At 39.9% G+C, this 243793-nt stretch overlaps 10 protein-coding genes, 1 long non-coding RNA gene and 1 pseudogene across 15 annotated transcripts; 6 read left to right on the forward strand and 6 right to left on the reverse strand.

The window, feature by feature from the left end:
* The first annotated feature begins 21585 nt into the window (after positions 1-21585).
* On the forward strand, positions 21586-32550 carry oxtrb (oxytocin receptor b). Of its 2 annotated transcripts, XM_061727287.1 has the most exons (4): positions 21586-21662; positions 21841-22814; positions 24267-24320; positions 31097-32550. In XM_061727287.1, the coding sequence occupies exons 1-4, from the start codon at positions 21619-21621 to the stop codon at positions 31369-31371; spliced, it is 1347 nt and encodes a 448-aa protein (XP_061583271.1). In that variant the 5' UTR covers positions 21586-21618; the 3' UTR covers positions 31372-32550. The 2 variants fall into 2 exon arrangements, with proteins under 2 accessions (XP_061583271.1, XP_061583272.1); XM_061727288.1 differs by lacking the exon at positions 24267-24320.
* Positions 32551-34808: 2258 nt separating this feature from the next.
* Positions 34809-38427, reverse strand: cav4a (caveolin 4a). Its single transcript, XM_061728526.1, has 3 exons — positions 38094-38427; positions 36317-36504; positions 34809-35411 (listed from the first exon to the last, which is right to left on the reverse strand). The coding sequence occupies exons 1-3, from the start codon at positions 38310-38312 to the stop codon at positions 35261-35263; spliced, it is 558 nt and encodes a 185-aa protein (XP_061584510.1). The 5' UTR covers positions 38313-38427; the 3' UTR covers positions 34809-35260.
* A 7526-nt stretch (positions 38428-45953) lies between these two features.
* si:ch211-213o11.11 (probable G-protein coupled receptor) lies at positions 45954-47225 on the reverse strand. Its single transcript, XM_061728527.1, has one exon. It carries the CDS (start codon positions 47223-47225, stop codon positions 45954-45956), a length of 1272 nt encoding a protein of 423 aa, XP_061584511.1.
* A 68-nt stretch (positions 47226-47293) lies between these two features.
* LOC133448607 (uncharacterized) lies at positions 47294-57242 on the reverse strand. 2 transcript variants are annotated; one of them, XR_009782974.1, is made up of 7 exons: positions 56972-57242; positions 56528-56705; positions 55485-55638; positions 52859-53031; positions 52478-52706; positions 51012-52381; positions 47294-47331 (listed from the first exon to the last, which is right to left on the reverse strand). XR_009782974.1 is itself a non-coding variant. In XM_061727298.1 (6 exons), exons 2-6 carry the CDS (start codon positions 56681-56683, stop codon positions 52179-52181), a joined length of 915 nt encoding a protein of 304 aa, XP_061583282.1. In that variant the 5' UTR covers positions 56684-56705; positions 56972-57242; the 3' UTR covers positions 50909-52178. The 2 variants fall into 2 exon arrangements, 1 of the variants encoding a protein (XP_061583282.1); XM_061727298.1 differs by lacking the exon at positions 47294-47331 and having other exon boundaries at positions 50909-52381.
* Positions 57243-57280: 38 nt separating this feature from the next.
* Positions 57281-63879, forward strand: rrp9 (ribosomal RNA processing 9, U3 small nucleolar RNA binding protein). 2 transcript variants are annotated; one of them, XM_061727295.1, is made up of 15 exons: positions 57281-57630; positions 58467-58561; positions 58687-58799; positions 58880-58947; positions 59984-60025; positions 60136-60262; positions 60359-60483; positions 60567-60659; positions 60750-60850; positions 61185-61319; positions 62042-62104; positions 62266-62423; positions 62657-62736; positions 62833-62906; positions 63700-63879. In XM_061727295.1, the coding sequence occupies exons 1-15, from the start codon at positions 57547-57549 to the stop codon at positions 63797-63799; spliced, it is 1458 nt and encodes a 485-aa protein (XP_061583279.1). In that variant the 5' UTR covers positions 57281-57546; the 3' UTR covers positions 63800-63879. The 2 variants fall into 2 exon arrangements, with proteins under 2 accessions (XP_061583279.1, XP_061583280.1); XM_061727296.1 differs by having other exon boundaries at positions 57290-57630; positions 62266-62411; positions 63700-63877.
* A 271-nt stretch (positions 63880-64150) lies between these two features.
* On the reverse strand, positions 64151-103297 carry grm2b (glutamate receptor, metabotropic 2b). Its single transcript, XM_061727294.1, has 6 exons — positions 102495-103297; positions 97681-98308; positions 71387-72224; positions 69109-70172; positions 66286-66478; positions 64151-64769 (listed from the first exon to the last, which is right to left on the reverse strand). Exons 2-6 carry the CDS (start codon positions 98188-98190, stop codon positions 64696-64698), a joined length of 2679 nt encoding a protein of 892 aa, XP_061583278.1. The 5' UTR covers positions 98191-98308; positions 102495-103297; the 3' UTR covers positions 64151-64695.
* A 24528-nt stretch (positions 103298-127825) lies between these two features.
* Positions 127826-178174, reverse strand: LOC133449150 (testis-expressed protein 264). Its single transcript, XM_061728282.1, is given in 8 exon segments — positions 127826-128073; positions 128076-128111; positions 138882-138955; positions 138957-139045; positions 170149-170213; positions 170216-170360; positions 173539-173857; positions 178083-178174. Coding segments are annotated over 8 exon segments (1068 nt in total).
* An 8565-nt stretch (positions 178175-186739) lies between these two features.
* On the forward strand, positions 186740-188318 carry gpx1a (glutathione peroxidase 1a). The gene is made up of 2 exons (XM_061728528.1): positions 186740-187018; positions 187636-188318. The coding sequence occupies exons 1-2, from the start codon at positions 186794-186796 to the stop codon at positions 187984-187986; spliced, it is 576 nt and encodes a 191-aa protein (XP_061584512.1). The 5' UTR covers positions 186740-186793; the 3' UTR covers positions 187987-188318.
* Positions 188319-197088: 8770 nt separating this feature from the next.
* Positions 197089-203348, forward strand: LOC133449385 (uncharacterized). The gene is made up of 2 exons (XR_009783032.1): positions 197089-197193; positions 202875-203348. It is a non-coding gene; the product is annotated as an uncharacterized LOC133449385 (long non-coding RNA).
* A 502-nt stretch (positions 203349-203850) lies between these two features.
* LOC133449658 (U6 spliceosomal RNA) lies at positions 203851-203945 on the reverse strand (annotated as a pseudogene).
* Positions 203946-211672: 7727 nt separating this feature from the next.
* brk1 (BRICK1 subunit of SCAR/WAVE actin nucleating complex) lies at positions 211673-213176 on the forward strand. Its single transcript, XM_061728529.1, has 3 exons — positions 211673-211828; positions 212538-212620; positions 212703-213176. Exons 1-3 carry the CDS (start codon positions 211711-211713, stop codon positions 212727-212729), a joined length of 228 nt encoding a protein of 75 aa, XP_061584513.1. The 5' UTR covers positions 211673-211710; the 3' UTR covers positions 212730-213176.
* A 1594-nt stretch (positions 213177-214770) lies between these two features.
* Positions 214771-239352, forward strand: LOC133448609 (RNA-binding protein 5-like). Of its 2 annotated transcripts, XM_061727303.1 has the most exons (16): positions 214778-215069; positions 215284-215331; positions 219452-219632; positions 221029-221187; positions 221297-221366; positions 221793-221866; positions 222605-222667; positions 223467-223527; positions 223812-223877; positions 223980-224140; positions 224251-224348; positions 233492-233579; positions 233656-233724; positions 233966-234032; positions 234162-234246; positions 238029-238143. In XM_061727303.1, exons 2-15 carry the CDS (start codon positions 215315-215317, stop codon positions 234224-234226), a joined length of 1239 nt encoding a protein of 412 aa, XP_061583287.1. In that variant the 5' UTR covers positions 214778-215069; positions 215284-215314; the 3' UTR covers positions 234227-234246; positions 238029-238143. The 2 variants fall into 2 exon arrangements, with proteins under 2 accessions (XP_061583286.1, XP_061583287.1); XM_061727302.1 differs by lacking the exon at positions 234162-234246 and having other exon boundaries at positions 214771-215069; positions 238029-239352.
* The last annotated feature ends 4441 nt before the right edge of the window (positions 239353-243793 follow it).

Here is a 243793-nt window from a genome sequence, read left to right on the forward strand (position 1 = left end):
GTTAATTCAGTCTGTTTTAGGCATCATGGTGTCTAGATGTTTAGCACTATTGCGTCCCAGCAAGAGAGTTCCTAGTTTGACTCCCTTGCCCGGCGGGAGTTCCCATGTGATGTTCAATTCAATTCAATTAAATTTTATTTATATAGCGTCTATTACAACAGAAGTTGTCTCTAGGCGCTTTCCGGTGACCCAGAACATGACCCCCGAGCAATTATTACATAAACAAAACATAAACAATGTTGTGGGTACTTTTTCCCCCAGTCCAAAAGCATGTATGCCTAGGTCGATTGGCAATTCTAAATTCCCCGTAGATATGTGCATGAATGGTTGATGTCTCTCCCCGTGCTTGTGGGGTTGCGTCGGGAAGGGCATTGTACCCCATCGATGTGTGGACTATGGTCCGCTGTATCAACCCGTCTGCTCAGGGGGATTAAGCCGAAATGGTTGATTCAGTCTGTTTTAGATAAACAGACTCTGCTTTGATGTCTTTCATGTAGACGCTCATCAGAAACAGCTTCAAACGATCCAATCCTCTGACTTTTCACAGGCAGAGGAACGGAGAAAAACTCACTACTCATATGATACTGTCCAACTGGTTACAGTTTCAGCGTAATTTACCATGCTGATATACCCTATTAAGAGTTAAATCCACTCTCATGTGTTAGAGTCAACATTTGGCATCTAAATCTGTTGTGTAGGACAGACATGTTGCCTGGAGTTTGAGTATCCAGTTCAAAGCTTTTCATTTCTGTTTACAGAAGATAATATTAGTGGTTATTTAACTTCACATTAGCCGCTGCAAAGGAACACACTATTGAACCACACTACAGTGTTCAGACAATTCAAATCAAGTCACCTTTATTTATAAGGCAGATTTAAAACTATAGTGGTCCACAAAACAAGGCTCAAACCCATTATGTTGTACATAATAATAAATGATGACTCAATAGAATAGAATAACCTTTATTAATCCCACAAGGGGAAATGTGCATGGTTTACAGTAGCAAAGAGCATAGCAGAAATTAAGAGCACTCACTAGAATGACAAGAATAGAATAAAAACAGAGAGGCACCGTATAAAAAAGAGCAGACTGTGCATACTGTACACATATATTATAAATAAATAAATTACTCACTGTAAGAGTGTAACAACACCTTTAAAATTATTAAAAACAAACTACGGTAATGAAACTGTTGGGATAAAACATTAAATCTTTGTCAAAAGCCAAGGAAAATTCAACAGACTTTTAAAAAGTCCTGATGTGGGAGTAGATCTGTACAGAGGAAGCCTGTTCCACAATTTAGGTGCTACAACCATAAAAGCTTGATCATCCTTGAGTCTGGTTTGGGGGAATCTCTAAAAGCAACTGCCCATATGACCTTCATACTCTTGCTGGAACATGGACATGAAGTAGCTCAGTTAAATATGGAGGTGCCAGCCTGTTCATAGCCTTAAAAGTCTATAATACAATTTCAAAATCTATCCTTAATTGAAAAGAAAGCCAGTGGAGAGAACTCAACACTGGTGTGAAAGTCGGGTGGTGGAGGAAATCAAAGGAAACACTGTTTACCAGAATAGAATTGACCCGTGACAAGACAGTAGATGATAGTGGATGTGTTTTTCACTTGGGCCCAAATTATGTATATTATCTATTCATGTCAACAAATTAAATGGAGAAGTACCTATAGGGTATACCCTATACCAGATCTTTTGAGTCCATCAACCTGGGATAAAATGACTAAAGACCAGCAGTCAGTCATTCAAAGTAAATTAAACGTGAACGGTATGAGATTTTCCCTGCAGCTTCTGGCTTTTTCTTGCCCCCATAATGAGAGAGGTGTCTGTTTTTAATCAGAAGACCGTGGAGGGTCGATTCACCCCCACAAATTTCACGCGCTGCTAGATGTTCCCTGGATCAACTTGAATGTGACGAGGCCCGACTTACTAAATCACAATTTTAGCACAGAGATGATAAAATGGTCAACTAATATCTGATGACTGGAAGCAGTGCCAAAATAAACCGAGCTGGTCACAGTGATTACTATCTCATTCAGCGAGTCTCAGGATCCACACCAGTGGAACTAATGTGTTTATGGAAAAATGCTGTTTATTTCTCTGCTGCGGGTGGAAGGGGCCGATTTGGATTGAAAGACAAAATTCTCTGAACCAAACTGAAATCCATTTTTCTGACAAATATTCCCTTTCATATCAATTTGTCGTGTGAGGGACAATAAATAATCTAAGTGTTTGACAATTTACATGAGATCAGTGCTGATGTTTTCAGGAGGTGTCTGTTTGCCCTGGGTGAATGCATGTGATCATGACAAAATATCAATCTTGCGTCTCGTACTGGAGCGGAAACAACTGCAAGTTTGACATGTATTTATTTATATGCTTCATATTGTGTATGTATGTTTGTCTGTCTGTTTGTTTCAGTCATGAAAGGTTGCAGATGTCTAGCTGAAATAAACATTAAATTTCAAAGCAAAGATAGTTTTGGTTTAACTCCAGAAAGCTACATATTCTTGCAATTGGAAAACCTTGAAATGGGATCACGAAATCCTGGATTGTATTGAAACAAGGTCCTGGACACGCTCACTATCGCAGCAACAAACATGAGGAAGGCTTTGAGTACTTTGATTAGTATTCATGTCTATCTGTGTGCAGATGTTTACCTGATGTGTCTCAAAGTTAATACATTTATTACATAGATAAAGGATTGATGGGGTTGCATAAATGAATAAATGTTTCTACTTTAACATGACATTTTTCAATGAAGAATTTGTAATTATCCCCATGATTCAGCATTAATTTAACAGGGAGATCTATTTGTCAATGTCACATTTGTCATCCAGCTCCTTTTTTTTTAATCTCTGTGATCAAATGAAAGGGGCTTGATAATCTAAGTGTTAAATTGGAGCAGACAGCAGACCCAGCGCCTTTTGGTTGTGGTGCTAAACTCTTTACACCTTTGAATTTAGCTATAAACTCAGTTCCTCCAATCTATAACATCATGGATGCATTTATCATCAACAAATTGGTAACAGTCACCATTTACTTTTTGCTTATCCGCCATGTAGCTGGGAACTTTTTTTCATTTCTTTTTTTATCAGGACAGGCAGTCACTAATGAGATTATCTCTTGGATCAAGTTTTAGATCATCTACAGGTGAACTTAGCTAAACTAATTATGTGGCTCCTGAAGGTAATTGACAACATAAACTTGTAATCTTTATTTAGCAAAGAGGGGGATTTCACATGCACAACATGCTTGTATCTTTTTTTAGGCAACATTTCTTCCTCTTCTCTTTTTTCTTTTTCTAAAAGAAAGAAATATCAACTATTTTGTGTGAACTCTGAAGACAGATATCATGTTGCCTGGTGGGATCCCATCACACAAGGTCACTAATTGATTTGTTTATAACAGATGCTTGAATTGGGTTGTTTGGATTCTTCTACTTGAGTCTTTTGCTTCTTTCCCATAGGTCCCAGCAGCATTCTTGTCAGCCACAGTAAACAGCTGAGTTTCTTTCTTTCTTTCTTTCTTTCTGTGTGTGTGTGTGTGTGTGTGTGTGTGTGTGTGTGTGTGTGTGTGTGTGTGTGTGTGTGTGTGTGTGTGTGTGTGTGTGTGTGTGTGTGTGTGTGTGTGTGTGTGTGTGTGTGTGTGTGTGTGTGTGTGTGTGTGTGTGTGTGTGTGTGTGTGTGAGCCTCTGGCAATGTCACTGGAAGTCATCAAGACTACATCAAACAGGAGACACATAAATAGAGCGTGTAGCTCGTGAACACAGTGGAGCGTAATAGTCAAGGAGAAACGAAAGTCAATGGTGGTTAGAACAGAACGATAAGTGAAAATGAGCATCAGAGTAGTGTTCAACAGGTGAAGATGATCTTAGTTAAAGAGAGTTCCTCAGTTTCATCTATTCAAAATGCAATATAACCAGAATGTCTGTTCTTGTAGGATATGGTTCTGTGGGTTACATGTGAAAAGAGTCAGAGCAGCACAAATTCAGTTTTGAAGTGGATAAACTTTTGTATGGATACTGCAAGGGTTACTTGAATATTGCTATGTCATACTATTGAAAACGTTCCTAGTATCAATTTCATGGATATCATTTTTCGCTGTTTAATATGGGGTACAGATTTAGGATCACTTTCCCAGATCTGAGATGCGTTCGATGAAAAGCTGGGGTTGTTTGTTTTCTTCCCCTGTGCTCTTCCTGTGGACCACAAGTATGCAGCCACAGTGGACGGTGCCATCAGGCTGCAAAAGTCTCATGTGTGAAAGATCACGAAAGACTGAAGGGCAACATTTGTTTAGACATCTCTGGACAAAGGTTACTGAAAGAAAATATCACAAAATACACTTACCAGCCACCTTATTAGGTATACTATGTTTTTATCCAGTGAGTGTAATTGCTTATGACTTTGACATTTCAGATTTTATTAACAGTAACACCAGTCGGACCACATGTAAACCACTGCCAGGGGAAGCAAATAACGCTGTCGAGACAAGTGTTGTGATATATTAGGTAGCAAATGAATCTCAAACCTTGTTGAACACGGAGGTGAAGATTATGCCGGACTTGTTCCAGCTGCTTAACAGGAAATGTAAAGCAACATCCATTCAGTTCACAGAACATCAAAAACAAACAAAAAAAACAAGCAACCAAAGCATCAAAGCTGGATAATCACACAGTGATAATCCTTAAAAGCAGTTTGACCAATCTAGCATGTGAATATTTAGAATCCGTTACCAGGCATCAATGTTACCGACAGCTTCTTTGTTCTACAACTCCTCTGTATACATTCAGTTAAGAAAAGCTGCATTTAGCAGAAAAGAGGATGGAGCTTCAGAAGTCCATATAAAAATATGTTCAATATTTAATTACACTATTTAAACTTACATTCATACTCCTCTTTTTTGACATTTTTTGGCATTTCTGCACTTAAGAGAAATACTGTTTGAGGTTTTGTTGTCATTGCAGTGCGATTCTGATCAGTTAGGGGCTTTGGGATGCCGTTCAGTGTTCAGATTTGCTTGTGCAGCTGTATGGGGGCAGAACTGGAAAAACTGATTACATTTGTTTAGTTTTGGAACCCTTATTTTCCGCGCTGGGGAGATACTCGATGGAATACAACAAACCAGGAGATAAAAAATATCTTGAAATCCCCCCTTTGCTAAATGAAAGATAGCTTTTCCTTTGATCTGACTAACAATGGATTTCAACAGTTTGTACATGGAAACAGTAAAGAAGGGCTGTTATTTTGGTAAAAATAATAATAATTTTAGTGCTCGAGGCAGGGAAAATGAGAAACAAATTACATTAAACAGAGTCCTTGGTATAATAGATACAAGGCTAATGTTTCTAACAAACAAAATATTTAAAAATCAGTCGAAATTTCATGAGGTTATTGTGATTTTTGTTGTTGGGACTTACATATTTCCTTAGGGACACAGACTGCAGCATTCTGTATACACAAGATACAAATGTGATATAATGGAAGTGGGGAAGAAATGCAATGCCGTTACCGGTACATTTAAAATGTGCTTTACGCTGTCTGTTCTGTTTTGACATCCTTTATTTTAAGTTTGGCTTTGCAAAGTTACTCCATACCACAAACTGGTAACTGTGCTGAACGGATTTGTACCAAAACTACTGCTGTATGTGGGGAGATGGTGGGAATGGGAGAGGGAGGAAGACCACTGGTCACCGTGGATGGACCAGGGGACAACCTAATGACTTGAAAAGTTAATCCAAAGCGGAAATGCCAAATCTAATTTGGGAAGTCTGTTTCCACAAATCAGGACTAAGGGCTGGCTCAAAAAATTAGACATTTTTTTCAACCTTTCAACGGAAAAGAAAAATCCTTACAGCGTGTTAGAAAAATGATTACTCTTTAGCTTTAACATCAATGACAACTGTACAGGTGTTGAATATTTATGTTACTAATTAGCAGGACTGATTCTGGCCAAATCGGGGCTGTACGCAACTTTGACATGATGCACGCTGCCCTAGCATTCGAACCGAGGAGTACAGCTCTAAACGGATGGCTCAATGGGGGAACACCCACCTGCTCCTCTTAGGAGCAACAATGTTTACAAAGTCTAAAAGCCTACCCTTATAGACTTATTTTACTACATAGTCACACAACTGGAGGCGGTTCATTTTTACGAAGAAAAAACTTCCCAGCTGTTCTGTTTTCCCATGCTAGTAACAACAGCACACACTCTATCTCTGAAATCCACCACACGAGTTTAAATTTTCAATGCAAGCAAAGCAAATGAAAATAACGAAAACAAAACGGAAAAAAAAAACAAAAGGAGGGGTTTTGCAACTACGTACATCAGAGTTTCCATGGGAATGCATGGGCTTCCAGGCTTATTGCATGAGGCTACAGAAGCAAAGCAAACAGTTATTTTTTTCTCCTATTTTTATTTACACAGGTGATACGACTTAAAGGTATCAGGAGGGCTACTGCTTGCACTGCTGACACCGTGCCACACGTAAATGTGATGCATTTGTGCAAAAATGGAAAAAATGAGGCCCACATGACATCACAAGGTCCTCCACACAGTATGTTTTTTGCATTTTGGAAAGGGCAGCTCTATTTATTAGTTTAAAATCATATAAAACAATTGTATGCACAATTAGGGAAGCGATTTTTTTTCTTTTTTCTGTTTGTTTGTGTTTTTGAGTGGAAGCTGCTTTGCAGTATAAGGTGTCAAACCGCTTGCTGTCATCATTTTTGTTGCTTGGTGCTTTTGGTGAACTTGACTTATGAGTTGAAATAAGAATTGACAGAGCACCATGCTAGCTTATTTTTAAATTACATAGCTTGCTTGCCATTATTGAAGCAGTCTCGACTCCTCATAGTGCCACCTCTGTGCTTCACTATGATGATCATACCATCAGTGTTTTAGCCCTTGACGGCCACAGGCCAAGTATGTTGGACTGCATCAAGGTTTTATCTAACCAACGAGTGTCTATTATGATGCATCAAGCTTTATTTTATTTTGTTTACACCTCGTTAGGTCCAGGAGAGCAACCAAGGATTTTTCCTCAACAGACATCCCTCAATGTATGTTTTTCATCTAATTTGTCAAAGAAACAGATTTTCAGTAACTATCTTTGTGCCAATCTTATATATCATGTAACCTTTCAGATGAAATGTATTTTGTATAATTCCTTCAGTTACTATAGATTGACAAGTAAACAGAGACCCTCGCCTCTTGGCTCAGTTTTTCTTCACCATCGCCAACCCAGAGAACCCAGGTACTGATTCTCATTCCCACTGCTTCACACTCCTCTGTGAGCTGCTCCAAGGAGAGCTTTAGATCTCAGCTAAACGCTGCGAACAGAACCATATCATTGAGAAACGGCAAATAGAATCCCAAGGCCACCAAACTGGAACCACTTTATACTCTTGGCTAAAATTCTGTCCATGAAATGTACAAAGAAAATCACTGACAAAAGGCAGCCCTGGCTGAGTCCAGTTCCCTCCAGGAACAAATCCAGATGCACTTTTAGTTAGCCAATATTTTACACAAGTATCAGTTTTTGCTGCAGTTCACTACATGCTCACATGATGGGGTGTCACAGTGACGCCACATGTGCTTAACCATAAACCCCACTACAATATTTGTATTGTAGAACAAGGCAGGAATCAATATATAATATCCACATATGAACCTTCGTATGTAAACCAAAGACATTCATTAAATAATTACTGCTGAATCTTTTTTAGGTTCAGACTGCTTAAAAAGAGCTGTGAATGGGAGTTACAACCAAGGCCACTCAGGCCATCCCCTGAGATGCGCTGTTGAAATAAAATAATTTTTTATTGTGTAACAGACATGAGAAAATGCTTTGGTGGACTTTTCCAGGTCTCAAAAATGATTTCTGCACTTTGTCAAATGCTGAATTCATGTGGGTGAAGGCCAATGGTGGGAATAGCTGTCAGTGGTCTATGTTGTCTGCTAAAATCGAAGGAAAACATCCTACTTTGGCATAACTTTAAAAAGACAGATGCAAAATATAAATTCGCTGTGAATATTTACTAGCATGTGATAAATGAGTTTAGAGATAATGAGTTTGGGGGCAGCTTATGCTTGTTTAATTGTTGTTTTATTACCAGCTGGGCTCAAAGTCAAAAGGCTAGCTATGACTATGGCCTGACACAAAAATCTACACTTATATCATGCTTTTATCATTTATGGCAAAAGTAGCAATATCATACTGCTCAATAACAAATTGTGATCATATGTAGGCCTGTAGTCAAACAGTATGTGTACAATTTGCTCAACTACTCAAAATAACATCACACACTCAAACTCATCAATGTAAGTCAAATGACAGGAGATGAGTTTGAGAACCACAAAGTAAACTCACAAACTGCAATTTCCTTCAAGCCAAAGTGTTGTTATCTCCTATTCTTCTACAAGCTTTGACATGACCTGTAACTAACTCTCATTTCCTTCCATCTCATGCGATACATTCAGAGGTTACAGGCAGAAAATTAAAACAAGAATGGAGGGAGAATGGGAGGGGGACGTGGGTGGAGTGGGGTCTTAAATTAAATCCTGATGACTTGGTCTGACAAGGGAAGAAACAAAGGCTCATACCACAAGCTGGAAGGCATTACTAAAACATCTTACCTGCTATAAATTGGATTGTATGCTGATTTTTTTAAATTCCATAATGTTATCCATACTCACTAATGAGAATGAAAGAAATATGGTGTGGTGTATCACAAATTTGAATGTTTATTTGGTCAGTTTTCCCCTCATACTAAAAAGCTATTAAACCCTGAAACTCAAAGATAGTTGATAGTTGAACACTTTTCAGTATGAGTTCCAAAATGAGTGATGGTGATTGTAATAGAGTGATCTATCATCTATGATGATAATTAACTTTTCTCAAAATTCTCAAATACACACCTACCAAATTTGCAACAAGAAAAATGAAGCAGAAAAACATTTGACATTCATTTTACTTATAATAATACCTACCAACCTTTTCAGTCTACAAACGCATACCAAAAATAGATACATTTTTAATTGTCTTGTAACAATCTTATGGAATTATAGAAAACATGTCAGCTCTCATGGGTTCTCCTACCACTGCTATGCCGATGACACTCAGCTCTTCCTTTCCTTCCCACCTGGCGACACTGCAGTCTCAATGTGAATATTGGCCTGTCTTTCTGATATCTCTGTATGGATGAAGGACCGCCCCCTTCGGCTAAATCTGTCCAAGACTCAGTTTATTGTCTGTTCACGCATTGACTACTGTAATTCCTTGTTGGTCTGCCTTCCTGTGTGCTCAGTTAAACCTCTGCAGATGATCCACAATGCAGCAGCACGTCTGGTCTTCAACCAACCCAAGAGAGCTCATGTCACTCCACTGCTAATCTCCCTGCACTGGCTTCCAGTTGCGGTGCACATCAAGTTCAATTAACCAAATGCTCCTGCCTAACTTCACTCCTTCATCCAGAGCTACACTCCCTCTCGACAGCTCCGCTCAGCCAGTGAAAGACGTCTGGAGCTTCCACTACAACGTGGCAGGAAATCAGTAACTAGACTCTTCTCCTCCATTGTTCCCCGATGGTTGAATGTCCTACCAAACTCTGTCCGATCTGCAGGGTCTGTAGAGCAAGCTAAAGACTCAGGTCTTTAAGGGGCACTTCCGCATCTAGTAAACTTCTCTGCTCATCAGAATTAGTTAGAACATTTTTCCAGCTCTTTGCAGGACTCAGCACTGAGTAAGCTGCATGCACTTATTATAACATGATAGCATGATGGTGTGTCTTTCGACATAGCTTAATCTATCGTATAAAGGGACTGTTGGGTTTGGCGGGAAAAAAAATCCAACAGGACTCACAGCAGTCTGACCAGCACTTATCCATGCTGTGCCCTCCTATGTGATTTCTTGCTTGTGTTGTTCTCTCAGATGTAAGTCGATTTGGATAAAAGCGTCTGCTAAATGTAGTAAGTAGTAGAAGTAGATGTAGTACGTTACAAAGACATGTTAGAGCGAGCATGCTAACTTACTGAATCTCTTGGTGATCTTATTTGCCTTACAATCGTCTCATGTTCATACAGTATGGTGGCTGATGAAAACAGCAAAAAAAAAATATATATATAGCCTACGGTATATAAATACTGTATAAGGAAGTAAGTATTTTTTGTTTAAACAGGTAAAAAGGCTATTACAATAGTCTAAATGGGATGAAATAAAAGCATGAACAGTCATCACCAACTCTGATTTAGAATGTAATTTAAGTTTGGTGATATTTCTAAGCTGAAAGAAGCAAAACCTAACTAATAATCTTGAATGACGTTGAAAGACATAGCAGAGTCAAACATAACACCAAGGTTTATGAGGCTTGGCTGGACAGATGAGCCTAATGCACCGAGGTACTGCTTTATTTCAGAGATTCGGCTTTCAGCAGCAATCATTAAGATGTCTGTCTTCCCTGCATTAAGTTTCAAGTACTTGTCACACAGTCATTGTTTGATGCTGGTCAAACACTTCATTGAAGAAGATAACTTCTGAAGGTTTAGAAGTAAAACTGTATGTCATCAGCATAGAAATGATAAGACATATCAGGATATTGTCTAATTATCAGATCTAGAGTAAAAATGTATAACAGGAACAGAATATGACCCAGAACTGAACCTTGAGGTACCCCACATGACAGGCTTGTATTTTCTGACATGATCTGGTTTGCAAAGACACTGAAACCTTTGCCAGAAGGGGGCGAATGAAACCAGTCTAAAACCAGGCCAGATAGACCAACTATATCACAGATACTGTTAATCAAAATATTATGATTGACAGTGTCAAAGACAGAGGTTTAATTCAGCAAAACCAGCAGAGTAAAATCCCTAGAATTAGCTGCCATCATAATGCCACTAAAGACTTTAAGTAAAGCTGTTTCTATGTAATGCTGCTTCTGGGAACCAGAGGGAAATCTGTCAAGAGACTCGTGCTTTTTTTCAAAAAGAGCTGAGTTGGTATGCAGCAATTTTCTCTAAACATTTTGACACAAATGTCAAACCTGTAATTCTGACTCGGATGGATTGGATCAAAACTGAGCTTTTTCAGTGGTGGTTCAACTACAGCTTTAGGAAGCTAGGGACCACACTTGTTAAAAGTGATTCAAAAGTGTAGAATTGCTTGTAAATTGTTTAGAAAACATCTTGGATTACTTATTGCATTGAAAAGCACACCTTACAAACATGTAGATTTGTAAAATTAATTTGATTTATCTATAGACAAGCTCAGAACATTAAACAGCTGATGACAGGATGTGAAAACCTTTTTAATGCAATGTCAGTTGGTTCCCTCTGCACATTGTGTGAGACCTTCTGCTTATGTTTATTGAATTAAGTATTTCTGATCAGGGTCACATTGTTAAAAGGGCTTGATTTTCTCTACATCTCGTTTTATTCCGTGCTTGTTTTTATGTATCTCATCTGTCATTTCTTGATCTTGTTATGAGAACCCACAGTCACCGAGGGACATCAGAGGGTCCTTCATACTGTACAGGAAACTATGCTACTATGAAATCCCTAATGTGGTTTGCCTTGTTTCTGCCGTTTGTTGGTTGAAACAATAACATCTATATATACTGTATATATTAGCTGGGTTTTTTTTTTATGCACATGGGTGTTTCATTATTTGATTTTTGCCTGTAGAGCACGTTGGTCAACCTTAATTGTTTTTAAATGTGCTACACAGTATAAATACATTAGACCATGACCTTAAAATTGTCATTAACCTTTGGCTGTAAGCTGTGTGTCAACTGATAAGTTATAATTATGTTATCTCTTTTATATCTTCTCTGTCCATACTGTGGAGGCATTCTGGACACAATAACCTTTTAAGCTAATCCCTCAGTCCATCATGGCTGAGAAGTGAGAGGCAACCCAATGCTGCTCCAACATTTTATAAAAACAAAATGGGATTTTTCAGGCTCCTGTAAGTAGCTCTTTTAGATGCCTTGTTTATTCTGATAATGGCATGTTTCCGGGGATCACTATTCACTATTGGGTGGCTGGACTAATTCAGGTTTAGACATAACAGCTATAATGTAAGTGGAACTTTGTAGAGTGCACTGGTCATTTTCAGTTGGTGTAAAAAGAGAAATTGGTCTTTCCAATGACTCAAGCCTGAATCTCTCTCTCCCTCTCTCTCTCTCTCTCTCTCTCACTCTCTCTCTCTCTGTATATATATATATATATATATATATATATATATATATATATATATATATATATATATATATATATATATATACACATATATATATATATGTATATATGTGTGTGTGTGTGTGTGTGTGTGTATGTATCTATGCATGTATTTTTTTTTATTATGTTTGACTCGGCATGCTGCTAGCATATCCATTTCCTCTTTACTCCCCATTGCTTTTCATTACCGCCATTTTCTGCAAGTTCAGATGTGGTCCACATCTTGTTTATATTTTATCACTGTAAACACAATATCACCCTTTGTTGGTACAAAATCATACATGTTTAATGCCAAGAACAAGAGTAGCCAAGAAATGTAATGGAATACCCTGTCCATATAAAAAACAAAAAACTAATCAAAACATTACATTACTTTCCTCTTTAATGTTGTTCAGGTTTATTTGGGGATTTTCCACATTTCAGGCTTACAGCACTTGATATTCCAATGTTAAGGCCATGTCCCGGCACTAATTTAGTATATCCCACATCTGTTGTGCAATAATACATTCCCACCTTTCAGAGGAGGATTCAGGGATCTTCCATAGCTCTCTGCACCTCCAACACAGGTTTTCCAGGCTCAGCACCATCTGGTAAAACTTTACCTGCGTGAAGAAGGTTTTTCCTGACTTCATAGTTTATTAAGTCTTCACGGTTTAGAGTTTTAGAGCATTCTTTTTTTTTCCTATTGTTGCACTCATTTTATATACTGTAACTAGGTCATACTGCTGTTAATAAATATTTGTAAAATGATGCGAGTGGTGGCTGGTGGTTCAAACAGAGTGTAAAGCATGAAACTATAAACCTGCACACGCAAGAATCAGTGACAGTCAAAGCCCACGTGGAGCCTTGGGCACACTTACTCACAGGCACCTTAAAACAATCAATTATTAGCATCAGCATTAGACTCACTGTATAATCAGTCAACATTATCACCAGTACCACTTGGATGCACCACCTTCACAAAATACAAGCAGTAAGAATATGGCTCCGACACTCACTGTAAAATACAAAGACTACAATGACTATGACTACAACTATGATATACTTGTCCAGCCAACCTTTGTCTGTACCCATGTTTCCTGGACAGGAAACCAATCGTTGTCAGGCCCTGGTGCAGGCACTGATAACAAGTTATCTTTGAAAAAAATGATGTGAGAATATGATGATTGAAGTATGGAGCAATTACAACAATTAAAATAGTTAAATAGCCCTCTGATGGACTGATTATGGATTGCCCAGATTCTCACCCACGACCGCTGGGATAGGAACTAACCTTCCCGTGACCCTGAACAGAATGAAGTGGGGCAAAAAACAAAAAAATAAATAAAAAAATGTCTTTAAGTATTTTATGATTAGTAAATATATAAATTGAACTTTCCTTCAGAGGTTATTCCTAATTAAAATGATCAATTCAGTTAAAAAAGATCTCATAGGCTTCAACCAATTATTTCTGATACAGAGCAGGAAACTAGCATTCAACATATTATGTAGGGAAATTAAAACTTTTTAATGAATGATAAAATTCATAGTCATTGCATTGGTGACTGTTTCTTTTTAATACGGTGTGATTAATGCCTTTTGCCTTGTAATTTTGATGCTAATGAAGTAACCTAAGAGGTCAAGCTTTGTATTAACACCTGCCAAGATAAATTTTACTTGCTTGCGCCAATTTGTAATAATTAATTAAATTAAAGTGCATGCTTTTTGGACTGTGGGAGGGGGGATTTCCAGAGAATACACATACATGCATGGAGAGAGCATAAACAAATGAAATAAATTAAGGAAAAATAAAGTGTAATGCATTTATTTGTTCTTTTATTTTTGGTTATTTGTGGTTACTTATGTCATTCATTCATTCATTTATTTATTAGTCTTAATATATACACGCTTGCATATTTATAGTTATTCTATTATTCTCTTAAAAATGTATCCGTTTTGTGATACTTCTGTATTTTTAAATGTTCAAATATCCATAAATCTATTAAAATCTGCCAAAGTTCAAAACATTATCAAAAACACCACGTTAACAACCCCCCCCCCCCCCCCCCCCCAAAAAAAAAAAAATTAAAAAGTTTGGTACACCCCGATGAGTGTTGCTTTGCTTTTTTTTTGCACTAAATAAAGGGTACAAAACTGATTTTAAACATCTAGTGTTCTTGTAACATGAAGATAATAATCTTTCCCTTGTGCTAAAGGGTATGTAGTTCTGAGTTCTGGAAAATCATTTCTGTTTTTGTCTTAGATTACTCTGTTTAGTGTTAGATGATTATCATGTTCTTGAAAGGGAGGTGGAAAAGTCAGAGTCAGGGAAAAAAGCCTGAGGTAGTAAAAGACACATGAGGACAATGAATGGCAATGGCCCAGTTTCCAGCAATAATATCCCCTCTGGACCGGCTCTTGAGAATGTTATAATTCAATTTCATTTAATTTATTTGGGGAGGACAGTGAATATTAATGAACACTCTGTACAAATTTATGACATTGTGTAAATATGCGAGATTTAGCTAAAGGCTCCTTTCCATCCACAGTATTCTAACAACAAACAAATGAAAACAAATTAACCAATTTTCTGTTTGTTTGGGTTTTTTTTTTTTTTCTTAATGTGGCACTTTCTCAAATCCTAGTTGGAAGGTTGTTCAAACTCATACAACCTTTAGACTGCAGACGGATCTGGCATTAATAGTACTGTCACTTTGTCTAATAAATTCCTCCAGGGGATGGGGTGACAAGCCAATGAGGCATTTATAGATAAAACAACCATGTTTAAAAGTTAAATGTTCTGCGCTTCGTAAATATGCTTTTTCGCAATAATGGCACGGTGACAAAATGAATATAGTTTCTTGGCAAAAACCTTAATGTTTTTTTTTATAAAGTTATCATAAAGGTTTTGATGTACTGACACCAGCAAATGATCAAATTGTAAAGCAGAATTCAATATGACAGAGAATCATGCAGTGGAGGCAGGATTTGGCAGCATCCACTCAGATTAAGGGCCTGCTTTGTTTAAAAGGTTCTGTAATGTTGGCCCCATATTTTGTGTTGTTTAAAAATGAGATCACGAGTTCAATATGACCCATAGTATTTGTATTGAGATACCAATTCGAGTTTATCACCTGCTAAATGCATGTTGGATCATTTCTGCTCTTCTGGTCATTTAGTGAATGTCAAACAAACTTTGCCACAGTTTATGCCACAAATGAGTCCAAGTCAAGTCAAACTTTAGCCTACTTAGTCTTACTCCATGTAACATGTGAAAAGGGAAAACCTTGCCATTCATTTTTTCAGGGGGAATGCAATCTTGTGTTAAGTCCAGCAATGTTACTGTATATGGGGGCTTTATTTAGTACTAAAAATCATCTTAAATTTCCAATGCTTCCAAAAGTCTCACTTTTAATCAAACGATTCTTAAAGAAAAACTACATGTATATGTACACACACACACATATATATATATGTGTGTGTGTGTGTGTGTGTGTGTGTGTGTGTGTGTGTGTGTGTGTGTGTGTGTGTGTGTGTGTGTGTGTGTATTAGCGCTGTCAAGCGATTTAAAAAAATGCCATTGTTTTCCCCCCTAAAAACCCAAACACAAGAAGCCCACTGCACAAACACAGATTTCTTAATAAAGGCAACTCGCAAACAGAAAAAGTAAAGTTAGAGAATAAAAAAATAGATTAAGCGATTAAAAAAACATGTCAAATACGCTTAAATGTCCCTGTAATTAATTGATCGCAATTAACGCTAATTTGACACCACTAATACATATGTTTAAAAGTACCTTGTCTTTGGAGACATAATCTTGATATAATATCTATATATATATATATATATATATATGTATATATCTATCTATCTATCTATCTATCTATCTATCTATCTATCTATCTATCTATCTATCTATCTATCTATCTATCTATCTATCTATCTATCTATCTATCTATCTATATATATACATATATATACATATATATACATATACATATATTCAGATTCAGGCGACTTTATTGATCCCTTTGGGAGGTTCCCTCTGGAGGAACTCACTCACACAGCACTGTCATATACAAATCAAACACCCCAAAGACTAAACACCGATAAAAAGATTAAGAATCAAGATGAAAATAAAAGTGCAGTGCCATAAATAGAATTATATGGATCGTAAAGAAATAAGTGTTTTCAAACACAAGGTACTTTTAAACATCATCAGAAGATATGGTTTAAATACAAGTTCTTTCCTTAATGTGAGCTCAGCCTCTAATGTTGCAGATGCAGATGCTTAGAGGTCCTCATTATCCTCACTGACTCATGCCAGAGGCTACTGTACTGTATATACAGTATCCTGCTCTTCTATAGATTCTTTGGGGGCTTAGCTCTAAATGTTGTTTCTTTAAATTGCATCCACATGCTGGGGACACTGTTGAAGCCACTGGCTCTAAAAGAAATTTACTTTTTGCCTCAACAAGCAAAAATGATGTCAGGTTATGCCGTATTCCAAAAGTCTAAAATGTAAACAGCTTTTTGATCACACATTTTCTTTTCATTTTAGTGCCATAGACTCCGTGGAAACAAATGCTGAAAGAGGAATTATTAGATTACAGAAGCAGTGATCTTTACATTGTCCAAACCTCTGCAATTCGAAATATGTAGAATAAACAACGTCTTCCTAAAGTGTTTTAATTCTGTTTTAGTCATTCCACGTTGATATATTCATTCAGGATCAACGCTGACTACTAACATAAACCAACACAATTTTCATTATAATTGTTATAATTTCCAGAATTTACATTATTTATTTTTAATTCAAACTATTTTTTTCCGTCACAGTGCCTTGGTATCACTTCACCCTCATTATTATTGATTGTATTTAACTTTTGCATTATCTTTAAAAAGCAGGCACACAAAAGAGGTATCAAAAGAACATCGTCTTTAGAAGACATTTGTTTTGGTTTTCAGTGAGCACGTAAGCCTTCTGTTAGTCACGCTAATACAGTTTGGTTCTGGGTTGGGTTTCTGACCTCTTCCGCTAACTCACACATGCTTCAAGTTAGGAACAAGAGACTGGTTTCTACCTGTGTGAGTGCAAAGAAACCACCTGACAGCTTTCCCAACACATAATGCACTGACCCTCATGTGCTCTGGAGCTCCTGCAGGATCTCTGGTAAATAAGTTACAGACCGAGATGTTTCTGGGTTGCAGGATTCTTTCTCTGTTTACACGACGGTTATGGTGGCACTCGCCATTTTCACGTTCAAGTATTTGTGTGACACACACTGTTTTTTACCAAATATGGTTCTATTCCATTAGTCCCAGTGGGTTAATGTCATTTATCTGTTCCCCAATCCATCAGCAGATACAGTGGGATAACGATGGGCATGTGCCAGAACAACAAAATCATAGTAAGCTAAAGTCGTAAGACTCCACAGTATAATAAGAATGCGGTGCCATTGAAACCAGATAAATATGCCCGGGCTATAAATATTTAGACATTTCCACATATTTTGGGCTTCAGGAACAGCACTGGAGTGAATTCAGTCTCGAATGAAATTATGGACACTTTTTCAGTACCAGGATCAGGTGTCAGGCTTGATTTGAGGTGCTTTATCTCACAAGAAAAATTGCATGTGAGATTGACACACCGATTGAGAGTTGGGGGTTATTGTTTAAGTTGGAATTGAGTTGTTTGTAAATATAACGTGAAAAAGAAAATTATTGCAAGGGAAGAGTCTTAAAAACCAAGCCAACACGTGGCAGATACGCTGCAAAGAGTCATTTCTAAGAAAAATGTCAAAAACCTTTTTTTTTTTTTAAAGATATGAGACTATTTTAGACTGTTATGCTAGTTTAAAGAATGCTAGTAAAGAAACATTTTCTTACCGCACTGGCAAAGATATCTTTGCTTAAATAACAGACAACTTTTGATTCAATTCATGTAATTTTAGGCTTTTTTCTAGAAGTGCTGTTTTAACAGTGTAGAGATGGTTGATTTACCAAAAGAAAAACAAAAAAGAAAGAAAGGCAACTCAGCACCCTCTCCACACTGTTTTTAGAGACTCAGAATAAACAAGCTTATCTACAAATGACAGGAGAAAAAGTTGCCTCTTTCAAAAAGAGGAAGTGAAGAAAAAGCAGAGACCACCAGCCAGAGCTCTGCACCCCATCTGTCACATACTGTATGTGATGGTGTTTGTTGGAAAAGCTGGCATGTATTGATGACATTGCCGCTGACAGAAGAAACAGGATGACTGCATGTGTAGCAGAGCGGTTTTCTGTTCTCAGGTTCAGCAAATGCATCCAAAGTCTTGTCCCACATTTCACCGTTCATAGTTTTTAGGGCGAAAAGAAGAATCAGGCTTGTTCTCAACTCATCAATACAGTTACCTGGCTTTCAGCTAAGTTTCAAATGATTTTTATGAACATGCAACTAAAGAGATGACTTGACAACAAAAATGCACAAAAGTGAATTACCGAATCTCACTGAATTACCTTCAGTGAGTCATCAATGGCAAAGAGTTTGGACACAGTAATAACTGTGAGGATTTTGTTTGACTTCTTGTGCATCGACCCACCTCCGTTCAAACCAATGAACCTTCAAAATAAACCCAGTCAAATAAAGGTTGAGACATAGCACAGAAGCATAGAGCTGGATGTTACAAACTAATGTAGTTATGGACTTGAATTCATCCTGATTCCTGTTTGATGTGAGAGATTCTAGATACATTTGCCTGAAGCTATTGATAGCTGTGATGCTCTTGCTCACTCAGGAAAAATGTTTTTTTCAGTTTTTTTGTTTTTTTTACAGGTCTTACATACATACTACTTTAAGTCCTTTTTATGACTTATATGTTCCAACAAAAACTTCAATTTGATTCTGACTTAAGTAAATATGATGGTTTGAGTTTTTGTTTTTTTGTAGGAATCCCTCTACCGATCTACAGAAATATGTTTAAAAATACAAAGAATTACTTCTTAAAGTAGAGGCTCAAGTACATAATAATGTAGTAATATCAGTCTTGAGTATAAAGTTGAGTTTTGACCTTATGCATAAGCTGTAATATATGCAAATAATAAGAGATCAGACAATGTTTCTAATGAATACTTTATTCTGTGGAGCCAGGAATAAAAAAAGACTCCTGATAGAAGATTTTTTCAATATTCTAGCATTTTTAGTTGATTCAGTGAGTTTACAGTACTAAGACAACATAGACATCATACGTATGCTGGCATCGTTCCTAACAAAATACTATTGTTTGCAATTCTTACAAGGCAGAAGTTGCTTTAAAAATGATGGTGTCACTTCATAATGGTGTTGTTCACCTGAGTGCTCTGAGAGAGTTCAACACCACACCCGTACTGTGAACTGTGCAGTATCGATTAATGGAAATACCTCACACAAGGCATGGGACCTATTGTTGCTTTATGTAATAAGCAGTTAGCCATGATGATGGCTTCAGATTCTTTTGGATAAATAATAACACCGGTCTGCTGGTCAACACACGCAGAGCCAGCCTGAGGCATAAACAAACTAAGTGGCTGCTTGGGGCCATGAAGTCATTATAGCTTAAAATAACCTGCCATGTATTGACTTTTCACAGGGTTTGACAACTGCTTCTTTCTTCTGTTCTCACCCAGTCTCTTACATCAGAGAGAGGGTCCAATAGAAGTTGCATAAAGTAATAACAATTCCATTTATTCACCCTCTATTTTTACCAGACCTGAAAAAGTAGAATGTATATAATTTGCACAATTTTATTTGAATAATTTTTATTTATTTATGTATTTGAATTGTGAAAAAAATGTCAAAGCTCTGACAATGACGTGATCTTCTGAATGATCTTTAGTTATGCATTTATGTCCAAAAGGGATTAAATATGTATGTGCAGTATCCGCAACTAATATGAGAAGTCAACACATCCTTCATATCCAATCAGGAAAAAAGGTGTTATCCCATGTTTAAAATCCTGCTTGTGTCCTTCTTTTTTTATAGAACAACAAAACTTTGTGTTGCTTTAAAACAGAACTTTTTAATCAAAAATCAAAGCACAAAGTTAGTAGCCGATGACACATTTGATTATTCACAAGGAGCATTGGAATATTTTAAATATTTCGCTTGTTTTTGTCATGAAAAACATTTAAGGGAATGTTTACAGATTTTACATATACCGGTAGTACTTTTTGCTTTCTGTTGAGCATCCAGTTCTCAGCACTTACTTTTGTGGCTATACATTGCTGTGTTGCTTCAGAGCCCTCCTGAATTGTTGGCTGATTAAAAACACAAAAGTATATGTTAAGATAGATGCATCAACTTTTTTAAAGGCCAGCCTGTGTGGTCAGATTAAATAGCGCACATAATCAAACATGTGATTCCAGATAGGCCGACTGACAAAAAGGCTGCAAGTTTAGTTGAGTGTCCAACGAACCAGAAGAGATGTTTTTACTTTGCGTCTGCATGCAACATCCCTGCGTTCATAGAAACAATGCTTCCTTTAGCTCAAGCAAAAGCAGAGGTCATCTATTTGTGGCGTGGCTGAGCAAAGCATTTCCAGGTTTGCAAAAAAATGACTCAGCAAGTCAGCCATTTGTACAACATTAATACAAGTGAAAGACACATGTGACTGTAGGCATGGCAGTTTCAGAAACACCTGAAGGTAAGTGCTTTTTATTAATTCTTCCCTTTTTCAAATTAAATGATAACCAATAAAATAATTAATTCACATCAAGTGTTTGATCACAAAACATAAACCAGAAACCCTTGCAGGAAAAAGCTATTAAATTGTACATTAAATGATCGGCTTCAGTGTACTTTTGCTCATTTGAAGTATAACTCTTTGGTCACAAAAAAAGGTTTTACTTTTAGACACATCCATGATTATGGATTTGTGTATTTTTAAAGCACAAAATGAAAGTCAAAGAAATAATTACACTGAAAAGAAGAAGAATGGTGGCATTTAAAATGCACATGGCAGATCAAAGCTGATTTCTGAATCAAACACGGGACCATTTTAAATAACATAGATGCTAAACGCATGCAGTGACTCAGAATGGAATATAAGATAACAATACAAAGATCATTTCTCATAACAAAGTGAAAATCCAAGCTCACTGTACAATGACAGAGTGAGTCAGGAGGAGGAGAGAGATAGAAAAAAAACTGTAGTGTGTCTGTTCATCTTCAACTTTGATATTTTCCTTTCGGGGTTGAAAAAAATAAAGTAAGGGGAGGGCAATGCAGATATAGGATGCAGGGCTTCAGCAGACCGAGTGCTTGCAACCAGTAAGGAGGACTGCAGTGCTTTTAAAAGACATCCAGTCAATAATAGTACTGCCGATCGATTTCAAGGTGAGAATTTGACCAAACTGCCGACTTTCATTATGAGCTTCAAATTGGTTTTTTTAGGTTGTGATATTCCAAATAGGTAAGCCAATCGCGGTTTAAAGTATGGATTATTGTGTTTCTCTTCATGAAAAGGTTCAGGGTTATATTACAATATCAATAAGGCATTAACCAAACTGACTTTGACAAAATTAACTAATAGTGCCTGAATTCAACAGGGCAACTGAACACGTTTGCTGACACTTGTCCTGCATTTGCAGGCGTGATGTGACCAGCTGTGCCGAAGTGGCGCTTTTACGCACGATGGAGGAACTTCTGCGCGAACTAGACTGTCTGCCTCAAAATGTTTCATGGAGCAACTCAAGTGGTGGAAATGAAAGTCATCCAGGAAAGGCCACAGTGAACCCTCTGAAACGAAACGAAGAAGTGGCCAAAGTGGAAGTTACCGTTCTCGTCCTGGTCCTGCTTCTGGCTCTGACCGGCAACCTGTGCGTCCTGTGGGCGATCCGCACCACCAAGCACGGACACTCCAGGATGTATTACTTTATGAAACACCTGAGCATCGCAGACCTCGTTGTTGCGATCTTTCAGGTCTTACCACAGCTCATTTGGGATATCACATTCCGCTTCTATGGACCCGACTTTCTCTGCAGGCTGGTCAAATATCTCCAGGTGGTGGGGATGTTTGCGTCCACCTACATGCTCGTCTTGATGTCTATCGACAGATGCTTAGCCATCTGTCAACCACTTCGCTCCGTGCACAAGGGAAAAGGAAAAGATCGCTTCTGTGTGATCGCGTCCTGGATGCTCAGTCTGGCTTTCAGCACCCCGCAAGCGTACATTTTCTCTCTGAAAGAGGTCGGGAGTGGCGTGTATGACTGCTGGGGGGACTTCGTGCAGCCATGGGGGGCCAAAGCATACATCACGTGGATGAGCCTGAGCATTTACATTCTTCCAGTGGCAATATTAAGCATATGCTATGGCTTGATATGTTTTAAAATATGGCAGAACATCAATATTAAAACAAGAAGGGAGAACACTTTTGCTGCCACTTCAAGGCTGCGTAAAGACGCTCATCCGCTCTCACGTGTGAGCAGCGTGAGGCTCATTTCCAAAGCCAAAATACGCACAGTGAAAATGACTTTTGTAGTGGTCCTTGCTTACATTGTGTGCTGGACTCCCTTTTTCTTCGTCCAGATGTGGTCTGCGTGGGATCCTGCTGCACCAAGAGAGGGTAAAATCACAATTTTGCTATTAATTATTCTCCAAAGATACAACTTTAACTGTATGTCATAGTCACCAAAAGCAGTGTTCCAAGCCAGGTTCTGTTACCTAACAACAGTTTTAACAGTCGATTTGTATCCAAATTCATATGAAAGTCCAATAATTATAATGGTACAAAGTATGTCTCAAAACCTTTGACTTTCTTTTCTACTATTTCAGGATTAAGTGCATGTCCCCATCGCTCATCCTTACAAATCACAAACACGTTTTCTAAATGCATTAGCAGCAAATCCCCTTCTTTTTCAGAGCATCACAGTGCCGTTTGAATCCAGACTTTCCCACAGTGAACACAGATGAATAAGAGTGTAACTGGTTATCAGTCCAGACAAAGTCCTCAGAGCCATAAGGAATGTAGCTGTATCTAGACATCAAAGACGTTATTTCTTTAGGGGGGGGCTTTACTTTACTTTACTTGTGCTTTACTTTTAAAGATGTATTGTTTTCTAAAGTTTCACACATGTTCATTCTGACCATTCAGATTCAAATCAGTTCTAAACGAATAAGGTGAACCATCCACCTGTTTCAGTCCTGCTCCAAACCTTTTCCCTTTTTTCCCCTAAGAAACTCATTAAGGTAAGTGCATGCATGGGAATGGGTGGAGGGTGTAATCAGGGCCCACTTATTAATTTTCTTAAATATTAAGAGAATAAGCGATTTTTCTCAATACGGTTAATTGTTTTCAGTTTGTCTAAAAAATGTTATCCTCTCACTTAAGATAATTTATTGTCACATTATTCTTCTTTAATGTACTGTTTACAGTGCTAGTCAGAATTATTGTCTCCTGAAATTGAAAACTCAATTGTAATTAAAAAATTAAGATCATCATCCTAAAAAAACATGTTAATGTACAGTTATTCTGTAAAAAGAAAAAGTATATACAGTAAATACATTTTACACACACACACACATAAATATATATATATATCATCATCATCATATATATCATGTACAGATCTTGTACATAAAAAAATTAGCAATTATTACATTAAAAAATTGTACATAATGAGTAATTAAGACATATTTTATACTCGTTTGCTTGTTGTGTGTACCAGTTTTTCAGTATTGTGTTCAAGTTCTTTAAGGTTTTTATGCTTGCTGGTCTCCGTTAAAAAATGCCAGCTCTCAGCTCCCTTCAAAGATTTTCAGTAGAATTAAGAAAACGAGTCACTGCAGGCAAATTTAAAACCGTCTCTTAGCGTTTTCTTTTTTTTATTTTAACATCCAATACAAGAAAAATTACTTCATATCATTGTTTTGTTCAAAAGCTTCAATTTGTACATACTATTGTTTGTTGTTGTTTGTTTGTTTTATATTTGTACCGATTCGTACATTTTGCTACAAATTACTCAAGAAGTCTCTGATTTCATAATTCCTTTGACTCATTCAATGCCTCCTGTACCAGAGGCAGCACCGCGTCCCCACAGCATGACAGCACCTCCACCATGTGTTTCTGTAGGTAAGGTCTCCTCTCCCTTAAAGGATTCATTTTTGTATCCCAGAAACAAACTTGAGCACTGCATTTAAAAAGAGTTATACTATGGTTTACACTATAGGAAATTGCCTTAGAAAGCCTTAACCAAGTGAATCAAGCTTATTCTGTTAGGGCGGTACTCGCTTAGGAAAGCATTGCATTATACAGGCTGAAACCACCGATCCAGGTGTGATTGGTATGTCGCTCAAGGTCAACCATAAGGCATTTGAATATATTGCATAGTGTTTTTTTTCCTCTTAAACTTCAACCACTTTAATTATCAAACACTTTTTTTGTGCACCACTTTCCTCGATATCATTACATAGTTTTCAGGGATTTAGGATCCTATTTATGAAAATAAAAATTCTGCAGCTGTCACACTCTGTTGCCTTCATCGTGGTTAGAGAGAAACTGGAACCACTTAGTTTCCTTTTATGCTTTAAAATAAATAAATAAATAATTGAATAATTCAGGTCATGTGAAAACTAAAAATGAAACATAAGGGTTTTTTTTTCTTTTTTTAGGAACTAGTTTGGTTAAGATTCAAATTAAATCAAAAACTTGCCTGTAGTTGTTTTTGCACTTTATTTTTGGTATCTATCTATCTATAGACATTTAAGAACTGATTTAAGTTCTTAATTAAGTTAAACAAATACAAATACTGTTTCTCAATATGAAATGACTCAGTATCCTTCCTGAATTTGAAGAAGGAAATAAATGTAAGTGAACTTCCTATAGATCCTGGTTCTTCAGTACAGGTCCTCAGTTCCCACCGTCCTGTTTGTTGGTGTTTCCCTGCTCCATCACACCTGGCTCAAATTAATAGGTAATTGACAGACTTGTGCAGACCTTCATGACAACCTGATGGTGATCAATTCATTTCAGATGGATGTAATGCAATAGTGAAACATCTAAAATGAACCAGGGAGTGCCTTCTGAGGAACTGGATTGACGAATGCTTCTCCAGATTTCAAAAATAACTTTTGAAATGAGAGTAATTAAGGATAACTCAGATTTAACTGACTGTCTGCATTTTTTTATTTTGATTTACTGCAATCTCTTGAAGTAATATTACCCAGGATACACCTCTATGTAGGTTAGTATTTATTGCTCCAGGTCTTTGACCTAAGTGGAAAAACTCTCTTGAAAGGCTTAAACTTCAAAGTTACCATCACCCCACAACACCAGCTCAGGATTCACTCTAACAGATAACAATAAAAAAATAGAAAATGCAAATGACAGCGGTACAGCCAGCTGTCATACATTACAATCGACATAGATTATTTTCAATTTTTTCATATAGATACTGAAAACATAGTCAACAATAGTGCTTTTCTCTTTTATTTTTGACATCAAAATAAAATTTTGAGGTATGTAAAAGAACTTTCTTCCCTATGGTCATGACTTCCTACACCAACAAATACATTTTCCGTCTCTGCGTAGCCAATTTTATTTTTCTCTTTAACAAACACCTGTCATGCTCTGGGTCATTTCGTAGAGATGACACTAAAGTGCTGTGGGGAATCAGGCAGAAAAAGAGCAGCTCAACTCAGGAGAGGAGACAACATGCACTGAATCTCCCTCACCATACAGTATTAAGGATTCAAGGAAAAATTGGAGGTCATCCACTTTCCACTGTTAAAGTTTCTGCCTCAATGTTCTCTTGGGGTATAATGATTGGAAATGTAATCAACTGAGTGAATAAAAAAAGTGCAGTTTTCCACCCACAACTGTCTCTTTTAAAAAGCCATTTGTCATCATTGTGTCAGTTTGAAGCTTTATCCATACGGTAATCATTAAACTCTCATGTTATTTTTAATAACCCAACTTATTTGGTGGTTGTCTGAAATGTGTTAACATGTCGGCACATAATTCAAAACCATGTGCAATATAAATACTGAGAGGGGACTAAAATAAATTAAATGGACAGCTCAAAAACTCGTGATTTTAATGTGGCAAAATCTTCTGTACAAGTGTCTGTTTTGTATCACTATTCCTTTCATTTAACACATTAGCCTATAAACACGGCCCCACAATGAATTGATTACAGATTAGCAGGCGAATATCACAACTTTCATGGAGAATGTTTTCTTTTGGAGATATTTCTTCACAAATTAGTCCCGAACTGGCCATATAGTGACCTCAAGATTTGCAAAGATGACAATTTTATTAAAGTTAAATGTAATGTTTTTTTGGGGTTTTGAATGTCTGGTTTTAGTCAGACAAACATAATGATTTAAATGTCCAGTGTCATGTAGCCTAACTGTATCGATTTGTCGTAGGAAAAGCAGTTCTTAACATAATATTGCTAATACTTTCAGTATCTCAAGGGAATAATATTGTGCAAAGTTCAGTCTAGAGAAATCTCAGTGTGCAACAGACAAGGCTGAAGGCCAATGCTGGATGCACATTACCTTTGAGCCCTCAGGCAGCACTTTACAAGAAGTTTTTCAGATAAGGCAAGGCAAGGCAAGTTTATTTGTATAGCACATTTCAGCAACAAGGCAATTCAAGGTGATTTACATAATACAAGTTATAATGCAGTGGCAGAAAAAAAGAAAAGTTAGACTTAAACTAGAGTTACAAATGAGTACTAAAATAAATATTGTTTAATGTTAAATTCAGAATAGTTTAAATCTGTTAAAGGCAGCTGTAAACAAATTAGTTTTTAACCTTGATTTAAAAGAGCTGGAGTTTCAGCATTCCTGCAGTTTTCTGGCTGCAGCTGGCTGAGGCCTGGAGCTGGCTGGGGCCTGGAGCCTGCAGCCTGGAGCCTGAAGTTTGTTCCAGATCTGTGGAGCATTAAAGCTGAATGTTGCTTCTCCATATTTAGTTCTGATTCTGGGGACACAGAGAAGACCCTGAAGCAGAAGACCTGAGAGATCTGGATGGTTGCTATGGCAGCAACAAGTCCCTGATGCATTTTGGTCCTAGACCAAAGTCTGTTCTCTGAGGCACAGGGAGCCAGTGTAAAGATCTCACAACTTGTGGTCCACTTTCTTAGTTTTGGTGAGAACCCGGGAACAGCATTCTGGATTAGTTGTAGCTGTCTCATTGCCTTTTTATGCAGACCTGTGAAGACACTGTTGCAATAATGAATTTGACTGAAGATAAACGCATGGATGAGTTTTTCAAGGTCCTGCTGAGACATTAGTCCTGTGATCCTCGAGATGTTCTTCAGGTGATAGAAAGCCAACTCTGTAACTGTTTTAATGTGCCTCGGAAAGTTCAGCTCTCAGTCCATGACTACACCCAAATTTCAGGCCTTATCAGTGGTTTGTAGCTGTAATAGCTGAAGTTGTGTGCTGACTCTTAAACACTCTTCTTTTCGTCCAAAAACAACTACTTCAGTTTTGTTTGTGTTCAACTGAAGAGAATTATGGCACATCCATTCATTGATTTGTTCCATGCATCTACTCAACGCTTGTATGGGCTCATTGTCTCCTGGTGACATTGTAATGTAAAGATGTGTCATCTGCGTAGTTATGGTAACTTATCTTTTTATTTATTATTATTTGAGCTGGTGGAAGTATGTAGATGTTAAATAGGAGGGGTCCTAGGATAGAACCTTGGGGAACCCCACATGTATTTGTTGTTGATTCTGATGTAAAGTTACCTATTGACACAAAGTAATCCCTGTCCTTTAAGTAAGGCTCAAACCAGGCAAGTACTGTGCCAGAAAGTCCCACCCAATTCCACAATTGCTTTAGCAATATACTATGGTCAACGGTGTGAATTGGTGCGCTGAGGTCCAATAATACCAGCACTGTGGTTCTTCCACAGTCTTGACATGGGCAGTCTCACTGCTGTGGTGAGCACGAAAACCAGATTGGAAGATGTCAAAGCGGTTGGTCAGAGATAAGAAGGTATTTTCAATATACAAGGTAATCTCCAATGAACATCAAGACAGTGGACACATGTTCCATGGTCCTATGAGTCAATATTTTTAGCTGCATTTGGGAAAAATGGGTATCAGGTTCTACATGTCACAGATAAGAAATCAACACCTCAAGACTGATACCAATGAGAGGTCTAAAAGATTTTACCTGTCATGGTAAGTTGGTACATCTGTGCTTATGGTATTAGTACGTGTTCACTTTAGTATGGAGGTGCTTAAGTGTTTTAAAAAGCACTTTGCTTAACACTTGTTGTTATCAATATATGTTTTAAACATACAGTATTTAACTTAACTAGGAGTACTGTACATGTGAAGGTATAACGCACAATGCAGAGCGGTACCATACATTCATCAGACATAACATTATAACCACCCATTTTATGCTCAGTAAGTCAAGCTTGTGTTCCCAAAGAGTTCTGATCAGTCATACAGTAGTCTGGAAAAAGTAACATCTGACGGTGTCATGAAGTGTGTGATTCCATGATTACAGCATTAGGTCATTTATGTTGTGGGGTGGAGTCTCTGTTGATTGGGATTACTTCCCACAGTTGTCATCACTTCCCATTATATTGGTTTCTTGAAAATGTGGAGGTCAAATTACACCCAAGACTCTTGTTAGTTCTTTGAGCACTTCCTATTAAAATTGTTAAGGGTTTCACTGGTAACCTGTTGGAGAAGGCAGCCACTGTAGGAGAATTATGTTGTCATGTTGGGGGTGTGAGTGGTATAAAAGCAATTATAGGTAAATGGGGAAGTTTTATAACATTCATGTGAATGTCAGGATGAAAAAGAAAAGGAGCATGTTGTTTTACCAAGATGAGCAGAGTTTACTCAGATCATGTGACAGTTAAAGTTTTGTCTGATTAGTGTATGTTGGAATTTAGGAGAGACATATGCTATCATCAAGGAAACATATTTTACTTTGGGGTTTGTGGTTGTTTCTTCTTGATAATGATTGACATTCTGATCAGTTTACAACAGTGCAGCTTCAGAGACTCAGAGGATAGTGTGTGTTTGACATACCTGTATACAGTCTAGAATCACTCTCCTATTGAAATGTATCGCTCAACATGAAAAACTAAATCACATCATCACATATTATCGAGGAGATGAATGTTTGTATTCAGCATGAATAAACAGATCTTTCTTGCAAAATATTTACAAATAGCATTCTCCATTCCCAGATGAATAAAAAGTAAGGAAGACTGATGTAACAACATTGGCCGGGTTTCCCAGATCCAACCTCTCTTAAGGATTTAAGAGAGGTTCAAAGAAGGTTTGAACTAAGAGACAACCCTAAGATATGGGTGTTTCCCAGATGACTTCTTAACACCGTCCTTTAGTTTCGCTCTTTCAGACGCTCTTTGGAGCAGCTGTCCGGTTCTGAAACCAAATCAATCGATGCCAGGCAAATCGATCACCGATCACTATCAGCGCATTTTCACATGCAGCACTGCTACCTAACGCACTAATTCCCTGCTGCCTGTGCGTTATAATAAAAAATTAAGATGATAAATATAATTCAATGACCCTTTTTCATCCAAACGGTGCGTTACTCCGTTATTTCTGGCTACAGTGAGGCTTTTTTTCCCCACACGCAGAAACCGGGAGTAAACGGGGTGGGCGTGTGTGTGCGTTCAAAAACATGAGCCAAGAGAAGGCGAGTTTCGCAAATCGCAACGTGGAATTACAGCAATCCCTGGTTTTTCGCAGGGTTTATGTTCCAAAAAGAACCCGTGATAAGTGAAATTCTTTTTACAATTATAGAGGGCTTCAGATTGCAGAGATCATCCCCGCCACGCATTACTGCTCTTCTGAATGATGCTGCATCCCGAGCGTCTTTTTATCCTAAAGCCCGCGGTGCAGGTGCAGTTTTTTCAAGAGAAGAAAATAGTTATGGGTCGTTGTCTTCGCTCTTTTTTCTTCTGGGCAAAAAGATTCTTATAAACCGACACCATTGATTGTATTTGAGACTGTAATGAACGATTCATCAAAGGATCCCGTTCTTTCAGCTGCTGCTTCCCTGTCATCACACATATAGGTGCTCGGGCTTGGGCTCGGGCAGGAGGATCGGTGTCCCGGCTGCCTGCAGCGCGGTCCGACAGCACGTCCAGGGGACTGAATTGCTGACGCACGAATGCGTTCATATAAACAGTTCTGCTTCGCGCACGGCGACGCGGTTGATTAGCAGCGAGAACATGCTGTATAGCAGCCAAATTATCAAATAAATGATATTCATGATGATCGTTTTATTTGTGCGTAATGCATAAAGCATATACAGGAACACACTTGTTATTCCTTATTTTTCCCCCTTTGCTGTCACCAATAAATGCTAAACAATATAAATCTAAAGTATAAAATAGATCAGAATTTGTGCGGGGTGCATTGTTTTAATATCTCATTACTTGGTGTGATATTGATTTGCCTGACGCGCCTGGATCTGTGAGTCTTTGTTCACTAAGATGGTTGTAAAGACTGGGTCAGCAGCATCTTTCATTTCCTTCTTAATGAAAGAGATACTTAAGCTAAGAGCGACTCTGGGAAACGCGATTTTCTTTCACAGGCTCCTTAAGAAGGTTTGAAAGAAGTCTTTCGCTGTTAAGAACTACTTAACTGATCTGGGAAACCCGGCCATTGTTAACATACCTGTTCTTTCAACTATTTTTGAGTGTGCTGATGAAGCAAATTACGCTTTTCTTCTTGATTATGATAAAAAGTGTCAGCCAGGGTAATCCTCATAACTTATGTTGGTTCTGGGCAGCAACTACTGTAATGTTGATTGGTAGAAAACAAATTACTTTTGTAATTTTTGTATATTTTATGTTTCTAAACATTCATTGTTCTTCCATGTCTTCCTCTCCAGACATGGCGTTCATCATTGCCATGTTGCTGGCCAGTCTCAACAGCTGCTGCAACCCCTGGATCTACATGTTCTTTGCCGGTCACCTGTTCCACGACTTTATGCGATGCTTCTTCTGCTGCTGTAGACACTACCTGACAGACTCTTCCTGCAACAGTGATCAACAGTCCAGGCATAAGAGCAGCTCCTCCACTTACGTCATCGGGAATGCTAGCAGCCAAAGGAGCCTGACACACATATCCAACACACGGGGGGGACTGCAAGGACAAGTCCGATGAGAGTCACTCAGACTTTAGGAAGTACAGTTTTCCATCAATCACGCAAGTCCATATATCAGACGTTTAACCATTTAAAGCAGAGATTAGTGTCCAAACTAGGAATAAAATGGAATGCAAAGTGATGTTTGAACAACAATCTCTTATGTTTAATATTTAAAATTGTGTTTTCTCCACAAACTTTGGTCCCTTGCAGATCTTAGCAAACTGTCCCACCATCATTCATGATTTGAGTTGACATATGTGAACAGGAAATAATGTTAAATGTTCATGCTGTGTCAAGATTATGAATACATTTTGTGTAAATATACTTGTTAAACATGGCAAAAAGAAGAACAATTCTGAAGAGTTAACATTTAAATATGAATTTTCTCTTCATATTAAAAGACTACACTATCAATAGCTTCAACCTTGCTTGTGCTCCTCTGTCCTTCATTCTTGTACACTAGAGTAAAGTTCCAACTTTACTTTAATTGTTGTTGTTCTGATTTGATATATATTGATATCAGTGACAACATTGCTCGCAGCTTGATCCAGCTTGATCTGAAGTAGGGCATTTGACCAAATTGAGGCTGTATTCTGTATATTGTTTTTCTGCCATGTAGCAACAGCAGATTCACTAAATACTTTCCACTCCTCTTCATGTGCACTCTGAGATGATTATTTTTGTTATTCTCCTTATTTTTATCAGCTGTGTCTGCTTTCTATGGATGTTGATTTTCAATTTCACTGTGCAAAGCTTATCATATGAAGCAGATAGATGGAAATAGACCTAATGCAGAAGATTATTTGTACATGAGATTTGTGTAAGTTTATCTGGGGGTGGAAGTTTCACACTGTACTGAAAGTCATTGTAAGCATGCTTTTGCAAATCATAAATTTATATAATATTGGATATAATAATATTGAACAATTTTTGCTCTATAAATAAACTCAAGATATTTTGCATCATTTGTTCAGCGGGGATTTTTTATTTACTAAGACGTGTGGTGTTTCTGCTGAAATCTTTGCAGAAATACAGTAAATTCTCACATATATGCAAACTTTTCAAGCCCTTCTGTATCGTAAACAGTCACAAAATGCCACTGGAAAGTATAAAACCAGAATATTGTGAAAAGTTACTTGAATAGAGATATAACTTCTGAATACTGATGTCAAACATGTTTATCTGACAATAAATTCTTGTACCGTCTTCACTCCATCTTTTAGTGAATAATCCTGCTCATCTTGTGAGAAAAATGTGTCTTTCACTTCACCTATCCGTCCATCCATCAAATAAGTTCATGATGTGGAGCAGCTTCCTATCTCTAAGGGAGAGCCCATCCAGCCCTGTAGCTTGCAATTCATGAATGAATGGAGATGGATGACTACGGAGTAATAAGTAAGAATAAGCTGACAAACATGTGAGCATTAACAAGATTTTAGAGGTGGCTGTGCAATGTAATGAGATTAATGAGATTAATGAGATTAATGAGTACTTGTTTAGAATGAACAGTACAGGAGGTTGTAGAAGGTGGCAGTTATTGTTGATACATTAATATTGTACAGTTTGCAGTGTGAATGTGTGGAAGACCTGAAGATGTTCATGAATAGATTCTGCTCATCAGCTCCAATCCAGGCTTCCCTATACTGTTGGTGGTTATACTGTAGGAGATGCAGCAGCAGAAAGGCCCAGTCCCCCCTCTCACTGGCACCTTCCTCAGCTCCTCTGGGATAATACTGCAGCGTTCCCTGACCAAACAAGAGAAGTTTATCTTTCCACTGTGTCCTGTGTCTTTTTCGGGGACTCCTTCCAATTAGACATGCCAATAATATCTCCTGGGTGAGTTGTTATAGACACATCTTTACCAGATACCCTAGTTGGCTCCTCTCAATGTGGAGGAGCCCCAGCTCTACTCTGTCTGTCCCAGGAGAGTGAACGTCTCACAATGTCTACATCCAGAAAAACAGGAACCCTGCAGTCCAGGAATTCTGCAGTCCAGAAATCCTGCAGAGCAAACTTGCTATCGCTAGTTACTTCTGGTCCTTGCCTTACATGGTTTACCACTGGTAATCTAATCCAAATGGTATGTATATTTGTTTCATTTCATTGCTCTGTCTTAGCTTGTTGATCTAAAAGAGAGTGCCCTGCTTTGCATAATCAAGTAATCAAGTAAGTGTAATGGAGCCTCTTGTTTTGGTGCCAAGAAGCACTGGCTGGTCGGTAATGTCTGGCAAATACAATGTATCATCGTTACAGTGATTATTTCTGCTTTAGGGACTGTGGGCCTGCATGGCCTGCATTATATCAGCTGGCTTTACCAGGCATTTACTTCTGCTAACTTTCCTATTTGTCTGGTGCACACTGCTTTTATTAGTGTTATTTGTTTTTGTCTTAGCTTTTATTGCTCTCATTTTATCTTATTTAATTTATTTTCTTTTTTCTTTATCCATTGTATTGGCCTTCCACCATATTCACCATACAGTCAAACTTTGTTCAGTTTTTATAAACAGATCTCTTACCGACCAGACACGACCTCTTACCTTCCAATGTGTAAGACTTACATTACTTCATGACTCACTGGTGTTTTTGGTGTCTGGCGTAATACGTCTTTGCCAGAGACGTTTGGCTGAGTTCGGTATGAGCATGTCTGTGCGGGTGCGTGAGGGGAAATAATTATTCTTTGGTTCAAATCATTTTAAAGTGGCAAGTCTGTTTATTTTCCCCCAGTTTTCCAAATTGTTTTCATAATTTTACGTAACCAGAGCATTGGATTAATCTAGAAAGTGAATATTGTTTTCAAAATATTGTAATTTTTATACTGCTGTGCCCCTGGTGGGAGGCTTTCGCTCTGTTTGTTGATCCTAGTGTGCTTTAGCATTTCATCGACTACGCTAAGGTGCCTTTGGTTCACTGTGCACTTCTCATCACTTCTGGCTATGTTTTTTTACAACTAGTGTGGGTGTGATTCACATGAGTTTAATTCACTACCACTGGTTAGCCCCAGCTAAGAAACTGTCAATTTTTCTGTGCCTCTCTGCTTGAACAACCCAAACTGAATAAAAATATCACAATGACCAAAAACAAATAATGCTATATGAGTTTTATTTAAAAAAAAATTAAAAATGCTTATTTAAAAACGATTAAATTCCTCATAGTCATACACACGTGCGCATGCACACACAAACACACACACATGCACACCTACACACACACTTTCATTAATTTTATAAAGAGTGATCCCAAGAATAAATACTACATGCCTTATCTAAACATTCACATTACGACTTAACACTTATGTCACACAAAGACTTAAGAGAAACTTCCTTTTGTCAAGCAAACAAAGTTAAACCCAGTCCCAATATGAATAAAAGTCCCAATAAGGGTACAAGCTTCCAAGCTAAATCATACGTTGTCAAAATCTTGACCTGCTTATGAGTAAAGCAACGGAGGAAGGTAATATTACTGTAAGCAATGTTTTATTGATTTTTTTAATTGCAACACTAATATTCATAGTGCACTATTAAATATATTAAAACTTTTAACTGTGCATCTTATTGCTGTTTTCAATGAGAGAGCCGGCATGTTAAAAGAATACAAATTAAAAAAACAACAGTGTCCAAACTTGATAACTGAACTTGCAATTTGAGAGATCAGTTTCCAAAGTGTAAAGAAATCCTCAACAAGTTTGTTGGAGAGCTCTAACCCCCCCTTAAAAAATGGATTAACGATATAAGAAAATATAAAAGATGTTATTTAATCAGAGCGGTTTCAACAGTCAGAAATGCATATTTTAGTTTGAACTCAATACTACAGAAGAGAACCTCTCATTTGGGCTGGCCCCACATGAACAGGAGTTCATTTGTCCACAGCATACAAATCCAGTTTGGACGAGATCCATTGGAGCAATTGTCATTCTTTGGCCAGGTGAATGCTAAAGCCTCCACAACATTTCCCAGCACTTCGAATGAAAGGGCCCACAATAACTCCCAGTACAATGCTCCAAAGGTTCTGCAGCCAGCAAAAGCCAATAAGGAGGCAGTGGCTACAGGGACCAACAAACCTGTTACAGAGAGAAACACAACAATTAAAAATAAATAAATACAAAATATTTCAATTAGGGATCATCTGTCTACTGCAATAGCATCAAAAGAAACAGAAAAGTAAAGTTTAACTCCAACTTTTAGTTTTTATATCATCTGAGGGTCAAAACCTTAAAAAGCACCAAATTATGGGGTCCTCTTGTAAATGTGGGGCCGATATAAAAATTAATCCATCCTTGGGAACAATTGAGACAGCAGTTCATTTTCAATCGGCTTTTCATTTTCATTTACTTTGGACACCCCCGATTTATATGATTTGTTAAACATACAGTAGGCTATGTATTGTAGAAAATCTGTAGTGGAATACTACTGTACATTTTGTGTCATTAGTCAGTTTAGTCAGATCTAATCAGGAACTAACAATGAAGACTTTGTTCAGTTGGATTCATTCACATATATTAATTATCTATTCATTTAAAAAGCAGCTCTGCCTTCATGGTTGCGTTTCCATTAAACTTTTGAGCAAAAGAAAATTGTATCTCGAGGGTCAGTGTTTCCATTGAACTGTGTTTCGAGTAAGCTCATTCTAGTAGCGCTCCTTATCTCCTCCTACTAGACTTTTCTTCAAAGTAACAAAAAGAAAATCTCAACCTTGAAGAAGATAGAACAAAACATCCTTCATCTTTGAAAAATTATTGCAATTGCTGCTGTCGCTGTTGAGAAAATTGTCAGATGACGAATGCAGCAGATGACCATTCAAATAATTGTTCAGAGGCAAAGCCTTTATATGTGATGCATCAGGATTAAGTAGGCTACTGTATCAATGTGGAGCCAACTAAATTAAGAATGAAGACCAAACAAATGTGAATCTTCCACGTGGTAACAATTTTCAAATAATGAACAAAGCAGCAAGATCTAAACCTACCATATGTGGAAGCAGCTGAGGATTGCAAAGAGGAGACCAGAAATGATGGACACGGGAATGGCAAAGACCACTGAAACTACTCTGTAAATCCAAACCCTGGACACTTCAAACAAGGCATTGCTCCAGATCCAGATTCTGTCCCCGCTGCGCACAGACACGGGCTCAGCGATCACATCCTCAAATGTCACCTGGAGACAAAAAGACTCCGGTCAAGCCAGCCGTCATTCGTACTTGCGTGGTCAAATCAGCCGCTCCTAAATTTCATGTGCGCTCATATTTCAGTATGTACGGAAAATGAATGAATGCGGCTCAGAAACAGAAAGATATGAAGGACTGAGTTTGAGATAATGCAGATATTTTTGCCTGAAGTGAAAAAGGCCTTTGTAGAAAAGTAAAATGTTTGAAGTTTACACCCTAATATTTCAATATTTGTACAGTTAAATTGTTTGGAATTGACTGTGCTTGTAGTGATTGTAGTTGTGAAGAGAGGTATATGAGGTATTTAGGTGAAATTATGGAAGAATTCATTTTCTCTGCAACTCAGAACCTGAAGTTAAAAAAAAGAAAAAAGTGTGTCATCCTTTTCTTTTTATAGTAAGAGTGTGTAAATATTACGGTGGAAGTATGGGTGTATGCAAGGTAATGAAAGAAATATATGAAAAAAAATATCTGCATTATCTCAAACTATCTTTCTGTTTTTGAGCCGCATTCATTCATTTGCCGTAAATACTGAAATAGGAGCGCACATGGAGATTTAGAAGCGGATGATTTGACCACGGCTTGATCGCAGTACAAAAAGGCACAGTGCAAAGCGCTATGAGTACTGTACTCAGTACTGGAGTTGAGGGGGGATGAGGGGGGATGGCATCCCCCCTGAAATAAAAACGGTCAAAATCATCCCCCCTGTAAAACTGCCATCCCCCCTTTCCATCCCTTATGTCATTTCATCAATGAATGTGGTTTTACTGCTATTTCAACATTTAGAGTCATCACCAGAAAAATAACATCAGAAAAATAACTTATTTGACAATTTTCACCTGTTTCAAGTAAATTTTCACTTGAAATAAGTAGAAAAATCTGCCAGTGGGACAAGATTTATCTTCTTATTACAAGCAAAAAAATCTTGTTCCACATGCAGATTTTTCTACTTATTTTAAGTGAAAATCTACTTGAAACAGGTGAAAATATTTGTTTTTTCCAGTGATGAGTCTTGTTTTAAGTGTAATGAGATTTTTTTTTACTAAAATGAGACATTTTAACTAGAAATAAGACAAATATTCTTGTTAAGATTTTGAGTTTTTGCAGTGATCCATTGTACTTATCCTGTGAAGGACAGAGTCATATTGATAAGTTCAGAAAACTGTTTTTTATTGTTGTGTTTTGATGTATTTGATGTAAGCCCAGTGGATATTCAAAGCTTACAGAAGGCTGCATTTAACTGCTGCTATGTCATTCTTGCACTATTTCTGCAGGTTTTTTGGTCAGTGCTATTATTTGTAATATATTATATTATTTGTAATCAGCACAAATTATCTGTCCCCATATGATAAAATCCACCATCCCCCCTGATTTTTTTTTTACAACTCTAGTAGGCTACTGACTGTACTCCCGGTGTTATTGGTCATTTAAATCCACTGGGGGGCAGCATAACCAGCCATGCAGTCGGGGTCTCTTTTTCTTTTTTTTCTTTTTAAAAATGAAACACTGTGCTACATAACAAATGTAAAAGAACAAGGCAAAGTTGAGTTGAGCCAATGCGGAAGGAAGGCGGCTTTACCTTGAGGCAGTCATTGATACCGCGGGGGTCTCTGACATTAATCAGCGGCTTGGTATCACTGATTTCCACTAACGTAGACGTATGAATATTTTCCTCTTCTTCCAAAGAAGGCTGGGCCCTCCACAATGTCTGAGGTTCCTCCTCATTTTCAAACTCTTCAGGGTCACTGGAGTCCGTCAGGTCAATCTCCACTTCTTCTGAATCTTCCTCTTTCATCATGGTGTCAATTCAGGCGTGTGAAGACGGCACAATCCTGAAAGAGCAAAGTAGATGATTGTGGCCACACTGAGTGGACCCTTCCTGCTGGTCCTGCGCTGAGGTTATATTGGGAACATTGCAGTGCCCTGGTTGGTATTTGCAGATGGTCTTTCGAGTCAAGATCATTTTCCCGGAGCTGGGTAGAGGAAAGAAGGGATAGTCATGGATAAAAATAATCCTGCATGAGGAGATGGCTCGGTGTACACTGTCATACTGCACTGGGAAAGTATTCATGGGGACAAATACAATACACCGTCATATGGAACCCACGGGACATGAGAAAATACACATTTTCGCAAACTTTTATTTACAGGTTTCTGTGACTGATTTATTTTTTGTTCTATTTTTACGGTAAGGAAAGTGGTTCTTCAACTGCAAAGCAACACTGCCCCCTTGTGGTATCAAAAATCTACTACTTTGACTATGAGGACTGACGTACAAATGCTATGCAGCAAACAATCTCAGTAATTTGCAACAATCTGTCTAGTGACTAAGAGCCTTCACTGGCAAATAAAGCAATACAACTCATTCAGTCATAAAAACGTAATGCTTCCTCTCAACTAAACTACTTTTTTTTGTTGACTTCTATTAGCAAAACACAATCTGCTAAGAAATACATGAATGACACAGAACCCTGAAATGCACAATCTCCACTACAATTCATAATCGTTTAATTATTTACAATAACTAAAAACACAGGGTGAACCAAGCCTTCTTTGTATTGCTTTATTTTTAATATGTTTCCAAATGGCATGTGATGGCATGGTGCTAGAAATGATAATAACTTTACAAATCATTAGTAATATGGCTTTCTACCCATTAAATGTCTGTTGAAAGAAATAAATACAACATAAAAATGATTTTTTTTCCTCAGTAACGGTTCATTTAAGAGTCATTTAATCAAATTTAAACCAAACATTATGTCTTTCTTTTTATGTTTTTGTATGAATGCTATTGTAACTGTCCACTGCACAACTGGTCATAGAGCTGGAGTGATCTAAAAAGCCACTAAATTGTTTGTCAATTTAGTGAAATGGGTTACTTAACAGTATGTATAATCTGGTAACATAAAAATCTTTGTATCAATAAGATTATTGTATATGGTGACTCTAACAACTAACAGATTACATACTGTATATCTATGTTATGTTTTCCAGCTGATTACTTTTTCAAAAATGAAACGTGCTCACATGAGAACAGTTTTTATTCCTGCCCACATTTTGAAAATGTTCACAGTGTGGGTTGTTTACAGGTCTTTTGCATACTGATTTATAGATTACTTTTCTCTTAAAGAAAAAATATTTCTCAGTTCTTGTTTTTCTACAGTGTTTACTGATTTGTAAAGTGATTTACTTTTAATCACCTATGAATTTGACCTAGGGCTTTAACACATCCTGCTGGTGACCTGTCCAGGGTGTAACCCCTGCCTCTCACCTGAAAATAGCTGGGATAGGCTCCAGCAGACCCCCGTGACCCTGCAAAGGATAAAGCGGGTATAGATAATGGATGGATGGACTTTAACACATTTACAAAATGAAACAATTTGTTTGTACATCATTTAACTCTTCCTCTGAAAAAAAAAAACATACATGAATCTCCTGTACAAGTGTAGGTTGTAAGAGGGGAGCGATGTGAAGATAATATTAAATTATAAATAACACAAACTACCAATTAAATATTATAAATAAATATATACAGACACACAACAATGATTATATTTAAAAATCGATATTTAATAATTCAATAATATGTTATAGATTTTTTTTTTAATTACAGTAATACAAGGTAATATATTGTTTATTTTCATCAAAAAACCGAGAGTTCCAAGACACTTGTAATTGAAAGAATCATGTTAAATAACCAACAGCGAAAGTCTTATGGCATCTTGCTTTATGTGCAACTTTTGAGCAACAATGCTGTTAAAGATGACAGTTGTTATATAATTCAACATTTTGCGGGGGAGGGGGAACATTAAATAAGCTTTAAATCATGCATGACAGGGCTGGACAAACAACGGGTCTATTTTTTCCATCTAGTGCATAGAGACATTACTCACTAGTCATCCTCATGGTTCCGCTGTGTCAGATTGTTCATCAGAATACCATCTGCTATCACCACCATCTTCAACGACAACAGTTACGTATCTGTTGGCAGGGTGATAACCACTATTATCCCAGATTAGCGCATCGCCACCTATGTCTGATGATGCACATATCCATAACTTAGAAGTTACATTAGCAAAAATTAATTCTCCTGCCTTATGATTGCCTTACTACCATCATGAAGAAAAACATGCCTGAGATTCATACTGCTGCTTGCTTATCACATTCATTTCAGCTTTTGATATTTTTAACCTTTGCATTATTGATAAAAACTCATTACCAAGTCGTTTCACTCATTACAAGCTGTTCATCAGTTCACAGCTGAGGTGTGCTACTTCACGATCACCACTGAATCGTCTCCATGGTAATTATCATTTCTGTCTGTTGGATGGAGACTGAGAGGACAAAATGTATTGATGACTGAGAACATCCTGCATCAATGAAGGAGACGATGGCATGCTAATGGACTGCACACCTCGCCAGATGGGTTTGTTTGCTTCCAGATGCAAAGATGAAGTGTGTGTGTGTGTGTGTGTGTGTGTGTGTGTGTGTGTGTGTGTGTGTGTGTGTGTGTGTGTGTGTGTGTGTGTGTGTGTGTGTGTGTGTGTGTGTGTGTGTGTGAGAAAGAGAGAGAGAGAGAAACACATCAATGTAATCAGCTGATCGCTTGTGCTAATAATGTAATAACCCACTTGAATACCTTTGCGAGACAGGTGTCCTCACAGTTATATCACCCTATTCCTTGTGCTCTCATTCCCCGTAGCTCAAATGGGGTTTCCACTGATCGGTCCAGGTATTCCATCCATAAATCCATTTTCTATACCTGTCTGTCCTTTGCAGGGTCACGGGGGTCTGCTGGAGCCTATCCAGCTAATTACAGGCAACAGATGGGGTCACCCTGGACAGGTTGCCAGTGCATCGCAGGTCCACATATACAGACAGACAACCAGACACACACATCTACAGGCAATTTAGAATCATCAATTAACCTAGTATGTATGTTTTTGGACTGTGGGAGGAAGCCACAGTACTCCGAGGGAGTTCCAGGTATTTGGCATCTTAAAATATCTGTTGACAGTTAGAGTTGGTACTGCAAATTGTCCCCCAGCATCGATGTTTCTTTGAGCTGTTCACACATAATGATTGAGTGCTGACAGCAAGTGTTAACTTGTTGCTAATTTGTCGCTTCTGGCCAGTCTGTGAGCTCAGTCTAAATGGATTATCCAGGCACTACTCTTAACATAACTGACAAGTGAGTGGAAGGTGGCCAGCAGTACTTCCTCTACTTTTTATAAATGTAAACATCCATATATAAGGTGGAATGCATACAGAGGATGAGTGTGCTTTTTCAGTTTTTAAATCTATTTAGGTGAAGTTTAGATAGACTTGCAGTAGAATTGGCGACTGAGATGGGATGTCTCCTTCATACATCCAACTGGGCAAAGGAATATTCTTAGCAATTTATACAGAGTTTAACTTGTCCATCCATCCATCCATCCATCCATCCATCCATCCATCCATCTAATTTTGGGTCACAGGAATCTACCGGAGCCTTTTCCAGCCCTCTTCAGTTGGGTACACCACAGACCGGAGGCCGGTCCATCAAAGGAACACATAGCCTATAAACGAACAACCTCACATGCTCACACTCACTCCTGTAGGCAATTTAGAGAGATCAATTATTTGAACATTGAGGTTGTGGGTTTTCTGGAAACCTGCCCCGCTTTTTTATCACACAGCATTAAATCTGAAATCTGATTCTTATTTTCACATTGTGAAATGGTTGGCGTATGTGCACTATTTCTTTTATTCATTTAGACGAGCCAGAGGAGTGCAAATGAGACATGCACGCTTTGGTGTAACACAGCTACCTCTGGCAATTATAAAAACGAATAAGTTGTATGAGAAAATGGTTGTCCGTGGTCTTAAATACAGTGGAACACAAACGTTCACATCTTGTGACCTCATTATGAGAAAATAATCATGCTTAAAATCTGCATGAGATCATAAATGATTTCAGGGATTTTGTGCAGTGTTGCACAAAGGTCACTTTGTACTTCAGACCCAACATGCATGAATGTTGCCACATCAAACCACAGTGCAGGGTTGTTGTTTTGTTGTTTTTTCCCCTTAAACCATAGCACTACTTAAATGCCAAATGAAGGTCTGGCCTTCTGTTGCCACGACCAGCACCAGCAGCAGCAGCTTATGTGGGACATGACAGATGTCAGACAGTGTTCCTGCTCGGCACCTGTCAGTCCAGCTGTTATCTGGACAGCAGACTGAGCATTTGTCACATCAAGTTAAAAGTGATTTCACCAGTATCACAGTCTCTAGCAGTTCAGTTTCACATTACCAGAAAGAGTTATGTGATGCAGGAAGACTCTTCACGTAGAGTCACAGTTCAGCACTTACGTGTGCCTGACATCCAGTTCAAATTATGTTTTGAATGAAGACTTGTCCTTTTTTCAAGTGTATATCATAAAGCAAAAAGGAAGAATTCTAACATTTAACACTATAAGCAAAAGAAACCTAAATCCCACCCCCTTTCATGGGCAGGAGCAACGGCAACCTACAGTTTTCTTCTCTCATTCATTTTTTACAAATTGGGTTAAAAAAAAGTAGAACATCAAATTTAACCTTAAATTGAAGGCAGGCCTAAAAAAAAGAGCCAGTCAAGCGGGTTCATTCTGAATATTTACAACACATACATGAAACTGGTGTTCTTTGTGAATTTTATAATAAAAAAGCAAAGGAATTTAATTCTTAAAATGTCATTTTGTTCTATGTCCCTTGTCAGCATCAAAGTTTCTGAGATTAGGTCCATATGTTTTTACTGAAGTGTCTGTGCACCGGACATGGGGATGTGCTGAATGACCTCTGTGCAGACGGTTGAGTGTTTGTCATGCTATTAATGCTCATACAGTTTGAAGTTTGAAGTGAATGATGTGATGCAGTCCCTCCACCAGCAGTTATGGCCTGTCCTTTTGACTCCGCAGGAGTGGATGTTTCATCTTTACACTTTTGCATCATTCATGATCCCGTGGAGTGATTGAAACAGGTCATCCCGCTTAAATTAAACAAACAGCAAAGTGCACAGAAAGGGTATCTTTCATGTTAAATAAAGTCAGTAATATGCCACACTGTAATATTTCCAAACTATCAATGCCAGTCTTTTTAGCAGGATTTTGTTTGATCTGCAGGGAATATTATAGGTGCACCAGAAGAATAAAACTAGTTGATGTGATTGTTTGCCACTGAAGTTAAGTTATAAAACTGAGTTACATTCTCTGGAAGTAGGAAATCTAAAACACAATGTCACATCATCAGATCTTTGAACTTTGTTTTTATTAACACTTGTCAATGAGATTTATGGAATCATATATGACTTAACATAATACAGTGTGTCTTCATGAAAGAGCGATATATGTTTCTGAACACATAAATAATAGTGGCACTTCCTTAACAGCATTTTACCAGCCAATTTCCTCAAATCCCACTTTTAAACTTCTCATTTGTGGATTGTTGTTTGATTCTTTGGTGCAGTGTTTCATCTACTTTTAAAGAGATTGAAATATTTAAACTTTCATGTCCTTTTAAGTATTTTTTTATGTTTTGTGGCATTATTTCATGCAAACACCTTTAAATGCTTCACAATTTACCTCAGCGTCCCACTTTATGTGTATGGATGTGCTCTAAATATCTGCCTATAGCTGCATGCAAATCCATTTGAATGTACAACAAAGCTCCAGTTAAGTATCATGCTATATTTGGACACTGTTTATGTCTCTAATTGTTCTTTTATTGATCTGGTTGTGGTAAAAGCACTTGGCTGCCGTGTTATCAGAGCACTGATACTTCTTCACAGCACTTACATGGTTGTGTTTGCAGCCAGAGAACATAAAACAACACCGTGATATGTTGCTTTTAGCATATCCAAAGGTCAATGAACTGAATTTTGCTTGCTGTGTGTATTGTCTTTCTTCGCTAATGTTTCATAACAGCAAATGCTATTTTCATACACGTTTATGTGAGTAATTGATTTCCTTATTTTATGCATATCTCTGGGTTAAGTACACAGTTTACATAAATTTATCCCAGCATGCTCCTTTCATCATTGTAGTGGTTGTCAGCATGTCAGGCCTTAGTTCAATCTGTGTGGGGGATCAGCATTTTCTCTGGTACATTCCCTACAGAAGCACCAGCAGTAAACTGCATCATGAATGTTTCTTTGGTGAACTATCTTTGAAAAAAAAATCATCTTTAATGTTGATAAGACCATGATGCACATAAAAAAGTGTGTCCAGTTTACATATGGAGATGTTGATTTGTCTGTAAGCACATATTAAGAGGATATTAGAGACCCTCACTTCATCTGTTATGAAATGGTATTTTCTCCTTATATAATCATGTGTTAACCGCCTTCAGTCTTAGTTAAAACCTTTCCATAAGTGGCCACATGACGGTCAGGACCCAGACTGCCAAAGCTTGCCTGCACGGTGACAAGATATCCAAAAGAAATCATCTGTTGATTAGGCTTCATAGATCAATGAAAATCTCTTAATATTATGTAAGTTTCTCCTCTTGTATCCCTGTGAAAGGAATGATCATAACAGATCAGACAACTCTAAAACATTGTATGCTTTCATAATTCAAGCAATAAAAAGAAGAGACCATATTGATGTGATTCTCCAGTCTGTCCGCACAAAGAACCCAGTAACGTTTTGCCCAGTTATTCCATTGAATCTGAATAAAACTGCATATTGGCCTAATTTGGTTGACCAATGTGCTAATAAAATGAATTCAACCATACAACTCATTTAATGACTTAAGCAATAAGTGTTGACTGTGCATTTAATTTGAAAACAAGGGACACATTCTGACCAGGACAGTGATGTTTTTCTTTTTTTTTTTTTAAACAAATGTAAGATGTACATGTTACCCTGCAACATGAACACAATAAGACACAATTTGATTGTGAGATGATTGCTCTACTGCTGCTATATTTTATATAAAAAGTAGTCGTCTTCAAAAAGTAGCAATATAAAAAAAATTGTGAATTCTCACTGTAATTATCAACATATTAGAAACCCCTCCTTTCTGAGATTCTGTCAACAGATACGTACGTGGACAGATTAGAGAGAAATGTGCTCTTCACATTCAGTGATTCTTAATGAATGACACCCATAAGGGCAGATGATTATTCATTTGACTTTAGTAGCTGGTAAGATAATGTCCCATTGCAAGTGTATTATTGATAGCTTTACTACAAATATAGTTGTAACCTTTTTTAGAGGTCCAACAGCTGTTGTTGATAAAAGGAAAACATACAATATGTCTCACAATATGTTCCAAATGAAAACAGTTATGTTCTTTTTAGAGATTACAGAATTACCCAAAGCAAAGCTTGTGATGCTTTGCTGACTGTTATTAAGACAAAGTTCAGTCAGTTATTATATCCTGCAGGCTAATAATGCCGTAGCACAGCAGTGAGGTATGTCTAACTGAACTCCTCTGGGATCTGTCCTGGTATCATGAAACCATGCTGTCCAGTTTGATCAAGAGTACTTCTAGGACTTGATATGGCAAAGCTTGCACGTGTCTCTAATGTACAGCTGGTTCTGTGGAGGAACTGCAGGAAGTTCTCGTGGACTGAGCCCTCATGACTGGAAGCAGCCAACTCCATTGGCCGCGCTGAGTAGCAGCGCTTCAGCTTATAAAGTTCCTCCCTGATCTGCCGATTCAGAAGCCCGTAGAAAAAAGGGTTTACCGCAAAGGAGGAATATGCCAGCCAGGTGATCACTTCTTCCAGGTCACCAGGGATTTCGGGTTTTTTATCGAGTATGAAATGAACTTGGAGGGCGAAATAAGGCAGCCAGCAGATTAGAAACTGGCCAACAATAACCACCAGAGTGAGAGCAGCTTTACCGCCGCCAAAGGTCCGGTCGTGTGCCATCCTGCGGGGTGCATTGCGAGTTGTGATGATAGTAGTCTGGCTGTTTATGGAGTCAGAACGATGCTTTAGTTGATTGTTTGTCCAGGAGGGCAAAGGTCCATGCTGCCTCGCAGCCATGCGGGCCACCTTGTACACATTACAGTACACAGCAAAAATCACAACAGCTGGCACAAAGAAACATGTGAAGCTGAAGAGCAATAAGAAAATACGTCTGTGCTCACTATGGCTCCAGTGAAGTGAGCAGTGCGCTGGGCTGATGGCGCTGTGAGATGGCCATCCGAACACGGTCAACAATCCCAGCACCGCTGAAGCCACCCACACCATCACCATGACGACTGCTGTCAGCTTCAGAGTCATCTTGACCTTGTAGCGCATGGGATGAACTATGTAGTAATAACGCTCCACACTGATGGCTGTGATGGTGAAGATAGAGGCGGCTATGAGGATTACATTGAGGAAGATGTAGACCTGACACTCCAGTACCGTAAACACCACACCAGCAAAGTACGGGGAACTGGACACGATGCCAAGAGGCATGAGCAGGATGGCACACAGCAAGTCCACTGCACAGAGGTGGCACACAAAAGCAAATTTCCTGAGATGAGGAGCTTTAATGACGACTCCCAGAACAGCAGTGTTTGCCAAGAGTGCCAGAACGTTCAGGGTCACCATGAAAAACATCCCTGTCAGGTCCTTGAAGCGCGCCTGCGGGTTAGGAAGGGTGCCCAGCTGTCTGCTCGGAGTAGAGGGCATTGGTGCCCAGGCAGAAGTGCTGTCATTGTAAACTGCTGTTAGAAGAGTACCGTTCTCTCCCATGATTCATAATGAAAGCCTCCAAGAGCAAATCTTTTTTCCAGATTTCCCCATGATTCAGTCACATGGCCCAAGGATCTTTCAGAACTCAAATGAAACCTCTATGCTCCTGTAGAAAGAAACATTAAAATGTTTATTCATGGCAATTTATCGTGCGTATAAACTAGATTACAGCATTCTTCATTCTTACACTGGGACAATGCAGACGAGAACTGAACATGGCATACAGGCATCTTTTAGGCTGAATCAACCATAATCACTACACATATCCAAACTCCTTTTTAACTCTCTTGACAGCATCCACAATTTTTTTAGACACATTTGACCTCTTGCTGCTAAGCACCCTGGATAATTCCCTAAATAGTTAAATAAAAGCAGTGGCCTGGTGTAGCTTTAAAATACTAAGGATGGATGAAAGTTGGGTTCATTAGTGCTGAAACAATGAACTGAAATTGCTATAAAGCTTTATTAGGCAGAGAGGCGCTGCAGCTGCCTGATAAGTCTCTGCATGTTCTTCAATGAGAACAGACCCCTTCACAAGTAGCAGTGGGACTGTTACGTTAATGTGGACATGCTGATTAGCTACTTCAAAGGCTCTTCGAAACTCTTCGCTGTTGAAAACATAATACACGGGGGTTTATGGCAATAAACTTGAAAAAGCCTGAAAGAAGCTAAATGTTACACAAAGCTGTGTTATATGATCTCTGTTTGCTACTCTGTTTTGCCTTTTCCTTCTGCTTTGTCTGTAAAAAACACACAAAAAACACATTTTTAATTCTTTTCTTGTTGGTTTTACAAAGCCTGCTCATTGTTTTTCATATCCGTCATATTTGTACTTCTACAAATAAAACAGCCAAATAAGCAATTTCCAAATGTAAGTTCATTCTTGCCCGGCGTTGTTAAAAATATTAGCTAATCTTACATTCTTGCCTCTTCTCCAGAGTGGTTTATGTAAAAGATTTTAAAAAAAATGAATGATAGTAATAATGATAAAGATGATCACTGTTTGAATCAACTGTGGGAATAAATAAGAAGGGATATTCTAGACCTCTTTAATAAGGCAGAATCATGATCAATAGGAATAATTCATGGAGGACACATTGTCTCTCCTCCATCCATCCCTGTCCTTTAAAAATGAAAAATAATGAGGGTGCTTGTTTCAAACCCTGCTGCAGGGATCTTGCTGCATTGATCATTACGTGTTCAGTGTCATCTTTCATCGCACCATCAAAGAGGAAACCTCTTTCGATATACCACTATACTGTCCTGTCTTTGCATTAAATGTGCACTGCAATATAATTATCTATATGTCATCATACGTTTTGAAGTTTTAGAACATTAACAAAATCATCTGGGTTTTGCCTGGTCTCAGAGTTTGGTTAGAAACGACCTCAGGTGAACGACAATTCATGATATTCTACAATGTGTCATCCTCAGTTCAAAAAATCTCAGGCAAAACACAAAAGTAGTGTGTGGAAAACATAAGTACTTGATGCTTCTATGTGTGTTATGAAGGTAATTAGGTGCTGCTAATATTATACATCTGTTTGATTGGTTATCGGCAAGCGTGACCATCCATATAAAATTATCTCTAATCTATTAGCAGTTTGTTCAACTAGTTTGTAGAGCAACACATTTTAAGTTGCCACTGTTTATAAACATCTGAATAAACCGCAAGACTTCAACTCAACAGCAATGTTATTTGGAGAAAAATGACATGAAATTATCAACCGTCAAACCGGTGGAGAGTTAATACACTGCAAAATTAATTTCTTAGAAAGTTAAAAAGCCTTGTTTCAAGAAAAAACTTTTCAGACTATTTTGCTAGTTTTAAGAGTTCTAGTCAAGAAAATGTTTCTTACTCCATTGGCTAAGATATTTTTGCTTATAATAAGACAAATTTGACTAGATTTAGGAATATTAGGCTTACAGTATTTCTAGCAGGCCTGTTTTGGAGTGTAGTATCAGTATTAGTAGTATCATGGAAGAGTTAATAGTTAATAGGACTATTAACTTTACAGTTAATATAATGGGATTTTATCTTTTGAATTATTTAGTATTTATTCTTTAATTTAACTTTTTTCTGGGCAGAATGATACCAAACCTGGTTGGAGGGATTCATGTTTTCATGTTTGTGAAGAAGAGTGGACCAACATTTCTTTATGAGAGATAATCATGATCATACAGAAAACTGTTACTTCACGTTGTTGCCACAAGTTACCGGATCATGGGGTTTGCTTAGTCTTTCACGAACCGTTTCTGCATTTTGCCTAAGCTTTTGTTGCATGCAGTTACTCATATGAACTTGTATCTATCTCATTTAAAGATCTACTAAACCCAGATGTTTACTTTCATTATGTTCTGATGTGTGCCCTTGGGACTAAAAAAATGGTGGTGTTTCTTTTTCATGAGTTTACATTTGTGTGGATAATGAAAATCAGGTTTTTAATATGTGGCCGTGGAGGGTTCTGTGTCCTAAATAGTGCCTGCTCTCTGCTGCTAATCTTCTCTGGTGGACAGCTATTGGCATGCTGCATTTATCGTGAGATTTATCCCCAGGAAGTTCACTAGAACAAGCACATCCTCTTATGATGTAAGGATGTCCTCATTATACTCGTGTTCCAGCTAACTCAACCATAGCTTCGACTCTATCAATACTTATTAAGCAGAAAGAAACAATTATTTCTAGAAATAATTCTATACATTGTTTTCAATGAGCAGTGGATGCATAATCAGTCATCTGCATCTGTCCTGTCTAATAACAACATTAGTGGGAAGACGATAAGAAGGTGGAAACATGCAGTATCAGTCTGCCATGAGTGTTGGGTTGAGAAGTATTGCAAAAACAATCCTACTAAAGTAGAAATATTGGCTAATAAGATTTTGTGTGATGCAAAAACAATTACATTAATTTTAGCGGATGTGTTTATACAAAGCAACTTACTACAGAGGAAAACCATCAAGCTACAGTAACATAGGAGATCAATCAAAAACAATAAGTGCAATTACATAACTGTGGTCTTGACTTTTATACTACTACCGCAATATCAGAAAAGAGCTTTTTAGCGTAGCGGTACCTGGAAGTACAACCAATATGAATAATAAATAGCAATACAAATAAATTAGATATTAATAAATAATAAGAATGAAGGGGCAAGAGATCATTAATCCAATGATGGGGAAAGCAAAGTTTTGATGCAAAGGTCTTTTCTTTTGATACTTTTATTTCTAATCTTTGATTATTTTTCTGGGATATTTAAACTCGTTCATAAACTAGGTAGACCTAAAGCAGATCAATCCCTTGTCATATTATTGTGTCAATATTATTCCAAGTGATTATTCTGAGCTAGAATAGAACTACAGACCTTACAATGCCCCTTAAAGCAGACTGCACTGAACTGTTGTAACATAAATAAATTAATTCAATTTAAATCAACTAAATTTAATTAAAGGAATTATTTTACTTTGCTGAAGAACTCGCTTTCACATCATCATCCCTGGTTCCTTTTTATCTCAGTTTAATGTAAAGTATTGACCTTGCTTTTATTGACTCACCTTAAAACAGCTGTTCATTACTATTTCTGAATTTTCCGCATCTTTGTTCAAGTACCACAAATAACAGAAGTCTCACAGACTAAATATCATAATAATATGACAACTTCTATTTTCAACCAACGATATTCTTCTTTAATTACCGTCACTTCCCTATAAATTAAACTGAACATCACCACAGTCCTGTCTACTTCATTTTACAGCTGCTAATTTAAATAAAACTTGATCAAGTCTTACATTTTGAAATTATTCCATGGGTCCTCAAACATGTTCTGGTCAACTTGAATACTTCCAAAGGTATAGCTAGGGTCTGCTTTTAAAACCTTGGAAAACCGCCACTCTCCATTCCCAGGTGCTGCGTCCAGATGTAAAAGTCTCCTGATTCGATAGAACCCTCCTCTGAGCCTTGAAAGGAGACCGAGGGGACAGATGATGCTATCAGAGGTAGCAGTGATGAGCTGTAAACCCCCCCGACAGCTCAGCCAGCTCCAGGACAGGAGGGGGAGGAGTCTGCAGCTGCTGATAGTTCAGGCCACATCTTTCATCGGAACATGACTGCATCAAACTACCACTATTCACTGATATGAGCCATCCAGAACCACACAGTTACTGTTTCATCAGTCAGTATGTGGTCGTGACTGTCACACCGTGTACTCTGGACCTTTATTCCTTCTATAGCTTCTGAATAAACGAGGACGCTGCAGGACTGGCTGGATTTTGCTCGTCCCATTTTAACATTTCTCACACAGAATTTTCTTTCCATTTGAAAGTAAATGTCTAATTTTTGTTACATGCCCTCATGGGCAGCAACCAAAGCTCGTAAAGCTCAGCACTGACATCTGTTGGCTGCTGGGGAAACACAACAGTACTCAAATGAGGACAAACTGTACTTTACTGTGTGATATAGATCTACAGTAGATATAGAAAAATATCAGCTTCATAATGAAGCGCAACAGAAACATGAAAAACCGATTCTGAGGAAGAAAACAGATGTGTCACTCACTGCATATTCTAATACTCCAAACTATCTATAAATACAGTTATAACTTGAAAGGAAGAGGTTGTTATGAACAGTAACATTGTCAAATATGCTAACCGTACACATAGAGTATATAAGACTGGAAGTACAACTGCTGGACAAAGTTAGCAAAACTAGTATTTACAAAGTAAGAACACTTGTGTTTACCACTAACAATTATACGTGTGACACTTTGCCATGTTGTCAGGTGCCTGGGTACACTTTTACATACAACAGGCAACAAAATCTGTCAAAGTTGGAAAAAGAAAAAAAAGGAAGAATAATCTCCATAGGGTTCAATTGGAAAAAAAGAGGAAACTTATCACATGACTCAGTCCGACACGAAATACAGGCAACCAACTGATGAAGGGAGAGCAGCACTTTAGCTAAAACTGAGAGTCATTTGCCACGGCACCGTTTTCTGTCAAAAGTAAACTATCTTGGCTAAAGCTTTGATCGGCAATAGCTCTGCTTTCAGTTTTACCCAACCCCAGTCTCTTCTTCAATAGTTTGTCCTCATTATTCAACTTTGTGCGGATTGCGGTTTTTATTTGGCTGCCGTCGATGCCAAACTTGCACCCAACGTGATCTGAGGGAAGAAAAAAAAATAGTCACATTCGTAAACAGTTGGAAGCTGCAAAGAATATCGGTGTTCCTCAGTTACGATCAGAGTCTCTTATCTTACCAATGAGGCTTTTCAAAATCTCCGGTGGGAGTGGAGGCTTGTGGGAATCCTCCCCGGTGAAGGTGTTCTTCCGGCCCTGTAGACAGTGTGTTGCCAAAGTGTCTCTGTCAAAAAGTATCATTAGCAGGGCTGAAACATACTTCTTGTAATCTGCTATTTCTGCTATGCGCTCATAGAGATTTTTTGGTACACGGAGGGTCTCAGAAAGGTAAAGGAAGTTATGGTCATCCTGAAAAGAAAAAGAAAAAACAGTGAGTTTCAAATTCAGAACTGTTTTCATTAAAACACTCAGCTGCTTTACTACAAAAACTACAAAATAAACTGTTCATACAGGGCATCTTCCTTGAACTGTTTTACTTTATTAAGGGGCAGAAGCGGTACCTCGGGTATATTATGAACAGCTCTCATCTGAGCCTCCGACTCAGTCAGGAACTCTACACTTTCATCAATGCTTTGTGGTGCAACTGCTGCTTCCCCTCCATGGAGAACGTGATCCAGAGTGACTCGTAGTTCATGTGCAGTGTGCCTCATCTGCATCATGAGGGTGTTCATCTCTTCCAAAAAGTTTCAAAAAGGCAAATTCAATTAAGTGATGGCATATGTACAAACAGGTTGACATTTTCACAAAGAATAAGATCCCAAACATGAAGGTCCTCTGTAGAGATGTCTGATAATACCAGATAATAACAGATACCACTTCAGCAATACAAATATGATCTGTCACACTATTCCATTCCCCCCTCGTACTGTGCTGAATGGTTTCTTCTGTTGTGTCCTTTCCAAATACAACTCCAATTCCAAAACACAATTGTACACATTTCCCTGTTCCAACTTTTTTTTTTAGATGTTTTGCTGCCATCGAATTCAAAATAAGCTGATACTTTTCATAAAGTGGTAAAGAAACCTCAGATTTAAACATGAAATATTTTGACATACAGGGTGATGTTAACCATTGTGCAGCATCCCTTCTTCATTTAACAACTGTCTGTAAACATCTGGGAAGTGAGGACACCAGTTGCTGGAGTTTTAAGAGAGGAATGCTGTCCCATTCTTTCTGACGCAGGGTTCTAGCTGCTCAACCGTCCTGGGCCTTCGTTACTGGATCTTTCATTTCATGAAGCACCTAAAGTTTTCTGCTGTGAACGGTCTGGACTGCAGTCAGCCCACTTCAGCACTTGGAGTCTTCTCCTGTGAAGTCTTGTTGTTTTGATGGATGCAGTATGTGGTATGATCAGAGATACAGGCTTTTCAACTAAGTGCTGATGACAATCTGGACAGTCCCTCTCCTTCGTAGTCGAAAAGACACAGCATCCATAGTTTAACAAATAGATTTAAAAACAATTCAAATTCTGAGTATTAATTCTGAGCCAGAATTTCTGGATCACGTTCACATATGGCTTCTTCTTTGCATGATAAGCGGCACTTGTGGATTGTTTGGTGAACTGTGTTCGCAGGCAGTGATCTCTGGAAGTGTTCCTGAGTCCATGCAGTGATTTCCAGTCTAGCACCAACTGTGTCGTGCAGAGCCACCCAAAGAGCACGAGTATCCAGTTTTGATCCTTGACCTTGTTCCTTGTGCACCAACATTCCTCCTGATTCTCTGAATCTTTTAACAATATGATACACTGTAGATGGTGGGATCTTCAAAATCTTCACAATTTTACATTGAGGAACATCCATCCATCCATTATCTATACCCGCTTTATCCTTTGCAGGGTCACGGGGGTCTGCTGGAGCATATCCCAGTTAATTTCAGTCGAGAGGCAGGGGTTCCCCCTGGACACGTCACCAGTCCATCGCAGGGCCACATATAGACACAGAACCAGACACACTCACACTCACACCTATGAGCAATTTAGAATCATCAATGAACCTACTACGCATGTTTTTGGACTGTGGGAGGAAGCCGGAGTACCCGGAGGGAACCCACGCAAGCACAGGGAGAACATGCAAACTCCACATAGAAAGACCCTGCCGGGCCTGGGAGTTGAACCGGGAACCTTCTCACTATGAGGCAACAGTGCTAAACAACAAGCCCCCATTGAGGAACATTTCCCAGAAAATGTCCCACAATTTATTACCAGTTTTATAAACTGGTGAACATCCGTCCATCTCAAGTCTCTGCCTCTCTGAAATACTCCTTGTATACCCAGTAATGTTACTGATCTGTGAAATGTAAACCTAATAAGTTGTTAAATGCTCCCCCAGGTTTTGATTTGTGCCAATTATTTTTCCAGTCTCTTGCCCCTGTTCCAACTTTTTTACAAAGTCCTGCATCTATCAAATTCCAAATTAGCTAATATTATTTATGTTGGCTCTGTTCTATTGGGATAAAATATAGGTTTATGAAATTTGAAAATCACTGCATTCTGTTTGTATTCCCATTTTATACTCCATCTTAACTTTTTGGGGGAATTGGGGTTGTATTTCTTTTACCAGGTGGATCATATCAAAATCTTTAAAGTTACCTGAAATGGTAACTTTAAGGAACAGCATGTGAAGAAAACTTTGTTCATAACCACATACATGTTTAATGATAATCAAATACAAAGTGATTCATATAAACACTCCAATACAATCGTTTCTGCACCGTCAGTTGAGTCAGATTGTGTTCGTCTATGACTCGGACTAACAGGAAAATCATGCCACATTTGTGGAGTGATCAGTGCAGAAGACTTGATAATTTCAAGAAAAGTATCAATTGTTCCTATTGCTACATTTATGCATTTTCCCTAAAGCTACACTTAAAAAAGTCTATTTAGAATACACACTAGCCAAGTAATTTTTTCGCTGTTTATATTATTATTATTGTTGTTGTTCAGTTATAGAGGGTACATTTCTCCTTGTGGCATTAAAATAAATGTACAGATATAAGACACATTAAATGATAAAGAGCAGCTAGAGTTCCTCCCAGGCTAAGATCAGAATGTCTGAGGTCTTTACACATTTATTTTTTTTCTGCACACATATGTATTTTTAAATTGTGTTGTTGATTTTTTCCACCCACCTTTGAGCTCCCTCAGCTCTCGCTCTGCCAGAATTCGACATCTGCGTTCATATTTGAGTTGTGCCTGTAGTTGCTCTATTTTCATGAGAAGGCTGATGGTGTCTGTTCTGATGCCTGGACTTGCAAGACTTTCATCAAAGTCAATGGTTTCAGGCTGCCAAATAATAACAATAATGATTAAATGGCATGACCAATCAATTTCTAAGCACAATACAAGAGTAACTTTGCTTCGGTGTGAAAAAAAAAAAATATATATATATATATATATATATTATATTTATGTACAGAAATGGGCAGCTAATTATATGTGTATGTATATATATATATATATATATATATATATATATATATATATATATATATATATATATATATATATATATATATATATATATATACATATGTGGGTGTATTGTATGCGTATGTATGGGTATATATGGGTATATATGTATGTGTGTATGTGTGTGTGTGTGTGTGTGTGTGTGTGTGTGTGTGTGTGTGTGTGTGTGTGTGTGTGTGTGTGTGTGTGTGTGTGTAGATATATACATAGATAATGAGCAGATGCAGTTAAAGAGACAGTATAGTGTAAATATTATATTTATATAAATATTTATATGGGCATGTGTGTACAAATATAAAGAAATATTCAACTATGTGTGTGTATGTATGTATGTATGTATGTATGTATGTATGTATGTATGTATGTATGTATGTATGTATGTATGTATGTATGTATGTATGTATGTATGGGTATGTGTGTGAGTATAATTTCAGTATATAATAATAATAATAATAATAATAATAATAATAATAATACTGTTATTTAGCAGTGTGAGTATTTAAAAATACGGGTTTAATGATTAGTGAATGGGGGTAGGATTAAATAAGTTTACAATAAGTTTACTCCTTTTTTTCACATTAAAATTAAGATATCAAGTGTTAAAGGATGAAATTCTTTGTTTTGTTTTCTTAAACTTATCTTGAAGTGTTGTTTTTTTTACATGTACAAAAAAATAAAATAAAATAAATAAACAGTTGATCACCTCATTGCCATGGAGAGGGCTGGCCTCTTCTGCTGGCCTGAACTTCTCCTCCACTGACTCGCAATGAAAGTCCTGCACATCTGACACACTCCCGATCTTAATCATCTTCACTTGCGGGTGTGTTGCACTTATTCCTGAGTCTCGCTTTGGTGGCATGACAGGTGATGAGAAAAAAAATCTGGAAAGAGGGAAAAGTTGAGTTTTTAGACGTTAAATCTTCCCTGCACCATTAAAGTAACGGTCAACTTTTCCAGTGTTTTTGTCATTCCAAATAAAACTCATTAATGCGAAACAAGATGGAGAGGGTTTTCTCGTTGGCATCATCGTACCTCCTCCTCCTCCTCCTCCTCTTTGCTCCTCAACCGCCTCTACCTACACGGGGATTCGCGCTACACACAAAATAAAATATTTTTTTCGGCGTTAGACAACACAGAAGAGCCTCACCTGACCGCCTTCTCGGATACGCTATTAACCCAGTCACTGAGGACAAAGGCAGACAGAGCAGTACATGGAAATACTGCGTAGTAAAGGAAGTAGTAGTACTAGTGCAGTATTACAGTACATGGGTCCTCATATAATTGCATCTGTTTTTCACGAGTCACGCAACATTTCCCCGGTTAAATAGGCGTGTAATAGCTATCTCATATTGATCTTCCACTGTGCGAGGTGTTCATTTGTGCGGGACCGTTGTGTTGTTAACTGCTTATTTTTTACAAGTACGTGCGGAACTAAGATGAGAAAACTTTTCCGCCGACGGAAACATTTCGCTCCAGTACTATTTCCTGTTCAGCCCATTTTCTGATTTTAACCAATGAGAATAAAGATTTCTGAAAAGGGGCGGGACATTTTGAAATAAATACGCCTGTTGGCCAATCAGATTGCGCTCGAAGCGGGTCTTGATAATCAAGTTTGGTTGAGCCTGCACACGTGGGTTCAGTGTTGATTTGCCTCTGAATATAAGTTAGACAGTCTACAGATAGCTGTAATTAATCTACATTTTCGTCCAGTGCTATGCCACAATGTCTTCATCATTTTTCATAAAAACAAAATCAAAGCCCAAACTAACCACGAAGGGGGCAAACGGAGCAGCGCCAAAACGAAAGGTGAGTTAACTCTGTTAGCAAGCGAGCTAAATCACGTTTACTGGTCAGCAGACTATCTATAATCACACGTAACCTACACATTTATTAACGTATTAACAGAGGTGTAAAGTAACAAAGTACAAATACTTCGTTACCTTACTTAAGTAGAAATTTTGGTTATCTATACTTCACTGGAGTAATTATTTTTCAGACGACTTTTTACTTTTACTCCTTACATTTTCATGCAATTATCTGTACTTTTTACTCCTTATATTTTAAAAAACAGCCTCGTTACTCTATTTCATTTCGGCCTTTAAACAAAAAACTATCCAGTTAAATTGCTCCATCCGGATAGAGTGAATTTGGTTGTGGTTGTTTCAGATGTTCTTGTCCAGTTTTGTTCTTACATCCGTTGCCCTCAGATTCCTGCAACTAAACTTGGATGTACATTCCAATAAAGGTTAGGATAAATGACAACATGCCTCTGAAGTTTGATTTTTTGCAGCATTACAATACTTATAGGCAACTAGTCATCATATCGTCTGCTCTCTGAAATACATGTTAATGCTCAATAGTACACATATATGGTTCTTTAATATATTTGCATTATACTAAGATGCATTCATTTTCAATCGTTTTTTTCCTTAATGTCTTTTTTCCCCCTTACATTACTTTTACTTTTATACTTTAAGTAGTTTTGAAACCATTACTTTTATACTTTTACTTGAGTAAGAAACTTGAGTTGATACTTCTACAGGAGTATTTTTAAACTCTAGTATCTATACTTCTACCTGAGTAATGAATGTGAATACTTTTGACACCTCTGCGTATTAAAGCCCTTCTGTCTTCTTGTGCAGGGTGATGGGGGTGCTGATGGAAAGAACAAACTACGAGCAAAGAAGCCCAATGCCAAATACAACGAGGAGATTTCCAGCGATTCTGAAACAGAAAGGTGATTTTTTTTTTTTTTCTTTTTTTTTTTTTCTTTCTTTTTTCATCTGGTGCGTTTCCCCCCCACTTGCATAAACGGTTATGGGAAACTTCTCTTATGAATTATGACATCGTTTCGTTTCATAGTCCTGTAGTGTCCAAGAAGAGGCAAGTCCATGCGGAGAATGATTTTGATGAAACTCCACAAGATAAGAAGCTTAGATTAGCTAAACTGTACCTGGACCAGCTGAAGGAAGAGGGTAAACCTTTCTACACGGTTTTATCACGTCACATTACACTCTTTGATTTGAGATTTTAACAGAGTTTTTTGTTCCATCAGAGGAAAATAAAGCAGATGATGAGTCCTTTGAGACAGATCTTGTGGCAGGAAGGCTTCAAGAAGAAGTGGTAAGTGTAAATGTGTTGTGTGAGAGGGTGCAGAGAGATCAGCAGTAATGTGTCTCCTCCTGCTTTCATAATCCTTTTGTAAATGCAAACCTCTTAGAAGGAATGTCGTGGTGAAGAACAGTGGTCTACTACCCCGGCCATCTTGTCATCAAGGTCTTCACAAGTCTGTTAATGACATAGTCATTTGTGTCATGGTGTGCTCAAGCGTGGAAACATCTAAAACATGCAGGACAGCAGATTTAGAGGATCAGGGCTGAAGACCACTGGCCTAGAAGTTTTATATGACATTCAATAGAGATACAAATAATTTGCTTAATATTTGTCTTTCTGTTCCTTTTTAAGAACACTATTGAATGCAGTATGGAGGCAATTATGAGGTTTTAAATGGGTTATTAAGAATCATACTACATTTTAACATGTGGTATCCATGAAAAGCTCAGTATTTGAAATGAAATGATGGGCAGGTGAACTCTAGTTTATCAACCTATGTATGAGGGGGGGGGGGGGGGGGGGGGGGGGGGGGGTGAAATGTTAAGAAAGAAATATTTGAAGCTACATTTTTCCATCTGCAGTGCAAGATATCATTAATGGAGTCGATAAATCTGTAAAGGATGAGGGCACAATTTTAAGATGGACACCTGTTTTCTCACATACCTCAGACAGAGAGGACTGCATTAAAAACTGCCTTTCATGAAGAGGTGATGTCACCACATTGATGAGGGATTACTTTGGGAAATACAAAACAATACAGTTACACTCACAACTCCTACGTTAAAATTTGTTGTTTGTCTACTATTACTTCCTCTGCAGATTATTATAGGAAAGCATCAGAGTGTCCATCAAGTTATGACAACGTTACAGGCATCTTCAGTTGCTGTCGGATTAACTCATTTAGAGTAATAGTTTCATTTAAAAAAACAAACATAAAACTGTGCTGAAAGCATGTTGGATCAGGCCTCGATTCTTTTGTATTGCCTGTTAGTTATTGTCTTTTCTGTGATGTTGATTTTTCTGTGCATGTGATTGTTTCCTTCAGCTTGAACAGAAAGGAAAGCTCCAACGGCTCATTGCTAAAGATGTAAGTATTAGAATTTTCATAACTCGAGTCTTGCTGCAAGTCCAGTATCCTTGGAGAAATAACAAAGCTGAACATGCTCACTTTAATTATGTTTTCTTTCTTTCTTGTAGCTCGTAGCACCAGATGCTTCAGATATCAGGGTGTTGAGAGGACACAAACTTCCAATTACCTGTCTTGTCGTAACCCCTGATGACAAATGCATATTTTCTGCTGCCAAAGACTGCTCCGTGATAAAATGTTTGTATCAAGGAAAACCTTTGAAACTCAAATGTTTTAATTGCACTTGCACAGCTCTACAAAACTAAAACTAGGTTTTTCTTTTTTTCAATTCAGGGGACGTTGAGAGTGGAAAGAAGCTGCACACAATACCTGGTGGCAGGAAAGGTACGGAAGATCGCCATATCGGACACACGGCTCACATCCTGTGTATGGCCATATCTTCAGATGGAAAATACTTGGTGAGGAAACATTTTTATGTCGAATTATGTCAGTCTTACTGAAGTGTCAGAGTTGATTGCAACAGTATCAACTTTCTTTTCAGGCTACTGGAGACATGAACAAACTTATCATGATCTGGGAGGCTGAAACATGCAAACATCTATTTAAATTTACAGGACACAAAGGCCCTGTGTCGGTAAGTTCTCAGTCTCCCTCATGACAGTTCCATTAAGCTTGTGAGGATCTGCCTGTGGTGGTTTTAATACGTTTCATTTTTCCTTCTTAGGGTCTATCGTTCAGGAAAGGAACCCATGATCTGTACAGCGCTTCTCAAGACCGCTCGGTCAAGGTGTGGAATGTGGACGAGAACGCATACGTGGAAACTCTGTAAGTAACAGAGATTATACATGCATGCATATATATATTTCACTGCACAAGCACTTCCGGTTATATGCTCTGTGTGTGTGTGTGTGTGTGTGTGTGTGTGTGTGTGTGTGTGTGTGTGTGTGTGTGTGTGTGTGTGTGTGTGTGTGTGTGTGTGTGTGTGTGTGTGTGTGTGTGTGTGTGTGTGTGTGTGTGTGTGTGTGTGTGTGTGTGTGTGTGTGTGTGTGTGTGTGTGTGTGTGTGTGTGTGTGTGTGTGTGTGTGTGTGTGTGTGTGTGAACTATGGTTCTCATTATTGTCCTCTAATTGAATTTAATACGGCTTGTGAATTTCTGTAGCTTTGGCCACCAGGACGCCATTACAGGGCTGGACAGTCTGAGCCGGGAATGCTGTGTGACGGCAGGGGGACGGGACGGCACCGTGAGAGTTTGGAAGATAGCTGAGGAGTCTCAGCTGGTGTTTCATGGACATGAGTGAGTGTTCATATATGTGGAAACTTGAGGGAGCACTTTAAATGCTTTAACATGTGCTGTCAGGTTCATACTGTGGGCTCCTGCTAGGTCAAGAGGATGCTGCCACATTTCAGATATCTTTGGTTTTAGATGGAGTTCTCGGCATGATGATTTTTTTCATAAAAATACTGTCTCTTTCATTCTCACTTTTATTACATCGCAAACACAGGAGAGGTAGAAAAAGAGCACAAGAACGGGTATAATATTATTATAAACATAAATGACATCAAAACAGACTTGCATTGAGCTCAATTAAAAGGAGCACGCTAAAGTGGGTTGTTCAAGTATGTTGAATTTTATTGTTGTGTTGGCAAATTATTTTGTTTTGTTGTAGATCAAAACCCCATATACACACGATTAATAGGAATTGTTTTATTGGATTAAAAAAAGAAGTGCAGAAAAAAATGTTAAGAAAATTAAAATAAGACAATGTTGAGATGATGACATCAGCAGCTGAAATTTCCCTGATAATTGAAAACAGATTCATTGCATGAAACCATGATATTTGTAAGTCAGTCATTGTCAACAATACACAACCACTCTGCAAACAATCAGCAGCTTTTTGAAAATTATTACTTGTGGCAAAATGCATTTTTAAAGGCATCATTAAATTCTCTCCACTTTAAAAAAAAATTTGGGTGATGAGAGACTGGTATACTGATTTGGCTTTATTTCTCCCTCAGTGGTTCAATTGATTGTATCCAGCTCATAAATGAGGAGCACATGATAACAGGAGCTGATGATGGGTAAGTTGCCATTATTATTTTGCTGGGGGGGGGGTGTATATATATATATATATATATATATATTATTTATTTATTTTTATTATTTTTTTCAGTCTTCATTTTGCAAACCGATTTAAATGTTTCTCTTTTCTACCTTACCTCAATTTTCTCAACCACTGCAGCTCAGTGTCTCTTTGGAGTGTCAACAAGAAGAAGCCTCTCAGCACAGTGAAGAAGGCTCATGGTTGCCATGGCGATGTAGGGCTGGAGCAGCCTCATTGGGTGGCCTCAGTAGCAGCCCTTCAGAACTCCGATACCGTTGCCTCAGGTGCCTCCGGCTGTGAGAGTCCTCTTAGAGTCCTTCTAAAGCTTTTTAGTAACAGGATTGTTTGCAGGGTGCACCTATTACACCTTTTCACAGCTGTCATTTATAAACAGACATTTATTCAGTATGTGATGTTTGTGATGAAGTTATCCATATTAACAGTACAAAAGCTACTTTTAGCGTTATCTATGGTGTGTCTTTAGAGATGTGTACAGATATTATTGACGTATAATGGTTCTTCTGTGCAGGTTCGCACAACTCGCAGGTGAATGTGTGGAAGTGTGGCCAGAACTATCGTGGGTTGGAGCTTCTATTCAGTGTTCCAGTGGTAAGTTCGTCACCCCTTTCTTCCTGAGCGCAAAGCAGCAAAAAGTCTTGTCTAAATATGTACGTAAAAATTATCGTCTTGTATTTTCCTTTCCAGTCCGGATTTGTCAATAGTTTGAAGTTTTCAAGCTCCGGTCAGTTCTTGGTAGCCGGCATCGGACAGGAACACAGGTAACGAACTAAGCTCATACAATATTTCAATAGAAATGGAAACTGTCTGCAGACTTCCTGATAACTAATGAACTTCAGTGCAAGTTTATGTGTAATGATTGGAACTTCCACCAGATGGCAGTGTTGCTTCATGCAGCCACCTAACTTCAGTCTTAAAAAAAAAAATTCAGATAAGACACAGATAACGGAAGTAAGAATACATTGATTAACAAAAAACAGAAATGAAGTCGAACTATACTGCATTTATTATACTGTACCATAAAGCAAGATTTTTTGTATCTTTTTTTTTTTTTAATAAATAATGTAATGCGAGTTATTTACAGTTAAATCTGATGGTTTAGTCTCCCAAATGTTTTAATTTTACGCTTCCAGTCTCCCCAGAGGATGAGACGAGGTTTTAGTGGAAAGATTGACATTTTCTACAAAACTCTCCAGGCAGCAAGAGGGATTGATGTTTATATTCTGTTGCTTATTGCTTTTAGGATAGCTTGATATCTGAGCTAAAGGGCATATATCTGTAGAAGGTTTTTTTTTTTATATAATTTTCTGTACATTCTGCAATATTGTTAAGTCCAAGACACCTGGGAAGTGCATGATTATTTGACTGTAGTATACAATATTTGTGTTCATATCACAATGGTATGTGCTTTTTTAATATTTGGCAGTATATTATGATTTTATTGTCTGACATAAAATCCTTTTTTTTTTATTTATTTTTTTTTTTAGTTATGTGTCATGATTGTAGCTGATAATGTAATTTTAATTTCCTTTCACATTTGTGGCATGTTTACAGGTTGGGTCGCTGGTGGAGAATCAAAGATGCCAAAAATGGGATCTATATCATTCCACTTAAAAGGAAACCTAATCCAGAAGAAGCCAAAATGACTAAATAATGAATTTTTGTAAATAAAATGTTTTGATAACTTGACATATATTGTCTGTTTTGCCCCTTTCTTTTTAAATCAATCTCAATAATAAAAACCCAGGGTATATTTGTCCCATGCAAGTGTTGACTGTGAAGTTTCCCCATGATCTTTTTTTCTTTTTTTTTTTAAATGTGTTTTGCCTGCTATTGAATGATTCAACTAGTTAACAAATGTAGCATCAACTACCTGTTTGGTCATCATGTTGAAATGAAAAGGGGGAAGGAAAAAAGCAGAATACATTTCAAAACGAAGGAAAAAAATACCAAAGGGTGAAGAAATTAAGTTTGGAGCCACTGCAATTCAGTCTTTTAATATTAAAAACATACTATTTACATAAATTACAATAAAGCACATACCTTTTCACTAGTCTAAATCAATACATGGTCTTAATGTTGCCTAGTTACCTAGTTTTCATCTTTTAACAATGGTTAGTCACATTTTAATAGAGAGCTTAATTTATTTCACAGCTTCAGCTTTATATTTTTTTTGCACAATATCTACAACATTGGATATAGTCACAGCACTATTAGGACAAGATAAGAACATCCTTAGTACTACTGCTTCACAACCACCCATTTGACAACAAGACTCTTTTAGGACAAGGCACGGTTTATGTACCACATCTACCTGTAAATCATGGAGATTACAGCGTTTTAAATCTATACAAAAAAAAGAAAAGGTCTTTACAGTTCATACATACTGCTCGATGCAAAAACATCAGTTAGCCTTCACGGTTCCAGTTACTCTTGCTGCTTCACTCATTCTGTCCTGACAGGTGTCTCTGCGACGCGTGAGATGGTGTGAGGGTCAGTCGCACACAGCCCTGTCTGACTGAGGGGTGACTGATAAGATGAGCTGCTTTTTCACAAAGAGGACGTTGTAGAGTCCACCACTTCACGGCCGTTACAAACCGCAGGGACGTAGTTGGAGGCTGATCCTAAGGGAGTGAGAGTAGTGGCATTAGGTAGGCTTTTTTTTTTTTATTCATTTTTTTTTAATACATAATTTTTTTATATATCGTATTTTCTGGACTATAAGCCGCTACTTTTTTCATAGGTTTTGAACCATGCAGCTTATACAAAGGTGAGGCTATTCTGTGGATTTTTCCACCGCTAGGGAGAGTGCTAACCGGAATTAGAATAAAAACTAAGACAAAATAAATGCAAAGAGGAATACGCTACTTCTTCTTTAGCAGATGGAAGTAGGTAGAAGCAGATTTCAAACAGATAGATAAATAAATACTGGTTATTTTCTCTTGGTTCTGTCCAGTTTTAATCAGCAAAGTTACTGCCATGTTAAAAGACACTGTTAGGAAAGGATTTATTTAGGTACAAACATGTACATCATTTACAGTTCAAAATGGTTCTGTAAATGTGGTAAATATCTAAACTAACAACATAAATATCTGCGGCTTGCATATCTTTTTTTTTTTTTTTTTTTTTAATAGAGCGGATGCGGCTTATATACAGGTGCGGCTTGTATATCTTTTTTTTATTGTTTTTTTAAAAATAGAGCGGATAAACAGGTGCGGCTTATAGTCCAGAAAATATGGTACTTGTTGACAGTATTTATCTACCTTTATTCCAAGAAGATTGACAGCAATTTATTACTTTCATAAAGTTGTATTTCCTTTAGTAAAATGTGAATTCATGAATCATTATTTAACCTAAGAAGAGGAAAAAAAAGAAACAGTAACATCAGACAAGCTGCTGTTACAGGTTTACATGTTTGAACTCCCCGGGAGTGAATGACAGATACTATTGCACAATAGCATTTGTGTTTATCTTTTTGTCCATCTATCCATCCATCCATTTCCACTCATCCGGGTTTGGGTCATGGGGTAACGGCCTAAGCAGAGAGGCCCAGACCTCCCTCTCTGCAGCTACCTCCTCCAGCTCTTCCCAGGCCAACTGGGAGTTATATATAATCTCTCCAGCTGGTCCTGGGTCTGCCTCAGGGTCTCTTTCTAGTTTGACATGCCTGAAATACCTCCCCAGGGAGGTGTCCAAGAGGAATCTTATGAGCCAGATGTATAAACCACATCAGCTGATGTGGAGGAGCAGACTGAACTTCTACCCCTATCTCTGGGCGGAGAAAGGAGAGTCCAGCCGCCCTCCAGAAGAAACTTATTTTAGACATTTTTTTCTTAAAGGTTTGGAAATAGGTGAACATGTTATCCCTTGTTCATATTTTTTGTTTCATAAAGTACCAAATATTATCGAACAGTTACACTGTTTGACATTTTCTCCCTGAAACAAGCCAAGTAAGTCTTTTCTGAAAGACATTGTCAGAGCAGTAGCTGTACTGGTGCCTTCAGAAATGTACAAATTATCCATTTCATGTGGGATGATACATAATCAAAATTACATTACATCATAAAAACCATTGGAGGGGAGGGGGGGTTGTTTAAGAATCTGCAATTAGCAATAGATGCAGTTAGCGTATATTTGCACCTTTTGAGTAGTTGGAGCCAGGAGCGGAGGCGGAAGTAGACACTGTGGCACTGAAGCGGTTGGCTGTGACTCTGAGCGTGGCCACATTTTTCTGAGGCTGGAACAGGATGATGTGGATTTTCGGTGCAAAGAGGCAGCCAAGAACCACTGATCCACTGAGGCTGACAGAGATGCACATGGTGGTGGTCTGCACCTTCAAAGAGAGAACAAGTGTGTAATTATGAATGTAGCGGCCTGCATTTGAATTTTATAATTTTGTCTTCAAAAGGATTGAAATGTGTTCAGAGGCCACCTGGACCCAGGCAGCGCTTTTCATATATGCACCCTTAATGGCTTTTGATCAATCAGTTTCCTCTAAAATGTTATTTCTTTACTTACTTCGTTACTTTCACACCTTTAATCCAAGAAGTACGTTTCCTTTTATCCCTACTTTAGTCATTCCCAAAAGTCAAACATGGCATGAGAGATACATTTTATCTGTGAGTAGAAATATTGCATATGGATGAAGAATTCATAATTGAGCAGTAAAAATGTATGCAAAAACTGAAATGATCACATTTCCAATCTACTTGAGCATGTTAAACATTTGAGCATTTAAATGCATCGAGAACGTATTACATTTGAAGAATATTGCTGATTCTGTAGCAACATCAAGGGCAGAGCTCTCGTATGTCCTTTTATGCAATATATTGCTATGATTCTTGCACTGTTGGACAAATTTCCATTTTAAATTATGGATGCATGCGTGAAGCGTCCATGTTGGCTGTTCTACTAGTGAATTTGTATGTGTGCGGATACAAGAGAGAGGCAATTTCGTAAAAAAAAAAAGGATAGGGGATAAGCACAGCTGGCTGTCCCTGAAAGTCAGGGCCCTGTTAGTCATTGCTGCTAATGTGAGCTGACTGCTGGGGTCATCTTTCTGAGCTCCATTTCTTCCCACCACACTGGCTACCCCTGCAGTCTAGGAATCTGTTTCTGCAGAACCAGCGTGGAGGGAAACTCCTCAAACACCCTGAACAACAAAAGCACTGCAGAAATATGGGAATTTGTTACATATATTAACTTCAATAACGACCACCGACGTGGGCACCAACAGGACAGTCTGTAACATTTCTTCATCTTTAGCCCCTAATCTCTTTCCAGCAAACGAAATATCTTTTTTAGCAGAAATTTCCTTTTAACACTCTCTGCAATTAATTAGAAAGCACTATGTGAAGACTTTGATGTTTTTACTTTTAAACCGCCAGAGCATGAGGTTAGGCTTTCTACTGATTTAATTGGGCTTCCTTTTCTATTTCTTTATTCATTTCTTGGCTATGTGTACTTCATGTATGTTTATAACCAAGTACTGTATATATTTACATAGATTTTAGAGATGCATTTGCATTTGAAGTCAGTCGTGACATAGGTATATTGATTCTATTAGTTTTAACATTTCTTGGTATCTAGCAATCTAGCATTTAAACTGACTAAATTAACACTAACACTTTAAAAATCTGTTTAACAAGAAAGATGAATATTTAATCAAGCTCTGCACATACTGCAGGAACCCACGTGTCTGCAGTGATATTGTTAAATTAAACAAGAAAATTCAAGAAATCCATAGGAAGATTAGATATAAATAATTCAAATTCAACATCTTCTGTTAATAAGAGAAGAGGGGTGTTTATCTGTCTGTCTGTCTGTCTGTCTGTCTGTCTGTCTGTCTGTCTGTCTGTCTGTCTGTCTGTCTGTCTGTCTGTCTGTCTTCATGCTCTTCTTAGATTAATTCTGTGTTATACAACTTGAATTTAATTTGATTAGCATCAAATAAACCCACAGCTATTATTATTGTTGTCACATATAACCAAAGTGTCAAGAGCTCTGCTGCAATGCCAAACATCTTATTATTTTAATGAATCTGTGTATCAGTAAAGGTAGTCTTCAGTTGATGATTTAGGTGCTGCAAGAACTTGACAGACAGACACAAAGAGCCCGAGGAACGTCATTATGAGACAAAGCTAGTGGGACCCCAGACCTCCCTCACAGCTGTTTGCACAACAATACCTGATGCATACTTTGACCAAAATGCTGTGGCAGTAGCCTCAGGTCTGCCGCAGGCACTTGCCGTATATGTTTTGTCAGTTTTGTGTCTAATGTTTTCTATTATTCCCATTATTTATTTCACCATGAGTGCATTGAGAAAAATATGAAATGGCACCTGCACTTAGAAAGAAATGTTCTAAATTGGATCCTAGTGTAATATAACAATGCAAGCAATTTCTGAATCCATATTCCACTCATTTACACATCGCCATTTGCGTGCTGCGCTAAATTTAGCTGTTGGCAACAAATATGTTTTATTTCCCAAGACAATGACAGAGGGTGAAAGGGTGGAGTGTGGGAGGGGGGCACCACAAAGCAAAGTGCACTTGCCATTCCTGTTTACACTTTAGGGAGTGTGAGCTCACCACATAGGGCCAGTTGCACTACAGAAATGAATATGACATCTCTATTAGCACCTGAAATGTTTTGATTCAACGAATTAGTTTGACTGTTATTAATTATTTCTGACGGTTTATCTAGGCTGATCTGTCTCCAGAGTCTTTGTTCTTGTCTTGAAAGATCTTTCAGCCCACACGGAAAGAAAACCTTTCATGAATCTAGGTGATGGAGATCAAATGGAATGTGCGAATAAAACCTTTTGGATAAATACACAATGGTGTCATTTACAGCCTCTGTTCACATTCTACAACTATGGGCTGCAGAAATTTCTTGAGATATAAACTTTAAAGGCTTAAATGACATAATAAAAATAATTTATGAATTGTGATTCATAATTACCCTGTAGTCACTGGCAGTGACATAGAAGATAGGCTGGAAGGCAAGCCAGATGATGCAGGTGGTGTACATTGTAAACCCGATGAACTTGGCCTCATTGAAGTTTTCAGGGCACTTTCTCGTCTTGAAAGCATAAACAGTGCAGAGGATGATGAGGATGCAGTTGTAGGTGAGTGACATAAGCATGCTGGTGTCCTTGCTGTTGCACTTCAGAGTGACCACATTTCGCCTCTCTGGGGTCACCTCCTTCCGTACCCCTGGCACTTCCACTACAAGCCAAATAACAGCAACCAGCAACTGGCAGGAGATAAGAGCACAGCATATTGCTACTTGGGAGCCTGGGCTGATAAAGCGCGGCCGCTGGGCTCCATCCTTCACCCCACTGAAGATCCGAGCAATCCGGTTGGTTTTGGTCAGCAAGGCAGAGTAACACACAGCAAATGAAGTGCCCAGACCAAGTCGACGTAGCGTGCAAACCGTAGTGGAAGGTTTGGCGATGTAGACGAAAGTAATGCTGTAGCACATCAGCACTCCTAGCAAGAGGATGTATGACAGCTCCCGTCCACTTGCTTTGACCACAGGTGTTTCATTGTGTTTGAAGAACAGACCCACTACTGACAAGGTGCACAATATGCCAAGACAGGAGATGGTTACAGGCCCAATAGCCCAGGCATCCTCCCAACGGATGTACTCTTCAGGCAGATTATAGCAGCCAGTCAAGTTAGCCAGCGGCCACTGACCGAAGCTGCAGTCAGCGCAGGTGAACTCATCCAGCAGATACTGGTAGGGCTGACAGGGAATACAGATCCAGCAGCACACATCTCCGGGCTGCATGCTCTTCACTTCATTCTTCTTGCAGGGGTCGCTACACTGGGAGGTCGGAGGAACATTGCCATGCCAGGCCACCAGGGTGGTGTTCAGGGTGAGTATTTGGTCCCAATAGCCAACTTTCTTGTAGCTGAACTTATCCTCTTCTTTAGAGTAATGAAAGATGTTGTAGCGGCTGATGCTGTCACCAACAGAGTCGAAGCGCACCATGCTCTCTGTGTCAGCAGGTCTGAATGGAGCTGCAGGGAAACAAAAATGCAGTCATGTTTAAAGTGTTTTATTACAAACTTGTGACGATAAATAATGACAAATTATACTATTATAATGTACGGTACAGACCAAAAGTTTGGACACACCTTCTCCTTCAAACAAATTCAGAAGTGTGTCCAAACAAATGATTCATTCAAAATAGAGCATATAACTGCATAGAACAGCCTTACAGCATCCATAAGAGTTAGGAGGGTAACTGTCAACCAAGTGCTGCTAATCAAAGACACCTGATTGATTGATCATCGGCAGGTGTACCCACTTCTATAAAAGAAAAGGTTTTGGAAGTTCACTAATCTGGAGTATTCAGGTACGTGGCAACACAATGCCAAGAAGAAGGAACATCTGCAAAAAACCTAAAGTAGCAATTGTTGTTGCACATCAGTCTGGGGAGGGTTATAAGGGCAATTTCAAACAATGAGTGTATAATAGTACAGTAAACAGTTCAAAAGTGTAAAACATTAAAGAAAGTCAGTCTGCCCAGGAGAGATTGTACGCTGCTCAAAGAATTACGGTAGCTAAAAATCGCAGAATGACATCTTAAATTCTACAGACACTAGTTAATATGGTGAATCTTACAGTTCACTGCAGTACAGTTTAGACCAGTGAAATATCCTCGTTTAACAGTCAAAACCGAAGTGAAGTCATTCGGTCATAACACACATCTCCACATTTGGTAAAAACCACACAGCAAATCATCGCACACACCCCACACAAACCGTCAAGCACAGGATAGGAGGGGTGATCATTTGTGCTTGTCCTGCAGCCATAGGAACTGGGTAGATACTAGTAACTGAGTCAAACATGAATCTATCCATGATTTGTTTTACATGATCTGTTAATTATTCATTATGTGCCTATACTTCTATAATACATCTGTCAGTGTTTTAAGAATTGATGTCATAAAATTACTATCCATACTCTGAACCTTCAGTAAATGTTCTATAGACCCTCTCTATGTTAATTCATAGATCATGTTGCTTATTTTTTAATTACAAAGCTTTTTCTGCACTACGAAACAGGCTTGATCCTGTGTCATGCAGCTCTCATTTGTTTTACATACTGGTGGTAGTATGTGGTGGTGGTATGAGATTAAACATTGTCGCCATTTTTTCAAAACTATTAGTCAAGTACGTACTTTAGACCGAAGCATTTTATCTGAGTTAGTGTACACTGCTTTGCTTACCTTCAAATCTGGTCTTCAAGATGAAGTCCTTATAAAATCTTTTGTTATTGCCTGGTTTCATGGCATCACAGACTTTGGACATGTTGGAGCATACTGCTTGTCTCATGTTGTGCAGAGCATGGGCCATGGCATAGACAGCATTCACCACAAACATAATCTTGGACTCCGGCTCAAAAGTCCCGTCTCGTAAGCTGTGTTCACTGCAACCGGGCTCTTGCAGGCTACAACCAAACCGGTGTTCCCAGAACTCTTTGAACCATGGGTTCCTCGTGTTGGTGTATGGGTTCAGCTTGGTGAAGTAGTCCTCAAATTCTCTGATTGGATAGGATGCTAGTTCAATGGTAAAAGCTCCTTCTGCTGCAGTCTCACTGCCTCTTACAAGACTCTCCTGCGCCCCCCATCCATCACTTGCCACCCATATGAGGCTGACATTCATTCGAGCAGCAGCAACCAGTAGCTCACGGGCGTCCTCGCTACGGGTGAACAGGATGACCACCCTGGCATTGGATTTCTGCTGCAAGGAACGGATCACATTCTCGTAACCTTGGCGGTTCATGGAGCGGCTGACTTTAGCTGAAGTGGCGATGCAGATTTGGCGAGTGCGGGCCTCCTGCTGGAAGGCATCTATGCCGGTCTCACCATAATCACCCTCTGATGCCACTGTTGACACGTAGGTCCAGTTGAAGTAACGCAGGATCTCCGCCATGGCCTTGGCCTGGTAGAAGTCAGGGGGCACGGTGCGTGCAAAGTAATCATAGCGGGTCTTATCACTGAGCTTTGCACTTGTGGAGGCATAGCTGATCTGAGGTATTTGGAACAAACGCAGGAGGTTGGCCACCTGGAAAAAAAGAAATGCAATTTTATTGCATCTATTACTTTTAAAGGTTTTTTTTTAATGTCTCATAATGTTTTTTTCCTTTCAAAATGTAAAAAAAAAAAAAAGAAAAATCCACAAAACTTTAAGATTAATTTACAAGTGCAAAACTTCCCCATGGTCTGACAAATTAGAAATAAAATTTTATTTTTTGTAATCTTTTTTTTATTTTAGTTTAACACAGGGAATTGATAACTTGTACATTTGCACCAACCTAAAGTAGCCTGTCTGCAGTCAGACCTGTTTTAAAAAAACTTACAAGGAAAGGCTGCAAATGGTTGGTTAGCAGAAATTCCATATTTAATAGGGACGGAAAACATTTAGCTTGCTCCCACAGTTTGCATATCAATGTATGCTATCTATTCATTTTTACATTGTGTTCCTTGGAAATTAAAGGAGCCCAAAACTGGCTCAAAACTGGTACTGCAGTCACTTTCAAAATATTGTTGAGCGGCGTGTACCCTCCCCCTCCTCCCCCAACCAGAGGTTGCCAGGTAGGCTGCAGAATGCAGCAGGAACGTAGGCTGCCATGGCTGCGATAATTAGAGCCGAGCTGGCAACCCGGATGCCGAAACGATACTGACTTTGTGATTGGGAGATAGGTGGAGGGTGGAGCTTCAGAAACAATACTGACTTGGTGATTGGGGGATAGGTGGAGGGTGGAGCTTCAGAAACAATACTGACTTGGTGATTGGGAGATAGGTGGAGGGTGGAGCTTCAGAAACAATACTGACTTCGTGATTGGGAGATAGGTGGAGGGTGGAGCTTCAGGCCAAAACAAAAAACAAGTAGATTGACAACATAAACATCAGTTGAGTGCTGCAACTCCTCTTTTTAAACTGGAATATCCTGGCTTGAGTGCTGTTGAAATTAACATGATTTTTGAATGTCTGTTGACATATCGGGGTCATTTTCTGATTCGTTTTATTATTGCTCTTACATACAGCTCCTTTAAGGTTTTCACCAAGGATCTGAACCTAGTCTCAAATAAACTGTTAAAGTACATAGTTTCAGACTGATCTTCAGAAAAACCTTGGAATCCTTTTATCCAATTGGGCACTGTTGTTTCCATGACACAAACAAAAAGTATAAAACATTGTTGGCTTAAAGCCGATTGGGTTTTTTTGTCAATTAAAGTAATTTAATTATTATTGTTGGTGACAATGTCAGTGCTCATGTGAGGAATGTTTTTTTCTTTTATTGCTGTTGCATCACTAATTTAAGACAAAGCCAATTTCTCCCAAAACTAGTAAGTTGAACAAGAAAATTAATAGATACATTATATATTGGTGCTTTTCCTGGGCTTTCTGTGCATTTGTTTGTGCTGCTTTTGTTCTGTTACATAATCATTTTATTCAATTTTAATTAGAAAATTAATTTAATTAAAAGTCAGGAGAGACCCATCTGTCTCTCCTCTGTGTCCAGCTGTTTTCTCTGGTAGTTTGAACCAGTTAAATTCTCTTATCTGTCCAACATAGTCAAACCACTGGCCCCTGACAGCAGCCTTGCTTGTTTATTTACTTGAGTTTTTGATGTTATTGGATCAAACACTGTAACTGTGGTGACTGCATCTTTTAGATCAGGTGTTATTTCAGCTTTGTAACATGCTATTGTTTAACCGCTCTTTAAAAAATTGAAGAGAACCTGGACCCTTCAGTTCTCTCCAATTTTTTGGCCCATTTCTTAACTCCCCTTCATAATAATAACAATTAACGCTGCAAGCAGCGATGAACGGGCCCTCGCACTCATGGCCACCGCCCCCCATAAGCATATCAGAAATGACACCACCCACGACTTTCTATGTCAAACCATTCAAAAGTTATGGCAGAAAATAGGAACTATGAAATATTGACCAATCAGAAGAAGGGGCGGGGCTGATTTGCACCAATTATGGTCAAGGGATTCAAAACCATGTCCGATGACACCACCCACGAGTCTTTATGTCAAACCATTCAAAAGTTATGGCCGAAAATAATAACTATGAAATATCGACCAATCAGAAGAAGAGGCGGGGCTAATTTGCACCAATGAAGGTCAAGTACTCAAAACCGAGTTCGATGACACCACCCACGACTCTCTATGTCAAACCATTCAAAAGTTATAACAGAAAATAGGGACAACCAATCAGAAGAAGGGGCGGGGCTAATTCAGGCCAATGAAGGTCAAGGACTCAATACCGAGTCCGATCACAACCCGTTCAAAAGTTATGGCAGAGAAAAGTTTTCGAGGGGGCGCTATTGAGCCATTAGGCCACGCCCATTAATGCAAACCATGAAATATCAAATTTATCGCCAGGCCTGGCCTGCGTGCAAAATTTGGTGACTTTTGGGGAACTATCAAATATGGACCAATCAGATGAAGGGAGGGCGCGCTTTTTGGCGTCTAGCGTCGCCACGGTAACCCTTTTGAAAGAGAAAAGTAATGCGCGTTGTCGAAGGATGGAGACGAACATTTTGATGTATAACACACCTGGCGAAGGATGGAGACGAACATTTTGATGTATAACACACCTGGGTGCACGTTACGATTCGGTCCGTATTAACTGCCAAAGGAAAGGCATAAATTGCGCCAAAATTACGCGATGACTTCAATATGTTCAAAATGGCCAACTTCCTGTTCGGTTTCGGCCATGGCGCCAAGAGACTTTTCTTTAAGTTGCGCGATGATACAGGTGTGTAGCGATTTTCGTGCATGTATGTCAAACAGTATTGTGAGGCTTGAGGAACAAAGTATTTCCTGTCTGGAACTATCAGATGAAGGGTGGGCGCGCTTTTTGGCGTCTAGCGTCGCCACAGTAACGCTTTTGAAAGAGAAAAGTAATGTGAGTTGTCGCAAGATGGAGACGCACATTATGATGTAAACACACCTTGGTGCATGTTACGGTTCGAGCCGTATTAACTGCCGAAGGAATGGCATAAATTGCGCCAAAATTACACCATTAATTCAAAATGGCGGACTTCCTGTTTGGTTTCGGCCATGGCGTCAAGAGACTTTTCTTTAAGTTGCGACATGATACAGGTGTGTACCGATTTTCGTGCATGTACGTCAAACCGTATTGTGGGGCTTGAGGCACAAAGTTATCTAGGGGGCGCTGTTGAGCCATTTTGCCACGCCCATTAATGCAAACCATTAGATATCAAATTTTTCGCCAGACCTGGCTTACGTGCAAACTTTGGTGACTTTTGGGGCACGTTTAGGGGGGCAAAAGGGCCCTCCTTTCGTCAGAAGAAAAATTCCTACAGATACAATAGGGCCTTCGCACTATAAGTGCTCAGGCCCTAATAAAAATGACTTGGTTTTATATAAGGCCCTTCAAGGCACTCGGAGCGCTTTACAGAGATCATTATTCATTCATACACATTCTCACCGGTGGTGGTAAACTACGTTTGGTAGCCACAGCTGCCCTGGGGCGGACTGACTTCATATATAAAGTCTTGGAGAGAGCTGCTTTAACCAACGAGAAACAGATTTAGATGAGTTTGGAACTGGCGAAAACTTCAATGTGATTTTAAGGATTGTCTTTTAAATATGGATTCAAGAAACTATTCTGCTTTTAGATTTGACTGCTGCTTTTGATACCTTAATGCAATGACATCATTTTATCCCATCCTGAAAAGTATGTGGGTATTAAGGCTGTCGCCCTAGATTGTCTCGAGTCAAATTTAGACTTCTTCTGCACAATTTGTTTTTCTGCATAGTTTGGTAATATTCATAATTTTTCTTCCCCCTTGTAGTCATTTTTTTGAAACAGTATCCTTTCCTTGTTTTATAGATGAGCTCCTAATGAATTTGACATTCAACTCCAAAGGTTCCTTGTTGAAGTGCTAAGTGATCTGAATAACTGGTCGGACATGAATTCTTTGTATCTTAATCAAAATAATCTTTGGTTGCACTGATCAGCTCAGGGACTCTGTTCCCACTCTTGGCTCTTTGGGGTCATCAACTTGTCAGTTTCCTTTGATTTGATCTTCAACTTTAGATTAAAATCAACAGGATAATTTCTGTTTTCAAAACCAGTTTTTTTTTTTTTCAGGTAAAGGACCTACCAGACTTAAAACTTATTATTAGATGGTAATGAGTGTAAACCTTTGTTAGGGACCAAAAAAATGCAATTCAGAGCAGTTTTTAATTAGTACAGGACATCATTTTGAAGAAAAATGGCAATTAATGTTAACGCTTGGGGCCGTCAATGTAATTCAAAAGAAATTGTTATTTAAATCCTCTGGCAGTACTCAAAAATGCAACTCCACTTAAATGATATTGAGGATAGGGGTCCATATGGACAAACTGATGTAATTTTAACTTTGATAGTATACAGAAAGTGTACAAAAAGAATAGTTTGCACAAGTTTCTGGTTCAGGTCAAAAGTCAAGTATCAAATGTAGAACTGGATGAGTACTTTGATATTCATGACAAAATAGGTAAATAAAACAAGGAGCAGCATTTATTCAAGATGATGCAATGCTAAATTAACCCTGGTGAAGTTTCTTCGCTGAAGTTTGTTTGTTAGGGTTGTTACTGTTAGTTTGAAAGAGAGCAACGCATCCAGTAGCTATAATGCCACACATCTCTTTACCAGATTACAGAAAGCAACAATACATCACAGAAAAAAAACTCTCTGTTTTCTCCAGTTAAAGCAAATCTGAAAAATCATTTGAGAATAATGAAATATTATATTAAGATGTTATCATCCTGCCAACCCAGACAAATATATTGATTCTTGTGTGCAGATGATCTCTAGAGTTACTGTGGTCATCAGGGTCAATAAAAATCTTTATTTGAAACCTTAGGGTGGTATTTATATTGAACACAAACTTACTGAAAATATTGTGTTTATAAAAGTCTAAACATAAAATCCTGGTAATTATTTTCTCACAAGGTGTTATGGTGACAGAGGGGCAGTAAAACCTTGTCATTCGTCAGGATTCCTCAGGAGATACAGTGGTGATTAGCAAATACCCATGGGTTTCAGTATGACTACCTCCTCCCTCAAGCATCATTGTATGCCTGGAGGTCCTCCAAACAATGGCATCCCCATGGATCTAATTGGAAGCTAAACTCACAATAAGTGCCATTCGCTTTTCTACCTTACTTCCAGCCCACAAGAGCTTAAATAGAGCTATCCATCTGTTCTGTGATATCATACCACATTATATTGTATTTCTACCAGAATCAGTATTTTCTGAATGCAGATACCAAACTTTTTCTAAAGTAAATGAAATAAGTCAGTTAGTCCTTGACTTTAAGGGTGAGGGTATGTAAAAAAAATATAATAAAATAAAAACAAATAAAAAATGTCTGCAGTGAAAGATGAAACCAACATACATTTGTGTCACAATGGGATAGGAGCTGAATGCAGCAAAACTGTTAGAACAGAACATGGGAGAGAATACTAATAATGAACCTAAACATACTTCATTAAGGCAAAGAAATGGATATTCTTTAATGACCAAGTTGGTAACCTTATTTCAGCCCAGCAAAGCATGCTTATAAGTTCATAACGGAGCAACTGAATGTGGCTGAAGCTTGCACGGCATCTCCAGAGAGGACACTTAACACTTGTTGGTGTCTAAAGACACCAGACCAAAGGCAGTCATCCAATGCAAAGTATTAAATATGATGGTTATTCACTATTGTACCAACTTGTCAAAATACTTTTGAGACCCTTCAAATAGAGGTAGTTTCAACTGGATTTCTCAGCTGATGGTGTATAAAGAAAAGAGTCATAAAAACTCTGTGTTGGTCAAATACCTCTGGCTGTAGATGGGTTTATGTACAGAGCTCAATCAGAAAATATTTGGTAAAGTAGGCTAATTAAAAACCAATAAAACCATATCTGCAGCCTGGACAGTTCAGTGGGTTGCGTGGGCACCCCATCTACAGAGGCTATCGCCTTTGTGCAGGCCGCAGGTTCGAATCTGGCTTTGTTGCTCTTTAGTGTGTGTCTTCTCTCTTCCCTCCACCCAAATTTCCTCTCTAGCCACTTTCAAAATACAGGCCACTAGACCCACATACACAAAAACAACCCCATCTGCAACGCCTTCAGACATAAGTGTTTTATTTCTAAATGCTGGGCTGTTTTGAAAACTTGTCTGAAGACAGAAACTTTTCAGTTCTTAAATTTAAAAATAAAATTGAGAGGTCTTGCCATTTAAACTTTTTTTTTTGTTAATGTGTCTGAAAATTGCGATGCAGCTTTGTAAGGTCTGTAGATGTACTGTATGCTCGATCAAAATAAACATCAGCATGTTTAGCTGCTGGCACAGCAGATTTGGACAGCACATTGGGCCAACTGCACTTTCAGTTAGCATGTGGCTAACATAACTGAGCTATGTTATGATACTGCTATAACATTTAAGGTTTAAAGAGCAGCTAATCTCAATGTTGAACGTGACTGCTGTGTCACAACAAGAAGGGGTTTGGATGATTTGTTGTTAAACTGTGTGGAAACAGTAAGAAACTGTGACATAAACAGTAAATCTGCAGAGCAGGAGTAGCCCAGATACAAGACAGGTATTATAGTCCAGTCCTGCACCACCACCTTATGACTCACGTTAGCACACAGGCACATAGAATCACCACCTCTCACTCACCCCCAACCACCACATACTGCACCAACACCATACACACCTTTACAGCACCACCACCACCCCTGCCTCCAGAATCTCTGGACACCCACACCACCATCATTTCACGCAGAAAAATAAAGCACAGGAATGTTTTTAGACCCAGCTATGTTTTTAACGTTCCATTGAATCACCATGATGAGCACACGTTCAGCACAGACATCAAGATGGCTGTGCTGAACGTGCGCTCTCTTTTAAACAAATCTTTTATTATAAATTACTTGATTTTAGACAGGAAACTGGACTGTATTCTCCTTACAGAGACATGGCCTGGCACAGATGCAGATTTTAACTTTCTATTTTCTACCAGGGGGAGCAAGAGAGGGGGCGGAACTGCATCAATAACAAGAACATCTATGTTATCCAATGCAGTTCCTTTTAAAAGCTACACATCATTTGAATATCATACTTTTGTTTTTAGCAACCCCCCGATTCACTGCATAACGGTCTACAGACCCCCCCAGTATTCCACACATCAGCCAATTCTCTGAACTTTTATCAATTATTCACACCTCCTACAACAGGATTTTAATAACTGGTGATTTTAACCTGCACATAGACAACATCTAGTATCACTCAGCCAGTATCCAGAGAATTTTTAAACCTTTTAAACTGTTTAGACTTTAAGCAACATGTTACACAGCCGACCCACAGCAGGGGGCACACCCTGGACCTGGTCATAACCTACGGCCTGGTTTTTTAACATCACCAGTTTTAACCAGCCGGAGGCCCCGGTGAGAATGGTGAAGAAACGTTACCTAACTCCTGAAGTGGCAGCAAATTTTATCCAGATTTTACAGAACACTCCTGCAGAGATTTTACCAGCACCCTGTGATTTTATCGTTGACAATTTTAACAAAATACTCAAAACAACGCTGGACTCAGTGGCTCCGCTATTAACTAAAACAATTAGGATAAAACCTACACCCCTATGGAGAACTGAGGAAATGAAAAAACTAAAAAGAAACTGCAGGAGTGCTGAAAGAAGATGGAGGAAATCAAAATGAACAGTACATCATGACATTTTATGCCAACACCTTAAAAATTACAATAACACTATTAAAAAAGCAAGAACTTCCCATTCCAAAAACCTAATTTTAAATAACAAAAACAATTCCAAATTCCTTTTCTCCACAATAGATTTTTTTAACAAATGGAAACCCCAACAGATCCCATAAGACAGCAACAGACGCCCTGTGTGAGGATTTTGCAGACAACTTCAGGGGTAAATTTGATGACATTAGATCCAGTTTTTTTTATCTCAACAGATTTTAACTCTTAACACACCTGGATCAGTGCTTTTATCTGAGGAAACACTGGAGAGTTTTGCCTTGGTTGATGCGGGGACACTTGGTCGAGTTTTCTCCACGGTAAAGCCCACAACCTGCCTTTTAGACCCCATTCCCACACCGTTTTTTAAAACACTCTATGGATTCTTTGAGGAACAGCTACTGTATTTGCTCAACTGCTCTCTTCAGACGGGTGTCTTCCCCGCCTCCTTTAAAACGGCAGTGGTGAAGCCCCTTCTGAAGAAGAGTGGCTTAGACCCCAATGTTTTAAATAACTACCGGCCTGTATCCAACTTACCGTTTTTAAGTAAAATTTTAGATAAACTTGTTTTTAATCAAATAAATTAATTTTTAAACTCAACACACATTTTAGAGGCTCATCAGTCCGGTTTTAGGATGAACCACAGTACAGAGACAGCACTTTTAAAGATTTTAAATGACATCAGGTGTAATTTAGATAACCAAAAACTCACAGTCTTGGTTCTGCTGGATCTAACCGCCGCCTTCGATACAGTAGACCATCACATTTTATGAAATAGACTGAGGAACCTGGTCGGCCTCTCTGGTACTGCTCTTAACTGGTTCACGTCCTACCTCACTGATCGAAGTTTCTTCGTAAGTATGGATACATGTTCCTCAGGAACCTATAAGATAAGGTGTGGGGTTCCCCAAGGGTCAATTTTAGGTCCAACTCTTTTTAATCTGTACATGCTGCCCCTTGGGGACGTCATCAGGAGACACGGCATCAGCTTCCATAGTTACGCTGACGATACGCAACTGTACATCGCCGTGTCTCCTGATGACACTGGGCCAATTGATGCCCTTTTTAACTGTATTTTAGACATCAAGTCATGGATGGCAGCAAACTTCCTACAGCTCAACCAGGGCAAACCAGAGGTCTTAGTCATTGGTCCTGAAGGCCAGAGAGAGAAACTTTGACCAAAGTTACAGGATTTTAAACCCTCAAAATCAGTTAAAAATCTGGGCATGATTTTTGACTCTGAGCTCACTTTTATTCCACATATTAAAAACATAACAAAGATAGGTTTTTACCATCTTAAGAACATAACCAGAGTCCGCCCGTTTCTCTCTCAGGCTAGTACGGAGGTGCTAATGCATGCTTTTATCTCATGTTGTTTAGATTATTGTAATGCCCTGCTCTCTGGTCTTCCCAAAAAGAACATGTATAACCTACAACTATTACAGAATTCAGCCGCACGCGTGCTGACGAGGACCAGAGGGCGGGAGCACATTACACCTGTTTTAAAATCGCCGCATTGGCTCCCCGTGCGCTTCAGGATCGATTTTAAAGTTCTTTTACTAGTTTTTAAGCGTCTTAATGGTCTTGGGCTTGTCTGCACTACTTTTACCCTATCGACCCTCACGGACCCTGAGGTCCTCCGGTGCTGGCCTTTTAACCATACCAAAAGTTAGAACCGGGACACACGGGGAGGCGGCATTCAGTTATTATGGTCCCCGATTGTGGAACAGCCTCCCGGAGAACCTCAGGGCTGCAGAGACTGTTGATGTTTTTAAAAAGAGGCTCAAGACCCATCTCTTTAATCAGGCTTTTAACTGACTTATTTAACTCTTTTAAATTTTTTATGCTCACCGCTATTTTTATTGGATCTTACTACTCTGTTTTATATTAATCTTTAGTTTATCCTGTTTTATCATATTTTATTTTCATTGTTTTATCTCAATGTTATATCTAAATGTTTTAGTCGTTATTTATGGTTTATTTTATACATTCTATTGTCTTATTCTTTTACTTTTTAATGTCTTGCTTTCTAGACATACTTTTAGGATTTTATGTGATGTTATACTTTTTAAACTCTTTTAGTGTATTTTATCCTGCTTTCTTGTAGCTTTTATCTCCAGTGTTTCCTCATGGGGAGCCTCCATGCTGGGATTGACTCTGGCCTGCAGGGGGTCGTCCTGGGGGTGGTTCTGGCCTGGATGGTTGTGGAGCTCTGCACCACGGCTTCACCGCTGTGGTGTGGACTCCTCTATCCGTCTGGGCCGGGATGGTCTCTGTGGAGGAAACCCTTGTAGCTGCGGGCTATGAGACCTCCTGGCGTGGACGGCTCCCCGTTTCCTCACCTGGATCCTCTGTGCTCAGCCATGTCTACACCGTGTGTCTGCGTGTGTGTCTGTGTGTGTAACTTGGGTTATTGTGGTGTGCTTGTGTCCGTCTGTGTGTGTGCGGGGAGGGGGGAGGGGGGCAGGGCATTAATACGTTTTATGTTTATTTGTTTTATGTAAAGCACTTTGTGTATGGGCTCAAATTAAAGCTATAAATATGGCACGTCAAAACAGTGCCATAATTTGCCATAATTCGTAGTTGTAAAAAAAGTTTGTAGCTTTTGTCAAAAAAAGTTTGTAGCTTTGTATATCCAATGTTGCTCACAGACGAATTAATTCAAAAATGTTTTACAGATGCACAAAATATTTCTACAAGTACAAATATTTTTTGCACATGCACAAAATATTTCTACAAGTACAAATATTTTTTGGAAGTACAAATATTTTTTGCGCACGCACAAAATATTTCTACAAGTAAAAATATTTTTTGCAAGTAAAAATATTTTTTGCACACGCGCGAAATATTTCTACAAGTACAAAGTTTATTTACAGATACAAAATATTTATGGCTTTAATTTGAGCCCATATTTGTGTTGCATTTTATGTATGAAAGGTGCTCTATAAATAAAGTTTGATTTGATTTGATTTGATTTGAACTGTGACATAAACAGTAAATCTGCAGAGCAGGAGTAGCCCAGATACAAGACATGTATTATTTTTACTTACAAGATTCTTTTCACATCCATCAAAAACTTTTTTTTTTTTTGTTTTAGTTTAATAATAAAGCAAGTCTAAATAATCCTGTTCTCATTAAGGTTTTTAAGAAGAAGCTGACATCATGATTGAACTTTAAACATTTATTCTGGATTGCTCTTGAAACATAATCATTAATCTGCAATGACACTTTACAGGACACTTTAAATAACACATATTGACAAGACATGAATGGGCATCGCATTAGTTGCTATAAGACAGATTTCATTCTGCCACAAAGTCCTGTCGAAAGCTTTCCACACTGTCACTAGAACTAACGGCATTGAGATGGCAGTGTGTTTCCCCAAGCTATCATTGCCAATCATTTCTTGTCTGGATGTTTCGCGCGCATGTGTGTGTATGACTGTTTCCGTACTGGGGAATGAATATTAAATAATGCACTAATAATGCAATACAATCTTTCTGTTGGTTCATGATTTTCACCCTGTTTAAGGCTAAATGAGAGTAAATATGAACAAAACCTTGTATCACACGTTTACAAAATCAGTAGGGTGGGATACGTCTCTGCTGTTTAAGAAATTACTTTTGTTAAAACTGTATCTGATTTCAGAAAACTCACAGGAAAAGACGTAGCAGTTTAAATAAAGTTTACAGCTAACCTGGCACAAACAACATTACTAAGGGCATGGAGCCATTTATCATGATCTGCAAGTGTCTTTGTGCATAAACCCCAAAAGGAAGCACTGGTAGAAAACACAAGTTAGCTTTGGTGAGGAAGAACTCGTTCAATTTATGTTACCTAAACAGCATTTTGGCAGAAAGCTAACATACCAACACCTACTCTAAGTCAGTCAGTCAGTCACACTTGCATGGTAATAAGATATCTTCCTCTTAATAAGGATTGTCAGACAGACAGTTGGCCTTCATCAATAGATTTGTGGAGAAGCCAGACAGCTCACCTTTCAGAATGGCACTGGAGTGTGTGACAGTAACCGTCTGTTCATCCACTTGCCTCTTATTCTCCCAGTCAGATGCAGCACTGCATGAGTTCCCCAAACTATCTATCTATCTATCTATCTATCTATCTATCTATCTATCTATCTATCTATCTATCTATCTATCTATCTATCTATCTATCTATCTATCTATCTATCTATCTATCTATATATATATATATATATACATATATATATATATATATACATATATATATATATATATATATATATATATATATATATATATATATATATATATATATATATATATATATATATATATATATATATATATATATATATATATATATATATATATATATATGTATATATGTATATATATGTGTAATAGACCGTTGTAATTATTGCAGCACTCTATGAAGTCGACGTCTGGTTTTAGGTCTATTATTTAGGAGGTTCATTAGGGACACAGAGTGATTTCCAGGATAGAAGTTATGTGTGCCTCTCTCCCTCCAGTCTTCTCTTCATCCAGCTAGAATCCTTTTGCAATAAAGGAGCTACATACTCATGTGCACAGCGCTGTCACTAATATATGCAGACTAATATCTGACACAGAAAATATAATTATTGTAGCAGTACGTAAGAGCAAAGAGTGTTGGTGATAGCTTCAGTGGTTTTGTTTGACTCCACTGATGTCATTCTCTTTATTAGTTATGTAATGGATTACCCATGAGTTAAATTGATTAAGATTAATTTCTATAAACTTTTTTCCCACAATTGTTTAATTAGATACATTTTCAGAAAAAAAGTACACATGTAATGAATATTTACTTTTTACATATTAATAAAAAAATTTAGCCTATAGGACTATTTCATATTCTCTTTCTATTTATATTTCAAACGGAAGCTTCTTCAAGAGTCTCTTCTTGCACAGCTAGTGTTTTAGATTTTAATACTCAAGGAAAATATGGGTTGCTTCTACATGTATAATAAAATAATACAATATAACAAACATATTTCCTGCTGCAGTTTTTGCCAAATGGAAACCAACCATGAGGATCCCATTCGAGGGCTTAACACCAACATCAAAAAGGTTAAGTTCAGTTTTACAGTTAACAAGTTGCTACTGTACCTTTTAGATCATTTAATGTGTCAGAGATGAGGGCATGGAATGCTGATACTTCAAGAAGAAAGGGAAGCGATAAGGCAAAGGTATGAGACAGTGGTTGTACTTGGTTCTGCTGTGGCACAAAAGACCTCCTTTTCTCTGTCAGCATTATGAAATGTATGAGACATCGGCAACATTGTTACTCTCCTCCACATGTTGTCTTGCATTGTTTTGTTTTTGTTGCCAACATGGTAAGACCAGCATGTGTCCCAAAGGCCCCTGGCAGCCTGAGTCCTACAGTAGATACAGCAGACAGGGAAAGTCTGGATGTACAGTGAACAAGGCACTCACTGAAGATCCAGAAATACAGGTGAAGTGTTTGTGTTTGCTGCTGAGTTTGGTAATAAAAACAAAAGTCTTAAAGGGAAATTTCTAGGACAAATTAAAGTAGTTTTAAGATAGTGTATAAATGTATAATCTTACTATGATTAAAATAAGTTTGGAAGACAAATTGTACATTTTAATTCAAGCACACAGTATTTAAATTCAATGAAAGAACAGTTAAACGAACATGCTTGTCTGTTTTTCTGATTATTTTTTTCTTGTTACTTTAGAAATAGTGTTCTTCTATTTGTGCAATGATAAATTATCTCTATGGATTAGGGAAATTTCAGTAAAACCTGATAAAACTAAAATTAAGTTGGGTTTTTCATGTAGGCAATATCAAAATATCTAAAAGAAAACTAAAACACCTTAAAGATTTTAAAGGAGCATGAGGCAGGATTTATGAAAAAAATTCGTATACGTTTTAAGTTTTCTAGTAATAATGTCAGATGAAGCGTTCCAAACCAAAACGAATGAGCCCTCTAGTGTATCTCTCCGTTGCCTTGAACAGGCTGTGTGCTGCAAAATGTGCTGCAATTACGGGCTGGAATTTCCCGCGCATGACGCTGCATGCACGTTCTCCCCGTTCTCCCGTGCCGGCTTCGCTGTTGGCTGCATTACCCCCGATGGCCGTCGTGGCGAAGGTGGCGCTAATGAATCTTATTTCTTAAAAGGAGCCTCATGCTCCTTTAAATTAGTGTCTTGGAATTTTAAAGGGGGCCTATTATGGCATCTAATACCTATTTTAAACAGGCCTTGAATGTCTTAAAAACAAGCTTTTGATTGTTTTTGCTAAATAAATTAGAAATTCAGCCTCTAAACCATGTCTTTATCTTCCCATTCTCTAACCTCATTCTCTATGCGGGATTCTGAGTGGGCGGGGCTATGATAATGAGGCACTGTGCGGATTGGCTGCCTGAATGACGCGATACACCGCTACGAAAAAATGGCGGAAGCTCCGGCTGGCGGAGTTAGTTGTGGGCGTGGTTTCACGCATCGGAGGTCAACCTATGTAAATCGCATTTTCGTTACGTAACGAAAGGGACCAGAATCTGAACGGCTCGTAGAAGCCACATCACACTGGACGGCTCATCCGGGCGGCTGTACAGACACTGCAGAATTTGGTTGCTTTCCTCCTTCTCTGAGTTGGCAGGCTGAAGGGAGACCACTTTATATGTTAAAGCAAGAAAAAAACATGTTTTTCATAATAGGTCCCCTTTAAGAAAGTGTTGGCTGCATTATTTTAATGTGTGCAGTGGTCTTAACTTCGTTCCAAACATCCCTGAGAGTACACAGCATCAAGGTTACATTTCATTACTGTACTGTGGAGAGCTGGCTGGAACAGCAGAGCACCAGTGGGATTTCATTCAACATCAAACGCACAGATTTTATTGAAAATGTTTATTTTTTTTCCCTTGTTGTACTCACTCACATGAATCTAGTCAAGGCAAGCCCAAGTACCATGTGTGTGGTGTTTCTATCTATCTTAAGCAAATGTAGATGTTTGCATAGAAACACATTATGCAGGTTTTAAAATAACTGTTTGAAACTTCTTCAAAGACTGAGAACTTGGACGGAAATGTGAAGTTCAACAGCTTTTCACAGTTTTTCTGTTTAGTGTCTTTGGAGTGGGCCTGTAATCTTAACTCCATACACTGTCAATCAAACACACACAAAAACTAGCACAGGACCAGAACAGAATTCAATGATTTGCAGATACTGTATAGGCTTATCTTTCATTCACAGCATAATATTTAAAATGAGAAAATGCACCAACTTCAGAAAAAAGAATAAGTGGCTGAATTCTATAATAACAACCATTGTGTAGCATCCCTGTTTTGTTGTTGTTTGTTTGTTTGTTTAAAAAAAAAAACAGTCCATAAACATCTGGGAACTGAGGGCACCAGTTGCTGGAATTTGTGGAAAATTAATGCTATCTTATTCCAGTCCGATATTAAATCTGAGTTGCTCTCTCTTTTATCTTTCTTCTTTTTTGTTGTTTTTTGTCTGTTTGTTTTATGATGCACCAAATACCTTCAGTTGGTGAAAGTTGTGCAGTAGAGGAGGGCCTCTAATGGCCTGAAAGGCCTTCCCTGAAAAGGATCTTGTGTATGGGAGCATGTGTGCCAAAACCTGAATGAAAAAAATCAGCATTGATGTTTCCATTCCAGATGTGCAGTTGTTTATTCCATAAATACTAATCTACATTCATACCAGAAATGAGCGCAGAATACAAGCCGGATGGATGATCTCATCTCCCCGGCATCCATCCATCCATCCATCCATTATCTATACCCGCTCCATCCTTTGCGTGTCACGGGGGTCTGCTGGAGCCTATCCCAGCTCATTTCAGGCGAGAGGCAGGGGTTCACCCTGGACAGGTCGCCAGTCCATCGCAGGACCACATATAGAGACAAACAACAGTGCACACTCACACCTACAGGCTATTTCATCAATTAACCTACTACACATGTTTTTGGACTGTGGGAGGAAGCCGGAGTACCCGGAGAGAACCCACGCAAACACGGGGAGAACATGCAAACTCCACACAGGAAGACTCCCGCCGGGCCAGGGAGTCGAACTGGGAACTTTGCTTGACAGTGCTAACCACCAAACCACCGTGCTGCTCTCCCCGGCATCCATAGTATTTAAAAAGAATTTCATGTTTCAATTTGTTTGAAAACAGGATGGTTTTCACTTTGCCTCAGTTCATTTTAAATTTGACTTTGCCAAAAGGATACAGCAGCAGTTCTGGATCTGTTGACATAGTCTCTTAATCGCACCATAGCCTGCACCAACCTGCATTTGTGGATGCCGTGACAAACTGTATTTTTAAACTGGAGTCTCATGAACACAGCCAGTTTATTATGCCCCTGTAGGGTCAGTGCTCCACTTCTTTGTACTGTGTGAACTGTGCCGAGGATAGGTGATGAAACATTTCATTTTGCTCCAGTGCCAGTTTGAGGTGTAGTAGCATCGCACACGCTACTCTCACCAGGGACACTCCTGTCACTCACACAGATGATCCACTGATGCCAGCACGCTGTGTGAAGACACACACTAGTGCCGCACTGTTCTTCATTTGGTCTGTGTGAATTGCTAGAATGACTTCCTATTTTTTATTTTTTTTTCATTTTCTATACCCACTAGGATGACTTGTGTGCCCTGATTTGATACAAGTGCTATGTGAAAAGGACCAGTGAGGTTGAAGTTCAAGTGAGGACCTGAATATCACAGATTTCTGATATCGTCCCTTGCACACAGAGATTTATCTCAAGATTCTCTAAATCTTTTGATCATGATATGTACTGTAGATGATCACATGTGAAGGCGTGTTTCTATAGAACCATTGTGTCCTACCATTTTAGATACATATTACTGCCATCAAATTCAAATTAAACTTTTTTGGTTAAATGATAAAATGCTTCACTTTTGGCATTTGATACATCTTATGTTCTATGTGGAAAAAAAAACCCAGGGGATTATTAAATTTGAAAATCATTGTATCACGTTCACATTTACAAATCACACATTCTTCCACGATTTCTGAATTGGATTCAAGGCAACCAAACAAATGACCCTGTGGTTAAAAGTGCACAAAATGTGCAATGGATATTCAATTTTTTAACATGTTAAAGATCAGTGTTAATTATAAGTTTGTTTATATTTAATATATTGGTTTTTGCTTTACACCGAGCATGCATAATCTACACAGGAAGTGATGTCACCCAAAAAGCAGGTAATGACAGTTGTTGTAAAAAAAATATATTTCACGTAAATTTGTTATTTTACAATTGATAATCTATTATAATCATACCTAATTCGAACAGTCCTGTTCCTTTGTGCTAACTGCTGTGAAGGCATGCAAAGCGATGCGTTCATCGGGCAGCCACCACCACATACTTGACCTTTGTACACAGCATGTTTAAAAGGGCAAACACTGTCCTGTGCTCACACAGCAACAATGTCATCACGGATAAACCTCTTTAATGTCAGCCCGAGGAAAGATCACTGTGGCCATTTTTTTTCTCTCTCTCTCCCTCTCTGGGTAGTTTATTCAAGATTGATTTACGGCAATATTGTCCGTGTTAAAATTCCAGATTTCTTTTTGTATTACTGAAAGATTTGACTGAAATGTCAGCTCATGTGTGTAAAATATTTGTGTAAAATGTCGTGTTCTGAATTTTGAACTTGAATTTGTAAGGTGTCAATCACTCATGGGCATGGGTTACTGTTATTTTGATGAGACAAGACAGGGCATCCTATTTTAGAAACTAAAAGGCTAACTAAGTAAATCCATTTGGCACATGTCCAGCACCGGGGCTAGTGTCTGGAAGGGAAATAATTGAAACTGTTAAAATCAGTGTTAACATCCCTTAAACCTCCTCAAGAATAGTGGGATATTATTCATATTATCATCTATTGTCAGCTGGACATTTTTTAATAGTTTGAAGTTCATTTTATAATTACTTTTAGCTAACTGACTAGATTTCTTTCCTAAAGCGTCTTTTTAACGTCATCCACTGGCATCTTTCAAAACTGTTTATTGCCTATTATTTAACTATTTCATGATTGACAGTTGGCCACTTATGCAGATTCTATGCACTGAATTGCCAAGGTAACCCTTTTTTTTTTTTTATTTAAAACCACTGCACGTTTTGGGTTCATTTCAGCATTTCCATTAGTTTAAACTGGAATGTGCCCTTTTTCATTTGTTGGTTTTCTGCATGGTGTTACAAGTTGCTAAATTTGTCAAATCTTGTTAAATTATTCTCCTAATTTCTAAATTTCTGCTACTCTTTATGTACACATGTGTGTCTAAAACACTTTTAAGAAACAGGTCATCTACTGGCTTGTTTCAGACAGCAGATGAACAGAGAGCATGAACAGATTATTAATTAACTGCATTAACCACACAAAGGCATGAATTATGTATATTAGATGCCCTTAAACTAAAAAAATATTTAGCACTTAGTCAATTAGTAAGATAACACTTTCATTAAAAAAAAGAAAAAAAACACAAAGTACAGGGAGAACATGCAAACACACAGAAAGACTTTTACTGGACACGGGGAGTGAACCAGAAACCTTCTTGTTGTGACGTAACAGTGCTAACCACACAACCATGCTGCCCAACACATAATGAGAATGAAAACCTTGTGAATTTAAGATTTTCTTTTAAGTAATTTAATGTAAATACTTAAGTGATTAATAAAGTAATTTCATTTGATTTTTAATTGTCTATAGGAGTCAGCGTGGAGGGTTATTTGCCTTGTTCATTTCTGTGTGGCACTGTATTGGACTGGCAATCTGTCCCATGGCAGCTGAGACATTAATGCAGACACACACACAAAAACATAACCATATTTGCAGTGTTCGTAAATGTAAATAAATTCTCGAAATATAATCAGTTCATGGCAATCTGGTCATTTGAATTAGGTGTGTTGGAGCAGAGAAACATGTCAAACAAGCAGGGCAATGGTAGAGTGTGTGTTAAATTGCTTGCAAAGATTATTTTAAGAACAGAAAATATGTCAAATTAAATTTCCATCTATAATTTTCCTCCCACCAGTAAAACAATACTCACCACAAAAGCAGCCTCTAACAGAGCTCTCAAATACAGTGATACATCACAGTTATTTCCTTAAAGCTTTAAGGTATTATTTAATTCTGCAACATTATAAAACACCCCTGCAAAGTTTAGTAAATTGTATTGTTATGACTCTGTAAATGCAATCTTCCGTTCTTGTTACATACAGCTATATGGTCACAGTAAATACTGAGTGTGATACCTAGATCACACAACTATACCTTTATATATATATATATATATATATATATATATATATATATATATATATATATATATATATATATATATATATATATATATATATATATATATATATATACATATATATATATATATATATATAGTGTATATATATATATATATATATATATATATATATATATATATATATATATATAGTGTATATATATATATATATATATATATATATATATATATATATAGTGTATATATATATATATATATATATATATATATATATAGTGTATATATATATATATATATATATATATATATATATATATATATATAAAAGGCACATCCAGAAACAGACATGCTCGCAGTCTAATTGTGCAACTCCAAACAAACTTACAGCCATTGCAGCTTTTTCCCTTATGTGACATCCTGATTCAGTAATTAGATATTGGAGATGTGTTCTCCAAATGTGCTACATAACAGTTTCAAGGAGACTGTCACATAATAAACAAAACCTTTTTCAAGTTAGCACCAAGGCTTTGTTTTTTACTTCTAACGAACTCTGCAAAGATAGCTAAACAATAGAGTAAGAGCCCACCTCCCCCCCTGCACCACACACCAGCAAAGCTAATAAATGGCTGCATACCAAAAATATTCAACATCAAATATATAGTAAAACAGATGTTATAACCTTCAGTTATTGCGGTATTCCCAAGTTTTTCCAATTGTGTTTCAGCTATTACTTAGTCCTTTTTCAGTGTCCAATTATTTATATTCTTCAGATATTATATTCTTCATAATGATGAACTAAATGCATAATGCTGAAAAGGCACTATGATGATATATTTCACTATAAGAACTGAAAGGTCCAATTAATACACATGAGCCTGAATGGTGGCTAGTGCTATCGTAATGGCACTTAAATGTCTGTTTGAACGTACAGCATCTGCAAACCAGAGAATAAATAGGATTACATAATACGGGGCTCATTACTGCAACAAAAAATGGTAGCTTTTTAACAATTACTTGCTGCAAAACAACCTGCAAAATGTTCAAACTTTTTTAATTCATGTTGAAAAATAAGAAAGGTCATAGTCTTGAACTGTACTTACTGAATATACAATCAGCCGCTATAGTGCACCCCACAGTAACCAGCAATCAATAGAATTTCACTTTGGCTACATCCACTTCAGTCCCTGTTTAAAACAAAACCCATCCACACTAGCAATTAAGGTCCATGTCTGAGAAGATCTCCTGCTATATCAGATCACTGTAAAAAAAAAAACGAAAAAAACATACTTTGTCACATGGCCCGCCATTGCTCCCTGGGCATGGAGACAAGGGTGAGCAAGCCTAAAACTTTGCTGGATATAATCTTTACTGCAGATAGTTTATAGCTCGAGCTGTCTTTCTTCCCACGTATTGTAGGCAGTTGTAGTGTTGTTAAATAAAGACTCCGGCTGATACCAAGAACAAACACTCTATGGTGCTTACTGTTTCTCACTATTTTTAATTGAGAAGGAAGTGCAACTGCCATCGCCATCTCGGCCCACATAAAACTGCAAGAGTTGCATTTACTCAAACAGGGTGTGCAGCAAATAAAAGTTTTGTGTGGATGTCTGATATAAGTTTAAAAAACAACAAAAATGTTTGTGTTTTGAAATGAAAATGTATGAATGTGGATGTGGCCTATATCCACTGAAAAGTGTTCGTTTAGGAATGAATGGATTTTCTGAATACAACCCCAAAGCCTGTGCATGAGTGAGCGTGGAAGTGTGCGAGTTCATCTCTGCTCATCGGTGCTCAGTGGTCAGTGAACAGTATGAATGGTTGTCAAAATTTAATTGGTTGAAATACAATGAAAGGCCAGTATAATGGCTCATTTTTTTTCCTGCTCTCAGTGTGGTGCTTTATAAAGTTTGAGGACAATATTGGTTGCTCACAGTTTTAACATAATAATAAAAAAGATGGAAATGTAAAATATGCTGAAAAAGTAAAAAAATGAAAAATTCAATAGAGCCTACTTCATTGCAAAGGAGGATCTGCCATTCACGAACATCAAGGGACACATAGAACTGTTAAAAAATAATGGCATTAAATTGAGTGATAGTAACTTGTGTCATCTTCTTATCACCAAAGCATTTGTCAATATTATGCGTAAAAAGGGGAAAGTGTGCAGAAGTGTACTGAAGGGCGATTTATGGTCCCTGAATTTTGTGGTTGTTGCTACAAGAAATTCCGTGAGGGGCTACACTGCTTCTACTAAAAAAAATCTTAGCCTGGAAAACTTTAGGCTGTTCTTTAATCCTCAGTGGGAATTCAAAAAACCTAAGGCTGAAATAATTGTTTAGCTTCTAGTAGAAGAGAACCCTGAGATCTTGAAGCTGCCGGCACCTTTGGTCAAAATCTGCCATGAATGAGCAAATGTGGCATATGCCTCGAGGATTTGAGGATGCGTACCTCAATGTTACTTTTCCTTGAAACATGTGGGAACAAGTTCAACATGACTTCATTGTTCATTTTCTTATTATTTCACTGTCATGCCAGGTTAAGCCCAATGCTGTAAATTGTGTGGGTTGCTAAAGCTGAGTCATCATGCATGGTTGGTTATAAAGCTATAAAATCTCAGATGGCAATAAATGTTTTTAGAAGACAAGCACTACACAACAAACCAGTATGAGCTAGATAAACTTCTGAAACATTGTTGGGGCTAATTATGTAGGAATTATTTGTGTTTCATGAGAAACTGGCTTGTCTCCCACCATCCTTGCAGCATCGTATCCTTGGCTTTGTCAAAGGCAGCCTCAGCCTGTCCTCCGTATGCAGGTGGACACATACATGCCAGCCAACAGCGATGCACCCCACAGATGGGAAAACCAGCTCTTCTCAAAGTTCGCCAGGATGAGCCCTGGCACTCATCGTCCTCACTTTTATAATGCCCCTTCATCTCCACAAAGTGCTTTTGTAGGATAAATGGGGACTGTGTAAACCAGTGACCTCTTGAAAAAAATCCCACCATGGGTTTCAAGCTGCTCTCACAGTTCAATTCATTTTCCTGCCCAGGAAGTAAAAGCACTAACAAAAAAACTCTTGAGTAGAGTGACTGAGGAGGTATGTATCCAGAAGAAAGAAAAACACACACACACAAAAGCACAGTTTTGAGTCTTTGTGACTGTGTGGTTGCTGACGACTCATTCAAAGACAGACAAGCACACATATTTGCACTCACACGCACACACAATGCTGGTCTTTTGATAAACCATCATCAGTATTACAGGAGCGGAAGCTCTATAGTATTGCTGTTGTTCTGAGCAGAGGGGGTGCACAAGGATTTTGCCAGGGCTTTAGCCCCACATGTCTTGTGAATGTAATCTCAAAGGCTGAATGACAATGTGAGGCACCGATCACAATTCTGGTGGGAGAAAGTTTCCACGTCCTTTAAAAAGAGTATTTAGCGCAGTGCTTGCAAATACTCATGAGTTTACAAATTCTTCTGATAGGTGGCTCCAAAGAGCCAATGACTTCTATCAGTCGATCAATAGGGTCCCACATTTTAAAGCAATATGCTGATGATATTTACTTTGTTTTGTGTTTTTTTTTTTTTTTTTGTGTTGACAGACCAGGTTCTGGTTGTATTTAGCGCTAAAGACCATTAATTAAATGTACAGACTACTGATATGAAGCGCAATGCTTAGTTTTGTCAGTCCACAAAGATTGCAGCTATAATGTAGGTGTACATTCGGAATTGTATTAATAATGAAATCGTGTGAGTCATTGCCAATTAATATATTATTGACTACATTACAGTAATGATAATAAGCTACTGAAATGGTTTTCCAAACTTTTCATGTGGATCTTGTGTCAACCCCAAGTGGTTCTGATATTTTTTCTTCTTTTAGGAGGCCTAAACAATAATCTGTTTGGGGGCCCCTCTTTTGTAACTCTCCAAGGTGATGAAGGGAGAATTCTTGTAAAAACATTTAATGTATTCTATGGCAATTCACTGATCTGTTTCACTTTAAAAAGAAAGGAAGCTAGATTTGTGAATAGGTGGATTTCCATTACAATTTTTTGCAAAACAAAAGCAACAATTCTGAAATTGCAACAATGGTACCGCTGGGGGGGTTCCTTTGAATGGTGTTTTTCTTTTTATGAGGATAACTCTCCTTGAATGTCATCCTGTGAGACTGCTCTTCAAAACAAAGAGTTGTTGATTTTGGACAGATTATTGCGACTGCCACTACAGTTCTTGTGAAATTAATCAACAGATGAAGACAGCGGATGATCATTGAAATTACTCTTCAAAGGCAAAGTGTAGCCGTTAGTGTACCTCATACAAACAGAGCTGGCAACGCAGTGATGCGTTAAATTGGACTATCTACACGTTTAAAAAACACCTCATGAGTAAAAAGGTATTTACGACATTTGACAGTTCTCTTGAATTCTAGGTGTTTCCATGGAAAAAGTTTTTCTTTCTAATCTAAGGTTCAAATTTGAGTCGAACTTGCAAACTGAAGCTCGCTAAAATTGTATTTTGCTGAGACTAGTCCCATGGTGTATTGGGCCCATCTTAGTACAAAAAAATAAAGTGAGGTGGGGTAAAATTTCAAGGAAAAAAACAAACAAACATAAATTCCAAGTCTAATTTTATACATTTTCAATAATCTTTTATTGATGTTTACTGCTGGAATATGGCTGCAGGAAAGTTGTGAAGCCTGTCCGTTATTACTCATTGTATAATAAACTTATTGTAAATGCATTACAACTTTGGTCATTAATGGTCATGTGGTGTTGTTTGTTTGTTTGTTTGTTTGTTTGTTTGTATAGATGTGTCTTATCAGAACATATAGAAAGGGGGAAAAAAACAACCTCTGGGAAGACTTTCCCAAGTATTTCACCTGACCAGATTAGATGTGTCTTCTTTAACAAGATTTAAAAGATTTATTTGGGACAACATAAAAAAAGAATGTACCATGTTGTGAGTTCTTCAAATTCAATATTTTGGCGATTTACAACTGACAGCTGAGACTTAAACAGTAATGAAACAATAATGTGCTATTATGGAATAACTTGATCTGGATATTTACCCTTACTTTACTGTTTGATACATCTCGTCAGAGTGATAGTGTTCTTTGGACACTTGTATTGCTGACCTCTTAAGATCATTTGAAGAAGAACAACTTAATGTTTTCTTGTATTATAATGTTTTCTTTTATTACATCATAATTTTATTAAACTTGTGAAAAATATTAAAACAATAACACTTAGAAGCCGAGTTACTCTGCAATTGTAACACCATGTTTTCTTTCTGCATTCAAGAGTTTCTGGTGTGTTTCTTTGTACTGTTTTAGTTTAAGTTTAACTGTTGGACAGATGGCCTAAAATTGTCCTTTTGTGTTTTTAGAAACTGCTTATTCATTTTGAATTGAATGCCATTTATTGTCGTTATACATTGTATAACAAAATTGCGAGGCTTCTCCTATGCTCAGTGCAAAACAATTAAAGTAAAAAACAACAAGTAAATAAAAAGTGCAGATATGCAGAATGATAATATAAGAATAAGAAGTATAAAGTCTTTTAAAAAAACCAGCAGGAGACACAATACATCAGCAGGCTCTCGATGGACGAGCGGTCATCAGGCCATCAGAGATCTGGACTCCCAGGAACCTGAACATATGGACTCTCTCCACACACTCGTCGTCGATGTAGAGGGGGAGTGGGATGGTTCTGTTCCTCCTGAAGTCTATGATGATCTCCTTTGTTTTTGCTGTGTTCAGTGTCAAATTGTTGTCTGAACACCAGGTTGAGAGGCTCTGCACCTCGTCTCTACAGGCTGACTAGTCTCCCTTGGAAATCAGTCAAACCACAGTGGTGTCGTCAGCAAATTTGATGAAGATGTTCTTTTTGTGGCCTGGGCTGCAGTCGGGGGTGTAGAGACTTATGGTTTTGTACACTAAATAAAGCCACAAACTGTTTTTTTGTTTTGTACTGTTGTGTACTGTTGTGTACTGTTTTTTTTAAACATGTAATGTACCTGATTTTAAGGTCTATTAAGGGGTAACTTTATTTTTATTGTCTGGATATGTAAAATCTGAGACTTAAAAGCAGGTTCACAGGTTCATCTTTTAAAACGTCTGAAACAGACCTTTTTATTTTAGGGTCCAAATATCTTCAGAACTTATTGCACAAATTACTGAAAGTTCTGATATATGATAAACCGTAACACATTTATGTAAAAAGTTAGTAAAATGTCTTCAAGCTACATTTTTAAGCTAATGTTTAGTTTCGGTAACTAAGATCATTATAAAGTTTAGGAATCAATGGTTACGTTGAACAAAGCGTTTTATTGCAGGTTACTCACATATACAGTATGGACTATTTTACCAATACAACCCCATGTGTCTTGAGTTCTCCTTGCATCATGCACATGCTAAAAATGTAGAAAACATTTTTCTTTATCTATTTACCTGAATTGAGACGTCGCTGTAGGATCCTCCAATAACCCCAGAAATGGCCAGTGGAATATCGTTTTGGACGGGCCTGGAGCCGTCTGGGCAGATGAAACCTGGATCCTGCACCTTGGTGAGAGAGGCCCTGACAAAATCTAGGGACTGCTCCAGAGCGTAGGTGTCCTTGGAACAGGTGTCCAGGATGTGGGCGCCCAGCTGGAGTCCGGGAAGGATGCGGTCGCTGGAGTTAATCTCATCAAGTGCCAGCAGCATGGCCTCCAGTCTCTGGATTCCTCTCTCCTCGTTGATCTTCCCACAGTCCTCCATCCCCTCACCTTTTCCATGCACGGGGAACAGGCCTCCAATCACCAAGTCCCCATCAACAATGATCTCGCGTTTGGCTGCAGGGGGAAATCTGGAAATACTTGGCAGGACTCCTACTATCAGCAGGTCCAACAGGAACATGTGGAGGGGCCAGTAATGGGCTGAGTTGGCCCTCCACTTGGGGTACAGCACTACATGCAGCATGGTAGAAACAGGTAGGAGGGTTTAGCTGGCTGAAGTAGAGCGAGATAGAGCTTCACACAGTCTGGAGGCCGTTCACTTTCAAGTCTTCCCTCAGCAAGTACAGCATGTCTTATATTTCCTGAGGAAATGGAAGGCAATGTAATCACAAATGAGACAAAAATTAATACTTCTTTCATTGAAACAGATGTGTAACAACAATATTACAAAATTATTTCAGAATGTGCATCAGTAATGAAACTATTTTTTCAACCACGACTCACTTATTTTCATTATTGCCATTCACCTGTTCTCTAGTTTGCCCAGAGGTGTGTTCAGTTTCATTACAAAAAGAAAGAAAAAAGGCATGAAATAGAATAAACGCCGCCAATTTATTTATACTCCCTTTCTTGTCACAGATTTTCATCAATTCTTATCCCAACCAAATTGCATTTCTCTGGTTATTCAGACAACAATGATTTTATTGGAAAGTCTAATCCCAAGATTCTTGTGTGACGAAAATGAAACTGAACTATGAATCTTACAAGTTTGCTTTCAGAAATTAAACTGAGGTAGATATTTGAGATATTTTGAAAAAGAGAATCACTGCAGAATTATCTGATAGACCAATTCAGTCAGAATGACCACATGCTTAGATATCTAAGATACCCTTCAAATAATGCATAGTTTCCCAGCTTACAACGCAGATATCACACAGACCGTGGATCTCCTCAATGGCCGGGGTTGCCATGGAAACATGATGGATAAAAAATAAGGGTGGGACTGCAGGGGATATGGGCAGTGAGACATGTATGCTAATATTGCTTCCCACCACGTTGAGGTTACAGGTTTGGATCTCGCCGTGACTTGTTGTGATGTTTGGCTCAGGGAGCTGTGCAGGTTCAGTCACAGTGCTTTGCCACATTAATGCAGGCGTACAAGTTCAGCACAGCTGCACTAATTTAAGTAGATTCAGAGAGACCTTGTGTTATGAATGAGTCCCGCTTTGCAGCCTTTCCAGTATTATTATCAGAACATTCACACAGCAAATATCAGCTGTATTCGTCAAATGATTTAAAAGGCAGGATGCAACGCCACAAAATGTCAACAAGTCTGTTTTGAACCCATTTGGAGGCATCATGCAGGTAAACTCAACTGAGCTTTGTGTTTTCTCCCCTCTCCTTTAAAAAGCAGCAGGGAGCCCACCACCCCCCACCTCCACCCCCCTGTCACACAGTGTTGTTACATTCATTATAACATTGGAATAACATTTTATTGACTTCCAGACTCAAACTTGATTTTCAACTCTGCTTTCTCCTAACTGTGTCCTGTTTCCTGTGCTCACATAGGCAGAAGACCATCACAGGAGGGGATCCAGAGATTGGTTACAAAAACATGGACTTCTGCAGCTGCACTCAGATAAGGCCATGTGCTGGATGTGAGTAATCATGCTTTTGCAGGGACATGAAAGATTATCCTTTGACAACCTTAGAGCAGAGCGAGCGGCAAACAACAAAGAAATTGAGGAAACTGTAATGAATACTGAATTTCTCTCTGGACAAATATTACACCAGGTTGTGGGTGGGAGACCTTGCTGTGCATTGACAAATCCACTACAGTCCGCCCATCAAAGACAATTATTTGAGATGATGTATGAGGTTGTGCTGTCTAATCAGTGTTAGATCTGGTTTGTGTCCTGAACAATAGGTGAAAGTGTTTGATATTGCCAAGCCACATCATCCTATTATTAGAACAAAGGTGCAAAAGCAACTTGAAGGGTTCAACATTAGGAGTCTATTTGCTCCTTCATGCTCTCTGCTAGAGCAGATGGTTTCAAAGACTAGGTCACAGTGTGAATTAATGGTCCAATAACAAACAGCCAATTAAGCTGACTTATGCAAACTAGGCCAAAGTTGGAGGTCCAGAAGACCCTCTTAAACCCGTATGAACGTAAATGCTCACAAGAACAGCCAACACAGTTTAAAGCTTTCAAATCGTAGTCCCCTCTAATTATTTGAAACACATATTAAATGGGGAACGGCATTGTGGGCTTACATGAGCATTAAATCCCAGCCTTTGGTTAGTAGTGACTTTTATCAAGCCTTGACACCGCAGCATCATTAAAACTATCTTGAAACGGCTGTTACACTGGCACCCGGCAGCCAATGAAGTCACTCACTGGTCGGCTTACAATATTCCCTCTGAAAACCAAGTTCAAAAGAAGAGGCTGTGTGTCTTTTCTCAGCTTTGAAACATCAGCTGATGCATTACATGTTCTACCCTGAACAGTAAGGATTTTTCGACAATGACATGAGATCATCAGGTCTAATTTTACTTAGCCCTCACCCAAATATCTGGTGTAGCCACAATAATATCTGTAATATAAAGAATATACCGTATTTTCTGGACTATAAGCCGCTACTTTTTTCATAGGTTTTCAACCATGCGGCTTATACAAAGGTGCAGCTATTCTGTGGATTTTTCTTCCAATGCTCGGGGCGCCCTAACCGGAATTAGAATCAAAACTGAGACAAAATAAATGCAAAGAAGAATACGCTACTTCTTCTTTAGCAGATAGAAGTAGGTAGAAATAGATAAATAAATACCGGTTATTTTCTCTTCTCTCTTTCTTCTCCCGTTTTAATCAGCAAAGTTGTTAAAAGACACTGTTAGGAAAGGATCTATTTAGCTACAAACATGTACATCATTTACAGTTCAAAATCCTTCTGTACATGTAGTAAATATCTAATCTAACAACATAAATATCTGCGGCTTGCATATCTTTTTTTTTTAAATAAAGGCTTGTATGCAGGTGCGGCTTATAGTCCAGAAAATATGGTACTAAAGGTGGTTTGACTAATTCACTTCATCCACTCAAACTTTTAGAATGAACACAGCCTGTCTGTGGTTTCATAAAACCCTTGACAGGGCTTCCAAAGACAGTTTATTGAAAGTAAACTATGTGAATTAAACCTGTTGAATAATGGAACCCTAAACACCATACCAGTCTGATGTTTATAAACTTTTTTTTTAAACTCCAATTTTTTCTTGACTAAAAGTGAAATGAGAATAATATATAGATTTCTTTGTTATGACAAAATCCAAAGATTCAATAACAGCTATCTTGCATATGAATTTGCTTTTTTACAATGTTATTGCAGAGCATCATGCTGGAAAAACCAATTAATAAATCTGCCAGGGCAAGACTTTAGTTCAAAACTAATAAATATCTTTATCTAAAAGTGATGAAATCATTTTTAAAAGAATAAAAATCTGAAGCCTCTAACCCATCAAATGATTCCCACAATTGTGTAATCTCCAGCAGGGAGTCAGTTTATCCTTCCACCTGCACTTGTCAGCTGAAAGAATTAGGATGTCCCTGTAGTAGCCACCAGCCAGCTGACTACGTTTGAGCATGCATCAAATGCGTAATTCCATCTAAATAGCGCAGGGAAATCTGGCTGTCAGCCCGTTTAAATGTCAAAAATTACATTTCATTGTGTTAATATCCCACCTGAATATTCATGCATGAAAATGAGATGGCATAAGGCTGCTGCTGAGACTGGGAGACATGAATATAAGAATGAGGGTGGCTGTAACAGGCCGTCTTTGTTTGTTGTCTGTTAGTAGCAGCTTCTAAAAATATCAGCTCATTCATTAAAAAACTGCTGGAATCTCCGATGATTTATCATTCTTTTAGATTTCAGAGAAATCCAGCTGCTACACCCCCTTGATAACACTATACGATCGTTTTGGTCAAAAGCGAGTCTTCACATCTTTTACCTTTAAGATATTTTAATCACCTTTCCAAATAGAAAAATCTACTTTCAACAACATGATCTTGTCATTTTAAATGTTAGAAGCAGGAAAGTACCTGGTTGCAATTTAATTACGTCCAATTTTTCCGTGAAATTGTGATTGCATTTACTATTCTACTTTCTTCAGGCACAACCTCACATATTCATTCATCAGTAGCCTACATGCCAGCACAGGCACGCCGATGCGTAATCAACTTGTTTTAAGTTTGCTTTGAGAAATTTACTTTGTTTAGTGATCATTCATGCGATTTTTAACTGCGGTAAAAATAATTGATTTAAAATTGTGGTTTAAAATAAGCACTTACAACAATTGGTTTAGGTTATCTAAAGGCTGATTTATGGTTCCGCGTTACACCAACGCAGACCTAAACTGCGTCGATTTAACGCAGAACCATAATTCAGGCTTAAGGAAGCAGGAGGACAAAAACATGTATTTTTTTTTAAACAGCCCAGACAAGCAACTTCCGACTGGAGGTTTAAATTGAATTTCATGAAAATCCACTTTCTTACCTTTCCCCTCCTGGATGTGTTGGCTCGTCCTCCTCGCACCGGCAGACTACACAGAAATGTTTAAAGAGCTTGACGAGATGAGCAGAGTCCAGATGTTGCTGACTTTGGGCATGTTTGCCAGACAGCTGTTTGGAACTGTCCTTGGTTCTGAAGTCTTCCGCTCATTGACGAGTCTTCCAAACTCCTTTCGGTGCGCTTCACTTTGAGCCTCCCAGCCAATCCCGCTCAGCACACACCTGTCACGATGTGTCCACAAGCGCAGAGGGACCGAGGGATTCTACACCTGCCCCTGGAACAACCTACACTGGACAGGAGAATTAAGCTGAATGCACTGCCTTTCTTATGAAGGATATAGTGGCGCGTTGGAAAGTTAATCAAATCTACTTCAAAAACAAGAGGAGCCACTGAGAAATGCTGCTGTAGCAGGGTTGGATCAGAAACATAATAATCGCTTTCTGCTCCTCCACAACAATAATGAGCGCCAGGGCTGACGCGCTGCTTCCCCTCACAAAACCTGGCACATTTGTTTGCAAAGCAAAGCAACGACAGTTAAAGGTACCAAAATAGGAGAGACCGTGCCATCTAATGTACACAAAATCCCCTCGGTGCGCTTATGCACGCAAGAGTAAATCATAAAAAAAGACTTAAGACGCATTGATCAACACCCTCGGATCCTGCCTCCAACTTCTCACGGCAGTGCATTGTTCTCCCCGCTGAGCTGTGCTTATATTGTATTTTTGATGATGAACCAAAAAGAAGAAAAAGGTGAAACGAATATCTCCAAATAGATTGTACAAGATGCTGCTTCTCTGCAGCTAAATTTAGACTGACGAGAGAGGGAAATCAACTTTTTTTCTGAAGACTGGCCAGCTCTTCATTCGCCTCCATCTCATTAAAACCCAATCACACTTCAGCTGAGTGGCGCAGCACTTCACCAACTTAAGAGGCACGATACAGTTGGTTTTGTTTTGGGGTTGTTTTTATTTTTTTACTGAAAACACACACACACAAGTGCAGAAAATGTTAACCTTATTGTACTGGAACACAATAGATTCAATAGGCTGCTGTTGACACATATTATTTATTCAGACGGATTACTAAGCCCCTCAGCCAGCTGTTGGAATTAGTGGCTCAAAGGCAATCAGGGCTAACTTCATATACAGATCTGAGGCAAAGCATTCTTCAGACAGACTTTTATACCAACTGGAAATTTTCCCCTCATTTAAGACAATATTACATCAGCAACATTCCCACAGCATCATTAGTGAAGAGTGCAAGAAATTAAAAAAAGAAAGAAAAAAAACAGGCACCAGTTTGTACAATTGTATCATGCTGCACACCCAGTTACAGTTAAATCTCGAAACACTCTGTAGGAAGTAAACACTGTATGACTTCACCTTCATTGCAGTTTCATCCTTTCTGGCACCCACACATACAAAGCACACTCCACGATTGTTCAAATGCTTCATTGGAAAGGGAAGAACCTTTTCCTGAGCACAGTGGCAATTAAAATGTGCAGTGTGCTGCTTGGTGCACAATTTTCTCAGCCATCACAAAGGGACTAATTTTCTCCTGAACCGGAATTCTAGTTTACATTGTAACAGATGAGGGCATGTGGGTGGCATGCAGAATTTAGATAGGAACATGCCAATTATTGTCGGGCAAAATTATAGAGGACAGGGGCAGAGGGTTTTAAACCAGTGGTCAGTGCACATCAGTGTCAGGGCTTCTCTCCTTTAGCGTTGGTGACTTAACAATAAGCCTGAAATGTAAAATTACTCTGTGATGTTGCCTTTATGTAATAGTAATCTTTTTTTATACCTAAAAAACAGGCAACTTGTATTATTTTTACAAAGAGGAAGTTGGCAAATCTCCACAATCACTGTGCTTTCACCTCTAATGAGTCAACGCTTACACTGGCACTTGTGGAAATGCCATGCAGTTATTTTCTCCACGCTTCCACCATTTACAGAATACATGTTTACTTTCAGTATGAGAAATTCACACATCCAACAATTCTCAAAAAAATGTACACCTTCTTTCAATAATAAGGTCTTATATATCAGGACATCAAAAATAGATAAAGTCTTTGTCACCATGTCATATTTTGCTGAGCCTTTGTTGAGTTTTAATTTTTTTCAGCTATAGGGGTGAATGTTTCTGAAGAGCAAATATAGTTGATTGGGGTGGGGGGTTTTTTACTAGTGGATTAACTTTTTTCTTAACCGTTCCCCAAATGTCCTGCAAATGGAAAGTCATTACTTAATGTTCATCTCAAATGTTTTGCTTAAAGCGTCTATGTGTAAGAATTACACTTGATCAAATGATCACATCACCAAGCCATTGCTGACTATTATTATGCAAAATATCAGAGCCATTAGAGGAAATGCATATTCGAGCCAAAGCCAATGAAAGAGTGAGGGATGGGCTGACGTTACTATGAGGGAGAGAACCCAACAAAGCAGGGGTGAGACACTGTGAACTTTTAATGAAACCCAGTGCGTCACACGGCATTCAAGTTGGTAACTACTTCCTTTAGCACAAAGCATTTTTATGTCCCCCCTGTGATCTGTAGCACAGAAAGCCTGCTTGGCATGCTAAGCCACTCCGTTACCTATATGTTTGTTGTTTTAGCACTAACAGCTTTGACCACTGCTTCTTCCATCGGTCCATTTTCAAATAAACAGCTTGTGTCTTGCCTCATTTCCTGTGTGTGTTTTGTTGAAACAATTGGTTTGGAGACCCATTGGGTGACCCAATGACTGTTAGATTGTGTAACATGTCACCCCAGTCAGGTTCCAAGGTGGATAAGGCACAAACATGTACTTATATAAAACCTGTTAACTACACTAAACAATTGTTGCTCCCATATGCAAATATTTGCGCTGAAGTCATCATGCTAGTTGTTGCACAACAGGATCACTGTTGTGAAAATAGAAAATGCCAAGTGGGTGACATGGTGGTGGAGTATATGTACAGTATATGTGTGTGTGTTGAGCGTGGGAAGTATTGTGCATATCATCCACCTTACGGCAAAGGCCGACACTTGTACTTGACTGTGACATACTGCTTCCACTTGGTCTGGAGTGTTATGGTACTGTGTCTTGGATTTTTTCACCTGAAAGTTGCATTTGCGGACATTGTATTTTTCAGTATTACTTTGTATCCACTTCCCAAAACAGTTTAACCGAGTAAATTGTTTAAACTCTTTAGCCTTCTTTATACTTTTCTTGTGCTGTGGGTCACTTTACTCTTGGAGATCCAAACCCTAACTCATTCTGGAGAAGTTTTATAATTATGTAGAGAGAAGGCATTGCAGCATTTACCCTCAAAGCTCATCCATTTCATTTAAATGTATCCACTGGGAACTTAACTCCATTTGAGAGTAATCAGCATTTAGATTAAAAGTGTAAACACACCCTATATATCGTCATCTATTTGTAGATAATTTAAGTAGTTAAACTCAGAATTTTGCCAATTAAGAATCTGAGGGCACCAAATGTCCTTTGGGTCATTCATTGGCTCCTTTCTTTTTTTTTGTGTTCTTTTTCTTCTTGGTGGTGGTTTGCACTGAGAAGTAAGTGCAGACAGCAGCTTAAACACCACTCATCAACAAAATCACTCTAAATGTGATTGGCAACTAAAAAAATCCAATAAGGCCACATAGTTTTCCTCAGGGATTTCCTTGACCGAAAGAACTCCAATATGCAAATACTTTCTAGCAGATATGCTGTGCAGACTAACAAAAACATAGCTTCCCACTGTTTTCTTTAGTACTGAATGTTGTTGCAAAATTTCAAGCAAGTATTCCAAGTCATTCAAGTCAATCTCAACAAGGACCTGTACTCCACGGAAGATTTGATAAAAACAGGTCGTCTGGTTATCAGGTTTAATTTATGCAAATAATTTGTATGTAATCGCTAGGCTGTAGCATGAACCACTGTTGAATTAATGGTTTGAACCACCCTTAGTGACCTGATCACAAGTGACAGCTGTAAGTAGGTCTGTTCAATCCCCCACCCTATATGCTAATAAACAGGTGCATGACTGTCGCCTGCAAAGACCATATGTGTTGTTATCTTTTACCTCAGTGTGGCAGTGATAAACTAAAGCATGCCTAATCAACAGTAAATAAAAAAAAAACAAAAAAACATACACATACACACACACACACACACACACACACACACACACACACACACATACACACACACACACACACACACACACACACACAAAGCTTCCTGTACATCTGATTCATTAATGTATATTTATTTTTATTTTCTTTTTTCCACGTTTATTGAACAGATGAACTGTTCATATACAACATTGATGGAAATGCAAAAACATAGAAGATAACAACTGGATTCAGACAGATTGAGAGCAAAAAAAAAGTTACGTGTCAAAATTCACAGGAAAAACAATAACAAAGGTATGCTCATAAAAACAACCAAGACAAATCCATGATGTTGCGGTTGTGTGTTGTTGATGGCTCCTGCTTGTTGTTTCACACTTTAATATTTACACCACTGTTGCATGAATGAACACATCCTTCCGTCTTGACCTAAACAGAAGATGTCAGTCATGTAGGTAATCCTTCAATGTGGTCTGGGGTGCATTGTATTTGTGCTGCTAAAATGATGTGGCCAGATGTGGCCCAGACCACCTCTGAATGTGCTTTGAGTGACTGGATCAAATGCATCCTGGTGGCATTTATATCTGTAATCACTCAAGAAGTAAGTGGTATAGCCCTCAAACCCCATTAACCCTCTGTAGCCCTCATTCTGAGTGTAGCCCTCATTCTGAGTGAATGTGGAGCTTGGCTATAGCCAAGCTCCACATTCACGCATCGCACACTGGGGATTCTGCCTCAGTCAACCCAACTCTAGATATCTTTAAATTGATATGAACAGAATTAATTAGGGGGAGTGGTGGCCTAGTGGTTACAGAGGAGGGTTGGAGTCTGGAGGTCTAAGCCCCTGGATTGCAACCGAGGTCAACCACTTTGGGCCCCTGAGCAAGGACCTTAACCCTTACGGCTCCCCAGGCGCCGTTCAAATGGCAGCCCACTGCTACTAGTTCGACTAGAAAATGGTTTAAATGCAGAGAAAGAATTTCCCCATTGTGGGATTAATAAAGGAAATTATATACAATTATATAAGTTAGCGTGAACTAATCAATCACAAAAAACAGCTAATGTAACTTTTTTATGTTATTATTGTGTATCAAGTTGGGGTAAAAACTATGCAGTGGATGTATGCATGTAAAGACTGATGATGATGTGAATCAATAAACTGATCAATATCACTGCTACTTGAAGCACGAGTAGGCCTATATCAGAAAATGTACAATTGTGTATTTTATTAAATCAGAAGGTTTAGCATTACTGTCAGATGCAACACTGTTCTAAATGTTCTTTGCTCCAAATAATGAACAGACATAAAACTTCTTAAACCAGTACATTTGCATACTTAAAATATTCCTCTGTCATGGGGGCTACAAAATTTGTAGTGAGATTTAAGTTTTCCATTCATTTTAACAATATTTTTCAATATTTCTTTTAGTGGATGCTGACATGAGTATGAATGTACGTACATAATTTAATGCCATTTTTTTGAATGACACGCCATAGATTCATACAATGCATGAAAAATACAAGGAAATCTTTAACAGTTCAGTGATGAATTTTATAGAGAAGAAAAAAACATTCACAACTTAGTTCAATACCTTTAAAGTCAACAGGGAAAAACTTTAAATGAACAGAAGGAACTGTCCTTAGGTTAGGGTAAATTAACTTTCTCTTCTGCTGAAATAGCTCTTAAACTTAAACAGCTTTATTCTGAGAGATGGCCCAGACTGTGACTACATTAATGGTTTCATTTTATTTTAATTCTTTATTTTCTGGGAAACTTTATTGGTTGGGACACGATGCTTTTACGTGTGTCAGTCTCTTACTGTATCTGGAACCTGGTTAGATTTCCAGCATAACTTGCTGTGGTGATACACAAGATGAGAAGAGATCCAGCTTTGTGGCACTAAAAACCAGACTGGAACTTACAGTTACCTCAGTGAGCCACTAATACCAATTTTAGTATACATGACAAATTGATAGTATGATTGTGGGCACTAAGTCGTGTGATGAAGCACTTCACTGTTTTTCCCTGTGTAATAGTTTATACTTGGCCCAAGGGTGAGTTTCAAGATATTATCCCTTTGAAAACAAAATGATTTGCTCCACTCAGCACAAATAGCCTGACATAAAGTGTCTTGAGTAAAGTGCCATCATGACAGTTCTTGCCATTTTTATGGGTTAATAGCAATACAGGACCATTTTCAAACTGTTTTTCAACAGTTCCTTGGTATAACTAATGGTTTATGAGGCATTCAAAGGAACAGATTGTGCTTTTTAGTTGTTGTTTTTTTTTCCCCTCAGGTCCCTGAGCAATAGTTTATAGAGTAAAAGTTTATGCCTATAGGTCATGAGTGAATTTTCCATCCAAGTTCTCCAAAATTAAAAGCCAATCCAAATAGCTATTACATTTGAATACTCAAAATGTTAACAAAACTGTAGATATTGATGTAGATATTTATATTATAAGTGAAATAAGGTGTATGAATCCATCAGGTGGTCTTTCAGACTGAGACTGAAACGCTAAAAAATTAGCGTGCGCAAAGAGACTACAGACATGTCGAGAGAGGAAAAAAACAATTTATTGACTGAAAAAATGCTTTAAATGAAGACACGAGACAGTTCTGTGTGAATAATTTGAGGTCAGATGTAGATTGACTTACATTTAAGTTCCACAACTTTTCTTTAAGTTACTGTGAACTATTAATGGTCAGTGTACTTACTGTGATCCCAACCCGTCTCAGAGATAACTGAGCATTCATTAACAGCACTGTCTCTAAAGGCGAAACTTCTTTACATCTAAATCTGTGAAAATACGAGCAAAGCTTAAACATTGCAGCAGGAAGGAAATAACATACAGAACTGAGACATAAGAAGGCAATTATGAATCAATAATAATTGCCTTGTATGGTCTAGATATTTCAATATGTTGTATGCATACCATGCTAATAGACAGTTTGTATGTTTCACAAAAATATTCCCCCTTGTAAGTTAAATCATGACTGCACCTGCATTTGGGATTGTGTCATATTAGAAAGAGTAAGATATTGTGACATATTTTGTATTAAAATGATGCTAAATATATGTATTTTCCCTTTAAAAACAAATAAGAGCAGCTTTCTATGTGAATATACCTGGTGAATAACAGCCAAACTAAAAAAGTAAAGATACAAAAGCGGTTTTCTTAATTCAAAATCTTAGAAAATGGAAAGAGTAAACAGAACAGTGGGACAAGTTAGACATGGCGCATCATTAATCAGTAAGCAGAAATTTGCTTACTGATTATGGTGATTATGATATGATTATGATAACTGAGCATTCATTAACAGCACTGTCTCTAAAGGCGAAACTTCTTTACATCTAAATCTGTGAAAATACGAGCAAAGCTTAAACACTGCAGCAGGAAGGAAATAACATACAGAACTGAGACATAAGAAGGCAATTATGAATCAATAATAATTGCCTTGTATGGTCTAGATATTTCAATATGTTGTATGCATACCATGCTAATAGACAGTTTGTATGTTTCACAAAAATATTCCCCCTTGTAAGTTAAATCATGACTGCACCTGCATTTGGGATTGTGTCATATTAGAAAGAGTAAGATATTGTGACATATTTTGTATTAAAATGATGCTAAATATATGTATTTTCCCTTTAAAAACAAATAAGAGCAGCTTTCTATGTGAATATACCTGGTGAATAACAGCCAAACTAAAAAAGTAAAGATACAAAAGCGGTTTTCTTAATTCAAAATCTTAGAAAATGGAAAGAGTAAACAGAACAGTGGGACAAGTTAGACATGGCGCATCATTAATCAGTAAGCAGAAATTTGCACAAAAAAAAAGGTGTTTTTCAAATGTGGTTCTTCTTTGAAGGTATTACTTATCTAGGGTGACTCACTAAATATCGATTGGTCACCTTTCTGTCTGTTTAGCAAGCTTTGCATTTCTCCAGTTTTCTTCATTTGAGCTCCTGTTCATGACTTTCTTGAGACTAAAACATTTACATGTAGAGGTACAGTCTCAAGGCATTTTACACAATTCTGAAAGAAAAAAAAGAACTGTATTTAACAGCTTCAAAATATGCATCTACTTTTGCCTGAAAATAGATCATATGTCTTCTTTCTCTAGTTTTACAGTTTTATGATGAGTCCTAATCCATCTGAAAAAAACATAAATGTTTTCCAGGAATAAAAGTAATCTCCATTATTAGGGCCCGAGCACCTTCAGTGCGAAGGCCCTATTGTATCTGTAGGAATTTTTCTTTTTTCTTCTGACGAAAGGAGGGCCTTTTTGCCCCCCTAAACGTGCCCAAAAAGTCACCAAATTTTGCATGCAAGTCAGGCCTGGCGAAAAATTTGATATTTAATGGTTTACATTAATGGGCGTGGCAAAATGGCTCAACAGCGCCCCCCGGAAAACTTTGTGCCTCAAGCCCCACAATATGGTTTGACGTACATGCACGAAAATCGCTACACACCTGTATCAGTACACAACTTAAAGAAAAGTCTCTTGGTGACATGGCCGAAACCGAACAGGAAGTCAGCCATTTTGAATTAATCGTGTCACTTTGGCGCAATTTATGCCATTCCTTCGGCAGTTAATACGGCCCGAACCGTAACGTGCCCCCAAGTGTGTTATACATCAAAACGTGCGTCTCCATCCTGCGACAACACGCATTACTTTTCTCTTTCAAAAGCGTTACAGTGGCGACGCTAGACGCCAAAAAGCGCGCCCACCCTTCATCTGGTTGGTTCAGACAGAAAAAACTTTGTGCCTCAAGCCCCATAATACGGTTTGACGTACATGAACGAAAATCGGTACACACCTGTATCATGTCGCAACTTAAAGAAAAGTCTCTTGGCGCCATGGCCGAAACCGAACAGGAAGTCGGCCATTTTGAACATTCTGAATTAATCGCGTAATTTTGGAGCAATATGAGCCATTCCTTCGAGAATTAATACGGCCCGAACCGTAACGTGCACCCAGGTGTGTTATACATCAAAATGTGCGTCTCCATCCTGCGACTACGCGCATTACTTTTCTCTTTCAAAAGTGTTACCGTGGCGACGCTAGACACCAACAAGCGCACACCCCCTTCATCTGATTGGTCCATATTTGATAGTTCCCCAAAAGGCACCAAATTTGGCATGCCGGCCAGGCCTGGCGATAAATTTGATATTTCATGGTTTGCATTAATGGGCGTGGCAAAATGGCTCAACAGCGCCCCCCGGAAAACTTTGTGCCTCAAGCCCCACAATACGGTTTGACGTACATGCACGAAAATCGCTACACACCTGTATCATGGCACAACTTAAAGAAAAGTCTCTTGGAGCCATGGCCGAAACCCAACAGGAAGTCGGCCATTTTGAATTAATTGTGTAATTTTGGCGCAATTTATGCCATTCCTTCGGCAATTAATACGGCCCGAACCGTAACGTGCACCCAGGTGTGTTATACATCAAAATGTGCGTCTCCATCCTGCGACTACGCACATTACTTTTCTCTTTCAAAAGTGTTACCGTGGCGACACTAGACGCCAAAAGGCGCGCCCCCCCTTCATCTGATTGGTCCATATTTGATAGTCACAAAATTTTGCATGCAAGCCAGGCCTGGCGATACATTTGATATTTCATGGTTTGCATTAATGGGCGTGGCCTAACGGCTCAATAGCGCCCCCTAGAATACTATTCTCTGCCATAACTTTTGAATGGTTTGACATAAAGAGTCGTGGGTGGTGTCATGGGACTTGGTATTGAGTCCTTGACCATAATTGGTGAAAAGTAGCCCCGCCCCTTCTTCTGATTGGTCGTCCCTATTTCCTGCTATAACTTTTGAATGATTTGACATAGAGAGTAGTGGGCGGTGTCATCTGACTCTGTATTGAGTCCTTGAGCTTCATTGGCCTGAATTAGCCCCGCCCCTTCTTCTGATAGGTTGTCCGATTTTCTGCTATAACTTTTGAATGGTTTGATAAAGGAAGTCATGGGTGGTGTCATTTCTGATATGCTTATGGGGGGCGGTGGCCGTGAGTGCGAGGGCCCGTTCATCGCTGCTTGCAGCTTTAATTAGGGCCCGAGCACCTTCAGTGCGAAGGCCCTATTGTATCTGTAGGAATTCTTCGCGTTATTATTATGGGCATGCCAAGTAATGGCATGACCATATTGCAATCGTCCAGAATGGCCCAAAGGGCAATGTTGCTAACAAGCTAAAGTCGCAAAAGTCCCACGTCACACCAGCGGGTGTACAGCATGACCCCGCTCGGATGTGGAAAAAAAACATCCCCAAAAAATAAAACACGCCCGAAAAAATGAGGAAAAACATGAAAATGAAGGCGATATATTAGTATCTAGAAAAGGTTTCCCTTTTTTTATTATTATGGGCATGCCAAGTAATGGCATGACCATATTGCAATCGTCCAGAATGGCCCAAAGGGCAATGTTGCTAGCATTTTGCTAACAAGCTAAAGTCGCAAAAGTCCCACTGCGCACCAGCGGGTGTACAGCATGACCCCGCTCTGATGTACACCCGCTGGGTGTACATCAGAAAAAAAAAAAAAAATCCCCAAAAACTAAAACACGGCCGGAAAAACGAGGAAAAACATGAAAATGAAGGCGATATATTAGTATCTAGAAAAGGTTTCCCTTTTCTTTTTATTATGGGCATGCCAAGTAATGGCATGACCATATTGCAATCGTCCAGAATGGCCCAAAGGGCAATGTTGCTAGCATTTTGCTAACAAGCTAAAGTCGCAAAAGTCCCACTGCGCACCAGCGGGTGTACAGCATGACCCCGCTCTGATGTGGAAAAAAAAAATCCCCAAAAACTAAAACACGGCCGGAAAAACGAGGAAAAACATGAAAATGAAGGCGATATATTAGTATCTAGAAAAGGTTTCCCTTTTCTTTTTATTATTATGGGCATGCCAAGTAGTGGCATGACCATATTGCAATCGTCCAGAATGGCCCAAAGGGCAATGCTGCTAGCATGCTAAAGTCGCAAAAGTCCCACTGCGCACCAGCGGGTGTACAGCATGACCCCGCACTGATGTGGAAAAAAAAAATCCCCAAAAAGTAAAACACGGCCGAAAAAATGAGGAAAAACATGAAAATGAAGGCGATATATTAGTATCTAGAAAAGGTTTCCCTTTTCTTATTATTAGTGCCACGGCTGCGCCACGTGGCACGCCTCCTCCATTGAGATGCGCAAGCTCAATGGAGGAGGAGTGCCTCGTGCGCAGCACGAGGCACTAATACTATTGCTCAGGCTTATTTATTATTATTCCATATTCTTCCGTATAAACTTCGGCGCGTAACTAGTTGCGCAGCTTTGAGAAAACTCAAAAAGTAAAAACGTAGAAACGTGCGCCTTAATCGGGAATCAATTGGTATGACTTTTATAAGCGATTGGCGTGCACGTTTTTGCGCAACGTGCACAAACGTGCGCTTTTTGCCCCATCCGGAACGCATTGCGTGAACTTTGGGGCCTCACCACTCGCATACCGTTACTCGAAAAATTCTGAACCGATTTAGAAAGTTGTAGGCCCTGAATTTAACTACATTCCTGTGGATTTTCAGAACGATGGCACGAATAGTTTTTGCACGAAGTGCAAAAACATTTCCAAATTTCCAAACTAATGGGGACCATGTATTTGTATGGGGCAGCATTTCACACTGTGTGTGGGATGAGGTTAAAAAAAAAAAAATCACCTTTTTTCTGAGTCACCTATCTTTCTCATACTTGCACGTAGAAAGGTCATTCAAACTTCAAAACGGAGGAAAACTTCTCTTCTCTCTCTAAACCCCGGACTGTTTTTTCCTAAAATGTACACTTTTCAAGATATGAGCGCTCAAGCGAGGACTGGAAATCACTTTTTTGTCAAATCTTCAGTGCGGTTCTAATTGATCAGAGTGCGAGAGACTTTAAAAAAATGATCATAATTTTTATTTGTAACTCGACCTCACGGCCAAACCGTAAAAGGTAGACAGATCATTTTTGGTCAGAATATAGACATAGGTTTTGTGATTCATAAAATGTGACTTTGACAGGCGTGGTGTGCACAAAATTTGAACGGGGAGACTAACAGCCATGCCAAATCCTGTCTTTCTCTCCATTGACTCCCATAATAAATAACGTTTTCTTCAAAAAAATCTCATTTTTGTTTTCGAATTGCCGTTACTAACACATTTTAAGGAATATCTGAATAAAATTAAGATTGTCAGAATCTTCCGGGTTCTGTCTCTCTCACGATGTCTTTGTTTTTCTGCTAGGAGCTACAGTTTGATTACAAGGTGAAGTTATTTGAGGCTTGTCAAATCCGAAGAACTAGCTGAGTCATTCCAATACAATATACACTACCATACTTCCGGGTCATGTGACCCAGAACTAGTCACATGACCCACTCAATGCAGACTTCATAATACTTTACCTTGGATAATGGAGGAATCTGAACCCTGACCTTACATGATCCCCAGTCCTGCTGGGGACAGGTTCATGGGATATATATGTATATTATTATTATTATACATATAAATATTTACATTTGTATATTATATATACATATTAGCCCCGCCCCTTCTTCTGATTGGCCGATACGTTATAGTCCAATATCTTTTGAATGGTTTGACATAAAGAGTCACGGGTGGTGTCAAATGACTAAGTATCGAGCCCCTGACCCTCATTGGTGCAAATTAGCCCCGCCCCTTCTTCTGATTGGCCGATACGTTATAGTCCAATATCTTTTGAATGGTTTGACATAAAGAGTCACGGGTGGTGTCAAATGACTAAGTATCGAGCCCCTGACCCTCATTGGTGCAAATTAGCCCCGCCCCTTCTTCTGATTGGCCGATACCTTATAGTCCAATATCTTTTGAATGGTTTGACATAGAGAGACATGGGTGGTGTCAAATGACTAAGTATCGAGTCCCTGACCCTCATTGGTGCAAATTAGCCCCGCCCCTTCTTCTGATTGGCCGATACGTTATAGTCCAATATCTTTTGAATGGTTTGACATACAGAGACATGGGTGGTGTCAAATGACTAAGTATCGAGTCCCTGACCCTCATTGGTGCAAATTAGCCACGCCCCTTCTTCTGATTGGCTGATACGTTAAAGTCCAATATATTTTGAATGGTTTGACATACAGAGACATGGGTGGTGTCAAATGACTAAGTATCGAGTCCCTGACCCTCATTGGTGCAAATTAGCCCCGCCCCTTCTTCTGATTGGCTGATACGTTAAAGTCCAATATCTTTTGAATGGTTTGACATACAGAGACATGGGTGGTGTCAAATGACTAAGTATGGAGTCCCTGACCCTCATTGGTGCAAATTAGCCACGCCCCTTCTTCTGATTGGCCGATACGTTAAAGTCCAATATCTTTTGAATGGTTTGACATACAGAGACATGGGTGGTGTCAAATGACTAAGTATCGGAGTCCCTGACCCTCATTGGTGCAAATTAGCCACGCCCCTTCTTCTGATTGGCCGATACGTTATAGTCCAATATCTTTTGAATGGTTTGACATAGAGAGTCATGGGTGGTGTCAAATGACTAAGTATCGAGTCCTTGACCTTCATGGGTGCATCCCGCGATCATCCGGCAGTAGTCCGTGGCACTTCAAAATTTCCCGGGAATTTTGGTCTAGTTATTCTTATTATTCCGCACTTTTTTTCGTCCGTTAATACGGCCCGAACCGCAACGTGCACCCATGCATGGCATACATCGTTGGATGCGTCTCCATCGTGATTCGATGGGTATTACTTTTCTCAGTAATAGGGGTTACCGTGGCAACGCTAGTTGCCAAAAAGCAAAAAAAAAGGCGAAAATTCCCGCGCTTATTGCTCGGCCGAACTTTATCGTAGCGACATCGTTCAAACTTTGAAACACTCGGCCCGATAGTCTTTAAAGGACCATACAACTTCATCATGCTAGTTATTACGGTTTTTGCGATATTTAACTTTCAATTTAAAAAAAAAATCACTTTTATTTTGGACGCTTGTTGCTAGGCAACGGTTTATCGTACAGACATCATTACAACATTGACCAACCCGGGACGCTTTGTACTGCAACATATTTTAGTCTCGTCATGCTAGCTATTACGGTTTTTGAGATATTTCACTCTTCTCATTTTGATGCTAACGGAACTTCGGATGCTTGTTGCGCGGCAACGCAGTATCGTAGAGACTTGGTTCCAACATTAAAAGACTCAGCTTGATGTGGACTACAACATACTGAGGTCTCATTACGCTGTTGTCCCATTCTATCCTATGGGGCTTGTTACCATGGCGACAAAAACCTATGCATTTGTATGGGGGACCATGTGAATAAACAATCTGTTAATGCTGCTCGGACCGCAATGTACACCCATGCATGGCATATATCGTTGGATGCGTCTCCATCGTGCCTCAATGGGCATTACTTTTCTCAGTCAAAAGTGTTACCGTGGCAACGCTAGATGCCAAAAAGCAAAAAAAAAGGCGAAAATTCAGACGCTTATTGCTCGGCCGGACTTTATCGTAGAGACATCGTTCAAACTTTCAAACACTCGGCCTGATTGGCACTAACGGACCCTAGAACCTCATTATGCCAACTTTTAAAGTTTTTGCGATATTGACCTTTCTTTTTTTTTTAAATTTCCGTTTGACTTTGGATGCTTGTTGCTAGGCAACAGATTATCGTAGAGACATGATACAAATGTTCCCCGACTCGGCAAGCTGTGATCTTCAACATATTCAAATTTCATGAAGCTGTGATTTAAGGAAGCTTTAATGTAAAATCCATGCCAAATGGCCCCATTCATTCGGATGGGTTTTTTTTACCATGGTGGAAAAAAACCCTATCCGTTAACGTAGTCTGAACCGGAACGTGCACCCATGCACGGCATACACCGTTAGATGCTTCTCCATCGTGCCTCGATGGGCATTACTTTTCTCAGTCAAAAGCGTTACAGTGGGGACGCTAGACGGCAAAAAGCGCGCCCCATTAATAGCTATTGGGAGCACAGGAATGAATGCAATACAACCGTAAACACCTCAAACTGACATAGAACCGCCCCGAACACAACCACTACAGCCCTAAACCAAAGCGGCGAGAGGGGACGAATGGGCAGTAGGGCATGCCCATATCAAAATTTCCAGAAATTTTCTAGTTATTCTTATTCCGCACTTTTTTTCGTCCGTTAATGCGGCCCGAACCGGAATGTGCACCCATGCATGGCATACATCGTTGGATGCGTCTCCATCATGCCTCGATGGGCATTACTTTTCTCCGTAATAGGGGTTACCGGGGCAACGCTAGTTGCCAAAAAGCAAAAAAAAAGGCGAAAATTCCCACGCTTATTGCTCGGCCGAACTTTGTCGTAGAGACATCGTTCAAACTTTCAAACACTCGGCCTGATTGTCCCTAAAGGTACGTACAAGCTCATTATGCCAAGTATTACAGTTTTTGTGATATTGACCTTTCTTTTTTTTTTTTTTTTCCATTTGACTTTGGACGCTTGTTGCTAGGCAACAGGTTATCGTAGAGACATGGTACAAATGTTTCCCGACTCGGCACGCTGTGGACTTCAACATACTCAAATTTCATGAAGCTGGGATTTAAGGAAATTTTATGTCAAAATCCAGGCCACATGGCCCCATTCATTCGGATGGAGTTTTTTACCATGGTGAAAAATAAACCTATCCGTTAACATAGCCTGAACCGGAACATGCACCCATACATGGCATACATCGTTGGATGCGTCTCCATGGTTCCTCGATGGGCATTACTTTTCTCAGTAAAAAGTGTTACCGTGGCAACGCTAGATGCCAAAAAGCAAAAAAAAAGGCGAAAATTCGGACGCTTATTGCTCGGCCGAACTTTATCGTAGAGACATGGTTGAAACTTTCAAACACTCGGCCCGATTGGCAGTAACGGCCCCTACAACCTCATTATGCTAATTACTACAGTTTTCGCGATATTGACCTTTCATTTTTTTTTTTATTTCTGTTTGAATTTGGACGCTTGTTGCTAGGCAACAGGTTATCGTAGAGACATCGTACAAATGTCCCCTGACTCGGCACGCTGTGGAATTCAACATACTCAAATTTCATGAAGCTGGGATTTAAGGAAATTTTATGTCAAAATCCAGGCCAAATGGCCCCATTCATTCGGATGGGGTTTTGTACCATGGTGAAAAAAAAAACCTATCCGTTAACGTAGCCTGAACCGGAACGTGCACCCATGCACGGCATACATCGTTAGATGCGTCTCCATCTTGCCTCGATGGGCATTACTTTTCTCAGTCAAAAGCGTTACCGTGGCAACGCTAGATGCCAAAAAGCGCGCCCCATTAATAACTATTGGGAGCACAGGAATGAATGAAATACAAGCGTAAAAACACCTCAAACTGACATAGAACCACCCCGAACACAACCACTACAGCCCCAAACCAAAGCAGCAAGAGGGGACGAATGGGCAGTAGGGCATGCCCATATCAAAATTTCCAGAAATTTTCTAGTTATTATGGGCATGCCAAGTAATGGCATGACCATATTGCAATCGTCCAGAATGGCCCAAAGGGCAATGTTGCTAGCATTTTGCTAACAAGCTAAAGTCGCAAAAGTCCCACGTCACACCAGCGGGTGTACAGCATGACCCCGCACTGATGTGGAAAAAAAAAATCCCCAAAAACTAAAACACGTCCGAAAAAATGAGGAAAAACATGAAAATGAAGGCGATATATTGGTATACAGAAAAGTTTCCCTTTTCTTATTATTCTTATTATTCCGCACTTTTTTTCGTCCGTTAATACGGCCCGAACCGCAACGTGCACCCATGCATGGCATACATCGTTGGATGCGTGTCCATCGTGATTCGATGGGTATTACTTTTCTCAGTAATAGGGGTTACCGTGGCAACGCTAGTTGCCAAAAAGCAAAAAAAAAGGCGAAAATTCCCGCGCTTATTGCTCGGCCGAACTTTATCGTAGAGACATCGTTCAAACTTTGAAACACTCGGCCCGATAGTCTTTAAAGGACCATACAACTACATCATTCTAGTTATTACGGTTTTTGCGATATTTAACTTTCAATTTAAAAAAAAAATCTCTTTTATTTTGGACGTTTGTTGCTAGGCAACGGTTTATCGTACAGACATCATTACAACATTGACAAACCCGGGACGCTTTGTACTGCAACATATTTTAGTCTCGTCAAGCTAGCTATTACAGTTTTTGAGATATTCCACGTTGCTCATTTTGACGCTAACGGAATTTTGGACGCTTGTTGCGCGGCAACGCGATAATGTAGAGACTTTGATTCAACGTTAAAATACTCAGCTTGATGTGGACTACAACATACTGAGGTCTCATTACGCTGTCGTTTACAGCTTTTGAGATATTGAAGCCAAATTGTCCCATTCTATCCTATGGGGCTTGTTACTATGGCAAAAAAACCCAATGCATTTGTATGGGGGACCATGTGAATAAACAATCTGTTAATGCTGTCCGAACCGGAACGTGCACCCATGCATGGCATACATCGTTGGATGCGTCTCCATCGTGCCTCGATGAGCATTACTTTTCTCAGTAAAAAGTGTTACCGTGGCAACGCTAGACGCCAAAAAGCAAAAAAAAAGGCGAAAATTCAGACGCTTATTGCTCGGTCGAACTTTATCGTAGAGACATCGTTCAAACTTTCAAACACTCGGCCCGATTGGCACTAACGGACCCTACAAGCTCATTGTGCCAATTATTAAAATTTTTGCGATATTGACCTTTAATTTTTCTTTTTTATTTCCATTTGACTTTGGACGCTTGTTGCTAGGCAACAGATTATCGTAGAGACATCGTACAAATGTCCCCTGACTCGGCACGCTGTGGACTTCAACATACTCAAATCTCATGAAGCTGGTATTTAAGGAAATTTTATGTCAAAATCCAGGCCAAATGGCCCCATTCATTCGGATGGGGTTTTGTACCATGGTGAAAAAAAAAACCTATCCGTTAACGTAGCCTGAACCAGAACGTGCACTCATGCATGGCATACATCGTTACATGCGTCTCCATCTTGCCTCGATGGGCATTACTATTCTCAGTCAAAAGCGTTACCATGGCAATGCTAGATGCCAAAAAGCGCGCCCCATTAATAACTATTGGGAGCACAGGAATGAATGAAATACAAGCGTAAAAACACCTCAAGCTGACATAGAACCACCCCGAACACAACCACTACAGCCCCAAACCAAAGCAGCGAGAGGGGGCGAATGGGCGGTAGGGCATGCCCATATCAAAATTTCCAGAAATTTTCTAGTTATTCTTATTATTCCGCACTTTTTTTCGTCCGTTAATACGGCCCGAACCGCAACGTGCACCCATGCATGGCATACATCGTTGGATGCGTCTCCATCGTGATTCGATGGGTATTACTTTTCTCAGTAATAGGGGTTACCATGGCAACGCTAGTTGGTAAAAAGCAAAAAAAAAGGCGAAAATTCCCGCGCTTATTGCTCGGCCGAACTTTATCGTAGAGACATCGTTCAAACTTTGAAACACTCGGCCCGATAGTCTTTAAAGGACCATACAACTTCATCATGCTAGTTATTACGGTTTTTGCGATATTTAACTTTCAATTTAAAAAAAAAATCACTTTTATTTTGGACGCTTGTTGCTAGGCAACGGTTTATCGTACAGACATCATTACAACATTGACCAACCCGGGACGCTTTGTACTGCAACATATTTTAGTCTCGTCATGCTTGCTATTACGGTTTTTGAGATATTCCACATTGTTCATTTTGATGCTAACGGAACTTCGGATGCTTGTTGCGCGGCAACGCAGTATCGTAGAGACTTGGTTCCAACGTTAAAAGACTCAGGTTGATGTGGACTACAACATACTGAGGTCTCATTACGCTGTCGTTTACAGCTTTTGAGATATTGAAGCCAAATTGTCCCATTCTATCCTATGGGGCTTGTTACCATGGCAACAAAAACCAATGCATTTGTATGGAAGACCATGTGAATAAACAATCTGTTAATGCTGCCCGAACCGGAACGTGCACCCATGCATGGCATATATCGTTGGATGCGTCTCCATCGTGCCTTAATGTGCATTACTTTTTTCAGTCAAAAGTGTTACCGTGGCAACGCTAGATGCCAAAAAGCAAAAAAAAAGGCGAAAATTCAGACGCTTATTGCTCGGCCGGACTTTATCGTAGAGACATCGTTCAAACTTTCAAACACTCGGCCTGATTGGCACATACGGACCCTACAACCTCATTATGCCAATTTTTAAAGTTTTTGCGATATTGACCTTTCTTTTTTTTTTTTAATTTCCGTTTGAATTTGGACGCTTGTTGCTAGGCAACAGGTTATCGTAGAGACATCGTAAAAATGTTTCCCGACTCGGCACGCTGTGGACTTCAACATACTCAAATTTTATGAAGCTGGGATTTAAGGAAATTTTATGTCAAAATCCAGGCCAAAAGGCCCCATTCATTCGGATGGGATTTTGTACCATGGTGAAAAAAAAAACCTATCCGTTAACGTAGCTTGAACCGGAACATGCACCCATGCACGGCGTACATCGTTAGATGCGTCTCCATCTTGCCTCGATGGGCATTACTATTCTCAGTCAAAAGCGTTACCGTGGCAACGCTAGATGCCAAAAAGCGCGCCCCATTAATAACTATTGGGAGCACAGGAATGAATGAAATACAAGCGTAAAAACACCTCAAACTGACATAGAACCCCACCCGAACACAAACACTACAGCCCCAAACCAAAGCAGCGAGAGGGGACGAATGGGCGGTAGGGCATGCCCATATCAAAATTTCCAGAAATTTTCTAGTTATTATTCTTATTCCGCACTTTTTTTCGTCCGTTAATGCGGCCCGAACCGGAATGTGCACCCATGCATGGCATACATCGTTGGATGCGTCTCCATCATGCCTCGATGGGCATTACTTTTCTCCGTAATAGGGGTTACCGGGGCAACGCTAGTTGCCAAAAAGCAAAAAAAAAGGCGAAAATTCCCACGCTTATTGCTCGGCCGAACTTTGTCGTAGAGACATCGTTCAAACTTTCAAACACTCGGCCTGATTGTCCCTAAAGGTACGTACAAGCTCATTATGCCAAGTATTACAGTTTTTGTGATATTGACCTTTCTTTTTTTTTTTTTTTTCCATTTGACTTTGGACGCTTGTTGCTAGGCAACAGGTTATCGTAGAGACATGGTACAAATGTTTCCCGACTCGGCACGCTGTGGACTTCAACATACTCAAATTTCATGAAGCTGGGATTTAAGGAAATTTTATGTCAAAATCCAGGCCACATGGCCCCATTCATTCGGATGGAGTTTTTTACCATGGTGAAAAATAAACCTATCCGTTAACATAGCCTGAACCGGAACATGCACCCATACATGGCATACATCGTTGGATGCGTCTCCATGGTTCCTCGATGGGCATTACTTTTCTCAGTAAAAAGTGTTACCGTGGCAACGCTAGATGCCAAAAAGCAAAAAAAAAGGCGAAAATTCGGACGCTTATTGCTCGGCCGAACTTTATCGTAGAGACATGGTTGAAACTTTCAAACACTCGGCCCGATTGGCAGTAACGGCCCCTACAACCTCATTATGCTAATTACTACAGTTTTCGCGATATTGACCTTTCATTTTTTTTTTTTATTTCTGTTTGAATTTGGACGCTTGTTGCTAGGCAACAGGTTATCGTAGAGACATCGTACAAATGTCCCCTGACTCGGCACGCTGTGGAATTCAACATACTCAAATTTCATGAAGCTGGGAATTAAGGAAATTTTATGTCAAAATCCAGGCCAAATGGCCCCATTCATTCGGATGGGGTTTTGTACCATGGTGAAAAAAAAAACCTATCCGTTAACGTAGCCTGAACCGGAACGTGCACCCATGCACGGCATACATCGTTAGATGCGTCTCCATCTTGCCTCGATGGGCATTACTTTTCTCAGTCAAAAGCGTTACCGTGGCAACGCTAGATGCCAAAAAGCGCGCCCCATTAATAACTATTGGGAGCACAGGAATGAATGAAATACAAGCGTAAAAACACCTCAAACTGACATAGAACCACCCCGAACACAACCACTACAGCCCCAAACCAAAGCAGCAAGAGGGGACGAATGGGCGGTAGGGCATGCCCATATCAAAATTTCCAGAAATTTTCTAGTTATTCTTATTATTCCGCACTTTTTTTCGTCCGTTAATACGGCCCGAACCGCAACGTGCACCCATGCATGGCATACATCGTTGGATGCGACTCCATCGTGATTCGATGGGTATTACTTTTCTCAGTAATAGGGGTTACCGTGGCAACGCTAGTTGCCAAAAAGCAAAAAAAAAGGCGAAAATTCCCGCGCTTATTGCTCGGCCGAACTTTGTCGTAGAGACAGCGTTCAAACTTTTAAACACTCGGCCCGATTGTCCCTAATGGTACGTACAAGGTCATTATGCCAAGTATTACAGTTTTTGCGATATTTACCTTTCAGGTTTTTTTTTATTTCTGTTTAACTTTGGACGCTTGTAGCTAGGCAACAGGTTATCGTAGAGACATCGTACAAATGTTTCCTAACTCGGCACGCTGTGGACTTCAACATATTCAAATTTCATGAAGCAGTGATTTAAGGAAATTTTTTGTCAAAATCCAGGCCAAATGGCCCCATTCATTCGGATGGGTTTTTTTACCATCGTGTAAAAAAGACCTATCCGTTAATGTAGGCTGAACCGGAACGTGCACCCATGCATGGCATACATCGTTGGATGCGTCTCCATCGTGCCTCGATGGGCATTACTTTTCTCAGTAATAGGGGTTACCGTGGCAACGCTAGTTGCCAAAAAGCAAAAAAAAAGGCAAAAATTCGGACGCTTATTGCTCGGCCGAACTTTGTCGTAGAGACATCATTCAAACTTTTAAACACTCGGCCCGATTGTCCCTAACGGTACGTACAAGGTCATTATGCCAAGTATTACAGTTTTTGCGATATTTACCTTTCAGATTTTTTTTTTATTTCCGTTTGACTTTGGACGCTTGTTGCTAGGCAACAGGTTATCGTAGAGACATCTTACAAATGTTTCCTAACTCGGCACGCTGTGGACTTCAACATATTCAAATTTCATGAAGCTGGGATTTAAGGAAATTTTTTGTCAAAATCCATGCCAAGTGGCCCCATTCATTCGGATGGGGTTTTTTACCACGGTGAAAAAGAAACCCTATCCGTTAACATAGTCTGAACCAGAACGTGCACCCATGCATGGCATACATCGTTAGATGCTTCTCCATCGTGCCTCGATGGGCATTACTTTTCTCAGTCAAAAGCGTCGCCGTGGGGACGCTGGATGCCAAAAAGCGCACCCCATCAATAACTATAGGGAGCACAGGAATGAATGCAATACAACCATAAACAGCTCAAACTGACATAGAACCACCCCAAACACAACCACTACAGCCCCAAACCAAAGCAGCGAGAGGGGACGAATGAGCAGTAGGGCATGCCCATATCAAAATTTCCAGAAATTTTCTAGTTATTATTATTTTTTTGACGAAAGGAAGGCCTTTTTGCCCCCCTAAACATGCCCAAAAAGTCACCAAATTTTGCACGCAAGTCAGGCCTGGCGAAAAATTTGATATTTTATGGTTCGCATTAATGGGCGTGGCAAAATGGCTCAACAGCGCCCCCTTGAAAACTTTGTGCCTCAAGCCCCACGATACGGTTTGACGTACATGCACAAAATTCGGTACACACCTGTATCATGGCGCAACTTAAAGAAAAGTCTCTTGGTGCCGTGGCCGAAACCGAACAGGAAGTCTGCCATTTTGAATTAATCGTGTCATTTTGGCGAAATTTATGCCATTCCTTCGGCAGTTAATACGGCCCGAACCGTAACATGCCCCCAAGTGTGTTATACATCAAAATGTGCGTCTCCATCCTCCGACACCACGCATTACTTTTCTCTTTCAAAAGCGTTACCGTGACGACGCTAGACACCAAAAAGCGCGCCCACCCTTCATCTGATTGGTCCATATTTGGTTCTGACAGAAAAAACTTTGCGCCTCAAGCCCCATAATACGGTTTGACGTACATGAACGAAAATCGGTACACACCTGTATCATGTCGCAACTAAAAGAAAAGTCTCTTGGCGCCATGGCCGAAACCGAACAGGAAGTCGGCCATTTTGAACAATCTGAATTAATTGCGTAATTTTGGAGCAATATATGCCATTCCTTCGAGAATTAATACGGCCCGAACCGTAACGTGCACCCAGATGTGTTATACATCAAAATGTGTGTCTTCATCCTGCGACTACACGCATTACTTTTCTCTTTCAAAAGTGTTACCGTGGCGACGCTAGACGCCATAAGGCGCGCCCCCCTTCATCTGATTGGTCCATATTTGATAGTTCCCCAAAAGTCACCAAATTTGGCACGCAAGCCAGGCCTGGCGATAAATTTGATATTTCATGGTTTGCATTAATGGGCGTGGCAAAACGGCTCAACAGCGCCCCCCGGAAAACTTTGTGCCTCAAGCCCAACAATACAGTTCGACGTACATGCACGAAAATCGCTACACATCTGTATCATGTCACAACTTAAAGAAAAGTCTCTTGGAGCCATGGCCGAAACCGAACAGGAAGTCGGCCATTTTGAAATCTGATTGGTCCATATTTGATAGTTCTCCAAAAGTCACCAAATTTTGCATGCAAGACAGACTTGGCGATAAATTTGATATTTCATGGTTTGCATTAATGGGCGTTGCCTAACGGCTCAACAGCGCCCCCTAGAATACTTTTATCTGCCATAACTTTTGAATGGTTTGACATAGGAAGTTGTGGGTGGTGTCATGGGACTCTGTAATGAGTCCTTAAGCTTCGTTGGCCTTAATTAGCCCCGCCCCTTCTTCTGATTGGTTGTCCCGATTTTCTGCTATAACTTTGGAATGGTTTGACATAGAGAGTCGTGGGTGGTGTCATCAGATTATTTATGGAGCCCTTGGCCTTCATTGGCCTGAATTAGCCCCGCCTCTTCTTCTGATTGGTTGTCCCTTTTTTCTGCTATAACTTTTGAATGGTTTGACATAGGAAGTCGTGGGTGGTGTCATTTCTGATATGCTTATGGGGGGCGGTGGCCGTGAGTGCGAGGGCCCGTTCATTGCTGCTTGCAGCTTTAATTATTATTTATTATTTGACCTTTTGTTCTGTGCATTTTTCATCACATACTATGAAACACACTGGTTTGTTAATATGAATTTAAAGCTCCTGTTATTTCATAACAAGATAGATATGTGTAGCTTCAACAAGGCACAATGAAAACAAGCTTTTAAATAGCTTTGGTATTCTGAAAACCTTCAAAGTTATCATCAGTGAAAATTAAAAAACGCTTCAAGTATTCAAGTAAAAACAAACTTGAGTACTAATACTGTGTTATAACATTAACTGCATCTTTTTTCAGATTTCAGGTTCATTGTTTTATCAAAAATGTTCACTTTAAAGAAACTATAAAACTATAAATAAAATAGTATAAGTTAAATCTCTTGAAACTCTACATTAGTTTGAATTAGGAACAGGCTCATAAAAACTATCAAGACCAAAAACTGGACACTCCTCTAAGAAGGTAGAGCTCTTTCAGTAGTAAGAGCCAAAAAGAAAAGCACTGTCGAAATGATTGACATATCCCTTCACCACCAGCAAAAACTAATCCATATTTATGATTCCCGATTGTAAATTTACACATCTTCCATCCATCCATCCAACAACCTCTGCTTATCTGTGTTTGGGTCACAGGCACAGCAGCATAAGCAGTGAGGCCTACAGCTCCTCCCAAGCCACGTCCTCAAGCTCCTCCGGGAGGACACCATGACATTCACAGGACAGCTGAGAAATATAATCTCTCCAGCTGGTCCTGAGTCTGCCTTGGGGCCTTCTCACAGTTGGGCATGCCCAAAACACCCCCTGAAAAACTACAACAATCAGACATCTTCTAAACTTTTGTTAATAAAAAACTGTATTTCATTATCATGGCATGAAAAAAAAAAGAAGAGGAGTTTGAAACAGGAAAACGAAAGATTATTGTTCTAGTCTTTGTGGGATTTACTATCAGAAATAAAAAATAAAAAGACCATTACTTGTCATGTTTTTTAAATGACCACAGTCTTTTAAATCTACTTTGGATAAAAGGGTCTCACTGAACTTTCATTCTTCCCCTCCAACAACCCCCCACCACCGCTGAGTGGCAACCTCCACGTCCTTTTGTTGGGATCCTCCGTGATGCTGCTTCTGTGTCTCTTCCTGGTGTCCACCCGTCTGGTCCCAGTCCAGCTCTTTAAACCAGGTTCCCCTGGAGCTTCTCCCTCTGTAGTCCCCACTTGCTTGATCTCCGATAGGGACGGAGTGGGCGGAAGACGGCATCAGTGATGTCTCTCTGCTGTCTGAGAGGAGAACCCACTCCCTGAGCTGGATTCACTGTTGGAGTCTGCACCTAGAGCAGAGATGAAACAAAGGGAGGGTTGGACAGATGGTGAAAGGACTTCTATAAACAAACACCACATGAGAAAAGCAAGACTGTCCAAAAATCCAGGGCTGGGATTCAAACAAAATCTGCATGATGCCATTTTAACTGTACTCCAGATCAAAACAACTATGTTTTTCTCAAATTCATTTTTATTTTACAGCGATCTGATGAATCACTGGCCTTTCGCATGAAGAAAAATATTCAAATCTCCCTTCCTTGAAATAAAATCGAATTGAATGTTGTCAACGCAAACAGTCTGGTAGTTAGTAACAGCCGTCATAGTTAATAGAGACAAAATTATGTTATAAAAGTGATATACAGTATAAAAAAAAAACAACAACAAACCCATGGGTATGCATATATTGGCGATTTTATATATTTAACTGGATAGATTTTCAAAAAATATGATGCAGGATAAAAAACATCAAACAGTACTTTTGTGTAGTTCAGGGATCTAAGTCTGTCATTATAAAGAATTACTTCAGTTACCACACACACACACACACACACACACACACGCACACACACAGAGCGTCAATAACATATCTTTCTTCTCGCATGTCTCTTGTTAACACACTATGAAGTACCAGCTGCAACACCTGGTGCTGTGACTTGAAGGTGTTTGTTAATGAAAAACTTGATGAGTTAAATGTTTAATTGGATGGGATAATTTAAGAAAACCCAACCAGCTTGACTCTCAAGTGTTTTTGAGCTTGTTCCTTGCAGAATGACAGGATCAGTTTCCTGTTTTAGCATGCCAGTCTGTTGACCTTTAATCTCGGTCTCTCACGCGACACCCTTTCAAATCAATATCTGTTAACACTAAGCCAGCTGGTCATGAACAGCAGACCTGATGACCCACATAAATGCCAGGAACTGACATTTAATATGAAATAGTGGACCTTAGGCTTTAGTGACATGTAATGTGTCTCTCTGTAAAACTAGGGGTTCTGAATGTGTAGCTGAGGTGTTTGATCTGAATAATCAAATGACAGGCTTGTTCAAGATGGGAACTGCAATTTTGTAAACACAAATACATTTTTATTTTATTTTTTTAATTGTGAATATAAACTGGTTATATATTGCTTATTTTGGTCAATCAATTAATTTTGAACATGCGCACACTCACAAACACCAAAACAGAGTAGAAAAAAAAAGAAAAGACAAAAAGACAGCAGGCTTGTTTTTCCACTTTCTTTTAGTGTATTGCAACTTTCAAACTCTACCCCATAAATAGAGATATATAATTCCTAAGAAAACCTGCTCCTGGACGGTAGGTTTGCTGCTCTGCAGCATTTTGATGAACCAAAAGGAAGGTTTCTAATGCTACATAGCACATCCTCGAAATCAGACATTACACCATATCTGGGAAGTGGAAAATCACTTCATAGTGCTTATATTGAGCTTTAATTATAAACTGACATGTTTTTCAGCTTTCCGATTCCCCAGTAAATTTGTGGCAATTGTCCACACTTATATAACATCTCTATGAAGAATAAACAGAGCAATCTATGATTTGTTTCTCATTCACCAATTCACACGCTCATACAGCTCTTCTTATTACATACATAACTCTACAGACAGCACGCTCTGCTTTGTTTCTACAATCCAATCCCTGTCTTCCTCTGTATTTTTTAGTTCTAAGCCACAAATGTGGTCTCAACCTCTCTATATGATGTCCAATTTAGCAGCTTTGAATATTTGTTTAATAAATCAACTTATTTAAGAGGCGCAGTGTGTTGGAGAATCTGTGTCCAAATTCCATATAAGCGCTGCCAGAACAGTCCCATGAGCTCAAGTGCTTGTTTTCCCTGCGCCTTTGTCTACCCAGCCGAGCAGCAGCCTCACTGCACACCGCCCATAGGAAACAACATTTTATGAGTTAATGATACCAAGATAAATTACTAAAGATTTTAAATGTTTTTAAGTTACAGTGTAATTAGTTTTAATGGGTGTCATTTTAGTAACTGTATCTGACATTAGATGCCAACAAAAAAATATTAAAAAGAAGCTTTTTTAAGAATTCAGTTGCATCAAAATACATAAGGGGATCTGAAATAGTGCGAGAGAAGCGTAGATGTTAATTGTTGGCAGTAGTTGAAAGTGCAAATATGCAAATATTGATGCTCTATAGTACAAGATAAAATCTTTTTGGAAATCTGAGGTTTTACCTATAATGACAAAGAGAAATAAATATGTTCCCCCTCAAATCTTTAAATTGTGATAAATACAAACTAAGATGAAAAACAATACATGATTTATTACAGTTTCTTTAATTATTGATAAATTCTAAACCAAGAGCAGAATCAGTGTTTGAAAACCTAAATTGATGCATCTTTCAAGGCTTGCATGTATTTGTTTTATGACATCATCAGTCTCTCATATTATTGTGGAGAAATTTTGTGGCCCACTGGTTTTTTTTTTTACAGTGTTAATTCTGTTTATTGGTTTTGGTGGGAATGTGTTTATTCTATTGCAGATTTACTGGAGAGCTCATGATCATTGACACAGATTTAGGCAATATTTAGGTCAGACAACCTGGCGTCCAGAATACTTTGGTATACAGAGGATCATATCCCTGACTCAATGACTGCAGGTTGCCAGGTTCTGAGCCTGTGAACTAAGCCACTTCACCATCATGCTTGATAATTGAGTAGCTCACCGACATCCTGTGTTCCGTGTTACCAAATATGGCACAGAGCAAAAACTGTCGTCTGAAGTGATAAATATGGAGGAGTGGATTAAAATGTAACCAGCACAAAAGCTGATTCATGATCATTTATTCTTGGTAGTGAAGACAATTGACTTAAACAACGTTCACTGATTTCAGCATCAGAGAAGTTTCACAGATGACAAATAAATTTAAGACAGCACTATAAGCAGAATAAAATGAACTCCTATTTACTTTTGTAAAAAAAAACACTACAAATTCTAAATAAATAAACAAATAAAAGAATCCAGCTAAAATCATTGTATGATTAGTTTGCACCCTACTCATATTCATCTGATTGATGGGATGAAAGAGAAATAAAATAAAATAAAATAAAATAAAATAAAATAAAATAAAATAAAATAAAATAAAATAAAATAAAATAAAATAAAATAAATAAATAGGCACAACTGAAAGCGTTAGGTTTGATTTTCAACTACTGGTGGAGCCCCTGAAACAAGTCACAAAATATAATCAGTCAAAATTCTAAACTGGATAATACACATCAGTCTTATCTCATTAGAGGGCAACATTAACATTTCACAGCAAGGTTTTAGTGGTGACTTCAAGCACTGTTTCATCTGCGTGACAGTTGATTCTTCATTAAAATGAAATACAGAAAAATGCTAAAAGATTTGAACGTTTTTCTAATGTGTTTTAATTTACTGTTTAGAAAGACATTCATTGCAATCCCTTCTAAAGCTCGCAGAGATGTCATTAGTACGGGGCAACATCCATGGTAAAAATCAGAGGTGATGAACAGATCTGAGACTTGAAAGTCTCATTTAAATTTAGATGCTTGAGCAGAGTCAAAGACACTTTCGGAAACAAACAATCTGACCACAACTTTTAAACTTATAGCAGTTTCAAACATTTTGCTCCCTGATGTTGATGGATGACCAGCAAAAATGTAATTCCTACATTTAAACCAAGAGCAGCTTATTGCAACTACTCTACAATATAACGACTACACAAAAAAAAAATGACACATTGAAACACAAATATTGAAGCTAGAGGGGCTTCAGAGACTGGAACTGCAGCTTGGCAGCCCTCCCCCCAAATACAAGTCTCTGCTGTAATAGTAGACTGCGGAGTGGGAAGAACGTGAGATCAAAGTTTTAAGCATATGAAGCAAAGCCATTTTCACTGCAAATCTCCACATCTATCACATTAATTGCTGGAAAAGATGCATTTTAAATACTGGCCGATGATATATTCAGTATGTTCAGTAATGAAATAAAGCTGATCCTGCCACCATCACAAAGTTCACAAAGGAGATTAAACACAATGAGAAGAATACATTATATTGTAACACAAGTCCATCCAGTGTCATGTTAATGATAGTGGTGACAGAGCTGGGCAATATGGACCAAAGATTCTCTCTATTATAGATATTTTTAGACAGAATGGTAATAGACAACATATATACAGTACATCTCAATATAAAATGGATACCCTTTTATAGCCTGTCTGTAATTAAAATAGTACTGCTAGTTAGTGACAGGCCTTGTAAATTATTCTGTTCGCTCTACACTGTAAGAAATGTTTGTAAAAATTACAGTGAAAAACTGTAAAATAGCAACAGTAAAAGACCGTAAAATCCAAAATAGTATATCACTGTAGTAGATACATTATATTACCCTAAATCAAGAAAGAGTACATAAGTATATGTTTTACTGTAATAATATGTAGAAATCACACAATTTTACTGTAAAAATATAATTTTTTTGTAAAAAAATTTGAAAATACCGTAATATCACAAGCATGTAATTACCTTAAAATTGACGGTATTATCCTGTCTAAATTACAGATTTAGCTGATGTTTACATTTAAATTTACAGTATAAAACTGTTCAACATTATGCAAAAACATACTGTAATTTCTACATAAACAGGTTTACAATATGTCTGTTTTTCATAGTAATTTACCGTAAACACAACAGTTCTCAACTATGAAATGTATAGTTGCCTGAAAAGCATACCGTAATGTCATATACATTGATACCGTATTTTTTTACGGTGAAATTCTGGCAACCACAGCTGCCAGTATTTTACCGTAAATTTCACTGGTTTTTTTTTTACAGTGTATCCTCTCATAGAGGACTTTCAGATAGGATGCAGTATCGCTGTGACGAATGGGTGCACAAAGGGAAATTGTGTCCACGCAGGGTGCCAGTTTTAAGGTGACTGAAAAACTTCCCTGGGAAGGGGTTAACAGATATTAACTAGGTTTTCTAGTTGTGGGATTTGTTGCACGCTTAATATTCTGTTCTGGCTCTGGTTTGAGATGCAGGCTATAGACGAAGAGTAGGAGTCAAGCTGCAGCAAAGAAGTCAAGGGTGCGGGTCCAGTGTTTTCAGGAGCTGGGAGAGTTTAGGTTGTGCACTGACAGTTTCCAGATGTTCTTCAGGCAGAGACGAGAGCTGTTTAGGAGACTGATACTTGGCACATCAGCAAAATCAGCTCCCATCCACTCTCTTTGTGGTTTGACAGGTTATCTGCAATTGGACACATCAATTACAGCGTGCTCCACCCAAGTTAAACATATAATTTATTATTTTATGATTGACTTGGCTTCTCTAGAAATTATTTCTTTAAAAAAAGCCTTAATAGAAAACAAAATGACATAAAATAAAGATACTGATACAAAATGAAAAACCAGGGAAAACAACATAATTGACAAGGTACTTGTTGGGCTGCTGTCTGGCAGATATGTGCAGAACCTGGGGAGTTGATAAGGTCACTACGACAGGATTGTATGGGGGTGGTTGAGCACCAGAGTGTGGGGAGGTGTTAACAGACCGAAGAAACTTCCAGTGGCCTGAATGCTCCACTGGCTCACTCTGACTGAGTTGATCCCAGTGTGACAGGAGCACAACTATCCGTCACATTATCATTCAAAGACATGGACCTGGATGTCACTTCCACTCTGCACTGCGCCGATGACACATGAAGAGCAGGCTTTGCCAACGCCACTCAGTTTCTCTTTGTAACAAAAAGAAAGAAAAAAACGTCTGTGAAATTCAGAGGAGAAAATGAGAGAAACGAGACTGTGTGTGTGTGTATGTAGTGGTGGGTTATTAATTAGGGTGCATTTTTAATAATATTAATTCTATTAAAATTCAGTTTATTGTTATACACTTTTGTCTGGAAATATTTGAACACACCTTTTGTTATTTTGAGCGATTTCCCAAACTATTCTACCCATCTATTTCAAAATATATTCAAATAAGAGTGATATAATAATTTAGATTTTTCAACAACAGATTCTCAGCCTAAACGTGATGGTTTTCACACCCAAGTGGGAAGACGGGTTTAAGAAGTACCGCTCTTCAATATTTAGAGTCAGAGAGTGAATGCATGTTGACAATTGGTTCAAAGGTTTCACTGACAGCAGTGCCCTATTATTTCTTCATCAGTTAAATTGGCAAAAGGTCTACAGTTGATTCAAAGCGTGACATTTTCATTTCAAACCTATCTCTGTGAACCTACAACATGCAGTGTAACAAGCTCTCAATACAAATGAAACAGGACATGCTAAGGCAAGAAAAACAAAACAAAACAAGTCTGCCAGAGAGGTAGCATGGACATCAGGAGACAGAGATCGACAATCTGCCAAAACAAATTGCAAAACCAGTCAGGAGCTTCAAAGAATAAAGAAGTGGAATATTCTGAAAAGGCAGAATCAGTGGCGTAATCGTAACCAAAGAAAGATGCTTTCCACTAGCTAGAGACAAAAGTAAAGTCTGAACAAACATGAGAAGACAGCTGCAGTAAAGGTTTAGCAGTCTGTCACACATGAGGAACATCATGCTTTGCTGATGTTCAAACTTCAGACATCTACTACCTGCACAGGATTTTTGAATAATGAGCACAATGATAATTAAAGCTGCAAGCAGCGATGAACGGGCCCTCGCACCCTTGTGCACGTTCAGGCGTGCTGCAGTGGAAGCGCTTGTATGACTTGCATGTAGATTCTTCAGGCCTGGACATTTAGCAGATGACACCAGCAACGACCCTCTATATCAAACCATTCAAAAGTTATGGCAGAAAGTAGGAACTATCAGATATCGACCAATCAGATGAAGGGGCGGGGCTAATTTGCAGCAATTATGTTCAAGGACTCCAAACCGAGTCCGATGACACCACCCACGAGTCTTTATGTCAAACCATTCAAAAGTTATGGCAGAAAATAGGAACTATGAAATATCGACCAATCAGAAGAAGGGGCGGGGCTAATTCAGGCCAATGAAGGTCAAGTACTCAATACTGAGTCCGATGACACCACCCACGAGTCTTTATGTCAAACCATTCAAAAATTATGCCAGAGAAAAGTTTTCTAGGGGGCGCTGTTGAGCCATTTTGCCACGCCCATTAATGCAAACCATGAAATATCAAATTTATCACCAGGCCTGGCTTGCGTGCAAAATTTGGTGACTTTTGGGGTACTATCAAATATGGACCAATCAGATGAAGGGGGGGGCGCGCTTTTTGGCGTCTAGCGTCGCCACGGTAACACTTTTGAATGAGAAAAGTAATGCACCTTGTCGCAGGATGGAGACGCACATTTTGATGTATAACACATCTGGGTTCACGATACGGTTCGGGCCGTAACTGCTGAAGGAATGGCATAAATTGCGCCAAAATGACACGATTAATTCAAAATGGACGACTTCCTGTTCGGTTTCGGCCATGGCGCAAAGAGACTTTTCTTTAAGTTGCGACATGATACGGGTGTGTAGCGATTTTCGTGCATGTACGTCAAACCGTATCGTGGGGCTTGAGGCACAAAGTCTTCTAGGGGGCGCTGTTGAGCCATTTTGCCACGCCCATTAATGAACTGAAGTTTAGACACACCTACTTATTCAAAAATGAGTGTGTTAAAACATTCAACTGGAAGTGTAATCTGAAAGGTTCACATTTGAAAAACAAAAATGAAAACATAATGTATTTTTTATTTAGACGGTTATTAAAAATAACTTTCACTTAGATTTCAGTAGGGCCGCTAATCTATGACGGTCAAGCTATATAAACAAACCACAAGCTACGGCATGTTTAAATATTAATATATGCTATATCACAAGAATTCCCATGTGTATTGTTTTGTTTTTCATAGCTATTTTCAGTGTTTTTTTTTGTTTGTGTCCATTAATGAGAAATCTTTATCTGGATTTAGAATAAGGTCTATCTCTCGACTTGAACTGAGAACAATATGGCCTCTACCACAAAGCAGCATCAATCATGTGCTCCGAAGCTGTTCAAAGGCTTGTTTCCAAACATTGTGTGAACTAATGATTAAGCTCACTTCATCCACCACTTCCTGAGCTTTTATGTCTCATGAGGATAAATTACTGTCAAATAGAGCAGTGTTTACATGCTTCTGTATTTTTCATTAAAAGTAAGACTTCCATATGGCGTGCATAGCTGCAGACAGCATCTTAGTGAGAAGCAGGACACTTTCACCAGAAGCTGTTCTGTTTGGGCTTTTCATTAACACCTAAGAAGGTGTCAGTAACAGTCTGCTTCTGCAGAGCTTTTCATAAACAAAGCAGCAGTAGAGATAAGTTCCAATTCCCTCTGATCCCATCCAAATATCAAGTACTGACTGTAAACAGAAAGAGCATCTCATTTACTCTAACCATGTTTGTTCATAACCATCAGAAGGTAACCACTCTTGAAATATTTGACAGTTACAGTATTTGTACATGCAGTTGTATATTGTTATTTCTGCTTCTGACATAAATCATGTTTGCCATTAAAATGGTTTATGATGTCGTTCTCTATATCGATACATTAACAGGGAGTTTATTCATACAGCAATTAATGAAAACATTAATTCTTCATTTCACCTCAGCTCTATGGACTTTCCCAGCGCCTCTCCTTTCTTTTGCTTTTTACAGTCACTAACTTTACCATTTTTTTGTTTTGTTTTGTTTGGTTTTGTCACTGTCGCTGCAGCTGGCTGGGTACTGAAAAGCATAGTGGAGCATTAAGCAGCTTAAATGCAAGATATTTCCCTTGGGAGAAGGTAGGGACAAAGCAGACTGGATATTGTGAAAGTCAACACAGCTGTGTGCATTATGGTGTCCACAGAGCTGCCGAACAACTGGATATCAGAAGAGCCAGATTAATTGTATCTTATATTTATAAATAGTTGCTCAGATGGGTTGGAGGTTAAGGCTTCGGCAGCACATATATTCATTTGCAGGGGTGCTTGGTTAGTAGTATAAACACTTCCACCTTGTTAAGATAATCAATAAGCATTCAGTTACAATTCCAATGTAAATCAATTTCAAATTAAACTGGTACTCCGTGGGTCGTATATATTTGAATAACAGTTTCCCCTTCATGAACAGAAGTGCTGTAGTCTGTGATTGATCATGAAAATTGTGAAGTGGTATAGATCTAAACTGTGTGTACACTTCTCTTAAATAGCCCACCTGTTCTGTTGACGAGCATTAATAATCTCTGAATCCTTGACTGAAGCTTGACTGCAGTCAAATTTGTAGAAATTGCAGTTTTGTATAAACATTAGTATGAATTTAAATCACACCTACACACAAGGAAAAATAGCATCTGCTGCAAGATTAAAGTGCTTATATATTCGATTTTTTCAAGGTTTTGCCAGCTAAAGGCACAAACCACTAATATGTTTATACTTGCTAGAAAACAATGGTTTGAATGCAGGTTAAATACAAATACATAAATAGGAGATTTTGTTAAATAAATATGACTGAACAGATATATATAAATATATTTTTCAGTCATAATATTATGTATTTATCCAAAATTAAGCCAAACATTTTTTTTAAAAAGGGCAGTATTCAGTACTTTTTTGATTTTTTGCTTTTATTGGACTAATGATCTGAATCATCGACTATATTAACGAATGTGTTTACACAGGACTTGATTATTTAATTTATTATTCATTTTTGTTCTAGTATTGATAGACATATGTTAAATGATTTTGAATGATGTAATCTATTGACCATATGAGGGAGGGAAGGGGAGAGGGTGTGCTGTTGTTTTTTACTTTTATTTACTTTTTTTTTGTTTGTTTGTTTTTTAATTATTATTATCATTTATTTATTTTGGTTTAATTAATGTTGTGAAAAGTAAAAAAAAAAAAAGGGGGGAAAATATTGATAATTATATTGTTATTGTAAATCTTATTTCTTTTTTTTTTTAATGCCCTCAATAAAGACATCTATACAAAAAAAAGGGGCAGTATTCAATACAGCTGTATAGCAGCCGTAACTTCAAGCAGTGAATTCCTGTAAGACTTCATCAGTCTGTAATGACTGGACTCCCAAATCATCACCTGTCCACCACTGTGCTCGAAAGTGGGTATGAGGTTCTTTCTGCTGAATCGCTGCGTCTGGCTTTCACCACATAATAGCGCTGGGCATCAAGCCCAGACAACTCTACTTGGGTCTCATTGTTCAGATGAGGTCATGTTTCCATGTTCTTTTTAGACAGAAGATACTTTCTCCTTTGTAATCCTTCCAAACCAAGTATACGCCTTTAGTTTTCTTCTAAATGTTCTGTTGTGGACTTTAACCTGCTCAATAGGACCTGTAGGGTTTGAAATGTAGTTCTTGGATTTTTGGCATTTCTCTGAGCATTTCTGGGCATTTCTCACTGCAGAGTCTGGCCTTAGGGTGAATTTGATGATTTCCATTCCTGGGAAGATTGGCAACTATCTTGAATGCTTTCCATTTGTGAAGGATTTTTATCACCGTAGAAGGTTAAACTGATTTTTTTGGGGGGGAAAAGGTCTTGTAAGTCTTTCCAGGTTGATATGTTGCCACAATTGTTGCTCCACAGACATTTGTCATATAGTTCCCTCTTGGCATTGTGTAAACATACATCTAACTGTCTTACGAAGATCATTTTATTATGCATTTTTCTGAAACTAACACCCACTACCATAAGACTTCTTATTATGTTTTAACCCAGCAAAAAACATAGTTGCACATAGATGAAACCTTAGTGTGTACACTTAGTGCAAGACAAACCCTTGCATACCTGGGACATCTGTGTCACTGTACGAATCCTCTTGTTCTGTCAGAGTCTTTTCTACCTGCTGGAGATCAGGCACAGAAATGACACTGTCGAGCCAAAGGGACCATGAAGTGCATCTGACTATCTCTGTAGATTTCAAGGATTGGGTGAGCACATAGCCTCCTCTTCTAAAAAAAAAAAAAAAAAAAAAAAGGTAATGTGTTACAAATATCAGATAGTTTTTAGAACAAATCAGTTTCACCAAACATTTAAAAACAGAAAAAGAACACACGACTATAAACTACAATGGATCAGTGGTAATTTAGTTGGAGATGCATTGCTATCAATGTTACTATGAACCACATTAACACTTGTATGAATGTGTAGGACACAGAGAACCTTTATCGAAGGATATAACCAAGGTCATGCCAATAGCCTCATATAAAAATATTTGATTTCAACACAGGTTTAAAAAGGAGATCACTCCTCTGTATCTGTATCTCATTTTTCTCAACCCAGATATGATACAAGTGTCATTCTTCTTACTGATGTCTGCAGGGACGCTGGTGATTTCAGCAGCTTTATAAATTATTGGTGCATTCTTTTCGTCAGAAACATCAGCGTATCCTTGATGGCTATTTCAGACCATGAAGCTCTTACTACTTTGTCATGTCACCATTCTTTCTCCCAACACTTAAAGGCTGATATGGTACTAATGATACAAAGTGTAAAGTTGATACTACCTGCAAGAACATATTACAACAGTATGTTCCTTCAGTGTTTCAATGACATCCATTTCAAAAACCACATGAGCACAAGACATCCATTAAAAAAAAAAAAAGATACCTAACACTGATTTATGTGACGATAATACACATTTTTATTGTGTGATGGTCCATTCCAGATGCCTCAGGGCCCAGAGACGTTGACCACCTTTGGATTAGGTTAACATAGGGCTTTTATATTCCACAGTAACATTTTAAGTGACATTTTTGATTGTAGCCCTTTATTGTAGTGCTTGACAAAATCTTTGACAAAGTAGCCCTTGCCCATGGGGTTATATGAGCTACTGATTAATGACAGTTCTTGCTGCAGTGTCCTCTAAGGGATCAAAGGCTGTTATCTTCTCCTCAAAGCAGTGAAACTCTTCAGGATTCTTTAAATTATTTAAAAAGTCTCTGAAAGATGCGTAAAAAGAGATATACCCTAAGCCCTTTTAATCTATTCTTTTTTCATTCATCTTCTTAATAGTACTAAATTACCCTTGTACCAAGTTTTTTTTATCATGTTCTGGTAGCATCAAATGCAAAAAAATGAATGTATATTAACAAATGAAATGAAGTTGATGAAAAAAAAAGATATTTGTTCTCACTTTGTCTTTATATACATTACTTTTGGTCTGTACTGTAGGATATATATATATATATATATATATATATATATATATATATATATATATATATATATATATATATATATATATATATAGTCTACAGTACAGACCAAAAGTTTGGACACACCTTGGTTCAAACAAATGGGGAAGTGTGTCCAAATATATACACACACATACAGTATACATTTATGGCTATAACTTTGCTACCAACAGATTAAAGTAACAACCTGACTCATGCAGCATAACTATATAATCAGGACAGGTTAGTTTCCTTTTGTTATGAGCAGAATCAAAGCCACTTATTATATTATAAGGAGTGGAATCCCTGAGGCAAGTGTTCATGGTGAACCTCTATAATTCGTTAGTCCATTGTGGAAGGTGTATCATGTATCAGTATCATGACCAAGGTGCCCAGGTAAGCCCTTGTCGTAGTTCAAAGGAACAGGCTCAAGTTAAGGTCACCTCTCCTCAAATCCTTGATTGTGTAGGAATTGCACCATTTTTGTTCGGAGATATGTTTTTAATTTGGTTTCTCTTGCATAAAAATATAACAGTTTGGCATCAGTGAATGAACAGACATACAACATTATTAACTTTGCCAACGAAGCATGACCTACAGTTAATTTGATTAAATTGATGGATGTTTTGGTGTGATGATGACGCAGAATGGGTTACCGTCTTCTACTTTTTTGCTTGCTGACTGAGTTTAAGGATACATCAAATGTCCAATCAAGCAATGTTTGTTTTTCATTATATAAAGGACACTACAAACCATCATGTGTATTATTCCAGCTGTTTGATGGTTAATGGAACCATTCAAGGTAAGCGGATCATTAAACCGTACAGCTAAACTTAAGTGTTACAGCCAGATACACTAGTTCAGTATAGGGGTGTGCAAACAAGGGTACCTCACGATTCGATTCGATTTCGATTATTGGAGCTTCGATTCTTCGATTATAACGATTTTCGATTCGATTATTGGTGCCACGATTCTTCGATTATTGTGATTTTTAATGCTTTTTTCCATACAAGATTGATTTTGTCTTCATCTGTGGCTACATTTGTAAATAAATAGCCAATCAATTAACTCAGTTCCTCTAACAACACTCATTAAGTAAATAACAATGTTTTTTGAACATTTGACATGTATTTTTCAAAGACACAAAATCATTTATTTTATGACTATGTAAACATTTGCTCTTTGACTTACTTAACTTTGACCAGGGAAAGCTGCACTTGCATGAGAGCCCCCTCTATTGGCGGAAAACACTGAAAACGGTCAAGCCCTGGATTTAATGAGTTCATTAATTCAAGTAAACAAGATATGTACTTCCATCAAATGTATTTAGTGTAAACATATCTGCCATATTCCAAGTGAACAATAAGAAATGTGCATTCTTGAAAATGAAATGATTCAGCAGCTTATTCAGTCTGGAATCTGGATAGGATAACTTATGAAAAAAAAAAAAAAAAAAAAAAAAAAAATGTTTTAATCGATTCCAAATCGTCACGTGACGCATCGCGATGCATCGACACATCGATGAATTGCACCCACCTCTAGTTCAGTATAGCCCATTCCACTCATATACTCACTACTAGCTGAATAATGAGAAAACAAACATTAGTCATGAAATTATGCACACATATTCCCAAACCAATTCCCGTAACTTTCTCTCCTGCTAGCTGTGTATTTTCAGTCAATCTGGAGCATTTCCTCAGGGATCTGATGAAGTTCAGAAGTCTACATGAACAAGAGGATGTCCTGTCCTATAGCCTGGGAACAACTTCTGCATGTGGTTCATGTGTAAATACATCGCAAGTGCCTTTGGAAAAATAAATGTAAACCCCAAGAGATATTATAAGACTTCCAAAAAAGACTATTGGCAATATTTCCTTTCCAAGCTTTTTCCTCTTATTGCTAAAACGTAGTCTTGCTATAATTACGGTTTTTCCTCGGCTGTTTACACCAAGAAAGAAAGAATAACACGTCTGCTGCAGTTTCCCCGTTGCACAGCAATTCAGTGACAGGCAGAGGAAGAATGAATTTCTCTCTGGCAGAGAGCGGGAAGAACTGGAGGAGACAACACCAAAGAGTTCTTTGCTCAGAGAAAAGATATTTCACCACAGGGGATGTGGAACAACACAGCAAAAAAAGAAAAAACATTTGGACATTGGACAGGTGATTTCAGCAAATTAAAAAAGTTTTTCTTTTTCTTTTTCTAGCCAAATAAATCATTTTAAACAAACCCAGGGTGGAAAAGAAAATACACACACTTTCAATTCTACAGTTTTATCAGGATTTAGTTAAAACTAAAAAGAAAATATATTAGACAAAGAATTCCGAAGCAGTGTGTGGAAAAACGAAGGAAATGTTTAGGCTCTCATAGGGATTAAGAGAGTAAGTAGCATGCTGCAAAAAGCAATTTCTAAGAAAGTAAAAAAGCCTTTTTTCGAGAAAATTAGAAGGCTGTTTTCGACAATTTTGGTAGTTTTAAGAATTCTAGTCAAGAGCATTTTTCTTACCCCACTGGCAAAGCTATTTTTGCTAAAATTAAGACAATTTTGACCAGATTTATGGAATAATAGGATTATTCCTAGTTCGGCTATTTTTCAAAGCAGAGGTCTTGTCAGTCTGCTGGTCTGGAGTATTTAGGTGTTTGTTAACACAATTGCAAATATGAAAGATTGGTAATTAACCCTCTTCTGCTGCCAATCAACCTTGTAAGGATTAAAAAGAAAAAAAAAAATACAAACAATTCACAAGGGGAATACATTCAAGACATTTACCAATCTTCCCGGATTAGATCTCCCAGTAAACTAATCCTATCATCAGAGTGTGCAATGCTCTAAAAATTAAGACAAATAAAAAAAAGAGAATAAGAGCTATCCCGGACTTTATAAACTTGAGCTGCCATATTCAGTGTTAACATTCTTCACAGTATAATAAGTAAAAGCCTGAACAAGTATGGCTTGCATGAAAACACTACACCGGTAGCAAGTAAAGAGGAAAGTTGATGTGCAGTGGCAGATGAGTTCTTCCCACAATTGTACTGATTCAATGAATCTACAATTCTGTCAGTTTTATTGGTATATTAATTATATTTCACCATTTCCTGGGAAGAAAAGAAGAATTACAAAACAAATCAAATAGATAAATTACACCAAACAACTAACTCAAACAATATACACATATATATATATATATATATATATATACACACACATATTATATATATTTTTTTTTTTTCCCCAGACAGACTGACTTGGCCAGTAACTGAACTTTTTCAGCTGTCACTGCCTATACATATCTCTGTATGAAGGCATTAAATATTCATGTGTGTGCCACTAAGCCCAGAGCAATGGCATCTGATATTTCCACATTACTAGGACCATGTGGACATTGTTTTGTTGGGTCTAAATCAGCTAAGAACATGGTATTTTTAAGATTTTACATACAACTTTACAAAATGAAGACTGACTTCAAAGAAACCTTCTCGAAGGAAATGTTTTTTTTTCTTTTATCCTTATATTGAAGATAACTTCTTAGAACAATACAACTCACTGTCTGATGTATACTTCAGCCTTTAGGATATAGTTTGTTCGGCCTGGAGAAGAGTATTGAAAACAAAAATGTGTCACTATTAAAAAGAAACTGTAAACCCTTAAATTAGGCTCACTGACCAAATATATTGCTGGATCATGAGTTGAATACACTGCCAACAATGAGACTCATTTATATCTGAATAAATCTTAATAATCAAAGCTAAAATAAATAAATAGTAAATACCCCTCTTTTAACTTAAAAAGTATAAAATGTAGTTCTGTGATGTGTTTTTCTTCAAAATCAAAATGTAGAGGAGCTCAGAAGGACTGTTAAATGTGCACCAGTACGTCTTCAATATAAGAAAATCAAAATGTGAATAAATCAACACCATGGGAGATGGAGCACACTGGACCAAGGAAACTGAGGCTTTTGAACATCTAACTTTGTGCTCTGAAAAAATTGCCTTGTATCAATACACAAAGTCTTCCACCTGTCTCTCACCTTCATCCTTTTTAATAATATTAATCCTTACCGTATATAAAAACTTAAATCAACTGAAAATACATACTGATCACTTTTGGTTTCCCGAATGACACCTCACTATAGCTGGATTTCTTTCTAAAAAAAAGGTCACTTCAGAGATTATGCATTACATTTATTTCCATTAACTGGTTTGGTGTGAGCCAACTAGGCTCTGTCCAGCCAGTAGGTGGTGATGTAATATAAATTGCACACAGTTATAAACAAAAAAAAAACAAAGATACTCAATATCTCAAATCAAAATGTGGAAGAAGGATATAACCATTCCCTTTAGCCATACGCGAGAGAGTAATGGATGAAAGGAAATTCTTTTCATCTGCAGATGTGTCTTTATTCTACCATGTCCTTGAGCATTGCTGAGCTGATCATGTAATCTGTGATATGAACAACATATTGGTATGTCAGTAAAAAATGTAAGATTCCTTGATTTTTTTTTTTCTTCTGTAGAACCACATCAAAATCTGCTCCAAAAAACATTGATGGAAAACTTAACTGTGCAACTGAATGAATCTCAAACGAGACACAAAAATTCAAGCTTCTTTCTTGAAGCAAGACTTTCCAGCACATTTGCCATCCCGACATTTCAGTTGGTAGAGGGACTATGATGGTAACTTTTAATTTGATACTTAGGCTAGCTGTCTTCGTGTCGGTCAGGAGTCCACAATATTCAACCATCCATCACCTGTATCCTGTGCACGTTTCTGTACTGCATTAGTGAAAAAATAAGCCTCTTTCAGTTGACTCCATGATTCAAGTTGCATCTTGTAAAACCATATATTGCAAAATCTAGGACAAAGGAACAGATTCCCTGTGAGACAAATACACTCACCCCTAAAGCCAGTCTAGAATCACCACTACTCCACATCCCCATGAAAGGACAGGCAAAGAAAAAAAAAAGAAAAGAAAAAATCGTGATGGTCTTTCAGTAGGACAAGTTTATTAAATGCTTTACAGCTGCTCATTTCTAGAGACTGAGCCTAGGGGGGAAAGCGTTTTGGGCCACTGTGGATCAGACATAATGAAAGCAGAAGTTGTCATAACATGGTTTCGCCACTGTGACCACGGCTTTGTGCAAAATTAAAAGCTAACTGGTGCAAAGACACAAAAACAAACACCAGTAACAAAGATAAAACCATACACTCTCACCAGCCACTTTATCAGGTACACCTTGGGTATACCAGGTAAAGTGGCCAATGAGCGTATCTCAAATGACTTTTGAGTGTGGAAAGTCCTACAAACCCTTAATGAATAGTTATTTTGTTTACAATATAAATCTAACAAATTCTGCATAAATATTTGCTCTCTGGAGCAAGAGACAGAAGATTTCTTATAAAACTTGTGTCTTTCCGTCTCAGCAAAGGTGTTGTCTCTCAAAGGAGTCGACTAAACAGGAGACACACGTGTCTGTGAATGTGCCATCACATACTGTCAACCATTGTGTTCACACACTATTTATTCAAGTTAGACGTACATTTTTCTGTGTCTTTTGAATATTCAGCTGTAAATTTCATTCACCATACACAACAAAATCATCATGAAGCTCAACACATGCGGTGTGCACGTTCTGTACAACTCTTTAATGACAGACATCATCACGTATTGCTAACACAAGAGGAAATACACAATTTTCTTAATTTTACGACAAAATTCACACCCTTTGAGAGTGCTCAGTTTGTATGACTTTCTTTGAATGCGTTAGTCATGCAGTGACTTATTTGACAAGCAGGATTTCAAATTAAAACTCCTTCTATACCAAGGGTATAGTTGTTCAATCAGACTGTGCATATGATAGAAATATCTTTTTAAGTACCGTTTACATATTTTCCTTTACATATCTTGGGAAATGTTTGCAAAGACCCATGACACAAATGAGATTAAAAAGAAAAAACTGAAATGCATTTGACCGATATATATTACAGCAAATTGACAATAAATATAAAACAGCATAGCTTCAGCTGCAATCGTCATTTCTGGATTCACTGGGAGGAAAAGATGGATAAAAACATATGCGCACGTCTGTTATAGTGTATGATGATTCAATATGCGAAGACATTTGTCAGTAACAATGTGAGCTTTAAAAAAATAAAAAAAGTGAAGAAAAAAAATCACTACACCCAAGGCTTCCAATGCAGCTCAGAGCTTCTCTTGTTCTGCATACAGTATGCAACATAGATGATAAATGATAAAAATGAAACTCTATGCATCAGGGTTAGGATTAGGGTAAGATGTATTAGATGAGATGTATTATTAGCCCCCAGCCTTTATCGATTAATAACTGTCCTTTACTAAACAGTTGACAAGTTCAACATAGTGTGAAAGAGTGGACAATATGAATGCTTTATGTGCCTTGTATGGAAAAGATGAAAAAGAAAAAGGGTGTCCATTATTCCAGCTGTCATTTCAGGATCATTCTGGTGATATTCACTGGGGCATGGTTGAGTTTAAATAACTGTCAGTGTGGTTCAATGAATATTAATACATATGCAGCAGATTACTCTAAAATAATGCTCTGAGCAGAAAAAGAAACTGTGCCAAAAAAAAAACATTTTTGATGTCCACTCAAGTTTCTCAAAAATGAGAAATAGGAGCTAAGCTGCAGGGACAGTAGTTATTTAAAAAGGTAAAAAAGACTTCAAATAAAATAAACATATGATGGTTGATATGGGAAGTAGCTTCCAGAATCAGGACTGTTTTGTTACAGATAGCCGTGTCCTTTATCTTACTACCAAGAGACGTCTTAATTGAGCTCAACAAAGAAAAGCTGAAATTTGAAAATGGACTGCAGTTGACACAGACATGAAAGCAGCAGCCAATATCTAACTTAAACACAAACAGTCAGAGTCCTAAGGGAAGATTTACTATAACTTGGAGCTTGGCACATGTTTTGGTGTTTAAAAATTGCTTTTGGTGTTTAGGAAGGTTCGAAGGTAAGGGCACAGTAATCTGTGTTGCTGGTACTCTTGCTGATGAGTTTACATTAGTTTCCCTTCTTCCAAAATGCAGAAAGAGGATTATTCAAATGAATCACAGGAGGATGATTAACTAAGCTTTGTCTCCATAGTTCATTGCAGATCGCACCATTATTTATTACCCAAAGAAAAAAAGGATGTCTTAAATGTTGAGCTTGGTGAACAGGGTTGACCTGATGTGGCACAATATCAGCGGGAGGAAAAAGCTCTATGCAAAGTTTCTCCATTTATCTACGTTTCTTTAAAGCAGCACAATGTAACTTTCAGCTTTTGTTGAGTTTGGCGGCTCCTTTGGACAAAAGCGTAAGTGCTTTACCAGAAAGAACACTACATTTCCCATGAGCACCAGCGCGTACTGCCGGAAAGATCCTGTCCTCGTCGCGTGCATTTGTTTTGATATTGAAAGAGAGAAGACGGGACGGACTTTCAAAACTACTTTTCTGTTTTCAGCGGTCGTTTGCAGGATGGATAGCGAAGAGGTAATGTATCTATTTTTGGCTAAACAATATAATATGACGAAGTTGAAAATCACTAATTTCAACTTGGTTTTATTAGTGAAGTCACCCCCGCCCCCCTGTTCTGTTTCAGCGAGATAATGCGCCCCAAATTACAATATACGCTCTGGTTTTGTTCTACTGCACCTTTTTCCTGTCACGTTTTTTAGAGGGACTTCGTCATTGATTAGTAGTCCAACATACTTACTGACAAAATAAAAAAATACTTTATAACCTGTGAATAACTGAATGTTTTGCAGATCAGCCCTGCACAATTTTACAGTTCTCAGGAAAAATAGTAGAAATGTTCTATACATTTTCTTTGCATTGCATTCTTTCCTCTAGTGCTGTAATTCTATTCAATTGTATTATTATTTTATAAAGCTTCCTCATTGCCAATTACACAATTTTATGATCACTATTATTATTCTGTGTCTGTTGTTGATATTGTCAGTAATTTTAGAATTACCAAAACCCAAGACGAATGTGAAAACATTCTAATTTTGATTCTTATTGAACATAGAACTCTACATTTACATTTGTATCATAACAATTCTGTCTCTTGTTTTATCCCCATAAATCCCCATCGGTCGGACATCCCTCCTCGTCTTTCAGCTCACGCCAGCGAGTGAACGCCGGGCCAATGTTTATTCTTGTCCGGGCATTTAGCTTGTTACTCTCCCGCTTTCTTTTTTTAGCCTTCTCCGTTAAAACTTTTATTTTCTTTGGATTTTTCGCTGCTTCGGCCATAATAACAACTCCGCGTTTAGCTCAATACCAGCTCCTGCTGAGCTCTGCGCTCCACGCACCGCCTAGCTTTCGTCTCGACTGCGAATCGGGAAGGAGGGGGAAGTGACGTATGCCGTAAAGCAGTCAAAGCCGTAAAAAATTGTAGTTTTTTAGTGTGGAAGGGTTCCTACCATGCTCCTCAAAGTTACATAGGCCGCGTTCAGGCCGCGTTCAGACTGCAGGCAAATATCCGATTTTAAGCCCATCCAGATTGAAACTGGATGACTCTTTTGAAGTCTGAACAGTCCCAAACCGCATGAGATCCGATTTTTGCAAACCAGATCGAAACCACCTCCGGGAGGTAGTTTCATATCCGATCCATATCGCATTTGGGCAGATGCGTCTCAGTCTGAACAGCTCCAAACACTCAGATCGGATATGACTGTCCCAGACGCTCCAAACCACCCGCCCATTTCCAGTTGTGGAGCTACTCATCCTTTCACAGAGAGCATGTACAATCTCTGATGTCACGTCAAAAACTATTATTTGTAGTTTAAGTGTTGCAAATTCACATCACGTTTTAATAGCAGCAAAAAACGACCGCATTTCCACGTACGGTCGCCGCGTACCCTACGCCGTAGGCTCTGCGTTGGTGTAACGCAGAACCATAAATCAGCCTTCATATCTTCCTATCTGTCGCGCTGAGAGCCTGAACCTGCAGCCCGTCAGCTCATCAGCTGCCAGCTGTTCATTACTGGTTCGTTTTGTTAACTCTGAGCTTTGTTGGCTGGTTTGTTAGTTTGCTGGTGGTTTTGTTCTGAACACTTTTCTCTGTGACGCCGATCCCTCTGCCGAGACACAACTTTTGCGGTATGCGTTCATTGTTATGTCTAAAAATGATGCGCAGTGCCGACCCAATCAGGAACGGTACAGATATATATATTTTTTTTTTTATATATATAAAAAAATAAAATTAGGCTATAAAAAAAATAAAGAATCCCCATAACCTTTGATCGGGTGGGCAGGACGCACGTTTTGCCCCAAAACCAGCCTCAGCACACAGAGGTCCGACGGGAGGATTAGAGTGAGATGGGGCAGTGTCAAACGATTTAAAATATTGCACAGTGTATGCCCAGCTTTACAGGTATGGAACAGCATGTGAGGTGGCTCCATCTTGTTATTGTTATTATTTTGATGTCGCAATTACATGACTTCACACAATACACGCGCTGGGTGACGCCTCCGCTCCGACGTCGTTGCTACGGCAACCCGTCAGATCAGTCAACGATGTGGCCCAGTCTGAACAGAGCCAGATCCGATATGGACACTTGCTAAAAACAGTGTGGACAGTCGGCCCTGAAAATCGGATATGAGAAGGAATCAGATATATATCAGAGGCGTCACCCAGCGCGTGTATTGTGTGAAGTCATGTATTTTTTTTATATATAAAAAAAATCCCAAAATATCTGTACCGTTTCTGATTGGGTCGGCACTGCGCATCATTTTTAGACATAACAATGAACGCATACCGCAAAAGTTGTGTCTCGGCGGAGGGACCTGACGTCCCTGCAAAATGAGAAACAGAGAAAAGTGTTCAGAACAAAACCACCAGCAAACTAACAAACCAACCAACAAAGCTCAGAGTTAACAAAACGAACCAGCAATGAACAACTGGCAGCCTCTCCTCCTGAGCTGACGGGCTGCAGGTTCAGGCTCACAGCGCGACTGAAGGCTGATTTATGGTTCCGCATTACACCAACGCAGAGCCTACGGCGTAGGGTACGCGGCCACCCGCACCGTACGTGGAAATGTGGTCTTTTTTTCTGCTATTAAAACATGATTTGTAATGTGAATTTGCAACACTTAAACTACAAATAATAGTTTTTGACGTGACATCAGAGATTGTACATGCTCTCTGTGAAAGGATGAGTAGCTCCACAACTGGAAATGGGCGGGTGGTTTGGAGCGTCTGGGACAGTCATATCCGATCTGAGTGTTTGGAGCTGTTCAGACTGCGACGCATCTGCCCAAATGCGATATGGATCGGATATGAAACTACCTCCTGGAGGTGGTTTCGATCTGGTTTGCAAAAATCGGATATCATGCGGTTTGGGACTGTTCAGACTTCAAAAGAGTCATCCAGTTTCAATCTGGATGGGCTAAAAATCGGATATTTGCCTGCAGTCTGAACGCGGCCATAGTGCCAGTGAAGGCGATACAGACCCCTCAGACCATGACAGAGGTGTCATTAAACCTGTTGTAAGTTGATGTACCATCACAATGACTCTGGAAATATTATATTAAGGTGGAAAAGTTACATAGTGCTGCTTTAAATGTCAAAAATGAGAAAAAAAAAATAATAAATCATAACATTCGCAAAGTCATGCTGTTTCCAATTGGTTGTAGGACCTGAACTCTCTAAAAAGGGGGAGTCACCCGATGCACACCTGGCACTTACAGCAAAAGCAATTCACTAGCACTACTGTTACATTGAGGTTGAGTGGATCCAGGAGAGATGCAGGAGGCTGGAGTTCCAGAAAAACATGATTTATTTAAAATAAAACAAAACCAAAAGTGCTGCTTACAGTTTTTCTCTATTGCCAAAACACAAAACCCAGTACTCTAAACCAAATGACCAGTTGCCTAAACACATTTAGTAAAACTACCCCCCTTTTGCCACAACCACAAACACAATTCACCTGTAGACACTGTTCACAAAACCCATCCCCTTTTTCTCAAAACTCTAAACACATTTTACCGTGCTAAAACACATTTTGCATATAACTCTGCTCCAATATGCATTGTGAAGCTCATGTGATGCAAAATGCTACCCACAATCAGCAAAACTTGAACACAATGAACATACCTGGTTTCAATCAGTAAACACAACTACTCATAATTGAAAACACCTATTGCAAATGATGTGACCACACCTATATAAGTCAGTGCAGTTAGCTGAAGGCTCAAAAACAAAAATGGATGATCAAGACAGAAGAAGAGGAGTTCGTGTCAGAGGAGGGAGAGGAGCAGGTCGAGGAGGGAGAGGAGCAGGTCGAGGAGGGAGAGGAGCAGGTCGAGGAGGGAGAGGAGCAGGTCGAGGAGGGAGAGGAGCAGGTCGAGGAGTGGGCCAAAGAGGACAAGAAGCAGTCCAAAGAGGAGCAGGCCAAGGAGGGAGAGGAGAAGGATGTGTGTCTGCCACCCTACTCTCCGTTCCTAAACCCAATAGAGGAGTTCTTCTCATCATGGCGGTGGAAGGTCTATGACCGCCAACCTTACACCAGAGAGAACCTTCTCAGGGCTATGGACCTGGCCTGTGATGATGTGGCTGTGGAGGTGTTCCAAGGCTGGGTGCGGCATGCCAGGGCATTCTTCCCACGTTGTTTGGCTATGGACAATATTGCCTGTGACGTTGATGAGGTCCTGTGGCCCGAACCAGCCCGACGTGATGACGCCCCATGATTTCGGTGTCAACATACAACATACTGTGTCAATTTTCAAACGTACTGTAATAAAAGAAATTGCACCCTGAACATTGTGTTCTCAATTGTTACTTTACTGTATCTATTGTGTGTAATGGATCCTCTATGGAGTTTACAGTACTAATTTTTGCATTGAGTTGTGATATTACTGCATTTTCTGCATTATGTAACTATTCCCATGAAATGCACAAATCTATAGTAAATGCCCAAAACATATTTGAGAATAAATAAGGGTTGCTCAAATGCATCCTGGCAGTTGTGAAACTGTAAAAAGAACAGTCTCACACTGTGAACATTGTGTTTTCAATTTTTTTGGTAATGTGGTTAATGATGCTCAGTAGTGTTTACATTTCTGCAAGCCTTGAGTGGTATTTTGGTGTCAGAGTTTGCTTTTGAGCATATGAGCAACTGTTTTGGTGTGATGGGTTGGTTTTTGTGCATATGAGCAACTGTTTTGGTGTGATGGGTTGGTTTTTGAGCATATGAGCAGCTGTTTTGGTGTGATGGGTTGGTTTTTGAGCATATGAGCAGCTGTTTTGGTGTGATGGGTTGGTTTTTGAGCATATGAGCAACTGTTTTGGTGTGATGGGTTGGTTTTGAAAAGAAACTGTGAGGTTTAGTGTACGTAGCTTTAGAAAAGTGTTTTGTGTTTAGAGTTTTGTGAAAAGTGAGGGCAGTATCGTGAAATGTGTTTAAGCAATAGTGAAAAACTGTAATGACTCATGTTTATATGCGCTCATGGATTCCACAATAGTCATACTTTCCCACAATCACAGTCACAGATAACAATAATCGGGTAAATGGTTATTGATGTCATTAATTAATAACCTGCTTACTGTGTTGTCTTCCATAATATTTGTAAATATATATAATATAAACTCCTAAGTATGTGTTTGTGTGAGTGTGTATATAGAAATATATTGAAGTGTCAGTGTGTTGTTTTTTTTCTTGGTCTACTTATCATTGAATATACGAGGGGGTGCTTTTCACGGCAGGGGTGCTGAATACGGCACAACAATTTCGGCGCAGTTATGGTAAGATGGACACGCAATGCAAGCAGAGCTTTTTCTCATAAACTAGTGCTAATATTCGTGTCCATGGTACATTCTCTTTCTGTTTCCTTGCTTCATTGAACAAACAACATTTTCATGTTTATTTTCTTTCCCTGAATGTATTTGTACTTGTTATTGTTATAAAGCAGTAGAGCTACAAACAAATAGCCAAGCCAGAAATCTGGGAATGGTTCTGGACTCAGACGTGAATTTTAACAGCCACATTGAGACAGTAGTGAAGTCGGCCTGTTATCACCCAAAGAACATAGAGGATTAAAGGACTGATGTCTCAGCAGGACTTAGAAAAACCTTCAGTAGACTGGACTACCGTAACGCTGTTCTCACGGGTCTCCCTAAAACATCCATCCAACAGCTGCAGTTAGTCCAGAACGCTGCAGCCCGAGTCCTCACTGTCTGTCACAGAATAGATGTTAAAATCCTGCTCTTGGTTTATAAATCTGAATGGTCTCGGGCCAAAATACATCTCTGATCTACTGGTCCATTATGAACTAACCAGAACCCCTCAGGTCGTCAGGGTCCCACCTACTTTTGTGTACCCAGAGTTCGAGCCAAACACGGTGAGGCAGCATTCAGCTTTTATGTCCCTCAACCGTGGAAAAAACTCCCAGAATGCATCAGGGCTGCTGAAACTCTCAGTTGTTTAAAATGAAGGTTCACAACCTTTTTATTTATTGCTGCATTTCAGTAATCTCCCACAATTGTCTTTAATTATTGCTCTTTTCTATACTGGTGCTTTTAAATTTGAGTCTCAAAATGTAATCATATTTTAAATCCTTTTAAATTATGTTTTTTTTATTTATTTTATTATTTTTTGTTTAAACGTTAAATTATGCTTTGTATGTATGTATGTTTGAATGTTTTTGTAAAGCACTGAATCACCCCGTTGTTTGAATTGTGATATACAGTATAGACGAATCCGGCGAAACCCGGAAGTCGAGCGGGCCGCCATTACTGCGGTGGCGGCTGCGCTCCTCCGCTCCAGCCCATAGACATATATACGTATGGATCTATTACTCCGCTCCCTGCCAGGCTCTCTTAATGTATTTGTATCATCGGAACACTCCTGTCCCGTCACGTGCATTTGTTTTGATAGTGAATGAAGAAGGGATGGACTTTAAAAACTACTTTTCTGTTTCACCAAGTGAACAGACGGAACGCAAAAAAAGATGTTAAACTGCTGGAAAGGAACTGGAATTTACCTGGATACCTTAAAAAAGGAAGCCAGGGAGCGGTATATGGAGAAAATAATGATTATTAACGGTTTGGGTTCATGAAATCACTACTAAAGAATGGAGCTCCGATGAGGATTTACTGCCGCAGTTCTGCACAACCCACGTCTTACTACCTTGTTTAGTGTTGGCAGCTGCTTTGGTAAATGTTTGACTCGCCATGTGTTTCAATAAATTAGTATAATAGTACAACATACAGTACATCTTTTTTATTACTCTTACTTCTCTTTTCTTTTTTTTTATGCTGAAGAGGCGTGAGCAATATTTTTCTTTTCCTCGTGAGATTATTTTTTTCTTCTGCAGCTACAAATAGAGTTAATATTTTTTCCTCAACAAACTAGTTTTATCTGCAGATTGGGGTTATGTATGTATGTATTATGTATCATCCGGAGCTGAGATAGTTCTGCCCTTCAATTAGAGACCTGTAATTGCGTTTTTTTTCGTCATCGGACGCCAGGCGATCAATAAAATATTCTTGGATACCTAAAATTAAACAAAACATAAACAGGTAATATTTAATTGTGCAGACGTGCCTCGTAAGGAGAGGAGGTGGAGAGAGCTATATTACAGTGTTTAATCATACACTCCCTTATCTCCCTATTCCTCTATTCTTTCCTGCTTATCGCTCAAACAAATCATTATTTATAAATTAACATCAGCATTAATTTAAGATACCTTCATTATTTATGGAAGGCCACTGTCTAACATCATCAATCCAGCTATAATGATGCTGTAGCGCCAGGTTACAATAACAGCGCTGCGGTGGCAGATTGACACCTGCCACCGCAGCAATGGCGCCGCCGCAAGATGGCGGCGCACACAAACCGGTCGCCGGATTCGTGTATAAATAAACTTGCCTTATTACAGTGCTTTTATTTTGAAATAGTTCAAATGATAGAAATGACATTATTGTTTCATGTTTAAAATCAGCTGTGATCATTCATTTAGAAAAAAAAGGTGAATAAACATATTTGTGTATTTAAGAATTACCACATTCTTTTACTGATTTTTTTTTTCTTTTTTGTGGCAGTAGCACGAGATATGCAATTCAAGGGATAGTGACACTCAACAGCTTCCTGGAGGTTGTATGTTAATAGCAGCAATCTGAAAGATGACATAAGTCACTAGTCCAGCTCACACAGCATTTCTCCTATCCATACATATTGGTATTCCCTTCATTTATTATTTGTTCAAGCTTCAGGAAAGTCTTGATACTGCGCTTCTCAAATCTGCTTTGCCTTGTCCTGTGGTTATTTTGAATGTCAGAACAGCCAAATGACAAACGTCTCCTCCATAGCACACCATCCTTTTCAGAATCTGTCTGCTTTGCATTAAGAATAGAATGATGGGACATGGTACCTCTACAGCCCTATTATACTCTTTATTTCATTTCAAAACACAGAGGGGGGAAAATGGTTCAAAGGGGATGAAGGTATAATGAGTGAGAGTAGTCCCTGCCAGGATGAACAATCCAGGTGTCACTCAAGCAACAACAGTCTTTTAACAGATTTATTCAACCCTGACAAATGACCGAGGACCGTCTGGAAGTCACTGAGCTGAACAGAGCTGTTAAGTCTTAAGCCTCCTTTTTATCTTTTCCATTACTTTAGTTCATTCACCAGTGTCCCAAAACTCTACACCTTGGTTAGATGCCTCCACCTTGTTGTCAGACTCATACTTGAATGGTTTAAAATTGCCTTGTGAATTGCTTTTCAGAAAATCCCTCAAGAGGATACTGAAGCAAATTCGTTTAATTTGCATATCTATCTCAACAAAAGACACGAAAAAACTGCTGGAATATTTTACCCAACAAAGAATGAGTCTGCATTTATGTGTGTAAATTTTTCTCTCTCCCAGTGAATTTCCTTGGAATTAATAGTTTTTCTGTAATAATTTGCCATAAAGTGTAATCTGATCTTCATCTCAGTCACAATAATACAACATAGGAAAAAAACACAGTGTGCTTAAATTCATAACAGACATACGGGTTATAATTTCCCATATCTCTGTTGAACATGTACAGTAACTATTAAGCATTCGTAATGCTGGAGTAACAAGTAAGTGAGCCTTTGGAGTTATTACCTGGCTCAATCTCACCAGTGACTTCAAGCAAGTGCTTCAGGTACCTCTGGATCAGTCGCTGGATTTTCGAGCTTCCCTATTTAACAACTGCTTCAGTACAGACACACTTGGAAGATGTCTGGTATGAACAGCTCTATACGTCATTCCACCACATCTTCTCCCAACCTCCAGCAAGCAAAAACCATCCTGATATTAAATATTGATAAACTTGGGAATTCCAACGTTTTCAGAGCCATAATTACAGATTGGGCATCTTTCCTGAAACATGAGCAGAAGAGTATAGTGTATAAGCTGTTCACAGTGTAAAATGTACACTTATTTTAGCATTCATAAAAATGTTACTGGTTCCAAACTTATAATAGGTATGAACAAAACCTTTCTGATCTGACCATGCATAGAAGATGGTTTAAATGAGGACTGCACATAAATATTACTTGTCATTTTCACTTACAAAGTTAACATGTTACAATATACTTTTAAACTATTTAAAATATTTAACGCTTGTATCTTAATTAACAAGCATTTCAGATGTCAAATGTCAAATGTTCAAATGTCAAATGTTCAAATGTAACCTTTTCCAGATTGATGGGCAGCAACAAGTGCTTCTCTAAGATAGTGTCTTTTTATTTTTATTTTCTCCCTTTTTGTTAACCCACATTGTGAATGTTCCAGAGCAACAAAAGTGCCAAAACATCTTTGACAAGTCCTGTCTGCTATCTACACTCTCAATTCCTATGGAACATGTGAGTTTTTTGTATGAAAACACACACACATATGTTATGATTATTTATCGAATTCTGATAACATCTTAGAATTAAAGTCAGAGTAACTTTATCTACACACCACTGTACATATAGCCAAAAAGACTGGGATTTTTCATCTAACTGAATCCAGCGGCTACAACAACGCCACCAAATGTGCTATAACTTTGCTGTATCTCATTCTGATTAAAGTGCCTTTAAGACGATGACCGAAATGAACTTTTTGTCTAGACAAAGATTTTTTTGTCTTTGTATTACACTGCAGGATTGCTCTTTTGTCCAAGACAAATTTCTCCATGGGAGACTAATAAATACACTTTGAACTCTGAGACCTCCACTAGCTCTGTTAATCGTTGAACTTCTTCAGTCATTTTTTGTGACACACGCTTCATCTGTGCAAACCTTTAAAGCAGGACAGACAAAAGATGGCAATTAACGATACACAATCATAGACTAATCACTTCAAAGCAGACAGAATACATCTTTTAACTTGTGTTCATTTGTCACATCCTAGCAGACTGATAAGATGGCCACAGGCGAAAAAACACTTGGTCCCATATCCAAAAATAACTACCCCTGTTTAATTGCAATCACACCTACTGCCTCATCTTAATTCAGAGTGACAGTGCAACAGTGAATAAAGTTTAAATCAGATCAATCATATGTAGATGTGACATTTACACCAATAGTAAATTCCCAGCTGTTTCCAGATAAAAGTCATGTTTGAACATTTGATGGGCAAATTCCACAAAGGGAAGAGCTGCCTCGCAGGGTCATGATGCAATACTTGATTAAAAAAAAAAAAAAAAAAAAGGCCATTGACTTAGAATAATAATATCACGAACTGGCTAAAAATAGAACCACAGGAGAAATACTAATGAAACATATTTTGTGTCAAAATATTTTTCCGACTTCAGAAAAAAAACCTTGTTAGTGGAATTTTGAAAGCTCTTATGCTAACTAGATGAGTTTAATTATTACTAGCTTATGAACACTTAAAATAAAAATATTGACAAGAGGTCGATGAAAGGGCCATAGAAGGAAAAGAACATAAATGTTATTTATCTTTTTAGACATGGAGTGTTTTTGTAACTAATATCTCTGATGTGATCAATTTCTCTGATTGTCATTCAGAATGTAATACTCTGGATATTGCAGTACTCCACAACCGAACTATGAACATTTGGTAAAGCCTCTTACAATGCATTGATATAACATTCTCCATCACATTTCCATGGATGAACAAACTAAATTTTAGCCTATCCAGCAACACTAGAAGACACAGATGAAATAGTCATTGCTTGCAAAACTAAGTTAGCATAGTAGTTTTATCATTTTTAATTAAGAGTTCCTGTCAGGGTGACACTCATTAAAGATTGCCGAAGATTGCCTAAGTCGTCTACGCCCCAGCCTGTGGCGCAGCTTCTCCACAGGCTGATGTGCACCTCACTATTTGCTGCAGCAGTTTAATGCTACTTCCACTCTTGTCCAGTTTTATTTTAAAACAAAGCTGATTGGTCTCCACATTCATATTTTAATTTCATGTGAGAAGATCTCCATACACACTCCACCACCAAAAACACTTATCACATACACACCCATGCTCTGCTGTAAATCTATTGTATCGCAGCTCACTCAAATGATGACCTTCCTATGAAACATGAAGTCAGTTGGAGTTATTATTAAAGTGCAAGTGCACAATATGTAGTGACTAAAAAGGATAAATCATGTAGAAAATTTGGTTTTGTTACTCCATATGAATCCACAACAGCAGTATTTACAAACTGAAAAAGGATCTGTAACAGATGTATAGTTTTTGTTTTTAGGTTTGAACTCACCGGGGTATAGACACCAGGCATAGCCATATAAAGGTTTCTGGTTTTAAAATGTAACCATGGATGTAAAAGTGGCTTATATTCAAAACTTTAATACAAAACTACATAAATCAACTACACCAACAACTAGAGTTATGAGCAGTCCTAACTGCAAAGTGATGCAGATGGCATCATAAGTTGTTATGGTCTTAAACCAGAACTCCCTCTAAAGACCTTTAAAAAGTTGACAGTTTCTTCATAAATCACCCCATGTAAGATGTTAGTATGTGCCTCACAAGTGCCCCAAGTTACGATAGAAGCAGGTGAAATAAATATGAACATGAATACAAGTTTTGGATGAAAATAATCTCAGAAAGATTTGAATTTAATTTCTGCATGAAGTCTAACCCTCCTACATGCATACATTTCACTTTGTGGAAAGTCCTTAATAATTACTTATTTTTAACCACACACCACATTTCAACTAAACCCTTGTTTTACATCCTCCTGCATGACATTGTCTTCATGACTTTTTCCGAGCATGCAAACTCAACAACCTTTTCTGACCTTTCCAAACCGATGTCACAGCTAGCAACATGTCTGCATGCTTAACAGACCCTGCAGACTCACAACTGTGCTCTTCTTTGCATCAATCTCTCCCACGCAAGCTGTAAGAAGCAGGATTGCAAAAGGCAGTTCCTGATCGCCCAAAACTCAGGTTTGACTCTCCATTGAGCAATAAAAGACTGGTTCTACACTTTACATGCATTGGTTTCTCAAAAAAAAAAAAAAAAAAAGCTATTCCTACTTCAGATATGAAAACTTGCTTTACATTCAGCGCAGAACCTCAGTGTTGGCAAGAAGCTCGAGTGCCCTCGAGCAAACAAATGTTCCATCATCTGCCTTTCACAAACCTTTAGATCTCTCTGAATGTCAGCAATATTAACCCCCTACCCCCCCAACGTTAGTCCCCATTTTTGTCTGCAGGCCTGGCCACCATACTTAAACCAAATCTCAAGATGCCAGGACGTCTGTGATGTAGCCTGCTGCTGAAAAGCCAAGGCACAGAAGAAAAACACTGGCGCCAATCAATGTTGTGACAAGGCAAATATCAGGCCTGGCCATGGGGCAGTGATTCAAAGTGTCTAACAGACAGAAATCATTCTGCCAAGACAGGCGAGGCATGCTAAATGCTGATGAGCTTGTCTGAAAAGGTCTCACCACTTGGGATACTTGTCAGCCATCTACAGAATACTTTATTCACTGAAAACTTATTTTATTCATCAGCCTCTGTTGGACATTCATTGTAGTTTAAATATTTATTTTGGGTGTTATTAATAAAGCTAATTATTGTATTGTTTCGATGTTTATTTATACTGTGATGTTTAAAGGGCATTTGACTTTAAATACACTTACATTCATGAACCGTTTTCCTGTGCAAGTGCATCTTTTAATACTTACTTTTCACCTTTCAGTGACTTCTTTTATGTCTTAGAATTAATTTACACTTCACTTAACACTTATGTACCGACTTCATCACTGGAAGATTTTACAAAAAACTCCAAGAAGGTAGAAGTGGATTTCAGTAAGTGATGTTAACAAACGAACTATTGTTATAAATTTGAGTATTTCTGCTGCCTGTGCTGAAGCAGTACTTACATAACTATGTGTCAGAACAGAAAAGGCTGTGGCATCAGACAATCAATCTACAAAAATTGATATTTCTTTCTGATTCAAAAATATGTGTATTAATGTTACTTCATAGGAAATGAAGTCAAATGTGATGGGGTTTCCACAACTACAACTGTCTACAGTCCGACTCGGTGGGCTGACCTTTGAGATAGGCTAAGTGCTGCTGGGGCAAAGCCAGGCTCAAACAGTGCCCGGGCAGATGGCCGAGCCAGCCAGACTGGACACACACAACACATTCATCCAGGCAGACTCAGAGCAATCAAGACAACCTGCGGTGCTGCCACCTGTTTCAGCACCCCTTCACAATTTTGCAATATTTTTTTTTTTTTTTTTTTTTTTTTTTTTTTTTTTTTTTTTTTTTTTTTTTTTTTACCTTGTCTGCACACATATTATTGATTGATACCATGACGGTAGAAACCAAAAGTGTATATATGTGCATTATTACTATATGTAATATATACATATATATACGCACACATATGCGTACACATACATAAACATACACATACAAACCCAGTGTTTTTTTTTTTTTTTTTTTTTTTTTTTTTTTTTTTTTTTTTTTTTTTGGGGGGGAGGGGGTGGGGGGGGGTGGTGACGACATCCACTGCCAATCCAGGAAGCAGGAACACACGGAGACACACGTCAAGCACTGGAAATCTGCAACAAAAAAACCACAAACAAAGCACGAAACCGGCACGGAGCCATCCAAAACACGAACAGCAATCGACCTAAATCTTGAGATCTGATCGCAGTCTGAGCTAAGCTATCGCTACCGCTACCTAAACCCAAAAACTAGAGAGCCAGCATGCAGGTGAACAAGCCAGTGTGTATGTCTATGCGTGTGTGTGTGTATGTATATGATCATGCATGTGTGTGTGTGTGTGTGTGTGTGTGTGTGTGTGTGTGTATGCGTGTGACTAAATTACTATATGTGTGTGTGTGTGTGTGTGTGTGTGTGTGTGTGTGTGTGTGTGTGTGTGTGTGTGTGTGTGTGTGTGTGTGTGTGTGTGTGTGTGTGTGTGTGTGTATGTGTGTAATAAACCAAACAAAGCTCCACCTGAAGTGTATCTATAGTGGGGGAGGGGGGGGAGCAACCCCGCCACCCGTGAGACCAGAGGCCGACAAGGAAGAGCCCGGAACCCAGGCCACCGGCAACCCCACAGAGGGGAGAAGTAGGAGGGAGGCAACCCACCGCCTGCGAGGCCCCCCCCCCCACCCGGCGGCGGCCGAGGGGGCCCGCGGGCGGGGCCCCCACGGCGCGGAAAGAAGCAGCCAGGGATCCCGCGGCGGCGGACCGCGACCCAGGCAATCCCCGGCCACCCGGTCCGGGCCGGACACGCGGCCAGGAGGCCCTCACCCTTCAGGCCAGCGACCCCCACCCGGCAGGGGGCCAGCCCGCCCGGAGAGACAGAGCCGCCCCGGCCGCCGACGCGGGCAGGCGCACCCGTCCCCCACGAAAGTGGCCCTCCAAGACCAGAGGAGCGCCCCGCCGTAGAGGCAGCGGGGGGGACCGGAGACGGGCCCGGAGAGAGGGAACCCCCCAACAAGGCGACACACGCGCAGGCCCGACAACGGAGGGCCCCAGACCCAGGCATCCCATTCATTCATCCATTCACCTATCCGATACCTATACTAATAATAATATAATATACTATACATAATAATAATAATACTAATAATAATACTAATAATAATACTAATAATAATACTAATAATAATAACCATCTTTGTATAATATAATATTGATAAATTATTAAGTTTTTGATGTCCTGCCAATGGAGGCTCAAATCCTCCATGGCAGGACCCTTCCATACCGCATTCTCACCGACACAGACATACAATCACGCACCGTTTCCCCCTCCCCGGGGGGATCCAGCACCGCCAGAAGGCACCCCAGGCTGCACGGCGGGCCCCGCCAGGCCCGGGTAACCCGACCCACCCGTCCCAGGCCCAGGCCGGTGAGGGAACGCGGGTGATGTGGGACCCCCTCCCGCCCCTTGTGTTGAGTGCATGTGATTAATGCCATAAAAACAGGGAGGAGGGAGGGCCAAGTATGACACAGACCCCCCCCCCTCCCGAACTACGTGTCCTTGTCAAATGTATTTATTAAGTGTTGAATGTGCAGTGTCTATTTTGCTGTTAAAACCGTGAGGCGGGGAGTGCCGGGCCACGCGGGACAGTGCCCCCCACGACCCGGACCCCCCGCCTTTCGCCTATGTGCGTATGAATCGTGTAGGGGGGGCAAGAGGGGGAGCGGAGGCCGAAGCCAGGAGGCAGGACCAGCAAAGCCGGCCCTGATAAGACACCCGCGTCCCCCCACCGGCCGTCCAGCAGACGGGGGCCGGCCCCCCGAGCCGGGCAAGGGCCCCACCGTACCTCCAAGGGCGCCCCCGGCGCCGCCGGAGCCCCCAGACGGAGGAGGAAACGGTCCAACATCCTCCCATTCATACTGACAACATAAGACATAGATACCTGGGAATGGTGCCACCCCGCCGTCGCGCCCGCCCGTGCACCCCCCGGTCAGGGGAAGCCCGCTCCCCGGACCCGGCCCCACCCCCCCCCGAGGCCACCCCGGCGGACACCCCAAGGGTCCCGGAGTCCCCACATCCGCAGGGGCACTTGGCCCCCGCCCAGCGACGGAGGACCAAGGCAGCAATGCCCCCCCAGCGCAGACAGCCACCCCCCACCCAGGCAGGGCCGGGCCCTCCGGGTGGGACCCCCACGTCCACGGCCCCGCCCCCCCCGGGAGGCCCGGAGACGCCCCAGCCACAGCCCCCCGCCCGAGCCCTCCCCAGCCACCCCCCCCCCCACCGCCATGAGGTAACCCCCCCCACAGGCCCCCAAGGCCCCCACCGGCTAGGGACAGGGCCCCGCGGCCCCCCCCACCGCCCCCCAGGGGCCACCAGAGGCCCGCGCCCCAGACCCCCCAAGCCGACCCCCAACCCCAAGGGCTACGAGATCACCACCCCCCCCGCCCCCACTAGGTAACGAAGCCAATAAACGGGGACCACAGAGAGTGCAATTCAGCCGAATGTTGTTCAGTGGAGGCAGACATTATCTCACTACTAATATGATCTGATAAAAGATTCCTAAAATGGTTGATACATAAACTGGATTTTTGTTTCCAATTTACTAAAATGGTTTTCTTTGCGATACATAAGGCAGTGAGAACCCGGTGTGTCCAATTAGGATCTATTTGAGTGTCTCCCAGGTGACCTAATATACATACCGTGGGGCATACTGGGATTCTGTGGTTGATCCATGTGGATAAATCCTCACAAATCTCCTTCCAGAACCTCTGTACCGGTGTACAGAACCATAAAGCATGCATATAATTATCTGGGGTGTTCTCTGTGCACTGTGAACAGATATTAGAGGTGACAAAGCCCATCTGGAACATCCTTTGTCCAGTATAATGTATTCTATGAAGAACTTTGTACTGTATAAGTTGTAGGTTTGGGTTTTTAGTCATAGTAAACGTATTTAAGCATATTTGTGACCAAGAAAACTGGTCGGTATTAAGAGAGAGATCCGCCTCCCACTTAGAGATCGGGAGAGAGACTGAATCGTCCAGTTTAGACACTAACCTGTAGAGTTTTGATAACAACTTTAAAGTGCTTAGATTCAATAAATCTATTATCTTAGCGGGAAGTTGTAAATCTAATTGGCTAATTTTGTATGTTTTATTTATTATTGCCTTAAGTTGTTGATACTCTAAAAATTTATTCCTGCTAACTCCGTATTGAACAATAAGTGTATTGAAAGGTACAAACTGTCCTCCTACAATTACGTGCTGTAAGTACCGTATTCCTTGATCTCTCCATTGAACGAAGTTAACCATCTTTTTATCATTTTTCACGATGTCTGGGTTGTTCCATATGGGTGTACGGTCACATGGAAAAAGTGAAATTTTAGCTATTTTAAGAAATTCCCACCAAGCTGATAAAGTTGTGCTAATATTAATGCTTTTGAAACATTGATGACGTTTGATACTTTGACTAATAAATGGTAACTCTGAGATTTCTAGTTCATTACAAAACACTTGCTCTGAGTCCAGCCATTGACTATCTAAAGGATGATCTTTTGACCATTTTACAATATACTGTAACTTACTGGCTATGAAGTAATACTGAAAATTAGGTAATTCTAAACCTCCATATTCTTTGGATTTTTGCAATGTCTTTAAACTAATACGTGGAGTTTTATTTTTCCACAGAAATTTTGATACATATGAGTCCAACGATTTAAACCAGGAAAGAGGGGGTTTGCATGGTATCATTGAGAAAAAATAATTTACTTTTGGTAAAACCATCATTTTAATGGTGGCTATTCTACCCATGAGCGAAATGGGGAGAGAGCTCCATCTGGAAAGATCATCTTCTATTTTCTTTATAAGCTGAACATGATTTAATTTTATTAACTCTGACAGCCTAGGGGAGATGTTTATGCCTAAATATCTAATGTTCCCTGATTGTAATTGAGTATTGGTTATATTCCTAAAATTGCAGTTAACACACAGAACAGTGGATTTAGACCAATTAATAGAATAATCAGACAGAGATGAAAATCCCTCTATAAGTGCAATTGTCTGTGATAGTGAAGATCGTGAGTTCTGGAGGAAGAGGAGTACGTCATCCGCATAAAGACTAATTTTGTGCTCTAATATTTTACATTGTATACCTTTAATATTTTGATTTTGTCTAATAGCTGCTGCTAAAGGTTCAATAAATATTGCAAATAATGAAGGAGAGAGAGGGCAACCCTGTCTAGTGCCTCTTTGCAAGGTAAAACTTGTAGAGATTTGATCATTTGTCCTTACACGTGCCTTGGGAGAGCTGTATAATATTTTTATCCAGTCAATGAAAGATTCGCCAAATCCAAATTTATGCAAAGTTGCCAATAGAAACTTCCAATTTACCTTATCAAATGCTTTTTCCGCGTCTAAGGATATAATAGTAGTCTCCTGTTTATTGATACTCGAATAGTCTATAATATTTAATAATCTGCGAATATTAGTAGACGAATGTCTACCTTTAATGAAGCCTGTTTGATCCGGATGTATAATAGAAGGGGTGACTCTTTTCAGACGTTCAGTAATGGCCTTGCTAATTATTTTAAGGTCTACATTTATCAATGAAATTGGGCGGTAGCTCGATGGGAGCAAGGGATCCTTGTCCGGTTTTAATAAAAGACTAATATTAGCAGAGTTCATATTTAAGGGTAAGCTTTTATTTTCCCTAGCATTTAGAATCATTTTATAAAATGTTGGTGCTAATATACTCCAGAATTCCTTGTAAAATTCAGCTGGGAAACCATCTGGGCCCGGAGCTTTATTATTGGGCATATGTTGAAGAGCTTCATGGAGTTCTCCTATTGAGAGCGGTGAGTCTAAATTCATAACCTGTTCCTGATGTAACTTCGGCAGATTAATGTCTCCAAGAAACTCATTAATAGATTGATCAGATGGTTCAATTTGTGACGAGTATAATTTATAGTAAAAGTCTCTAAAGACTGAATTTATTAAACAGGGGTCATGTGTAACTCCCCCTGACTGGTCCTTAATTGATGTTATGGTTGTTTTTTCTTTGTTTATTTTTAATTGATTGGCTAAGTATTTTCCCGGTCTGTTAGCATGTGCAAAGTTTTCCAGGCGAAGCCTTTGTACTAGAAACTGCGTTTTTGCGTCAATTATTTTATTTAATTCTATTTTAGTTTTCCTTATTCTGTTAAGGATACGTTCGTCTGCAGAGGTCTGGAAGGCCTCCTCTAGCGTCTTTATTTCACACTCTAATTCTTTTGTTTTTAAGTTGTCTTTTTTTTTCTTATTTGAAGAAAAGGAAATTATTTTGCCTCGCATTACTGCTTTTCCTGCTTCCCATAGAACGCTCGCTGATATTTCCGGCTGGTCGTTATTTTGTAAAAATATATCCCATTCTTTCTTAAAAAAATTAATAAAGTCGGGGTCTTTGAGCAATGATGTATTAAATCTCCAAACTTTGGAGGATGATACGCTCCCCCTCTTCCCCAGAGTGAAAGAAACAGGTGCGTGATCGCTAATAATGATTGGGTGAATTTGTGATTCTGAGATATCTCTCATCAGAGAGCTACTGACTAAAAAATAATCTAACCTAGAATATGAGTGATGAACGGCTGAGAAAAAAGTGTAGTTCCTAAGGGTTGGGTGTAGAGAGCGCCATGTATCGCAAAGACCCAGATCATTCATATATTGCTTAACAATACTTGCTGACTGCCAACTCCTGTGTCCGCCTGCATTACTGAGCCTGTCCACTCCAGGGTCCAGAACCATGTTGAAGTCTCCTCCGATGATGACTGTGTTGTCTAGGTGAGCAGAAAGTGAGGTGAAAAAAGAGTGAAAAAACGAGGAGTCATCAACATTTGGACCATATACATTAGAAATACATAAATTCAAGCTTTGAATTTGCAGGACTAAAATTAAATATCTACCCTCTGAGTCAATGTGAGTGTCCTTTACGGTGAAATTTACTCTTTTATTAATGAGAATTGCTACCCCTCTTTGTCTGGAGTTGTAACAGGCGCAGAAAACATGCGGAAATTGTGCCGTGGCCAATGCATCTACCGAAGCTTTAACTAAATGAGTTTCTTGCAGTAGGACAATGTCCGCCTGCAGAGTTTGTATGTGGTTAAGAAGTTTTAATCTCTTTGCCGTGTTCCCGGCTCCGTTTACGTTCCAGGTGACAAACTTTAATTTATCCATAATCCAATCATTGAAAGTAACATTATATGTAAGTGGTAATGTTGCATGAAAAGCTGTTGTATGTGTGTGTGCCATGTTATTCTAGATGTGTGAAATGTGTGTTTGTACCAATTTACCAAACCGAGAAAGAAAGTGCAGCAGAGTGGGACATAGAGGGAAAAAAGAAAAAAAAAGGGGAAAGGGAGTGAGGTGGGGGGGAGGGAGATAATTCTAAACATGATAGAAAAAGAAATAGAGAAAGTAAAAAAAAGAGAGAGAAAGGCAATCACCAGTGTGAGCCTATAACTTACCGAGACTAGCAGAGCAAGAATTATTAATACATTAATATATGCCGAGAATATTTTATGAAACTATATCTAATCTAATCACCAAGTGTTTATGTAACTATATCTAACCTAATCACCAGTTAGTAAGAAAGAAAGAGAGGAAAAGAAAGTAAATTTTGTACTCATCCTTTTTTAGAAGAGCCAGGGCGTGATGTTGGAGTCGCGGTACAGTTGTCCGTTCACGTACAGCTTGTCCACGGTGATGACAGCACGAGATCCCTCCGTCATGAACCTCCTCCGGACCGGGAAGAGGACTCGGCGACGGTCCAGGATCTCCCGGGGGAACTGGTCGTTCACGGAGAACGGCAATCCGCGTAGCTGTGGCCCCCTTCTTCTCACAAGCTCTTTGTCTTTATAGTGTTCGAATTTAGCAACAATGGGCCTGGGTCTCTGGGCTTCGGGTCTTCTTCCTCCTAGGCGATGGACGCGGTGAAACGTGATGGAGTTCGCCAGGTCTTCTGGAAGCTTCAGGTGGTTCCGGATGAAATCCTGGACGGATTGTTCAGGATCTTCATCAGGTTTTTCCGGGATCCCCGAGAACACCAAGTTGTCCCTCATGGAACGAGCTTGAAGGTCTAAAACGGCCTCTTTTAAAGATTTATTTTCATTTTGGAGTCGGCTAAAACCCTCTGACATGGATTTCATCGACTTCTTCAGATTGGTGTTTTCAGCCATCAATTTTTCCACCTGCTGGTTACCGTATTCCACAGCTTCTCTTAATGACTGGAATTCCTTGTGCAGGACTTCCACCAGGGATAAACGGGAGTCATGGGAGGCCAAGCGGGTGTCAATGGACCTCAGAATGTCCTCGGTGGAATTTCCTGGAGGAGAAATTGCTCCAGGGGAATCCTCAGGACGGCAACGCTTCGGCGTGGAGGAAGCGCCGGAGGACGCGCCCCCAGACTTCTTCACCATGACAAATCTCTCAAAATACTCGTCTATAGATGCGTCTAAAGATTCGCTTTGCTCCAGGTTGGGTTCGGAATTATATAATCTAACTATAACCTACCCTTTCGTTATTTTAAACTGAGAATATAATCGTTTTTAAAGCATTTATTGAAAACGAAAGTATTACCTCGCCATGTTGGATTCTGCTACCTCGTTCTCGCGATACTACCACATCTCGTGGTGCGTTCCAATTTTGCAATATTGACGAAACCCTCTGCTCATCACTGTGACGCACTCTCTCCAGCAACCCTTAAAGCCAGCGCTCAGGGAGATCATTCATGGGGAGCTCAGACGGTTATTTTTTCCTTCTTTCTCAATTTGTCTGCGGGTTGGCTCTGCTCCTATATCTCTACCTCCTGCCTCCTACCTAAAACCTTCTTCTGGCTGAAGTAACACAAGCCTCCAAGCCCCCAGAGAACGCTACAAAGAAGGCCTGAAGAAGTGTGATCAAAAGTTGTGGCAGGTTCAACTTTTCATGTAAGACATTTTAAGTTACTGCATCCTGGGAAGACATGCTGTGACTCAGACATGCTTGGGATGATCATGGAATTACATATTGATTATTAAGTTGCTTCGGATGTAAGGCCACCTTAGACATAGCAATGATTCATTCCACTGCACATGCTTGCACACTTCCTGTAAATGTTTTCAATCACAAAAATAAGCATACATGAAGTGGGTAATAAAGGGAAACCATCTTCTGAAGAGACAAAGGTTTACATCTCACCTCACCAAACGGTATTCTTACAACAACCTACATAGTTCATTGTCTGCTTTAGTGTGTGGTCAAGACAGTTTGTGAGAACTCTGAAGCCCATGGGAAGTGCTGCTGGCGATGTGCTTAACGGAGAGGACCTTGGGAACTAAACGCAGCAACTTTAGTTGTTTTTCACATATGTGTTTTTGTTCTATGAATTGTTGTCACTTTGGACTTCAGGGTTAACATAGATGATGCCTGGTATGTCTAGTTTCAATATGTCTTGATGTGTGCAGCAGCAACATTTTATCTTGTGCACACTCATTTAGTTTAAATTATGTATTCTTAGTTGTTGTTTTTTTTTATACAGTTACCACCTTTACACTAAGAGCTTTTCTTTTAAATCTGTGCAGTGATTTTTCTCTTATCCACCCACAAACACACACACACACAAGTGAAGGCGATGTAGGAATGAGCACCCTGCTCAAGGACATGTTGACATGTGGATTGCAAGGCCACGAAAGAAACAACTAAACTTCTGACTGCTAGATGACTTTGCTCTCCATATTTTCACAAGTTATTTATATCAGGTGCCTACGTTTAAGATTAATGCGTTTTCTCTGTAGGGGTTATTATTTGTTTCTATGTAAAACTCTTTTCTTATAATCTAAATGAGTACTTGTATGTTTAAGAAGTGTAACATAAAATGACATAAAACATTCTGAAATGAAAACTTAAACTGGGTTAATAGCAACTCATCGCAAAAGGTCCAAAACTCTAAATACCTTGATGTAGTTCTCCAGCTGCGGGTAGACTCTTCTCACTCTGAGGAGTAGAAAAAAAACATCCTCGAGGTAGTGACCACATGTGTAACTTGGGGAAAGGAAAAGATACTGAATCCAGAAGATTCGTAGTGCTTTAGAAGCCGCTCATCAACTTAATTTTCTCCTTCGCAGAGAATGCTGCCAACAGCGTAACAACAAAGTACTCCAGGTGCCTATAAAAAAGGAGAAAATTCAAGCATGAACATAGATATAACACAATAGGGCTTGGTCGTCTTGACGTCATCACTTGGCGGAGCCGCCCTGTTGGAAGCTACCTTAGCTGCTTCGGACCTGCGCACTGTGTACAGACGTGCTCCCTCTTCGTTGTGTCTTACTTGTAATCGTTACTTTCCGTTATTCTGTAAACCATGGTAACCCGTTGCTGTGTTGTGGCTTTAGCAGCTCCACACATAACAGACGTGGGGAAAAGATCGCTAATGGTTTAACTTTTCACCGCTTTCCTGCTCGGAGGCAGAACCACGGAGGCCAAGTATCTGAGATAACAGTAAAAGAGTCGTCGGCTCGCTTGGATCGCGGCTGTAAGACGACCAAACATAACCTTCCTCAGTAAACCACAAACAAACACTCATAACGACCGGGGTTGGATCATTCACACGGGTTTTATTCCCACTTCTCCAGCTAAACGCAGTTGCTGGCCAGCTCTCTGTGGTGCGATTAACCCCAATCTTCAGATAAAACTAGTTTGTTGAGGAAAAAATATTAACTCTATTTGTAGCTGCAGAGGAAAAAAATAATCCCACGAGGAAAAAAAAATATTGCTCACGCCTCGGAGCCTCTTCCGCATAATATAGCAGTCAAAAAAGAAAAAAGTAAGAGTGATACAAAACATCTACTGTATGTTGTACTATTATACTAATTTATTGAAACACATGGCGAGTCAAACATTTACCAAAGCAGCTGCCAAACACTCCTAAACAAGGTAGCCGGAGACGGTGGTTCTGCAGAACTGCGGCAGTAAATCCTTACTAAAGAGTGGAGCTAGTGCTGGGCGGTATACCGGTTCATACCGAATACCGGTGTTTATTTTTCTTATAATATGAATTTTTCATATACCGTAATACCGGTGAGTATGTACAGGTGCGCACACAACGTTGGGAACGCCGCGCAGCGCTACGTTCCGCCGCGCCGCGGAACCTAGCGCCGCTGGACACTGTTTGTGAGGAGGCTGTTTAGCAGTAGTGATGCACAGATTGTTCGGTTACCGAAATTGTTCGGCCGAAAATGGCAAAAAAACACTTTCGGTGTTCGGTGGAATAAGTGGGAAAAAAAACGAACAATTAATAACGCTGTTGTAATATAAGGCAATAGACTGGCCGCTCCCGTACCCGTTGCGCACCACAAACATAAATCGTTGGCCAACCAAAAAGTAAACACATAAGAATTTTACCTAACATTCACCAGGAGGTGGAACCAAAACAACATAATGCTGGGAAATTAAAAAATGTTTTATGTTCAATAAATATTTTCTACCTTGTAATTTTGTAAAAGATTTTTCTCTTTGAAAAGCATGCCTAAATCAAATTTATTTGATTTATGCATGCTCCTCATGACAGTAAAATAGTCCATTCTAAGCCAATTTACTGCAGCAATTCCTTTCCAAATCATTAGAAAATGTGGTTAACACCCAGTTGTGCATGAAAAAAAAAAATACCGTGATATACCGTGAAACCGATATAATTTTGAAAAATACCGTGATATAAATTTTTGGTCATACCGCCCAGCTAGGTGGAGCTCCACTCTTTAGTAGGGATTTCATATGGATCCAAACCGTTAAAAGTCATTATTTCCCCCATATACCGGTCCTTGGCTTCCTTGTTTAAGGTATCCCGGTAAATTCCAGTTGCTTTCCGGCATTTTAACATCTTTTTTTTGCGTTCCGTCTGTTCACATGGTGCTACCACACTACTACTACTACACTGCTGTTTGTTTACACTCACGAGGCTGCCAACACAGCAGCCGCATCCCAGAATGCACCTTGGTGACCAAGCCCTATAGAACATATAATCAACACAAACAAGGGGTAGGGGGTTATATGAGGTTAAAGTGCAGTTTCTCCATGTTCTTGCACAGCAATGTCTCATTTCAGCAAATTTCTGGACCAAGCAGCCATGCAAAGTGACAACTTTGCAACACAGAGCCTTCAAATGTTGAGTGGTTCACAAGGAACTCCCCTAAGGTCAAGACAGGCTCCTTTCAAGGCTGGCATTCAAGTATTAAGTGTTTTTTTTAATTGGGTCCATCACTGGAAGTATCACAGCCTTTCATCTGCCATCAAACCAAAACCGCTGCACAGTCGATGTCAACGACCCGAGTCTGCCTGCAACCTCCCAACCAGTCTAGACAACATCTCTGAAAAGGAAATACATACAGCCTACCTTTTTGAAATGTTAGACAAGTAATCAAAAGTAATTGATTATAGTTGTATTTCTTGACACATTTTAACAAGATGAGTAGCAACTTCCATGGCTTTTTGCCAAGCACTGGAAGTCATGAACCCAGACGCGTCTAATGTACAAAGACATTGGTATGAGTATTGAGGGGAAAAAACCATCAAACAAAATATCAACACCTTCCTGTGATGTTACCTAGTTAGCAAAGTGAAAGACTCAATAAACTCATTCATTTGGGCTCAATTTGAAGGATTAAGGAACATAGTAATTATTGCTCTTTTCTCTATTTTGAACATCCGATTACCTCTTCAAAAGAAGACATATTAAGGGGAAGACCTGCCTATTAAAGTGAATTCTCTACAAATGAATTCTCCAGGGAAAACCAAGACCTCCTCCCACTGAGCTGAGATGAGCACCGCTGAGGGCTTGTTTAATACACGCACTGGAATGACTTAGTTTGTTCATAAACCAGCTAATGCAATGATTTCAAGCACAGACGATGTGTCCTAAAGGGTCCTGTATTTGTCATCATGACAGGACAGTGAGATCTAGACAATCCTCTGCACAAGAGGCCAATTCAGGATAAGAGCACATTCACAGAAATGGGGCAAGAAGAGAGCAACCTGCACATATTTCTGAACTAAGCTTCTGTTGGTGAAAGTATGAATGAAGTGTACTAATCCTTACAGATGATGACAACCTTCACCAACCTAGAAAAGGACAGTTATGCCAGGCTTCTTTTCGTTGAGTTTAGCTCTGCATTTAATGCAGTCATCCTCAACAGACTGATTACACAGTTAAACAACCGTGGCTTGCCACCACCCCACCAGTCTCTGGATGAGCCTTCCTCAGCGATCATCTCCAGAGGGTCAAAGTAAGACCCCACCTTTCTACATCACTCAGCCAAGTTCCTGGCCCTGCACCTGGATGGTGGCCCGACCTGGAAAACCAACACCAGTGGGCTGATCAGGACGGCAAAGCAGCGACTCCACTTCCTGCGACTGCTGAAAAGCGACGTCCAAGGAGCCGCTGCAGTCCTTCTACAAATGCTCCATTTGAACGTGTGCTGCGATACTGCATCCCAGTGTGGTTTCCCAGCAGCACGGCTCAGGAGAAGACGCTCCAGAGGATAATCACCACAGCAGAAAAGATCATCGGCTGCACTCTCCTTAGAGGAGCTGTACAGGTCCTGCTGCCACAAGGAGGCCTGCAGCATCCTGGAGGACTCTTCCCACCCAGCACATCGCCTGTTCCAGCTGCTACCCCCAGGAAGGCGATTCAGGACAATAAAAGCAAAAACAAACAGATTGAAAAACAGCACATACCCCAATGCTGTTCCAATAATAAATGATCATTAATCCTGTTATATACATATACATATATATATATATACCGTATATATATATATATATATATATATATATATATATATATATATATATATATATATATATATACATACATACATACATACATACATACATACATACAAACATTTACATTTATATTGTCTTGTTAATACCTTTTTTAGTCCTTTTTTTGGCACTGAATAGCTCTGCGCAAAATGTCATTGTACTCTTGTCCAATGACAAAGATTCTGATTCTGATCATCAACTCTTCCAGCCTCGTTTAATCATCACAGGACCAGCTGTTTCTGGTGGGAACAATGGCTTTTTGCGTTAACTTTCCTTTTATTTGATGACTGTATTCACGACAACAACTGTGTGAACTCCCAGTCAGACATTGTGAATGAGTTGTTATCACATAAATAGTTTGGTGATGATTAGTAAACCTCACCAAGCTCTTGATGTACAGATTGTTGGTTCAGAAATCATTATAAGTAAAGATCACAAATCTAAACATATATTATTTCAAAAAGAGGATCAGGCTTTCAGTGACACTGTCAGAACTACTGAACAGTAAAAACACACACAATTAAACATTTTCCAGTGTATTTGGGAAAGCTTACACAGGGTTATTCCTGATATTTTGGTTCTCTTCAGAAATCACAGCAGGAATTCTGAGTCAACTGGATTTATGAACCATCACAAGGATCTGATTGGGGTAAAGTGAAAGTATCCGTCCATATTCTTTGTGTTGCTCCTCTGGTGGCACTCATTATGACACACGCGAGGAAATCTTTTGATGTTCCTTCAGTACTCTGACAGCTCAGCTGAGGTAAAAAGTTGTGAAATTCATCTCAAGGAATCGCGACATACTCCGCTCAGTTGCACTATAGCTGAACTATCTTTAGCAAAGCAATAGGAATGGGAACAAAAAAGTGCAAAAGTATCTTCTATCCACACATGGATTTTGCAAGAGTTACCGTTTAAATGTTTTAATATGACTTTCTAATGGAACCACAGTAAAGATGTCATCATTCACTCCAAAGGACCAGTGACCGACTGACATGCATTTCCTGAGCACTCCCTCCTCCAGCTACATCCCCACAGCTTTCATGACAGTGTGACACAAGCAGCGGCCCCTGAAGACGGGCAAACACATGCCTCATTTCAACACTATTCCACTTGTCATCAAGCTTTTTCTTCTGACAATTCATCTTTTTCAGGGTCCACAAACCCTGACCTCATTCACTTACTTGGAGTATTACATTTTTGAGTGAATACTCTATGATCTAAATCCCCAGCCTTCCTTGAATGTTTGTTGCACTCAGAGCTGGAGAGCTGAGGTGAAGTGGGCGCGCTGGGTCACCCCACCCCGCTCTGAAGCTGTGAAGAGACTGGTGAAGAAGGATTTAGTGGAGCCTAGAGTGTGTACTAGCCATTTGAAGGAGCAGACAGAGCTGCTCTAGCAACCATGGCAACCATCTCAGGACTAACTCAAGTTCTCGTTGAGCTTTTTTTTTTTGTTTTGTTTGTTTCTCCAGAGGAAGTGCTGAAAGGAGGTGAAAGTGAGAAAACCAAGAACAGAGGATGAGACGAGCCATGCTGACACTTATCCTGTGTCAGCTTCACTTTTGAAAGTCCTCCCAATTGCAAAACATCAGTGGACAGCGTCTCCCAATTTTAGATAATAAATACAAGTCCTCCTGTGTGAGAGCACTCTCCGGGGCTCTGATGCAGCCCCTGAATGGCATCCTGAGGCTTGCACGCTAATGAGCTGGGATCATTATGCCAATTATTCTAACTTAAATCAGGACGTGGCTGTGGCTGTGCAGAGGAACCCGGACCCACTGCTAGACTAATTGCTGGCTTGGGAAAAACAAGACAAGTGTAACAAAGGGGTTTTGAAGTGAAGCTGGGAAGAGCCCATCACTAAATTCTATTTACATTCCATCAGGTTGCTGTGGCGGGTTTACGCGCTGCCTCCAAATCCAATACTGTTCAAAGTCTCTTCTAATAGCTGGCAGCTCTTGACTTACTCCACAGACAGAGAATTAGTGAAATGTTAGAAGTAAGTGAAAATGGCATAAGTGATATCATAATACAGTTTAATTCAAGCCTCAGTATTTTGGTATGTATTAGTCGTTTAGTGGACGCTTTCATACAAAATCACTTCCAAGTGAAGAGCAATATTTAAGCTTGAAAGTATTAAGAAGCTCTGCTGTAAGAGTTAAGTACTCAAAGCATTTAAAGAACAAACAAGCAAAGGATACAAATGTAGGTTAGGGAGGTAAGTTTAAGAAAAAAGCCATGATTCTTTAGGAAATTCTTGAAGACACAGAGAGCGGCTCCTGACCGATAGCATTTGTCAGTTTCTTCCACTGTGGAACCACAAATGAGATCACGCTGGACTCAGACTGCCTCCTTCAAATGAATCTCTTAACTGCTGACGTACCAGTAAACAATTTTTTTCCTTAAAAAAGGCCACTAAGGCATAAAAGAAGACTTGTAATCAACAAGGGCTGAGCAGTTTTGTTATTTGAAATCAATACACATATGTGCTCTGCTGCAGGTTTACGAGATGCACCTAAACCGTAGTGGACTCTGTAATATTGAGACAGTAACTAAGGGTGCCAAATACAGTAGCCTATTTCAATGTTGATTATGATTTAGATAAGAAAATAAAATGGGACATAAAAAGAGAAATAGCAGTTAATTATCTGAGATCATGTAATTTTGGCTGTACTTATGATATTTTGGATTTTTTTAAATTACATTAAGTGATTATTAAGTTACTGTTTTTTATGTTGATGGGTGGACTTGAAAATAAGCACAATACAATAAACCAAATGTACATGGCATTGCTCATTCAGTAACATTTAAGGTCCCTACCTTCCTCTCGTTACCCGTTACTTGAACATCCACATGCTCCAAAGTGCTATACTTTCTGACAATTCATGTCTGGATCGTCCTCCTTGTTTCACTGCTCCTACTCATGCTGGACTCACTTCAAGATGTCAAAAAACAAGCCCCACTACATTTTGAAGATGTCAGAGTGTGGGGTATCACATATATCAGGAAAACAGATCCAGCAGAGCTGAGATTTTGGGATGGATGAGTTCACACCGGGAATGACAGGGAACACAGGAAAACATCTGAACAGACAGATCCAACACGTTGTGTTGTTTGGAGTGGAGCTAAAAGGAGACAATAACAGCTTCCTCTGAATCACCACTTTGACCCTCATCCTCCAGGGACAGTTTTACTGGAGTCCACTTTTCTTACTTAACTGATGCACCGTTTTATAAAAATACCACAATTTCTTCCAGCGACACTGCCCACCATACTGTCACAGCTCCTCTCCTTTTCTCTGGAGAAACAACAATGTTTAGGTTTTTATGATTGACACAACTGAAATCCCTGAGTTATTGAGACAAGTCAGGCAGCTTGGTGTCAGAGAATGCATTCAACAAAAACAAACCTAAAATGTTATTTGATTCATTGCTCAGACAGCATTTCTCAGTTGGCTATATAGCCTTAAGTGCACAGTAACACTTACATACAACACATCACATGACCCCTCACACATCTCACACACTGGCTCCTGGGGCCAACTGGAGGTTACGCCCTGTATAGTGTGGTTTGAGACTACTTCACCAGACCTGAAATGGGCAGGGCAATCTATTACACTTTGATTAAGGCTACTCTATGAGATATAAAAATTCAAAACACACCACACCCCTGATCATATGTGATGATGCTCAGAGGAAAACACAAAGTTGGTCCTGGCAGTTTCAGCAAAACTTTACAGAGAAGGAAAAAAAAAACAGGAAAAGGATACCATAACCATTTAACCATAAGCATTAGGCAACCATCAATGGGAATAAGAAACGTTTAAAATTAACGCATTATAACATCGACAAGCCGCTGAGAAATGATGGCTGACTTTTTAAAAATGACTTTACCGCGATCTAGTGGCCAAACATTTTACAACTCCCCCTCTATTATTTTTTTCTTCAAATATCTGCCTAATTTTTAAGTAAAAATTTCCGAGCAAAATGCTGACAAACACTGCTACTCGCTGTTTGAAAAAATCTACAATGCAAAAAGAATTGTATTTAATGGATACCTAGATGTTTACCCTTTTATGGTCGGCATAGCCTCCTGGAAAAGTTGTCCACAGTTTTTGTAGGGTCCGTCTTTGAATTTGTAGGCGAAAGTTATCTTTTCCATCGAATAACTGCCTGTTTGCACTGTAATTTTTGTATGGACTCCTGAACAGAGTATATAACAAATTACCGTTAAAATAAAAATACAGTACTTATGAGAATATTGAGGGCCGGACTAAACCAGTCCGGCATGGGGGTGATAGCTCACCATCCGCCGGAGCTGCTGCTGATATTACACTGTGTGTTAAACCGTGTTTTTTCTTATAACAAGCTACCATGTTTATAACAGTTTGTTCTGGCGTTTTTAAAAGCGCAACTTCGACTGAACATTTCTTATCTTACAAAAAAAATTAAAATACCACCAGATGATACATCGCACAGGACTTTCTGGAAAGTACCATTTATGCAGAGAACAGGGGTGCGTTATCATCACATCCATGGTTATAATACATCCATGATCATAATAAATTAATTTGAAAGCGAGAAATCTTTAACGTACAGACAGTTGAGTTTATTTTATCCTTTTATTCTTTTATATTTTATTTTATCCTATTTTATTCGCTAGCATTTAACTCACCATGATTGTTTTATTTTATTTATGTGTCTTATGTTTTACAGTGTTTTGTTTTTGTTTTCCATTCGCCTGTCCAGAACTTTGGCCCATGTTGTTTTTAAAGTGCTTTATAAATAAACTTGACTTGACTTGACTTGACTTGACTTGACTTGACTTGACTTGACTTGACTTGACTTGACTACAAGTGGACCGCCTCTAACGGACTTTGTAAAGTGGTGTGATAACCACTTTCTTAAGTTAAATGTCCTTAAAACTAAAGACATGCAAATAGACTTAAAGAGGAGATGTACTTCTCTCCCAAATCCTCCCATTACCAACAAGGGCTCACAGGTGGAAACAGTGGAGAGTTATAAATATCTGGGCACTATCATTGATAAGGACCTGAGGTATGACCTCAATACATCTGCCATTTGCAAAAAGGGCCTGCAAAGACTTTATTTTCTGCACAGATTGAACACTTTTAATGTGGAGAAAAACACTAAGGTGTTATTTTATAAGTCTTTTATTGAATCAATTTTAACTTTCTGTATTGTATTGTGGTATGGCAACCTGACAGTGCAGAACAAAAAGAGGATGCAGGACATTGTCAGAGCAGCCAGTAAAATCATTGGCACTCAGCAGCTTTCTCTGACTGACATTTACAAAGGTCGAGTCCTGAATAAGGCACAAGATATCTTGGCCAGTCCTGATCACCCTCTGTCAGAAGAGTTTGTCCTTCTCCCTTCTGGGCGGCGCTATAGGCTTCCCAAGGCCAATAGCAATAGGTATAAATTTTCTTTTATACCAACCGCTGTTAAAATGATCAATTCACATAAATTTTGATATTTTTAATACATTTTTATCATTCTGCCTGCACTGCTGGAAGTACTTCTGCTTTTACTCATTTATTATGGTTACTATGTCATGTTTTAATGTTTTATTTGTTCTTATTTGTATGTCTGTCTTTGTATGATGACTGTTTCCCATACTGCTAAAGGAATTTCCCCTCGAGGGACAATAAAAATGACTCCTACTCTGACTCTGACTCTGACGCAAACAAACACATTAAAAAAACCTGAATAAATACTAGGTTAAATTTCAGCTAGAGGACTTAAGTAACTTGAGTCCCTGAAACTTGTTTAGTCAGTGCCTTCAAATCAAATCAAACTTTATTTATATAGCAGTATTCATACTCAGTGGAGCAAAGTGCTTTACATAAAAATAACACCAACATATAAAAACAGACACACTCATGGCTAAAAACACAAATCAGGTATATCCTCAAATTGATATCCACACAGCACACATATTTACATGAAACTTCTCACTAGGACCTACTCGGCTCTACTAATCTCAGCTCGACTCAACTTGGCCTAGTTTCTTTTCCATAACAATTGAGCATGTGGAGCGGAAGTAGGCGTGTTGGAACGAAGCTGCTGTGATGTACTTGATTGTGTGATCTAAACAAAGAAGACAACAACCCTAAAGATGTTGAACATGGAGGAGATGATATATGTGCTGCTGGGTCTGTGATTTGTGTTCAATATCAAGTTAAAAACGAGGTGCCCTCACCCTTCTCTCCTCCTCTTCCATTTTTTATTCACAGCCATCACTCACTCGTTAATAGAGCTAAGTCAACCACATGTATGTTAGACCCCATCCCGACTCGTCTATTCAAACATATTTTTTCTCTTATTGGTATGACAATACTGGACCAAATTAACTTATCCCTAAGTTTAGGATATGTACCACAGGTTTTCAAAGTCGCAGTAATTAAACCTTTACTTAAAAAACCTTCTCTTGACCCAGACACCTTAGCTAATTATAGACCAATTTCCAACCTTCCATTTGTGTCTAAAATTCTGGAAAAGGCAGTTTCAAGCCAGTTATGTGACTATTTGTATAGAAATGATCTGTTTGAAGTCTTTCAGTCAGGGTTCAGAATGCATCATAGCACAGAGACAGCACTTGTTCGAGTCACGAATGACCTCCTTATGGCCTCAGATAAGGGATTAGTGTCCATACTGGTTCTACTGGACCTCAGTGCTGCTTTTGACACTATAGATCATGGCATTTTACTGCACAGGTTAGAGCATGTTGTTGGGATTAAAGGGACAGCTCTATGTTGGTTTAAATCATACCTATCTGACAGGTTCCAGTTTGTTCATGTACATGAGGTTTCTTCAGAACAGTCAAGGGTCTGTTATGGTGTTCCGCAGGGTTCAGTGCTAGGGCCAATCTTGTTCAGTTTATACATGCAGCCGTTGGGAAGTATAATCCAGAATCACGGCATACATTTTCATTGTTATGCTGATGATACGCAGCTCTATTTGTCTATGAAGCCGGATGAAACAGAACCGTTAGTTAAACTTCAGGCATGTCTTAGGGACATCAAGGACTGGATGTCCAGAAATTTCCTGCTTCTAAATTCAGATAAAACAGAGGTTATCATTCTTGGTCCAGAGCATCTTAGGAAGGGATTAGACGGTGTTGCGATGGCTTCCAGTGCAACTGTGAGAAATCTTGGTGTTATTTTCGATCAGGATTTGTCGTTTAAACCATATGTCAATCAGGTTTGTAAAATAGCCTTTTTCCATCTCCGTAATATTGCAAAGATTAGGAAAATCCTCTCACAGAGTGATGCAGAAAAACTAGTTCATGCGTTTGTATCTTCTAGACTAGATTACTGTAATGTGTTGTTAGCAGGATGTCCAAGTAATTTGCTGAATAGGCTCCAGCTGATCCAAAATGCAGCAGCACGAGTACTGACAGGAATTAGCAGGAGAGACCACGTCTCTCCAGTGTTAGCGTCGCTCCATTGGTTACCCGTAAAATTCAGAATCCAATTTAAAATTGTATTACTTGCGTATAAAGCCCAAAACGGCTTAGCTCCGCATTATTTGCAAGACCTGATAGTGCCTTATGTTCCTGTCAGAGCTCTCCGTTCTCAGAGTGCAGGTTTACTTGTAGTTCCTAGAGTATCTAAATGTAGATTTGGAGGGCGGGCGTTCTGCTATCAGGCGCCACTACTATGGAACCAACTTCCAATCTGGGTTAAGGAGGCTGACACCACCTCCACCTTTAAAACTAAACTTAAAACATTTCTGTTTAGTAAAGCCTATAGTTAGTGTTTAGTAAACCTCTAGCTGGTGTTGGTAAATCTCTAGGTAGTGTAAACTTTAGTGTGTCAGAGTCGCTCCTGTGGTTTCTTGTGCTGGCCCCCCCTTCTCCTCCCTTTTCTCTCTTTTGTCCATGTTGCAGCATCCTTTGCCGGACACCGGAACCTGCAGGTGGTCGTGGGTGGCTTGTAGCTTGCATTACGGAGCACAAGTCTTTCCCCGACCCTGCACCCCAACCTGGGACTTGCTGATTGGGCCGGAGCTTCGGGAGCTGCGTGCTGGCCTGCGGTCCCCACCCCTGGTCATCCCGTTGCTGCCCCCCCCTTCTCCTCCCTTTTCTCTCTTTTGTCCTGCAGGTGGCCATGGGTGGCTTGTAGCTTGCATTACGGAGCACAAGTCTTTTCCTGACCCTGCACCCCAACCTGGGACTTGCTGATTGGGCCGGAGCTTCGGGAGCTGTGTGCTGGCCTGCGGTCCCCACCCCCGGTCATCCCGTTGCTGCTTCCACCTGCCTGCTGTGCTGTTGCCATCCCTGACCCACCAGTCTGGCCCTCGGCAGGAGGGTCCCCCCTGATGAGCCTGGTCCTGCTCAAGGTTTCTTCCCTCCTAAAGGGGAGTTTTTCCTTGCCACTGTTTGGCTTAAGGTTTTTCTCCCACTAGGGGAGTTTTTACCTGCCATTGTTTATGTAATAACTGCTCGGGGGTCATGTTCTGGGTATGGGTCTCTGTAAAGCGTCTAGAGACAACTCTGTTGTATTAGACGCTATATAAATAAAATTGAATTGAATTGAATCATTGTTGTCCATTGTTCTTGTAGTTTGTTGTGCTGGTCTGCCCCTCCCCCTTTTTTCTCTTTTGTGTATGTTTGCAGGCCGGAGCTTCAGGAGCTGCGTGCTGACCTGCAGTCCCCCCCTCTGATCATCCCACTGCTGCTTCCACCTGTCTGTGTGGATGTGTGGTAGATGCTTGCTGACATCCTGGCCTGCCCCCCCCCCCCCCCCCCCCCTCTGACCACCTCAGTGTCTGCTGTCTACATCTGTTTAGTCATCCCTGTAGTGCACCAGTTAGCCATTGTGTCTGTATCTCTCCTTTCTCTGTTCTTCATTCTCTCTGTCTGTTCTCTCTTTTCCCGCTCTACCAGGCCGGCCTGCGTCAGGAGGTTCCCCCCTTATGAGCCAGGTCCTGCCAAGGTTTCTTCCCTCCTAAAGGGGAGTTCTTCCTTGCCATTGTTTGGCTTAAGGTTTTTCTCCCACTAGGGGAGTTTTTACCTGCCATTTATTTATGTTATGTTTATGTAATAATTGCTCGGGGGTCATGTTCTGAGTCTTTGGAAAGCGCCTAGAGACAACTTCTGTTGTAATAGATGCTATATAAATAAAATTGAATTGAAATGAATTTAATTGAATAAAAAAATGAGAGAGAGAAGACTTCAAGCTGCTACGCTTATTAATTTTCTTTAGTTTGTCTCGGCGCTACTGAAAAGTCAGTTGGTATCTGTCCCCACCAGAAGCCACCCCACCAACCAACCAATAACCAATGAGGGCGTCAGCACGAGGAAACTGCCCAGATAAGGAACTGCTGGCGTCTAGACCAAAGTCAAGGCTGCAGTGCAGGACTATGGGGAACCAAAACTGAGATCATTTTTAAATATGTTATTGTGGGGTGGTAAACAGCGAGACGAGACACTCTGGTGCGTTTGAGTAAGTTTTACTTCATGCTCCCACCTCACAGCATTACAGATGCATGATCGGAATCATAACAACAATGCACCAACCGGAAACGGAAGTACTCCACTCGATCACTCTTTCCCCGAGACCTTAAAGGCACAGTACCTGGGTGAATGTCTCTCACAGTACATAGATGTGGGTCACCACACAAGCCCCCCCAGAATTCACCCACAGAAAAGTGCAACAAAACCACATCATCAAAAAACAATAGCCCCTAACAGCGAACAGTCCAACGGAATCCCGTCAACGTATCGGGGGACGGATCAAACGGCCGAAACGGCTACGCTTCACAGCCGGGGGATCACGGGCCGCTAGCAGGGGCGGGGCAGCAACCGGGGGCGAAATCGGGGGCCGCCCCCGATGCGGAGGTACGGCCAAATGCACCGGCACATCCACAGAGCTGGCTTGAGCCGGTCTATAGCGACCCGCTCCGGCCTGCCCCCCATGTCCACCACAAAGTTCTTAGCCCCCGACTCCAAAACCCGATAGGGCCCGTCATAGGGGGGCTTCAACGGGGTCCGATGTCCGTCATGCCGAATGAAAACGTACCTAGCAGAAGGCAGGTCCCTGGGGACATAGGACTCGGGAAGGCAGTGGTGAGAGGTCGGAATGGGCTTCAGGGCATCGGCGACGTCCTGGAACGCAGACCGCTGAGCAGCAGCCGACCAAGGGGCAGTGGCGTCCGGAAGGAACTCCCCCGGGACCCGGAGAGGCTGCCCATACACCAGCTCGGCGGACGAAGCCTGGAGGTCCTCCTTGGGGGCAGAGCGAAGACCCAGCATGACCCAGGGCAGGCGGTCGGCCCAGTTGCTGTCCGTAAGGCTGGCCCGCAGAGAAGCCTTCATGTCCCGATGAAAACGTTCACCAAGTCCATTCCCCTTGGGGTTGTAAGCCGTGGTGCGGTGCACCTTCACCCCGAGATGATCCGCAACCGCCGTCCAGAGCTCCGAGGTGAACTGCGGACCCCTGTCACTGGTGATGTCCCCTGGCGCCCCGAACCGGGCCACCCAGCAGCCGATGAAAGCCTGGGCCACCTCCGCTGCCGTAGTGGAGGACAGAGGGACAGCCTCCGGCCACCTGGTGGTCCTGTCCACCATGGTGAAAACGTGAGTATATCCCCGGGAAGGTGGCAGGGGGCCCACCAAGTCCACATTCACGTGGTCGAATCGCCTCTCCGGTACGGTAAACGGTGCCAAAGGGGCCTTAGTATAGCGGTGGACTTTGGCTCGCTGGCACGACACGCACGCACCAGCCCAGGCTCGAGCATCCTATATTTATATTTATGTTATATTTGTGGTTTTCCTTGTATGTGCATTTTCATCAAGAAATGTATATATTTTATTTTGACTTTTCCTTATACGTACATTTTTGTATGGAAACATATATTTTTTGTTTTATACATACATTCCTTGTTTTTATATTCCCTAATCTCCTCTTTACTTATCTTTATGCATATCTGCCTCATTATGCAAATGAAGAGGGCTGCCCTTCTTGGTGCAGCTCCTCTACTAATATAATGGTCAATACACGGGAAGGAGCAGGACCGGGCCAAAATTAAGACTATTGCGCGAGACTAAAACTAATAATAATAATGTCCAGATTTATAGTTAATATACACTAGATTCTTTGTTTGTTTTATAATGTCCCTTTGACTACCCCTACACCACATAACAGCAGGGGAAACACCCGTCTGAAGAGATCAATTTACTATGCTTAAAAGCTCACACTCAAAAAAACCATGAAATGATTTTAAAAGTGATGTGGGAATGGGGTCTATTTTGCAGGTTGTTGGGTTTAGTTGAGAGAAAACTCAACCAAGCATCTTTGCATCAACCAGGACAAAACTTTCCAGTCTTTCCTCGGGTAAAAACAATACTTCAGATCTGTTAAAAAAAAACAACATTTTGTTGAGATAAAAGGCTAGATCTAAAAGGATTGACCTTACTTCTGAAGTGGTCTGCAAAGTCCTCACATGCAGCATCTGATGCTGGTATGGAGGACTTGTGTTTATTAAAACATCAATTGTTTTAAAAAGTAATTTAAGATTATGTTTTTTTGTGTGATGAGGTTTAAAAATATCTACGTGGATGGTTCATTTTGTTTTCCTCCATTTTCTTTCTGCTTTTCTGCATTTCTTTTTCATTTGTTTGATTCTTTCACTTCTCGATGGTGGCATACCATATACTGTTTTAGTTTTAAATGGAGCCACAATGGCTGACTTCAGGTTGCTGTTAAAATAATCAACAATAAAATCACACAATGCAGGTAAAAACTGTGCAGGGGTGTGATAAAATGTCAATACAATTTGCAGCCACTTCAGAAGTTATATACCGTTTCTTCTTCAATGCAGCTGGATGCATCATCGGTGCCTCACTCACCCCCTTCCCCTCCATTCAGGACATTTATGACACCCGCCTCATCCGCAAAGGGACCATGATTGTGAGCGACCCCTGCCACCCCTCACAAGGTCTCTTCAGCCTCCTGCCCTCTGGGAGGAGATACCGGAGCCTCCGGGCTCGCACCATCAGACTGGCAAACAGCTTCATCCACCAGGCCGTCAGGAAGCTGAACTCTCTCCCCACACTCCCATCCTCCGCCTTAAAACATTTAAAAACCCTTTGTATATAGTATTTTAACTATTGAACTTAATTTTAATCTGTTTGCACGACTATTTTTATCTTATTTATTTTTGTTTTATTTATTTCATGTCGGACAAGAGGAAAACGTACTTTCAATTTCTTGTATTTTATGAAAAGTTTACAATAAAGATGACTTTGACTTTGACTTTTGACTCTCAATGTTCTCGCTGGGACTTAAAACTGGTGATATTAATTAGATGCAAATTCTGCTACTTTTATATGTAACTTAACTGTGCAGTGATACAAATACTAACTACAAAAAGTGGCCTGGCATAATAATGAAGTTAAACAGGTAGTAAGTACATCTTGTACAGTGTGTTCTGTTTCTTTAACATTAACCCTATTGTTAAAGTTATAGCACTGCAACAGTTAGACTTAACAGTATATTATAATGGAGTTTTAAGTGGGCTTTTTTTCTTTTCTTATTTTTAATATTCAACAATTATGATAGGAAATTATGTCGTCAAGAGGGGAAATGTAAAAGTGGGTCAAGCCTTGATGTGTACATTTTCATAAAGCCACGCCCATAATAAAGCAAAGGGGGCTGGACTTCCAAGTAAAATTGGCCTTTAGTAGATAAATACATTGGGCGGGATTTTCTTTGACTTTTCTACATTTCCGTCCAACACAGAATAAGTTCTTGAAATGGCAGGGAATGCTAAAAAGTTTTACGAGCTGACAGCTAAGCTTCTGTCTGGAGAAACGTTTAGTTTCTCTGCACTGAAGGGGAAAGTTGTCCTCATTGAGAATGTGGCGTCCCTGTGAGGAACAACAGTCAGGGACTACACTCAGATGAACGAGCTTCACTCTCGCTTCTCCGCAGAGGGACTCGTTATCCTGGGCGTGCCCTGCAATCAGTTTGGACATCAGGTAAGTCCTGTTTCCCCGATCAACTTCACTATTTAGATCGAATTTCATCATATGTCCAAGACTCTGGAGTCTGGACCACCTCAAACGCAAACGTGCTGTAGGGCAGGCTACTATTTTGGGTGCACACGTGTTTTCAGTCCGTCTTGAGTTTATTGATCGTTCTCCTAATCTAAAATGCATCATACTATGCTTTACCGAAACAATTCAAAATGCTGTTTATAAGAAGTTTTAACGGGAAAAGGTTTTCAGAAATACTCAGATTGTGCAATTATCACAGATATTAGTGAACTCAATCATTTCATGTGAATTGTTATTTTTTTTTGCTTTTAAAATGAGAATAACTTTTTTCTTATATGTGAATTTGTCAATCTTGTTCACATAAATTTTAAGTCAAAATAAATACTACCAAGTGACAAACAAAGTGTTGAAAAAGAATAAACTAAATGCACACCGTGTAATGCATTGAAGTAAAAAATTGCACTCAAAAGCACTAACTGGAGGAAATATATACTCTTTTCAACCGTTGGCCCTAATTTGTGCTTATCAATGTAATTTCCAGACTGCTCTCAGTTGAGGTACATAATAGATTTAACCGTCTTAATGTTTGTGTCTAACAGGAAAATGGTAAGAACGAAGAAATCCTGAGTTGTCTGAAGTATGTCCGTCCAGGGAATGGCTTTACACCAAACTTCCAGCTCCTCGAGAAGGTGGATGTGAATGGAAAGGATGCCCACCCCTTGTTTGTCTATCTGAAGGAAAAACTCCCGTCCCCTTCCGATGATGCCGTGGCTCTCATGACTGATCCAAAGTTCATCATCTGGAGTCCAGTGTGCAGGAATGACATATCCTGGAACTTTGAGAAGTTCCTAATCTCTGCTGATGGGGAGCCTTACAAACGCTACAGCAGAAATTTCCTCACCACTGATATTGAGGCAGATATTAAAGAGCTTCTGAAGAGGATCAAGTAAAATGTGCAACAACACGTTATGGCTGGCCAAAAAAGATATCTGATGTGGCCAGAGAGAATTATCAGTGGACACACATTATATCAGTATATTAGTATTATATCATGCTGTCCTAGCTCATTGTCAATGTCAATTTCAGCGTTCGAAATGTTGTGATATTTCTGGTACCATACGCTATGGTTTTTCAGTTAATTTACTTAATGATGACACTCTTATAAACCTCTTTTGTGTAGGGAGTTTCTGATGAAAATGTAAATGTTTGACTCGACCATTGTGTATACCACAAATATCTTAATTCTCCAGGCATAAACATGAGAAATAAATTCTATCTCGTATCAAGTCTTTTTGTCATTTGTATATTATGCAAACATCTTAAGCATGTCCCACAACAAGTGAAACCTAAATTTGATTTAGTAAGCTGTATGAATTGAAGAATATAGCAATGGGCATAAGGACTCTTCTCATCCTGGACACTCTCCGTTTGCACTGTTGCCCTCAGGTAGACGGTACAGAGAAATAAAAACAAGAACAACCCGATTTAGAGACAGTTTTTATCCTACAGCTGTAACAAAACTCAATCTACTCAAAAACAAACTGTAACTGATATGATTTTAATTGTTTATTGGTTTTTATCAGTTATTTGTTTTATTTTGTGTTGTGTGAAAGTGTTTTGTATGTGATGGTATTAGCACTGACTAATGGCAATTTGTAATTTCGTTGTTATAGTTATAAAGATCTAATCTAATGTGCAAATCATACAAACACTTAACAGTACAACCAACAACATTCATAAATATCTGAGATGAGGCAACACAAAGTGGAAGAGACACCAGCAGCTGAGACATTCTCCAACTTCTTAGCTTGAAGGAGCTACAGATTGGGGATTTAAAAAAGTAAAATACCGGTACCTAAATAGGAGCCTTAAAGGGGACCTATTATGGCATCTAATACCTATTTTAAACAGGCCTTGAATTTCTTAAAAACAAGCTTTTTATTTTTTTTTGCTAAATAAATTAGAAATTCAGCCTCTGAGCCATGTCTGCAGCATCCCATTCTCTAAGTAAATTGAATATCTTGGGATTGTGGACTGTAGACGTCCTCAAATAAGACATTTGAGGACGTCTTCTTGGGTTTCGGGGAACAGTAATCAACAATTTTAATTATTTTTCACCATTTAATAGACCAAAATCACATTTACTTTTTGTATCAGTAGCAGCTAAATATCAGCAGCAATTGACTATAGTAATCTAACGTTGAAATAATTTACAGACAAAAAAAAATATTATATAGTTTTGGGTTAATGGCATTTAAATATAAATTTGATACAGAATAATGAGCTTTTGGTCATTACTTACCCATATGTGTGTGCATGGATTCGTGGTTGTGTGCAGAAGTGTGAGCACACTTCTTAATAGAGGGCCCCGGCCCCCATATTCACTGAGTGCCCCCCACAGAATGGCATGAGGGACACGGTCAAATGCCTTCTCCAGACCCACAAAACACATTTGGACTGGTTGGGCAAATTCCCATGAACCCTCGAGCACCTTGCAGAGGGTATAGAGCTGGTCCAGTGTCCCACGACCGGGACAAAAACGGCATTGTTCCTCTTGAATCCAAGGTTCGACTATCGGCCGTATTCTCCTCTCCAGTACCCTGGCGTAGACTTTCCCAGGGAGGCTGAGATGTGTGATCCCCCTATAGTTGAAACACACTCTCCGGTCCCCTTTTTTAAAAAGAGGGACCACCACCCTGGTTTGCCACTCCAGCGGTACTGTCCCCTTCTTCCATGCAATGTCGCAGAGGCATGTCAACCAAGACAGCCCGACATCCAGAGACTTGAGGTACTCAGGGCAGATCTCATCCACTCCCGGTGCCCTGCCACTGAGGAGTTTATGAACCACCTCAGTGACCTCGGCTTGGGTGATGGATGAGCACTATTAAGTGTGCAGTGTACGAGTAGGGGTGGCCTGAGTGAGTGTACGACTCCCGGACTGACTTTTTGTCCCAGTCCGTTTTGTTTTTTGCTTCTCTTTGATGTTTCTGTGACTCTCTGTTACCACTTTTCCACCAAACCAGTTCCAGGGCTGGTTTTGGGCCAGTGCTGAGTTTGGAACCAAGCTTTCTGTTTCCACAGACAACAAACTGGCTCCGGCCCAGAAAGACCGGTTCCAAGGAAGCACCAACTCTTTGCTGGGCTAGAGGAAAGAACCGCTTACGTAAGCGGAGGGGGCAGAGTTATTAAGACCAACTGCAATAGCAATAGACGGAGACATTTTCAAATAAGAATGAATCTGTATGCAGCAAAGCAGGAGTGGTCTGAGGAGGAGACAACCTGTCTTTTAGAGATGTGGTCAGAGAGCTGGAAATCAGAGCAGCCAGTTTTGTCAGTGGTAGTGTGCCGGCCCCCTGCCGGTGCTGATCTAGAGTTTCTGTCTGAGTTTTCAGGTTTCCTATCTGGTTTATTGATCAGTACAGATACATTCATCATAGTGGGTGACTTTAACATTCATATGGATGTTTAAGTTAGCTTTTAATTCTCGTTTAGAATCCATAAATGAAGGAACACACTGCTTTAATCACACTCTCGATCTTGGCCTCGCCTGCGGTGGAAAAACTGATCCCCTGCCTGTAAACCCCCCCCCATCTGACCACTTATAAAAGTGTTTGAATTTAACATTGCCAACATAAAGGCGCGTAAGAGAATTCCTGTCCGACAGATTTGAACTCCTGCTAGTGGAAACGCATAGTGACTGCAGAGAGGTCCAGACTCTCCCCAGACGATGTAGACGTCCTTGATTTTTAGAAAAAGAATTTGAAATTATGAGCTCAGGTATTCTTTGCTTTCAGTATTTTATTGTTGTATGATGATGTGGACATCGGCTTTATTACACCATCCATGTTTCAAGCAAGACAACTTGCCTTCTTAAGTTGCACTTTAAGTTGTTTTTCATTAATTATGTTAAAAAGAACATATTATGCCTTGTGCACTTTAAGTTGATTTTATATATTTCAATTCAATAATTTAAAAGTTTTAACAAACGAAAAGATAAAACTTTTATTTTTTTGCTGATCTGAAAAATCATCCGATCTGTGAGTTTTTTGCTCAGTGACAGTTTCTCATTGATGTACTTCCACCTTTGTCCAGCAGAGGGAGATGAAGACCAACATTTATGAAGATGAGCTGCTGTTTCAGCACAAATACCTCTGCTGGATAAACAGAAACATACTGATAGTGATGAATCTAACTCGGATGTGGATGAAAAAATGATAAATAAAGCTGGATGTGCTTGACCCCCACGGAGGTTTGGCAGGTGGACCGAATCCTGGTCTCTGAAATCCCTGCAGAGTCCAGCTCCACCTCATATCATCTACTCACCACAGTTCGCTAGAGAGGACCTGCAGGTCTGGATCTGGACCCTAGTGGTTGGTGGAGGACCTGTTTATTGTCCAGATTATATCATTACAGAAATCCTTGTCTGTTTTATCATTAGGTAGTACAATAAGGTACTAGAGTTTATATCTACTGGTGTCTGAGTCGTAACTACTGAGCAAATAAACCATATGAACTAAAACTGATTTTTTTTGTAACTCTTTTAAATATGGTATATAATTGGTTCATTGTCGTGTTAAACTCGGTCCTCACCTCTCCTCCTCCCGCACTCTCAGCACTGGCTCTCCTCAGGGTTGTGTGCTTCTACACATCGGACTGCAGCCCCGCCCACCCAGAGAACATCATTGTCAAATTTGCTGATGACACAACGATGGTGGGGCTGATCACAGGGGGAAACGATTGAACAACCTGGCACTGAACATCACCAAAACCAAGGAACTCATCTTGGATTTCAGGCGGAACAGAGCCGCCCCCGCCCCCCTGTACATCAACTGTGATTGTGTGGAGCAAGTGCAGTCCTTCAAGTTCCTGGGCATCCACATCACTGCAGACCTCTCCTGGTCTGTCAACACCACTGCACTGGTGAAGAAGGCTCAGCAGCGGCTGCACTCCCTGAGGGTGCTCAGGAAGGAGAACTTGAACACACAGCTGCTGGTGGCCTTCTACCGCTCCACCATCGAGATCCTGCTGACCCACGCCCTGACAGTGTGGCACTCCAGCTGCACGGAAGCAGACAGGAAGAGGCTGCAGAGGGTGCCAAACACAGCACAGAAGATCATCGGCTGCCCTCTGCCCTCCCTGTCTGATATCTACAGCTCCCGCTGCCTCAGCAGGGCAAGGAACATTGTAAAGGACAACACCCACCCCGGTTTCCACTTCTTTGACCTGTTGCCCTCTGGCAGGCGCTTCAGGTCCATACGGACCCGAACAAACAGACTCAGGGACAGCTCCTTCCTCAAAGCTGTGAACTTTCTAAACCAATAAGCTACCTCATACTGTGCAATATTCTTCCATCCACTCAAGTGCAATATTCTTCCACTCATTCATTTGCATTATTATTATTCTCTCATTCACTCATTTTCATTATCATCATCATCATCATCATCTTCTTCCGCTTATCCGTTCCCGGGTAGCGGGGGCAGCAGCCTCAGCAGGGATGCCCAGACTTCCTTCAGCCCAGACACTTTCTCCAGCTCTTCCGGGGGGAGTCTGAGGCGCTGCCAGGCCAGCCGAGAGACATAGTCTCTCCAGCGTGTCCTGGGTCTTCCCCGGGGTCTCCTCCCGGAGGGACATGCCTGGAACACCTCCCTAGGGAGGCGTCCAGGAGGCATCTGGTACAGATGCCCAAGCCACCTCAGCAGACTCCTCTCAATGTGAAGGAGCAGCGGCTCGACTCCGAGCTCCTCCCTGGTGACCGAACTCCTCACCCTATCTCTAAGGGAGCGTCCAGCCACCCTGCGGAGGAAACTCATCTCGGCCGCTTGTATCCGCGATCTTGTCCTTTCGGTCACTACCCAAAGTTCATGATCATAGGTGAGGGTAGGTGCGTAGATTGACCGGTAAATCGAGAGCTTCGCCTTTCGACTCAGCTCCCTCTTCACCACGACGGTCCAGTACATCGACCGCATAACTGCGGACGCTGCACCGATCCGTCTGTAAATCTCACGCTCCATCGTTCCCTCACTCATGAACAAGATCCCGAGATACTTGAACTCCTCCACCTGAAGGCAGGACTTCTCCACCCACCCGGAGAAGGCATGCAACCCTTTCCCGATGGAGAACCATGGCCTCGGTTTTGGAGGTGCTGATTCTCATCCCTGCCGCGTCGCATTCTGCCTCAAACCGCCCCAGCACATGCTGAAGGTCCCGGTCCGATGAAGTCAACAGGACAACATCATCTGCAAAAAGCAGAGATGAAATCCTGAGGTTCCCAAACCGGATCCCCTCCGGCCCCTGGTTACGCCTAGAAATCCTGTCCATAAAAATTATGAACAGGACCGGTGACAAAGGGCAGCCCGGAGTCCAACATGCACCCGGAACAAGTCTGACCTACTGCCGGCAATGCGAACCAGACTCCTGCTTCGATCATATAGAGACCGGACAGCCCTTAGTAGAGGGCCCCGGACTCCATACTCACTCAGCACCCCCCACAGAACGGCACGAGGGACACGGTCAAATGCCTTCTCCAGATCCACAAAACACATGTAGACTGGTTGGGCAAATTCCCACGAACCCTCGAGCACCCTGCGGAGGGTGTAGAGCTGGTCCAGTGTTCCACGACCGGGACGAAAACCGCATTGTTCCTCCTGAATCCGAGGTTCAACTATCGGCCGTAATCTCCTCTCCAGTACCCTGGCGTAGACTTTCCCGGGGAGGCTGAGAAGTGTGATCCCCCTGTAGTTGGAACACACTCTCCGGTCCCCCTTTTTAAAAAGAGGGACCACCACCCCGGTTTGCCACTCCAGCGGTACTGTCCCCTTCCTCCATGCGATGTTGCAGGGGCGTGTCAACCAAGACAACCCTACGACATCCAGAGACTTGAGGTACTCAGGGTGAATCTCATCCACCCCCGGTGCCCTGCCACTGAGGAGCTTACGAACCACCTCAGTGACCTCGGCTTGGGTGATGGATGAGCACGTCTCCAAGTCCTCACTCTCTGCTTCCTCAGTGGAAGGCATGTCAGTCGGGTTGAGGAGATCCTCGAAGTATTCCTTCCACCGCTTGACAATGTCCCCAGTCGAGGTCAACAGCTCCCCACCCACACCGTAAACGGTGCCGGCAGAGTACTGCTTCCCCCTTCTGAGGCGCCGAACGGTCCTCCAGAATTTCCTCGAGGCCGACCGAAAGTCTTCCTCCATGGCCTCCCCGAACTCCTCCCAGACCCGAGTTTTTGCCTCTAGGACTGCCCGAGCCGTGGCTCACTTGGCCTGCCGGTACCCATCTACTGCGTCAGGAGTCCCACAGGCCAACATAGCCCGGTAGGACTCCTTCTTCAGTCTGACGGCATCCTGTACTTCTGGTGTCCACCACCGGGTTCTAGGATTTCCGCCACAACAGGCACCGGAGACCTTGCGTCCACAACTTCGAGCCGCCGCGTTGACAATGGAGGCAGAGAACATGGTCCACTCGGACTCGATGTCGCCCGCCTTCGTTGAATGAATGAATTATCTTTATTTCAGTCTTGTACATGTTTTTTACAAAACAAAATGAAAAAGTAAAATAAACATTGCTTTTGCCGAAAAGGTGTAGGCTGAAGCCGTAGCTTATAGTGCCTACCCTTTTTATCTTGTGATCAGCTTAAATATGAAACATTAGCATTACTCCATGGAAACAAACAATGCATATAGAAGACAAAAAATAAATAAGACAAAATATAAAATTGAAGTTTCACATTCTAGAATGTTTTTGATAATATACTTTATAGTTATAGTGTTTTCTATTTATTTACAATATTTTCTTTAAACATTTTCTTAAACTTGAAGATATAACTGCACATCTTTAGGTCATTGTCACAACTATTCCATATTTATCTTGCCTTAATTGATCTACATCTCTTTTTAATATTTGTTCTTGCTGTAGTCATCTCAAACATGAGTTTCCCCCTCAGGTCATAGCGGGTTTCTTTTATTTGAAACAAGTCCTGAATGCAGTTTGGAAGCAGTTTCTGCTGGGCTTTAAAGGCAAATAAAACAGTTTTCTACTCTACTATATCAGTATTATATTTAATAAAGAGATTATTTGTTGGTTCATAACAGTCAGATCTATGAATTATCCTTAAAGGAAGCTCTTTTCTGTAATAAGAAAATAGGGTTTGTATTTGTTTTATAGGTGTTACCCCATACCTCCCCACAATAAGTCATGTATGGAACTATGAGTGAGTTATAAAAAAAAAAGCTGTTTTTTTTTTAGTCTGTTTGTTTTTGACCCGCTACAGAGTCATCAGGTCAAAAACAAACCCCAAAGCCATAATCACCCTGAACAATATGTGAATCATCCTCGTTACTGTCTCTTTAAACTGTGCAATACTTCTCCCGGACTTTGTGCAATATTCTACAATATTCTACACATGTATATACTGTCATCTGTAAAAAAAAAAAAAAAAAAAAAAAAAAAAAAAAAAAAAAAACCGATTCAAATGCACCTTAACATTTTTTATATTTTTTATATTACTTATATTTCTTGTATTTCTTATTGTTTGCACTACTGCTATTTATCTTGCACTGGAGAGGTGATGCTACCTCTAATCTCACAGTACCCAGGTACATTGATAATAAAGTATTCTGATTCTGATTATACATCAAAAACTGTGCTCTTTGACAGAAGATATAATTTTTTTTACTTAATATTGATAGGGTTTTGGACATTTTTGATTTTACACTATTTATAGGCCTATGTGATTTCCAGCAAAGTTTATCATCAATTATTACCCCCAGGAACTTATTTTCGTATACTCTTTTTATTTCCATACCACTAATTTTAATTGATTAAAATTTGATTTTTTTTTGCTAGTGCCAAAAATTATGAACATAGTTTTAGTTAGATTTAATGATAGCTTATTGATATCAAACCATGCCTTCACATTTTTCAGTTCTCCCAGTTCTTCCACCACATTCAGCAGCCGTTCCAAATTCTTCCCTGAACAATAAAGGTTTGCGTCGTCAGCAAACAAGACATATTTTATTATTTTAGAGACTTTACAAAACTCATTTATATATAATATGAACAATTTAGGACCTAACACGGAGCCTTGTGGGACACCGAAGTTGACTCTTTCTAGTTCTGATTTTACATTATTTAATTCAACATATTGAAATCTATCAGCGAGATAACTCTTTACCCATGAATTGGCAATCCCTCTGACACCATATCTCTCTTGTTTATTTAATAAAATATTATGATATATGGTATCAAATGCCTTCTTCAAGTCAATAAACACCCCCACTGTATATTCCCCTTTCTCGATAGCAGTTGAAATTTCCTCTAAGTTCCATCACAGCCATTGAGGTGGACCTATTTAACGCTAAGCAACAACTGAAACGTAGCCTACACCCATGGGTGCAGATCCCGGGGGGGACGGGGGGGACATGTCCCCCCAATTTCTGAAAAACATGAATTGTCCCCCCCAATAAAAATACCCTAAATTATTCAAAATTGAACAAATGTATTTTCAGACTTAAAGGTTGAATATGTAGAATATTTATTAAAAATATATTTCTAAAAAAATAATACATCCACGGTGCGTTTTGAGGTGTACAGATTGAAAGTATTGCTACGCCATAATTTTTTTTTTTTTAGTCTGAATTGATATTTTTAAAATTTTTGACGGGCTGTTTAGGACAAATAAACAAGAAATAAACAAGAAAGGTAAGCACAATAAATGATTCCCTGTGCAGTATTTTTTGGCGAGCCTTTACCAATTTATGGCATGGTATGATTTGCATATTGGCAAAAAATTAAAAATTAAAATCACGTTGGTGTCCCCCCCAATCCTGACATCGATCTGCACCTCGATTGTCTTTTTGTATGACAAATGGCAGCATTGCAAGCTGTGCCTCGCTGAAGGGGATGACCTGTATGCTGTCTATAACGTATTAAATGTAATAATAATAATAATAATAATAATAATAATAATAATAATAATAATAATAATAATAATAATAATAATAATAATAATAATAATAATAATAATACATTTTATTTATATAGCGCTTTAAATGTGTATTTAAATCCACACAGATATGTCTTGTCGATCTCGTCTGGCCACCCTCAATGAAAAGTTGACAGCGTTGGAGAGAAGGATTGAATACATAGAGGCCAGAGTAAGTCTAAGATGTGAATGTATGGACTTCCGGTGTAGCGACTAATGGACTAGGACGTGTTTTTTTGAGCTCCTGCAACAACCTTTAAAAATATCTATTTTTGGTACAGCTTTTTCATCTTCCTTCGGTTTATTTTTCCCGACCTTCATTATTCTACTTTGGCCCCGTATTTTTGCCGACCAAAATGCCTCCAAAACTCAAACCATCCGCACCACCCCCGCGGCCCTCTCCGCACGCAGCATCCCCGCCTCGTGGTGACCCCCCGTCCAGCCTGGCCGAGGCCGCCGGGGCCGCTCCTTCACACGACTTTAAGGCCGAGCTGCTCGCATCACTCCGCGTTGAGATGGCGGCTGTTTTTAAATCGGAGCTTCAGGCTGCTTTAAATGAAAACCTGTCGAGCATCAAGACTGAGCTGCAAGCGGTGAAGTCGGAATTATCAAAAAGCATTACAAACATCCAGTCTGATGTGCGCGCTCTGAAGAACACCGTGGTTGAAATGGAAACATCTCTTTCATCCTGCACCGATGACATCACAACCTTACAGGCTAAAGTGGAGCATCTGTCAGCTGAACTGATGAGGCTGGATGGTAAATGCGAGGATCTGGAGGCGAGATCCCGGCGCAATAACATACGGATCGTGGGAATTCCTGAAGATTTTTCCACCTCTTCTGCTGTTACGGATATTCCCTCTCTGCTCAAGGAGGCTTTCAGCCTGGAGAAGGAGCCTCTCCTGGACCGGGCGCACCGCACCCTCCAGCCGAAGCCGAAGCCCGGAGAGCGCCCTCGTCCCATCATCGCCCGTCTGCACTATCATACAGACTGTGTGGATATATTGCGCCGAGCCAGGGCTCAGCAACGGATTACGTGTGGAGAGTTGACTTTTTCTGTCTTTCCCGACCACACCCAGAAGACGGCCCGTGCCCGAGCCGCCTTTAATGACGTCCGCCGCCGGCTCCGCGAGATCCCGGGGATCCGCTACGGTCTGCTGTACCCCGCCCGCCTCCGCATCACCCACAACGGCGCAGAAAGGGAGTTCAGGTCGGCAGAGGAGGCCAGCGCTTTCATCACGCCGCTCAAAGTCTAGTTGAACTTTTTTCAGTTCATCAGTGTCGGTTTTTTTTTTTTTTTTTTCTTCTCTCCCATATATACACGGTATGTGGTTTTCAGTTTAACTTGGTCGTGATTGGTTGTACCTCTCTGTTAATGTTGCTGGGCTTGCAGGAGCTCAACACGAAGCTTGTTAGTTATTATCTTGTTAGTTATGCTTAAAGCCGTAAGTGTTCTTTTCAGGGATCTGACTCCTTCTGGAGTTTGCACTGGGTTCTCCATCGTTTGGGGATGGGGTCGTTGTAAGTGCAATTGGGGGGTGGGGGGTGGGGGGTTCAGTAGGTTAAGTTTGTTGTTGTTTTCAATTTTCCCCCTTTTTTTTATTTATTTTTTTTTTTTTTTTCTCCCCCTTTTTTTTTTTTTTTTTTTTTTTTTTTCTTCTTCTTTCCTCTTTCTTTCTTTCTTTCTTTCCTCCCTCCATCCCTTTCTTTCCTTTCCTTCCTTGGGGATCCGCATTCGGTACATCTCTATCTTTAGGAATTTAACATATGGCCACTAATACTGGTACTTCTGTGAGGTTGTTGAGCTGGAATATTAAAGGCATGGGGAGTCCAATTAAGAGATCGAGAATATTTGCTCACCTGAGACGTCTTAAAGCTGACTTAGTGTTCCTTCAGGAAACCCACATGCGCACCAAAGACCAGGTCAGACTTAAATGTCCCTGGGTTTCTGAGGTGTTTCACTCTGATTTCAACTCTAAGGCCAGGGGGGTTGCTATATTAATTGGTAAGTCAATGCAGTTTTCAGCATCTAAGGTGATTTCAGACAAAAACGGCAGATACTTAATTGTGGCGGGTACGCTATTTCATATTCCCATATTATTAGTTAATATATATGCCCCCAGTTTTGACAACCCACACTTTATGAACAAGCTTTTTGAATGTCTCCCCTCATTGAACGACAGTCTTCTTATAATTGGCGGGGATATGAACTGCGTAATTGACCCCAAACTAGACCGCTCCAGCCCACGAAATCTGACTCCTTCTTCAATGTCGAGGTCTCTTTCAGATTTTGTGTCCAAGAACGGTTGCACCGATCCTTGGAGATTTTATAACCCTTGTACCAAAAAATATTCCTTCTTTTCTCAGATGCATCAATCTTTCTCTCGGATTGATTATTATTTTATTGATGCTAAACTAATTCCCAAAGTACTGTCTGTTGATTATCATCCTATTGTGATCTCCGACCACGCTCCTCTTTCTTTGGATATTCAGTTCTCTTCACAGCCACGCTACTCAACATCTTGGAGGTTCAATACATTACTTCTCTCAGATGATAAGTTCACCAATTTTATTACAACTAAAATTGATGATTACATCTCTATAAATCAAAATGATATGGAACCAATTTCATCTTCACTGCTGTGGGAATCATTAAAAGCATATTTGCGGGGACAAATTATCTCCTTCTCTGCTCACTTGAATAAGTCCCGGAAAGCCAAATTACAAGAACTCTCTATTAAGATCACAAAATTGGACCAACAACTTGCTACTTGCCCCTCTCCCAGTTTTCTTAAGCAACGTGTCGATTTACAGACTGAATTTGATCTCCTTACCACTAATGACGCAGAGCGACTTCTCTTACGATCACGCTCCGTATATTATGAACATGGAGACAAGGCAAGTCGGCTCATGGCTCATCAGCTACGTCGCCAGGCAGCCTCACGTATGATCCTTCAGATAAAAGATTCATCAGGCTCATTGCATCAGGATCCCACCGCCATTAATTCTGTCTTTCACTCATTTTATTCCTCTTTATATACGTCTGAATCTCCATCTGGCTCCACTGAATTGAATTCATTCTTAGATAGCCTCAACTTTCCTGTTATAGGCTCCGATGCTGCTAAAAATCTTGACTCACCATTAACGGTAGAAGAAATTAATCTCGCTGTGAGAAGTATGCAAAATAACAAAGCTCCTGGCCCTGATGGATTTCCAGTGGAATTTTTTAAGAAATTTCAGGATAAATTGTCCCCTTTATTGCATGCTGTTTATAAGGAATCACTGGAACATGGCACTCTCCCTCCCACTTTAAGGCAAGCCTCCATAAGTCTCCTCTTAAAAAAAGATAAGGATCCAACTCTCTGCGGCTCATACAGACCTCTTTCGTTAATAAATGTAGATGCTAAGATCCTTGCTAAAGCCTTGGCTTATCGCTTGGAGAACATTTTGCCAACTATTGTCTCAAATGAACAGACAGGATTTGTTAAGGGACGACAGTTATTCTTTAATGTGCGGACACTTTTAAATATTATTCAGTCTAAAACTATCACCACAACACCTGAAGTCGTAATCTCAGTCGATGCTGAAAAGGCATTTGATAGGATTGAATGGGACTATTTATTTACTGTACTGAAGAAGTTTGGGCTGGGGAATGGGTTCATTTCTTTGATTCGTCTCCTTTACACGTCTCCACAAGCAAGCGTTTCCACTAATGGCATTCAGTCCAATTTTTTTACTCTAGCCCGTGGCACCAGACAGGGGTGTCCCCTCTCTCCCCTATTATTCGCACTAGCTATAGAGCCCCTGTCAATCTTTCTGAGGTCCTCCCCCACTTTTACTGGGATCTCCCGATTGGGAACAGAATATAAGCTGTCACTTTACGCTGATGACTTACTGTTATATGTCTCGGATCCTGTCCTCTCCATTCCTTCAATTTTATCTGCTTTCCAGAGATTCGGGTCTTTCTCAGGCTATAAAGTGAACGTATCTAAAAGTGAATGCTATCCCATTAATGACTCAGCAACACAGCTCGTACAGTCAGATATCCCTTTTAAGATTAGTCCTTCCGGCTTTAGGTATCTTGGGATCAACGTAACCAGAACGTTAAGCTCTCTTTTTTCTGCTAATCTCTCACCTTTAATGTCTACAATTAAATCTGACCTCCATAGATGGAAAAGCTTACCTCTTTCATTAATTGGAAGAATTAACGCAGTTAAAATGAATATTTTGCCCAAATTTCTATTTCTGTTCCATTGTCTTCCACTTTTCTTACCAAAACACTTTTTTAAAATAATTGATCAAACTATTTCTGACTTCTTATGGTGTGGGAAGGCTCCTAGAATCCGCAAATCCACACTTCAGAGATGTAAATTCAATGGCGGACTGGCACTTCCCAATTTCCAACTGTATTATTGGGCAGCACATATTCAAAAAATTTCATTTTGGTTTAAATCGGTGAATATGCCATGGTGTAAATTGGAGGCACAGTCATGCATTTCATCCTCTTTACCTGCTCTACTTACCTCATCTATTCCATCCAACCTCTCTGTCTTTACAAATAATCAAGTGGTTCACTCCACACTTAAAATTTGGTATCAATTTAGGAAACACTTCAAATTTAAGTCAGCATCTACTTTAGCTCCATTACTGAACAATCATTTATTTCGACCTCCGCTTACAGATTCAACCTTTCTCATATGGCATAATAAGGGCCTGAAAAATTTTGGAGATCTTTACAAGGATGGTATCTTTCGCAGCTTTGCAGATCTCTCAGGTGAATTTAATCTCCCGCCTTCTCATCTCTTTCGATACTTTCAGATTAGACACTGCGCTAAAGCTTTGTTTCCAGTTTTTCCATCCTCTCCGCCGACTCTACAGTGGGAGGTGCTTTTAAACCATGATCCACTTCAAAAATCACTGATCTCTAAGGTTTACGATGACCTTCTGTCTTTCGATCTCTCTCCAGTTATTAAAGTTAGGGCTGCCTGGGAAGATGAACTGGATCTAAATTTGGAGGATGACTGGTGGGACGCTGCTCTTAAAAAAATTTACACAAGTTCATCCTGCGCTCGTCTTACACTTATACAGTTTAAAGTACTGTTTAGAGTCCACTTTTCTAAAGCTCGACTCTCACAGATCTATCCCAGTGTCACTGACGAATGCGACAAATGTCATGCCTCGTCCTGCAATTTAACCCATATGTTTTACTCTTGCCCACTACTTTCTCGCTTTTGGTCGAATTATTTTGACACCATGTCAAAAATACTCTCGGTGAATATAAAAGTCTCCCCCCATGTTGCCATATTCGGGCTCCCAGAGGACCATGGCCGGTTTACTTCAAACCAAAAAGACATTTTGGCTTTTACTTCCTTACTGGCAAGACGCCACCTTCTTCTCCACTGGAAGTCGACTAAGGCTCCTTCTAGTACCCAGTGGCTCAACGACACCATGTTTTTTCTGAAGCTGGAAAAGATTAAATATTCACTGAAGGGTAGTTGCAACAAATTTTATAATAAGTGGCTTCCCTTTCTTACATTCTTCCACTCTCTCCAGTCCCTGCCTCCTGATTGACAGATCCCCCCCCTCCCTCTCTTCTCTCATTCCTTTCTTTCTTCCTCCTTTTTATTTATCTTTTTATTTACTTTTCTTTTGTTTTTGGGTTTTTTTTTTTTTTTTTTTTTTTTTTCCCCTTTTTATTCATCTATTTTTTTAATTCATACTGTTTAGCTTAAATACTTAAATATTACTTGTATATAAGAATATAATAATTTTCGTGTATTTGTCATTGTTTTGTGTGGATTTTTTGTTCTGTTCTTAATTCCAAAAAAAAAAAAAAAAAAAAGGGTGACAAAGGTGACAAAAGGGGAAACCTTGACCTAGGACTCATCATGGGGATTCCCAACATCCTGGAGTCATCCACCCTCCACCCTGGATTTTTGGACTATGTGTGCTGGACTCAACCTTCCTTTTTTTTCTTATGTGGACCATTTTTATATCATGCAGCTGTTTTGTCTTATCACACATTTGTATAGACTTTGTTGGTATCAGTGACTCAAGAATCATCTTTACTTCAAAACAAAACTAAGCTCTTTAAGTATATGTTTCAGAAAAAAAGGTTGTGGAGCTCAACTATGGATCTGCTATTACCATTATTTATACAATGTCATTATCAAATCAAAGATTTATGAAAAAGGGGAACATTCCTTTGTGCCAAGTTGAACAAGTAAATGTAATCACTTTTATTAACAAAAAAACAGAGCTTCTTGTACAGTAAACTCGTTGGTGATGTTACAGAGATTAAATACTGAAATAAAGAATAATCAATAACCTTGTCTGTGTTTTTTCCTATGTTCAACTTAATGGAACTGGTATATATATATATATATTTTTTAACCTTTATTTAACCAGGCAAGCAAATTAAGAACAAATTTCTTATTTACAAGTGCAGCCTAGGGGGGTAAGGGGAGGGAGCTAAGATGAAAAAACAAAGTTATATAAATACACAAAAAGACATTAAAACACAATACAAAAGATAAAACAATTAATCAAGTAAAACAGTCAGTATGCCTGAAGGAGGACTAAAGGCAAGTGCAGGAGTCGGTTGTACTTAATAAAAGATGTATATTTGATGTTTTGAACTATATTTGTCGATAAATTGAGAAGGAAATAATATATAATTTAATCTATAATTGCTCCTAAATTGAAAAGATCTGCATGGCAAAGTTCGCCATGTTCACCATGAGTAAAGTGACATAGATTTGAGCCTGTATTGCAAGAGAACAGACTAGTGACTAAATAAATATTATATCAAATAAAACATTCAGGACAAAAAAATTAGGAACACTTCACGATTGTGCATGTCATCCTTGCGGGGCCATGCTAATCTTCTCTGTATTGTTCTAGTACATGTGCTACCGAAGTGACACAACAGTGAAATATCTGTGAGCCCTATTTATATACCCCAGGTGTTCCATCCTGGATTCTCACAGTTGCCTTACCGGAGAGCAAAAATGGGCTTTAATGGGAGAGAAACAACTCAAAAACAAGTATTGCAACTTCATTGCACAGATAAATACATTTAACAACTCATCAGGTTCTAATTCGTCACATTTCGCCTCACTTGACCCTGTAAGACAGTGATTCCTCGCGGCCCACACTTGGGCCGCGAGCGCCATCTAGTGGGCCACAAAAAAATTCTGTTTTGTACTTGTGGGCCGCGTGGGCCGCCGGACTGCATAGCAACTCCCGACCAAATGAGGAGAAGAAGACACTCAGCTAGCTGTACGTGTAATAGTAAGAGAAATTGTGTGCATTTACAGAGAAAATCCTTCATTTTGCACAGAGTAGGTTTAGATCAGACCCCCAGTCTCGCGCTCAGCAGGCACGCCGATTTTTTCCAGTGGCCAGCCGCGGTACTGCAACAAAAAATCCCATGGGGCCCAGAAAGCTTTTTTCCCATAGACCGCAATAGTAAAAGAGAAGCCTCTAAAACTGTTCACAGGACACCTCCAGCTGTAATCACCACCAATTACTAATCTTTGTATTCTATATTTTTAAGTCATGGACTTTATATCCGTCAAAAATGTTTTATAACGGCCAGAAAAGTCAAAGAAAAGTCTCTTTCTGGGCGTGACGTCACGGCTGTGCCGTGGACTCGCAAAGCGCGGTCGTGTGTGTCTCGGGAACGAGGATGGCTGAAACTAAGCCGTTCGGCGGAATAATCACTCAGAAACACATTGCATTGCCAATTTGCACCAAACAGAAATGTTTAATAGCAAGAATAATAATGGTTTGTCATTCTTGTACTTAAACATTTCCGTTGTAGCCAACGGTGTATGGTTTGTGAAAATAAGATATCAGGCAGGAATAACACAAGTCTAAGACCCTGTCCACACGTAGCCGGGTATTTTTAAAAACGAATATTTCCCCCCCTCCGTTTATAAAAACATTTGCATCCACACATAACCGAAGATCTGCGTTTTCGACCACATTCATAACAGTGGCGTAGCCAGAAAAGAGACTTTGGGTGTGCACCAGCAAAAACGGGGTGTGCCAAATTTTTTTTCAACAAAACTAGACGTTACACCTCCACAAACATTCAAAAGCATGTATATCCAACATTATTAACAGTGCAAAACATATCCACATGTTGTGTGCTATCAATATATAATAAGTATAATAATATATATAATATTATAATAAGTAATATAATAACCACACTTTATGCATGTCCTAAAAAAAAAAACATCACAAAAACATAACCACACACACACATTGCTGCCCAATGAAGCAAACATAGTGAAATATAACACTCATGCACTCAGAGCCATAACGTATCCACATTACGCATGATCAACAAAGCTATTTAACCAGAGGCAGAACACAACTATTTGGCTTAAGGTTGGCATGATGGTTTTATTATAAAATAATAAAATAAAATAATATAATTTTCCCAAAAGGACAGGTTGGTCAGCAGAAATTCAAACCATACTGGGCATTTTGTGCAACAAGCATTTTTAATAGCTTTGAATAAATTGCAAATCTTGCTTATGCAATCTTTCCATATAAATCATATTTAGATATTAATCACTTAGTATCAAGTGGCTCTTCCTAAACTTCTACCTAATATTAGACCAACCTGTTGGCTTCCCCTGCCTGTCCTGATTCTTTCTCTCTCTTTCTCTACCTCTCCATAAAGTTACCGTCAATCCAAAACACTCGCGCTACAGCGCGTGCTCGCGGGGGCGCGCATTGGAGCTGCAGCCTCATACCAGTGTGTGTGTCGGGGAGGAGAGAGGGGGGGTGAAGGAGCATAGGGGCGCCTAATCATGATGTGCTGCTGTTATTAATCATATACATTACACACAAACGCTGTTAAATACAGAAAATGCACACTTCAAATCTTTTTCAAACATGAGCAACGAGAGGCTCCTCAGTCTCTCTGTGAGCGTCGTCGCTCTGACGGCTCTGGTCCTGTTGACGACTAAAAAAAGGCTCCACGGAGCAACTTGTAACAGGCAATGCTATCACGATGCAAACATTTAATCTTGGATAAAACATCTTTGTCGCAGGAGTTTAAGACTTCAATAATGGACGGGAACTCATGTCCGCCATCCACCTTTAGTTTGATGAGTTGTCTGAAGGCTGGTTTATGGTTCCGCGTTAGACCGACGCAGAGCCTACGGCGTAGGGTACGCGGCGACGCACAACGTACCTGTGCGTCGCCGCGTACCCAACGCCGTAGGTTACGCCGTCGATTTAACGCGGAACCATAATTTAGGTTTAACAGTCCAGCTGCCGCGACACATCGCCTGACGGGGGTTTACATGCAAAAATAATAATAATTTTTATTTTGAATTATTTTGAACATCATGATTACATACTAATAGCCTAGATTAGCCTAGATTTAGAATACTTAGAAAACTATACAAAAAAAAAAAAAAAAAATGCATCAAATTTTTGGGTGTGCCAGCTGTCTCTTTGGGTGGCACTGGCACACCCTGGCACACCCGTGGCTACGCCACTGATTCATAAGCATTCTAATGATCCTGTAGATCATCTGCGGCTCCGCGGAGGCGCAGGTGTGGGTGTTTCCACTGAGATCCTCCTGCACACACACACCTAACGCACTTCAAATATGTATTCTTCTGTTGCTCTTTCATTTGGAGGCAGCGCCCTGCACGGGACTAAATGAGGGTCAATATTAACAAAATGAGCTTGTGGCGTGAGATCCCCACCTCACAATAAAACTGACCTCCATCAGGTTTGAGCAAACGTGCAGGGAGAGAGATGTGTCGTAGTTGTTGCGACGGTGCCGTGGAGTTTTAGATGTCATGTGTTTAACATCATCTTAACCCTTAATCCTCAGCTTATTTTATGACAGTGCTCCCGGGGAAGCTGCACCTCCGCAGCTCCGCGGGCACTGCGAAGCCGGGCAGTGCCCGCAGGGCAGTGGGCAGTGGGCAGTCCGCGGCTCCGCGGCTCCTACGCCGTAGGGTGCGCGGAGCCGCGGAGCCTACGGCGTAGCCTCTGTGTAACGCAGTAAATTAACCACATTTAAACATAATATTTGACATATTTAAACATAATACTTGACAAAACTTGTAATACAAAAAATATTTGTCTTAATGTAAGTAATAAACTTGGGAAGTTTCATGGTGATACCTGCTATTTACATTTTTACCCTATTTTAGCCTATTAACCTGGGGTGTCTCATCTTAAATAAAAATGACTCGTTTTATCTTTAATTAAAAAAAAACACACAAATGAACCATGTATAGTCTATAACCATGACTTTGAGAACAGCATCGGTTGATTTGCCCTATAAATCCCTAATTTCATTGTGTACATCTATCATTACCGGTCTGAAGGACTCATGAGCGCGCAGCGCTTGTCCAGAGCGCGCAGCGCTCGTTCACATTGCCCCGGGGCATGATGGGAGGCCCCAGAGCATCATGGGAGGTGACTCAACTGCGCATGCTCTATGGGCCCGTGTACCAGGAAGTAAACCAGGAAGTCAGAAATTTTTTCGGCGGATGCGCTGGGTGAGCAAACTCCATTGAAATGAATGGGCGGCCATTTTCGATCCGGTATCCAGTTATATAATACATCCATGGTTTAGATCCGCCAGGATCAGGGATCGATTACTTGGGTCTGCGCCCAGAGCGAGCGAGCGCGGCGTGATCATTTATCCCGACGCGTCCCCGCCATGGATCTATTATATAACGGTCCCCGCGGTCGGGGAGGTCGTGCCGCTCGGGTGGCGGCTCCGCTGAATGATGGTAGATGCGTGGGCGGGGCTGGACTGTTCGGGCTTTCGAAAAAGCATCGGAAAATGACTCTGCTGCTCAGCAGCCAGAGAGCTGCGGGCTCGTGCTCGTCGCAGCTGATCAGGCTCGGATAAAACCCGACACACTGAGTCCTGACAACTTATTAATGCAAATAATTGTTATTTGATTTTTTTTTCTTAGTGCCAAAAATTATGAACTTAGTTTTAGTTAGATTTAATGATAGCTTATTGATATCAAACCATGCCTTCACATTTTTCATTTCTCCCAGTTCTTCCACCACATTCAGCAGCCGTTCCAAATTCTTCCCTGAACAATAAAGGTTTGTGTCGTCAGCAAACAAGACATATTTTATCATTTTAGACACTTTACAAAAATCATTTATATATAATATGAACAATTTATGACCTAACATGGAGCCTTGTGGGACACCGAAGTTGACTCTTTCTAGTTCTGATTTTACATTATTTAATTCAACATATTGAAATCTATCAGCGAGATGACTCTTTATCCATGAATCGGCAATCCCTCTGACACCATACTAGTTTATTTAATAAAATATTATGATATATGGTATCAAATGCTTTCTTCAAGTCAATAAACACCCTCACTGTATATTCCCCTTTCTCGATAGCAGTTGAAATTTCCTCTACTAGTTCCATCACAGCCATTGAGGTGGACCTATTTAACGCTAAGCAACAACTGAAACGTAGCCTACACCCATGGGTGCAGATCCCGGGGGGGACGGGGGGGACATGTCCCCCCCAATTTCTGAAAAACATGAATTGTCCCCCCCAATAAAAATACCCTAAATTATTCAAAATTGAACAAATGTATTTTCAGACTTAAAGGTTGAATATGTAGAATATTTATTAAAAATATATTTCTAAAAAAATAATACATCCACGGTGCATTTTGAGGTGTACAGATTGAAAGTATTGCTACGCCATACTTTTTTTTTTTTTAGTCTGAATTAATATTTAAAAAATTTACTCTAAACCAATCAGATTAAAGGGGCGGATACACCTGCTGTTTGAACTGCGTTAGCCCCGTTCGCTTAGAAAAGTGAGAGAGTCTAAGATTGCATAAAATGAACAGTGAGATGTCATTTCTCTGCTGGCGTTGTAAGAAACAAAAAGGAATTTTTTTCATATGTTTTGGTCATGTGATGCACTTTCCTTTTTTTGGAATTCTGTTACCAAGTTGATATCTCAATGTTTACGTGTATTTGTCTCTTTGTCACCTCGTTTATGTCTTTTGGGAACTAGTATGTCAGACAAGTGGAACAAATATCAATGCAAATATATAGATCTTGCTATGTTGGCAGCCAGGAAATGTATATGGAAAGAATCTAAACCCCCAGTAGCCCATTGGTGGAATGAACTCTCAAGCTCCTTACACTTGAAGATATTTACTACAAGAGTAAAGGCAAATCCTCAGACTTTTTTAAAATATGGCAATCTCATACAGAATTTGATTTTAAGAATTCCGTAGGTCAATGTAAGGCATAGTGACAATGATAAGACCTGAGTGCAATGGTTTGTATTGTTTTAAGTGGGGTTTTCCCACCGTTTATGTCTGCTTGTTTTGTTAGTTTTTTTGGTTTTGTTTTCGTTGTGTTTTGATGGTATATATTTGGATATCATTTTGGTTCTTTAACGGACCAGCCCCAACTTAGAATAAGAAAGTAATGACATTGTGTCTCCTACTTTTTTTTTTTTTTTTTTGATAAGTCCCCTTCATCAAGAAGTAGGGTAGAAATATTATTTAACTATTTAATTATTATTTCAGAGTCATTGATAGAACAGATATGGTAGTAATATATCTGGTATTCTCAATTAGTGCAGTGAGTAGAATTTTCGGTTAGTATATTTGGCATGATTATAGCACTATGAAATATGTTTTGGTATGTATGGACTTTGACTTTTTTTGGGGGGGGGGGGGTTGAATTGTGGGGGTTTTGTGTTATGTACCTAAGGTATACCCCTCTTTTTGTGGTTGAAAATATAAAAATACAATAAAAAAAAAGAAAAGTGATATTTGGAGTTTGTTGGAGTAAAGATAAATAAACAAGACAGCAACACGGGATGGAGATCTGCTTTTCTTGTGATTCCGGTGTTGTGCCAAAAAGTGATTGCCTGCCAGAATCTGATTTCTTCTGATTTCTATAGCGCTAAAACGTCAGATTTTCAGATATGAAGCTCAAGAATGAGATCAATTATATTATTGATTTTTATTTATTTAGGCAGAAACAACTTTTCATTTACTGTATTTGGCCTTTAATCAATTTTTGGCAGGTGAAAATGCCTATTTTGTGTTGTAATGGTCCTTTAAAAGAGTTAAGAGCAATCTTGTGAGCTCTAGTGTTTATATTATGAAGTTCAAGAATGAGATCAAATCATATTTAGGCAGAAACAACCTTTCATTAACTGTATTTGGCCTTCAATCACTTTTTGGCACGACACCGGTAAAGAAAACAGCGCGATCGGAGATGGTTTGTCAGGCGTTCAAAGAGCCGTCGGGACAGCTCTTAGTCCTGTTACTTGGGATTGTCCCGCTGATTCCGCTCAGCTACCAGACAGACGCATGAGCAGAGAGCTGCTGCGCTGCTTGACGGGGATGAGCAGCAGCGGCAGGTGGAGCAGCAGCATATGTCAGGAGATTAATTTACCGAAATATCTGGAGTAAAGTTGGTATCAGTCGACTGATAACCGAAGAACCTCTGTATCCAGCTCAGATGTTTGATGATCGGTGGACTAAACCCCGAACAGAACCATCACCGCTGCATCTTCCCATGAGCACGACTCTATCTGCACCGGGAATGTGTTGATCTGCCGCCGCTGTTTTGACACATGTTTGTCTCTGTGTGGTGGCAATGTTACATCATAAATGTGAGGATAACCGCTGCTTGTTTCTGACCTCCACGTCTGGTCACTGTGGTCAGCTGGTGTCTGACCGGGACCAGCGCCACTCGCGGCGCTGACGGCTGTGGTTGAACGGCCCGACAAACCATCTCCGATCGCGCTGTTTTCTTTACCGAGATCTCAAGAAAATCAGAGCAGTGATCTGCTCTCCATCCCGTGTTGCTGTCTTGTTTATTTATCTTTACTCCACCAACTCCAAATATTAATCACTTTTCTATGTGAACAGCGCTAACGCAGCTCAAACAGCAGATGTATCCGCCCCTTTAATCTGATTGGTTTAGAGTAAATCGTGTCTGCTCTGCGTCCCCCACGTGGGATACGCTCTTATGATTGGCTGAAACAAAGGAAGACATCTCATTGGTTGCAGATCCTTCCGTGTTAAAAAAAAAGTATTTGTGGATCTAGTCACGTCAGGGGAGTCTCAAAAGTCACACACAAATCCAGCGCAGCTCACAGACAAAAAAACATTTGTAAATCAGGTTACATTTGTGTTTGCATCGAAAATACATTTGTATATCTTGTCCTACGCACGTGTGAATTGTTCTGTGCATTTGTAAATCAGGTTATATTTGTGTGTGCATCAAAAATACATTTGTGTATCTTGTCCTACGCACGTGTGAATTGTTCTGTGCATGTGTGAAACGGTGTGTGCATTTGCAAATCGGTCTGTGCATTTGTAAAACTTGTCCTGTGCATTTGTGAATTATGAGACTGTTCTAGCTCCATATGATTTGCATATTGGCAAAAAATGTAAAATTAAAATCACATTGGTGTCCCCCCCAATCCTGACATCGGATCTACACCCCTGCGTATACCCTTTTTTTTTTTTTTTTTTTTGCAAAAAAGATATCAAACAGTTGACAAGCGAGGCTAATTGTGGATCAAAATACATAGTTTTAATCATCTCCTACATGTATCTGTGCGCTTCCTGGATGAGCGTGTGTGTGTCTGTCTGTTCAGCTGCGACTCAGATCCAACATGGCCGGCCAGGAGGACCCAGTGCAGAGAGAGATCCACCAAGACTGGGCGAATCGAGAGTACATAGAAGTGATTACAAGCAGCATTAAGAAAATTGCTGACTTCCTTAACTCATTTGGTAAGCTTCAAGCTAACTTTTATTCGAATGCAATAAGCACCGCATGAAATATTTGTGAAGAAAGACGAAGTCAGCCGGTCGGGTTTTGCTGCCCAGCAGCACTGATGTTGATGTTTTTAATGGCCACTCCCAGTTAGCAGATAGCTCTGTCTTTAGCAATGGAAGAACCTTGCATTGTTGAGAGATGGTGGACTAAAAACTAATTAAAACTAGATGGCCATTAAAGTTGTCAGTGGCTTCGTGGGGTTTAAAAAAACATCAACAACAGGTTCTGGATTAGACATGTTAATGCCGCGTTCCATTTACCTCGGAAATCGGAACTAGGAACTGGGAATGGCAGCCATCATGGAAAGGTAACTCGGGGGTGGTGAAGCTTCTCCCACTTTCCCAGTAGGAAATCCCACTTCGAGGGGCGTTCCAGTTGAAAATTCCGACTAGGAACTGGGAAATTCCGACTTCCGAGGACAAATGGAACGCGGCATAACACCTATAGGCTGATTTATGGTTCTGCGTTAAATCGACGCAGGACCTACGGCGTAGGGTACGCGGCGACGCACACCGCCGACGCACACCGACGCACACCTTACGCCGTAGGCTCTGCGTCGAATCTCTTTTTGCAGACAAATGGCAGCATTGTAAGCTGTGCCTCACTGAAGGGGATGACCTATATGCTGTCTATAACGTATTAAATGTATTTAAATCCACACAGATATGTCTTGTCGATCTCGTCTGGCCACCCTCAATGAAAAGTTGACAGCGTTGGAGAGAAGGATTGAATACATAGAGGCCAGAGTAAGTCTAAGATGTGAATGTATCTTATGTTTGACCGTCTCCAAGTTATATGCCCATTTAATCAACGTGTATTTCTGTTCAGGTGACAAAAGGGGAAACCTTGACCTAGGACTCATCATGGGGATTCCAAACATCCTGGAGTCATCCACCCTCCACCCTGGATTTTTGGACTATGTGTGCTGGACTCAACCTTCCTTTTTTTTTCTTATGTGGACCATTTTTATATCATGCGGCTGTTTTGTCTTATCACACATTTGTATAGACTTTGTTGGTATCAGTGACTCAAGAATCATCTTTACTTCAAAACAAAACTAAGCTCTTTAAGTATATGTTTCAGAAAAAAGGTTGTGGAGCTCAACTATGGATCTGCTATTACCATTATTTATACAATGTCATTATCAAATCAAAGATTTATTAAAAAGGGGAACATTCCTTTGTGCCAAGTTGAACAAGTAAATGTAATCACTTTTATTAACAAAAAAACAGAGCTTCTTGTACAGTAAACTCGTTGGTGATGTTACAGAGATTAAATACTGAAATAAAGAATAATCAATAACCTTGTCTGTGTTTTTTCCTATGTTCAACTTAATGGAACTGGTATATATATATTTTTTTAACCTTTATTTAACCAGGCAAGCAAATTAAGAACAGATTTCTTATTTACAAGTGCAGCCTAGGGGGGTAAGGGGAGGGAGCTAAGATGAAAAAACAGTTATATAAATACACAAAAAGACATTAAAACACAATGCAAAAGATAAAACTATAATAAATTAATAAAATTAATCAAGTAAAACAGTCAGTATGCCTGAAGGAGGACTAAAGGCAAGTGCAGGAGTCGGTTGTACTTAATAAAAGATGTATATTTGATGTTTTGAATTATATTTGTCGATAAATTGAGAAGGAAATAATATATAATTTAATCTATAATTGCTCCTAAATTGAAAAGATCTGCATGGCAAAGTTCACCATGTTTTGAGTAAAGTGACGTAGATTTGAGCCCGTATTGCAAGAGAACAGACTAGTGACTAAATAAATATTATATCAAATATGCCACATAAGGATTGGGATTTATATGCATACTTGAAAAGAAAAAATCTGTCTGCTCAGACTTGGCAGGGCTGTGTGAAACCATACATAAGTATGTAATCTTGACATACTATTGGATCATTACTGTGTGTGTATGTAGCATATATACAGTACTCGAGTTGTAAAAAAAAATCAGGGGGGATGGTGATTACAAATAATATAATATATTACAAATAATAGCACTGACCAAAACACCTGCAGAAATACTGCAGGAATGACACAGCAGCAGTTAAATGCAGCCTTCTGTAAGCTTTAAATATCCACTGGGCTTACATCAAATACATCAAAACACAACAATAAAAAACAGTTTTCTGAACTTATCAATATGATTCCAGCGTTCATAGGCTCCACCCATATTGAAGAGTAACAGTTTCAGTAAAACTATCCTTTAGATATGACCCTAAAATTAATGTGTCGGCACAAACACATAAATGTGATATTAACTAGTCTTGTCCCCCCCAAAAAAGCCAGTTAAACCGCCTGTAAGACCAAATGTAGAGGAAGGCTTGATGGTTTACCCATAATACACCGCGTTCTGCCGCGCTGCATCTTGGGAAGAAGAAGGTGCTAGCACTGTCTGGCGTTCCGGTTAGTCCTTGACGTGATGTGAATTTTTTTTCCTTCACAATTTTTGGGACACTCCATGTAAACATCAGCAAATCAGAAGTCAAAGGTGATAAAGAGACAAATCAGGAAAAAGTGGCAAAATGAGTGGAACAAAGAAAGTAAAGGACGGTATCTTTTTAAAAATAAACCATTAGTTGGGAATGCAGGATCAGGCGGGCGGAACAGGACCGAGGAAAGAGTAATGACAAGATTAAGGAATGGGCATACTGGGCTGAATAGATCTCTATTTTTAATAAAAAAAACATAATACAGGAAAGTGTGAACATTGTGGAGAGGAGGAAACAGTGGACCATATTCTATTAGACTGCAACAAATATATAACAGAGAGAGATGTGTTAAAGCAGGAAATAAGAAAGCTAGGGGAAGTTAATATCATAAATATATTACGGAAATCTTCAGGTGATGAATGCTGGAAAAAGCTAATACATTTTTTAAATCAACTAGATTAATGAATAGGATATAAGGCCGGGTTATTTGATTTAAGTGAATTTGGTTGTTTTGTTTGTTTGTTTTGATTGTTTTGTTTGTTTTGTTTGACATACATTCATTTTGAATACGTTAGAGATCGTTTAGATACCTAGTCCATATTCCAGATCAGTGGGTGGCGGTAATGCACCCGAAAGCTGTTTGCCAAACGCCAATAAAATCAAAAGAAGAAGAAGAAAAAGAAGAATTTTTGGGACATTTCCGTTCAAAAGTAATATTGGCTTTAAAGGTTATCATCAAACCTACGCTGGTGAGTTGTTGTACACCCAGACGTGGAACTTCTCATTGCAATCATGATTTATTTTCGTTTATTTTGCTTATGCATGCTCAGTTCGGTTTTGCCGTCATTTTGTAGTGCTCATGAGCGATTTTGACAAGAGAATCCACCGTCTTTGAATAAGTATAGTGAACTTGTCAGCAGCAATTTTCAGTTAAATTTTGATGTCTCCCCCCTCCCCTTCTAGAGGTTGTTTTAGTGCAACGCCCGTCGCGAACATGGGAGCAGATAAAAGGTGAGTAGACCGAGAGCGCCAACACCAGCGCCATTGTTGCATTTATGCAGTAACATGGCAGATGAGATCTCATGCCTTTTCTTTAAGCTTGGAGTGCAGGTTTTAAGAAGCAATTCTGAAATAGCACGGATTTTTTTCCTCTTTAGGTATTTTATATTTGCTTGTTTTAGTAGTTGAAAGTAGTTAAGTTTATGTGCAAGGCAAGGCAAATTTATTTACATAGCACAATTCAACACAAGGTAATTCAAAGTGCTTTACATTGACATTAAAAGCGGCAAGACATAATAACAAATGGGTAAGAATAAGAAAAGAAGTAAAATAATAAAAAGCACAAGCTATTAAAAAAAATAAGGGCAGTAGAGTAGAGTACAGCAGGTTTAATTTAAGAGTACACTTCAGTAAACAGTAATGTTTTTAACCCTGATTTAAAGGAGCTGACGTGTGCTGATGTGCAGGGAGTTTACGGTGTCATGATTCATGAAAAAAAGAGGTTGAATTATAGGCATTTACTGGTCTAGGCATTTTTATTTGTTAAATTGGCAGTTTTTCCAGGGGAAAAGCTCAATGCCACGCAGTTCGTGTTCTCTAAATATAAGAATTTATGATCAATTACATCCCCAACCTAGACCCATCTGACATTCACTATTATTGATTTGCAGTATTGCTTGAGTGTTTCTGCTAACTTTCTCTTGCATATCTTAGCCCAATTTAAGTGGTTTCAACGATCCCTTTCTTTGTTTTATGAGTCCTTTCACAGACCAATAATTTAACTCTTCTGAAACAAAGTAATGACTTTGCAGTGTTTGCTCAGTCCATCTTCCATGATGGTTTAAAGCAGGGGTCACCAATCCTGGTCCTCGAGGGCCGGTGTCCTGCAGGTTTTAGATGTTTCCCTGCTTTAACACACCTGATTCTAATTAATCATCGTCATCAGCTTGTCATCCAGGTCTGCACAATTCTGTTAATGACACAGTCACTTTTATCGGTGCAATGAAGCAGCGAAACATGTAAAACCTTCAGGGACACCGGCCCTAGAGGACCAGGATTGGTGACCCCTGGTTTAAAGAATGACAAGTTACTTGCTGCATCAGTTGGAGTTAAATCACTGCCTGCCAGCAAAAAACATTTACTGTCTCCTATGACAACAACCAGAAACATTTTAGATCATAATGAGGTGGGCAATATGACATAGAATGGAAGTCATAGCTGTTATTGGTGAAATCCTGCCACTGAAGACATCATTTCCACATTTTTACTACTTAAAGTAACATAATATGGTTAAATGCTCTACTGAATAAGAAGCCAATTAAAACAATAACCGAATTAAAGCAATTGTATGAGCTACAATCAGAACCAGTTCTCTTTAGTGGAGAATTTAAACAAAATACAAACAAAGATAGGGAGCTTCCCTTTTATAGTTTATAAGAACATATAATAATTATGAAGATGTTCCTGCAGTATTTAAAGCACCTATTGTTGAGAAGGTGGTTTCCACTCACCAGGTTGTTGCATGGTAACAAAACCTGCCATAATATATTAACAACTTGGGAATTACTTGGACAAACACTGTGTTGATCATGTGTGCTGTTTGTAGACATACATTTCTTTCTATAGTGTGCTGCCAAGAGTCAAACGTCAACAATGCAAAAGACAAACATGCAATAAAACAATGATCCATCATATTTTAAGGAAAGTTATTGGACTTAATTGGTTCATTGGAAATAATAATAATAATTAAAGCTGCAAGCAGCGATGAACGGGCCCTCGCACTCACGGCCACCGCCCCCCATAAGCATATTAGAAAAGACACCACCCACGACTTCCTATGTCAAACCATTCAAAAGTTATAGCAGAAAAAAGGGACAACCAATCAGAATAAGGGGCGGGGCTAATTCAGGCCAATGAAGGTCAAGGACTCCATACAGAATCTGATGACACCACCCACGACTCTCTATGTCAAACCATTCCAAAGTTATAGCAGAAAATCGGGACAACCAATCAGAAGAAGGGGCGGGGCTAATTAAGGCCAACAAAGCTTAAGAACTCATTACAGATTCCCATGACACCACCCACGACTCCCTATGTCAAACCATTCCAAAGTTATAGCAGAAAATCGGGACAACCAATCAGAAGAAGGGGCGGGGCTAATTAAGGCCAACGAAGCTTAAGAACTCAGTAGAAAGTCCCATGACACCACCCACGACTTCCTATGTCAAACCATTAAAAAGTTATAGCAGAAAAAAGGGACAACCAATCAGAAGAAGGGGGGGGGCTAATTCTGGCCAATGAAGGTCAAGGACTCCATAAAGAATCTGATGACACCACCCAGGACTCTCTATGTCAAACCATTCCAATGTTATAGCAGATATTCGGGACAACCAATCAGAAGAAGGGGTGGGGCTAATTAAGGCCAACGAAGCTTAAGGACTCATTACAGAGTCCCATGACACCACCCACAACTTCCTATGTCAAACCATTCAAAAGTTATGGCAGATAAAAGTATTCTAGGGGGCGCTGTTGAGCCGTTAGGCCACGCCCATTAATGCAAACCATGAAATATCAAATTTATCGCCAGGCCTGACTTGCATGCAAAATTTTGTGACTTTTGGAGAACTATCAAATATGGACCAATCACATGAAGGGGGGGGCGCGCCTTTTGGCGTCTAGCGTCGCCACGGTAACACTATTGAAAGAGAAAAGTAATGCGTGTAGTCGTAGGATGTAGACGCACATTTTGATGTATAACACACCTGGGTGCACGTTACGGTTCGGGCTGAATTAACTGCCGAAGGAATGGCATAAATTTCGCCAAAATTACACAATTTATTCAAAATGGCCGACATCCTGTTCGGTTTCGGCCATGGCTCCAAGAGACTTTTCTTTAAGTTGTGCCATGATACAGGTGTGTAGCGATTTTCGTGCATGTACGTCAAACCGTATTGTGGGGCTTGCGGCACAAAGTTTTCTGGGGGGCGCTGTTGAGCCATTTTGCCACGCCCATTAATGCAAACCATGAAATATCAAATTTATCACCAGGCCTGGCTTGCATGCCAAATTTGGTGCCTTTTGGGGAACTATCAAATATGGACCAATCAGATGAAGGGGGGGTGCGCTTGTTGGCTTCTAGCGTCGCCACGGTAACACTTTTGAAAGAGAAAAGTAATGCGTGTAGTTGCAGGATGGAGACGCACATTTTGATGTATAACACATCTGGGTTCACAATACGGTTCGGGCTGAATTAACTCTCGAAGGAATGGCATATATTGCTCCAAAATTACGCAATTAATTCAGAATGTTCAAAATGGCCGACTTCCTGTTCGGTTTCGGCCATGGCGCCAAGAGACTTTTCTTTTAGTTGCGACACAATACAGGAGTGTACCAATTTTCGTTCATGTACGTCAAACCGTATTATGGGGCTTGAGGCGCAAAGTTTTTTCTGTCTGAACCAACCAGATGAAGGGTGGGCGCGCTTTTTGGCATCTAGCGTCGCCACGGTAACGCTTTTGAAAGAGAAAAGTAATGCGTGTGGTCGCAGGAGGGAGACGCACATTTTGATGTATAATACACCTGGATGCACGTTACGGTTCGGGCTGAATTAACTGCCGAAGGAATGGCATAAATTGCGCCAAAGTGACACGATTAATTCAAAATGGCCGACTTCCTGTTCGGTTTCGGGCATGACGGCAAGAGACTTTTCTTTAAGTTGTCCCATGATACAGGTGTGTACCGATTTTCGTGCATGTACGTCAAACCGTATCGTGGGGCTTGAGGCACAAAGTTTTCAAGGGGGCGCTGTTGAGCCATTTTGCCACGCCCATTAATGCAAACCATTAAATATCAAATTTTTCGCCAGGCCTTACTTGGGTGCAAAATTTGGTGACTTTTTGGGCATGTTAAGGGGGGCAAAAAGGCCATCACTTTGTCAGAAGAAAAATAATAATAATAAAAATTCCTGCAAATACAATAGGGCCTTCGCACTGCAAGTGCTCGGGCCCTAATAATAATAAAAACTTTGGGATTATTCATAGTGATCACTGAGCCGTATCTAATAGGGGAGGAGAGAAAAAGTAGTTAAAGCCTGATTGTGTTCATATTTTCTTTTCTATGCCTTTTCTAACAGGATAAGTCGAACAGAGCGTAGTGGTAGATATGGTTCTGATCAATGCCGTGATGAATCAGACTGGCGTGACAGGAGAGAGCGGGAACAGGAGCGTGATCACAACATGCGCCGCTGGGGTGATGAGAGACGTGGAGATCGTTATGAAGGAGATCGTCGAGGATCAAGAGACAGTCCTCCTGAGGTACTAATTGTAATACCGTATTTTCGCGACCATTCGGCGCACCGTGTGGAAAGGCGCACCCTCAATTTTGTGTGTCATTTTTAGATTTAAAACATACATATGGCGCACCGACCCAAAAGGCGCAGTCTACAGAGCAGAGCTGCACACACGCGTGCCGCAAAACACGCCGGCCGGAAAACACACACACCCGCTGCAGAACGCACACACATGCAGAACGCACACACAAGCACACAAGCGCTTATTTAAAAAATAGAGCGGGAGCAAAACCTCTGTTTCTGCATTAAAGAGCTCCGCTAATTCAGCTGCGCCAGTCCGAATTTCCTCGGTGTCAGTCACTTTCTGCACAACAGTAAATAAACTTTTCATACCCCGTTGTGCGGATCCTCCCCCGCGCAGAGCCCGTCTCTCCCCAGCGGGGTGGAGCAGCGCGCGTCACAGCGGCTTTAACCGGGAATGTGACCTGTTCGGACCGGCTGGGACCGAAGCCACCCAGCTGTATGGGAGCAGGGGCTCCCGGGGAAAGACCAGCGGCATTTCGGCCGGATCTGCCCCGGGGATGGTGCGCCCTGGCCCGGCAAACCCGCGGCGGGAGCCTGGCGGCTCCTGAGCGCATCCTCTGCATCTTGGTTACCGGAGATCAAACCGACAGATTTGCCTGAAAATCTCGCAGGGTGAAGTTGATCCGACCTGGGACAGACCCCTGAAATCTCTGCTCGCAAAGCGGCCGGGAACCAGGTCATCGGACCCCGCTTGGGGAACCAGGAAGTCGGCTGCAGCAGCGCCCATCACCGCGCTGCTCCAGCCGCTGCTTTAACCGGGGAACGTGGACGGTTCCGACCAGCCGGGACCGGAGGAGCCCGCCTGCACTGTTGTAGGGGCTCCCGGGGAAAGAGCACCGGAATTTCAGCCGGATCTGCCCCGGGGAACCGGCGATCGGACCCGCAAACCCACGGCAGGTGCTTCCTCGGTTCCCGACATGCAAAACACACGCGCGCTGCAGAACAAGTGTGCTTATTTAAATAGAGCGGAAGCAAAACTTAGTTTGATTGTATTTTATTTCACTTTACACATCAAGCAAATCCTTAAACGTTTTCATCATCTGTTTCGCATTAATCAGCTCAGTGGAGTCTCATTCACGTCGCAACTCACGGGGGCTTCACCCGCCCCCTTCTCTTTTTACCATTCACATGGTGGCCGGCCTTACATTACCGTAATTCAGGTAATAGACACGGCGCACCGTTTCTTAAGGCGCCCGGCACATTTAAAAAAAAAAAAAAAAAAAAAAAAAGTTGCGCCTTGTGGTCGCGAAAATACGGTATACACTTGCATTTAAATACATTTTTATGTATTTGCAGGATAATTTTGAGATGTTCATATTTGATATTTTGATTTCAAGCAAAGAGAGAGGAAACGACGCAACAGTGATAGATCAGAGGATGGTTATCACTCGGATGGCGACTATACTGAGCAAGATTACAGAAGGGAGCCGGGGGAGGAGAAGAAGAGTAAGACCATCATGCTAGGGGGTCTGGCGCCGCATGTTGCTGAGGATGATGTAAGTATTTAGGTTTCTCATTTTCCTCTGCCTTTCAATATTTTTCTCGTCCAGGTATTCTTGAAAATATTAAAATGTGAGTCATAGTTTAAGTGTTTATTTTGTTTAGATTCGTTTTGCCATAGACCAACTGGAAGGACCCCAGCCATTGGATGTCAGACTCATGAAAAAGAGAACAGGTGAGAAACGGCTGTATTTTGGACCCTGACCTTCCCCTGTCTTTGACCATAGGGCCAAACTGCTTCCATTAAAATCCAATTTTCCCCAAAGCAACAAAGGGGGGGGGGAAATCATTGAAAAAATATTTAATAAATATGAAAATAATGATGCAATACTTACCGTTTCAGTACATTGTGGATTTCTACGAGGTAAGTAAGAGCAGCAGTAATAGTTATCAAAGAGTCAATTGAAAAACTTTTCTTGAGTGCGGTCCAAACTGTGGTATTCAGAAGGATTTCTTGCTTTGGTAAATCTCTAAAGGACTGGCCTATAGTCTACCAATCTGGGCCTGGGTTGTGAAGACGTTTGTGGAAGAGTTTGAATAAAATATGGCCTTGGTCTCTTAACTAACACACCTCCCGTCTATATTTGAATGCTGTCTCTAGGTATAAGCCGTGGTTTCGCCTTCGTGGACTTTTATCACTTGCAAGATGCTACCAGATGGATGGAGACCAATCAGGTTGCTTCACAATCGCCAAGTCTAGTTATAATCTTGGAGATCTGGAGAAATAATCCTAAAGGCAACCAGAATGTATTGAATATGTAGTGTGGAAACTATACAGAAAATAACAACTCATGTATTGAATACCACACAGTAGAAATGTCTGATTTGCATATAGATAGAGGTGCCTACATTTTGAAATTAGGACTTCCTTGTCTCAGCTTTTAAAAAAAAAAAAAAAAATATTGGCATTAGAGCTTTAGATTTGACTCATTTTGCCTAGTCTGTATTTAAAATAACCAACCCAGTTGAATTTAACTTTATGACCGTTCAGGTTTTGTTTTTTAAGAACTCCTTTATGATAAAGGCTTCAACATCGATATATATTTAAAGTTAATTGTAAACTCTCAGAAAATTGTTTGGTTTTCTTTTTTTTTTTAGTGCTTTTTTTTTTTAATTTTCTTTTTTTTTTTCTCCTTTCCCCAAAAACCCCATGCGTATTTTTAAAGCAGACAGAAATGTCTGTTAGGCTCACATTATACACTCTGCTCCAGCTTAGTCTGGGCACGCGGGTCCCAAACACACAAGATTTCTTTTTACATCATCCTCACTTATACATCATGTGCCTGTCCTTAACTCAAAGGCTGTCTGTTGGGGGTCCCTGTCCCCATTCTCTCCCTTCCAACACTGCTTGCTCCACTTGATTAGATCATTCTTCACCATGAACTCTTGATTGATTTTCTGTTCCTTTTTCAGAAACGTCTCGTCATCCAAGGAAAAGTAGTGGACATGCAGATGTATGAAGACTGGCTGTGCACTGTAAGTTAATGTCTTCTATTCATTATCTAGAGCAACACACACAAGATCTGCTAGGCATGTTAGTTTTGGTTCTTGTAGTTGTTGACAATGATGACAATACAGTTGTCATCTGGCTTTATGGTCAACCTACAGTGGGGAAAAAAGTATTTAATCAGCAACCAATTGTGCAAGTTCTCCCACTTAAAAAGATGAGAGGCCTGTAATTTTCCTCATAGGTACACTTCAACTTCAATTTTTACTGAATAAATTGGTAAATTCCATGTCAAACTCAAGGAATATTGGCCATATCCTGCCTGCGAGCACATGCAAAGATGGTTATGAACTTAAAAACAACATAGAATTGTATGTAGAGATGCACATGGACGCCAATGACATGTCCCACAGTAGGTCTTGAGTTTGTCACCTGCGCCATCTACCCACTAAATGGCAGTATCTCAAATTCAGCCATTACCTACAACAGTTTTGTGGTTAAGTCATTGATTTTAAACAAAAATATTAGAGTTATGAAATACTTGAAGAGGGAATGTAATTTAAAAATGGAAATGAAATAAGAATGTTTACTGCTTGTTAGCAATCCAGTATTTGTTTTAAGTTCCCCGAAGGTGTATTTTTCTTTCAAAAGTTTATTATAATTATTATAATTTTTGGTTTTTAAAAATGCAAACGTTAAGGTAGTCCTCCGGTTCCTATACAATCATTCCTTTGACACTAACCATAAGACTGATGAGGTCTGGGATAAAATGGCCTGGCACCCTTGGTTTTATATAATGATGAAAATGATGTGAACGGTTACTTGCAGTGTGGCCTGTACAATTTCCGGAGACGGCTGACGTGCTTCAGATGTGGAGCAGCCAAAGCTGGTAAGTAGTTTGATCAACAAGAGGCTAGCTACTGCAGACATCCTGAAACAACACTGCTGGCCAATTTGTTTCCTTTTTTTTTTTTTTTTTTTTTTCTTGATTGTCAGTGTGTGGCATTGTCCCATATCCCCTTGATTTGTATACTTAAATTAAGACAAGCCCCCGTAGATCTCTATGATGTAAGACAGGTTGTTGGAACTCACAGATGACCTAATTTCTTTTGATAACCGAGTTCTTAAAGGTATGTTACTATCTGTCTCACTTCTCTATCATTCTTTCAACAGAAATTGAAGCAGGCAATAACGCTGCAGTCTCTGAAGCTCAACCCAGTGGAGATTTTTTTGGCGACAGTAAGAACTTTTCTTTTTACACAACCAATGTCTCACTCAAAAGCATTTCTGTCAATGGTTAGTTGTTCTAAAACGGATAATTTTTTCCTCCTCCCCATACAGCTATCATCCTGAGAAATATTGCTCCTCTGACCACCATTGAAGCCATCTTGACAGCCCTGGCACCGTATGCTAATCTCTCAGCCAACAACATTCGCCTCATCAAGGACAAGCAAACAGGCCAGAACAGGGGCTTTGCATTTGTGCAATTGTCCTCTCCTCTGGTAAAGTGTCCTTAAATATGTTCAGAAATGTGATATTTCTCTTGTTTTTTTTAAAACAGTTTTTATTCATTTCTTTTTTTAATAAATTTTATATTGCACATTTTTTACAGGAAGCATCTCAGCTACTGACCATCTTACAGGGACTGCAGCCTCCCTTAAAACTGGGTGGAAAAACAATTGGAGTGGATTTTGCTAAGAGTGCAAGAAAGTAAGTTTGTTTTTTTTTTTTTGTCCACCCCCCCCCTTTTTTTTAATAAAAAAAATGGATTAAGATATTTACACTTGTATACACCTATTCAAAACTAACAAGCCTAAACAACATTAGCTGGTGAAGCACTGGGCATTATAAACAGGGTTTACTCTTTGCTCTGCATGGATTAGGGACTAGAGTTGTCCCGATCCGATCACGTGATCGGAAATCGGGGCCGATCACGTGATTGCAGACTCGATCCGGACTCGGACGTTATGAGCCGATCAGGAATCGGATATATATATTAGGGTTTCCGTTGTCCGGTAATTGCCGGACTTTGTCCGGTAAAATATGCCGAAGTCCGGTATTTTATAATCTCTCCGGTCAAAATGTCCGGTGAAAATACTCACTGGCGCCGAGATCCACGTGTGCGTTGATTTATGGTCCGCGTCGCACCGACGCAGAGTCCTCAGCGTAGGGTTCGTGGCGACGCGCACCCTGCGCGTCACACCCTGCGTTGGTGTGACGCGGACCATAAATCAACGCACACGTGGATCTCGGCGCCAGTGAGTATTTTCACCGGACATTTTGACCGGAGAGTTTATAAAATACCGGACTTCGGCATATTTTAACGGACAAAGTCAACACACATGTGGAGTAGTGGGCTCGGAGCGGCAGCCATACACCGCATGCGCGGAGAGCACCGCATGCGCGCAGAGCACGCCTGTTTGTTTTGAAGCTGAAGCAGCCCTATGCTATCATGTCTGTTGTTTGGAATTACTCCATATAATGATCAATCACTGAGATATATTGCGCACGACAGCCAGAACTCGGGTACCAAAGTCAACAAGAAAAAGTGCATGATGAGTTAATTAAATTATGAGAATGTAGGAGCCATTTCTATGTGGGTGTGTGTTTGTGTATACCAAATTGGGCCAGTAGGTGTCCTCACTGTGTCACTTGCAATTAGTATAAAGGTGAGAGTTTGCAATCAGCTGGCAGGTGTTGCTAGACGGAGGAGCATATAGTTTTTTGACCGCTACGCTACGCTCTGCTCCGCTCCGATCTGTAACTTTGTTTGGTAGTGGTGAAAAGGTGATAAATAAAAGAACATCACAAAAGAAGTAAAGCTTAAATGTCATTTGTCTCACTAGACACAAAGTTCAGTAGAGCAGCAAGCGCGTCAATCAAATCCAGCCTGTCTATGCAGCCCCTCAGTGGCTTTAAGTTTTGGGCTTAGCCGCTACATTCAAGTCAAAAAACTGCTTGGATCTGGATTACCAAGCACCAGGAGGTCTGCTCGGGTTTATTGAGTTCCAGGAGGAACCTGTTTCATGGTGAAACTACGTGTTCTTTGGAAACCACGGATGTGAGGAGCGCAAATGTTTGGAGTTGCGAGTCCTTATTGGAGCTGCGGGATCAGCTGGAACCGGGATCAGCTGGAGCCAGGGTCGGCTGGAGCTGCGGGATCCGCTGAGCTGCGGGATCGTCTGGAGCTGCTGGATCTTCTGGAGCTGCTGGATCGTCTGGAGCTGCTGGATCGTCTGGAGCTGCTGGATCTTCTGGAGCTGCTGGATCGTCTGGAGCTGCTGGATCGTCTGGAGCTGCTGGATCTTCTGGAGCTGCTGGATCGTCTGGAGCTGCTGGATCTTCTGGAGCTGCTGGATCGTCTGGAGCTGCTGGATCGTCTGGAGCTGCTGGATCTTCTGGAGCTGCTGGATCGTCTGGAGCTGCTGGATCGTCTGGAGCTGCTGGAGCTGCTGGATCGTCTGGAGCTGCTGGATCGTCTGGAGCTGCGGGGTCCGCTGGGCTGCGGGATCGTCTGGGGCCAAGACAAGCTGGGCCGGCGCCATCGCACCGGACACCATCATCTCAGCCGGCCAACTGGGAGCTCAGTTAACACCCGCTGTCGGCGTGAGGACACCGGGAGCTGATTTTCGGACTTCGGCGGTGCAGGACTCATTCATCGGGACGATCAAGGCGCCCAATGTGAGTAGTATCACTACAAATTAATGAATGGCCATTCATGCTCATGTGCACAATTGTTTCATATATCGGGACGGGGCGTAAATCCAAAGCATTGGTGGTCAAAACGGGAGGACAGTTAACTTTGTGGGGGAAATCATGGATGCGCGCGAAGCTGTGGACAAGCCCGTGGAGGCTATTGCGCAATCGGCTATTGCGCAATCGGCTATTGCGCAATCGGCCGAAAGGAACATTAACACTGATGGCATTGGTACGCAAAGGAAGACTGAAAAACGTGTTGTAAAGCTAACTGCTAAGGCTTTTGCTGAAAAGATTGAAAGGTTGCAAAGTACTAGGAAAGCTAAGCTAAATAAGACGGGTATTTTAAGACAAAAAATGCAGGTGCTTATGCAAAACAAAGATAAACTAAAGGTACAATGTGCTCTTGATGATCTTGTCAATTTGTGTGATGAAGCTAAAGGTATTCATGGTTCTTTGGTTGGTATTTTACCTGATGAGGAAAAGGAAAAACACAACATATGGTTCAAAGCAAAAATGATATGCAATGATGAATGTATGTTTAATGTGAAAAAATGGTTATGTGCTGAACAAACACCAAAAGATGATAGTGATGATGATGATGTTGTGAATCCAGAGGACAGTGTTTCAAATGTGGCTAGCAAACACTCCAGCAGAAGAAGCTCATATAGTGGAAAGTCAAGCACTACTTCCTCTGCAAGAATTAAAGCACAGGCTGAAAGGGCTGCGTTGCTTGCTCATTCAGCAGCTTTGCAGAAAATGCATGCTCTCGAGGAACAAGAGCAACAGCTCAAGAGGAAAAAGGAACAGCTTGGACTGGAAACTAAGTTAGCCGCATCCACTGCTAAATTAGCCGTGTTACAGGCCTCTGACTCTCGAAGTGTTTCTAGAGCATCATCAAATGCAATGAACTCCTACCTGGACAAGCAAATAAAGGCAGCAGCTTCTAAGCAATTAAACCCAATAGCAAAGGAGTACAGACCTGTAACTCAGAGCAAGCGACAGCCAAAAGATTGGTCACTGCCAACATATAACCCACCAGCAGCTGCTATGCTAACACAGGAGGCCAGTCAGCAATGTACAGCTGGACTAAGGGAGTGTATGGATTTAAAAGGGCTAAATGTTTATTCAACAACGCAAGTGGAGGCATCCATGCCACCTTTGCAACCCACACTGTTAAATGCTCAGCCTACAGATGAAAGGCAATTTGGAAATATCTGTGCCATAATGGAAAAACAGAATGAAATAACATCAGCTCTTGTACATCAGCAGCGTTTAATGTTATTGCCAGCGAGAGATATTCCCATATTTGATGGGGATCCTCTTCAATATATTTCCTTTAAGCGAGCGTTTGAGCAAGGAGTGGAGGAGAAGGTCAGCAGAGGTGATTGCTTGTATTATCTCGAGCAGTTTACCAGAGGGCAGCCAAGGGAACTGGTTCGGAGCTGCCAGCATATGGCTCCAGAGTATGGCTATGCTCGAGCAAACCAGCTGCTCCAAGAACACTTTGGCAATGAGTATAGGATCGCCACTGCATACATTGAAAGGGTTTTGGCTTGGCCTGCAATAAAATCAGAGGATGTAAATGCTTTACAATCTTACTCTCTTTTTCTGCGTTCATGTTGTAATGTCATGGAGAAGCTGCAGTACATTCGGGAGCTGGACATTCCAAGTAACATGAGGGCTGTTATGTCTAAGCTGCCATTTAAGCTGAGAGACCAATGGAGGACTGTTGCACATGACATACTGGAAACATCTGAGCATAGGGCTATGTTCAAGGATCTGGTTGCATTCATTGAAAAGCAGGTCCGTATACTATCTGACCCTCTATTTGGTGACATTCAGGATGTAAAATCTGGAACAACTAGCTTTAAGGTCAGCAATAGGATGAAGTCACAACCAGTGAATAAGATGAGAGGAAACAGCTTTGCCACTAGCATTGAACCAGTGCAATCGGTGGAGATCTCTAGAGATGCATCAGAACATGGTACTCCAGTGAAGTTTACTTGTGTGTGTTGTTTTAGAAGTCATTCATTGGAAGGATGTCAACATTTTGAAAGGAAGAAACACCGAGATAAGATAAGCTTTCTAAAGGAAAAGGAGCTTTGTTTTGGTTGTTTAGGTGCTGGGCACATGAGTCGAGACTGTGACAAGCGTTTGACCTGCAGGGTTTGTGGTCAAAACCATCCCAGTGTGCTTCATGTTGACAAAAATGACAAAGTTAAAGCAAACACAAAGTATTCCAAGGAGCCTGTGGCATGTAACATCACAGCATCTCACAAAACTTGTGGTCATACAGGGGCCGGAGATGATCGCTGTCTTCTTTCCATCCTCCCAGTCCAAGTTAAGTCCATCAAAGGAGACTGTATAATAAACACATATGCATTTTTGGATCCTGGCAGTACAGCCACCTTTTGTTCAGAACATCTTATGCAAAGGCTCAATCTTGCTGGTAGACGAACCAATTTTCTCCTACAAACTATGGGACAGGAAAGGGTTGTCCCAGCATATTCACTACCTGGTTTAGAAATATCTGGTTTGGAGACCGACCTTTTCTATAAACTTCCTGAAGTCCTCACACAAAAGAAAATGCCTGTAAGCATGGACAACATTGTGACTGAAAGAGATTTAGCAAAGTGGTCCTACCTAGCAAAGGTAAAAATTCCCAGCATAAAGGCGAATGTGGATTTGTTGATTGGAAGCAACGCTCCCAAGATATTAGAGCCTTGGGAGGTCATACATAGCCAAGGGGAAGGCCCCTATGCTATGAGAACAGCACTGGGGTGGGTTATTAACGGCCCTGTGCAAGGAAATGGCAGCAGCTTGGAAGCTGAGGTCTCTTCAGTAGTTGTCAACAGGATTTCTGTGAGCAGGTTGGAAAAGATGTTGAGTGAGCAGTACAACCATGACTTTAATGAGAGAGCTACAGAGCAAAAGGGACTCTCAAGAGAGGACATGAAGTTCATAGAGATTATGGAAAGGTCTGCAACACTCAAAGATGGTCATTATAGCTTGAAATTGCCCTTTAAAAAGCATGACGTGTCTCTGCCTAACAACTTTTCTGTGGTGAAACAAAGGTTACTTGGGCTGAAAAGGAAGTTCCTTAACCATGAGCAGTTTTATGATGAGTATAAAACATACCTTAATGGAATGATTAGTAAGGGTTATGCAGAACAAATAACTGCACAGCAGCTTGATCGAGACAGGGGCAAGGTTTGGTATATCCCTCACCACGGTGTATATCATCCAAGGAAGAAGACTCTGCGGGTAGTGTTTGACTGTGGTGCAGCATACAAGGGAACATCCTTGAACCAACAGCTCTTGCAAGGTCCAAACCTCACAAGTACATTGCTTGGGGTACTCATTAGGTTCAGGCAGGAACCAGTGGCAGTTATGGGTGACATCCAAGCAATGTTTCATCAGGTTAAGGTTGCAGAGGAGGATAGAGACTACCTGCGCTTTTTATGGTGGCCGGAGGGAGATCTGACCAAGGAGCTGGCTGAGTTTCGTATGACTGTTCATCTGTTTGGTGCGGTGTCCTCTCCAAGTTGTGCTAGTTTTGCTTTGAGGAAAACAGCAGATGACAATGAGTTCAACTTTCCAGCTGCAGTGGTTCAAACAGTCAAGGAGAACTTTTATGTTGATGACTGCCTGAAGAGCATGGTCTCTGAAGAGGAAGCCACCCTCATGGTCAAAGATCTTACCGCTCTCTGTCAAAAAGGAGGTTTCATTCTGACCAAATGGATTAGCAACAATCGCACCATATTGCAAACCTTTCCTGAGGAACACAGAGCTAAAGATCTGAGTGAACTTAATCTGGATAGAGACAAACTCCCTGTCGAAAGAGCACTTGGGTTGCAGTGGTGTGTTGAGACTGATGCATTTAACTTTAAAATGGAGGTCCAACAAAAGACTTGCACCAGACGGGGAATGTTGTCTGTCTCTAGTTCTGTGTATGATCCTCTGGGGTTTCTTGCACCAGTCGTGTTGCCTGCTAAAATCATGCTGCAAGAGCTTTGTAGAAGAAGTTTTGGATGGGATGAGACCATACCCCAAGACATCTTGCAGCAGTGGACAAAGTGGATGGAGGACCTGGATATGTTGTCTGAGTTTAAGGTTGAAAGGGCCATTAAACTTAAGGGCTTTGAACATCCCATACATGCGCAGCTGCATCATTTTTCAGATGCTAGTGAAGCAGGATATGGAGCCGTTACTTATCTCAGGATGCAGAACAACAGAAATGACGTTCATGTTGCATTCATGATGGGCAAGGCTAGAGTTACACCTTTAAAGACCGTTACTATTCCTCGCTTGGAGCTGACTGCTGCTGTCCTGGCTGTGCGTGTTGACCTCATGCTGAAGGCAGAGCTGAAGCTCCAGCTGCAAGAGTCAGTCTTTTGGACGGATAGCACTTCTGTGCTGAAATATATCATGAATGAGGACAAGCGTTTCCATACGTTTGTAGCCAATAGGATCTCGGTTATCAGAGGAGCCTCTATAGGTGCACAATGGCGGTATGTGAGCTCTAAGGAAAACCCTGCGGATGTTGCATCCAGAGGAGTGAGAGTTGGGGATTTCATTCGTGACAACAGGTGGATTGAGGGTCCAAAGTTCTTGCGTAAACCAGAAGGGGAATGGCCAGCAAATCTGGTAGAGACTGCATTAGCAGCAGATGACGCAGAGGTCAAGAAAGAAGCCATAGTGAACATCATTAATGTTGAGGGCTCATCTGATGCCACTGGGCGGCTAATGGCCTACTTTTCAAATTGGATGAAGCTCAGGGTATCTGTTGCCTGGTTCTTGAAACTAAAAGGCTTTCTTTTGGAAAGGTGGCACAGGAGGAGTGAGGCAGAGGCTTCCAATACAAGCAGGTTAAGATCAGACATGCCAAAGGGACAGGCCTTGTCAGCTAAGGATCTTGTGGAGGCTGAGCTTGCCATCATTCAGTTCTGCCAGCAACAAAGATTTGGAGAAGAGATTGCCACGCTATCATCTGGTAAAGCTACTGTGAGCAGGCAGAGTGTTATCTACAGGTTGAATCCATATTTGGATAATGGGCTTCTGAGAGTTGGAGGACGGTTGGCTAGAGGCTCCCTGCCAGAGGAAACTAAACATCCGCTGATTCTCTCCAAGGATCAACATATTGCCACTCTCATCCTGAAGCACATTCACAATCGGCTTGGTCATAGTGGTCGTAATCACACACTGTCCACACTGAGGAGGAAGTACTGGGTCACAAGTGCCAATTCAGCCGTGAGAAAGGTCATAACAAACTGTGGTTTCTGCAGAAGGTATAATGGAAGAATGGTGGAGCAAAAGATGGCAGATTTGCCAAAAGAAAGAATTCTTCCTGATTATCCGCCTTTTACCAATGTGGGAATTGACTATTTTGGACCTATTGTCGTGACCAAAGGAAGAGGCACAGCCAAGCGCTATGGTGTGATTTTCACCTGTCTAGCCAGCAGAGCGGTCCATTTGGAAGTGGCTAACTCTTTAGATACAGATGCATGTATCAATGCTCTGCGCCGTTTCATCAGTAGGAGAGGTCAAGTGGTTCAGATTCGGTCCGACAATGCAACCAACTTCGTCGGAGCAGATACGGAACTAAGGAAGGCGCTCGCATCGTTGAATCATGCACAAATTCAAGGAGCTTTGCAAGAAAATGGAGTTAAATGGAGTTTTAATCCTCCTGCTGGTTCGCATCATGGTGGAGTCTGGGAGCGTGTGATCCGCATGGTGAGAAAGATTCTGAGTTCAGTACTTCAACAGCAAAGACTGGATGACGATGGACTTCAAACAGTAATGTGTGAAGCTGAGGCTATTTTAAATGATCGGCCTATTACCAAACTCTCGGATGATCCAAACGATCTGGAGCCGCTCACTCCCAATCATATCCTCCTCATGAAAGGAAAACCATCTTTACCACCTGGATTGTTCGAGCCCCATGATCTGTACGTAAAAAGAAGATGGAGGCAAGTCCAATACATCTCTGACCTTTTCTGGAAGCGATGGGTACGGGAATACCTACCTCTGCTGCAGGAGCGGCAAAAGTGGAACCAGGAGAGGAGAAATCTGAAGACTGGAGATATTGTGGTCGTAATGGATGCTACGGCCCCACGAGGTTCTTGGCCATTAGGAAGAGTCTTGGAGGCTTTTCGAGATAAAAAGGGACTTGTGCGTTCAGTGCGTCTGAAGACAAAGTCTAGTGTCATTGAACGTCCGGTGACCAAACTTTGTTTATTACATGAGATTACAGATTAGCAGATCTTCTCAGGTTTCTGTGTATGTGGTACATGATATTACATTGTGTGGTAGATGTGTTCATTGTATCATTTTAATTACGGCTCCTTAGTTTGTATTTGAAGGAATTGTATGTCTGTTAGCCATTACAATTAGGGGCCGGTATGTAGGAGCCATTTCTATGTGGGTGTGTGTTTGTGTATACCAAATTGGGCCAGTAGGTGTCCTCACTGTGTCACTTGCAATTAGTATAAAGGTGAGAGTTTGCAATCAGCTGGCAGGTGTTGCTAGACGGAGGAGCATATAGTTTTTTGACCGCTACGCTACGCTCTGCTCCGCTCCGATCTGTAACTTTGTTTGGTAGTGGTGAAAAGGTGATAAATAAAAGAACATCACAAAAGAAGTAAAGCTTAAATGTCATTTGTCTCACTAGACACAAAGTTCAGTAGAGCAGCAAGCGCGTCAATCAAATCCAGCCTGTCTATGCAGCCCCTCAGTGGCTTTAAGTTTTGGGCTTAGCCGCTACAGAGAAGAAGAAGAAAAAGAAGGAAAAAAGAAGGAAAAGGAGAAGTTCTCCTTTTCAAATAACAATATAAATAAAATGTTACCAAACAAAATGATGAATAAAAATTACCTGTAATGGCAGGCAACACATCAGCTGCAGATGCAGTCTCTCTGCTCATTAAAATTTTTTATACTGACTTAAGAATGTTCAAGCTGCCTACCTCCTATGTGCTCAGTTTACAGTACACATGTTAAAATATAATAAAAGGGTCATCCTGCATAATTTTATTTTCTCTTCTTCATTTTTTATTGTTTTATAAAAGTATCGGATCGGGACTCGGTATCGGCAAGTCCTCAAAATCAAAGGACTCTGACTCGAGGGCAAAAAAACCTGATCGGGACATCCCTATTAGGGACCTACTACTGCCTGATGGGAATCGTGTCAGTGCCTTTTCTGTGGCTAGCACAGCCATTGCTTCAGCCCAGTGGTCATCAACTCAGGTAGGCTCATTTTCTTTAAGCAACCTGTTCACTGTTGGCAAGAGTTGATGTCTCATCATCCACTTTACTCTTACAGCCACAGCAGAGCTCGGATGGAATGTCAGAGTACGCCTATCTGCAAGAAGGCTACGCCCCACTGTCACAGGTTTGTTTAAGAATAAATAGATAAAACAAATTAGTGAATATTTTAATGGTTGGGAGAAAATTGGAGATAATTTCTTGCATCTCCACTGTGCTTGCTTAGTAACCTCTAGTGGCAGCTGGATGGAGTAACAGTTTACTTCATATTATGTAACTGATGGAAAAATGAAAGATATGAAGCTGTATCTTTTGTAATTAAAAAAGAAATATATATTTATTATAGTTGTTGTTTTAATTATGCACAGGACTACCACGCATACTACCAGCAAGGACCAGGACCTAGCACCTCTCAGGGGAATGGGATCCTTGGAGGTAAGTCAACCTGTCAGCACTTTTTTTTCTTTTTTTTTTTTACATTCAGTTGCGTAATTAGTCATCTGTGATACAGTCGTAGTATGGGAACATTTTCAGAATGGTTGTGGTGGGTTTTTTTTGATGCAGGTGTTACAACAGAGTTGTTAGTGTCATCCAAAAGGAGACAGTTTCCTGTTCCAATCTTGACGTGATGCTTAACCAGAAGACGCTTGTAAGCAGCAGTGAATTGTGTGGAAGTGGGATTGTTGTTGAATCCACCACGTGCTCTGACAGTGGAGAAGAAAAGCTCCAGGTGATCTTTGCTGAGCTTGTACGTAAGGAGATAACGACATGGGGCATCTGGCTTTTCCACCAGGTCATGGAAGATGTTTCGCACACTTGTTGAACTGGCGATAAAGCCAATGATGCATGTCCGTCGCTTCCCTGCATGTACAGGCACTCCTTTGACATCTTTGAGATCCACTAGCAGTTGTTCTGCTTTCAGCAGGATTTTTTCTGTGCGCTCTTTGTTTGATGTTCTCATTGGGGCTTTGTATCCCTTCCCCAGAGGGTTCCTGCTGTTGAGAACATCAAAAGCAGCATCAATGGTTCTCAAGAGGTCCACTGTTTCTTCACATCCTCTGAACTGCGGCAAATACAGGTGTTTGTTGCAGTACTCCAGAGCATCGGCCACACTACTGCTGAAAACTTGAGTTGCAAGTCTTACCTTCATCTTCTTTTGTTTGTTTAACTCCACAATGTACTGCCACTTGATTGTACCTGATGGCGTTTGTAGTGAAGCTGCATCAGCCAGTGTGTTCCTGAGCAGCTTCATCATGTGGCACACATCCAAAACCACATGAACAACTTGCGAGGTATCAGCAGGATGAGGAAATGAGGGCCTCATTGAATGTACATTTAAATCAGCACCTAGTGCTCTTAACATGGCAAAATGGCAAGATGGTCCGTCGCATGTCAAAGACACTGTACGTACCCCAGCAATGTGAAGTCGTTGGAGGCATTCGCTGATGATGTTTGCGCGCTCCTCCCCAGTCAGTGCATCGACTAAGAAATATGCCACAGGGATTTTCCAGGATTGATCAACAGCAACAGCCATGATAACCAATGCATCTCTTGCTGGTGGCAAGCTGTCATCAACTGTGCCACAGCCAAGATCTACATATCCCTGGAATTTCCCTGCAGAATATTCCACATGCTTTCTGATGGCCATTTCATCCATCATCAAGGCACAAATTGTTTCCTTGCCCTCTTTTTTCCTGTCCTCTACATTAGCCTGTAATGCAGAAAATGATGCCTTGGTAAATCCTGGGTCTGCAGAGAGGTTCCTGTACCAGGTCCGGATGGTTTCAGGATGGGGCAAAGCAAGGTCAAAACATTCACGCACATAAGCATAAGCTTTGGCGGAATAGAAGTGCAGAGTCATTGCAAATGATCGCAATTCATCTGACACTTTGGACCTCTTTCCATGCTCCACTCTGGTGAGGATTTCCTTAGGAACTCCACCAAAGGAATTCTCTAACATTTCTGCACATCCAGAAGAAATCAGGCTTTTCTGTTTCAGGGTGCTGATGACCTCTGCCAGGGAATCTACTCTTTGCCTGAGTCTTTTTGTTTTTTCTTTTTCCAGTTTAAATTTTTTTCGACAAATTCCTAATTTCTCCTCCATTGAAAAAAAAATCGAGACTGAAATTTACGTTTTAATGTTTTTGGGGATTCCCTCAGCATATATTTGTGCTCTGTGGTTGTAGTTTCCACTGGTGCACTTGCATCATGATTTAGCTCATCAATTTCCTCTGTGAAAATTTCTACCGGTTTTTCAGCGTAATTGTGATGCAGGACATCAGACACAATCTGGCTTTTGGATGAATCCTGTATCACAATGACACTGTCTTTATCCAAGACCTCTGCCACATTTGGTGTGTGTTTTTGTGCATAACCGTGATCAGTGACATGTGTCTGTCTTGCACTTACCTTGTGGGGGGCTGACAACCCCTTACCTACTAGTGAGTAGTCAAAAAATGTGGGCACAGCTGTTGAAGCGAGGCACCTTCCTCCACCGCTCAAAACGAAGCACTCCTCTTCAAAGTGTTGCGCAGCCTAGAGTTCTCATTTGGTGCCCAAGACTTCCGCCTCACATTGTCCAACCAGTGTCGCAGCCTCTTCACATCACCCAAAGGAAATCTGTAAAACCAGAAAATGCTAAGTGTGTGTAAATGTCATGCTTTGTCTCTATTTATTTCCTACCTGTAATTACCTCATGTTTCTCACTTTTGACTTTTGACTTGATTTATTGACTGCATGCACGTATATCTTTATTTACAGACTCCAGGTTCAAAGACTAAAAAATAAACAGGGGCCAGATTCACAAAACATTCTTAAGAAAAAAAATCTTCTTAAGTTCTTAGGTTCAGTCTTAAGACGAAAGAAGAAAAGAAGTCATATTCTCCAAATAAGTTTTTAAGTATTTTCTCAACTTTCTTCTTAAGTTTCTTGTTAAGAAAAAAATTAAGAATAAATGGTATTCTTGAAATAAAAGTTCTCAAATTTGTTCTTGACTTTTTTCTGAACTTTAAGACTACCTTGACCTGTCTTAACATGTAATATAAATAAATATACTAAATAATATAATACAAATAAAAAATATCATACCTAAACAATTGTTGTCCTTTGCAATCTGATCGATTGATGCAATTGATGGCAGCACAGGACGGCATTTTGTCGTTGTTCGGGCGGGTCAATCACACGTTCAACGCTCCAGAGACGGATGTGTGAGGGGAAAGAGAAAAAAAGTCATGTACCTGTACGTGCATCTTTTATAGTCTGATTCGGCGGTCAAGCGTCCCTCCCCCACACACCTTAGACCGTGGATGTAGAGAACACACCTCTCACACCTCCCCCCATCGATCTATTAATAAAATCAGTCCCCGACTCCAAAATCAGCGCGCACAGGATCCTCAAACGCGAGGTAGGCAATGCTTTTGTTTAAATCAATCGATTTTCGATATCATTATTAAACATCTGTATCAACTAGGGGTGTAACAATATATCGTGCCACGAAATTTCGCGATACGTGTCGTGGAGGTGACAAACTGTATCTGATATTGGGTTATTAATATTAATCTATTGTGTTTACTAGTAACGACCGCGCCTCGACCTGCGGACCAAAATCTTACTAGGCTCAGAAGAAACTAGTCTCGTTTTGCGGTCCTGTTTTGAGCTCTGAACCTTTACTTATTTAAGTCTGGTGTAGAGTTAAGCCTTACCTTATTAAATTAAACCTTTTTCGGGTCGTGAGTAGGATAAACACGTGGACAACTTCTGCTTGAGTTCCAGTGTACTCCAATGTCCGCTCAACAGTGTAGGATTTTAGAACATCAACACAACACCTAGTGCTGTATCACTCCGCCCAATCTAAAACAGACTAATCACTACAGGTAAACTGACTAGTGTAATTATAGTCCCTGATTTACAGAATATAAAGAATATATTTATAAAATAATGAACCCTGAATTAACAAAATAACCTTAACAAAAATAAATCTCCTCTTACACTTATAAGGTGAGCATGAATCAATCTTTTTTATGATGTAAAATTGTATGTATTTATTTACTTTTATTTATTTATTTAATTTTAGTTGTTAAATTTCTGGAAAAGAAAAAAGTCAAATCATACATGAGAGAAACTATTCAGTTTGTGGCAAAATATTTGTACTTGTATGAAACTGAAGATGCATAATGCAAACCTGACATTTACTTTTAGTTCAGTTTGTGGAAAATAGTTGGCCTGGCTTTCTCTTTAAAACTTAAACAGTTATAAAGCATTACAAACTGTAACAATAGGGCAAACGTACAGCATTGTTTTGTATTATGTGTCTTTCAAATAAAAGACAATTTTTTCCAGTCATATATTCCTCTGTCAAGGTTGTTCAAAAATACTGCCAATTTCTTTATAAATCATCATGGGTCTAAAACAAGAAAACTATTTGTTCAACAGGACAAAACGTGTGGATCATAGGCTCCAGCTATGTGCGGAGGGGAGAGGGGAGAGCCCTGGAGACCGTGGGCCCGCACCTCGGGCTGGATGCCAGGGTCCACTGGTTCGGTTGGGGGGGGCTCAGGTGGCACGACCTGCGCCCCTTTTTAAACGAGTGCCTGAGGCGCAGGGCGGCCCCGGACGTCCTGGTGGTGGTCTGCGGGTCCAACGACCTCGGCCAGAAGAAGACGGTCCAGCTGGTGGCCGAGATAAAAACAGACCTGCAGGACCTCCACCGGGAATACCCGCGGATGACCCTGGTCTGGTCGGACATCATGGAGAGGCGCAGCTGGCCCAGCTGCGCCCAGCCGGCCAGGGTCAACAAGGCCAGGAAGTGGGTGAACAGTGTGGTCGGAGCATTTGTTAATGAGTTGGGTGGGTTTTCTGTCGGCCACCCTGAAATTAAATTCGAAACTCCTGATCTATTTGTGCGTGATGGAGTTCATTTTTCCACTCTGGGAAATGACATTTTTTTAAATGACTTTTTTCAAGCCCTTAAAGGTATTCTATGCAACAAATCCCTGATCCCTGATCAGCTAGCAAGATTTGAAAGAGGCACCTCTAAGCCCCCCCCATTCGGCCCGAATGATATGGATTGGTCCAGGTCCAGGAAGGGAAAGAACCAATCAGATGTCTTCATTTTAAACCACGCCCCCCCGCCCTGTCCCATGCGCGCACTCACTTCTCGCTTCCAGCCCGACGTGTTCACTTCCCACGGTCTCCCTGGGCTCACAGTGTCCCAGTGTAATCCCCCCTCCCTCCCTCCCTTCGGCCACGGACCCCAGTATATAGATATTATGTAGTTATTTCCAGAGCAGCTCGGTCTCCGCTGTGTGTGACCGGGGAGCGGGAGCCGTTCGCTGCCGCTGCAGAGGCTGCTGCCTCAGCAGCAGCCCGCGGGGACACGTTAAAAGCCGCAGCCGCTCCGGCTCGGAAGCTGTATGGGGTCCGTGGGGATATATAGGCGTCTCACGGCGGGAGCGGAGAGCGTCGGTGAACGGCGCGGCAGCGCGCTGCGGTGCCGTGCAGGCTTGTTGCCGCAGCTACGCCGTGGCTTTAGAGCCTGCGGCGCGCTGCCGTGCCGTTCACCGACGCTCTCCGGGATGGAGACGCCGGTGGGCACGTTTGGGTGGGCACAGCCCCCCCCTGCCCCCCCTAAAACCGGCCTCGCTTACAGGTGAATGAGACATGGGGTAGTTTTGCTGTAAATGTGCTGTCCAAAATGTTTAATAATCGTATGCGCGTTCGTGTTTGTGGGGGCGAGGCTTTGGACGGAGCGCTCGTGGGTGGGGGCGGGGGGGGGGCGGGGCTTAGAGGAAGCGCCACTTTCAAATCTTGCTAGCTCTAGGAAGTTGCATAGAATAACTTTAAAACCCACTATCAGGTATAGATTTATGGGTTAGGATTGTTTGTTGTTGTTGTTCCTTTCCTTTTTTTTTGTCTTCTTTTTCCTTACCTGATAGTGGGTTTTATTGTTTTTTTTTTTGTAAATAAATTTAAGCCCACGAATAGACCAGGGAAAGTGAGGGTGGCCTTTTTTGTTTGCTTTAACGTCTTGCTTTTTGGTTGTTTTATTTTATTTTAGTTTTTTATCACACTCTTCACCCCAAGTCCTATTGTTTAAATTCGTTGTGTTTTGTGTCTTGTAAATAATTTTTTGTTGTATATAGTTGACCTTTTGTTGTTTGTGACTTGTGTAATTTATTTGCTTTTTTTTTGTTTGTTCTTCCCCCCCCAAGTTCTATGCTTAACCCATAACCCATTGTATTTGCTTAATACAAATCTGATATTTTCTGTATTTGTATCTGTATTTGCTTTATACAAATACAAAAATGTATTTAAATGAAAGAAATGCTCATCAAGGAGTTGTTTGTGTTGATATTTAAAAGAATGACTAGATATGCTTTTAAGAAACACTTGCAAGCGGTCTCTTAATTTTTTTTTCCCATGACAAAAGACATTGGGTTTATAATAAAACCTCAGTAAACGAGGGGGAGCTGCTCTGATCAGTGTTGAGCAGCAGCTGAGCAGGAGACCCTCTGTCATTCATTGAGCTGGAGCTGCGCGCTATGGCACAGAGCTCAGGTGGGACGCTCAGGTCACACTCGGTCTAAACGCCCTGACCAGGGGGATCACAGACGGAGTGAAGGCAGCGGTGACCACTCTCAGAATCAGAATAAGAACTGTTTTTATTGCCAAGAGCAGTAAAGGTCAGTTTACAGCACAAGGAACTTGTCTTGATGTAAGGTGCAAACATAAAGGTACCGGTAAAAAAAATACTTTAAAGAGAAGTATAAAAATAGAATTAAGAATTAAAATAAAATACCTCCCCCCCGCATAAATACACATAAAATAATAGAACAAAGAGGCTAAGTTATCGTGAAAAATGTTGTAGTGCGGTGACTGCCAATAGATTTGGGGTTATTTAGGGGGAGCTGGGCCATTGTTCAACAGGCTGACTGCAGAGGGGAAGACAGACACTACTTGTGGCGTGAAGTCCTGGTCCTGGTCCTTTTGACAAAGGGGACTGCAAGTGATAGTGTCCAGGGTGAGAGGGGTCAGCAGCAACTCTGGCTTCACTTGTCCGGGTCTTGGAGATGTCTTGCAGAGATGGGAGGCTACAGCCGATCACCCGCTCAGCAGAGTGAAAGCATGCTGCAGTTTGGTCTTGTCTCTGGCTGTAGCTGCAGCACACACACCACACTGTCAACACATTGCATTGCCAATTTGCACCAGACAGAAATGTTTAATAGCAAGAATAATAATGGTTTGTCATTCTTGTACTTAAACATTTCCGTTGTAGCCAACGGTGTATGGTTTGTGAAAATAAGATATCAGGCAGGAATAACACTTAATGTGAGCCCAGAAGCTGTAAAAGAATCAGAGAAAATGCAAAGTTAATTACGCCTAACATTCGGACTGCACGATCATTAATAGACAAAAAGATTTACCCAAAGGTAAAATAGCATATGACAGCTTGTGTTATTGTGGGGAATCCCATGTGTTTTTTTGTTTGTTTGTTTTTATAAAGATGACTCGTTTTATCCTTACTCAAAAAAATAAAACTCCACAAATTAACCACATTTAAACATAATATTTGACATATTTAAACATAATACTTGACAAAACTTGTAATACAAAAAATATTTGTCTTAATGTAAGTAATAAACTTGGGAAGTTTCATGGTGATACCTGCTGTTTACATTTTTACCCTATTTTAGCCTATTAACCTGGGGTGTCTCATCTTAAATAAAAATGACTCGTTTTATCTTTAATTTAAAAAAACACACAAATGAACCATGTATAGTCTATAACCATGACTTTGAGAACAGCATCGGTTGATTTGCCCTATAAATCCCTAATTTAATTGTGTACATCTATCATTACCGGTCTAAAGGACTCATGAGCGCGCAGCGCTTGTCCAGAGCGCGCAGCGCTCGTTCACATTGCCCCGGGGCATGATGGGAGGCCCCAGAGCATCATGGGAGGTGACTCAACTGCGCATGCTCTATGGGCCCGTGTACCAGGAAGTAAACCAGGAAACCTGTTCATGCTCGGGTGCCTCACAGACAAAAACTGTCCGTGCAGCAACTCTCCTGCAACGTAAAACAACAGTCTTCAGTGAACTTATATATATATAAACAATAATTCACAGTCACAAAACGTCGGACTGAAGGAAGCATTCCATCAGATAATGCATCATCAACTTGCTGTTGAGCTCTATTGTAGCACGTCCAAAATGGGAATGCCAGAAAATTGCCAGAAAATTGTCAGAAAATTGTCTCCAGATTAATCATATAGTCTTCAGGAGATTCTTAATATTCTGTTTGCACGCTGCAATTCAAGTGTATGCTCCTCTACAGAGACACAATAATGTGATTATTTAATTTTAACTCCAAATCTAGCCAATTGCGAACTGGTTGGTATCCCGAAATGGATCTGCAAGACCATCAGCAGCTTTTACCATTTCATCTATTTATTTATTTATTTTCTTAGCCTTCTTTTTCCTATTCCTGTTTACTCCTCTTTCTCATTCAAATTAATCAGAATGTATTTACAAAAGTCTTAAAAGAAATGAAACAAATTTTGGGATAAATTCCGATGCGTAAACTACACATAAACAAAAACTCACTAAACATTAAACACAAACTTCAGATCATCTATATGTGGGTTTGTGTGTCAGTGCATATGTGTAAATTATTTATCCTCAAACTACACTAACCAAACTCAATTGGTGCATTTCAAATTAACTCCCAAACTAAATGATAGCAGCACTGATCACAAATGTACATTTTTTTTTTTTTTTTTTTTTTTAGTGTGAACAGGCTGGTGTGCGCTCAGAGTTCCTCTTTTTCTAAAAGGATTGCACAACAGGTTTGTTTCTCCTCCACACAACCCTTTCTGTGTAAAAATATCACTGACATGCACATGACATTTATTTATTTTTTTTTTTTATGAGGAGAGCGTCACCTCACTTCACCACCTCTTTTTCCAGCAAACAAAAAGTTCTCCCTGCAGCATACACAGCCTGCAGTCCTTTATATCATTTTAACAAAAACTTCAATAGAGAGGAAATTCAATCCTCAACTCACGGACATCTAGTCTCCAAATGAGAAGACACCTCCCTCTTAGACTTCACCGAGCTTCTCATCCCATGCAGCTCTTCGTGCAGTCACACAGCACACTGCATCAGCACTTCTGTCTCTGTCCAATACCCCATCAAAACCATAGCTCTTTTAACATTCTTTTACAGGTTCGCAACTTTTTTGTTTTTTCGTTCTTGCTAAACCTTGTCCCGTTTTTGACATTTAATCAGTTCTTTTCTTTTAGTCTTAAATTAAAGATTATTTTAGGCATAAGTTACAGTTTAACCATGCATCGGCTATGTTAGCCAGTTATTTTCCTTAAGTTTCTCTCAGGACACAAGTTTCCTTTTTTTTTTTTTTTTACAGTTTGGTTTTAGCCTGATCTTTTAGTGAGCAATTTAAATTTTGCCTCTCAATTTTGGAAACCTCACATTGAACAGACAGTTTCCTGTTATAAAAATCAGACAAGACAAACAGTGGCTAACTGGTGCACTACAGGGATGACTAAACAGATGTAGACAGCAGACACTGAGGTGGTCAGAGGGGGGGGGCAGGCCAGGATGTCAGCAAGCATCTACCACACATCCACACAGACAGGTGGAAGCAGCAGTGGGATGATCAGAGGGGGGGACTGCAGGTCAGCACGCAGCTCCTGAAGCTCCGGCCTGCAAACATACACAAAAGAGAAAAAAGGGGGAGGGGCAGACCAGCACAACAAACTACAAGAACAATGGACAACAATGATGGCTGTGAATAAAAAATGGAAGAGGAGGAGAGAAGGGTGAGGGCACCTCGTTTTTAACTTGATATTGAACACAAATCACAGACCCAGCAGCACATATATCATCTCCTCCATGTTCAACATCTTTAGGGTTGTTGTCTTCTTTGTTTAGATCACACAATCAAGTACATCACAGCAGCTTCGTTCCAACACGCCTACTTCCGCTCCACATGCTCAATTGTTATGGAAAAGAAACTAGGCCAAGTTGAGTCGAGCTGAGATTAGTAGAGCCAAGTAGGTCCTAGTGAGAAGTTTCATGTAGATATGTGTGCTGTGTGGATATCAATTTGAGGATATACCTGATGTGTGTTTTTAGCCATGAATGTGTCTGTTTTTATATGTTGGTGTTATTTTTATGT

Source organism: Cololabis saira, chromosome 8 (genome assembly GCF_033807715.1).
Source record: "Cololabis saira isolate AMF1-May2022 chromosome 8, fColSai1.1, whole genome shotgun sequence".
Classification (NCBI taxonomy): Eukaryota; Metazoa; Chordata; class Actinopteri; order Beloniformes; family Belonidae; genus Cololabis; species Cololabis saira.

What these genes read in the sequence shown, in the direction of transcription:
- oxtrb (XM_061727287.1), top strand. Translation starts at nt 21,619, where the DNA reads ATGAGCTTCAAATTGGTTTTTTTAGGTTGTGATATTCCAAATAG. An exon ending in GGTTGTGATATTCCAAATAG is followed by an intron (nt 21,663 to 21,840) that starts GTAAGCCAATCG and finishes CTGCATTTGCAG; the next exon opens with GCGTGATGTGACCAGCTGTG. An exon ending in TCCACCATGTGTTTCTGTAG is followed by an intron (nt 24,321 to 31,096) that starts GTAAGGTCTCCT and finishes CTTCCTCTCCAG; the next exon opens with ACATGGCGTTCATCATTGCC.
- brk1 (XM_061728529.1), top strand. Translation starts at nt 211,711, where the DNA reads ATGGCCGGCCAGGAGGACCCAGTGCAGAGAGAGATCCACCAAGACTGG. An exon ending in TGACTTCCTTAACTCATTTG is followed by an intron (nt 211,829 to 212,537) that starts GTAAGCTTCAAG and finishes AAATCCACACAG; the next exon opens with ATATGTCTTGTCGATCTCGT. An exon ending in TTGAATACATAGAGGCCAGA is followed by an intron (nt 212,621 to 212,702) that starts GTAAGTCTAAGA and finishes ATTTCTGTTCAG; the next exon opens with GTGACAAAAGGGGAAACCTT.
- rrp9 (XM_061727295.1), top strand. Translation starts at nt 57,547, where the DNA reads ATGTCTTCATCATTTTTCATAAAAACAAAATCAAAGCCCAAACTAACC. An exon ending in GGACCAGCTGAAGGAAGAGG is followed by an intron (nt 58,800 to 58,879) that starts GTAAACCTTTCT and finishes TTGTTCCATCAG; the next exon opens with AGGAAAATAAAGCAGATGAT. An exon ending in CTTCAGATGGAAAATACTTG is followed by an intron (nt 60,484 to 60,566) that starts GTGAGGAAACAT and finishes CTTTCTTTTCAG; the next exon opens with GCTACTGGAGACATGAACAA.
- si:ch211-213o11.11 (XM_061728527.1), bottom strand. Translation starts at nt 47,225, where the DNA reads ATGGGAGAGAACGGTACTCTTCTAACAGCAGTTTACAATGACAGCACT.
- cav4a (XM_061728526.1), bottom strand. Translation starts at nt 38,312, where the DNA reads ATGATGAAAGAGGAAGATTCAGAAGAAGTGGAGATTGACCTGACGGAC. An exon ending in GTATCAATGACTGCCTCAAG is followed by an intron (nt 36,505 to 38,093) that starts GTAAAGCCGCCT and finishes TTTTGTCTCCAG; the next exon opens with GTGACATTTGAGGATGTGAT. An exon ending in CTCAGCTGCTTCCACATATG is followed by an intron (nt 35,412 to 36,316) that starts GTAGGTTTAGAT and finishes TCTCTGTAACAG; the next exon opens with GTTTGTTGGTCCCTGTAGCC.
- LOC133448609 (XM_061727302.1), top strand. An exon ending in CAAGAGACAGTCCTCCTGAG is followed by an intron (nt 219,633 to 221,028) that starts GTACTAATTGTA and finishes TTTGATTTCAAG; the next exon opens with CAAAGAGAGAGGAAACGACG. An exon ending in GGGGAATGGGATCCTTGGAG is followed by an intron (nt 234,033 to 238,028) that starts GTAAGTCAACCT and finishes TTTGTTCAACAG; the next exon opens with GACAAAACGTGTGGATCATA.
- LOC133448607 (XM_061727298.1), bottom strand. Translation starts at nt 56,683, where the DNA reads ATGCCACCAAAGCGAGACTCAGGAATAAGTGCAACACACCCGCAAGTG. An exon ending in GCCCTCTCCATGGCAATGAG is followed by an intron (nt 55,639 to 56,527) that starts GTGATCAACTGT and finishes ATTATTTGGCAG; the next exon opens with CCTGAAACCATTGACTTTGA. An exon ending in CTGTTCATAATATACCCGAG is followed by an intron (nt 52,707 to 52,858) that starts GTACCGCTTCTG and finishes TTTTCTTTTCAG; the next exon opens with GATGACCATAACTTCCTTTA.
- grm2b (XM_061727294.1), bottom strand. Translation starts at nt 98,190, where the DNA reads ATGCTGCATGTAGTGCTGTACCCCAAGTGGAGGGCCAACTCAGCCCAT. An exon ending in CTTGAAGACCAGATTTGAAG is followed by an intron (nt 70,173 to 71,386) that starts GTAAGCAAAGCA and finishes GTTTCCCTGCAG; the next exon opens with CTCCATTCAGACCTGCTGAC. An exon ending in TGGCTCCAACTACTCAAAAG is followed by an intron (nt 64,770 to 66,285) that starts GTGCAAATATAC and finishes TCACTCCCTTAG; the next exon opens with GATCAGCCTCCAACTACGTC.